General features: G+C 42.7%; 3 protein-coding genes and 1 pseudogene across 5 annotated transcripts; 2 read left to right on the forward strand and 2 right to left on the reverse strand.

Moving 5' to 3' along the window:
* Window positions 1-2,457: 2,457 nt before the first annotated feature.
* On the reverse strand, window positions 2,458-38,034 carry LOC131082999 (BPI fold-containing family C protein-like; annotated as a pseudogene).
* Window positions 38,035-38,212: 178 nt separating this feature from the next.
* On the forward strand, window positions 38,213-48,356 carry FBXO7 (F-box protein 7). Its single transcript, XM_058023340.1, has 9 exons — window positions 38,213-38,393; window positions 39,734-39,983; window positions 40,932-41,159; window positions 42,448-42,589; window positions 43,062-43,145; window positions 44,216-44,308; window positions 45,264-45,440; window positions 46,106-46,143; window positions 46,485-48,356. Exons 1-9 carry the CDS (start codon window positions 38,272-38,274, stop codon window positions 46,887-46,889), a joined length of 1,539 nt encoding a protein of 512 aa, XP_057879323.1. The 5' UTR covers window positions 38,213-38,271; the 3' UTR covers window positions 46,890-48,356.
* Window positions 48,357-52,707: 4,351 nt separating this feature from the next.
* On the reverse strand, window positions 52,708-228,709 carry SYN3 (synapsin III). 3 transcript variants are annotated; one of them, XM_058023337.1, is made up of 14 exons: window positions 228,631-228,709; window positions 217,876-218,355; window positions 205,943-206,000; window positions 195,728-195,819; window positions 183,826-183,982; window positions 178,018-178,107; window positions 85,248-85,310; window positions 75,554-75,696; window positions 70,260-70,334; window positions 66,842-66,944; window positions 61,166-61,300; window positions 56,388-56,472; window positions 54,634-54,931; window positions 52,708-53,022 (listed from the first exon to the last, which is right to left on the reverse strand). In XM_058023337.1, the coding sequence occupies exons 2-14, from the start codon at window positions 218,190-218,192 to the stop codon at window positions 52,890-52,892; spliced, it is 1,749 nt and encodes a 582-aa protein (XP_057879320.1). In that variant the 5' UTR covers window positions 218,193-218,355; window positions 228,631-228,709; the 3' UTR covers window positions 52,708-52,889. The 3 variants fall into 3 exon arrangements, with proteins under 3 accessions (XP_057879320.1, XP_057879322.1, XP_057879321.1); XM_058023339.1 differs by lacking the exon at window positions 228,631-228,709 and adding an exon at window positions 222,814-222,856; XM_058023338.1 differs by lacking the exon at window positions 228,631-228,709 and adding an exon at window positions 219,237-219,313.
* On the forward strand, window positions 137,671-175,152 carry TIMP3 (TIMP metallopeptidase inhibitor 3). The gene is made up of 5 exons (XM_058023342.1): window positions 137,671-137,993; window positions 163,279-163,361; window positions 169,320-169,431; window positions 170,119-170,240; window positions 170,866-175,152. Exons 1-5 carry the CDS (start codon window positions 137,870-137,872, stop codon window positions 171,061-171,063), a joined length of 639 nt encoding a protein of 212 aa, XP_057879325.1. The 5' UTR covers window positions 137,671-137,869; the 3' UTR covers window positions 171,064-175,152.
* Window positions 228,710-236,602: the final 7,893 nt, after the last annotated feature.

Here is a 236,602-nt window from a genome sequence, read left to right on the forward strand (position 1 = left end):
TGTGGAAGGTGGTTTCAGCACTGGTTTTTCAAATGAGGAGGAAACTCCAGTAGGAATTCCAGTATTTCCACAGGACAGATATTCATAGCCATGCTTGTACTGTAAAATAAGTAAATTAATGTGCCATTGGTATGAAAAACAGATGGAAAACAAGTCCCATCTGTCTGAAATTGCTCATGATACAGGAAACCATAAACAATATAGTATTTATAGTAAACACATACATATATATAAATGCACACAGACACTGCAGTGTATATATCTGGTACAAATATATAGTATCAAGTCCTTGCAGTCAATATTTTCCATTTCTTCTGTTTTCTTATCCAGTTAACCAGTACTTCAGCTAACCAGTACTCCTTGGCTTGTCAAGGAGGTGATTTAATCAATTAGCTAGCAAGTACCAAGCAAATGCCCCCAGGCATGGGGCACTTTGCTGGACAATCAGAGTCACTTCATTGTGCAATCCATGAATGGAAAAGGTAGAGACACTTGTCAGTCAGTCAACAAATGCTCGTACTTCACACAGATTTAACATCCACCGCAGGGAGTCGCCTGCATAATAATTTCATTATTCGTATCTCTGGCTACTGATGATGAATGTAACTCACACCCTCAGTTACATAAACCTCTATGCATTTTCTCATATCAGTGAGGGACACCAATCTAATTGAAAATCTCCATTTCTTTGGATTTCTTCTTTCATTCTTTTTCTAGTCACTCTTCATCTACCAAAGAACACAAAATTAGAAGACCTGCTATGACTTACTGCTATTTGGTTTCAGGATGCCTTTTTTAGCATTCTATCAGACAGCTGGATAAATAAACTGATTCAGCTCAAACTACACAAGCATCTTTTCTATCCTGAACTGAACTTTCTGTAGTGTGACTTTTGTAATTTTCCTTTCCAAATGCTTTTAATGTCTCCCAGTTTAATGTCTCTGTTGACACTGATAAAATAAAAAATACACCTTCCATTTTACATATATTAGAGGTATAGAATTGTTTGAAGGTTGATACCCTCAAAGAGCTGCAGCTATCACAATCAAAGAACAACTTCTGTAAGATACAGAGGCCAAGGACAGCCTTGGCTACAGGGACCATGAAACTGTCAGGTTTCGGATCCTGGGAGAAGCAACAAGACAAAGAACAGAATTACAACCACAGACTTCAGATGAGACCTGCTTGGCAGGATCTGTGGGAAGTTGCCCTGGAGAGCAGAGGCCCAGAAGAGCTGGCTAATCTTCAAGGGCAACTGCCTCAGAGCATAAGAGCTGCTATTAGAATGTTCAGACAGTTCAGCAACTGCGGCAGAAAGCCAACATGAACATGGAGCTACTGAGTGAACCTAAACACAAAAAGGAAGCATGCAGAAGATGGAAACTGAGACCAGCTACTTGGAAAGAATACAAACATTTTGTTTGCACACATATGAATGAAATTAGGAAATCCATAGTTCAGTTGGAGCTGAAGGACAACAGGAAAGATTTCTGTAAGAACATTGACAGCAGAAGATGAATGTGGGCTTATTGCTCAGTAGGATGGGAGACTAGTGACAAAAGACATAGAAAAGGCCACTTATACTAGCAAGGCTTTTCCTCTGGCCTGCACCAGCAGGTGTGGCCAAGGGGGCTGGAGAACATCAACTACAAGGAGACTCTGAGAGATTAGGTTGTTCCCCCCAGAGAAGGGAGGGCTTGAAAAGCAATTTTGTTGCATGTGAATTTTGCAAAGAGACTACAGAGAAAATGGAGCCAGACTCTTCTGGGAAGTGTGTAGTGAAAGTACACAAGGCCACAGAACATACTGGAAAACATGGGAACTACTGATTAGATACTGCAAAAAAAAAAAAAAAAATTACTCTAAAGGTAGTTAAGTAATGAAACAGATTGTTCTGAGAGATTATGAAATCATCCTTGGAGGGGTTCAAGACTTGACTGGACACCATGCTCAATAGCTTCATCTAATTAGTCCTGTTTTGAGCCAGTGTCTGAACTAGATGATATTCTATAATTACATGGCAATTCACTGAGATATGTAGATCTGTTCCCACTCTCAGTGTCCAGTTACAAAGGGACAAATTGTGAAATTCTTACGAAGCATAAGGTCTCACTCCATACAAAAAGTTTTGCTAACACTAATGGGAATAAATTGAATTATGCAAGAACTGGGTTTTAATATTAAGAAAACATATTGTCTACAACTCTAGTGAAAAGAACCAGTCGCTTCTTCTCATCAGGCTGCAGGAAGTTTTCCAAAGCATCAATAATAATAATTAGCTACACTCACTGTATTTAAAAACAACAGATTTGCTTTGTGAAAAGTGCTTAAGAAGTTTTTAGTAAAACATTAAAAATAGTGATGAGCCACACTTCTAATGCTATAGCATCTACTCCATATATGACAACAGAAGGAAGAGTACATTTTTCTCTAATTGTTCTTTAAAAGTAAAGGACATCAGCAGTGGCTGTGAAGGTCCTCCTCAGCCTCCAGTTGATAGCGAACATCAGTGTAAATAACCAGATGACTCTAGTGAAAGTAAAAACATATAAAATGTGTTTTACCCACCCTAAATTCAGGTGGGTACATTCAGGTACAGTACTCTGGGACTTGTTCCCATGGTAACACCCTCAGCAGGGCAGGAGGCAAGAGTGGCTTTGTGCCTCCTGAACTTTAGTTAACTTTACGGTAGGAATGGGCTCTGAGGTAGGTTAATACAACTCTCCAAAAGACTGAGCAACACTTACCACAGACACTCTGCCCATAAGCCTTCTTAGAGAACGGTCAGAGAAATGAGGACTCAGGCACTCAATGCTCCTAAGCCCTGCTGGGGATGGTAGTGCTGACCTTGTCACGTCCCCGTGATGGCACCCCAAAAGGCTGGTGGGCCCTTTACAGCCTACAACTGCTAGGGGTGGGGGGCTCATTTTGATTCAGAGATTGCATGTTATATCCAATGTATAGTGAAAGCTTTACTATTGACAACATTTAGATCTACCCACTGCTGGAAAATGGCCCCAATAACAGGCCTGAAACAGCAACAATATTCTATTAGAGGAAATTTGGCTTCTCACCTGATTAATTTTTATTACAGATCCAGTCAGGCTAGTATGGGTGAAATTAAGAAGAGGAAATCCTTTCCCTAGTTTATCTTCAAAAGGGACAAATATAAATACATTTGAAAGTAATAATAAAATGCACTTCAGAAGCATCTTTCTCAAGGAACTCAATTTGTTTGCAATTTCCCTTTAATTAGCTGTCGTGTCTCTCAAGGGAGCTATTATTCATATGTACTAAAAAGGCAAAAAACCATGCAAAAAAGTTGCATATAAACCTCTTAGAATCTCTCAGCTGTCTGACACTGGGATCTGCCTGCCTTTGTTCCTCATCTGGTATCTCCCCCTCAAAATCTGGTTTCTGCTGTTTTTCATTCAGACTTACTGTCCATCTTTATTTTCTTCTCTCAGCCTGTGGGTTCCTCTTGTTCTCATTTATTCCTATTTTCCTGAATGAAACCCCAGCTTTTTTTCTTATTTGTTTTTCTAAACATCTTACTTTTGATTCCCAGCTTTTCATTCTCTTTCTTTTCTTCTCATTGATAGGTCAGCTTTTTCCTCAGCAGTCTTCTCACCTCTGTGCACCTCAGAGGCACCTTCTGTACCCTCCCACCTGCTTCTCTCTGCCATCACCCCCTTGCTCCTTGTCCCTTACTCCCTGCATCCCATGGAGCTGGTTTTCTACTCTGTCCTGCCTGTGGCAGCAGGAGAAGCACAACGACAGAGGGAGGTGATGAAGTTGAGATGTTACCCTGAAGCCCAAAGACGCAAGGGTGCTCTGCACTTCCTCAGTCTGGTCATGGCTTGACTCTGTCAGGACAAGACTCAAGCCAATCTCAGCTCTGCTGCCACACTGCATTCAGTGAAAATGGAACCCTAGCCCAATGTTTGAAAGGGAGCAAACACTTACTCTGTGCCAGCCCCTGATCCATAGGGCTGAATGACCAGGATCGAAGTCCAGCAGAGAGTAAACCTGACCAGCTGTCACCAAATGGAAAGAAAACCTCCCATAACAGAGTCTTTAAAGCTGAGCACTCCCTTTTATGGTTTCAGTCTTGCTTTCCAGCCAGATGTGCTTAGGAACTGGCTACAGTCCTTACCTTTGATTACTGGAATCACTATTCTCTGTAAAGCATAAAACAGAAAATTCTCCACCAGTGATTTCTGCTGTGACGGAAAAAGCACATTTGCTGATTAGTGCCTGATGCCTGTGAGGTTGTAGCTTGATGAGGAAAATGGAGGGCTAGGACCAAAGTGACCAGCAAAACAATCAGAGCAGAGCTTGACAGAGAAAATCTCAGGCAAAAAAATATTTATTTTGGTTTAAGTTGCAGCTGAACAATGCAAAATATACATGGCAAAGAGGTGTCCATGTTTCTTGCAATGAATTAAATTGAAGGGTTTTTTTCTTTATGTTAAGAAAAGTGTGCCCACTGCCTCTTGTCTTTTCTCTGACCATCATTGAAAAAGCACTGGTTCCCTCCCCTTTGCACTATTGCTTCCGGTATGTATGTGTGCTGCCATGTAGAGAAATGTTAAAAACCTCCCTGAAGCCCAGGCAGACAATATTGCCTTCATCTACCAGGCAAGTTGATTCATCAGGGGAGTTTCAAAAGTTGTTCAGCATGAAATTCCCCTGGCAAACCCATGCTGACTACATTATGTTGTCCTCCTTCATGTGCCGGGCAAGGCTTTCCAGGATTACCTGCTCCATCAACTTCCTGGGGATACAAAAAAGGCTGGCTGGTTTGTACTTTTCCGAGTCCTCCTAGTTGCCTTTTTTGAAGATGAGTGTCATTTTCTTTCATCCAGTCTTAGCTCTGGAGAGCTCCGTACTTTCGTCTTTAGCATCTCTTGTTGTCTACATCTCAGCAAAAAGCTTTTCCACTATGTCTGGCAGGGAGAAACTGTGCCAGCACAGAAAACATCTCCCATCGTGTTCTACAGGTGGTCTGCACGGCGGTCTGCCGAGTGTTTTGCAAGAAGAGAAAGAAAGTTGTCCAAAACACATTCCAATCACATGTTCATGTGATTGAAAAAGGCAGGAAAGTAGTAAGGTACTGTTTTCTATCAGCTGGCAAGCTGCGCACACAATCCCAGTGTTGTACAGCTTGCTTCTTCACCTTCCCGAAGCTGCCGCTCTCGCCGGCTGCCGGAGCCCAAGAAGCGGCTTCTTCGCGCAAAGACGATTGTGCCGCTCACAGTGCTCTCCTTAGCGCGGCTTCTGCCGAAAGACGCCCGGCAGCGGCTCTTACCTCCGGAGAGCAGCCTACCTTCGTCTTTAGCTCCTCTTCTCATCTACCTCTCGGCAAAACGCTTTCCCACTATGTCTGGCTAGGAAAAACTGTGCCAGCACAGAAAACATCTCCCATCGTGTTCTAGAAGTTGCAGAGATGTCTGCCAAGTGTTTGGCAGGAAGAAAAGGAAAGTTGTCCAAAACAGCTTCCAATCGAATGTTCATGTGATTGGAAAAGTCAGGAGAGTGCAAAGGTACTGTTTTCTATCAGTTGGCAAGGTGCGCACACAATCCCAGTGTTGTACAGCTTGCTTCTTCACCTTCCCGAAGCTGCCGCTCTCGCCGGCTGTCGGAGCCCAAGAAGCGGCTTCTTCGCGCAAAGACGATTGTGCCGCTCACAGTGCTCTCCTTAGCGCGGCTTCTGCCGAAAGACGCCCGGCAGCGGCTCTTACCTCCGGAGAGCATCCTACCTTCGTCTTTCGCGTCTTTTGTAGTCTACATCTTAGCAAAACGCTTTCCCACTATGTCTGGCTAGGAAAAACTGTGCCAGCACAGAAAACATCTCCCATCGTGTTCTAGAAGTTGCACGGATGTCTGCCAAGTGTTTGGCAGGAAGAAAAGAAAAGTTGTCCAAAACAGCTTCCAATCGAATGTTCATGTGATTGGAAAAGTCAGGAGAGTGCAAAGGTACTGTTTTCTATCAGTTGGCAAGGTGCGCACACAATCCCAGTGTTGTACAGCTTGCTTCTTCACCTTCCCGAAGCTGCCGCTCTCTCCGGCTCCCGCAGGCAAAGAAGCGGCTTCTTCGCGCAAAGACGATTGTGCCGCTCACAGTGCTCTCCTTAGTGCGGCTTCTGCCGAAAGACGCCCGGGAGCGGCTCTTAGCTCCGGGAAGCTCCGTACCTTCGTCTTTAGCGTCTCTTGTCGTCTACATCTTAGCAAAAAGCTTTTCACTATGTCTGGCTAGGAAAAACTGTGCCAGCACAGAAAACATCTCCCATCGTGTTCTACAGGTTGCACGGCGGTCTGCCGAGTGTTTTGCAAGAAGAGAAAGAAAGTTGTCCAAAACAGCTTCCAATCACATGTTCATGTGATTGGAAAAGGCAGGAGAGTGGTAAGGTACTGTTTTCTATCAGTTGGCAATCTGTGCACACAATCCCAGTGTTGTACAGCTTCCTTCTTCACCTTTCCGAAGCTGCCGCTTATTTCGGGGGAAGGGTAGATATAAGTCCAACTGTGTCAGGAACCCACGTCCTAAAAAAGGAACCCACTATGCCGCCGCAAAACGTCCAGATATGTACATTTGAACCAGACCAGTGAAGAGATTTTTGCTTTTATTTCCAGCACATCAGTCTCCAGACAATCAAGACATGATGTTAACAGCTCACTGATCTACACAAAATGTGTGCCAAGGGTGAGATAATACAGAAAGACATAAAATCATCTCAGTCCAGATCTCAGCCAATCACACACTGAAAACCACATATTGACAAGCATTCCATCCAATCCCACAAAGCACACACAATGATAATTAAAACAAAGACTAGTTCATAGGAGACAAAGAACAGAGTTCTATTCATGCTAACCTTCTAAATATATACATTAAATAACCTTGTTGCCATCCTAAAGCCAATTCTACAGAGGCCTGTTGTTATTTGTCCTGTCTACTGCTTGGGAAACTTTTCTGCATGCATGGGAAACTTTTCTGCAATGCTAACAGAACTCCAGTCTAAGGCCTACATATTTTTTTTAACCATTTCCTAAAAACCCTCTAACTTTATGGATTCCAACACCGCTCTCTCCGGCTCCCGGAGGCGAAGAAGCGGCTTCTTCGCGCAAAGACGATTGTGCTGCTTACAGTGCTCTCCTTAGCGTGGATTGTGCCAAAAGGCACCCGGGAGCGGCTCTTAGCTCCGGGAAGCTCGGTACCTTCGTCTTTAGCGTCTCTTGTCGTCTACATCTCAGCAGAAAGCTTTTCCACTATGTCTGGCTAGGGGAAACTGTGCCAGCACAGAAAACATCTCCCGTCATGTTCTAGAAGTTGCACGGCGGTCTGCCGAGTGTTTTGCAAGAAGAGAAAGAAAGTTGTCCAAAACACATTCCAATCGAATGTTCATGTGATTGGAAAAGGCAGGAAAGTAGTAAGGCACTGTTTTCTATCTGTTTGCCAGCTGCGCACACAATCCCAGTGTTGTACAGCTTGCTTCTTCACCTTCCTGAAGCTGCCGCTCTCTCCGGCTCCCGGAGGCAAAGAAGCGGCTTCTTCGCGCAAAGACGATTGTGCCGCTCACAGTGCTCTCCTTAGCGCGGCTTCTGCTGAAAGGCAGCCGGGAGCGGCGCTTAGCCAATGGGAGCGCCGTACCTTCCAATTCAATTTTTAGGCTCGACAAATCAAATGGTATACCTGCAGCAGTAGGGCGGGACATTGACCTGAACTTTCTCCTTTTAGAGATAAGCTAATGAAAAAGTTTCACCAGAATCAGAGAAGCTGTAAAACAAGAAAATTGTGATAAAAAGAAGCCAGTCTTATCCTCTTAGTATTGCTAGTTGTGATTGGACATGAATGAAATGTGTCGACTCTGTATTCCTGGTGATCACATCAGAAATAGGACCTTCATCTGCTGTACTTCTCTCCTCAAGTTAAGAACAGACTCCAAAGAATTGTTGCGATTCCATGGTCACAATTCACCCTATGGTGCTGAAAGGTGAAAAAGGAGTGGAAGGTGCACAGGTCAATTAACTTAAATGGCCTATGTAAATCAGTGGCCACTGATTTCCTGAAGGCTTCAACAGGTCAGTTTCCTATGTTTTTCTTGGAATTCTTTTAATCTTTGTTCGTGTTTTTCTTGGGATTCTTTTACCCTTTCCCCATTAGTTCAGCCTCTGCACTCAAGCCTTTGCTGACATTTCAAGTATCTCGGTAGCCTGGAAATGTGTTGTCTTTATTGATCACATGATTATTGCCTTCAAAGGGTTGTTTGCCTCAAGTCTCAGTTTTGCTGGTTTTCTGCTAGTTGATTGACAGAGGGCAGCAGGTGTTTTGTAAGAGCAAGTACACAATCCCATATCTTCTTGCTTTTGTTTTGATCTGGCCTGTCTAGAAAATGGAATGACTGAACGTCTCTGAGAGGCTTTTCTCTCCCCATTAGGTTTCACTGGAAGGGCAGATGCAAATGGTCTACCTAAAGTCTTGGCACAGAAGAAAGTAGTGGTTTGCTGCTGCATATAGCTAGAAGCTTACAAAAGGAAGGCCTTGGGCTGAGGCCCATTACTTTGGCTAAGTAGAAAAGGACTGTGGGAAGGTGAGGCAGCTGAATTCGAGGTAGATCAACAAGTTCTAGAACCGTCGTGTGTTCACAGCGTGGTTCATGGTGGTTAGTTGAATTGTGTTTGTTATGGCTTAAAGCTATGGAACTGATAAAGGCCTGAGTGTTTCAAAAGCCTGGTTTTTGCAAGAAAGCAGCTCTCCTTTGCATCTGCCTGGGGACTCTGCATCACCACAGACCCACAGACCCTCACTCCCAGTTTGCCAAGGAGATGATCAGTAGGAATGTTGCAGAGCTGCTGTGTGCATCTGAATGGAATGGCAGAGAGCGAAGTGCTGGACATTTCTGGGGTTTAGTACAACGCTGCTGCATTGGTGCCAGTTTAGTTGGTTTTCCATCAGTGGCCTTTCTGTCTAGAAGTACACTGCCCAGAGTCCTTCTAGCATTTGATACCATTTCCTTCCTGTTGTTTTCATACCTTCCTTCAGTTGAAAGGATGATACAACCTTTCCATTTTGAAGATCCCTGTTAGGAAACACTATGCCAGAGGAGTCATCGCTCCCTTTTCTTCTGCCTCCTTTGTCATTTTCAGAGACTCATTTCAAATTTCTGCTCATGTCAAGAAGAATACTGAGACTACTTAGCAGGGTTGACGCTCTCAGCTGCTTTCCTCTTTCATACCGCTTCATACTGGATGTGACTTCAAGGCCTCGTTTTGTCATCTGCATTTTGCTGTGATCCAAAGCTAAATATTCCAGGCCTGTGAACACAAAAAGAACTCTTAGTCTTTTGCAAGAACTACCCCTAGGAGGATTTGTGTTCAGTTTGATTTCTTCAGTGTTTCAGAAAAAAGGAGATTGTACTCCCTTCTTGTGTACTCTCTTCTTGTGCTCTCATTTCCCTCTCTCTGCCTTGCATGCCCTAGTTAATCCGCTGGCGTGACTCATTTGGCATCATCTCACGGTGCAAATTCTGCATAGTTTCATGTCCTTACAAGTGCCAGTTGCCAAGGAGCCTATCTAACCATTCAAGGGGCAAAGAATTGTAGGGCTGGCAAGTTCAGGTGCTGAAACTGTAAGTCATGCCATATCAAAGTGACAGAGCAAATCAATTGATCTAGGACTTTCAGTTGGACACCTCTGAGAATAGCAGCTTGTCAGCAATGACACAGCCACCTTCCTAGCTCTATTCCAGAAAGAGAAAAGGGACACCTTCAATGGTTAATATGTTTGGCATGAGAAACAGCAAGAAATACTTGAGTCAGATAAAGTGCGTCTCTCTATGAAGAATTTTGCACTTGTTCTTTCTTGTCTGTGCCTTTACTTTTCACAGAAGACAGGGGAGCATTTAATTATTATTATTGATCTTTTGTTTTGTTTTGTTGGCCTCCATCTTTCCACCTGCAATTAACAAATTTGCCTTTCTTTACTGGCTTCTCTTTCTTTACTTCTACAAGTTGACATGAGGTCATCCAATCATCAATGTTCTCAGACAGTGGAGAGAAGTAGAAGGTACAGCTAAATGGATAAAAGAAACCCACAAAAATAGACAGGTTTTTACAGTCTTCTGTGAGAACATTAGGACACAAGATGTCTTTGAACTGAGTAATGCTCTATTGCTTTAACTTTTTGTCCACTCATTACTAGTATTACACGCGTTTGGCCTTTAGTACAGAGCCTTGGAACTAATCCAGGCCAATACTTTGGCTAATTTTGTTTTATTTCTAGTGAGGACTTTGTTTCTTAAGGAATAGTCCAGAGAAAGAGCGTCCATGGTACAGTTACGGGTCATAAATTCTGGTACAGTTTGTGCTGGTAGTACGTCTAGGAAAGAAAGGTTTGAAGGAAAGAAAGGTTTGACATCTTTTTTGACTTTCAAATGGAACCATGATTTGAAAAACCGAAGAGTTGCGGTTCCCCCCCCACCCCACACCCCAAGTACTTCTCTTTGCACTGTTACTCAGGGATTACACATAAAAGCCCACCCTGTAAAATACGTTGCAGATACTTTGCAATAAGTGCAGCTTAGCAGCTAGAGATGATAACATGGGTTAAATAACATTGCTTCTGCAGTGATGGAAACTCTGTCTACGCAGACATACTCAACAAAGGTTACAATGGCTTAGCTCCTGTGCTCAAGCTAACGTGCATTTTAGAACTTCCCAAGAAGGTGAATTCAACCTCCTTCATTGCTCTCTGCTGGAGTCCCAAGAGAATTTCAGTCTGCTTTTTGTCATTTACAGCTGTCACTGCTTAGCTCTTGAACATGAGACTCCCTCATGACCGATGAAAGTTGTCTAGTTAAGAGTGGCTGAAAGACATGGTCTTGCTCTAGAAGGAGATGAGAAGGTTTCTGCAGTCTTTGTCATCTCTACTGCTTGTGATTTCTATACAAAACCAGTGGGAAGTTTTCTGAAGGCAGTCCAGAAGCTGGCAATATGGACAGCTTACAGCCGAACACTTGCTGCAGTGCAACCATGGTGACACCAGAAAGGACTTCAGAAATTTAAAAAGGCAAACAAAGCAGTTGGAAGGAAAAGAACATGAACCATTATTCCATTTTTCTAATCTATCTTTCTTTCAATCATCATTTTCATGCTGTTTTGTGGCTTGTGTTGGTATCCCTCCAAAGGAATCTGAGACAGAGTAAGCTTTCTAATGGAGTAGAAGTGAGAAACGCAGGCCACGTTGCCTTTTTTGCCATCAAATACCAGTTATGCTTGAACTACCCTTTGCTTAAGGTGCTTAGCTTACACTAAGAATTGATTAGCAAATTTTGATGCAAGCAAATTTTACTGTCGTGATTGAGTAAATTTTGCTGTCACTCAGAATTTTACTGTCATCTGAATAGCAATATTTGTGTCAAAATAGTATTTTGTCTCCTGTACCTGAAGCAGGTAAGCCTTTTGCTGTCAGCAGTGTTGCTTAACCTTTCATTTCATATCCCTCTTCACATCCATCTTCTGCTTAAGGCTTATTAATCTACTTTAGAATTGGCACGTGGAATAAGACTACTTTTCCTTTTTGAAAGCTAATGTCATTTGACCTACTTAGAGCAAATAATTCATTAATTGCAAGTCCCCAGCTAGCATCTTTTAGGCATATTCTAACCTTCTAAAGAAGTAACAAAAGCACTCTCCAATACTTTACCTCCTTACGCACACAAAATGCTTCCCTCCTTTGCAGTTGGCATCTCTAAAATGAACCACATGTCTGCAGTATTTTAACATGCACCATATTTAGCCAAGTCATTCATAACAAACAAAAAGCAGTCCCTTCAATTCAGAAATAGTTTTCAATTGTTTTTGAATATACAAAATGTACCCTTACCGTAGGCATTGCATGCAGATTTAATGGTCGTGAAAGCAAACCCTATGTTTCTCTTGTGATAGAAGGGTTTTCCACAGTTTTCCACAATTGTTCTTGGCACACTTTTCTACTGATATGACTGTTAGGAAACTTGAAGGTACTTCTAAGGTACTGTAGTAAGCAAAAAAGGAGGAGAGGTTGTGCCTTATTTCTGGCTTCCTTTGGTTTTCTTTTTGCTTTTCTTCCTCTTGCTCGTTTTCATGTCACCTTTCTAGATATTGTGATTTAGATTGGTAGTTTACTAAGCTGTGTTTTCTGTCTGGAATTCTTGTAAATTCCAAAAGGAACCCAGCTGGTGAATAGGCATCTTGTTATGATTTGCTAGCTGCATAGAAAATCTTCCTGCCACTCTAAAATGCTTTGATTTGATACGCATTTTTATCACCATTCAAATGAGAAGAGAATGGTTCCTCTAGCCACTGCTTTTGTATTGGATTCAGTTCAGTGTTCGCTAACGGTGCAAAAAAGTCCTGCTGGAAGAAAGGATCTGCATAGAAATTGACCAAGACACGTGCTACATGGGTCTTGGAAATGTCTGAAGTTTCTCTACCTTTCTGGCAGTCTGTCTTCACAGCAAGACTTGAGGAGGGCTTTTGCTAGCATTTCTTTGACAGAAAGCAAGAACAAAGCAAGCAAAATGGAGCAGCAAAAGAAGATAGCAGCAAAAGGCACATTATCCCCTCTGTTATTCATGCATCGATGGAGTATACCATCTATGCATACTAATAAATGGGGACTCCAGACAAAGGAGCAAATGCAGATGAATTTCAGGGAAGGAAATTAGTGGAGAGCTAACTGCAGTCCCTCGACTTCACAAGAAATGGTGTCCGGTAATCCCAACCAGAAAGAAATAGAACTCCATTTTCAAATGGGTTGCCATCTATGGTCCTCTCTTCTTCCTGTATGAAGGAACTGTGTTTAGAATCAATCTTCAGGATGGGATGGCTAAAGACCTTAGATGCCTCCAATTTTATTTTATTTTATTTTTTTTTCCACAAGCAACTGTCTCAAAACCTCTTTAAAGCTGACTTTTCCCCTTACGATGCCATCATTTAAAAGAGCACCTTCTCATTTAACAGGGTATTTCAAACATCATTTACGAATTTAGACTAAAAGTAACACTTTTCCTAGTAATCTTTCATTTTTTGCAACTCAGTGCTAACATAGGCAGCAAAGAAGAGAACAGACCACAGCTCTTTCTGGAGCATCTTGAACAAATGCCCTTGCTTATGTTCTAATCATTCACTTCACCAAAATACCTAATGATGGAGAAAAGGTTGTTTACATGGCAATGAATGGGTGTGATTTCTCAAGTAGAATTTGTATCACATAGATGATACTTGGCAAACAGCAAATGAAGGGGTTTTCTTCAGTTCTCAGACTGATGTTACGTGTGGGTAATTTAAAGAAAAGATAACAAGAAGGATATTTTTAACATGTGAATTTAATTACACCCCTACCATGGACACCTGAATCTTATGAATAGGCAGTGTCTGATTTAGAAAAAAATAAAGAATTACCACAGTTTAAAGAAACATAGGATCATAAACCCTTTGCGGATGGAATGTAGCCTATTCCTTGGTTGAAATGAAGCAGGTAAACAGGACATATGGAATATTTTTGGGGGGGATCAAACATTTATTTTCTAAAGTGATGCTGACGGATGGTGAACTCACCAACTTAGACATTGCCAGTAGACAAGGTTGCATAACTTGAAGCTCCATCAAGTTATCCCTTGGAATCATCATCCAAGGGGATTTTCCCTGCATCTGTGAAAATGTGCCTACCTTTTTCACAATATTTTTGCAGCAGCATTGTTAGGCCTGATCAGCTGGTATGTAGGGTGAATTAGCAGCAGCAGCAAGGTGACTGGCCAGGGGAATTTGCTTCAATGGATTTTGATCTCCTGGATATTTTGAAGATCTGCTTCAGCCCTGTTTGTCAAACACCGCCTTTAAAGGCTGCTAAACAATTGTTCAGGCTATGGATCACATGAAGAAGTACTTTCTGGTGTCCATACTTACTGGGCCATATGCTCTTTATTCTCTCCCTCAACTTCTCCACACCTCATCATGTTTCGCATGAGCTGTGGTCAAGGTCCACAGGCTACTTTTCACAGAATCTTCAGGCCTGATGCAGTAAGAATGATGAATAGAACACAGCTGGGATCAATTTTCCAGTTTGGATAAAACGCATTCTGCACACAAATCCAATGAGAAGGTGTTGCCCCGATGCCCAGAAAAACTTTCACTACTACTAGTGTTCTTAGTCTGAAAGAAAAGCTTTTTCTCTGAGAGCATCTGAGAGGTTTGCATGAAGCACTGATATCTGACATATGCAATTTTGAATAGGAGAGGAAAAAGAAAACGGCAAGAAGTTTTTAATTTTACTGGTTTCAATTTTAAATTCTGTGCACTTTTTTCAAAAATTGTCAGCTCAAATGCTCATCAACATCTTTTAGTCATCTGTAAGTCAGTATTCATGTAAAATGTGCTTCAAATCAAAAGAATTTCAAATTTGCACTCCAAGTTTCTGGGCCTAGATTTATGATTTCCTACACATATTAGATGAAAGGAAGGCCTTTTTTACTGTGGGAGTGCTGGAACACTGGAACAGGTTGCCCAGAGAAGTTGTGGGTGTCCCATCCCTGAAAGTATTCAAGGTCAGCTTGGACGGGGCTTGGAGCAGCAACAAAGGAGAAGCTTGATGGTAGAGAAACAAAGTTGGACTATAGAAGAAACTCGGATTGAAGTATAGGAGCAAGTTTTCTCTCAGCTCTTGGGGTAAATTCAAAGTTGTACAAAATGACATTTATCTGTGCTATTCACTACTGTAACAGAAAGGTTCATGAAAACTGTACTGAAGATAGCAAAGTTTAAAAGAGATAAGAATTACAGCATAAAATCCATGGGATAGGTTACAACATGAGACACTCTCTAAGAGAAAATCTCTGTGTTTCAGCACTTCATCGGGGTAAGATTTCATGAAGTGCCAAAGAAGGCGGAAAAATATCATTGGGGACATTATTTACTGGAATTCAGCCTGGCCATTAGTAGGAACTGGCATAATGTAGATATACCACACACACTTTCCCTTCACTGAAAAATTACTGTTTACAATGAATAAGCAATTGAGGATCAAACTTGATTGAAAGCATCTTAAAAATGCTAAGCATTTCATTGTAAATGATGTGTGATCCAAATACTTCTTCCACCTTAGAGAGGGACAAAAAAATCCTTCCATATCATGATGGCTTAAAATTGTATCAACCAATGTTTTCTGCTGAAAAGATATCATCTATTTTTTTCTATTTTTCGAAGAAAATATTCCTAGACATACAACAGGTGAGAACTAAGTAATTTTAAAGAAAGAAATGAAATGAAAATATTCTGTAAATAGAATTAAATGAAAAGCTGTGTTTTAAATAGGAGATAAATATTAAACAGAATTTTTGTACCAGGCATACCTGGGATGAACCTTAACTTTAGGAATGAAGGACTCAGTTCTCAGAAGTGAACTGCTCTCTGGATGGAAGAACTGTCCTGTGCTTATGCTCTGTCTTAAAACCACTGTGATTAGAGCCTTTCTCCCTTTACTTAAAGATGTGGGTTGGACTAAGTTGCTGTAGATTCTCACTGAGCATTTCCAAGTCTACAGTGAGTGATCAAAATAGTGAGTGATCATGGCGGGTTTTTTATTCCCCTTTTAAACTCCTGATTTTATTGTATTTGGTTGAAGTGATTTAAGATAATTCCTGAAATGGAATTTAAGCCTGATTTTGTATCCACTCCAACTACTACACCTACTCCATCCAGCTGTGAATTCTGTCTGAACCTAGGCAGACTATGTAATATTTTGAGCCTCTGATGAGGAAAAACCCCAACACTGTCAGAGATATTTCCTCTTACTGAAAAGAGAAAGAAAAGCAGAGAGTATAGGGTTTCAAAACACAAAGAGCAGTGGCAGATGATATCCCAAGACAGACCAATAATTGTTCACAATAGGTTCAGAAGAATTTCTTTTGCCTCTGAAGGGCTCAGCTACCTTTCCTAGGCACTGAAACCATCAACTTATGTCAGGGAAACCAAGACTGGAGTGCAGCAAGGAAAACTGGAACCTGAAGTAAAAAAAAGTAACAGAAGAGGATTCACTAGAGGCAGAAGTTATGTACACTGCTTGAAAATTCATTTGTGGAAATTCATACTTATTTCATGCTGATCCACACATTTAACTTTGACAAAGGCTCTTCAATTCCCAACAACTTTTAATTAAAACTGGCACAACTGCAAATGAGTTCTAGAATCATCAGGCTTTTTCTGATACTAATCTCCTCCTATGGTCATGTGTAGTCCAGTGCTGTGACCTACAAGACTTGGGAAATCAAATTTTTCTGGAATAGTAATTTCCTGGAATGGCTGAACTATACCTTTGTCAAATACTAATTATGATTTGAATAAACTCATACCCATTTCTAACTATTATGATTTGCTAACTTTTTCCACTGATGCCTGTAATGAATCCTTGGTTCACTGTACACATATTCCTGGGGAAAACCAAAGTTTTGAAGAACTGGAGAACACATTTTTGTGTCAAAAGCTCTAAGTGAGCAGCACCATTACTTCTTATACTGACAGGGTCTGATCATTCTAAGTCCTCTTTTCCTGTTAAAAGGTGCAGTGACTAAAACTAAGAAAAGACTGCTCACATTTTTCTTAAATGAAATTATAATAGATTAAAAATTGTTATAAGTTCTGGAATTCTAACCCACCTTGATGTATAGAACTAACATGAAGAAACACTGATGTGGGCTACTTGTCTGAAAGTCTTTGCTTCTACCCATCATCTGCATTTATGGAGAAAGAGGCTGTAAACCCAGCCCTACTTGAAGTGTAGATAAAATGTGTTGTAAGACAGCTGAGAACAAGCACAGCTGCAGGTAACCACAAAACCAGCAAGACCTAAGTGAAATCTAAAATGCTCTGAGCTTTGATTCAAACTACAGACACCTTTCTAGTCCCATGTGTTTGATGACATGCTGCTGCAGTGTGTGCTATGCAGTCTCACTTTTCCCTGCCCCTCTCATGAAGGCATATGGAGAACTATAGGGACAGTGGTCCTGTGCAGAGTTTGCACTCCAGCACTTCTGTTTATGGTGCTCAGCCTTTGCAGGAACATTCAGAGGGTTTTGAGTAAACTACTGAACTTGATTCTCCAAAACCAATATAGACTGAAACAGATGCCTTCAAGATAACCAATAAATTGAACATTGTCATCTGGAAAGGTATCTAAGCTACAGAAAAGGGGAACATCATGGGGCACAGGAGACATGGTTGTTCCACAATATTATTATATTTCATCACCAAGATTTAGACTAACCAGTTGAAAGTATCTTGGAGCTCCTATGAGAAAGAAGGTAACTAATATTCTTTTTCTCATGGTGAAACAAGCACTGTCAGCCTGACACAAGTTCTATTGTATCCTAATGTAGGGATAATTAATGCTTCTTTCTGAATTTTTCTTGGTTACCTCTTCAGAAGTAATGAGATAATCAACTTCTGTTTGCTTATAGTCAAATTGGCTCTGGTACTGGCTGTCTGCAGGGAAAAAAACAAAGCAGTCTTCTGTGACTGCACAGATAGATACTGTCTTAGATACAGGCACAAATGCAGTTGCTTTTGTGATTGGAAACACATTGTCCAAACTTTTTGTGTGGTCAATATATAGAGATTGTGAAATCATTTGTGAATTTGCTGTTTTCTGCCAGTAACTGGGATTGAGTGAACAGAGTGATAACACTGCCCTGATTGCCTCTTTATCATGAGGATCATTTAAGTCCTTGCATGGCTGATATAATTGGTTCACTTGCAATCTAATGAAAAGATGTCTGGGGACACACTGAACTATTTCTTAACACAGAGGTTAGGAACACTGGGCATCAGACAGTAACATTTTTTATATATTACAATTTATTCTTGAATAGTTACTCAACCTCCCACATGGAGAAAAGGGCTCTCTGCACCTACCTATTAAATCTATTAACTTCTACAATGTGTGGTGTGTGTTTCCTTCCTGTGAAATGCAACACAACAATGTGCATATTTGTGGCAGAGCAGTATATGCTATTTTATGCTAATCTCTAAGATTTTCAAAGGACCAGGAAGATTAGTGTGTGATTTGTTCAGCCCCAGCACCAAACGTTATCTTCTAGCTCCTTTTACTTACTAGATTCCCTGCAAAGATGTACTGGGTGGTTGAATTTGGCAGGACAGCAAACTTATACACAGCCAGTGATGTGTGGGACACATCTGCCTGCATTTAAAGAGACTGCAGGAGGTGATGTGGCCATCAGCCTCAGCAGCACTGGGCCCGCTGCTGTGTGACTCCAAGCAATCCGAGCAGTGTCAAAGAGGAAGAAACTGCTGAGGGCAGAGTTCAGCTTTTCTCCAGCTACAGTTCCTAAAGCTGCATCATAATCAGGTGCTATTCACCAATCCTCTGGTAATGAATCAGTATTAAAAAAGCTTCATTTTCATTACACCAACTGAAGTGACAAAATTAGCATTGCATATACTCTGAGTCTCAGAGATGATAAAGCAAAAGATGAAGTTTTAAACTCACTGATACTGAACATATATAGAGAAACAATTTAGAGGCTACTCCTGAAAAACACATTTTAAGAGAAAGAGATTAGTATGTTTAATAAGTGAAGGAAATGAATGAGTCCAGTAAAAAAAAAAAAAATAATCACCTTATCAATATAAAGAAATTGGAAAAGTTGACAAGCTTTTGAAAAGCTTTGGAAACTACTAGAGGACAAAGCTTCAGTTTGCAATGCAGATTCTGAATCTCATAATCTTATAGTAAATATTGCCATATTTTTAAAGCATTTCATAGTATCTTAATTTCTTGCATCACATTTATAGATTCATTACTATTATTTCTCATTGTATATAATCTCCAGGAGTCAGAAATTAGGAATCTTTGCAAAGAGAAGTCAGGCTAACAATAGCAGAGATACCATTACTTTGAAGAGGAATGAAAGGAGATTGATCTGACAGATGGCTACTACTTATTCTTTTCAACTGTTTCAAAGACTGAGAGAAAATCGAGCCCTCAGAGGAGTAGAGAATGACTAAAGTGTAGTATGATATAGTTAGGAACAGTTATCATGGAGTAGACATGTAAGTTTGAATTTTGCACTAAAAATAGACCAGTTTTCTTGTCTCCTCCAGCTTTTGCAAATGAGCTAGCGCACAGATAATATCCATAGAAAACATTAGATACTGCTTTTTCTTGAAAGATCTGTACAAATAAAAGTACTCACCTCAGAAATAAAACATCTGAGTAGGGAAGTGCTTAGATTAAAAGTACTATTAAGCTGTAAACAAAATAAATTAGGTAATTTTATCAGCTTGAAAATTAGGTTTTCCTTGGGGGAAAACACACCCAACACATTCTGTTTATTTTAGTTTTAGATGATCCATGTTTTGATTTAGTATTTTCTTGCCCCAGAATGATTTCTAAGGAACCCACTGTGCTCTTTGGGACAGAAGAGAGAGATTTTTCATGAACTTGATTCAGGAGCATATATCAGTAAACAAGCATTATTCATTGAAAGAACAGACATGACTTCTGCCTCTAAGACTTTCTCAGATGAAATGCACTGAATATGTCTGAGGCAAGGACTCAAAAATCTCATTTGCCTTTTTGCTGCTAACCACTGTGATGATGTTTACTAGTACCATTTGTGTCACCAGTTTTCATAAACACCCTTTTGCCACAGTTAGCAAAACTTATTGGAAACTTTGACTAAAAATGCCATTGTGGAAACTGGCATTTTGGAGAGGTCCTGTATGTTCTTCACCCACAGAGGAAAGCTTAGTTTGCTTGTATCTGCTGCTCTCTTAAGTCTGAGGATTTATTCTAGTTTGTCAATATAGCCAATACATTTATCATGGGCCACTGTGCAGCAGACTGGGGCCTCAGTACACTTCTTCTTGTCTTGCCCTTTTCTATGTGGAATCCATGCTGAGAAAAGCTCTTTTAAATTCCTTTTGCCACTCCTGGCACACCAACTTTTGATGTTCATTTTATCTTTCTTTGCCTAGAGCGGCCAAGAAGTTCAGTTCTGAAGTCTGAAAGGGACTTTGACTACTTGAATTATGACAAACTGAATGTCATGAATCTCTCTTACAAGTGGTATAAGTAGGACCCAAATCTATGTGAAATGGCAAACACAAGGTGTTAGTGTTCTTTGCTGACTATCCATCTTGCTAATATTTGTAATTCTATTACAAGCAAATCATACTCACCTCTTTGGAGATAGTGATGTTAAAGGCCCCTGCTCTGTAGTGAACCAGTGAAGCAGACATAAGAAAATAATCGGAGACTCCCAGATATATCATGGAATCACCCTGATGATTCCATGATGTATCTCACCTTGGGAGAGCAAATGGAGCTGGCACAAAGAGAGGGTCTGTGTGATTTCCTACTAGATAGACTATGCCTGCAAAAAGTCATTATCAAATATTTCTAGTTGAAACATTTTTATCTGTTAGAATGCATTAGCAGTGGTTGAACAGAAAGATTTTTTCCTAGTCTGAAGAAAAGCTTGACATTAAAGAAACCTTGAACTAAGCAAATAAGTTTGTGTTATGCCCTAAAAATCAGCAAATTATGGCTCTTAAAAAAACTAAAAACCAGGAATCAAAGAAAATCTGGGTGCCATGCTTTCAAAGTTTTAATTTGAGAATTCAAGTGAGTATTCTGAACAGCAGCTACAAGACACACACAAAAAATAATTCTCTGGACCACAGTTTTCTTTCTCTTGTAGCGAAGACACCTTTTAAAATTTAATGCTGAGGGTGGCATTTCAGGAAAATCTTCAGGCACTCCTGGAAAGCACTGGAAGTTGCTTAGGACAGGGACACAAAAGAGCCTTTTATATCACCTAACACTTAGTCCTGGCCCAGCTGCCAATCCTCCCTGGCCTATTTTGGGTGCTGCACAGGTAAGGGACCTTGGTTCAGGTATGCTAAGAAAATAACTATTAAAATGTGAGAGGGTATGAGGCCATGAAATTAAAAAAGAGTAATACAGACAGTAGCTAGTGTAGTTACTGACACTGTGAATGTTAATAGCTGGAAGATTCAATAGGAAAAACACTGGCATGGAAAGGTATAAAACCCTAAGAAAAAAAGCTGGAAGTTGGAAGAAGACAATTTATAACCATCAAGAACCAGCCTGTTCCAATGAGCACTGAATAACTTCCTTGACTGACTTAGAAAAGTCATCCTGTGTCCCACTGTGATGTCCATGTATTAAAGCTTTGCCTATGAATTCAATATAGTGACAGTAGCTGATAAGCAATTGCTTAGTTCTTTAAAGCTGTGTACATCCTGCTTGCAGAGTTTTTTGTATGTGGCAAGAGTTGCTTGAACAAAATCAGCTCTGGCACATTTTTCTTAACTGAAGTCTGTTCTGAGAGCCATGGGGATGCTCTGAATTACAAGGACTGTTGAATCTGCTGGAAAAACTGGGTGTTGCTGAGATAACTCCTGCAACAAAGGTGAAAAGTAGATAAGAACTGTTATGTGCTGCTCAAGGACTGTCTGAGAGAAGCCTTTTTTGGGGTGTAATCTGTACTTATACAAGATGCTGAATCATCTCAAAACAAACAGCTTTGGACTGCAATCATGTTGGGAACCATCACAGATTAGGCATCACTGCTAACAGGTGAAGACTAAGCAGCAGTACAACAGCTGTGTATCTAAAGAACACTTTTAAGCTGTTTGTAAAGCACCTCTGAAGGGCTTCAATTCTGAAATAATTTAATTATAAATAATAGCTTGGGTTAATTAACAAATCCTGGTTTCCAAAATAATTCTTGACCAAAATTCCCAAAATGTCTTATTGCTTTTCTAAGTAAATGTTGGAGAGGCTGAATAAGACTGTAGTGAGAGAATTCATCAACTCAAAAGATAATCAGAAAAGTCTTAGAAAGCACACATATTAAAGACAAATAACCTTCAAATACAAGTTAATGTGTGATTTGGAGACTGCTGGAGAATTAACTAGGGAATAGTCTACTTGTGCAAAGGTGTCAGTCTGGCTTAAAACTAGAAGAATGATAGACAAAATCAAAACAGATGCTATTTACAAAACCACATCACAAACAGTTATTACTTAGTTTAAGCAAAGCATTTTTGCAATGATGAATCTGAAGAAGAATGCTGGGAGATTGAAGAAGAAACACAGAAATTATTATAAGGGAAAAAGTGAGAGTATTCCCTTTGGAAAAGCCACTAATTCCTCCTGGTTCAGGCTTGTTCTCCTGCTGTTCACAACTGAATACACTTTGCAGAAGTCTCTCCCATGTAGTGAAAAATTCAGGGCAGAGTCGCTGTTTTTGCTACATGTTTGCACAAGAGAACTAAACTCTCCTACATGTTTGCACAAGAGAACTAAACTCTCCTATGTTGTTAGTGAAATACTGCTAAGCAGGACTAAATCCTTTGGAAGATGATGTTAGCACGTTTTTCTGCCTATCAGTGCTGAAGAAAAGGGACTTTTTCACATAGAGAGTGCTTCATTATAAATATGATTGAAGACTTTTTCTGAAAGGTGCTGAATGCAGCCTCAGTCTGTTACTTTTGATTGGACTGTGTGGTCTGTTTATACTGTATAAAAATCAGATGGGTTCAAAGAGAAATGGGGAATTCACACAGAGATTATGAACTTCTCAATATGAATATGAATGTGACAGCACAGCTCAGAGTGCCCTGGAACCTGAAGTGTTTAATTATGTGCTATGTAAGAAAATTGTCTCAATGACCATGATTTTCAGTAATATTTCCCACTGCTTGGCACATGGAAGGTATAGGTCATTTTAAGAAAAATAAATGTCTACTTACTCTGCTTATGAATAACACAGCAGATAATAGAAATACCCACAATGAATAGTGAAGAATGGGAACAAACTCTATGACTTGAATTATATTACTTACAGGAATTTAATTAATTTGAGTTGAGAAACAACTCAAATGTTTTCAATCTTGAGGAGAAAAACTCTAACAAGAACAATAATAAAAAGCTGTGGCATTGATTATAGTAGTGAAAATCTTATATCCTTTTTGAACATATATAACTATTGTATTCATGTCTCTGCAAGAATGACACAGGTATAGTTACTGGTGGTAAAGAAACAAGCTCTGTGTGACAGTCTGCCTGCAGCATCTTGTTACCTCACTGAACACAAGTCTTATGTCCACACACCAAAAGCATAAAGGATCAGAAGGAAAATGCTCATCTCCAAAATCTAAAGAAATAACACAGGTCAATTACAACAGACTGAAAGATTGCAGGTGACTTCCTATGGGTACAGAAGAAATCTGAATATTGTATATAAGATGCATGCAAGAGATTTCTAGCGTGCAGTATGGAGTATGTTAAGATACAGAACAATGGCTGTATTTTTCTTCCTTTCCTTTTTTTTGTACTATGAACACGGGAATAGTTTGGCATCTAATAAAAATGGCTACAATTTGAGCACTATGAAAATTACTTAACCAAAAACTGCTATCACCAATTCACTCTTATGCTTTCTAAGCAGTGCATCCATCAATTTGATTTTGTATTTGATATCTAGGCATAGCTATATGAAAAGAGAGACAAGTCAGAAATGCAGGGCCTGTGTTTTAACTCCTCCCTTCGCTAACTGAAACCATCTTTGCAAATTACATTTTATCCAATTTGGTGTGAATGGGCTTATCAAGATAACCAGATAGAAAGCAGTAGATACAGCTGGAGGAAAGGAAAGGGACACAGTGGCTTTCTTACCATGGACTGACATATTTGAAATATAAAATCTATCAGACTGGGACATGAATGTCATTTATATTAACAAGAAGCAATTATAGCAATACTGTTGACTGTTAGTTGTTGACTATAGTTGACTGTTTTTACTAATTTGAGAGTCTCAGACAAATCTAGGGGGTCAGAGTCTCAGAAGAGCTATATAGAAAGCAATCTGCAAAGTTGTGAATGTTAGTTTATAAATGATGCTCAATTAGCCACATTTTGTCTAAGAAAAAATGTTCAAGAAAATCATAGTAAGAACTGTAAGCATTGTTTCATATTCTCTTTTGAAAGCTGTATTTATAAATTGTAGGTCAGCTTGCCAAAAAGCTTAATCAATCTGGATGCCTTTTATACCTGCAGCCTTCCATTTGCAACCTTGGACTCTCTAATATGGTCAAATGTCAGTGCTTTCATGTGCATAGGTCTAGTCAGCTTATTTGCTAGCACACACAGGAAGAAATGTAAATTAACTGCACTTCACACACTCAACAAAGGAGTCTAGTTTTGAAAACAGATCATTACAAATCTCTTTTCAGAGTTTTCAGTGGTTAATCACATCCTGTAGCTGGATCCTTAGAAATCAAAATTTGAAAATTGTCCCTTTTATGGTACAAACAGTGCTACTTCTCACAGAATAATTAGAAAGTTTGCTGTACATACCTAGATCCTCCACATGATTTGACTTTAACACTATCAATGCTCAGCTGGCAACTGTGTAGCAACGTGCACAAGTGGTCTCTGCTATCCCCTGACACTCCGAAGATAACTGCAGTACACAGTCCTGAGATGAACACAGCAATTTCTCCTTGGTCTTTGCTGCTTGGGGAAAAAAAGCCAAACTCAGCCAAGAAAACATCTGCTGTAAGGGAACTATTTAGGAAGTGGCCTGTAAATCAAATGTGAAAGGACTTCTTGCTTCTATTATCTAGAATGAAGAATGGGTTTCCAAGGGATTGAAGTATTTTAGGGACATGCCTGGTATCCAAAAACTGATTATATGCAAAGGTTTCCAGGACATGAATTTTCAGTGTGGTGCAGGATTTGACAAGTTTGCAAAAATGTCACAATTTCACAGAAATACAGGACATTCCAGTTTTTCATGACAGATCAACCTGAAGATCTCTGGGACTGCAACAGCAGAACCCAGACAGCTCATAAATATATAACTCAAGTTTTATCAGTGCTTTAATTGTTCCACTTTGCTCTTTCCTGTAAGAAAATTTTCAATAACTCCTTTAGATCTTTACATTACTCCATTTTTTTGTCCAGCCCCAAATCCATTCATTCTCCTTTCTAAGAGAGAAATCTTTCTAAAATCCCTACTAAGATACCAACAGAAATATCTTTAAACCTGAATTCCAGCAAATTTAGGTACTAGGACTGTGGTTAGGAGTTGCAAAAGCTGTAGACCAACCACATAGGATAGAGAGTTGAATGATTGTTAGAATAGCCTTATAAAAACCTCATTTACCATAATAGCACTGACACTGAAAGCATCACTTTTCACCCTTTCATCTTGATTACTTGGGTTTTCTTCTCTCAGGCATTACTATATAGAGTGATGGCACAATACTATAGAGAAAGAGCCCTGTCCAAGAGAAAGTTCAAACCATGAGTCTCTCCACTTTCCTCTTAATTTTTTTTAGGCAATGCAAAATTCCTGGAAAAAGAAGCTGTGATCCTAAAAGATTAATTTTTACCCTAGACTGCCCCTAACCAAACCAGTGTCTAGTATTGCCAGTCACAATATTTTGCAAGTCCTTCCTATCACCATTACCATATTAAACCTCCTGTCACTGAGACAGAATGCAGAACTGCATGCCCACGCTCCTTTGGAATCAGGATGTGCTGTGCTGTGAAATTTTGCAGCCAGGTGATTCATCTTGCTGTGCTATCTGGCTCACAACAGAGCAATGCCTACTGTTACCAGCTGCTCCATTAACCCAAATTGTAGAGATTAGCACCTTGCAAACTTTTCTGGTATCCCAGAAGTTTTAGCCCTCCCCACTCCCAAGAAAAGCTATACTATTTAATACCATTGTATTAAAATTGTGTTGCAAGAATGCTGAAATAAGTGTAAAAATCAGTGTGTAATCATGTCATTACAGACATTCTTACACTGCACAGGCTTATGAAGCTAAGTCAGTTTTCCATAGCAACCCAACTTCTGGAGTTTCTGAAGTTCTGAATGTTTGGCATTGTGACAGTGCCCTTCCTTTAGTAGGAGCTCTTTGGAAGGCAATATACACTGTACCAGCACATAGCTAATTAGCCATGAGCTAATTAGCTATAGAGTCGAGCTTCCAGCTATACTATACAAAGAAAGTAACAAATGTGGCCACTGTAAACTCTGTGGTCCTGAATATTCATGCAATGCTGGGCAAACTGAGCATGCTAACAAATGTCAGAACTGATACTTCCCAAAGAGACCTCTGGAGTAAAATAATTTAAAAAAACCCAAAAACCAACATTAGTTGTCAGGGGATGTTTCCTTCTTAAGAAGCTTATTCAAATAGATTATTGTTGGATTGTAGTTAAATGATAATGTATATCTGACCTGAAAAATAATTTCCCACTATATTTCTTAGTTTCATTTGCAATCCTTCTCCCAGAGCCCTCCTACCTGCATTCTGTACAAAACTTCCAGTAGCCATGTGTGTCTTGTCCAGTCTGCACTGATTGTAGCAGAAGCCTTTGCCACTGACAGATGAATGCCAGTGCCAGGAATAAAGGAAGCAGAAGTTTCTGGGAAATCTACAGCATTAATTCTGTGCCTACAGAATACAGAAAGGGGCATTATTACATTGCATGTCGAAAGACTAAGAAGGACCTCTGATCACTTAAAATCCTTTTGGTATAAAAGGCAAAGTATTTCTTAGAAATGACTGACCCATGTATATTTTAGGAAAGAAAGACACTTGTACCATTTTAACTCATAGCATCCTTGGAAAAAGAATCCTTGATATTTAGCCAGGGTGGGATTTATTGTTTTGTTTGTTTTGTTTTTTGTTTATGGGGTTTTTTTTTTGTGTGTGTGTGTGTGGGAGTTTGTTTTTTTCTTTTTCTTTTTTTTTCTTTTTTTTTGTAACAAAAAACTTTCCTTGAGAGAAGAATGAACTCTTTAAAGAGGAATCTTCTTGCCAGGCAAAGAATAAATCCATGTTTAATCTCAGATACTACATTTATAAATAAATCCAGGTTGTCCAAATGCTAGCATTTGCTGAAGACAACCAAAGTTTTTGTTCTCCTATTCTGCTTCCATGCCTAAACAAAGGGCTCTGGAGAGGATCCATTTTTCTAAATTAAATCTTACTTGAATATTTCCCTGCCAAAACAAATATTTCTGAAATTCAAGGATATTGTCTTGCAAATGAGCGTGTTGAACTGAGCTGAACATTGTAAAGATATCAGATGTCATCTTATCATGCAGTATACATTCCTCATTGTCCCTGCTATCTGGCAGAGATCTCTGAAACAATTGCCATTAGTCTGCTTTCCCCGGGGCAGAAGGCACCAGCTACTTTCAGTTAAAATGACCGTAACTTTCCAATAACATCTCAGGCATGCCTGATACCTTTAGGTATCTTGTTTGCTGTCAGCCAAAATCAGATTATATACTGGGAAAACCGCAAATTTCAAGAACTATGGTTGGGGGAATGAACTGGGTTTTGAAAATCATGCAATAATTTAGATTGAAATAGGACTTCAGGAGACTTTTCTGGTTCAGCCTCCTACTCAAAGATGAAACAACTCAGAGACTCTGCCCACCTGAGTCTTGAACTCATCCAAGAATGCAGACTCCCCAACATTTTCAGCCCTTGTTCTGGTGCTCCCTAGAATGTTTTCCTAACTGCAGTACTTTTCTTGATGTGACTTAACGCCTTTTGCTTGTCATTGTTCCAGTGTGTACCTTTGGAAGAATCTGGCTCTGTGTTCTCTTGGTTTTTTGTTTATAGCCTATTGGAAGGTGGGAGTGAAGGCTCTAGAAAGATCTGCTTCTATATTAGTCTCTGTATTTGGAAAACTTGTAGGAAACTCTGCAAAGCCATTTTTCTACTGGCTGTCCCTGGTACAAAGATTTTCCTCTTCAATAAACACTTGTTGAGCCCTATCCAGTTAAAATGGTAATTTATGATGTAAATTCATCCAAAAATATTCTGTAAAAAGCATCTTCCTGCCACATCAGCCAAGATACATCATCCCCTGCACACATTTTCATCTTATCTCTTTTTTGGCTTTTTTTTTCATCAAACACAAACAGATTATTTTCACTGCTGCAGGTCCTTCATAATAGAAGATTGTTAATAACATCAATTCTGCCCTCTTTCACACCTATTTCTACTGCTGCATCATAGCCATGCTTACACCTGTCTTGCCCCAAACTCTGACACAAACTAGATGAAAAAAAACCAGCCAAGGTGCTCCTTCAGAAGCTTTATAAAGCTCACCTCTGAGTGTAGCAGAACAAGTACTTCTAAAACCAATCAGAAGCAGAGTTAGATGAACCACTAAAATTTTACACTGAACAAAACACTGGCTGTGTAATTATTGCACTGTTGTAATGAAAAGTGGTTTCATAATAAAACTTTGAAAATTATTTCCTTTACTTAACTTGAAATGACATAGTTGATCTTAACAACTGAGAGACTCTCCTGCCCACTCCAGCTTGGGAAAGTCTCTTTCAATACTGCTTGCTTCAGGAGCTCCATGCCAATCCTCCTGCCTACAAGAGGACATAGGAAAGCATGTGCCTTGCAGATTAGATTCAGGCACCTGAAGGCCCAGATACACTGCTGAATAATTTAATCCTAATTTTTATCATAGTTCTTGCAACACTCTATGATCCTTACCTAAATCACCTTCCAACTACAAATATTCCCATCTACAACTCCTCTTAAGCTCACATATAAGACATTTAATCTAAGATCAAGACAATCTGTTAGGATCATTTTGTCCCTGAGTTGTATTTCATATTTGAGAGTTCATGTCAGGTTTCTGAACTCTTATACTCCCTTAATTCATAACGTGGGTGGCCTTGGGAAATACTTGATCATCACCCTCACCTCAGATTGGCTCACATCTGTTGGATGAAAAAGCAAGTTATGAAGCAGCAAGGCAATTTCTCTCTGTAGTGGTTACTTTTAGAAAAAGTGTGACATATGCATCTGAAGTACTGGTATGTCAAATGCAGAACTGTCTGAATTGTTGCTTGTGTACAGGAAGCTGAGTTTTAAAGACAATCCTCTAAAATGATTTCTTCCAGTATGTGTGTTTTGCCACTGCACCTTAACCTTTACAGCCTGCTTCAGATATCTGACTTATTTTCTTACCTTCTTTCCTGCTTTAAGGAATCTCTAATTTCTTGAACGTTTCAATGCTATTTGTGCGTTGATAATACACACAGAACCTGTTGTTAACAAACAGAGCATCTTTTCATTCCAAATTCCTCGGGCCTTCCTTCTTTGATTAAGACATAATTAAAACTTTAATACTGAATGATGTCCTGCTTTTCCATGTTTGTAACACAAGAGTCTTTAGCTTTTGACCTCACAATTGCTGAATACAAAACACCTGGGTTTTTTCATCGCCAGGCTCCACAGTATTAGAAAAGCAAAGAACTGAAATTTGTGATAAGGTAACACTGGAATATCTTTTTATAAAATGCATGTTTTATGAGGGAGAAGTAAGTCATGATTCCCCAGGAATTTCTGTCTCCAAAGCAAAATATGGCCTCTCACTGAAATAACCTAAAGCTCTCTTATGACTGTCAGTGAAGGCAGACAGTGATCACAGGTAGAATTTCTCTCAAGGTTCTTGTAGCAGGCAAGAAGCATGAAGGCAGGATCTATTGCTTCAGCCTTCAATTCTCACATTAAGGGAAAGGATGTGAGGCACCAAGATCTTCAAATATGAGAAATACCTTTGGGATGGGCACTGTTAATCTGCTCTTACTACTAATGCAGAGGTGTGCCAACTTAGTCTGTTCATTCAGCATCTGGAAGGCCATGCTGCCTGTCACAAGAACTCCTATGCTCACACTAAGAACCTAAAGGCATCAGAGATCCCTAGGAAGCAAGCGAGATCAATACTATTTTGGGTGATTGATGTTTGCCCTGCACTTTTCAACTCCTCAGAAGCCTTTAAAACAATGTTCATACAGCCAAATAAGTGGATCTGATCCTTGCTTTCATCTCAGTGGCATAAACCCTTTTAGTTTTCACCTCACAAGTCCATTGTTTACCTGTCAGCATGCTCGGTACATAAATGACAATTAATCCTTAGCATGACCCAGTCTTTGTTGAATTTGTGCCTTGTTAACCTTTATTACTAATATTAATTCGGTAAACAACCGAAATTCTATTACATGTCCTTCACACCCATGGAGTAAGCTTTAGGTAAGAGACAGTGAAAGTTAGCATAAATAGAAAGAGTATGGAAAACATACTGTGGAAATTTTCTTTTAGGGGCAGAATTATGGCAGTCACTACATTCTTTTTTTAAAGAATAGTACATGCAGGTGCTGTCCCATGCCAAAGGCAAGAGTGAGAAGTCAAGGTGTGAAGCTATGTGGCTGTTCCAAAATGGTAAGCTTTTTTCTCCAATTTTGTCTGTTTATCTTCAGCTAAATATTGCACTAGAAGTCAGGTTTCTGACACTTTAAAAAAAGAAATTGTATGACCATCTAATCCTGGTTCTAAGAAAGTATATAGATATAAAGAATGTAGTAGAACCTTCTGGACTGTAGGAGAATGCAGTCATCAATAAAGGATAAATTCACACCCGAGATGCACACAAAAGAAAGAAAATGAATTAGGGAAGAGGCAAAGTGTCTTCCTGGTGGAAGTGACAAAAGGAATATATTCTCTTTCAGTATTTAAGAAGCTTGTTCCTTCATTGCACCTCTATTAAGAAATGACATTCTGTACATAGAGTATTTATGATAAATTAACTTCTGGAAATGTTAGACATAATAAAGTCCAGCCCCTTCTGAGTAATCCCCACTTTAAGACCAGGATTAGCCTCAAGCCTCAAGGACAGCCAACACAGCAGGAAAAAATACCATATCTTTAGCATCTTCTCACCCTTGTCACAGATCTATTAACAACATATATGATACAGATGCTTTCATAAATAATGCATACCATGAGTTGCAAAAAATCAGTATCCATTATTTCCCTCAATGAAATTTGGACAAGGATGGATAGGCAAGAGGACTTTAGCTAATGATTTTATTGCACAGAGCCATCACTGTGTGAGCCAGCAGAGATTTCTGATTCCTTGGATATCACTTTGGCAGGCACTAGCTTTTGGTGAGACTGAGTGGCTCTGCTCCACTACTCTACCCTTTCCCCACACCCATGTCTCGGCTATTGTATTTTATCATCTGTCCTACCACCTGCAGAGTGAGCATGACAAATCAATCCCAGTCAAGCAGGAGTAGGTCTGTCTTTCTCTATAACACCACATTCTCTTTACAGAGCCTCCCTAGGATACACTGGCTTTGAGAGTTCCAAAGTTTTTCCACTGAATCTTCTAGTCTAACACAATAAGGTAGGTCAGATACTGCTACATGAGCTTGACTAAATAAGATTACATGAGAAGGGACTGCAAGGGTAAATTCAAAGCCTGTGTGAGAATTACATGGTGATCACAAAGGAACAGTGAAGGGTTTCCTGGCATGAGAATGCAGTGATGAGGTTGAGTGCAAAGCAGGCTCTGAGCCGCTGTGTGGTGGGACAAAACCACACAACACAGATTCACAAAAGCTGAGGCAAATTGTTTCTTTCTGTGACACATCCTTACTATAAAAATAAGGTTTCTTTGTTCAAAATTCTTGAATTGATCCTGATTTTCACTACCAATGACAGGTACTGCTCAATTTCCTAGAAATAACAATACTGTTTCTCAAGACAACTCCAAGTCTTCCCAGTGCTGCCTTAGAAAATTGTTTATTAGGGACCCATAATAACTTTATGCTGGGCTTAGCACAGAGGGGAGTGGCACATCCTTTTCTAACATGTCTGACTGTGATCATGATACCTGTCTAAGTATAAAACCTTGCTAGTTAATTAGTAGCAATAGGTTTTGCTGGTTTCCCAGTCATTTGGAGTCTATAAAGTCATTCCTGGATTTCTAACCAGCATCATATTGTCTTGGGCAATCTTTTCCATAATCTTAGAAAACACATAAATGCACTTAAAACAAGCACAAACCCTCTGCTCCACCAAAAAAACCCCCACTCCCCCACCCTTTGTTAGTCTAACTTCTGTATTGAACTTAGTATTATCAGGTCAGATTACAAATGGTTGCAAATCTATATTCTACCTAGTACCTCATAAAAAACTGGTCTTTGGTAGATTTCCCACTATAAGACAGACAAAATACATTATCAATATTGCCCTGGTATTGGTTTTTCGAGGAATCCTTACAAAGTTATCCCAGGACACTGTGCAAGAAAAAGTAGTCTCGGGGAAAAAAACATTTTGAGAACATAATCCACATTCTGACAAATTTTGAAAATGTACCCTTTAATTGGTCCATCTCTGGTTCTTGCCATTTGGTTTTCTCTATTGTAAGCAACTCAAAATAAATACTTTAAGGTAGCAATGCTGTATTATGCACAATAGACTCCTGAAGTCACATACCCTACGTGTTTTCCAAAAAAGTGCCCTAACTTTTCTTGCAAACATGCCACTTTCAATCCTGATTAATGAGTCAATTAAAAATCAATGTAAAACCAGAAAGACTGATTTTTCTATTATTAAAGGACATGGATATTTACTATATATTTATCTATCAGGATTGCTAGAAACATTGATGCAGATGAGATACCTCTTTTCCATAGCATTTAATTCACACTGAAGGACAGAAAACAGCAGTCTGTGCTTTGGAGGTGATAAGTTCTTCTTTGGATCTTAAATGTATGGTGGGTAAGAAGCTGAAAGAAAAACTGAACAGCCATGGGAATAAAAGAAGTACCATTTCAGGCTGCTTCCTCACACCAACAAGCTGTACTTCTGCACCCCAAAGCTGATACTCTTGCTCTCATTCCCAAGCCCCTCTCAGACTCAGGATGACTGTACAAGGTCCATCAGATGACTGAGGCAGACTGAGCTAAGCAGAAGGAACTTGTCAGCTGCCTGACAGTCTGAATGAGAGCTGCCAATTGCACCTGAGGACAATAGAGGTCAGACAAACTGCTCTGATTTTTATCTTCAGTAACTGAGCAGGCACAGAACAATACTGTATGTAAATAATTCTCTTAATTCTTTTGTCTTCACAAAGATTAAAGTACCTTCAAGTACTTGAAATAGAGAAAAAGATTAAAAACTCCTTTGTTTCAATTTGTGTACCTGTCTCACCCTAATTAAGTATCCTACTTACCAGAGTGTAGATACCATGTCTAGTTTCTCCTTTGTGAACAGTCTGCAAAAACTTTTAAGAGAAATCACAATAAAGATTACAGATGAAATTTGCCTAAGAACTCAGCAAGCTTCTGATGTAGAAAAAGTCACCATACTTGTCTTGGACAGGTTTAACACACCCATAAAAACACACTATCTTTAACTGTCCATCCTCAGAATAGAGTATATCTGAAAAGGCATTTTGTAATTGTCTTGCCTTGGTCCTGTACAAGATTCTCCAGTTTACAACCCACAGAGTAATTTGTCTCACTTTCAAACATTTAGAAACCCCACTAGTTAGCAAACACAAGACAAACAGTTCTCAAACACGATAGCAAATACAGAGTCTACCCAACCTGAAGTCCAGAAAGAGCACTTTAGTTTCCCAAATATCTCTGCTGTTATCTCTGGGACTGGATTTTTCAGTTTCTTTTCTCCATTGTTACCAGTCACGCTTCAGTATACTCAAGAACCAGTATGGTTTTTGCAGCTCACCCAACAATGTCAAATCAAAAAGGACTCCATAGCCCCAGAGTTTTAACCCTTCCTACACACTGATATTCCATATGGAAGACTGCCTCTTGAGGGAAAAAGAATATGAAGTTTATATAATTGATGGAAGAGATATATTGGTAGGAATGCTTAAAGAAAACAGCAAATGACACAGGAGTTTGCTAAATTACATAAAGGCAGATAAACCCTCTTCCGAACTACTGGGAATACCCACAGAATAAGAAAAACTCCAGTAAGCTCCTGCTCATGGTTTTCTGCATTCTGTGTAGAATGTCATGCTATCCACTTCCCAGCTCATGAGGCAGCCATCAATCTTACTCAGTGAAATCTTCAAACAGAAACCACAGGAGGCAATGCCCCCCCCCTACTCCACAAGTTGGATCTGTGAGTATGTCTGGGACACTCCCCAATTTTTCAGCAGCTTTGCAAAAGCTTTGTGTTACCACAGCTTTTCCTAAGTGTGGCTTTACTACTGATGCCCTTCATAAAGGCTTTCAAGGCCTTGGAGCAGGGTTGCCAGAGAACTATTAATCTATGCCAGGCTGCAAAATAAATAGCATAGCTGCAATGCCTACACAGAATCTGCTAACAATGGATAACAATGTTGGGAGGCAGTTGTCTGATGAGCTGATGGAAAAAACCATTGTCACTGTTTGGATCCATTGAGTCAATGTTGCTGAGCTCTGTAACTGCCCTATCCTAGCACCTGAGCCAGGACTATGAGGCTCATTTTTACCAAAGTCCATTTAGCAAAACAAAAATCAGTGTCCTTGTTCTGGCTCTGCCCTGCCTGCTGCCTGCAAAGCTAAGAACTGAGGGGTGGTTCCCAAGACACAGGGAAAGAGTAAGAAACACTGAGACACTGAACAGGACTGCAGCAGGCATTATCTGTCTGCCCAGATTTAGACTCGAGTCCATCATTTGCACAGGTCTGTTCTAAGCTTTCCTCTCTGCTTTTCTGCCCATAGTTTGGCTCACTCACCAGCCTCCTGTACAACCATTCCCTTCCTTTCTGGGAACTGACAGTGGCATGAAGCACACTCAGCCTAGGCAGCCACTTCCCTGGGCTCACACAAATTGCAGTCCTGTCACATTCCCAAGAGGTGGATGCAGTGATCTCCCTAAGAAAAAAATTAGCCTCTTTTTACCACCCAGAGGAATGTGATTTTAGTCTGCTAATGAAAAGATACAAAATTCTGACTTTAGCCACTTCAAATACTTTTGCTCAGCACACAACTCCCAACAATTTGATACAGTTAAAAATATGGAAATACAAGAAAAACCACTGAAAGTGTCTGAAGCAATCCGGCAAACTTCAGGAAAACTGCTGGAAGGTCTTTTGCTCCATACAATCAAGATTTTAATCAGCAACAGAGAAGATAAGAGCCATGTGAGCAAACTCAGACACTGTTTAAGAGTAATCTGTAGACAGCCAACCTGAGATGGTGTAATGCACTCACTGTACAGAGCATTAGCATAAAGGGCTCTAAAACACCTTCTAGCAGTAAAGCTGACCACCAGTGAGCTGCAAGAATTTAGGAGGTTGCCTCCACTGGCTTTCATTTGAATCTCCTCCACTGGTACACTTCAATGGCACTTTGGCACTTCATCTCCCAATGATACTCCAGCCTTCATACCCTTCTCCTTCTCTTCCCACATTTTACCACATCTTTCAGTGTGCCTCTTGTCATTCAAAATATGAGCACTGAAAGTTAATATATACACATATGTATTTATTGATACATATTATAAAATACATCATTTATAGTGGCAAATACAAGAAGAGAAATAACAGAAAAGGTCCACCGGCTCACAGCTTTATTACCCCACTCTTCTTTCAGGAAAAAAAAATTCCATGAGGTATGTAATTGAACCAAAGAGACCTTTACATTTTATAGTTCTCCTCTGCCATGGGACTTGGTCAACAGGACTCCAGCTTTAATTTTCAAATTACTCAAGAGCACCCACAAGGGCTATGAGTAGGGTTTTACAGCTTTGGTGAAACAGGTTCTGTTTCACACTGACCATGAGCAAAAGAAACATCCTCAATAAAGTATTTTGAGTAGAGAAACCACAGTCTTCAACAACCATTCCAAGCTACTGACAAAGAGCTTTCTTTTGGCACCATACTGTGTATTATCTTAATGAACTAGACTTAAAAATAATTCACTCTTTCTGACAAGAGTGAACTATGCTGAAAGTCAAAATTCCTCTGCCCACAACCATTCTTTAAGCCTCTAAGCACACAGGTTCCCTATAGTATTTGGACAAGTGCCCTTCCCAGCCAGAGGTCAACTTCATATATGGCCATTGAAAGTCTCCAGCCTGCAGACTGAGACAAAATTAAAATGGTGGAGAAAACCTGTAACTCATCAAGTAACAGCCCCTTCCTCTAGAATGATGTGCGAAGGAAAAAATAATGGTGGTGTTGAGTCATGTGAAATTTGCCAGACTTGAAAGCTGAGGAAAACATTTTAGCCTTTCATCCTAATTGTTTCCTAGGAGGTTTTCCTGCTGTGTGGAAAATGCGTCTAAACCATATATTATAGCATGACTCATAAAGTTCAAAGGAAAAATTCACAGAGTGGAAGCAAAAAGCTCACTTGTAACTTGGTCTAGCTGGTTACCCAATAATGACTAGTCAGCTCCTGAGAAACTGAACCACCTCACGTCACACAGTCGCTTCAGCTTGTGCAAGCTACAAGGGTGGTTCTGCTGTTAGCAGCACGTCTGCCATAGAGCCAGTGGGGTAACAGGACGTGGCTGTGACAGGGATAACTCTGGAGAATGAAACAGAGTACGACATCCATGGCCAAAGGAAAATGGTGCTGATATTGAGGCAGCAGCATGACACACTTTGGATTCAACGCTCCTGGAGAGAGCAAAGAATTTCTGAAAGGCACAGCGCTCCTCAAGTGCTCTCCTTTCTACTTCTCTGCCAGTTCCACTCTCATCATCCTCTGTGGCAGCAACCCACTTTTCTGGGTTTATTCAGGATGTGTCCCCATTTGATGATGACTGTGTAAGGACTCCTTCCAAAACGGTGGTGGCAAAGGGTGCAGCTTCTCAGGAAATCCCTTGTTGTCGTGGTAAGTTCCACCAAGCTGACTGTAACGAGCATCAGCTCTTCCCTTGTCCAGCGAGTGGTGTTCCAGCTCAGCTGCCTCTTTCCTTTCATCACCTCCAGTGCAAGCCTCTCCTTTCCACTGAGGAGTTTATTGGCATGTTGGAACCAGAGGACAGCTGCCCTTCAGCTTGAGACATCTCTGAGAACCAACTCTAAAAGAATTGCATGAGATTGATTGGATGGCTGTGTTCAGATGCATTAAGGAGATTTCACCTGCAGCCCAGAATAGTTTTTTGAAGTTTCAAGTCTCCTTTTACTTGCTGGGCTCCCAAGCGCTGAAAGAAGACAGCAGGGCTATTCCTGCAGGGTTAAGCCATGTGATTAGGGCCCTAATAAGCAGTTGTACTTGGTGGTAGCTGTGTAAGCTAGGTCTTGCAATTTCTCTTATTATTTTAGTATTACATTCCCAGAAAGTACCCCACTTTTCTTATGTTATTTTTTTGTACGGAGAAATGTGATGCAAGCTAAGTTTTATTGTTAGAAAAACCCGATGATCTGAGAATATCCATTGCTCTAAGTTAGCTCTGAATTTACTGCTTTTGAAAATTCTACGGAATTCATTAAATGAAGTGAAAACTTGAAAAAAATTGCTTTTTACATTATTCCCCCACTCAACATTATGCTCCTGCCAAGTGTGCACTTCCAGATAAAAGACGTGAAGATATGCTTTTTTTCCAAGTATGACAAGTGAAGGGGAACTAAAGCTAGTAAACTTCAGTTTGTATCACTCCATACTTTTGTCGAGATTATTGGCTCACAGGTGTTGCAGCACTACCTCTGAAGTGACAACTTAGCAGACTGGTCTAGAAAAAACACGTTCCTTCATAAAACTAAACACTCTCGGGGGCAGCATCTTCCTTCAGCCTTTTTCTTTGCGCATTTCCACTCGCGGCCACAGTTTGACAGCCAGCCAGGCTCTCGCTTGTAGCGTTGGCTACAGAGCATCACCTGGCGCCATGTCACACTGAGGAGGAGCAGGGCAGCGGCCCAACCACCCTCGGCACGCGGCACCAGGCAGCCCGAGGGCAGGAGTTCCTCCGCCACGGCTCATCCACGGCAGGGCAAGAGGCTGAGGAGGAGCGGAGCCGTTGTGAGGCGCGGGAGCAGCGCCGGTCCCGCACACGCAGCAATGGCGGCTCCCGCACCGCCTCTGGGGGCGCGCGCGGGGGCAGCTCCTCCCCGCGCGCAGCCGAGCGCCCAATCATCGATCGCGGCCGGGCCAGAGCGCGGCACGCAGAGACAGCGATCGGGGGCGTGCCGCGAGCCCCGGAGGCGGGGCCGGGGCCGGGCTGAGGCGGTTCCGCGACAACCAAAACAACGGCCCGGCCCGGCAGCCCTTGCGCCCGCGCCCCGTCGCCACCTTCCCCGCCGCCGCCGCCCGGCGGGGCCCGCTCGGGGCGCGAGGTGGGCGCGGAGACCCCGCCCGTCCCGCTGCCGCCGCCATGAAGCTCCGCGTACGGCTGCAGAAGCGAACGGCGGCCCTGGAGGTGCAGGGGGTGGAGCCAACGCTGGGGGAGCTGCGCGCGCAGCTGCGCCTGGCCCTGCTGCCCGCCTGGGGGTACAGGTAGCGAGCGGAGCGAACCATCGCGAGGGGTGCCGGGGGGAGGCGATGCTGCCCGTGCGCGGCCCGGGCCGGCGGGGCCGTACCACGCGGCGCGGGGGGAGGGCTCTGCCCCAGGCCCCGGGCGCGGTGCTGCCCCCTGCGGGGCGGGCGCGGCGCTGCGGCGGCGGCGCTGCCCGGGCCCGAGGCGCATCCCCGGCACTGGCAGCGCCCGGCCCGGCCGCTTTACCCGGCCCACGGCACCGGCTGCCCGGGCTCCTGCCGGGCCTGGGACCCGGGCTGCCTCCCGGCTGGGCGCTGCGGAGCGGGAAAGCAAAACTTCGGCAGTGCTCAGCTGCGAAGTGCGGGTTGCAGCGCGGTCAGAGCTGACTGAGATTTCTGCGTGGCGCTGAGGTTACAAAATGCTGTAGGGTCTCGGTTTTACACTTCTCTCAGGCTTCCTGGACAATCTCGGTTGAAGTTTCATAAACATTTTATCTGTGAAGAACTCACGGCATCCTCCGTAGGAGAATGAATCGCCTGTAAAAGGGGAGCGTTTTGTGATGCTGGCTGAAGAGTTTGAATCACAAACCTTTAATTCGGTCCGACGCGCTGCTGTTTTACTGGTGATTCACACAGCGGTGTGGGCAGGAGGAATCCGAAGTGACTGCTTGCCTTGCCACAGTGGGTGTATTTTGTAGCTGCTGCTGGGTAGCTGCTTCCCTGCTAACCAGTTTCATTTCTGTTTTTTTTTTTTTGCCTGAAGTGTCTTATCTTGTTATCGTCATTTGCAGCTAGCATTCTATAGGACACCTGCTGATCATTGGAATAAATGTTTAGCTTCGTGAGAAAGCAAGTTGGTTGAGGCTTCAACACTATTTATTTTTAAATAATCCGAGGCAGTAGCTTATTTAGATCTTGTTTTCCAACTGTGAAATCTTTTTTGAAGGATACTTACTTGCTTTCCTTCATAACTATTTTATGACCAGTTTCTGTAAATGAAATTTTATTTACCAAGCAGCTGCAGCAACTTAAAATGTACTTGGTGAGAAACATGGGGGAAGTAATTTCATATAATCTTTTCATAGTTTCATATAATCTTTTTCCCCTCACCCGTATTTCTTTTATATATGGGTAATTAATAGTGGATTAAGCCCCGTGGCACAATACTATTGTAATATGCAGTATGCATTTCTAATTGTAGAATCATAGAATCGTGAAGGTTGGACAAGATCACCAAGTCCCATCTTTGACCAATCACCCTGAAGCCACCTAAACCACAGCACCAATTGCCATCTCCAGTGTGTAGCTATCCAGGTGCAGCCAACCATGTTTCCTTACTGCTTTTTAAAATTATTTTGCAGTTCTGATACCACGTTTTCAATAACACTGAACAGAAAAGATGCTCTCACAGAGGATCAGAAGACCTTAGCTTCATATGGGATTGTTTCTGGTGATTTGATATGCTTATTACTAGAAGAGCCAGATGGACAGCCCAGCCTACCTCTTCCTCCTGCTGCTCCTGCCCCACTTCAGAATGGTCATGAGCCGTCCAACAGTCAGGCCAACAGTGCAAGAGAAGGGCAGGTGGAAGTTCAAGAGAGTGGTGAGAGGGTAAGTACGTGGGAATTTTCCTGTACAGCACAAGGCAAAAAGGAAGGTGTCCTGTTGTGTCAGTTGCTGTACTATATAGGAGTGAATTTCTTGGGAATATTTGGCTCCTTATCCTTGTCTGACACATGCTTGGTTATTTGAATGGAAATTTGTCTCTGTTCATTGTATATCACTGTGGTACAGAAGAGAGCCCAGAGTGTTTCAGGTTTACAGGAGTATATGTTTTTGCTGGAACATGCACTTAAGGAAGTAAGGATTATGTTTCTTGCCTGCCTCAGTGTCGTCTTCTTGAGGAAACGAGTTTAGACGGAGGCAGATGCAACAGGCAGTGTTGAAGATAGGCTCTTATCTTTTCCCCCTTTCCTGACCCTTACTGCTTACAGTTTTCATTCTGCTTTTATTTAATAATGTGTCTGTGTGTAGTTTTGTCAGTTAATTAATAGCATGCCATGATTTATAAGAAAGGAAGCTACAATGAAGCCACAGTGTTCCTCAAGTGGCAGGAGATGCACTCCATTGATTGATTTTTTTTTTCCTCCTCTGCTGTTTAGGCCTGTTGTGTTTGTTGGCAGTCCAAGTTGGCATTTGGGTTACTTGCTATGCTTATTGGCTAAGTTCAAATAAGTATTGATACTGTAGTGATTAAATTATTCCTATGTATGTTGCAAAAATTCTAATGAAGGTTTAATATACTGTGATCACTTTGCCTTCAGTTAGTATATGCAACAAAATGACAGACCCTTTCATGGAGGGTTTGCATTATACAGACTAAAAACTACAAGGGCTACATATACGATCCCAGTCTCCATCTGGAATGCTAGAAAATGGAGGTATAATGAATCCATATGACTTGTATGGGGAATCAGGCTGGAATAAGCAGCTGTATAATGTTGATGTATATAGAGGTGTAATATTCTGAACAAATATATGCTTTGCTTTCCCCTGAAGGCAGGATCCAGCCAAGAATTTCCTTCTAGATTAGTCCCAGAAGATCCTGACCTGGAAGAAAGTACAGGTTCCTATCCCTCAGAACCCATGCTGTGCAGTGAGGCTGCTGATGGTGAAACACCCCATTCCTTAGAGGTGCTCTACCTTTCTGCTGAGTGTACCAGTGCCACTGATGCCTTGATCGTTCTGGTTCATCTTCTCATGATGGAGACAGGCTATGTACCTCAGGTAGGTAGGTGCAGGAGAAACAGAAGTTTCTGGGTCAGTGTGGGGAAGCTGTGGAATATACAAGCTGCATCTGAGGATCTGGGGCTGCTGAAGGATCCGCTTCTCAAAATTCCCAGAAAGTTTTCAGACTGAAGACTGGAGCAGCTTTTAGAAGAAGAGGCCTATCCTTGTGTTTCTGTTGGTCCTCGGCCTCACTGGGACCCAGCTGAACCTCCTGCTTCTGCCTTTTACTATAGAGCATGTGAAAATGTGCTCAGATTGTGGCACTTCCCCAAGATACTGCCTTAAGTGTCGGTATCATCTCAATGATATCCTGTCAAATGGTATTTAATGAGGTCTAAGTCTGCCAAAAAGTGTCTCTAATTCCATATTCAACTTAGTGTCAAACTTGGCTTTGATTGTTCTAATCTGTAGAGGTATCATACTCAAGCACCTATGGCAGTACATCTGTACAATGTATGGATTCACTTTTCCCCTTTTCATTTGCATTTTATATTTACTGATACATGGCTGAACATGGAGAAAAAGATTTGGTCTCAGTAAGGTGTTTAAATTCTCATCTTTTTTCTTGCAGTGAGGCTGACTAAGCACATGTGGGTGTCTGGTTGACCAACACCAATTTAATAAATCTGCTGAGTTCATTGTAGCACCATAATTTGAAGTACTATGTAAAGAATACATTTGCCACTGTGAATAAAGTTTATGGCAGTGAGCAGGCTTGGAGGTAGGGAAGATGAATGCTGTGCAGATTTAAGAGGAAAGAAAGAACCTACTTGTGCTTGTGGTTATATTGTATCCCACTCTGATAATCCGTATGAGCTGTTTCATACTGAAATTGAAAGCAAATCTGTTAGTTGAATCAGGTATTCTAATTAACTTCAAACTATCATTCTTAAAGCCCTGTCAAATATGGTAAGTTAACAGAAAAGGTGCAATGTTGTTTTTTTTTTTGAGCAGCAAATTAATTATGTGCAGGAGTTGTCAGAATGCTGGAATGGATGACAGAATGAAGTATGTGTCTCAAAGAAAGAGGTGTGAGTGCTCACTGAATGTCTGTTCCTGTCAGGACAAAAATTACTGAACTTCACTTAGATTTGCTGTTAGTTTTGGGTACAATGTGTATAATCATATATATTCATAATCACTGAGTCATTAGAACTGATCTAGTTCAAAGGGTTGAATTGCAAGCATCATTCTGCCATTTCCTAACTTCTGATCCTTTTCTCACCCTTCAGCATTGGTACATTGCTAAAGTATGACTGTGTTTGTTATCCCTTTACATTTGTAGGGGATAGAAGCCAAGGCAGTCTCCATGCCAGAGAAATGGAGAGGGAATGGTGTTTATAAGCTACAGTACACACATCCCCTTTGTGGAGAAGGTTCTGCTGGTTTGACTTGTGTGCCTCTGGGAGATCTTATTGCTATTAATGGTAAGTCAGTGAAGTCTTTGTCCTGGATGCACATTCCTAAGTACCACCATTGCTTAGGAAGAGAAAACTTAAGTGTGCTTTTGTGTGTTTTTAACTGCACCTTTATTACTTGGGTTGCTGGGGTGCAGAGGATGCCACTTCCTGATGCTGAATACTCTTTTCCAGTCTCTGTGTTGACTGTTTTTTTTCCCTCTTGTTTTAAGAGATTAACCCTTAGGAGTTTCAGCTGGCCTTTTCATTGCAATATTGTAGAAATATGTTTGTTTTCTCATTTCATAGGAACTTTGGTACACATTGCCAGACATAAAGGAAGTAGATTTGCTTCAGCTACAATGTTTTGGCTTCTTTTATGTTTTCTGCAAGACTTAAAACTTCCAGACTATGTATTACTTAAGTAATGAAGTGGTCTTTGTTGTCTCTCTGTATTTTAAATTTTGAAATGTCTTTCTTTCTTTCTTTCTTTTATTTGTAGCAACATTAAAAATCAACGAAGAGATTAGAAGTATTAAGAGAATCCAGCTATTGCCATCATCCTTTGTTTGCTTTCAGGACCCAGGTATGCCTGAGCTATGATCTCATAGTAGTAAACTGAAAAGTAAAGGGACACACTGAGTAAGAATTTGCTTTAGTAGAACACCAAATAGGTACAGAATAGCAAAAAAGAATAAAAGTGTGGTTACCATTTAGGTTAGTCATAACTTCTTGGCAAAAGGATTTCAGAGTGTAGCCATTTACTCACATTTTGTTGTTAGAACAAATTGTATTTTTTGGATTAACAATGTAAAGAAAGAACCTTGTAAAGCTCAGTTTATCATTTGGCCCATATGCCTGTTATTTATGAGGTCTTAGGCATATGTGTGAATCTCTGGGACAGCAGTGCTGAGTGATATCCCCTTTCTGCCTGGCAGCTCAGAGCTTCAGAGGCTGGTGGTACCTGCACTCTTATTGTGGTGCTGTAGTTGTTAAATTCCTTTTGTCAGAAAACATAGTTTCTCCAGAGTGCCAAAATTAGAGTGAAAACTAAGTTGAGGGAGGAGAGAAGAGCAGATCCATGTGGGTCTTTGTGAGCCCAGACCTGACCATCCTTATATTCTCTGGAGGATATGAGTTGCTTTACTGGCAGTCCATGCTGACTCAATTTCCTATGTTCTGTGTAGTCCCTGAAATACAAGCCTAATTGAAAGGTTGTAGAAGAACTGAGTGCTGAAGTGTGTCCAGTATAACACTAAAGTCTTCTTGCTCCTCTTTCTTCAGAGAGCAGCATGGAAGAGTACTTCTGTCAGAGGAATGAAGGTTGCAGGCTCTTAGAACATAGACCTGTGTTAGGCAGGAGCTTTGAAGTCTGACAAAGGAAGCTCTGACAGCTTGAGAATCAGTTTGTTTCCAGAGAACTCAAGTCTTTCCCTTAACTGTGCCATCTAAGGCTGAAGGAAAAGCTTAGCCCAATCAGGTTTCTAGTTCTTCAATGACTGACTTGTTGCAGGATTATTACACTCTACATGCAGAGCTGCTCCTATCAAGATCACAAGCAGAAAAAAGCTGTGCTAATAAGAAAACTGTAATTCTTATATAATTGTTGCATTATAACCTCTTGAAGTTAAGCTTTTTCCCTCTTTTCTTTGATAGAGAAGGTTGCAGGTGTTTACAAAGACCTTCAGAAATTGTCCCGTCTCTTTAAAGACCAGCTGGTTTACTCTCTCCTAGCTGCTGCCCGACAAGGTGAGAGAAAATATTTGCAATTAAAGATGGAACTTAATTTGTGAGGATGGAAGGAAGGGAGTCAATCTAAAGCCTTGAAGGAAGAGTGTTAGAAACAGCTGTTCAGTGATAGGCGTATAAACAGTAAAAATAAAGTAAAATATACATGCTAAAGAAATCACATTAATCTTTGTAACTCAGAAAATGTTAATATAATTCTGGTTTTAATTTTGATTGCTCTACTCTCACTTCAGAGATGGAAATGGAGTGGCTGTTTTCCGTGCATAATGATGAGGAAATCTTACCACAATAATTTTATAGCAGTAGTTCTGTAGTTTTGATCTATTTCTTTGTCAAAACAGAAACATTTATTTAACATCATGTTTGGAAGTCTGACCTCAGTAATGGTCTTACTAGGAATGGTCCTTGAGGGCTTGGAAAGGATGGTAGGAAGTAACCCAGGCTGGTGTTTGTGAACCAGTAGGAAGCCAGGCTTTCTCTGCATACTTACTGCCATAAACGGTCTCAGTTTTGTATTCTGAAGACAATGGAATTCCCTCTAGACTTCAGTGCATGAAGATTTTATGTGAAGCATGTGCTCTATATTTGTCTTTTTGCAGGGTTATGAAATTGGGCAGGTCTTTCTTCCCTTTACTTATTCCTTAGCTCTGTAGCCTGTAAGCATAATTTAGTGTGCAATGTTTCTTAGGCATAGTGCTCAGTATAAAGTGTAATTTGTAATTTGTAGTTTTGTGCACCTCTTAAGTAGTTAGAGTTGCAAGAGATCTGTTTTGCAAGGAGTCACATCACAGTAGTTGCTCAGAAAAGTGGTATAACTCAGGCATCAAAGGGAGAGGATGTAAGGGAAAGATTATAATGTTCTTTCTTTCTTTTAGGGTCTGTGGAGATAGAAGCACTACCTAAGAGATGTCGAGTTTACTGTATTTTTTCTGAACTTTCTTTCTCCTTTCTGTAGCTTTGAACTTGCCAGATGTGTTTGGGTTAGTGGTCCTTCCTCTTGAGCTCAAGCTTCGGATTTTCAGACTCCTGGATGTCCGTTCCCTGATCTCTCTCTCAGCTGTTTGCCGTGATCTCTACACAGCTTCCAATGACCAGCTTCTGTGGAGGTTTATGTACCTGCGGGATTTCCGAGGTAATGTCAGGCACATCTTTTTCTCATTACGTTCTCATGTTGACAGAGGGTTAGTTCTGACAGGCTTTGATAAGAGGCTCCTCAGGCAACCAATAATGATATTGAAACACTGTGAGTAAATGCAGTTGTTTGTGATACTAATCAGTACAGTTGATCAGTGTGTGATTCAGGGGGATGCAGAGTTTTCCACCAAGGAAAATGGTTGGCAATCTTCTGAGCCGTTACTGATGCTCCACATGGTTCATCCCATTGTGTGGTGCAGGCTTTCCTTGTTTTCATCTGTTTCCTTTGCTGCCTTGATGTATTGGCTACTGCAGATATTAGGAAATGGAGGGAAGATATATTCCTGCTTCAATTTCTCACAAGAGAGTTAAGAAACAATGTTAATCAGGGGAAGTGCTGTCAGAAGGCAAAGGCAGAGATGATGTTTCTGGGATTTCTGTATTTAATAACATTTCAAGATCATGCTTTACATGGGAATGGGTGTGCAAGTAGATTACCTATCAAATGGACCTGGAGCTTTATATTTTTTAAGATACATTATCTTTAAAAAAAGATGTATTGACCAAAAGTGTTGTTCATATCTTGATTAGTCTTTGAATTCTGGCAAACTGCAGGTATCTGCAGATCTGTTGCTTTTCTTAATGCTTTGCTTCTCTTTGTAGATCCTATTGCAAGACCTCGTGACACGGATTGGAAAGAAGTAGGTGGCTTTTTAATATAATCTCTCTGAGATCAATCTTAGTTTGAGAATGAGGTATAGACTTTGGGAGGCAGTAACTTTGAGTTAAAGTTTAGCTTAGAAGTGTGGTATTATGTGTGTGCATGTTGGTCAGACTAGCAGAAAGGAACATCAACAAGTTGTGGTGCACTCTTCATGAGGGTTAGAGATCTTCTGGGGTGCTGTGCCTGGTCTTTGGTGGGCAGGGGAATTGCTGGTCTGAGTTTTCAGGCTGGTGAGGAGCATGTGCTGTAAAACTGAATGCAGCTGCTGAAGCTGGAACACTTAGAGAGCTTTAAAATACTTTTTTTTTCTGTTTGCAGCTATACAAGAAAAAGTTGAAACAGAAGAAGGAAGCCCTGAGATGGAGGCACATGATGCTTCTGCCCCCTATACCTCATCCAATCCCCTTTCATCCCAACCCATTCTATCCTAATCCCTTTCCACCGAACCCATTCCCATCAAATCCAATCTATCCCCCAATGATCATTGGGGGAGAATATGATGAGAGACCAACACTTCCATATGTTGGAGACCCAATTAACTCACTCATTCCTGGCCAGGGAGAAGCACCAGGCCAGTTTCCTCCATTCAGACCACATTTTGACCCCATTGGCTCCCTACCTGGAGCAAACCCCACGCTTCCAGGACGAGTTGGTCCCAGTGACAGGTTTCCACCTCGACCCAGCCGGGGCCGCCCCATGGACATTCGCCGTGCATTCATTTGATTGCTGCTTTTTCCTGCAGGGAGTTCTGTAGTTGCTGAGCTTGCTTTCTAACTGTAGGAGATTGCAGATCCCAGGCACTAACATCTGCCTTCAGATTGTGTCAAGAACATGTGTGCATGGTGATGTCCCAACTGCAGAGGCTGGGTTTGTTTTGTGCTCTGGTAGTGCTGTATCATCTGGCACTTAAGGTCTGTTCCTCTAAGAGCTACGACTTAGAGCAGTTTGTTCTGCTGCCCCCTCCTTGCCCTTGATCGTCTGTGAAGTGCTACTTAGAGACCAGAATAACAGCCAAATCCTTACTGCATCAGATAAAGAGCACTTTAAATACAAACCCTCTACTTGTCTGTTTTATTTGAAGAGTTTTACTGCATTGCCAGGATGAAAGGTTTTGTTTAAAATCTACTCAGCTAATTAATAATCATTATTAACAAAAAAGTTACCACATAGAACAGGATACTGCCGCTGTTATGGTGGATGTGTGTTCATGGAAATTTTTAAAGGTGTTGTTTCCTTTTTCCTTTAATGTTTTATTAGGTAAAAAGCGTTTTTGTATTGTTACTTAATGCACAAAGAATACAGCAAAGGATTTTCTTTACAATGGAAATATTAGAACACAAATAAATTCATTTTACAAACAATTGAGTAAAGTCATGCCACAGTGCAACTCAGAAGTTTAAGCAGAAGCAGAGCAATTTTACAAAGAATCAGCAGCAAAACTTTTGACTTTGTCCTTGACTTTACAAATAAGGATCTGTAGTACACGACTGCATTTACTGTGTTTGAACTAAAAGTGGTGTGAAAATGCATCTGTTCTTCCTATCTGACATACTTAAAGAATTAAATAGGCTGAACCTGGTTACAGTGGGGATGGGATCACAACAACATAAGAAGCAGAATGTGTTCTGACTTTAGTAAATTCCATTTAGTTCCATTACTTAAGTATCAGATGATAACTTGCCAAAAAGAAATGTGTCGTAGCATGTTATGAGCACCTTTCAAGTGTTGTCTTATTAACTAATGAGCAGCTAACAAGACCACTGTTAAAGTTTCCTGATGCTGGAAAAGTTTCCTGCAAAGTTTCCTGCAAACTGATGCTGGAGCTCAATTAAAGGAAGACTGGAATGACTGAACTTTGCTAGAACTTTTAATTTCTTATGTATTTTTTAAGATGATTGATCTCAGTGTTTCTATAAATGTGAATGGTACTAATGCCATTAGTACTAATGGTACTAATGGCATCAGTGACAACTGATATTATTTTCTAAAACTTTTTTGAAATTCCAGCTGTGGAAATGGAATGACATTTCCTGTTAAATACAAGCTATTTAATCAGTAATTCTTATGTGCTTTTTCTGGTGAGATTTCAGTGGTTCATCCTCTCGTTTTGTATAAAATCAGCTGACATTAGTAAGGTCAGGGAGTTTTGCCAGTGGAAGTAAAATGTAATACTTTATTTTGCTGTCAAAAGTTGTATTGCTTCTTTCTTCCTTTTCTTCTTCACAGAGATCGTTTTCCTTCCCTACCAAGATTAGCCTTAACTTTTAACTTTTGCCTTCAGTGGTTGAATTGCCTTGTTCCAAAAGCATTTTCACCAGTGAAATGCATAGTCAGATCTCTTAGATTTTGCAGCAATTCTTTACATTCCACTGACTATAAAAAGGAAAAGTTAAATCTACACTGTATTGGTCTTGCACAATTTTGTCCTTGTGATGCTTCAGCAGTGTTTCAGCAATGTGTAAATAATACTCAGATAAGGTTACAGAGCTTTAACTGACAAAATAATTCATAACTTATCTTTTTTCTTTTTTTCCAAGCTATTTCTGGGAACAGTGATCACATAGTGCGTGTTAGGAGTTAATTTTGTGGTGCCAGTGGTGCTCACATTGCCAATGCCTTGATGACAGTCGCATGGCTTGCCCTGCTGGCAAGCCACGTGCTCTGGAATTGGGCCCTCTTTGCTGAAGACAGCCATGAAGTCATACTTCTGCAGGCAGATGCCAGAGGTTCAGTTTATCCTGGATTTTGTAATTGAAATGTTTGGTTTTGAAGTAATGAACTCGGCCCTTTTACACCACTAAGTGACCTGAAGATACTCCTTCCCTTTTTTTGTTCTCCCTCACATTGTAGTAAAGGTGTTGTGAACCAAAGATTAAGAAACCTGAATTAGCTGGAATTGTAAAGTTCCTTAAAGAGGAGTTCCTGTTATTCATAAAACAGGGTATAAAGTATAAAGTGACTATCTCAGGACCAACAGTATAAAATTAGAAGACAAAACAGAGGAAATACTTGAAAACTAGCTGCTTGTTTGTTTGTTTGTTTTTTTTTTTATTTCCTAGCTCCTAAGTTAAGTGTGTATATCATTGCTGTTGCAAATGATAAAAGAGAAATCGCAAAAGATGAAATGCCTTAAGATGAGCATTCCTTACCTGTACTAATCAGTATCTAGACTGTAAAGGTTGCTACTGAGTCACTTGGAAATAAGGAACTATTATCCTTGGCTTTTCTATGTATTGTTTTATCTTAGTAATGAAACTTCAGGCTAACCAGATGAAGCAGCTGAGGCATACACAAGGTCTATGAGTCATACACAAGGTCTTACCTACCTGCTTGTGATTAGTGGAAGATTGTAAAATACCACTGCATTTAGAAGTGGTATTTTTTAAGCAGGACTGCTGTTCTGCTGGACCTTAGCTTGCCTGGGAATGTGTGTTCCATTTCTCTTGAAATAGCACCTAGCTATGACAAGAAAGTCAAGGTGTTCTTCAGTTTGTAGCTAAACAGCAAAATGTAAACTAATTTTCCAGGTGGTGGATATGGTTGGGTGTCATAGCTGTGTCCCAGCTACTTCATGGGCTGGACCCAAACACACAAACCTATTCATGTTTCCTGGCTTCCATGTGAAGAAACTTAAGGCAAATAGGACAAAAGAAGCTTTGACCACGTTCTCAGTGTTCACATCTGTGCGAGAAAGATCCCAAGGTGTGCTGTGGGGCTTGCGTGGCTTGTGATTTAAATGTAGCTTCTCTTTACCAGTTTTTCTGTGTTTTCCTACTGCCCCTATTATTATATTTAGGTACCTAAATGCCTCTTGGGTGTACCTTTGTTTTCCATTCATATAAAAGAAGAATACCCCTTGTATTCCCTCTTCTCTTTTTCTAGAGGGTAGGGATTTTGGAGTAGAAAGCCAGCATCAAAGGTAATAATTTGAAGATGGGATGATGCATTTGTGAAATCTCCTGTTAGCACATCTAGTATGTGAGCATCATAGCTGTAGATGGGAAGTGTACTGTTACAGGACACAACAGATTTTCATCATTCTAGCTTTAGAAATCAACTCACTGCTTTAAAGCACTTCTGTGAATAGAACTGAAGGTGATTTTTCAGGTACCATGGACTAACTAAATTAAGCTGAGAGTGCCTGTTGTTTGTACTTGATGTTACAACTTAAAGCTAGGCAGTGAGATGCAATTCTGTTTGCTTGTCCGTCAAAAGGCGACAGCTGGGAGCTGTAGGCAAATGAAGAAATTGAGTCACTACTGGGAATGAAAACTGACAGTGCTGTCCAGTTCCTGTGGTCTGTCAGAGGACAGCCCTGCTGTGTTCAAATGCAGCCTCAGCAAATGACCCAGCTGTTGCACTTTCAGTGATGAACTGCTGTTGATTTATGGGACCATGGCATACTAGTCACCATTCCTTTTTTGTATATGGTCTATTGGTGAGGGAATCGTGGAATTTCAGGGGATAAAGCAATTGAGGATTCTCTCAGTAAACTTTCATTTCTCTCTCCGCATCTCTGTTGACCATTCAGAAGGGAAAGGCATAAACCATGCTGAGAGAAGTGTTACAGAAGGAAATCCTCTTCTACAGATAGTGAAGCCTGTTAATCTACTTCTCTCGCCAGTGGGACACTGCTTGCTCAAGGCTATTTCTCACTCTTTTATTGCTCCTGGAGACAACACAGCAGGGACTGGGTTATTTTTTTCTCAGATGATGACATATATTTATGATGCTACATGGTAAACTGCTTATCAAACCCTGAAGGACAGCACAGAGGTGAGGAAAGCAAAACAGAAGACAAGCCATCAGAGAATAAGATGGTTCTGTAATACCGAACTTGAGGTATAAATCATTGATCCGGATGAGTCTCTTGAGGGACTTCCAATCTGGAAAAGCTGTGCTGTTACTTGCCATTATATGTGCAAAGGCCTGCTCAGGGGTAGGTCATACAAGGTCCAGATGACTTCATTGGATTTAGATGTTCATTACAGGTGCTATGCAGGAAGGATTTCCTTGTTTGGCTTTAGTCCCACCAGTGAATCATAAGATCCAAGATGGCTAATGCAGATGTTGCTTTTGCTGCTTTGGGGATCTCCTTGTTTAAGTGACAGCAAAGATCTGGGCCATTGGCTCAAATACGTTTTTGACTTACTGACATCCCTGGGCATTCTTAAGTATCATCATGGTGAAGTTGCCAAGGGAAGCACAAAGCCAAGTCTGGCCTCAAAGCTGCATGTCGAGGAGGTGAGATGAGAACTGGCACCTGCATTAGGTGTGTTCCTAACAGACCTCCCAGGGTGCAAGGGGTAGGATCTCAGCTGGTATAAATAGCTAGAAGTATATGGATTTACCTAGGATGAGTTTTTTCAATCATGAACACAGCTTGTGTGGGGTTTGTCATGTCCCTGTTCCAGTCTATGTGCACAGACACACACAGCTTCTTTCAGTGTTGCAGGATCAGAGGAAAAGCACATCAGCAAAGATCCATCTCTGGCTTCTCTGGAAGAATAATTCTTGGGAATGGTCAGGGAGAACTAATACTGATTGTTACTGCTTGGGACAATCCCATATGTGCCCTCCTGTGGTTTGGTGTCTCAGGAAGGACCCAGGTCATCTTATTTGTGAAATGTAATTTTCCAGTTCTATTGCAAGTTTGTCACCTTGCATTCATTTTGCATTCACCCCAGCAAAGTCAGTGGGAATTCAAGGCGGGAGACAGGATTTCACTCCATCTCTCTGTCCATCCAGTATTATGGAACACTCAGCACACAACTATGTGCACTTCATCAGATCTGCTATTAATTAAGCATGCTCCTGAGGGACATACATAGCCAGATGTGATCAAGTCACCAAAGTGCTTGGAGTTTGCTGGGTTTTGTCTGGAATTTGTGTGAACTGTGAGTGTGAACTCTGGTGTTTTCAGGGGCAGGGGAAGGAGTTGTTTTTTTGTGTGGAAGACTCATTTCTTAGGTTATTTTTGAACTAAGGCTACAGGGTTAGAACATGACATTTTTCTCTCAGACCTCGGGAGTCACACGCAGGGGACATAAATGCAAGGCATGAAACAGAGATGTTTTATCTGCTATGAGCAGAATGATCTGGAATAAAGAAGCAGACCATCTGGCTGACCTGCTTGTGTGATCTTTGGTGCTTACTGATGCCTGGTACCGTCTTTATCTTGAACGTAGTTTTGCTCTGAAAAGTGACCTTTTATGAAGTTGCTATAATGAAATTCCACAGTTCACTGGATGCTCAAGCATGCTCACTTTGTTGTTCAATGGATACTTATTCTTGACTCTGCCTTTGCATGGGTGTTTCTGAAAGAAGCCTAATTTTTTTTTTAGCTTGATCTTAACAAGAATTCAGTAATTGGAATTTAATTGTATTGACTATATACAAATTAAAATAAAACCTAGTTTGCACTGTCATAACTGTGTTGACTCCACAGGGGTTAGCAAGAGTAAAATTTGCTTTACAACTCAGAACAGATATTATTCTGATTATGCACAAAACCCAATGAAATACTGACACTTTTATACTGTCACTTTTCAGATCATTATTTGAATATTTTCTTTGTATTAAACAATTATAGTTCTCTAAATTCCCTTTACCCAGGTGTTAGTTGTAAATCGCTGGGTTCACTGAGTGTATTCCAGGATGACATCAGGTATGACATAATGTAGAATGAGGGCTGACAAAAGCACAGATCCAGCTGCAGGACTGTTAATCAGAAAACAGGCTAGCAAATGATTTCCTCAGGTTGCGGATGGTCTCAGCTTTTGCTTCATCTTCAGTGGCATTTCCTCGCTGAGATGACTCAGGTATGCTGAAGTTGTTTGTCAGGGACTGCGATTTGCTGAAAGGGAAAACAGAGTTCAGTCTCAGCAGGAGAAGGTGGGAATTCAAAGCTGGTTACTCATGCTTTGTGTTTCATCACAAAAACAAATGCTAGGATAAAAAGATAGGTTGGCATGGAAAATATCCATGTGGTAAGATATCCAGGAATGGGGGAGGTGGGACAGAATGAGGCATGGGCAAGTGGCTCAGTCCAAACTGGTAGGTGTTGATGAAAACATCTGACTAGAAGTATGCAGTTGCTATTTGGTGAGGCTGTTGTGAGACACCCTGAAGTAATTTCACTACAAATACAGAAGAGGAGATTAATATTGGGGGTCACCTGTCTTTCATCAGCCTTACCAGGAATGATGGTCTTGGCCTTTCAGCTGTGAGAGCTGAAGAGGCTGGGTAAGTTGGCATCCAGATCCCCTGCAATGTGTGCTGTTTCCCGCCCTCCCCAGCCTGTCTGCTCTGACTGTCAACTCTCTAATGCAGGTCTTTGGGTTGACCACACTGCTCCTGCTGACTGTGTATCTGCTAGCGATCAAGTTCAGATCAGGACTTTTGAAGTAAATGTCCCAGTTTTCCCTGCTATCATGCTTAGTCTCTTCTGATCAGTAATAGGTATCCAGCATAAAAGTAGACTGGAAAAAGTATCTGAAATACATATAGTGTGGTGACTGCATCCTTAGCACCAACAGTTTGATCCTTAAGTACATCTCCTTTAGTTTGTCTTGCTTGTGTAAACATGATCACTGAAAGCTTGTTCTAGAACATCGCTCCTCTGCTTCTCAGAAATTGTCTTCTTATTCCTAGCCTATGTTTTATTCTGGCCTGTTCATACCAATTTTCTTGTGTTAACTTTTTGTCAGCATCAGACCTTTTTTTGGTCAGTTTTCCTGTCATGGCGCCAGCTAGATATTCTCCACACAGGGTGACAGCAAAAGCTGCTTCCAAAGATCCACAACAGTTCAGCAGTGTGGTCTGCTCCAGAAGAGTGCTTCCACATACAGTCACCATCTGGAATTTTATATACATGGATATATATAAAATATATACACTTCCCCCTGTCTCCCCACATATATATACACAATATATACACTATATATATATATATATATATATATATATATATATATATATATATATAAAAAAAATATATATATACACTTCCCCCTGTCTCCCCAGCCTTTTTGTTACCAAATGCAAAAAGAACCTTTGTGGCTCCTGCACCTAGGAAATAGTGAAGGAATAACCCCTGGTGAGCTTTCTGGTCAATGTTGTGCTGTTTGCAGCCTGTGAGGATTATACACCCTGCTGGGAAGGTGGTGGCTCTGTTGATATGGCCGGGGTAGAGCACACGATGAACACTGAGCACGTGAACAAGAAGAATAATGTGAAATCTTTGTGATGTCAAATACAACCTGTTTTTCCTAACAACAGGTCACTGGTGCGCTGTTATGCCAAGGGATACACATTTACCTCTGAAGTCACTCACAGTTGTGCAGGCCTTTGTCCCTGGGGACTGCTGCTTGACAACAGATGATATATTCTCCACGTCATCTCAGGATACTTCCTGGACAGCCTTATTCTAATGTCTACAGATACTAGGAGTCTGTAAGAGACTTACTTCAGGTGTGGGTGTGGGGTGGTTTGCTGCTTGGACATTTCCGTAGGGCTCGGCTGGCTGGGAGCCCGGCCTTGGGCAGGAGGCCGAGGCTGCTGTGGAGGGAACGCGCCTGCCTTGGAGGCCTGCACTGGAGAGGAGCCAGTTGCTGATCGGATTTGCTGTGGAGATCCAGGTGACCTTTGCTGCTGAGGGGAAGTGGACTGAGGACTCTGGGGCTGCTGTCCTTGAGGAGACAGCCGCTGCTGTGGGGGTGCGTTTGTTCGGGGAGGCTGAGATCCTTGTGGCTGGCGTGGTCCACCTGAAAGGGACATGTAGACATAAACATGAGGAAGTGTATGTGGCGGGCAACAAGCATGGAACATCTCTATGGAAGGATGGGTTTTGCTAAGAGGAGAGACTCTTTGGAGTAGCTTTATGGAGAAGAATATGGCAAATAAATACTCTCTTACAGGCCTAAAATTGGTGTGATTTCCTTCTCCCTAGAGTTGTCCATTTCTCTGCCTTCTTCAGCACTAAAGAGATTTCTCCACTCTCCCCAAAGGGGTCACTTCAACCTGCCTTACTCTTCATGTACCTGGTGTTTCTTATCCTTGGTGAGCACTTCCTGCTTGGGTAAGGAAGAGTCACTGGAGAAGCAACTGTGTGGGAAATGTAAGCTGACCCTGCTGGTTTGGGTCAGCAGTCCCTTCACGGGCCCAGCAGTTTGATGTGAGACATTCCATCCTATCCCTACCCTCTGTTCTAGAACCATCACCCAGTGCCTTCAGTTGCTTTGGCAGCAGACTCTAAGAACTGAAGAGGATGTGGAAAACAATTGGACATGACATGAGAAATTTCTGGACAAGACAGATAATACTGTGAGAACCTGACAAAAGTTGCAGATAATGTTGTGAGGTCTGGCTGGATTTCACAGGTGGTCAGGGGAGTTATGTGAGAAAAAGTTTTACAGAGAATTGAAGGGGAGTACTGGAGACAGATGGAGAGTAGTATCCTGCAAAACCAACAGGTCATATCAGTAATAGTAGTAATAGTATGGAATGCCAAGATTACATAGAAATGCTCAATTTTGGATGCAGCAAAACAATGACCAATGAGGAAAAGATAATTAGAGGAGGGTGTTAATTTGGTAGAAGATTGAAATGGAGAAAGGAAGGGAAGGTGGCAAAAATGAGGGTCTAATGAGTTATGTGAATTGAGTGGTTGGTGTGATCTGGCTACCCATGGGGCAGCCCTGTGCCTTATCACCTCAGTGTACATCAGGACAATAAGCCAAACCTCTTGTTCTGACCAAGCCACATAAGTCAGAACTGCTTCTGCTGTCAGGAGGAGCTGGAGGTGTGCTCTTGCTGACATGGGAGCTCCTGGACAGATGGATCAAGGATCCTGGCATTGCAGCGTTGATGTCTGTTCCAAGCCTGACAACACTAGCATCTTCTTATCAATTCTTAACACTTGTAACTGCACAGCTTTGTGCAAACACAATATACTCTGTTGCTCCAGTGCCTGTTCAAGTGGCCTTGTTTTGCTGAGCCAAGTCCTATCAGTGGTATCAACTGGATCTATATCAAGTTTTCATCCCACTTTCTAAGCTTCTGTGGAATATGACAATATTTGCTTTAATAGTAAACTGAATTTGCTGCCTGCTTGGCAGTGAATTGGAAAATGAGCAAAACCTTTACCCTGATACCTTTTATTTAGAAGGCAAACTGATAGGACTCAGAGTCACCACTGACATGGGAATCAGAGAACTGTACCTTGTGGAGGAGGCCGTGGTTGTGACAGTTGTCCAAGTGGAGGTCCAGTCTGAGATTTCATTGACACAGGCTGAGCTTGTGGAGGCTAGAGGGAAAAAAAGCCAGTCCAGTTAATACAGAGTCCCTAAAGAGAAGCCTGAGGTAATACAGGAACTGTAGAGTCATGAAGTGTTCCTTAAATACACTCACACACATGCAGCATCTGGCTGGTAAAATCTCATGGGACTAAAATGGAGAGGTGAGTCAAAAAGAGCATAGAAGTTGTTTGCTCACAGGGAATAACAATGAAATGAAAATTTAGAATGTTTTTAGGCAATCAGGAATTACCAAAGTATCTGGCTTGAGGGATTCTCTCAGTCCCATCTCCTATTTTGGACAGTTGCCAGCACCAGATGTTCTGAAGGAAGGAGGGATGAACCATGGAAATGTCTACGGAGTAATCATCCCTGTACCCTAAGGGGTCTCCTCTTGATTACTAATAAGCATGGGTCAGCTTTAGCCCTGAAACATGAAGCTTATTATCTGCTCCACAAAATCTTTGCAACAGTTTCAGATATTTTGTTTTGATATTTACATCCAGACCCTTTGAGTCATGCTCACCTTTCAGCCTCATTGTCTTTCCCATTTCTTATCTCTGTTGCTTTGTTCTGAGTTTTGAGACTAGTTCTCACAACCTGCCCATGCTAAGCCATTCATTATTTTGAAAACCTTCACTGCCCTCTCTCTCATTTACCTCCTTTCTAAAGCCAAGAGACTTTAGAATCTCTCCAGTCCCTCCATGGGAATATTTCCAAGCCCCTAATTGTTTTCATCACCAACTTCTCTTTCCCAGCTTTGTAATTTCTCCTGCAGATGCCAGAGATGGGTCTGCTTATATTTTTCCAGATGAAGCAATATCTGGGTTCTCTGTATACGTTGCCAGTTCATTTTTCCTGCATCCTAATTTCCTGCTTTTCCCTTGTCAACACAACCATAGGCTGAGCAATGGTTTTCATTAGCCTGTATGCGACAAAGTATTTCACAAGGGAATGGCTGGTGCCACTTGAAAGTTCTGCACATTGTTTATGCTCTCCCTCTCTCTACCCCCAGCTTTGCTTACCCTTCAGTCTTCCATATGGAGTTTCATTTGCTGTTATGGTGACTGAACATACATAGCTCTGTCAGATGTTCTTCACTGCCATCCCTGGTCCTGACTAATGCAAATAATTTGGTGCCATCTGCGCTTTCTTCTCTCTCACTGTTTAATCTTTTTGACAGATATTTTAATAAACAGATTAAGCAAGGCAGAGCTGCTGCACAAAGGGCTGGTCCAAAGTTAACAAAAGTCTGAGTAAGCCTATTGCACAAAATTGTTTATGAAAACCAGAAAAGCTGGAGACAGGCTGGTACATGCTGGATTATTTACATACAGAACATCATGATAAAAGGGTCTTCAAGGCTCCTGGAAGGTCAGAAGAATGAGCTAAGTGATTCTGGAAATGTGAAGAAATGTTTCATAGTTGGAAACATTGAAATTAGTTTCAACTGACTAGCATAAATGTGATGAAGTTGCCAGTCCATCTTTTGCACTATTTACCTGGGACTTGCAAATGGACGGAGAAGGAAAATCTGTGAATTTTCCATTCATGGCTTCTAGCTCTACATGGCTTGGGAACTAAACCTTGCCTTGGTGTTGATGGAAATTACCTGTTCTGATGCTGTGAGATGTCTTGATTAGACCAGGCAAAGAAAAGGAATTGGATCTCCTATTCACCTCTACAGTCTCTCCCTACAGCCAACCAAGGCATTTCAGAAATAAAGGCGAAACAGGTTTTTGAGGCTGAGAGATGAAGGGGTGAGGACCAGCCCAAGGTCTTCTGGTGGTAGGCAAGGACAGAACCACATTGTAGCCATGGCACTGGGTTTCATGTTGAAGGCATGAAAGCAAACTTGTCATTAACATCCTGTCCTGGGCTCAACCAACCCATTTATCAACATGGCCAAGTGCAGTATTTGAAGTATCCCCTCTGCTAACTGTTTGCAAGAATTAAAATTTCTAACATCTATATCTGAGGTCAGCTTCTGCTACACAATAAAACTTTACCTTTTAGCCCCTCCATGCTTTCTTTTATAGCTTGTCTGTTACCTTGCCTAAGGCTTTTTGACTAGCTACATCATTCTGACTGCCTGTTATCTACCACTTCATGAAAGTATTCCCAAAGAAATGAAAGGAAAAGAATCAAAAAGAAATGAATGGAACGTTTTTTCTTCTTCTTTGCAAAAAAATCATGCGGTAAATGCCCTGAGCTGTGGTTTCTGCTGATTTATTTATTCTTCTGTATTCTTCTTTAAATTATCATTTGAGATAATTCATAAAGTCTATGACTTACTTGTCTAAATTTTTCTACATTACTCTTACAGCTTCCAAACCACATATTTTGTATTTGTTTTACACCAGTCCTCTGGAGCAGTAACTATTTCTAATGATATTGCACAGTTTTTTTGGTAGCTTAGTCACTTCCCAAATTCAGTTCATTGGATGTAGCCATCTGGAATTGGGGGCTTAATAATTTTTTTAAAATATCAGTCATCACTGACTTAATAACTGTTTTTGTTCTTTTCTGTGTCATTCCAATCAGAAAAAACTATAATGAGGTAAAGAAGTTCCCCACTTTCAGCAATTACATTAACTAGAGTCACAATGCTGTCTCTGTTGTCTTCTTTTCCTCCCTAAAATTTGGATGATCCATAGAGCCCACCAATTTTTGGTAGGGTTCCATTTCTGAAGAACTCAAACAACTTTTTTCATTCTTTCCTCTATCTGCTCCTCATAATTAATTTCTATCCTTTTTACATTTCCTTTTATTACTTGTAGGATGCCACATAAAGGTCTTCCTAAATGTCAGATTTCCAAATTGGAAAGACTTTTTTCCCTGTTTGTCTTAAATGTCCTACCTGTAATTTAATTCTACAAGTTTATGTCTCACATTCTTTGTGCAGGAGCAGATCAGAAGCCTATATATGCATTCTGGAAAACAGTGGTCTCTCAAAGAGTATCTCTACAGTTTTACTGCTAGGGGATGAATTGATTTTCTCTTTTCTCACGCTTGTGTCATACCCTTACTCTTTGATATCACTTTTGTCCCTTGGACATTAAATCTAATTGTACACACTCACTATCTTATGGCAAAGTCAAGGTGTTTTTACCTCCTTCTGAATTGCTGTTCCCTGTGATATTTGACTTGCTTCTTGATAGCTGAAGTAATGAGTCACATTGTTGTGACTCATTACTTTTCCATCTCTTTCAATTCTGTGCACTCAGTTTCATAATTTCTCAATTTTTTTAAATCCAGAGACTAGTATAGAGAGGTCCAATAATAAGTATTCTATTCATACCCATAGGACTATGTATTCAGTACTTCTGCCTTTATATTCAGAATTGCTCTTTGTATTCCTTCTGTGGAAGTCTTCATCTGTAGTAGTAGTTCTGCATCTTACGAGCCTCATATTTAATTCTTTCTCCCTGGACACTTCTAACTGTTATAACATTGTGTTAGTAATGCAGCATGTACAATTTTTTGTGATGTTTGTGACACCAAGCCCTTTCTCTATTGTAAAACACTCTAGTTAACATGTTTGTGGGTTTAGTTTTCTTAATTATATATACAGGAAATTCTAGGTTTTATTCCCAATGAAGACCCTTTTCTTATTTGACTCTACTATTAGATACCCTCTCCCTTCAAGATTTGTTTTGTTCTTGTTTTTCCTCAGTTTAGGTCTGCTGTAATCCAATCTAATCCTGTATCAGTATATTACAGACATGGAAAACACATGCATCTGTCCATGTTCTCAGTTTCTGCTGGCTTGCCCTTCTCTCTTAGTTCATGCACTCTATATCTTGGCTATTTCAAATGGTAGTTCTTGATTCCACTTTGTAAGTGCTATCTCTTCTGCATCACTTTCCCTGCTTCAAAGCATTTTCAGTGTCTATTAAATGTTTACTCCTTCACTCTAGCTAAAACTTGGAGCTACCCCAAATACCCTTCACGCTGGGTCCTGGTTTAGCAGGAGTGGACTGTCATATTACAAAGGCAGAGAACCAGAAAGTGCCTTCTCCCATTTTATTGTCTCAAGTGGAAATGAAAATTCTACCAGTGTATTGCAATCAGGTTTGTCCCTCAACTTTTTACTCTCTTGTCTCTTCTGTTGTACAGATTTGTTGTCCTCAAACCTTCACACTTGGCTCTCCGTTAGATACTGAAAGAGGTGCAGCAAGTATACCTGGATACTCAGGAGGACATCTCTGAAGAAGAAACTGCAGTAAGGAATGGAACAAGTCTTGCTGGAGATTCCCACTTTCTGTTCTTGGAAGCAGAACGGGGATGCAAAAACTGAAATGAAACCTATCCTGAGGGAAGGTGTTAGACAGAAATGAAACTGGGTTGTGGGTTATAGATTTGTAGAAAATTCTGGGTATTAGAAGTACCTCTAAAAATGCCCGTCTTCAGTGTGAATCAGTGAGTTTATCAAGTCAGAATGTCTAGATGCATGGACATGCTACTGGTGTGATGTCATACTTATCTGTAAGGAGAGTAAGGGAGAGAGATGTGCTCCTTAGGGGCGCCCACTTCAAAGAGCCTGTGAGAGTCTCCTTTGGAAGAGCAGGAGTCAGTCTGTTCAATACACTCCCACATGGGACTGTTCAGCTCTCTGAGATGTGTGACTGCTTGACACACTCAGTAAGGTGACAAAAAGAAAGAAGGTCAGGGAAATAACTTGCTCACAAGGTTCACTCATACCCAAGGCCTCAGTGGTGATGGTGTAGATCCAGCAGTGGCGACAAGCTGAGTCATTCTGGAAACAACCAGATCAGCTATAAGTTGTCTGTCCTCTTCTATGTGCTCCCCAATCAGGGGCATTGAGCTGTCCATCACCTGCCACGGGAGGCAAAAACAACAGTTAGTAAGGTGGTTTCCTGCTGGCAGATGCCTGTTTCAACTCACCTCTTACATTAACCTCTTTCATGTCTGCACATCCTTGTCAGTATCTACAGTCACCACTCTCCTCATGCTGAAACATGCTTGACTTTTCCAGGTGTGGGATTTCGCTTAGGGTTTTTTGGAAATGTGCTTCCCCCAACTCTCCATCTTCCTTCCCTTCACAACTTGGGAGCCAAGCCAAGACTTATGGTGGCTGGAAACTTTCTATATCAACTTAATACAAATTTTCTCCTTCACATGTCCCGAGGAGATGCCTCTGATGCTTAAGGTCTGGCATTGTCTCACAGTACTTGGGGGTGACATTGCAATTTAAATGGCCACAGGAGAGGAGACACAACATGTACTGAAGCCTGAGGACATGAGAGCAGCAGGGACTGGAGGAAACCAGGAAATATTTGGGATTAATGAACACAAAGCACTGCACCCTGAGAGAGAAAATAAACACCACAGATGTGTAATGAATAGGATGTCACCAAACCAGCACCAAGTGCAGGAAAATAAACTTGGTCTCTGCTTGTCTTCTTGATAATGCTGTGATACAACTGCTGCCCAAGCAAGTTCTACAAATCTTCTGGGGAAAACTGGGAAGCAAGACTGTGGGGATGGGGGAAGGAAAACTGTCAAAGAATCTTTGAGGTAAGAAATGGCCTCACAACAATAATACTGAAAGCACAGCAGGCCCTCAGCTGTATAGCGGCCCTGAGCATGATTTTCAACAGTTCATCATAAATCAAGTGTTTTGCAAACATTCACTAAATCCCACAGGAAGAACTGTGCTCTGATGAAGTTAAGATTCAGCTGGAGTAAATATAATAGTACCAAAATATCAGGGTTGGAAGAGTTTGTTTTATTTTGCTTTTATTTTTAAAGCAAACATTAAAATCCCTGGAAATGCAAAGTTGAAGGTTGAATTGCTCAAGAAAGGCACTGACTCACGCTCAGATAACAATCGGAAGTGCACTCCACCCTGGCAGGGCCACAAGAGTGGACTCTTGGAGGGAAATGGAAAATTTTGTACCCTCTTTTTTAGGATTTAAAGTAGAGGAAATCAGTGAGGTGAGTTCACTGAGTTTGTATTCTGCTCTTTTCATGCAGCATAATGGTTTTGTTTAATTTCTAGAGGTGTCTTCTATGAACACCAGAAAAGCTACCTAGAAAGGTTTAACTTTGGTTAAGGTACACATGGAAAGGGCAAGAGGAGAAGGTTAGAAAATTATATGTCAGCATTTGGCTAAATACACAAGGTGGCTTTTCCTTCCACTATCCACTTAGCTGTTCTTCCATTGAGAAATGAGGTGAGGAATGTCATGCTTCCTAACAGTGTCAGGGGATGGCAAATTCACACCTGGGTCTCACTAGCCAGGGGCTCCTGGTGGCCCTCCAGCAGGTCTCTGGGCAGGTTTCCCTTCTTTCCAGTGCTATCTTGAAAGGAAACGTGGCAATTACAGTTCCCGAGAGAGAAGCGGCGTCCCGCGTCCCCGCACGGCGCGGTGCGAGGGCCCGTGTGGCCACTAGGGGATGCCGTGTGACCGCTGGATGGTGCCCGTACCCTGCCGAGCGCTCCCGGCTCCCCGGGAGCCACCGAGACACGGCTCTGCTCAAAACACCCGAGCCCCGCTTGTCATAGACAAGAATGGTTTGGGTTGGAAGAAAACTTTAAAGGCCGTCCAGTCCAACACCCCTGCTATGAGCTAAGACATCTTCAACTAGATCAGATTCCTCTCGAGCCCCATCCAGCCTGACCTTGAACGTCTCCACAGATGGGGCATCCACCACTATCTGCACAGTAAAATGTTCTTCCTTACATATAGTCTGAATGTACCCTCTATTAGTTTAAAATCACTATCATTTGTCCTGTTGCAACAGACCCTGCTAAAAGGTTTGTCCTTTTCTTATGGGCCCCCTTTACATACTAGAAGGTGCTACGAGATCTGCCCTGATCCTTCTCTTCTCCAGGCTGAGCAACCACAGCTGTTTTGGGAGCTGTCTTCATAGGAGAGATGCTCCAGCACTTTAACATCTTCATGACCCTCCTCTGAATCTGCTCCAAAAGGTCCATTTTTTTTCCCTGTGCTGAGAACCCCAGAGCTGATTTCCCTATCTCAAGGATTGCTTTTTCCTATTTCTGTGGCTGCAGCGGCAGAAGAGGAAGATGGTGCTTTATAAACCAAAGGCTCCAGGGGGAGTGAGCCCTGGAGCAAGTTCCACCTGAACCAGTGAAGACACACCAGGGATGAGACTATCTGATGCCCTGATGTGTAGTATCTGGCAGGGGAATGTGAGATTTGGGAAACAGCAAATACAGGAGTGAACAATCACATGCACAAGGGAAGGCCTTTGAAAATGGCAGTGATTTCTGACATCAGCTGGTTGCCACTGAACTGAAAACAATCATGAGATGTCACCTTGCCTGTCCTCCAGGAAGGGTGAATTGGTCTGGAACTGGGCAGATACAAATGCTAATACTGAATAAATCAACTGGCTGAAAGGAATATGTGAATTACAGACAGACTGCACTCGTCCCTTCCTGGGCAATCACAGAACAGCTGGACAAGGCAAGAAGATGTCAGCACCTATGGACCCAGCCTTTGTAGCTGCTCAAGGTCAGAGGCTGCTCCTGGTGCAGCTGCTGCTGCCTGATAAGGTGAACGAGGGGTGAAGAAAAAGTGCCTAGGCAAAGAGACTCACAAAAAAATCATCCTGTTTCTCCCTATGTGCCTGTATGATGCTGAAGCCTGAGCATGTTTTTTTACACTCTGATGTGCAAGAGTGGAGTGTTAGGTGGCAGGAAGGCAGGAAGGCAGGAAGGCAGGAAGGAAGGAAGGAAAATGATGATTTGACATATTAAAAGAAATTATAGGCACTGCTGAAGGGATGAGCAGGGCTCCTTGCAGGGCAGCAAGGAGCATGTCTAGTAAAATAGCTTAGCAGTCAGGGTTTATCTTATTCTTCCAGGAGGAAGAAAAAACCACATGGACCATTTTTCTTGCCCTCTGCTTGCTTCATATTTTGTATCTTAGCAGAGATGTAGAAATGGGCTAGATTACAAAAAAAAAAAAAAAAAAAAAAGAAAAAAAAAGGAGAGGGAAGATTACTAAACCATACATGTTGCTGATAAAGTTCATTAAAGTGGAGGAAAAAAGAATTACCAGCATTAACTGCTAAATTCACAATCTATTTCAATATGAGCCATGAAAATGGTACATAAGTGTGTAGGCAGAAATGTAACAGATTCTGCTGTTTGTCATGGGAAACGAAAAGAAAAGAAGGTGAAGTTCAAGTAAGAGCAAATACCATGTGCGCAAGATTACTCTTGTGCTCTTGATAACTCATCTGTCTTAATCTAATTTATTTTGCAACAAACCACTGTGATAAATCTCAGTTCATAGCACTGCCCATCACTACTTCTGTGGATCTTTCCTGAAGAACTACTTTGTGTAAATTAATTACTGCCTGCAACTGTATTGTGCAGATTCCTTGTTTGTTCAGCCCAATTAGGCATGCTTTCTTGTAAAGTGTCATAGCACACTGTTTCTTCTTACCAAGAAAATACAACTGTCACTCTGTCAAATAACTGTTTTCTCCCACTATCAAAAGAAAAAAGCAAAACAAAGGATCAGTTTCAGACCAATAAAAGTACCCCAGGAAGTTGGCTGGAGGCAATTAATTACTTGTCAACATCTCCCTCAGATCTGCATAAAAAGGTACCTGTTTGGTTTTGCTCTGCTCCTTATATTGCACTACTCTACTCCTTTCCCAACAACATCCATCAGCCTGGCATCTGAATGCCTGCTAGATATTGGTATATCAGGCCTGCTCAATCAGGTTCTCCACTGTGATAATTCAGCATGACCCATCTGAAACTATATAGTGTTTTTTCTGATTTGTGCTGTATTGAGTGCCTTGCTGCTTACCTTGGTCACAGAGAGAGGAGCACAAGTGTGCATTTCTCTGTGTGTGAGCTGATGATGGCTGTTAGAGTACAGATGTGCTTTTCACCAGTCAGTCACACACAGTGGCAGATGTGAAAACCCAGAGGCATACCCAGACAGAGCCATATAATCTTTAAGCCCAGAACGAGCAGTGTGTGCACGTATATAGGCTTATGTGCAGGAATACATGTAGGGATATGAAAACCACATATCACGTCTAACCATGTGTGGACACAATCCAAATGTCCTTACAGTTGTCTCTAGCAAGGCTACTTTCTTGCTCTTTCTTTCCCAGCTGCAGGGGCATAGAGATTTAAAAGTGCACAGCAGGGAAACAGTCTGCTCTAGGGGATGCTCCTCTAGGTGCTGATGGATTGCATACGGGAGCAGACCCATTAGCCCTGGCCCCATCAATTCAGGAAAAGACAGAGGCTTGCCAGCGTTTGGTTGCTGGCAGCACACTTCTATCACATGGCCTTTGACAGGTCACCGCTCCCCTCCCTGGGGAGAGCAGATACATAATGCAGGAATGCGCAGTCACTGGAGGGCTCATGTGGTTCTCATCAGCATCCCAGCCCTCAGCGGGTGGGACTGCTCTCACACACATAGCTTTGCAGTGTGTCAGCACCCCTGCATGAAGCCAATAGCCTGGCTCTGCTCGTCCTCCTCAGCTGGCCTGTGTTGGTAGAGTTTACAGCAGGTCAGATGTTGTGTCTCCTCAAGTCACATACTGACAGAAGCACTTGCTTACTTGCTGGATTGTCTCTCCTCCAGGGTATCTCTTCAGTTTCTCACTTTGATTTTTCTGGCCAGCTTTTCCTTCTCTGCCCTGTTAGGATGATCTGAGTGTGCTATTTACCCCACCTCCATATCTGCCTTCTGGCCTGGGAAGGAGCACATTGAGCTTTAGCACTCAGAGCCACAGACTGAATACAAAAGAGTCCAGCCCTGAATACAAAAAGTTGTAGTGCACATTACTCAGAGTAACTTTGTGGTGCTTTGTCTTGATGGCCTCTTACTGTAGTGAACGCTGTCTACACAAAAGATTTTAGAAAATACACCTTTCTTTTTTTGCTCATCAAGATGTTCCTGTTGCTTGTGAACCTTTTGCTACACTCTCACCATTTATTTTATTCTTTTAAATAAAGTGCAACTTGAATTTTTGTTTGGAAGTCACCATAAAAGTGATCAAAGAAAGGTTCATTCAGAGAGAAATTGAGATTTTTAGTGAACTGAATCATCTGCTGAAAAGCTGAGGTGGCCAAGCACTCTGAGGCTCTCCATTTCCTTTCACCGTCCACACTGAGAAAGGAAGGCACTTCAACCCTGACACTTTGCTGTGTATCTGCTGGTTTGGCTGGGGCTCTGAATCAGTTCCTAACATGTCAGTGGGCCATGGCCTGAGGATGCAGGTGGGCACAGAGGAGCAGAGATGGCAGAGCACGCAGGGTTGGTGCAGGTTGGTGCATGTGAACTCTGAGGCAGAGTGCTTGCAGATACACTTCCCAAAGAAGACTCACATTCAGGTTGCCCATGCTCTCACCTCAATGATATAGTCTTTTCCATCTTTGCTGTGGACAGCTTTGACAGCACAGATATCCAGACCTCCAAACATTTCTGCGCAGGCATCTGCCCAGAGTCGGTACCTGCAGAAACCACAAGGGCATGGCCTAGGATTAGCTGTCCTTGGGTAGTCCACCAAAACCAGCCACCCACCCTGCTGCCCATAGGAACACAAAGTGATTTGGGAGCCCTTATTACAAGCTGTCCTTCATGTGTTTTGCTGGGTCCTTGACTCCCTGTCTTGACTCCCACTCGCAGGGGATGGAGTAAAAAAAATAATCTTGCCTAAAGTTTCCCTTCATTTCAGATTGATTCAATCCTGCCCTCAAAGCCACCTTAAAATGTTTCTCTCCCTCCTTGGTATTTACATCAGATCTCCAGTTGGTTGTCATTCAGCCAAGCTATAAATATTTAGCTCATTTAATCTCCCAGTAGTGTTGGCCCCTCAGCGTTTGTATTGGCTTTGCCTGAAAGCCCTCCATTATGCAGGCAGCTTTCTCCTGATAAGATGTCCTGGACATTAGGACTGGAATAAGATCAGAAAGTGAGTGTTGAATTTAGCAAGGAGTAGCCATCCCCTCTCTGATCTGTAATGCAGTAGCTCCTGCATTTTACAATTTACTTTCAATTTTATCCTTTCACAGTCTCCTGCTTCCTTCTATCCCTTGGGTGTTGTTCCTAGTCAGGCAGTCTCATCACTCAGACCAGGCACTATTTGTTGGAGGGAGACCTTCAGGCTGCAGCACTTTTCCCTATCCATCCCAGGATGGGGATGTGAGCTGGTGGTCCCCTAGCTATCCTGGAGTCAGAGGAAGAGAGAGAATGACAAGAGGCATGTTATGGGGGGACCACATCCCCCCACTGCAAATGAGGAGGGAATGAGGCAGCTTGGTTTTATTTCCTGTGCAGCTGTGCCGTGGTCCTGGCCATTGAAATAAAAATAATAATCTCAGAACAGCAGATCTGTAAGCAAGGCTATGACATGATGCAGAGAGGGGAGGGAAGGCCACGGTCTCATGAAAACACTGACATTTTGCAGACCCTACAGGGACTGAAGAAAGAGCTGTTCTGGCTAAAGAACAAACTTATGTCCTTGAAGACAGCCAGAGTCCCCATATCTTGACAATATAATGATGAACTTGTGTGAACACACTGTCTCTGGGAAGAAGAAAAATTATGACTTATATGACTATTGGTGCTCTTTTATGCCTAATGAGGAGACCAAGTGTGTTCACCCTGGACCCCCAAGGAAGACAGTGTATGAGGAGGCATCAGTAGCATAAGAAGGAGAAGAATTATGGACTGCATGAGTCAGGCATGAGGCACAGAGAGCACCCCTCATGCACTGCTGTGACCCAGCATCCAGGGGCACCATTGTGGAAACCACCTCTCTTCCTGAGGAACACCTCTTGGCGTCTGGGCACAGCAGCCAGGGAATTGTTGGTCACACCAGAGACTCTGATGGCTGCACATCTTCAATGTTTGTTGGCCATAGGTGAGCACTGGGAGCATCAGGGCTGCTGGGTTGTAATAGGAGCATTATAAGGAAGGAGATCATATTTATGCATGTGCACTAGGTGTTGCATTTTCAGATGATTTACTGTTATTTCTGCATTACCTGAACATTTAAATTCTTTGTACTTATGTTCAGTACAGTAGGTACTTCAGGTTGCTCCTACTCATCAGAGCATTTGAGCACATTCTTGCCTTGTTTAATGCACTGGCAACTCACAGATTTCAACAGGGTTTGTTGCATTTATGGCTGAATAAGACTGGAGTGGTTATTTGTGGTACAATTAACAAAACAAACCTTCAAAATGCAGTGTTGCAGGCTGGCAGGAATCTGGCTTTCAGTCCTACAACACTGCAATAAGGTAATGTCTACCCTTCACGTGTCTAGCTTCAGCTGTGTTATAAAGAGCCAGGATGCATCATTATGTCCACTTCCCACAGTACTATTAGGGTCTTGCAGAGTCACCTTCAGCATCTGATTTGGGGGTTGGCTTCCCTGTTTCACAGAACTAAGGGTGCAGAAGGGACCTTAGATGGCTGCCTGCACAACTCTTGTGCTCCAAGAGGAGACATTTCTTTTATCTGGTCTGAAAGAGGACAGAGATTTGCTATCGCCTTCAGAGTATCAATTTCTGTGCTATGCTATCCTTATTTTAGGAAAATACAGGAAATGTTCAAAGGAACCTTTTAAGCTATAATTTATTTCTTACAGTATTATACTTGTAATGTAAGTAATGAGAAATGCCTATATCATATATTTAAAGACCCTATGCTTTTTCATTTTTTTCATCTTTAGAATGAAGAGATGTTCAGCTTGTGGGCAACTTCTTCCAGGTCTGTAACATTTAATGAAGGAGAGTGAACATCTGCACTGCAGGCAGGATAAGCTACAACTCTACTGGAAATATATCAGTGGTCTGCTAACTGAAAAAGGTGGAAAACTGCATAGAACTTGTTGCATGTTTTTCTCAACATTTCATTAGGTTTTCTCTGAATGTTCTTTTTATTGTTCTTTGGACTTTCTCCAGCTCCTTGCTATTTCTCTTCAATTGTGGTGCCCAAAACTGGACAGAGTCAGAATTAATCATGAACCTGACAAACGAGGTATAATCTCAAAAAATCTTAAATTCACTAAGGATGAATGCCTACATGTAATCTATGGATTTTATAAATCTATGAATGATCTACTTGGATGGGATGGAGAAAAGTGATGAGAACAAGTGTTAGTTCTGCAGGATAGGAGTTACAGCAAAGCATATTACCATGAGTCCACAGTGTTAGGCAGTTGCAGTATTAGCAAATATCACAGTGATTTGAATACGTGGAAGTAGCATTTGAAAATTTTAGTCTGTAAGATGCATGAGGGAATTCTTTCTGCTCTGTTCAACAGTGAGAAGACCTTAACTTAGACAGTGACCACTTTTGTGAGCCTAAAGCAAAAAAGTGCTTTCAGCACTTCAGCTGACAGGTTTTTTCCTGTTAAGCAGAAGAAAAATTCTTTTTCTGCCTCTAGTTAGTAATATACTTAGAATAACCTCATGTTACTTTGTGTTTTGTGCTTTGACCTTTCTGATTTTATCCCTACATGTTTGTACTGGTGTGCTTGACCTAGCATGCTGGTCTTGTTTCCTGTGGTTGCATTCACTAAAGATCTAATGATTTAGCAATGTTGGTTTCTAGCTGTACTTTCAGTCTGTTCTTCAAAATAGGACAGTTTGCCTTTGTGTTCTTAGTATTTTTTTAAGAAAACACTTGGTCTTTTAAAGTCTTTATCCAGCCTCCCAGGAGACGTCACTTACCAGTTCTCCCAATTGACCAAAGTCAGAAATACAATTCCTCCCTTCTAACCCAAGAATAGCTAATTCTGTCTTGAAACTCTTCCTTACCTCTCTGTCATTGCAATCTGTTCTAGCATCGCAGAACCTGTGTTTGCCTTCCAGTTTCCAGAGATGGAAGTCCTCCTAGGAAAACAAACCAAAAGCATAACCTGAACATGAAAATAGACTCCTGACCCATCCTCCTGCATACTGTAGTGCTCATTCTTGACTCTGTGCTTGTACAGGAGGGGATGAGGTGAGGTTTTTCCTCCCAGAAGCCTTTCCAAATCCTTCCTGAACAACACTCCATACAGGATATGTTGTTCAGACTCATGAAAAACTGACTGAGGATTTTAGGCAGAGAAACCTCCAAGGAATCTTGAGCACACATCAGGCTCTGTGAGTACTTTCTTTCTTTATACATTAGACCTAGCAGAGTTGAAATGTGTGTGAAAGATCTCTAGGTTAATCACCCTTGTGTTCTGCAATGGGTAGCATCCTCCATCCATGCAATAGAAGGTCTCCAGGCAAATATTTACTGAGCAGCTTCACAAAGTATCAGTTCTGACATTCTGGGTCTACCTAAATTTGATTTCAATTGTACTTCTGTGTCCACTTCAATTTGATTTCAGTGATACTGATGTCATAGAATATATTATCATACTGTCTTATCACTGACTTTTCACTGACTTTTCATTGTGGCTCGGTGTCTTTGGACTTGGAGAATTCCTTATTTCAAAATCTTTGGAGTTTCATTAGCTGCAACTGATAGTTATTTTCCAAAAAAGGTACTGTTGCTAGAAAATTCTGGGTTTCACCATCACTGTCAGGGGTGAAAATTTCCCTTTTCTTGACCTTGGAACCAAGGCAGACATTGGACAGCCTGCTCTGACAACACTCCAGATAACCCTTCCATAGTGCACAAGCCAGCACAAGTCAACAAGCTGACAGGATACATCCAGGAAGCCTCTCCACACTGAAAGAGATTTATGAGAGGAGTATGAGGTGTGATCCAACACTTCAATATGAGGTTGTGGGAGCCCTTGCTGCCAGTTCTCTCACATTTTCAGCAACATGTACAAAAGACACTGAATTTGCAAAACTACATTCAGCAGTGGTAATACTGATGTCCTGCTAGACTAAAACTTGAATCATTATAGCTGACTACCAAAGGCTCCCCTTTAATCTTGTGAGAGACACCCTAGAGTGCTTTTCCCAATTCTCCTCTAAACTGGCATGTTTAGTGGCTGTGAAATTGAGATTGTATTTGTGGCCATGTTTAATGGACTGGACTGGGGGGGCTGAAGGAGAGTGGTTACTGTGTTGAATAACTGTGTTTTCATGTAGTTGACTTTTTGGCCTGTTGCCTTCAACCAGCATCCATTCTGCTGCCCTACTTCCTAAGCAACAGATTGGATTCCTCCTCAGGTTTGGACTGTCATTAGCCCTGTGATGAACTGTAAGGTCAGTGCTCAGTCTTCAGCCTTTCTTTCTCTTTTAATATGGGATTCTTAGGATTATGTTTTTCAGTTCTGCAATGAGCAGAACCACTCTTTGCTAACATTTATTTTTAACAGAAAATTGCCCTGCAGGGGCAGAGGGCATCCAAAATCCCATTAGTACTTGTGGGAACTCCTGGAGTCTCATTAGTGACAAGATGATTTGACACTGGGGTTTAGAAAATGTACCTGGCATACCAAATGTAAGCAGCTGTGTTGTCCCTAAGAAAATTAAACCACAGTTTGACAGTTTTACAAGGAAATTTGACATGGGAAAGCTCCCAAAATAAGAACTCTGCTCAAGCCATTGGGCTGATTTGTTGCACTTGTTTATGCCTATCCAGTGTGAGCCAGTTTTCAGCATAAGATTTAAAATATATCTCTCTGCTGTATTCCTAACTTTCCTGTTAGGGAACCTTGCTGTTTTGAAACTGAAGAGTTTTGTTTGAAGCCCACTGGATCAGACACCAAACCCTACACCACAGCCTTTGTCAAGATCACTCTCTTCCAAGCAAGTCTGAGCAGTTCAGGAGTCAACTGTGCCCCCAGACTTACAGAATCACAGAGTCGCTGCATATTCTCAGTTGGAAGGGACTCAAAAGGATCATTGAGCCCAACTCCTGGCCCTGCACAGCACCATCCCCAAGAGTCATATCATGTGCCTGAGAGCATTGACCAAATGCTTATTGAACTCTGTCAGGCTTCGTGCTGTGACTGCTTCTCTGGGAAGCTGTTCCGGTGCCCAACCACCCCCTGGTGAAAAACCTTTTCCTAATGTCCAACCGAGACCTCGCCTGACACAATTTTAGGCCATTCCCTCAGGTTCTGTCACTTGTCTCCAGGGAGGAGAGATCAGTGCCTGCCCCTCCTCTTTCCCTCACAAGGAACTTGTAGACTAGGATGAGGCCTCCCCTCTGTCTCCTGTTCTTCAAGTCACCGAGTGACCCCAACTGTTCCTCATACAGCTTCTTTTCAATTTTCTTTTTTGTATTGTATGAAGTGAAAAAGGAGACTTAGGACAAAAAAAATTTCCTAAGGATGTCCTGCCTCAAACCCCATTTCTCTTAGGGATTGAAAGGCTTCCAACAATCCTAAACATCAGGGGCCACACAGTGTACAGTCAGTATCTTAAAGAGAAGGACCCCAGACTCCTAGAGATCAGTTGCTCAAACAGATTTGTGACCACAACACCTTCAGCATTGTTAGGAGAAGTGGATAAACGAGCAGATCAAGAGCTCTTGGTGTCCTATCTCAGTCTATAAGTAGCTCTAGTTTAGACACAGGTGATGTGCACATTGAACTGCTTTGGAGGTGACAAGTCAAAAATCCCAGTCATGAAACTACAAAGGAAGGGTATTACCCTCTTACTAAGAGCTGGTGGCAAGAATAGCCCATGTCTGAAAGTCAGTAGCTGCTGGCTTAATTCAAAGTGAACAATATTTCATGTGTCTAAACTGGAAACAATCCTGCTGTTTGCCTCCAGTTGGAGTAAGTATGGAAGCATAATTTCTGTCCCAATTTTCCCTTAACATGAACTGTTTTCATGTTTTCTCTTTACCAGTATTACAATGGCAGTCAAATACACTTGGTGTAATTTTAGGCATGTATCATATGCTGCTTATCTGCTGTTTTCAGACTGGCTCAAGGCGTGGACAAAGTAGGAGTTTGTTAGCAGTGTAAATCTGGAGTCACTGTTCTGAAGCCAATGGGAAACCAAACTGAAGCCTTGGGCCATAGGCTGGAAGGAAGTGCATTGAACATCTGGGGCAGGGAGGAATGCATGACTCACCCTGCAGCATCCTCCCTCTGTCAGATGCTTGGTGCAAAGTAAACATATTCTGGAGAATTTCAGTGCAGTCTTTTCTCAATAGAAAAGGGGTTTTTAAAGTCTATATGTGTGGGTGAAGGTATAAAATTACTGAATAGATTCCATGGCTCACAGATCAAAGCAAGTCACTTACTATGACGCTACTGCAGGTGCTGGAATTGCCTTTAAGGCTGAGATTTGCTAGCATGACTAATGGTTTTGAGTCTCCTATTTGGGACACCAGTGAGAGCTCTGATATTTTGGGTGCTTTTACCTCTGTCCTTGGACATAGTAGAGACTTATACCATAGAAAAAACCTATTTTGTCTAATGCTGGAGCGGAAGGAAGAGTCCCTGGTGGGACTGACTATACTGCTCTCCCAAGCTCACATCCATAAATGGCTCTCTCAATCTAACTCAACATCCTGGGTTAGCAAGTCACTGGGTGAATCTTGCTGTTTGCTTTCTTTGCTAATGAGCTTTATTTCTCATTAAGGTGTTCTCTGTTCATGTGAGTTTTCACATTAAAACATTTTTTCTTTAGCAAACAATTGTCTGTGCAGCTATACTCCCAAGTGGGATTAGGTCTTAGTGTGGCTCCTTTCTTTCCTCAATCATCTGGTGGTATTTCTGATCGCTGTTCTGGATGAGTGCATGGTGAGTGTGAATAATAAGTGAGAAGAGAGTTTGGTCAGGATAACTTGGCTTTTGTTTCAGTTAGAGGCAGTTGGGGAGCAGGCTCTGGAGCCAAGGCTGGGTGTGTTGGCAGGAACAGGGAATTTTAATTGATATTTTAAACCTTCTTTCCTTTGGCCAATTTGAGTCAGACTCTCTGAGATGTTAATGTAGTATTAGGCAACTGTGCTATTGTTGATCTGATTCAATTACAAATAAATTCTCTTTCATTGAGATCACATGAAGTAGGAAAGTGTCCCCCATGTCCTTCCTTCCCACGAAGAATGTAACTCAGTCATTATCTAGTTTTCTTAAACATCTCTGTGCTAGGAATCCAACTGGGAATTTTAGGCAGTTATAGTTGAAAAATATATGATTGTGTACATTTTAATATCTTGTTTAACTACGCTTTAGCAGAACTATGGCCTAGAGGTTTGCAGACATGGACCCAAAAGTCACAGTGTTGTGGGTGTTAGGTAACATATGCAATTTATCTGGCGACCTGAAGAACGTACTGCTGGAACTGACTACTTGTCCAGAATTCTGTGATTGGATAAGGAGCCTCTGGAGAAGCTGTGCTGTGTGGCTTTTTTCATTTACAGGTTTGTAGTAAGAAGAAACAGGTGTCTTACTGACTCATGTGGTTACATCTCTAATTGAGCATGGTGACTACTGAAGTTTGGCTGAATGCTTTTTGAGACTTTTAAACATGCCAGCATTGAAGATTGCTGTCATGCCACCTCCCTCACTGCACCACAGGGCAGGGAGGAGCTTTGGGGCACCCACAGAAATGTTTCACCTCCTGTCCCTCCTTTGTATGCATCAAGGAGCACACAAGTAAAATGCCCACAGAAACTCTGTGTGCTGCCCCAGCTGAGGCCGTTCATACCCGGTGCTCTGTGCCCCTCGTGTGATGTGGTGCTGTGATCTGCAGCTGGGGAGAGCATAGGGTGATGCTGTGGGCTGAAAGATGGAGTGCTGCTATGGCCTGGACACTGCAGGACTCCAGGAGTTGCAGCTAGTTCAATCTTCTTTATTTTTTTCTCCAGGTGGAAAGTGGGTGGGTTCAGCTTCCACTAGAGAGTACTTGGAGCTGGAGGACTTTGCTGGAAAAGATGAACCCTTCAATAACAGGATGGAGAGGTGATGGCCAAGCACAGTCATTATAGTGGGAATTAAGTGAATCTCAGAAAGAGACAGACAGAAACAATGACCTGACAGTGACTAATAGAGAAGATCATTGGGATCTGGGTTCAGAGGTGGGAGAAGAACAGCAGGGTTATTCTTCAAGGAAATGAAGTCAGCTACCCACTCCTTCCCAGAGCAGACACATCCATAGCCCTGCCTCCTCCCCGTCTCACTCTGGCATAGCCATGCACTCACATGTAAGCCTTGTAGTTGGTGCCAATTTTCTGGATTCGGATGTCGTATTTGGAGTCAATGAATGGCTCGGTGGTGGCATAGGTTTTTGCCATGGCTACTATGCTGGCCATGTCCCGGAAGTCGTGCTGGTTCTCAACTTTGACCTTGATTATCAAAATCCAGTGAAAAAGAGACAAGAGCAAAAAGAACATGAATACTTTGTGAGCAGAAGTCATCTCTGCACCTGAATAGCACAATGTTTATTATGAATAGCACAGTTTAACCCCCCCACAGACACAGCTGAGGACAGAGCAAGACTTCTGTGATTCAAAGAGAGAAGCTTCCCAGAGCAAACCAACCCAGACCAAATCCATCCCATTTTCCTTCCTCATGCACCAGCCCTGGTCATCCGGGCACCAGAGAGGCAGCTAGACCTTTTGCCCAAGAGGATCTTGCTAATGCTCTTTGCTTTTAGGATGCTTCAGAAAAATATTCAATCTCTTAAGAGCTATTACTTCATTCAGACTTTGCAACTGCTGTTTCCCATGTTGGGATGGATGAAAATAGAGTATTTTGGGCAGTCAGGAAATACAAACCAATTCCAGGAAATCAACATGAGAGCTGGTTGTCTGTCACCTCTAGCCTTCAGTTCCCTGGCTTTTCACATTAACCCACTCCAGACTTTCTTTGAGGAGCGTAGGTCTCTTGACAGAACATAAACTCTGAGGGAAAAGGATGTCTCTGGGGGAGTTTTTGACTCTTGGGGAGACTTGTGTGAGCATGAGGCAATGGGCATGTGGGTGGGACAGCTGGTTGGGTGTTAGACTTGAGTCTCACTTGGAAACAAATGAGCAGTTGAGACCTATGAGCTACAGTTTTTCTGAGAAGATGGCTTTTCACAGAGCTGTATTCAGTTATGGGAAAACCTCTGTATCTTAATTTAAAAAAAAGTTAAATGAGGAATGACCAAAACAGTAGAAATTCTATTGATTTACTCAAACCTCTACAAAAGCTCATTGATTTGGGAAAGCAAAACTGAACAAGCAGGTAACAAGAACATAGTGGACAACTTCACTCATATCTTTAACCATGGCCTTTAGTGTATTGGCAAACTCTTGTTTGGTGCATCACAGAAACCTGTACGAGTCTTGTTCCTTAGGGCTGGACGTTTGCAGGAAGGGTGGATTAATTTGTGGAAGAAAGACCATGACTGTATGAAAAGGATGAGCAAGTGAGTGACTTTTCTTCATGTTATTACCCTCACTTTGTCTTTTGGAGATGCTTTAAGACCACAGCTGGTGATTGCAGCCCTGCTTTGCTAAGCATGCATTGATGGGTGACAATCCAAGGGTGTCTTCTCCAGAAGAGTCTTCCAGCTGCATCACCCTGTGTTAAAGGAGGGTGATGCCAGACTCTGTGGAGCCAGCTGAAGGAAGCACATGCAATCGTATTTGGTGTTTCCTTGCAAAGAACAAACAAGTGGTTTTACGTATCTGCTTTCAACCATGGGAGGGTGGGAGCCATCTTCACTCAGGAACAGAGAACAAGCTTGTTGCTAACCTGCTTTACGCTGTTTAGATTGTTTTGTGTAAGTGCCAGCTTACACACAGAGCACATGCAAAGATTTAGCCACATCCTGTTGCAGAAAAGCTTTCAAAAATGGAACAGTTGTGGGGAAGGTGAAAAGTGCAACCAGTTTGACCGATCACCATTTCTAGATGCCTGAATTTGCTTCTCCTATTACTGACCAGCAAATACCCCTAGTCCTTCTCTCTTTTGCTGTGGTGAGGGCTGTGCTCTCACCATTCCAGGAACTGCTGAGGAAAGGAGCAGAGGGTGATGACAGTCATCTGTGGGAAGGGAGGGTACCAAAAAAAAAAAAAAAGGGAAATAACAAATATAAAGGGGATATATAAAGACAACCATTGCACGGCATTCAGGAGGAGCAGCCTTGCTCTAGGCTGTGTTGTTTCCCTTTCTGTCTGAGTGGGGCTGTGCGGGGCAGGGTGAGGTGGTAGGAATGCCTTGGAGGCAGTGGGGAGAATGGGAGAGGGAACCCAGAGCCTGGACTTGCAAAATACCAGAGAAAACAATGCAGGCTGTGTTGGAGCTGGGTATTTTTGTTGCACTGATAAGAGCTGCCCTGGGCTAAATGACATCAAGCAAGAGAGTCCCACCCAGATGAGATGATCACAGGAGGGACTGCAAGGGCAGGCGACACTGACACGGTGTTAAAACATATTCTCCCGCACCCTTTTGGGAGTGAGAAAATACAAAAGCCATTATATAATGACCTACTTGGAGCAAAGACGTTTGTAGGATTTGAAACAAAGTGCTGTGCTTGTGCAACAGATGTCTTTGGGCCCAAACTGAAATATTTGCATACTCAGCCCAAGAACATTTGACCCAGAGCAGAGCAAAGGATGCAGCTCCCCCCTCCACATTGGAATTAGACCATATTATATTGCTAGAAATGAGCTCATCTTGTTAAATGTGACGTTTCCTCAAAAATATAGCATGTCTGGAAAGGAAGGGTCCATTTTTCCTCCTCCTCCACCACCCCTTCCCTAGAGGGAGAGAAGGAAAGCAATTGAAAATGTTCCCTCTAATGGGCCTGAGGACTTTTGGCTGGGTTAATGAAGAGGGGGGACTCACCAAGGACACAAAGTAAGAAATGAAAAATAAAGATGACTCCCACAGTGCTACACCACTGCACAGTCCTCAGGAAACAGCTCTGGCATCTTCCCCGGCCTCTGCCAGAGTACTTCCCATGGACTTTTCAGAAAAAGCAACTCACAGAAGTCCCCTTGTAGGGGATCACAGCCTTATTTCCCACCAGGCATCAAAACAATCACCACACCAAAGCTGAAATCTGAGCCACCATTTGTTAATTGTTAGAGCCAGCCAAATTTGACAACAGCCGTGTTCTGGGTTAATGCTGGTTTATCCCAGGGTACGGTTATTACTTCATAAACAGGAAGCACTCAAGTTACAGTCAAATTAGATTTATTTTCCTGCCTTATCTATTGAGTCCCCCATTTTATTAGCTTTCTACTTTTAAATTTTGTATAATTAATTTCCTCCTGCCTTGTAACCCTTTTAGATGTCAACAAGATATCTATTTTCCTAACAGAAGAAAAAATCCCAGACATAACCAAAGCCAGGATGGCTATAGTGTGACACCAGAGGGCATTATTTAAGAAGGTACTATTAAAAATCAATCTAGTGCAAAGTTACCAATTTACCTAACAAGAGACAAATCTGTCTCCTAAAATGGCAGGTTGGCCAATACATGAAACTGATAAAAGGAGGTGAAAAGAAACCAACAGGAAGCCATCCCCCCCCCTTTTATTTTGCAATCTTCTTAGGATAAATGCGATATCCCATTATGTGCATAGAGGAGTGCAAACAGTGAATAGAAACACAGCCCCTGCCCTGGCAGCCTGTTTGCTTAGCTGTGCTGGCTGTTTGAGCAGCAATAGACTCATTCTGAAGCCATAAGGTGCTGTTTGCTGTAGCATTTTAGTGACCTATTAAGAAGGGTTTGGGTCAGTGTGTTGACAAATGCCTTTCCTGAGTAAGAAAACTCCTCCTTCCCCTCTGGCTCTCTTCTCTAACCCAGGCACCAGTGATGCCCTAGCATGCTCCCTGTTGGAAAGGGGAGTCTGGCTGGTTTGCTGGGGACATGCTCACACAGGTGTGACCACCCCTTTGCCCTGTGGTGGCATCTCAGAGCCTGATGCCACCACATGACCTGCATCTGGCACCTGTTGCCATACTCAGCCTGCCCAAGAAGCACTGACCTTTCTGCCTTTGGCTGGAGAGCAGTCAAAGGAGAAGATCATGAAGAAACACTCTGCTCCATCCCTGTTGCAGACCTTGTTTTGAGATCTTTCTTGCAAGGCAGGATTTTGGATCGGTTCTGGCAGAGTTAAAACCTCACTGTGGCAATTTCCTGGGCAGTCTGAGCCACACCTCAGATCTGTGAGCACAGGTTCCTTTAGTGAAGGATCTGTCTGGGTAGAAACTTCTGCTTCTGCTGTCTTACAGGTCCCTAATCTGTTGCCTCTTCTACATCCCAGATGTTCCTGGACACCAGGGTCCCAGGGCTACAGCTCTCCTCCCTTATCCTTAGTCTAAGCACTGCAAGGTCTGGCTTTCCAGTCCCCTTTTGCTTTCATTATGTGGCCACATGAAAAATTAATCTCTTAGCTAAAGTGCCATAATTATTTTAGTCTGCTACGACTGCCCTAGCCTTGCCTTGAGTGTCATCCAGTGTGAACTCTGCTTTTGAGGTTAACTCTGCCCTACAGGCTAAACACACATCACTTTGGAGATAACTTGCAGAAGCACTTTCTGTGTTTGAAATGAGGTTAGATCCAGGTTCAGCTGGAAGGTGAGTGTCCAAGGCTGAGCTAGAGCTGGACTTGGCAATGTGGTGTTTAACTGAATCTTGGTAGGCTTGAAATAAAAATGCACGGTCTGAGTGTTTTCCTCCAGAGGAACTGGTGCAGCCACACAAAGCTTGTGATTTTTCATCCATCTCGACCTGCTCTCAGCCCTTCTGTAGGGACCCTACCATCTTGGGACAGTGGGTCTTCAGGAACAGTTCTGTGCAGATGGTTTCCTGAATCTCTCCTTTCCTCTACCCCAAATTATGCTCTTCTTCTCAGAAAATACCCAATCCAACTGACACACAATCAGTTTAGGCCTAACTTTGGCCCACCCCAAAACAGTGAAGTCACAATGAGGTCTGCATTTCTTTATTATCCTCACAATAAAGTTCCCCATCTGCTGCCTTTAATGCTTTCAACCTTCCTAGTACAGAGCCCAGGTCTTGGCTGCTGTGGTCCTTGGTGCCTTAGGTCAGTCACTGTTTCCTGTGTTCAGCAAAAGCTTCCAGACTGATGTGCAAGAAATGGGGATGTTTTTGCTATTTTCAAGACATTTGGAACATCCTCACACATGAGTCAGTGGGAATGCAGTGATTGGGCTGCTCTGTTGTGAATGAATGTTACATGTCAAGTCATTATTTGTCTTCTCCAAAAGAAAATATTTGTTCCTTGACAAACTGAGGCAGCCCTTTCCCTTCCTTTCCCCTTTAGCACACTGGATTTTCAAAGCTCTCACTTTTGGAACATTCTATTTCCAGTCCCGAGAGAGACAAGGTGACGAGCTGTCCTTCCTGATAAAAACCTTGCAGTATTTTTACATTACAGAGTGGCTCTGTTTAGTTTGTGCTATATTTATACCAGGGGAAAAAAAGAAGCAGAGAAGTCTTTCCCATCCAGTAAGAGAGAAAATAACTCTGAACATATTATTACGAACAACAAGTTTTTCTTCTACAATGTCATAAATTCATCCGAGCCAGGATTTGTACTGGGAAGGTGTTTTCATAATTATGGGGCAGGAAGGGACAGGAGTGACTCTTAAACTGACCTAATTAGAGAGGTCTAAAAATAAAGTAGGACTAGCAAAATATACATATATATAAAAAATTGATGTGAATATATGTAAAGTCACATGAATAGATACTGGTTTTCCTCTCTTTGTAGATCTGGCAGTTGTTTCCTTCTCATGATCTGATCAGGAAGAGGTGAAGAGGCTCTTTGAGTGAATTTGCAGTACTGGGCTCTGTTCCTAGGGCACTTTAGGGTCATGTTAGCACACAAATGGCAAATACTAACACACTCAGAGCTTTATTCTTTTCCATGGGCTCTGGCATGAGATCCGGAGTCAGGAAGAAATGTTTTTCCTTTCTCACTGCAGTGCTGTCCTTATTCAACAGAGACCCCCAATCACTTCTGGGGTAGGTAGGCTTAAACTGCGCAATGCTTAAAAATGCCTTGACCTCTAAGGAGCTGCTGGGTAAACAGCAGTTCTGTTCTGCACATGGAAAGACATCTCTCAGTGTCCATCCATGGTTTTCCTGGAAGATTCCTTGGGTACTGTTGATCCTGTGAGTTTGGGCAACTTGAGTACTATATGAGAAAGGTCCTTCTCTGCTGACTCCATTGTAAACAGTTGTCTAAGCAGTATTTCTACAAATATTTTATCTGTACCGATACTGCACAGGGCCAGCAGCACAGAGAGCACTTGTTATGATTTTCCAGAGCCATGGAAATATGAACGGACTCCAAATTTTGGAAGGAGGATAATGATGGTTATGGGAGGGTCTGAGGGGCATGTGTTCTGTTTTTAGATTAGAAGATTGTCTGTTCCTGGGTGAAGGCTATTACTGGTGTCTCTGTTCAAGTCAATAGAGAAGCTGTTGTTTCTGCATTTCTCAATGGAATTTTCAAAAGATGCCTGTTATTGCAAATGTGTTTTCTCTATCTCCATGTGCACCTCACATGCACACATCACTTGGCAAGAGCATTTCTTTCACAAATGGTGTACTGCTACCCCTTTTGGTTCTGATCCTGAATAATAGCTGCTCCTCTCCCAAGCTAAAGACAGTTGTGGTCACCTACCCTTAAGGGGAAGGGAGTCAATAGAGCCTATTTTGTACAAGCCCTACTGTGGTTATTTTTCATTTTAGCTTTGAGGATTCTTTGTTCAGCCCTCTAATTAAAAAATGTGGTGAGTGAATTTGGTGAAAATTGTGTCAAAACAAACAATATGTGAAAATGAAAGTCCATTATAATTATGCTCCTTCTAGCAATTATTGCAAAATAATAAACATTCAGCACTTACACTGCCAAGAAGGTTATGAACATGAATTAGCAACAGGTATTAGGTAATCATTATAATTCCTCTAGTCTGTAACACAGAGAAACTGAAGAAAACTGTGAAATGACACAAATCTCCCTGAAAGCAGATGGTGGAACTCTTTGGGGAAGAGGCATTTTCTGCATCCAGAATTCTTCTGGCTCCTGGCCACTGCCTCAGACAAATAAAGAATAACAGTGCCTGGACTTCCCATCTTTGCTCATTCTTCTATGTGTTGGTGCCTCCCATTACACATGATTTCATTGTTAATAACACAAATAAAAAGTAACTACTTCCTTAACAATTTCTGTTGTAATAACACCGAATGCTGACATCCTTTGAAGCACTAATTACAGGTACACATACATGGCTCGCTATCTTGGCATAATTTGTTGCAGTGAGTACTATTTTAATACTCACATGTGTACTTTGGCTAATATATTGGTAATTCTCCCTTTTGTTTTTCCAATCACTGATTTAATACAAAACATGACCTGACGCAGGTGCTTTATTAACATTTACTTTGTTGCATACATCAAACCAAAAGCAAACCTATCTCTTTTCATATTATGTATATTTTATAGCTGAAGTCCTGCTATTTCCTGCTATCATCTCTAATTCTGAAAACCAGTGCAAGGAAATAATTTGGCTCTCTCTAATCTCACTGGTTATTGCTTTTGCATTATGATGGTTAAAAACAACATAATCTCTCCTGAGAACTTTCCTCTTCTGCATTACTTTATTGTAGGTTTGATTTTTTAGGTATTACTTTCCTAGTATACCCATAATTGTGCTTCTCTGTATTTCTCCTGGTATTTTCTGCAGTTTCTTTTGTCAGTCCTGCTTGGGCTTGAACCTTACTCTTTCAAAAAAAGCATGAAAAAAATTCTTGCTACTTGTGTTTTAAACCAACTGATTTATTCTTAATTTAATTTAATTTAATTTAATTTTAATTTTTTTATATTTTATTTTATTTTATTTTATTTTATTTTATTTTATTTTATTTTATTTTATTTTATTTTATTTTACCTTTCTCTCTTTTTTGCTCTGCAATGAAATGGAGTGAGACTGAACAGAGAAAATTTAATCAGTCTCAACTTTCCTTCAGGCTGCTTGTGGCTGGAGAAGGGCCCAAACTAAAACCATAAGGTCAACAACCCTTGCTTCCTGTACCTTCCCCATCTACTGAACAGAGCAGTGTGGAAACTCTGTGCCCAAATGCACATCCAGACTTTGCTAGTAGTCACTAATTTCATAATGGACTAAAGTAAACTTGGCTTCAGACCAATTCTTTCTTCTAAGATGCTGGCTGTTGGCCTATCTGTATCTGGAATGACTTCCTACATACCTTCCTTGTACCTCTGAGTACAATTGTACCAGGAGTCTGAATAGAAACTCTCTTCCTCCTTACCTTGTGACAGCAAAAATCAATATAATTAAAGAATAAAAAGGGAGAGAAATTATGAGATGGAAGAAGATCTGGTGTGTGCTGCAGAAGACAATAGCTAACTGTTCTGCTGAGAGTTTTGTCTGGAAATGCTGTTGAGATTGGAGTACTTCTCTCTGATTCTGCCCTCATTTCTGTAGCCAGTAAGGATCCTTGGTGCATGAGACACATGAAGCCCTGCATTACAGGTGAAATGGCAGAGCAGTCAGAGACATGCAGGCTTGCAAGGTCTCAGGGGAGAGGTTTTCCTCCTGGTTTGTCCTGGTTGGTTTTTGTTAATTGAACCCTTCCTAGGAACAAATTAGTGGCTCCCTACAAGCACCCCTAGGCTGTCTGCACACACTCTAATTCAATGACACCTCTGCCTGCTTATCATAGGCAGTACCAATATATTAACCAACATTTCCTGCTTATTTACATGTTTGTTCCTTGATGCTGAAAGCCAGCTCCACCGCTGGCACAGGGATCTGTGCCCACTTCCTCCCCAGCAGCTACCATCCAGACAGGGGAACATTGCAAGCAGAGCAAGAAAGATTATTAGATCCTCCATGTGCAATCCAGCAAGCCAGAAAGGGTTTCTGTTTCCAGAGCACAACAAACAAACTGTACCAAGTTTAAATTTGGTGTAACTATATATATTTTTCAGGCAAAGTGTGAGGCCGGGAGAAGATCTGTCTGCTCTAGGGAGGCACTGCGACAGGCGTATCAGTTACAAAGTTCATGTACCACTCATTTGGATTCAGGGATGATACCTCAATTTTGTACTTCTGAACAAGCCAAGTTTTAGACAGAGAGGGGATGCCTTTTGAAAAGATATACGCAAGAAAGAGGAGACTCAAGTGCAATAGGAATGTGCGGGTGATTCCTCACTGAAAGGGGAGCCCAGTCACCCCAAAAAACAGGGGCTGCTAATTCACTGGGGAATAAAGATCCCAGAGAGCCTGGGAAAAACAAACAGGTCCTTCTGGGTAGTGAACTGTTTTTCAGGATTCCTTGGCAGGCAACCAGCCACTCTGCTTTGTAAGGTCTTGTTCTTCCTTGCAAGGAGGAAAAAAATAACTGAAGGGCTCCCATTTTTTGAATAAGGTCATCATAATGCACTCAAGAAGCCCAGTGCCACAGCTCCTCATTGTGAGTGCTATGGGGTGTAGCTGCACTTTACAGGTGCTTGAATAAACAGCACTACCACTTTCAGGAGAAGAGAAAATGTATAAAAGACAAGCCTAATGACTTCAGCCCAGGCAGCTTTTCCCCCACACTTCACCAACCCCCCTTCCCGCATCCCAGACAGTCTCCAACCCAATCCCACTGCCTGTCTCCAAGTGCGTGACAGCGGAAAAAGGCCTTTGCTCCCACAGGAACAGCCAGTGCGACCCAGATAGGTTGTGGGGAGCTTTAACCCCTTGGCTGGCTGGTCACATGCCATGTGTAATCACAGGAATGCTGAGCCACATATGTATCTGTTTCCAGATATATATATATATATATATATATATATATATATATATATATATATATATATATATATTTTATTTTTTTTTTTTTTTTTTTACTTACCTTCCCCATTCCAGCATGAGCATGTCCCAGCTTGACCACTACAGGAAAATTTGGAGTTGTGAGCTGAAAGACAAAAGGACTCTTTAGTTAGATTTTTTTTCCCCTCAGCTACTGTATTTGGAATAATTTTCTTTTATTTAGTAGCTTTTACCCCCTTCCTGGATGCTGTAAAGTGCATAATAAGAAGGCCAAATAAAGTTTGCCTGGATGATAGGGCAGTGAGCAAATAACGCTTTACTTGATCCCATAGGATTGAAAATGGAGGCCTGGCAGGATTCCTCAGATCTGACCCACTTCTGCTGTGTGATAGCAGTTTTCCCACTGTACATAAGGATTTGTGTACACCCATATGCATGTAAAACACTGTTGCACTGGCAAGCCTGAGTAAGTGAACACTTTCAGATGCTGAAAACAGCTGAATGGTGAGAAAGACAAGGGTTTTTTGCTCTTCTCCACACTGACTGCTTTGGTCTTAATAGTGAGTGCACTCCTCCCATCCACAGGGAGGGTGGGGGGACAAGGAGAGAAGGAAGCGGGGCCAACACTTAGGAGCAACTCACGGAGTCCATCTATTCATAAAGCCTGTTCTTCTCTACCTTCAGGGGTGGGTATAGTGAATAAAAGAAAACAAGGAGGATTTGAATCAGCAATAAAAATAGAAAAAGTCATATATTCTCCCTGGCTTGTGTGGTGTTTCCATTGGGAAGGGTCTTGCCACCCAAGGCATACAAGGTCCTCTTAGAGCATATGTGGGATTGATTTTACTTGAAGAACTGCAAGTGCCCTCTCTGCCTCTTTTTCTCCAGTTTCAAGCTCGTGCAAGGATTCACTTGGAGTGATGGGCTCAGAGCTGGGCAGCTGTACTGGTAGGAAGTGCACATGTCAGGATTAAGTAGGTTATATGCACCACATTTCCCCTACGTACTGGCTGGTCCAATTCTACACCTCTGCTTGGCATCCCTGTGTCCTTCATCTTGTCCTGTGCTTATGATTCTTGTGATCTAAGTGCTATTTGTTCAGTAGATGGCTTGTTAATTTTTATTGCATATTTAATTTCCTTTAAAGGCACTTTTATATTTGCTTAAGTGCCCGAAGTGATGAGCTCTATTCATTAAGCAGTTAACCTGGAGATCTGGCAAAGGGAGGCAGTTGAATTTTGATGGATAAATGGGTCTCCTATTTATTTATGTTTGAGAATAGGTAAACAACTTCTTCTTGTGCTAATTACCAATTGTCTGTACGGGCAGGCAGGCACTACGCCCTAAAGATAGAATGGTGCTGCAGTCTCCATCTGTGGCAGCTCACTATAAATAACAAAATTAGTAATGAACACTGATATGTTTTGCTATTCGGCTGCTTATATAAAGAAATGTCACAGGAGAGGGGAACAGTGAGTGCATCACGTCCTCAAGCAGCCTGTGTCCCTTTCTTCAGGCAGAAAGCTGAAGAAAGATCCTCTTTGGACCACAGAAGGGCATTTTAAATCACAGTCCTGGCACAGGCTGGGACCAGCACCACTGCTTCAGAAGAAGAGGCAAAAGACTGACAGGTGGCCATCCTGAAGTCAAATGGTTGCATATATGTCCAGGCACATGCTTTTGTCCTCTATTGGAAAAGCCTGAGGCTTAATTTATGCTGGCATAAATGAATCAATTGGAGGACTGCACCTGAGGCTTACTGAAGATAGGTTTCTGGATGGACCATGCCAGGCCTTTAATGCTGGAAGATGAAAGGCAGCCTAGTAGTTGGGGGCACCCACCTGCTCAGGCTCTGGGAGATGTGGCTCACTTCCCAGCTCTCTCATCCCTGCCCCATGTGTCCTGTTTGAGCCAAAGTGCTTGCAAGCCCTGGCCTCTGTTCCCTGTTTGGGAGCGGAGGCAGCAGCTGTTCCTACGGAGCAGGAAAAGCAAACTGCACGCTGTGAGCCCGCCTGATAGCCTGGCAAGGAGTGTGCAGGATAGATAATGCTCTATCGCCAGCTCAAAGCAGACAGAGGCAGGAAGCAATGTCTCTGCTGCCCTGCTTTTTGTCCCCTGCCTGTGATGTTGCTGAGGGAGCCTGCTCGGGCATGGGGCCCAGGAGTGGGAAGCATCTGTTTTCCTGTATACATGCAAAGAAAGTTTGGGATCCAGTAAACAACCCAAGTTTACTGTTAGTCTGGAAAATACCACCGGTAATGACATTGTGCGGCAGAAACTGCTCCCCTTCTTTTTGCTTCTTGGAGACATCAGCTCAGCTTTCTTACTAAGGCTTGAGCCCATGCCATGTAGGCGTGATCAGCATGTTGGGGTCGCATGTGGCTTGGCCTAGGCATAGCACTTGGGGCTTGAGGTGACACAGATCCAGACTGTGAACATGTGGTAGCCTTGCTGGGAAAGCTGTGGCTCCAGAGAAATGCTGGTGCATGGTTAGCCAGGAATCTGCCTCTGCTGCTGAAAACCCATCAGATTTCCATATACAGGAACCTGCCTTATGGGGGAACCAACAGGAGAGCACAGTACATGCACAGAACTGCATGTAATGAGGTTATCTAGTGACAGTGGAGTGCCCTTAGCCTGTGCTGAAGTTAAGTGTAATCAAAAGCTCTCCACAGTCTGCAGGACTAAAGCAACCAGAGTCCACAAGCGTGCACTGGAAAGCCCTTGCTGAAGTGGTGGAAGAGGTTGAACACCACTGCAGTCAACAGGGAGACCTCCAGCTTCTACCAGAATCTTGCTGGGACTCATGTCCCATTTTTGTTGCTAATAAAGGTGGCCAGCCAACATACTTGGCAAGCACCCAGATGGATAGGGTAGCCAAAAGCTTTCAATTCAGTTGAAGTAAATCCTGAGGAAGAGTAGGTATCTGCAAAGGTCTCAGGAGGAAGGAGGAGATAGGGGGTATGACGAGAAGAGCAGTGAGATACTTGTGACAGGAGGAGTTCAATGACAAGTGGATCACAACAGCATAACAGAATCTGTTATGCACACAACTCTGATGCAATTCACACACAAACACAGTGAGAAGATCTGTAGGTGGCCAAAGCCACCACAAGGGCAGACCCCTGAGATGAGTATGTACATATACTGAGTCATAAATTTCCCAGGAAAAAAGATTATTACAATCACAGAATAGCATCACATTTTAATAAGAAAAGCATGTTTTTACTGAAATCATGCAAAGACATTTATCTGTGTCTTTCTATGTGTTGCAAGGGCTCCTCTTTTCTCAGAAAAATAGTGAAAAATACTTTGATAATTTTGACATGTGCATGAACTGTTGACAGGACTGTTGTAGATGAAGGTAGCAGGTTTTGGGATGGGTCTGTAGTGCTGCAGCTAGCTCAGTGATCATATGCAGGGTGTTAGTTCATATGCATAACTCAACCCTTTGAATTAAAATCTTATAAATGTATTCCCAGAGGTTGTGGCAAAGCCTTGAGGTGCCAAGGATTACATAAATGTCTAGAGCTTGTTGTATGTAGAGGCCTGTTAAGAGTCAAACAGCAATTTGAATCCTGAACTAGCAACTCATCCATGTCTTTGGTAGTAGGGAAGAGAGTAATGAAAATTATTTCCAACTTAGAACGCCGATGGTCCAAAGTGTACCATTTCAGCCCCTGATTTTCAGAGCTCTGCTCTGTGTGTAGTGTCACTGCAAAGACAACTTTGCACTTTATCAGTTTTGGCAGTGGTGTGTAAAAGTAGCGCTGGTATGCACACATTAGCATTTATTTGAAAACAGCGTGGCTCTCAACTGTGACACTTTCCTCTTTACCTTCTGCCCCTCCTTTTCAAAAATTAATGAGGGCTTCAGTACTTTTTGTAAATTTATGAATATTTTCTCTATTCTTTTCTGGTGGAGCAGTAGAACAGAGTTGGATCTAAACTGATCTGAAGGAAGGAATGTTAGACAGGCAGTGTTCAAAGCCAGGTTGGACAAGGTCATGAGCAACTTGGTCTAGTGGGAGATGTCCCTGCACATGGCAGCAGGGATTACAGATGATCTTTAAGGTCCCTTCCAACCCCTTAACAATTGATGATTCAATGAAACCTGTGAGACCCTCAAGAGAGAGGTTGATTTTAAGTTTGTGATTTTTTGTACTGTCCTGTAGTCCATGAACAAAGTAGAATGTCTCTTTTGATTTCCTTCTGCTATGTATAGTTTTGTGCATTAGTTCACCTTAGCTAGTTCATTTTATACAATTAACTTTCAGTTTCTAGAACTATTCTTTCTTCTGCAAAACCCTTCCAATCAATGCTAAAATAAATAGTACAGGCTGCAATTACATAACAGAGGAAAACTCCCCCATATTAGGAGGAATTTGGGGTGGTGGGAGACAGATCATTAAAACTTTGTTCTCTTGGCATTGGTACTGTATTACCATAGCATCCAGTGTTTTCAACCAGGCCAAAAGGCCCCATAGCACAAGGTATTGTAATTTTGCCCTCACCCTTCCCCCATTAGTAATATTCTGAATTTTTCTTTTATACTCTAAAACTGATTTTTTATGTTTACTTAGCTGCTTTCACTTGTATGATGACAAAGTCTGGTTTGGGTGGGTACCTAATGGATGATGGGAATGTTGCTCACGCACTTGAGACCTAAATGTTGGAAGTAACGTGTGTGGCACTTCCCTGGTGTCAATTAAGTTGAAGGAGATGTGAACATATAATTTCCTGTAAAAGCAAGCAAGCTGATTCAAACCTACAGGAAAATAATGATGTAATGACATTATATCATTGTATTTATGGAACTATCCTACTAAAAACTTGAGCTGAAGATCAGCACTGGCAAGATCAGGGCCGCATGTGATCTGGTTTCCTGTAAGACACACACCTGTGCATCGGTTACTGTATTGTAATTAGAGCACAACGAAGAAAAAGATTATTATCTGGGAAAGGGGCCTTCAAGACAGCTTTCAATTCAGTTGAAGTAAATCCTGAGGAAGAGTAGGTATCTGCAAAGGTCTCAGGAGGAAGGAGGAGATAGGGGGTATGACGAGAAGAGCAGTGAGATACTTGTGACAGGAGGAGTTCAATGACAAGTGGATCACAACAGCATTATATACAGGTGGGATCTGAAGCAGTGGGGCAGTTGATGGACGACATGGCAGCAGAGTGGTAAAAATATCCTTTGATTCTCCCATTGCTTTAAAAAAGTACAACAAAAGAGAAAAAAAGAAAAGAAACCCCAACAGCAGCATGACCTAATCCCCACATCCTCGAGTAAACAAACCACAAACCAATGTTTCAGGGCTTCCAACACTTTCTGTGGTTAGAATGGGTCATAGAAGTGAATAAAAAGTGGTAAGCACAAACCGGAACATTTTGTCATTGATTCCACCTCTAATGTTATGTAACTTCTTTATTTGAGACAAGACATATTTGGGTTCCCCTAGTGGAGAATAGGAGTGTGAGCATATGATATTATTCTAATTCCTTTGGAGCTTCAAGTGTGAGAATTATACTAACATATCCAGACAAGCAGATGCTCAGCAAAAAACCCCAAAATGCAGTATGTGTGTACTTGTATTCACACACATATCTAGCAGTCCTGGTTGATAAATCCCCTCTACCACATATCAAATCACAAGCAGGTTTTTAAAAGATTCCATGACTTCGTAGAAAATTTCTGTAATTCCTTAATGCATGATGTTCACTTGGCTATTTTGCAGTGGTGCCTTTAAGGAAGATTATCTTTCCTTTGTTGCTAGGAGAGTGAATACATTCTCCCAAGTCCTTAAGTTGAGAAACTGTCCAAATATATTTTGTGGGATGCAGTGGAAAAGAAGAAGAAACTTGAGTTTCATTTTCCTCCTGACCTGAATTGTGTGCCTTTTGCTGTATTTTTCTCTAATTAGAAAATTCCATCCCACAGGTAAATGCATTGCAAAGGAAGAGATGGTGAACACCAGTTGTCAACTGTAGCATCTAAGCTATGGTAAAAGATATAAGGAGACAGATGGGAAATAAAATGCTTTATGAATTTATGCTGGAGTCTTCAAAGCCATCACTTTTCTAAGAATCCTTGAGGTTCACAAGATACTGGCCAACAAACCTCTCTTCACTTGGCAGGTATGACTGTCTCCTTTTCTTTGGGAAAACTCTGAATTCTCACTGATTTTAAAATGGGCAGCATGGGGTTTCTTTGGAGAGAAAAAACTTCCCCAAACTTTACAGCGGAAAACAGCCTTTTGCAACAAGTGTCACTGAAGCCAATCATGACCCAGTTACTGCTGGTCTCTAATCTCAGCACACAGTCTCCTGCAGGTACATTTCTGTCACCAAAGGACAATGTGCACATGATTCTCACCCTGACTTTTACACACAGGGAAGCTGTGTGTCCCGACTGCTGGGAGGCCCCCACTTGACTCCAAGGGCTTAGTTGCAATTTCACAGCCTTCTGTAACACATCTGAGAGTGGTGCAGTTATCTCACTGTAAAATAAGAAGCAGGTCCTGGGATTATTAGTACATTCATTGCGAAATACCTGCCTGCCACAGAAATGGCTTCGAAGTTTTCTTGTGAGCGTCATGCCCTTGTGAGAGCCAATGACCACGTGCAGACTTGGCCAGCGTTGCCATGTCAGATGCTGGCATGAGCCATGGGTGCTGCTTGGTACAGGCAATGGGATACTGGAATATTTGAAGCACTCTCTGGGCTCCTGAAAGCTCTTGGGTAATGAATCACCACCTCCTTCCTTCTTGCCCTTCTTCAGCAATGAAAGCTATAGAAATAGCAGCACAGAGGACCAGGCACAGCTGGACTTGTTTGAAAGATTAATTTTTTTTACCTTTTTAAAAGCACAGTTAATAATCTTGATTAAAGCCTCAGGAGGGACTTTGTCCATAAAGAAGAATGAGGATTACGGGAAGTATCACCCCGAAGCTGGCATCTCATGCCACATCTATACAAGTAAATAGAACAATGACATAGTAAGGACACTGGCCCTGATTTGCCTGTACTGTTAAATTGTTAGACCAATCTCTGGCATATTCTGTCTCGAGATGAATAAGCTTCTCCCAAGCAATTCCCAAGCACAACATGGAACCACCATAAGTCTGCAGACATGCCCCACATAACAGTGTAGGCTAGAAGAGCTTGATAACATAGCTGTGGCTGGGCCATGACAGAGCTGCTGGAGAATGAGCCTGGCACTGTATGGTTTGCTACTGCTAATACAGCCTCTGTGTGCCTCACTGGGCTGAGCAGGAGAGTAATTCTTATCTTGCATTATGTATTATATTTGTCTGCTGCCACATTAGTGTTTCATTTTGGTTGTACACACAAATGGTCTATCTCATGCAGCAGATGTCATACCATTCCCGTATGACAGTTTCCATTGACTACTTTTTTCAGGCTGACTTCTCAGTGGGTCCTTTTTTGGCTTACAGCCACAGATATTTACACCACATTTCTTTTGCCTGCTGATCTCGAAAGTCAGGTATTGCCTCACACGAGAAATGTTTGAGCTAGGGGCTCAGTTTGTTCTGTTTCAGAGCTAGATTATATTTTCAGCTTTTTGAGCCCTTAGGCTCATGCAGGAATTCAAATACTTTGCTAATGTGGACTGGAGAAAAATACACATCCCCTAATTTTTGTGCTCTGGGGCACAAATGAGGGGAGTAAATCTTGTTCCATGGATTTCCCTCCTTCTTGAAATGCACGTGGAGTTAAACAGTGGCAACAACTCTTCTTAATCTGAATTTGTTTGGTGTCTTTTTTAGGCACCTAGAGCGGGTGGGGGCCAGGTATGAGCTCTGCGCTTCCTACATCCTCATTCTTGTGCTTCACAGTTTCAAGCTTCTTTCTCCAGATAAAAATCTTCTGTGTTTATCCAGACTAATTTTTGGCTCATGTCAGAGACATTGAGAACATGAAAGGCAGCCATTGTATCCCATGTTTGAATTAGCTCTGTGTCTGTTGAGATTTCTTGGGAACTTTCAAATTACATGTTTTCAGTAGGAGCCAAAAACTGTAGGAAGGGCTCTATTTCACAATCTCTTCAAATTCAGCAATTGCTTGGGAAAGAGAATGAGGTCCCAGGGGGCAAATTTTATATTTTGAAAGGTGAAAGTATCATGTTTCAATGATTCAGTGAATGAGCACTAATTAACTTCTTCCCCCATCCCCAGTCCAAATGGGACATGGAATGCTTTCAAACTGCAAAAGGGAAGTTTTTCTGACATGCATTAGATTTCTCCATATTTAATTCTTAAGGGTTTTGGAGATATTCAAAACCTTGAAACCTCTCAAGAGCTGAGAAATACATTTTCCTGTCTAAGGCTTCAAGGGCATTGATCCACATTGGCACCACTTGGGTATTTGTCTCCCTCTTGTGTCTCATTCCATGAGAAAAGATACAGTCCTGCCCCACCTGTTTGATAAAGCCCCTAGAGCTCCCAATGAAGTGGAAGAAGCCGTGGGTGACCTGTGCTATTAACTGTCTGCGAACTCAGTGCCGAGAGACAACCTAGTCTGATTAGCAATAAAAAGCAGAAAGGGAGATCAAGCAGGCTCCACACAGGACACAGGCAGAGTTATTTTCAGCTGGGACTGGCTTGTGTTTACATCTTTCCCAGCTGTAACAAGGAAGGGGCTCCTGAAGTGAAAGCATTCAGACGAAGACAGAAGAAACCACTGTGTGGATCAGCCTTTTTCATCTCACAACCACCACCTCAGCCAGTGGCATTTTTCCCCCGCTGAGCACACATTGATGTACTACAGGCTGAAACAGCCAAGAATGGTGAGAAGCAGGAAGCAGAGAAATTCCTTTTGGAGTAACACATAGACCCTCTTCTTTACCTTGGGCAAGCCTGGAGTAGCAAAGGATGCTGTGGTCTCTGTGAGCCCACTCCTTCTGTTTGTCTACAGAGAAAGGGTTCACCCTTTACTGGAAAAAGAGGTGGAGACCTGAGCTGATTTCATCTCTGAGGCAATATCTCCACTTCTCAGGGATAAATGAGACAAATGTGATTGAGTTGGTCCACGCCCAGTACAGGAAGACATTTGTTTTTTTCCCAGGCACAGTACTGAGGCTGTTGTGGGATCCAGGTAGGATTTTGGAATGCAAGCAGAAACCCACATGGAGGTAACCAGGGATGTGCTCGAAAGACGGGCATTGGGTTCAGCAGAGGAGCTCATGCCAGGCACTCTGGTTGGAGGTAGAACCAGGCACAGTCAAAGTCTGAAACTAGTCTGGAAAGATGTATTTCTTTTAAAAAGTGTTTCTTGAATACAGTTCTACCTCTTTTCTTCCCATCAAACTTCATGCCATTAAATTATTTTTCAAAAATAGTTGCTGAAATCTTCTATTGAGGTCATGTTTTTTATTCTCATGGAGGAAGTGCCAGCACCTCAGTAATGCAGCAGCTGAACTTTCTGTGCTGCACAAACTTTGCTATCAAAGTACACAGATCAAATTTCAGGGGAGCAGGAGTACCTTTTAAACAACAAATCTTTGCACAGACAAAGGAAATAGTTAACCTTCTCAAAGAAGATAAATCATACCTTAACTGTTTAGGCTTACATAAAGGCTGCAAAGTAAAGCTAATGCGCAAAAAATTAGGTTCAAATGAGAGAAGCCAAATGGACTTTTCATTTTTTCTTGGTTTCATTTCTTAAACTGTGAAATCAAAGAGAGTTTTTTAAACAAAGAGAGTTTTGTATTCTTGCAGACCCCTCAACTGATTGGTTTTCATCCGTCAGTTGTAGGTGGCACAATAAAGAAAATATTCAAAACTTCCCATACAGAAGTGGCTTGGCTGATTCCATCCTCAGAGAGTAGCAGGTGTCCCTGCAATGTATCATAGTGCACTTTTGGACTTCAGTAGCAAGAATCTCTGATACTGGACCTTGAGGACAGAGTGCTATTTCATATGCATTTTGTAGACAGCCCTAATTAGTTAAATTAGTTTGTCTACATCATAAATGTAAAGCAGCGCACATTGGATTTGTCTCTAATTGTGGCATTGCTCTGGTGATGGGTTGCAGACTTCTTTTTTTTTTCAACTTTCTCATTAGTACTTAGCTTTAGGCATTTGTGAGAAACCACAGCCTCCTAAAGCTCCCACTCCTGTCCTCTTAATTTTGACTCACGAGGTTTTAATGGATGAACAGAAGGCAAAGAAAGCCTTTGGTTCTCATACCATTCAGCAAACCTCCGGCTGGCACTGGCATTGTTTGGGAACCCTTGTGGGGATGAAAGCAAACTCTGTACAGATGTGGCCTCTTCTGAGACTGCCCTTTGAGGCCTGTTGATTCTCAGAACAAAAAGCACGTGAGGAGGGTGACTGGCAGGGGATTTCCATGGAGTGCTCTAAGTGAAATTATTTCAAACTGATCCTGCACCACACAGGGATAATAATAGTCCTTGGTAGAAGGGGTTCCCAAAAGCACAAATGCTGCTCTGATCCTTTCTTTGTACAGAGCAAATTTTTCCATAACCTCAGTGGGACACTGTGTGGAGATTCTCTGGGCTGATAGGCTCATGAAGCACATCATGATGCAGGCCCACCAGTTTGGAGCAGGAACATGTAGGGCTGCATGAATGTGGCAAAATACCCACATGTAAATGGCTTTTGAAGGGACAGTTTGGGTGTTTCCGTTCCCAGACCTTTCTGGGGATGGAGCATGGGTCTGGCCTACATGGATCTGGCTGCTGCTGTGTATTTTTGGACCTCGGTCTCCACCTGAGAGAAGTTAATGGAGTGAAGCCATCTGGTTGGCTATCTCTGTGCCTGCTGGGAAGACACGTCCACAGGGAGCTAATGACAAATACTGTCCTTTCTTCCTAAGCCTCACACTGGGAGTTTATGAGGCATGATATGCGAACCCTGCCCCACGGAAGGATTAACCAGCTCTCTGAAACTGGGAGTGGTAAATGGGATCCCTCCTGAAACAAATCCCACTGTGAGTACAACCACTGATTAAATTGGGGCTTTGGATGGTAAAACTGTAACCAGGGCAGGAAATTTGATTGCATCCATCAATCCAGCTGTCTGACTTCATGCGGCTGATGCTGTCCTGAGCTCATCACTGCAGCAGCACGGCACTGCACACGTAAGGCTTGGAGCCCTGGCCACACCGAGGGCAATGGGAGTCAGCTAATTCATTTTGATGAGGCCATGCTTTCTTTTGCAATATCTGGTAAAGAATGTTTATCTCAAATTCCTCTCCTACCCTGAGGTATTTTCACTGTTTTATTGCTCAATGATGTAACTTTTAAGCAATCCATATGAAGATGGTCTTTCATGCCAAAGCTGAGGCTGACTGAGAGTAGAGGGACAGCTGAGAGGCTGTGGCCATTCACCCAGCTTCTGATGCAAGGTCCCAGGGGAACATGGACCAAAGCTGCCTCGAAGTGTCCTCACAGCAGGGAGAAGCAAGCTTTTTCCGGAATTTGGAGCAGTGCTGGGAAAGCTCAGAGAGAGGGGGGAAGCTCCTGACCCCTTCCTCTCTCTGGTCTCTTCCCACACATCTGTGAGGTCTCAGATGAGGTCATTGAGGACAGGCTGGGACTCTTCCTTCTAGGGTGGCACATCTCCATGCCACACCAGCACTGGCCTGGGACCATGGACCTCATTTGCCCCACAGTTTCCAGGTTGCCAAGTAATGCTAGGAGACACAAATTACTTCTAGATGTGATTTCATTCTTTTATGCCATAAGCTAATTACTTCCTTGTACCACAATATGTTCCAGCTGTCGGTCTATCTGTTTCTGGGTTTCTTCTGTCACTCTAGAGCATGGGCAATTTAGAAATGGTTCCCACATTTCCTCTTTTACTTCAAAAGAAACAAGAAAACAAAACACTTTTAGGCAAAATCTGGCTGCTCCTAACTGTACTTCTCCATGTGAGAGGATCCAAGATCAGATTTTCTATAATATTACTTATTAAAAGGGTTACTCTGCATTTGTTGATGAAGAGCAGAGCTTCTTTGGGGATGCTGCACACATAGAAGTACAGACAGAACTGGGACAAGCTAAGCAGTGCAGTATGTGACAAAGTGTTAATGTTTAATGTGGTGAGACTTCTTGTCCAAGCTTACCAAGTCTGGCTTGGGAGGGAGAATAAGGACCCTTCATTTGTAAAATTTGGTGTAAACCTTCTGTGTCTCCACCAAAAGATGATATTAATTATATGACATTAATTATATGACATTAATTATATTGAACTCACATCTTTAGATCCAGTGGGCTGGTTGAGAGGTGATTAGGTGGTACACAGTACTGCGTAGAGAACCAGAGATCAGCTTTTCAGAGCTACAAGCAATCCATGTGAGAAAGGGATTAAACAGGTCCTTCTTGTCCAAGCACAGCCTTAAAACATTTCCCAACACCCAATATTATTTTAATGTGCTTTCAAGATATAAAATAGTATATCAGTTTTAATATTTTTCAACTGCAAATATGTTATGAAGGGAAGACGTATAAGGAGTTGCCCAGAGAGGTGGGTGAACTTGGCAGCAAAATTCAAAGCTGACCTTTTCAAAGTATTAATCACTGGCTAAGCTAACATCTGGCTTGTAGCTTCAACAGAAGACAGGATGCTGACTTTACGGAAAGAGTGAGCGGGAATTTTTCAGTGAATCAGTAGGAAGACAGAAATGGCTGTATGGAATAGGTGTGAATGGTTAGGGAGCTGCCTAAATGGGATGAAGAGAGGCTATTTTGTTGAATTCACTGTGAGTGTTGCAGAAGACAGACGCCTATGGACACCCTGATTCTTGGTTCCTACTACTCTCCTTTGCTTGCAGCTTATTGATGGATACCAGTGACATGAAGAATTAAATACCCAGGTGTAAACTGAAACAGCTCTGAAACTCAGTGATCTCTAATTCAGCCTCATTAGTTTGGTCTGTCCTTGGAGTGCCAGCTGGTGGCCAGAACTTTTGACCCAAGCAATGGACAGAAAGAGAGGTCTGTGTTGTCCATGAGCATGGTGAGTTGCAGAATGCAGCTTAAAATGCAGTTGGGCAAAAATATACAGCAATTAGGAGGGTAGATTTAAACTGTGCATGAAATTTTTGTAAGGAATGGGGTTTATAGTGACTTCATATGACATTAAGAATGACAGGTGCTACTGCTACTCCTCACCAGTTCCTCTCTGTGAACACGACCACAAGAGTCAGCAGTGATGGATACTTTGGCCCTTTGGGTCATGCTTGGGACAGGGGCTTTGCTTGCCAGCTTGGCTATGGGAAGTGTGTCATTTAGTGGAAATCCATTTGGGGTGTGAGGCCAAAACCCAGCATGTGTTCTGGCAGTAGTGGGGGGCTGGAACTCCTCTCTGTGAGACAGCAGCCCAAGCCCAGCTGGCCAGGCAATCAAAGCACTGGCACTAAGAGCTCACATTGTGAACCTCATGTTAGATGTGCCTCACATTTGCAAAGGATGATACAATATACGTCAAGTGAAGAAAGGAGTTTCAGTCTGTAGAAGTGTGCCAGCACTGGGACTTTTTGCAGGTGGAAAGATCATAGGGCTGAACCTTCACACTGCTCAGGGAAACACAGGCAGCAAGAAGAGAGGAAGCCCCATAGATACCATGGCTTTTTTCAGAGGTTTGTAGTGACTGCAGATGACAGTGAAATGCAATCTGTCAGAGTGCTCTCAGGTGCTAAAAGAAAAGCATAATCCCATAATGCATTAGTTCCTGCTCACTCTCTTTACTGCAAATACAGCCCAAGTTCCCAGATCTGTAGGAATAAGGGCTTAGATCTAGGGTTCAATGGATTCGATCAGCTTGAGAAAATGATTCAGCTAAAGCCAGCACTGACTGAAAACAGAGGGAAGCTCCTCTGGTAGGTGATGCTTCAGTGCTGCCAGCTTAGGGCTGAGGTCTTCAATGCACTAGGCATTGTACAAAACCAGAATGCAAACATCCAGGCAAAACACAACTGGTGAATAAACAGGAAAGCAGGTGAGTGCAGGTGTAGTGGGAAGATGGTCAGCACAAATGAGTAAACACCACATTGTGACAGAAAATTGTCACTGCTCCTAAACACTTACCCAGCTAATCAGAAGTAGATCCTGGGGAAGCACAGGAGTAGATCCTCCCAGTGTAAGCTATTCTGAGACTGATTATTTGACAGGTGGAGATGTGAGAAAGCACCAGAGTGAAGCAGGTCCTTCAGCCATTCCTACAATACTGAGTTTTCCCAGGCATGCTGGCCAAGCGTGCTCAAGCCAGAGTTTCTGTGTTACCTAACCCACAGGCCTGGACCTGATCTGTAGTAACACTTCTGATGAGATTTCATACACTCCTTAGCTTAGATGAAGTCTAAGGATGCAATGAAAGAACTAAGCTCTTCTTGAAGTTGGGTTCTTAACTTCCAGAATAAAAGCCTAGGATTTGGAAACGTGAGATCGGCAGATTCACGCTAATGAAAACTCAGTTTTGAGCATGGTCTGACAGAGCTCTGACATTGCCTGTCTGGGTGTGGTGAAAAGTATACTTGTTTTCAAATCCATGCATCGGGAAGAACTTGCAGAGGGATTTTTTTCTTGGAGATAAGATGACCTATTATCAATATATATGCCTAATAATTAGAGTATATTATGCAGAAGACTGTGGAAAACACACCCCAATTCAAGCATTTATAGTCAAAACAGAGACAATGAAGGGGAATTATCTTCATTTGGGGAATGAAGAACTGAACTGAAGCACTGGGAAATTAAGTGACTTGCCATGAATCAAACAGGCAATCTGTGGCAAAGTCAAGAATAAAATCCAGATCCCACTGCAGCAACCTAACTAGGAACATCCTTCCCATTGAATAGTTTAATTAATATAAAATAAGCAGCAAGTTGACTCAACGTGTTTTTAATTTTACTTGTGTACTTCAGAGAACACAATAATTGCATTTTATAATCTAAAAATAAACAAACACATATGTTTGTTAGAAAAACAACAGGCACACAGGAAAAATAATTCTTCCTTCTATTATATTTGGTGTGGAGTCCTTCATTAGGACTAAAATTGTTATGTGAAGTGAAGGAAGAAGGCAAAGAACTCTCTCCTTCTGTGCTAGTTCATTAGAATTAAAAATAAGCCTTCTTTTAGGTTTGTGCTGAATGCCAGGGCTCTGTGTAAACAGAGAGTCAAAGGACGGATTTTTTAAGCACAGATTCCATCAAATCCACCACATCCTCAGTCATCTCAGCAATCTGCAGAGGGCAAGAGGCAGAACTGAGAATTTGCTAGCACCTTTGCAATTTGAAAGGGTCCAAAGATGGAAAGAGTCTGGAAAGCACCTGAGCGCTCCCATATCCTGAAAAGGAAGATAAGAGCAAAAAGGGATACAACAGCAAATCCCAGTCAAGGGAAAGATGTCTTTTAAACTCAGCAACAAATCTGTCTAGTCTTTGAAGTTAGCTACACTAGGCTTCATTCCCAGACAGCAGGGTGGGCATTCCTCTCTAAAATTAAGCCCCTGGCAATTGCTTCCCCCAGGAATAAGCATGTACTGAGTGCAGGAAAGCTACACGTGAGTGACAATAGGATTTAAAGAGCAAGAGAGACAGAAGAACTGATTTAAACCTCATGGGAACGTTCACGAAGCCTTTTCTACATGCAAAACACTTGCATTGAATTAAGCTAAATCAATATAAGCCAGCTGGAAAGTGATCAATGGGGATGGCATTCCCAGGCAAACAAGAGATGATTTTGCAGGGGCTGCCTACCAGCCGAGTGCCACGTAGCCCTGGCCAGCACAGATTCACGGGGAGGGTCAAAAGGCAGCAGTGCTTGTGGTAACCACTCCTGCAATGCATGATGCAAGCAGAGCCCATGTCTGCAGCTCTCCCCTGCCAGAGCACAGCCACACCACCAGCCCTGACAGGGAGCACTGGGTCTGAGGCAACTGCCCTGTGGATGGCAGTGGAGCAGCTGGAGCCTGGTGCTGTGCTAGAAGGATGATGTCCCAGCACAGAGCACGTGCTGAACAACTGCGAGTCTGCCCAACGCATGTTTTGTGTGTAGATCAGCCTTCACTAACTTGGGCTCTCTTCTGCAACTCCTTTCCCACAGTTAAAGTGAAACTAGAAAATTTGGCAGATCTCTGGCTTTTGTCTGTGGAGTTGAAAAGGCACAACTCTCTCTTCCTGTGACATTGCTTGCTGCCAATATGACACAAACCCTGCTTTGGTTTTCACTGGGGTGACCTTACACAAATTTTTTTTGTCTGTAAGGAATGTCAGAAAATGTGAGTAATATTTGATGCACCCAGAATTATGTCTAAGATTGCATTTTGAAGCAGAAACTTGGCAAATTGGAACCTGGTGGCTGTATCCTTCCAGCCACTGCATCCCTTCCAGGAGAAACTGCCCCTGTTGCATTCTACTTTTCTTTCACAATCAAAGCTTAAAGACATTTAAAGGTTATAGATAGATCCCTTTCTTGAGTCCAGGTTTGCATTACTTAATCTGAAGAGCTGGGAGTGAGAAATTGAATAAAGCAGGTTTCTGTCACACTCCTCCAATCAGTTACTTGTCACTCAACAGTAGACACACATGAATCTCATTTTTGTATCTGCAGCAGCCAGCCTGGACAAAGTTTAATATCAGTAGAGATCAGTTGGAGGTTTCAGAGCTTGGTTTGTCCAAACCACCTGAGATACAAACCTCAGTCTGAGAATAGGTGTTCCACAGTAATACCTGTGTTCCTCCCCACTGATGACAAAGACAGTGCTGGCGACCAGGTCAAATATATACATTTACAGGATACACGTGTGGATTTGGTTGAATGAAATTGATTTTGACTAATACCCTGGTGCCCACAGGCAAAAAAAAACCCTAAGAAAATTCTCTGAATGGAAGAAAAATCCTCACCTTACTGGATCTAATGCTCTCTGGGCATATGGAGGGTAAATTGAAAAATTTAAACAGGGCTTGTTGTCTGCCAGCAGAAGTTGGGGGCCATGGAAAGGGGGGAGCCAGGTTTACTCTAAGATGCTGGGAAGTGGTAACTAGAGTAACTGTGTGTGGAAATGTGGACAATCTGTGTTCTTGTGGCCTCCACTGCTCAGTGATTACAGGAAATTATGCTTAGGTGACTCTTCAGGTGAATGGCTCTACATCATTCAGAGGTGGCTTTATTTTGTGACAACAGCTGGCTCTGGATTACTGGATGCTTCTAGTAGTTTTGAATTAAGCCTGTTATCTGCGACTCACCAGGATCCTGCAACACAGGAATTTGAAGAGTCCTGGCTTCCATGTAAAAATGAAACGTGAACCACCTGTCATTAGGCAGTAAGATAACCAGGGGTAAGGGCAGCAAGAGTTTTTGATTGACAGGGGGTCGAAAATCCAAACTCCTTGATCTTGAGAAGCTGACTCTTTAGGAAGACAGCAAACATGGCTGGAGCTTGAGAAAAAGCAGTCAAAATCTACTGGATGAGCCAGAGCTATTTTTTGGAAATGCCATTAAAATTTGCCAGCCAAAGGAAATTACCTAATTCAGACTGAAAGCTACACAAAACAGACAGTACCGTCATGCCACAGAGGATGCCATTACAAGACAGGAGAGTGGCAGCAGAATGGAATATTGAGCATGAAGCTGCCTCACAAGGCTGCACACAGATCTACAAACACCTCAAGCCAGGACAAGGACATGTATTTGGAAAAACCTTCAAGGACCATGATAGTTTCTATCTCTGTCCAAGACATGGACAGAGGACAATAGCACAGCATGGACAAAGAGGACAATAGCATGTTGGCAGGCAACACTTCATGGGACCAGTGAGCAGTGCTGCAGAGGATTAGAGCACTACCTGCTCAAAAGCAAAGGAACATGTGTCTTGAACATGAGGCTGGTGCAAGCTGAAATGTTGCCAGGAACGGGCATGTTAGCATAGCAAGTAAAACTATAGGCAATTGACCATAAACAAATGAAGCTTGGGACTTAGTGTGGTGAGCTAATTCCTATTAGAGTTGTGACTAAACTCGTGGGCAATTAGCAAATTGGAAGAAGTACAATTTATAATCACACCAAGAGAAAAAAATTACCCATGAATAACAACATGCCACTCCCTTAATTTCATTAAAGAGGTAACTCACCAAACAGGCAGAAGATCAAAACGATTGAAAAATAATTTGAGAATACCTTCCAAGGGAAAGGGAACCTGTTAAGGCTAGTCACAATTACTGAAATCACAGGCCAGTCAAGTGAAAACTCCCATGGCATGGGAACAGTTGGTCAGCTGATGCAGTCTGGCATAAATTCCTTTATGTTGGAAAAATGAGGTATTTATTTCAGAGGCAACCTTGACTAGCTAGCCATAGAGGTGATCATATCCATTTTTGCCAGGTTTGCTCACCTGGCATAGCTATTTGCTAACACAGCACTGCAGTTTTAGCAGATCTGAGTCTGTGATGGGACATTATGAGACATTTTATTACTGGTCCAAATTTACACTCAGTACAACAGGTTGGTAGGAAGCATAATTAAAATGAGAAACCACTCAGTGGAAAAGTGTAAGGATGTAAGAAAGTTACTGTTACCTGCATTTAGCATTGCTAAATAATAGGATTTTATAGAAGATGAGTGGTTTGTCAGCTACACAGGTCTCCTTCAGCAAAAATCTGAAGAAGTAAGAATGCTTAAAGTGTTAGAAAGTGATCAAACTAAAGCCTAGCACATCTACAAAGAAACAGATGAGGTAGAACAAACTTTTAAGGACTGAGGTCCTGGAACCATCCACTGCTTCACAAAAGAAAAGCAGTCGATCTATAAAAATAATGTATCTAGCATTCTATGTTTTTTTTTTTGTGAAGGTGCACAGGGAGAATGGTATTTTGAAAGCAGCAACTGCCTTGATGACAGGCCCATGTTATGCAGTGATGAACTGAAAATCAGGCCCCAGTGAAATGCATCTCCTTCAGATATGATAGCTCTTAATAATTTCTGAACAGGCACAGCTCACTCAGGACTACTGTGTAGTGCCCTTTAATGAGGAAGTACTGCATTAGCTGGCATTCAGGATAAGCATCTCTTGAAGTCAAAATAATTTTGCAATTACTTAGAAACTGATTGTACTTTCATCACAATATTGATTTGCCAAAAGATCACATATCAGTCCAGTATAACTCAGGAAAAGCAAACTAAAAGGCACTTGAAATGCAAGGTTTCAGCAATTCACAATGGCTCATCTCTTTGTGAAAAAATGTCATCAAGACAGTATTTTCTGTGGACATTTCAGTGGAAATGTCAAACGAAAGCAGGAGAATTTTAAACACTAGGAGAAGAATACATTTCCCTTAAATGCAGATTTTTTTTCTTTAAAACATTCAATCGACAATACTTTTTATGCCAAGCGGGACTTTTGGGACATTGAAAATCACACAAAACTTGTAAACCTGTGATGGCCTATCTGCTATTTTCTGCCAGGCTTAAAGCCTTTTGTGTTATCATAAAAATGACAAATCAACAGCACAGATCTAAGAGAAGCATATATGAATATTCTGGGAACCTAAATGGAGCTAGTTACAACTATTAATAACTGGAAAGTTAATTAGACTGCTGAGGTACTTAGATATCTAAGGACCATTTCTGTGGTCTGGGCCTTAATGCTTTTGGGACAGAGGGGCAAAGCGCTGCAGCTGTATTGGAAACAGCTGAAACAACCTTTGTTTTATCACAGCACCATTTCCTAACTTCTAAACCCATTCCCCCTAAAAATCTCCCATAAATCATAAAACGCCAACAAGAAAAATAAAGTAAAACAGAAGGGATGTCCTTAAAATAAAATATTGAATTAAATTTCCTTCTGGACTCCTCATAAGGTTCTCCCATCTCAATAAGGGAATAGTGACATTGGTTCAAGGTGTCATCCCCATCTGAGTCATTCAGCTGCACAGAAGGGAAGGGAAAGGGAAAGCATTTTGAATAGGTCTCCAGGGCTTTAGCCCACTGAATTCCTCCCCAGCACAATCTCTGGAAGAAGTGGAGGAACCCCTTGAGCAGGAAGTGATTCAGAAACATACGATGGTCTGTTTGCAGTGACTCACAACACATCAATAGCAGAATTCTCCAGAGACCTATAGAATGTCAGGACTCTTTTTATACCATTGAGCAAGCACAAGTACCAATAAACATATGTTTCCTATCACTCAGCCCAGCTTTATGCTAGACTAATACATACTAATCTCTCTTGCTTGAAAACATTCCTGGGCTTGCATAGATGTGGTCAGCATATTATTATTACTATTAGCATCATCATTAGCATCATCATCATCATCACATATGTTTCTGTTGAAGATTGCATAGATGCAATTACAATTTGTTCTTTCTTTCCAGCAGACTGCACTGTGTCAATATATATACTGTGGATGGTGTGTATGTTTAACACTTCCTCTACAAGCAGGTTCCATGGAGACATGACATTGCCTGATGTCTCTGTGGCTGATCACAACTTACTATAAGACACTGGTTTACCTTTAGAAAAATTTTTCCTTCTGGTAACCATTCAGGATGGAATATTCCACCCCGAGTGTTTCCCTTAAGAATAGATGGAATATTTCAGGGAAACCAGAAGGCTTAATAGACATGAACTCAGACACACAAACAAAAGAAGAGTTGGTTTGCCTGTAGTAAAGAATATTTGTGACTGCTACCTTGTGAATCTGAGACCTTCAGCTATGAAAAGAGCCAATGAAGGGTAGCAGTCCCTGAAGTTTTTTAATAATTATAAAAATTTGTCTTCATGTCATTGTCACTTTGTCAAGTTTCAAACTTCTGGTATCTGCAGTTAGCACCTGCCAAAGACCTACCCCATGTGTATCAAAACATCTCCCAGTGGTAAGCAGGTTTCTGAAGTACAGAGGCTCACAGAGATCCTCCCCTGCAATTACAGGTGCTGCAGGTACTGAACTGAAGCAAGGCAGTCTGTGGGTATGGAAACATGCACAAACAAATGTAGGGAAGCACATTACTTTGTGTGAACTGATACGTAGCAATTATCCCTGTTCATTCTTACCCTGCATAAAATGGGGTAATTCACAGCAATTTACCTTTCAATAAAAGGCAAGTAAACTGCCCTGCATTTACAGCATGGTGAGAGCTGTCAGCAGACAGACACCAGTTTGTGGTCACCAGGAGCTGATGGGATCTGCTATGCATGGTGACCTTTCTGCACCTCTGTCCCTTTCTTTGGGACATGTGAGGCATGCCACACTCCCTGTGCTGGGCTAACACTGGGGCCACCGGGAATGCCACGGAACACAGGAAAAACAAGAATCAGCTCTGAGAAGGAGTGTTTTTATCCAGGGAGCAGTGGAAAGTCAGCTGATGACACTGGGATTGAAGACTGCTATGAAGGGGAAAACTAGAAATAAAGTCTGGCCATGTGAGAATGAGACACGAGCAGAGTATATGGGGACCAGTGGGACAAAGAGACCATGAGGAAAGACAGCAGAGATGTGATCTGATATGCAGTGATAAGGAAGGCAAGGAGTTGCTGGGGAAGGAACTATGGATCAAGGAGCAAGGTGTTGACAAGGGTCTTATGGAAGGCAGGTATCTCACAGGGATCAAGGGGCAAACAGAAAACTGGGATGGGCTGGAGAGAGTTGGAAACAAAGGGGTGCACTGTGAATGAACAGATATCTGGGAAGGGAGTCTGAGTGAAGAAATAAGCAGGTAGGCAGAGTCAGAGAGGGGAGGGAGCCAGGATAAAGGCTCCCTCCCCTCCCATGGATAGAGAGCTAGGGATAAAGGCACTGGATGGGTCAGCCAAGGCCAGTGGCACTGGTGACAAATATTGGGACTTAGTGGGCACCATGTTTATGACAGGGAAGAATAGGACAGGTATTAAAACCAACTACATGAGGAGAATGGGGCTTGCCTAAGGAGCCAGGATTGGACAGACCCAGAATGTAGATACAGATGAACTCAAGGGAATGGGGAAGGAAAGCCTGTCTCCAATGTGACCTTTTCCCTTCAGAGTCCAGAGTGGATTTTAAATGTCCTGATTGTTACCAGTTCTCTCCCAGCAGAAAATATTTGCTAAGATGTCCCTTTGGCCACAGGTGATAAATGCAAACACATGCCTGCCCTTCATGAAGTGCAGGTCAAAGTGCCAACCTTGGTGAGTCATGCATGTACCAATATACAGCTGCCAGAGGAAATTTTTTTTTTTCCAGTGTGATTTGTGGTAAGCCTAGGGATTGCCATGCCCATATATCACATGAAAAGAACCTTATTAAGGTCAAAAAGTTAAGCACCCAAACTTTAGGAAACACAAACTTCATTTTCCTTCCTGGTACATAAGCTTTATGAATCAGCATTTAATTACATGACTGTGATCTATTTTTTCCACAGGTCCTTTTCAGAAGGGTCCACCAGGTAGACCTGTTCTGAGGCTAAATCTGGACTTAAGGAAGAGGTTGTTTGCAGGACCCCTGCTTCATTTCTTCCAGAAGTCAGAAAATGCATAATTATGTGTCAGGGAGTAGCAGATTAAGAAAAGGCACTCTGATGATTTAGGCAGCTGAAAGACATCTTAGGGAATTGAGTTCTATCCCTAAGTGTGCCAAAAAGTCCAAATGAAATTCTGAGAAAATCCTTTAAATCACAGTTCTCTGTAGGAATTAATGTTCTGTCTCTCAATTTTTTACTTTCTTAATTTTGGACACAGTAAACTAACTCAAAAACTTCTCAATCCTGCTGTAATGAACCCCAGAGACTGACATCTTGGACTCATGTTTGTTGTGGAAAGGCAAACTGACTTCTTAAACTTTTCAAACTTTAAAAAATGTGACTGGAAAACAGGTTACAAATATGCTCCTGTGGAATAAATACCAGATGTAAAAAGAATCTATAACCCAGTGGAGAAAAGTAAAGTAAGCACCTGTATCTGTGAGATGAAGCTAGGCAGATTCATATGAGTAATTTGGCATAAAGCTTTAAGTGAAAGTAATTAATCATCTCTCCAAAATCAACCCAAGAAAATCATCAGCTCTTTATCTCTTCAGGTCTTCAAATCGAGACTAACTGCCTTCATAGCTACTTGCTTTATTACTTGGATAATCCTGAAGGATTTGACTAATTACAGGGATAACTTAATTAAATGATATATAGCTCTGTAAAACAGTCAGACTCTGTGACCTAACAACCCTTATCTTTACTAATCCAAATGCCAGGTAGTCATTGTTGCATCTGAAGTCAGTTGAAACTTCTCTATGATTATATAAAATTCTAAATAGTGCTACACAGACAAAAACCTCCAAAATCTCAGATATCTCTCTAAAGATACTTAAATACAGTACTTTTGAACGTAATCCCTTACTAGCTCAAATTTACATTTATATGATGGGTTCGAAAATCTCCCCTTAGCTGGAAGGGATGCTTTGAATGTGCACTGTATATTATTTATGAAACTTCAGCAATGAAAACCACTGAAATGCCCAGGGGTAAAAGAATAATTCTCTCCTTAGGACATAATTTGAATAGTGTCAGAACAGTGGACCAAAACTTATGAGGAGGTAACAGGTCAGAATTGGGTGTTAAATGATGCAGAAAATTTGAGGAAAAAAGTCAGTATGTGATCAGTAATCAAGGACTTATGCACAGATGCATAAGAGAAGCAAAGAAAGTTGTTTCAATCAACCCTGATAATGGAATTTCCAAAGATATCTACAGTTTTCAGCCTGATTATGTTCCTTAGTTTATTATCTGACATACAAAATAAAATGAAGTTTCTGCTTTTTCCTGAGCCCTGAGCTCACTAAAGCCCTAATGATGCTGAGAGCCCTCACCTGGAGCTCACACCCATGGCCCCAGGAGCTCTATCTGAGCTCAGCCCTGGGCATTCATTGCTTTCTTGATCCATACTGGAGGAGTGCTGGTCTCCTGTCCAGCCATGGCCCCACTCCTGTTTGGTTATGAAGCCTGTTGAACAGGATCCAAACCTATGGACTGGCTTCACAGCTTGATTTTTGTCACTGTGGGCCTGCCTGGTGGGCACTGGACCTGATCCTTTTCCCTGACTTTGTGGATTGGCCTCAGAACCTGTCCCATCACCATTATAGAGCATTTTGACCTGAATTTTTGGTTGGGCCTGGCCATCATCTCTGGGTTTGTCTGGCACACCTCTGGCAATGTGGGACTGAGACCTGGCTAGTAAGGCTCCCTCTTGGCTCCTGCCTCCCTTCCTTTAAGGAGCAGCCCTGCTCTTGCTGCTCCCTGACAGATATACCCTGGTGTTTGGGTGCTGGGTGCTCCGAGGGAGCAGCTGCCTTGCCATTTGGAGCCAGAAAGCAACATAACAGTTCTGAGAGGGAGGGAGAACTCTCCAGCCAAACACAGCTAATTTTATTTTTTAGCCATAACAAAAGTTTGGTGACTGCTAGCTGTGTGTTATGTGGGACTAAGTGCGTGCACCCAGAGCTCTAGTCTGACTGTAAGATGACATCAGCTAAAGCAGCATGCCAGCAGCCTCTGTCATCTCTTTCCTTGCTTGCCAAGAGCTGTCGATGCTTCCCAAAACATGTGGTAAAAGAAGCCTCATGCGTGTTTACATTCAAGGCAGGATGAAGGCCTGGCCCTGACCAGACAGCCACAGTGCACTGCAGAGTCTGAGTCAAAACAATGCTGCTTTGACAGAGGCTGGTTTCTGATGGCTCCTCAAGAGCTGGGCGAGGCTGTTTCCCATCGTGTTCCTCTGCTGTATCTGTTTATCTTCCATGACATTCCGATATGTGAGAAATCAAGTGTGGGACCAAAGCAATCGTCCTGGGAATGACGGAAGTAAGGTCTCATGCTCGAAGCCAGCCTTGGTGAGTGGTTTCCAAAAGCTGGCATAAGCACAGAAGCTGTGGATGAGCTCTGTGAAAAGCTTATCTGTGTGTGTCCTCTGCCTGTTTCCCACCAAGTAAATATCATGTAATGTAACCACCCTTGTAACCGTGCACGACAGAGATTTACAGGAAGGCGTTTACTTTGGTTTATAGGTTTAATACCAACACTGCACAGCTCCTAACTACTGACCAGGCTTTCCCTCGTGAGCTGAACAACTCAAGTTTGAAGGGGACGGAGATCCCTCTGCTGAGAAAAATGCGTGGTCTGGTGAGGACGGTGTCCCCTCTCACCATCTTGGGAAGCGACAGAAAGTGATTCATGGGTAGGCTTCAGTCTGTTCAGTTGGCACTTTATATTTTATCATGACAGTAGTGAAGTTTAAAAAAATATTTCAAATATAACGGGGAGGGATATTGTGCCTTTTAATTATGTGCCATAAGCTGGGCAAACCAGTGGTACTTAAACATGGACAGGAAGAGCTTGAACATCCTCATTTTAGGCAATAGCTGTACTTCAGGAAAGTAACAATCCAATCTAAAGGATGGATTGGAACATGTTGTTTTAAAAAACCCTTTCTTTGGACAGAATGAAGTGAGTATATGCATGTTCTTGTTAAAACAAAGGTGTTACTGATGACCAGAAGTGGCTGTCAAAGTCAGTGCAGGTGGCCAGCTGAAGTAACCTGTAGGGATGGTTAATGGGCTACGAGGGACAGTTTTTAGTGGCCTGGAGATGCTGTGTGGCCTGATGAAGCAGGGGTCAGGCCTTGCTATCCAGCTGTGACAGTCTCAGGCCCAGGCCAGCAGAAACTGCAATTGTGTCTCTGAAACAGCACTGGCAGCTGCTTCACCAAAAACTGATAGGGTTTGAAATGATGGCTGTGTTATAGGAAAGGTCTAACTGATTAATCTAGTCCTTCCACCTCACTGCTCTTATAGCACATTATTTTGTTTATTTTTACTCTTTTCCCTTAACTCAACAATGCGCTGTTTTAGTAAGTTATTAGGCACACCATATGGCAGCAGGGAGGCTGAGCCCTCAGATGAGCCCATCAGTTCTTGTTTTCCCCATGTTTTGAGGTGGCAGATTCAGCTGGTGTTTGTTAGAAGCCTCAAAATTGAACTGTACCATTCTGCTGCTAGCCTAGGATCACGCAGGAGGATTACAAAACCTTAGCTTCTCTCAATTTTTTTCTGCTATGAGAATCTGCTTTATTTTGAAACATAACTAAAGAAAGGGGAGAATGGTACTTCCAAGGAAAATTTACTTTCTTAACGGCTTTCAAAAGCTTCAGGCAAAAAAGGTCCTCATCAGATCATAAGGTGTAGAAGAGTGGCCAACTGATAGGACCTCACATTCTGGTAAATTCTGGAAAATTGTAGAAGCCCTGTAGTGCTTTTTCAGAGTTCAGCATGCTTGTCCAAAATCTCTGTAAGCCTTTCTCACCATAGTATAGCAAGTCTTAGGAAACTCATTGAGTCCATCACCTCCTACCTCTAGTTTTGCAAAACTTCCCATGGGGCTTCCTCCTTTTTCCGTCAGGCTTTGTGGTTTATAACTACAGAGGCAGAGCCATGTGAATTTGGCAGTAGTACTGCATTCAGAGCCATATATAATGAAGAGCTGCAATTTGCTGGGCACAATGGCTCTGCTGAGATCTTTCTCTGTGTTGCAGGCAGGGCTAATGCATATGCAGCTGTTTTCCACTTGTTTCTGTAGAGGAGGCCCCACTGCATTCACTGGTTTTGCTGCCCTTTAGTACCACTGGAGAACTTTCCAGCTCATGCTCTTTCCCAGAACAGATGCTAACTCCACTAACTCCAACCTATGGCTTCCCCCAGTTCAGAATGAAAGATGCCTGGCAGGCACAAAGACCATTTTCAATGAGGAAGCACCTGACTGCATTGCTGGATTGTGTGGATACTGTCTTTTCTTGCTTAATACTAAAAGCTCATGTGCCCTGTACATGGAATTTGCCCAGATTATTGCATTTCTGATAGGAAAACAGAAGCTTTTCTTTGTCAGTATTTTTCACCTCTGCATCTCATTCTGAAGATATCTATCTTCTCCTTTTGATTCCAGGCACATATATTAGTCTGCCATTGTTTTTGAATTAATTCCCCATTCTGTATATATATTTGTGCTTTATTCTTTTGGGGGGACAGCTTTTGACATGTCTGTAAGAGTATAGAGTTCTGCTGGTAAAATAAAAAATAAGTTTTAGTTCTAACACCCTGAGATCCATGTATTTCCATTCTGAGGTCCAAAGAGCCAAGTGAATAAAATGTGACTTGCTTATTCTTGATTTTATTTCTTTAAATCTAGACCTCCTGGTGCCAAGAGAGTTCTTCTGAAAAGAGACAGTAAGAGAGAAATAATTATGTCCACATTTTTTTTCGTATTTTCTTGACATTTCAATTTCAAAACCTCTAAAAACTTCAGGCTGCAAAGCAACCTAATCAACCTAGGTTCAATTTTAAAACTATTTTCTATGTTGAAAGGTAGAGCTATCATTTCTGGAAGACATCACCGATAAGCACTTGAATGTTGCAATTTGTAAAGAATATTTTAAAATGTCAAAAATAGAATTCAAAAATGCTTCACATTTGATGATCAGAAAATACTCCAATACTTGTTTTTTTTTTTTAATATAGTACAGGTGGTAGAAATACCAATGGGAATCTCTACTGTCACTTAAAATGGGTTGGCATGAAATGGTAGTAAATATATCTGGGCTGACAGTGGTTTAAAAAGTAATAGTAGCAGGAAATATTTAACTGAATTCATTATGAACAATTACTTTTGAATGTAGTTTCTACTTGCTACATTCACTTGTCCAGGCTGGTTTCTTCAAGGGTATATTTGTTAGCATTTGAAGCAAACACCACCAGCCTTTAGGCTGTTTTAGAGATATTTGCAGCTGAAAGTATAATTTGCTACATCATTCATGTTACTCTGTTCTTTCCTGGATGTCAGAAACTACAGAAATACTTCACAACTAAAATGGATCAGACAGCCAAAAAGCCAAGGGGAGGAAAAAATTTGTAGGCAAGGAACTGAGGATGAGAGATGAAGTAGCCTGCCAAAGTTTACAAAGGAAAATCTATGCTAGACTAGGAATTGGACCCAGACATTCTAAATGTCAGTCCAGCCGTAACCACAAGCCTGTCCCTCTTCTGATTCATAAATACTATTGTAAATTAACTAGCAGCTCTGAGTCCTTGTGATACATTAGTCATAAATAGTGGAGTAAAAGTATTGCATTCTTTGTAAAAACACAACACTTTGAGTTTGGGTTTGCCTTGGTACTAGTCAGCCTTTTTAACTAAAGGGTCATTGACTGAAATAAGGGCTGCAGTTACCAGATTTAGACTTTGGCTTTTTGTCATTGTTGTGTGTCTGTAGCCAGGGACTCAATCAGGACACTACTCTGTGACAAAGAGACTACATTGGTAAAAAGAGGACCTAGCATTCACATTTTAGCTGTCACAGCAAGGAATGATTGCTGCCACCTGAATAAGTGCCTTTTCTTGCATAGGTATCATGCATATATATCTGGGCCTTCAGAGTATTTTTACATGACAATAAGTTATTTGAAGCCCATTGACTCTGCTTCAGGATTTTTGTGGCACCATCTCTGTTGTGGCTGAATACCTCTGAAAATGTCTTTATAGCTTCTCAGAACGTGAGAGAAAATCCAAAAGGTGTCTCTGACCCTCTAGGATGGTCTGAGCTTGCTCTCAAAACCTCACCTGAGTGTAAGATTTTAAAATCCCTTGTTACTTCCTGGTGAGGTCCTCTCTGACCAAGGACTGATTAGAGAAGATGCTGATTGTACAGCTGATGCCAATATTAGTCCCAAAGAGCATCCATCTCAAACTCAAGTTCTATGTATGTATGATCTGTGGCTGACTTAGAATAATAAATGGGAATCACATTGCTCGGCATGAAGAAATTTAACTATAATGCTGCTCACCATATTTTAGAGGAAAAATAGCTGTCAGGCATGCAATGATCTAAGTCTGCTAGGAAATAACTCTATCTGTACAGTGAACTTTGGGAAATACCCTTGTCAAATTCAGTGACTAGCGACTGCAAAGAATCACAGAACAATAGATATTGTGATTGGAACAGTTGTAGAAGTCATCTACTCCACCCACAGAATTATTCACAGAAGTGCTATTGCCAGCACATCATGTGGTCAGCCCTAACTCTGAATAGCTGCATCCTGAAAACTGCCTAAATTGGATATTCTACGACCTCTGTGGCCTGTCTGTTCCAATGCTGCACTACCTTTATAGGAATTTCCCTCTTAATGGCCAGCTCCTGTGGCTTCTGTTCAATGCTGTATCATCTGATACCGCTGAGGAAAACACGGATCTGTTGTGCTTGTAATTTACCCTTCAGGCAGTTGCAGGCTGTTTGATTAGCCTTCCTTTAACCTGCTTCAATATGCCTCAGCACACTCTTGCCAATCATGTGCTCCAGGCCTCTGATCTCTTCTGGTCAGAGTGTTAGACTTCTGCTGACACTCTCAAGTTCCCTCCAATTCCTCTGCAATGTTCATGTTCCAGACTGGATAGTGTGTCCTATCAGCAGCCTCATCAGTGTCAGGCACAAGGGAAAAGAACTTTCCTAGATCTGCCAGCCATGCTGCTCCTAGTGTAGTGCAGAACATAGCTGCCTTGTGGTGTCAATGCAGGATCAGCTCGTTCAGCCTGAAATCCACCGTAACCTCCAGACTTTCATCCTGACTTTCATCTCAGCCAGTTCCCTCCCAGAGTGTAGGAATCATTCCAGCTCAGGTGAAGAACTCTGCACTTCTCCCTACCGGACTAAATGAGGTCTCTATAGCTCCAATCCTTATATCTTTGAGGTGCCCCTAGGTTGAAGATGTCATTTGATGTGTCAGATTTCATAATTTTGCATCTTCCAGTGATATGGTGAGGGTGCATGTGTACGCCATCCAGGTGGTTGGTGAAGCACATGGACCACAGGATCAACCTCTTGTGCACACCATTTATTACTAGGTGTGAGCAGATGCTAAGCCTTTGGTCATCACTATCTTCTCAGTCTTGTGGTCCAGCTGATTCCATCTAGAAGTCCTTTTTCCAACCTTGGCATTAAAAAGCCTAGAAGATAGCAGAGCTTTCCCGTTTCTAGGAGTTTCTAAAGCAGTACTGGGGGGGTATTGTTTCCAAATTAATTCATAGAGATTCTCCAAAAAGACTATCTGCAACAGTAGGGGATTGATAAAAGAAAGACCATGTTCAAACTGACATTAGGCATTTATGGAAGATAGTGTGCCTCTATTGTGCTGGAAGTTTCAAAACTGTTGCTTTCCTATTCTGCTATTGCTTCTTTCCTTACCTACAAACATTACAATTTAGATCTATTGTGCAGTTAAAGGAGAAGGGATGAGGCCTGGGGTATTGACAGTGCGCTGATACTGCCAGCTAACATCTACAGACCCAGCAAATTGCAGTGAGAACAGTCCACTTTCACCTTATGTTGTCCAAACATGTTAACTCAAAACATCTTCTTCTGGGAAAAATTACCTGGCATTCCGTCACAATATTTAATTACAACAGACTTACTTCCTCACCCCAGATAGACTAAAAGAGTTTCAAAAGGTGAAAAAAATTAAATAAATTAATTTTTAATTTTGTTTTGACTGCAAGTCCTTCTTCCTGGTGTGAAAAGATGGGACCAAAAATACCTCTTCACTCTCCAAATGTGCCTGGCTCTGGATTTGGATATTTCATATCCAAAGTCTCTGTCTGTAGTCCATATTTGTTAGCAGGAGGTCAGGGATAAGACATCCCCACTCATCCAGGTCAGAGCTGTTATAAGGAGGCCTTTTATTCATTCAGTTATTCCTTACTCGTCCTCTTTCACATTCAATTTCTCTTTGTTTTCTGTTTGGTTAAGGGAAATTACACATCCATATGGTTAAGAGAGAATGGATTCCTTCTTCCTCTGTAGACAGTAAGGAAAACTAGAGGAAGCATCAATTTGTAATATAAGATGACCAAAGAAATCCTTAGCAATTATTTTATCACAACTGTCTAATTATGAGGCTACGGTTTCCTCTCTACACCTGAGGAGCTGCAGGGCTGAGCTACATCCCAGATGAGTGTGGTACAACTGAACAGTGCCAGAATTAAGTCCTATTAGAGAAGTTCCTCCTGTTGCTAAGCTGGTTGGGTGACCTACTTGTACTGTCACTGGATACTGAGCATCCTTGTTTGAGCACAAAGTTGGTATTGTTGCTGATGCTCAGACTTATTAGCTATTTCTCCCTGCCACCTATGATAGGATTTAATCTCAAGTAATCTGAGGTGACAATGAAACATGATGCAAAGCAACTTGGAGGGCTTTTCACTTCAGACAGGCTTATTCAGTTTGCCCTGTATGGCAGAGTTTATTGAATACCAAGCAAGAGACCTGTTCTCAGGGAAAAGGCTCTCTCCATATATTTGGTGACTTGCTGCAGTGAAGGAAGCTGCCCTGACCTTGCTTTTGTTCCTCTCCAAAAGCCAATTCAAAGGCACAAAACCAAACCCCCAACGAGAAGGTGAAGGAGCTGGAGCCCAGAGGCAGTTTCCAGCTGCCTGGTATCATTTCTCTCCACTAACATGAGCCTCCTCAGGGATAGGGGGCAGCGAACTGGGTTCCCACCACCCACTTCACATGGCACATCCCCTTTGGCCTTGGGGATGCACAGAGGGAAATTTTCCTTCAGCTCAGTCAATGCTGCAATGAGGTGACTTTGAGTCCTCCATCTTTCAGTTACTTATTTTCTTGGCATTTCAGTGAAAGGCAGAGAATCTGTTTTCCATTTGCTGTACTTTTGCTGGAGACTGTAATTGCTCTTTGAACCTTCAGGAGCAGGAAACCCATTAAAGGCCCAAGAGGACAGGGATTCAGAGCCAGCCAGCACATTCCTTAGCTCCTTTCATCCTGGATGAGGAGAGTGCTTCTGGCTTCTCCAGAAGGGATATTACTACATTTTGTTCAAATGTACGGCTGATTTCAAGAGTAATTTTACCACTCACCTTATGGTTATCATAATTCCTGCTATTTGCAGTATTCTCTTTATAGTTATTAACACAGAAATATCTATGGGGAGGTCATTACAGAAAGCCCAAATATCAAGCTTGCCTTTCAGTATCTTGCAGACTGTAATGGCAGATATAATAACAAGAAAATTCTGAGCTGTGGCCATGGCACATCAAACTGTGGAAAACTGTTGGGTCAGAGCTTTTAAGGAGCCTCTGGAAAGAGAATGAGAAGGCTGCATTTGTATGGGAAATAAGAGCTGCCTGTTTCAGGTAGAAAAAGTATGAAAAATCTTTCATGCACGATAATATGCCTTTAACGACGCAGCTGCCACTCAACAAGATTATTTTTTTGAAGAAGTGACATGGCTCAGAATAAGTGGGACAGGCATTTGCTGGATTATCTTGATTGTGCACCCCCTCTGTGAACTGCTGATAATCTTCCAGAAAGTGGAAAGTGGTTGGCTGTTACTTTGCCTCAGCACTGTGTCCCACAATGACTTTCTGCTGCATGAGACCCCTAGGGTAGCTAGCTGGCTGTGTCTGAGTCTGCCCACAGACTCTGGAGTGGGAGAGAAGGAAGCAGCACACCACAAAGAGGAAAGGGTAAGCCTCAGAAGGTACTTCTAAGAAAATAATGGCAGACTGGGGTAGTAGTGGGAGTGGGAAGGCACAGATATTCTCAGCCTAAAAACTGAGAATGAGGAGCTTGGATCAGGTGCAATGAAAGAAACAAAAGAGATTCTTTTAAGGATGACCCAGCCAAAGTTTGTTTGTTATTCTAGTGAACTTCACAACAGTTAGTCCTATGCCAGGTTTTAGCCCATTCAGTAGTTGGCTCCGTGCCATTTTAGAAACACAGATTGTCACTAAAGCTGATATAATGATTTTAGGAAATAGAGGATAGAGTGCACAAGAGTGTAAGTGAAGTGGCTCACACTGTTGTCCCATCCTTACCATGCTGAAACGGTAAAAGGAAAGGAAGCAGGAGACACGAGGATGTCCCATGTGTCTTGAAGATGTCAGAAAGGCCATGAGACTTCTCCAGCTGATGTCTGGGAGTGGGTCCTACTGGAGAGGAGCTAGACAGACCATCCTAGTGATGGCAATACTTGCAGAGGAACTGTCACTTATTTTCTGTATTTCTCCTTATGAGGGATCAAAAAAAGGATTTTGCTAGGCAGTGACAAGAAGCAAAGCCTGTCATGCATGCTCTGTGTGTCCAACAGAGGCACTGACATTTGCAGTGGTCATGGGTTAGGAAGGAGTCTGTGCTGTACATCACAGTAACCATCTCGCTTCCAACAGAAAATAGCACTTTGCAAGTGACAGCTTCTCTGCAAGGGACCAACAGGCTAGCTCAGCTCTGCAGTTTGCAGCAACAACCAGGTTCTGAGAGTGGGGAATCTTTGCTGGTAATCCCTCCAAACTCCTTTATCTCCAAATAATCTAGCATAAAGGACAAGGACAAAGCATTGGTTCTGGTCCTCAGCATTGTCCAGATTCACATCTCCTCCCTTTCTCATTCTTATACTTCAGGTTACTTTAAATGAGGACATATAGAATCGTGGAATTGTTTAAGTGGGGGGAGACCTCTAAGATCAAGTCAAGACATTAACCTAACGCTGCCAAGTCCATCACTAAACCAAGTCCCTAGGAACAACTTTTACGTATGGTGTGTATAGCACACAAAATGCCTGCAAAAATATTTGTAATGGCTGTGAAGTCAAGTGCTCAGAAACCTAAGAAATCCAGGATGAAAGTTACCTGGGTAACTGATGGCTGCTCATGGCTGTGAAAGCCCCACAAGGGCTCTCTGCAGTACCCCCTGCCTCTTGCCTCATGGGACATAGATGGCAGTGGTCAGCAGAGGAAAAGGGACTGCAGAAGCAGCAAGAGTCATCATGGCACTGAAGGGATGGACTGCTGCCCTGCAAGCTGACCAGTGCTCCTGTCATCCAGTGTGATGCTTGGCAAGTTAGCCAGATACAAGGCTGTCCATTGCTTTCTGCATGCTTAACATAGCCTCTGGTCCCAGACTGTGCTCTGAGGCCAAGCAGGGTTATTTTTGTTATGAATTGATTCCCTGATCCTATTTGCGGAACGGGCCCAAAACTGAAAACGTGTGTTGTGAGATTCAGTGTAGGGCCAGGGTGGGAAGGCAAGGGCTCTGCTGACCAGGGTGGAAGCTATTGGACCTGGCATTGCAACCAGAGCCCCCTGAATGGCTGAGCCACAGCTGACTTGCAAAAGGAATGAACACTTGCAAATGCACCTGGACTTCGAGCTTAGAATATAAAGTGGTAGAATAGAAACTGAAAATCCAAGTCCCTGTAATTCTGTATCAAGTTCACAAATCTTATGACTTTGCACTTTCAGCAGGCAGCCTCTCATTTACAAAATACATAATATTTACTGTCCTGCTGTGAAAACAAATTTGTGGATGTTTCTGAAGCAATCAGATATATCTTGCTGAATGCCATGAGCTCAAAAGGGGTTTTAGTCATTCTGCTCTCAGAACTTTGTTTAAACCCTATGAACTAAAGACGATCTAAGTTCATCCACTGGGCAGAAGGACAAAACTAAATCTAAAATGTTTATTTTTTTAATTGCAGAAATCCTGTGACAGGAATCCTATCAAAGAAATTATCTACATTGCATGTCTCAGAGTATGGAAATTAAAACTTCAGTGTCAACCCTTCTTTGGGCACTTCTCATGGGCAATTCTTGGCTTTGCAACTACAACAGTATTTGAGTGTAGTTTTTGTACTCAGACAATACATTTACAGTAATCTTCGCTTGTAGCCCACCAGTCCCCGCTGACCTGAAACATTCTCAACTGAAAATTTTTTGTTTTAATTAACAATCAGCTACAAGCTCAATTAAGCCGGAGGTAATCGTTATATAGACAGCTTTTCTTGCTTGGAATAAGTGGCTTATTTGATTTGGCTTCCTCTGCTTTTTTTTTTTTTTTTTGTACAGGAAAAAATATGAAACATGTGAGCATCTCTCATCATATTTATAATCTACAAACCCTTCTGGATGGGCTTACTAGCACATCCCTGGAGAGACAGCAGGTATGTGTGGGAGCTGGAGTATGTCTGAGATGGCTAATGACCTGTCAGATTTTTTCAGAAGAAAAGTTCAGCAACACTTCTGATGTGGCAGCCCTTTAGTACAAGAAATTTTTAACATAATTTTTGATTGGAAAAAAAAATATAAGAAAAATAGTATTTTAAAACTTTTTTGTTTTCTCTGCTCTCTCAGCTTTCTGCTCCTTGTTTACAACTTGGAAGCAAAGGAACCAGATTCTTTCACCCTGTGAAAGGTTTAAAACAGGTTAAAGCACCAGCTTAGGATTTTTCTTAAGTAATAACCAACAAGCAAAGCTAAATCCTTTTGCAAAATAACAAATTTAATCGGACAGGCAGCTTTGCACCAGCTTCCGCCAATCCGCTGCCCAGTGCAGAGGCACAGGAACCGAGGGGGCCACAGCTGCTCTCCAGAGCGACTGGCAGGGCTCCAGCACCAGCCTGTCCTGCAGATAAAGGTTCCAGCCTGTTGGGAGCACGCAGCAAAGTGTGTGACTGTCCCACTGGTACTCAGCGTTGGGAAACTATTAGAGGAATGCGTAGTTCAACAAGCCTCTACACACATGCCTCTGTTTTTTCCCTTGAGATAAGATTTCGTGTTATGAATTCTCAGGGCTTCCCCTGTTTTTCTGGCCAGAGGAATCCTGGCTTAACCCAGCAAATTATGAGAGGGGCCCATAACAAGGGACAGAGGCAGGCCTTGTCACCTGAGGCACCTGGCAATACATTAGGAAAGAGTTTCATAAAGCAGGGAACTGTCATTCTTGGCACAGCTGTCCCTGCAGAAAGCAGACAGTAGCTCCTGCAGCCCCATCCATGTGCAGTTCAGATGCCCTGAGCTGGGTTTTAGCAGCACTGTGGGCTGCCCAGAGCAGGCTCCAGCCCTGCACAGTTCCTGGGATGAGGATGTTTGCGAACAGCTCCCCGTGAACTCCACAGCCTGGGTTCTTATCAGCACCCACTCCAGGCAGGTTACAGCGAGTTCGAGCTTGCCTGCCTGACCCAGGGGCTGGCCTCTGATTGCAATGTCACTGTATGCTCAGCTCTACACCCCCTCCTGCACTGCCTCCTTTGACAGACCACTTAATACACACAGCACATTTCTGAAAGGCGGAAACAATTCCCCATTCCACTCAGAGGCTAATGGAGAAAAGTCTTGCTCAAATACAAGTGCATGAAATGCTTCAAAGTCATTTTCTTGAAAATGGCTGGGAGTAATTTCCTCCTTTCTCTCAGAACTTCTTCTTACTCTTTATTTATATAAATACTTGCAACAATGGCTAATTGTCAGAAAAATGTAAGCTATTTCTTAGCAGGATTCTTGTCTGCCCATTTGTACATTCCAAACTTCTGTCTTTATGGCTGAAGTCTTGACTAAATTATATATCTCAGTACTGAGCTAGGTACTACCTCCCCAGAATGAGCCTGTTGGGACTGGCAAGCATTCTTGTTAAAAGCCTGAAATAAAATAATCCGTTTCAAATGACTTATTCTTGGCTCTGGCAACTATTTGTGTGTATATATGCCCCAAGTTACGTTAATGTGGAAGTAACAGATCACAGAGAGCTGGTAGTGTTGTATATGATACTTCCACATTAAGCCTATGGCCATGACATCACTGCCCTTGTTCTGGCCCTTCTCCAGTGATGGTGTAGCCAAAAAAAACGTGACTGAGAACACAACTCATTGTTCCTCTCAGCTGCTGAGGCCCTATTGACTTTGTGAGTCACGCTCAGCATGCAGAGGTGACACATTCCCCCATTAGTGTTACTAATTCCCTGGTTTGGGAAGGGAATAGTGCCTGCTCTAGGAAAACAGGGAAGGGGTGGAGAAGCATTGGGACTCACGAACTCTCTAGCATGGCTTAGCCTTTCTGAGTTCATCTGTCTGCAACACAGATATGACACCAGGGTCTAAAGTTGTTATAAACAGAGGATTGTCCTGAGGCTTATTTAGGACAACTACTATTCTTTGGTGAATCCTAATGAGAAGCTCAGGCTGCCTGCAAGATACAGGGAACTAAGACCCTGTGTTTTCCTTTCTGTTTTGTTGGCTGACCAGCATGGCAGAGAGAGCTACAGGGACAGAATTGCCCTACTGGCCTCAGTTGGAGAGAAAAGAGCTGAAACAGCCTAGAGGTGGGCCTAATACTGATCAACATATGCTGGCACATATGGGTGGATTTGTGTAAGAAAACAACAACATCAGCATAAAGTGTGAAAAGCTGGGACTAGCCGTGCCATAGTAGATCACCACCTCATGTAATGGTTTGCAGTCTTTGCTGATAAAATTACAGCAAACTAGAGGACCAGAAAAGTCTGTTGAAGAAGTTATCTTTGAGTAACAAAAAGCCAGAACCCAGTGAGGACCAGGAGTACTTAACAGGAACTGCAGGTGGTGGGAGATGCTTAGCTGGACCCACTTAATAGAAGCTGCTAAAGGAGTTAGAATAGCTGCAAGAAGCAGCAAGACAGAGGGACTGCTCAGGGGTTCCTACCCTATCTCAGCTCCAGCCTGAGGAAGCCTTTGCTACCCAGCAGGTGTGTGGCAGTCCCCTGAACTGTCAGATGTGAGCAGAATGTTTCCAGACCTGGGGAGCAATGGTCTGCTCTAGCAGCTGTGCCAGCAAGCAATGAGAAAGGGCTTTGGCAAGTATCATTCTGGGAGCTGGTGGATGCCTGTTGTTTGTGTTCCTTTGTCCTTTTCTTCTTTATTTCCAAAACAGTGCTGTTCTGCTAAGCCATTATGATTTGTGAGCAAGGCAGCAGAACTCTCTGAACACTCAGTTAATTTATTTCTATCAGGTTAGAAGCTGGAACACGAAATTCTATTTATTAATGAAATTGAACTGCCCTTGCTGTTGTCAGTTAGACTGGAAGAAAGAGTACATTTATTCCTTCCTTAATTTTTTATCTTTCCTTTGTTGTGCACTTGAGGCAAGGGTGAGGAAAGCTGCTTATTGCCTATGTTTGAGCTCTTTGCAGACTTGATGAGTCTTTCGTGAAAGTCTGCATGAGGAACCATTGGGAGGTTGGTACCACAAAACTGGACTTTCAGTTTATATACAGGAAAAAAAATAAAGGGCCCTTTATTTACACTCTGTTAATGCCACCCCTTGATGGCTTTTACACCTCTCCTAATCAGAGCCTGAATTCCTGACTGCATCTGACATGTGCTCACCATGTGTGGCTGCAGTATGCAAAGGTGTGTAAAAACTGGATATAAAATAACTCACACGAGTGGTAGCATGGGTCTAAGGTCAAACATGCCCAGGCAAAATTCTGGGCAAATGCCCAACAAGTGAAGCACACGGCAGCAATGATGCACAGCACCCACACACTTTGCTGCAGTTCCCATGCTAGTGAGAGGAATGAGAGAGGTGTGCCCCCCCACTGCCATGTGTCTCTAGGACACTGCCAGGGTATTTCACCTGCGAGGCCAAGGAGAGGAAATAACAGCCTATGGTTATGTCCCCACTGCAAATGGGGCCAGAGGTACGCTCTGCTGATGCCACAAGCATTGCACAGAGTCTTTGGGAAGGCTTTTTACAGTTTCTGTTCCAATGGCCGTTCTGGTAATTGCACTTTCAGAGCAGTATGAACAGTATCAGCAGCATGAAAATATGTTACATTTGAAGTCTTTGGAGTCCAAGACTGCTTCTTACTCTTGTGATGCTCAGAACAGCCTGGAATGATGTCTCACATACCAGACTGCTCTCAAGCCTGAGAGATTGTTTCAGCAGTAGTCAGGACTGGCAGAAGCCAATTGAATCAGGCAGAGAGAATGCAACAGACTGGCCTGAGGCTGTTCATACAGCCCTGAAGGAGTCAGCTGCAGGGAAAGGATTATTTGTGGAGATAGATCCAGACCTTGTGATACTTGCTTGGTTCCACAAGGTGAAAGGAAGCTGTGAGCAGTCTCCTTGCAGGTAACCCTGTGATCACAAAGACACCTTTGTCTGTCCTGCCATCACTCCCCTAGTATTTGTACACAGACCCCAGTGCTATCTGCTCCCTATGAAAGCTAACCCCCACGTGCTGCTTTTTTCACAGGACTCAATCTATTCCTATGTTTCTCTAACCTTGCTGGAGGAAAGTGGACTTTCCTAAAGTCTAGCCAAAAAGACATTATGAGCCCTTTCACCTTGATGCTCTTCTTGGATCCCCTTAAATAAGATTACGAGGTCCTCAGCATCTTCTACTTTCTAAATTCACTCTTCAGAATGGTGTATTCTGCTCATTTTCCACGAAGGGAAAGGCTCCATGCATAAGGTGCTGCAGAGAGCCTTTGCCCCCACCCAAAGTCTTGTTTTTCAGAGTGACGCACACCCCGCTCTGCTATTACTTAATAAGAAGTGAAGTCACTGCTTTCCTCCCCTTCAAACTGCTCCACCCTCAGTCAGGAGGTCTGCTTCTCCACCCTTTGGCAAAACAGCTGTTTGGGGGTGGAGGTGAGTTTAGGGGTGGTGTTGACCAGCCTCTCATCTGGGGAGAAAAAAAACAACCAGTCTAGCCCTGTCAAAGAGCTGCTTCAGAGCTGGAAACAGCCCTGAAAGCCTTCCCCGTTTCTGTGTTTATGTGTATTTCATGTGAGCACAAGTTAATAAGATCATTCACGTCAGTCTGTGGGGCTACTTTAGGATGCAAAGAAGAGTGGGAGCACAGCAAACCACCTGGCTATTCTTTATTTGTCTTTTTCCCTACTCTAGAAGAAAGTTTTCACTGGAACTCTCACCCTCCTACTTTGGCAGGTAGGAGGAGGCAGAGAAGTTGGTGTGTAGTGTGCTGTGGGTCTAAGTTCTCTCTGCTCTGCTCAGGCCTTTCTCACAAGCAGTGGGAAGGAAGACAGCCCCTAGGAGTTGGGTGCAGCTGCATGATTTTGCCTTACCTCTCTCACTGTGAGCTCAAGTAGCCCAGAAGCTGCCCTAAATATACTCCAGCATCCAGCAGTCCCTCAGGGACCATGTGCCAACTAAACATGCCTGGAACACAATGTGGTGCAGCCACTCTTCCTTCCCACCCCTGACATGCCCTTTCCGGCATGCTGGTGGCTGTTCTGGCTGTCTGCTCATCGGACACTTCACTGAAACAGAGAAACCACAGGCAAGGGAGCGATGCCTGGATTACATTCTATATCCTTGGAAGACAGAGTGTTGACATTTGGGGCCTCAACATCAAGGCTTTTAGGGAAGGCGTTTGCTCCAAGAGGTGTTATGTCGCTCTAGAAGCTCTGTGTTTAAAAGGGGAGCACTGTGAATATACATTCAGAAAAGAAATTGTTTCATGCAAGGAAGCACAAAAAATGTGAAGGAAACTTGTCCCGGTAGGGGAGGCAAATGTTTCAACTGGCTCATGCAGAGGGTGACAACTGGAAGGGACCTCTCCCATGAAAAGGACAAACAGATGGTGAGGGACAGAAGGCAAAAGCAGAAGGTCTGACAAGTGAGGAGGCAGCTGGTAGGTCCAGTGGTCAGGATGGCCAGCTGTCCTGGGTTTGGAGGACAGGACCTTCACCTGCTGTAGAGCAAATGTAGTTTTGTTCCAGCTTTGCTGGGACCAGTAGAGTAGAGGAGCTCTCTGTGCACATAACTACTTTTCTGATATCTCCTGCTTCAGCAAGTCTGTACCAGCTCATGCGTTCTGTTCACTGTGCTACAGCAATTTATACTCCCGTTTCTGTTTTCCCTGCTCCTCAGGCATTTCCTGGCTGAAGCAGCCGTTAGCTCTGCTCTGCTCACTCTGATGCTTTATGATCACTTACTCTTAAATAATCAACTCAAAAGCAGCAAAGAAGAAAGCAGAGGTCCCACGAATTTTTAAATTTGTTTATATAGAGGTAGCACCTCACTCAAATGCCAACATCCCCATTGTGCCAGGTGCTACACAAAAATGGAACCAAGTCTGTGTCCCAGAGGGAAAACAATTTTCATGTTAGCCGAGACAGAGCACAAAGATGCAATGAGCTAATACTGGTTAATTCCAGTGGTCTAGGACTTCAGCTTTACATTGTTACAGAGCTCACATTCCTGGGTCAGAGAAACCATATTTTTGGGAAGGTTCAGTGGAAATGGTTTTGGGACTGTACCAAAGCCCTCCCAGGATTCCAGTTTTCTTAGTCTTAGCCTCAAAGGAATTTACAGCTGGCTCGGGCAGAACTGGAAGTCCCCACAGGAAGGATTTTGTTGATATTCAGTCTTTGGAGGACAGTGAGCTTCTCTGTGAAAGGCAACACATATATCTGTGGTCCATGACCACAGCACCACACCCACCACTCCTCCAAAACAGATAGAGTTTCACGGGCTCACATGACCCCATCCATCTGTTCAGGGACTATTAGGGCAACCTACATATGGGGTGTAGTGGGGGGAGATTCCTTCCATTCATTCCTTCAGTTTAGGCAGGACTTATCTCTGTCTGAAAGTGAATCAAGCTGCCAACACTTAAAAATTAAGGGACCTTCAGCAATCAGCAGAGCTCCCAGGAAAGCAGCTCCCCAGGTCTGTTTTATGTGCAGACTGACTGCTTCCTGCCAGACAGAGCAGGGTGCTACAGGCAGTCTTGTCCAAGGTACCCTAGTCAGTCTTTTGCTTCTGGTCCAACACAAAACCAGAGGTGTCTGTCTAATTAATAATGTAAATCTGGCCTCTGGCCTATTCTCAAGGAATACTGCTTTTCTGTCTTTGAGAGACATTAATAACTACCTTTTCCTCCTCCTCATCAAGTTTCTCAGGATTCCTCATCTGACTCTAAGACTTTTGAAATCAATCAGCTGAAAATAAGGTTAGTGACACAATTTACAGGCCTTAAACTAAATTTTCTTACAGAGCAGAGTCACCATCTAAGGGCCCCTGAACCCTTTTACTGTCCACAGTCCTACACATCCATCACTTAGAGCCCACACTTTTCCCCTGCAGAGCATCCTCTACAGATTTTATGTGGAGAGGAGAGGCAATCAGGACTGGGAATCCATGAGAAATTTAGTGGAAGAAAAAGAGCCACCTGTTGCTCATGTTTCTGGGAAAATTTGGTTGAGACAAGAGGAGTCATCCCTACCCTTTTACCATTCTTTTCTACCCTGTGGTGCCTCTGGACTTCAGACTCATCACAATCTGTACAGCAAACCTTATGTTAGATAAAGCATTGACATCAATTCACCACAGGACTGTAAAGCAGGTAAGACTCAGAGTTCCCTGAATGTGGTATCTGCACTACAAATGCCACAAGCTGCAAGCTCCTTCCCTCCTGGCATGGCACATTTATTGCCATTATGTTCATTTTAAACCCTCTCTAATGTGCACTCGATGCCCTTTGGCAGGGACTCATCCTGCCTGTTATGTATCAGTACAGTGTTTGGGACAATGTGGTTTTGGTTTTTCTGACAAAGAGCAGTGCCAAAACATCATGAAAGTGCATCAGTCATAGCCTGCATAGGAAAGGCAGTGTCCCTGGGATGATAACATCTTTGGTGGTTACTATAAAATTTTAAAGAATAGGTCATTCCCCTCATACACTTTAAAAAAACCTCATAAACATGGTATGCTAAGAACTACTAATATGAATATATCGCCCTTATTTGGAAAAAAAGCAAATTATACTTCCAGTTGCATGATCCCACTTAATTGATATTTGACCTGCAGGTTTTCACGTCATCTGTCAACCCACAGAGACTATCCCAAGGTTCAGTGTGTGTGAGAGAGATAGGAAAGGAACATTAGGAACAGGCCAACCACAAATAGCTAAAATTAGCTATGAGAACTGGAGTACTGAGGTCTCTAAGGAACACTAGTCAAAGGAAGAAAATGGTTGTTTGCTAAACTCCCACTTATTCTACTGCCTCTGAGGACTCCTGGCTCATATCCCTGCCCAGACATCCTACATGGCTATTTAAGAGGATTTCCCCCACCCCTTCCCCCTCCATTGGCCATAATTTTCCTTTTATGTAAGTGCAGTACAGAGTGATATGGGATTCCTGCTCTGGCAGCAAGATTCTGACTGGAAACAGGAAACAGGGGGGCTCTGCAGAGCTCGGCCTCTGTGACAACACGAACGTCACACCCATGTGCAGACAGGGATGCTTCTCACATATGGCAATGATCAGCATCTCCCCTTTTTCCTCCCCTTCCCTCTTCCCCAGAAGGGCTTACAAAGCCCTAGAGGGGCCATATATTGAGTTAGAAGCAGTGTTTAGGAAGCATGGCTGTGTGAGGCCTCAGTTATGACAGAACATGATTTCTTGCATAATTCTTTCAGATTCTCTGAGGCCAGTAAATTTGAGACTGTAAATCTTCACGTGACCAGAGCATATGGTCTTAGAATAAGACATGGAGTGAATCACAAAGATACAGTCCATCTTCTTCAGAATCTGATTAGGGGAATCCTTTGAGAACTATCCCTTGCAGGCATGCAGCCACAGGCATGGCTTTAAAAGCTTCCCTCCCTCCTTCTTCCCAGAAATGCCTGATGGAATAAGTTGGGTTATTTTGGCAAAACCAGGTTGTCCTATTTTCTCCTTCCTATTTTAAAAGCCTTTTCTCAAAATAAAACCAAATGGCTATGACTACCTAATCCTTCAGATTACAATTTCAGGGAGAAAAAAAATTGTTAAAAGTGATTGCATTGATACATGTGAAAACACCTTAGGGGACTTGGAGACATTGTCTAAGCTAAGGAGGTAGGTTCTGGAGGAGCAGGAGGAGAAGGAAATGCTCTTGCAATCACTTGGAGTGAGTATGGGTCTCCTCCAGCCATCTCTCTGGAGTGCTATTGCTTACATCCATACACAGATTATGCTATATTAGCCTCTCTAGGCTAACTTGCCAATACATGGTTTTCAATGGTGAAGTTTTATTCTGGATGAGGAAAGTCAATTTCAAATGAAGTAAAAGATTGCCTCCCTAGCTTGCTCCTTCTTTTTCATGGGGTAGACTGTGCTCTTCTTGATGATCCTGTTTCTTTGGCACAGCAGATACTTTATTTAAATATCAATGGGAGAAGTTTTTTCCAGCAACAGCTCATTCAGTCTCAGCACTGGAAAGGGGAATTGAAATGCCTTCAGTAGGTACACCCACAGCTATCCTGTGAGGAAAGGGAGACCAGATTAGTGCCTTCTATCCTAACTGCACTAAGGATTTGTTGGCACTGTGCAGAACTTCACCCCTGCCCTCCCATTCTCCTCACTGGTCCTGTGGTGGTTCTGCTGAGCTTGAACCGAGGGAAAAGGAAGCAAGATTTTGGTTAAAAAATGCTGGGCTGCAATCTAGGGAACATAAAGATACAGGTAAAATGAAAACACATAAAATACTTGTCTATCTACTGTCTTTTGTACTGTCAGGTGCTGGGGAAAGTCTGCTGGAAAATCATATCTCTGTTGGTAGAAACTGCTGTTGCTCAGCCCTTTGTTTATTGTTTTCCATTAATTATCCCATGATTAAAACTGTGGATTCCTCCCATGCATTGCATAACTTTTACTCTGAGAGTGTTTCCTCACTGACCTCAGCTAGGTGTCTAGGGAGAGCCCTTCTGCCTCCCTGGCCTGTGTGGTGAGAATTCAATCTCTTCTTGCAGTTTCCTTGGAGAGGAGAGGCAGGCAGAGGGAGAGAAAGAGGAGAGGGAGAAGAGAGAATGTGCTGTGCTAAGCTGCTATTGGACACCTGCTTCTGCTAGAAGTGTTCAGTTCCTCTCCAACCTCTTAGCACTTGAGATGAGCCGCTGCTTTGGAGCGCAGTCCAGGATCCCACTGCAGGCACTTGGGATAATGCCAGACCCCTGGCCAACACTCTGTGTGAGATTTGGTGGCACAGCTACAAACAGCAAAGCTACAGAGAGGTGTTTGCTTGCTCACAGCACATGGTCAAGCTGTGGTACCTTCAGAGTTCAACTCCTGGTATGTATTCTGTACATATGGACTACACCTCCCTGGTTCCTGCAGCTCTGGGTAGTTCTCACTGAAACACCCCTCAGAAGCATCCTCAGAAAGGCACAGTGAAGGGAGAGAGGCTGTCAGATTAAAGGAAAGGGGAAGAGAGGCTGTGGATTAGCTCTGTTTTCAGTGGACAAAGAATACTATTTTTGCACATCTGTGCTAAATCAAACACTGATTTTTTCACTCCTGACATTAATATATTAGGTGTGGAACTCACATTGCTGACCTGAAAAGTTCCTTTGAGGAATGCATTACTCTTCACTTGGGAAGAGCAGGACAATAAACAAATAAATGTCCTCACTTTAGACTGCAGATCTACCATCTCCTCATCTTTTGTCTCACACTGAATGCCAAGATTTATGGATGAAAATTCCAAAAGAGTGAGGAAACCAAAGCACTGCCTTTTGCTCTAGAGAAGAAAGAGATCCGTCCTTGAAATCTCCCATCGGAAATTCCCCAGCTTCTCCTGGCTGGGACTGTGTGTCTGAGGGAAGGGCCTGATGTCAGTGAGCAGTCAGCTACTGTTTAGAATACAGCACAGATTTGGGAGCACAGGAAGGAAAGCATTGAAAAAGTCTGGATTTATAAGAAAAATCCTGTGCTGGAGCAATTCCACACAGAGGAACTGCTTCTCACTTTTGACATCACGCAGTGGCATGCATGACAGGAGTCACTGAGCTCATTCCCTGCTGGGACACTCTCCTTGTCACTAGAGACTGTCCTTGTAACTAATACCTTAATTTGCAGGTTCAGGTGAGAGGCTGGTAACACCTGCACTATGGGGATGAGGAGACTGGTTTATTCTTACAGGAAGTTTCTGAAGGCTGTGCAGGGAGAAGCAACTCAAGACATCAACTTTTCCTGCACTTGCAGCTGTTCTGCAGGTAAAGAAAAGACCCTTCCTTCACACCAGACAGCCCAATACTATCTTCAGGCTCTTTAAAGAAACAAAAAAAGGGATGCAAGCCCCGTGGTGCTGCTCTTTCTGCTTTTCAGATGTATGGTAATTTTAGGGGATTCCAACATGCTTTAAAACTAGTGACACATCCTAGGGACTGGCACATGAAGGGGCTGCAGCTCTCATAGCTCAGGATGGTCTAGGAGATGCAGGATTAATGCCTCCTGCCTGGGATCTTTCTCTACCTCCCTATACTCACATGGGATTGTGGAAGCAGCTGTATCCTGACAGTGCCCTCTGATGAGAAGGAGAGAAGGATTATGCTGAGAGATGAGGAAGCAGGCTCAGTCCATGCCTTCAGAAGGCTGGTGAGAGGCCTTCAGAGAGATGAGAGAAGAAGGATCTAGCTGTTCAACATGCCAAAAAGGCCATGTCCTCGGGTCAGCCAGCTCTCCCCCCAAGGGAGGCTGTATTCAGCTCTCCTGCTCCTCTGAAGCAAATCATCACTATGAAAAGCCAGGCCAGTAGTTGAGAGAAAACTGGGGATGCAGTGGTCAGCCACCTTCAGTAAAAAGAAAAAATTGGAAAAGTTGAAAATTAAATACTGGACTGTGCCGGGGGATTGAAAAGCACCAAGATAATCCCTCACCCCTGCCTAGCAGAGTAACCTCATCACAGGGAGGGCAACCAGCTGTGAGAGACATGCCAGTCTGGCAGGCTTTCTGTCCCACACTTGAATTTGACCAGGACATAAAGGCTACAGTGAGAGGAGGCAATGAAATCTCTGCAACCACACCAACCTTTAGGCTCTTATCCCATCAAAAGGAAGATTTGCCCCATAGCTGCTCATGGAGCTGATGCAGATGTTACTGCATTTCTGTGACTATCCCTTCTTCCTCAAGGGAAGGCTTCTACAGAGATATTGTAGAAGCCTCCCCTCAAAGGCTTCTACAGAGATATTGTCTTCTTCAAGTTACGTGGATAGAAACGTCAAACCTCGATTGCAGCCATGAATCTGCTCATGAATTCTGCTGGCTGCAATGCCACAGAGCTGCCTTAAAGCTCTCTTAAAAATGTGAGGCATTCCAGTCATTTTAATTACTGTGCATTGCATAAGCCAGAAACCAGTTCATACAAAGGAACAACAGAAAAGTTATTTTCAATTGCTCTCACTCTCTTCTGTATTTAGTGCAGCCTCCAAAGCTCTGGGAACACCAGCTCTTATTACCATTTGAAGTACTTCATCTATTTGAAATCTCTTTGTTCAGTCACTTAAAGCTATTGATGCAGTTTAGAAGGCTTTAAAAAAGAAAATCAAAACTTCAATTTGAAAATGGCTACAGCAGCAGGAAAGCAAAACAAGAGAAATGGAAAGACTTACTATAAACAAAAATGAGAGAACATTAGTTGCTTGGAATGAAGCATAGGCAGGTAGAACCAAGCAAATCACGTTGAGTCCTTCCCTCCCGGATTCTGTCAGACCATCTAATCACAGCCTCCTGGCTTGAACCCTGCATGGTACTGAGCCCTCTGGCCCTGGTCCAGAAATGCACTTAAGCTTCTATTTAACTTTGTGTATGTAAATGGTTCTGTTGACTTCAGTAGAGCATCTTGTGTGCTTAAAGCTGAACATGTGCCTTAGTGTTTTGCTGGATTTGGGCCAAAGAGCGCGGTCATGTGCAGGAAACATTTTCAGCTTGATAAGGCTGTTAAAAGATATTTCCTGGTTACTCTTCTGCAGCTGATGCCACATCACAGCCTGACTGGAGGATCCCCACACTACTGAGGGGTGATTTCATATCCCACAACCCTTTATAATGTAATATTCCTGGAAACACATGGTGCCTACAGTCTGCTACCAGGCTGGGTGCTCTCGGTGGGCACAGTCTCTAAAGGATTCTTGAGGACTGAACACAGTATAGAACTGTTAGAGCTGATGAAAATTTAATGGTGTACCTGCAATGAAAAGCTTGGGAATGGGATGGAGCGTTACCTATGTCTGGCTTGCAGACAGGAAGGTGACATAATTCCTTTGCAACCTCAGAGAAAGAGATCAAATGAATTTTTTTGTATGTATTCATAGAATCAAAGACATTTTTGAAGAAGGAGTATTCTCATTTTAAATAGCATATAAAGTTCACAGATACAACAGTGGAATTAATAGGAGTTTTTCAACTTGTTTCACACACATAAATCATAGCAAATACAAACATTTTAAAGAAAACATCTTCTCAGAGGACAGTGTTAGAAAAGAAACAGTTTACTGAAAAAGAAGCAGATAATCGAGAAATATGAGAACCTTTTTCTAACGCGTTGCATGGCCATTCTCTACTGTCCTACAAGATGGCAGGAGTGTGCTGTAGAAAGAACATCAGATAGCTCTGAAAACACCTACCCTTCTCCTCATGAATAAAAACAATGAGACCTCCTAGAGGGCATGATGCTGAGCTGCTGTAAAAGATATAAAGATCATCATCTTCAAGAAGAGTTTTTAGGACAAGAGGATGCTTTTGAGCAACTTGTCAGGTGGACAATTTAGAATGCTAATGCCAAGACTCCACACTCATGAATTAAGTCAATTTGCTGTCAAAAAATTAAAATAGAAAAGGGCCCTTACTTCAGAAGCTTTTAAAGTTAATATATTGTTAAGGAGGTGGCAGGGCTGTTGAACTGCAGGTTGAATTCTCCCGATTTCATTAATGCTGAGCTCAGTTTAAGCCAGCTAAGATCTGGTGATGAACTGAAGTGTTACCAAACACTACATGTGAAATTTGTCAGGGTATTTTGCTCTGGTGATAGTGGGGTCTCTCTCTCTGCGCCTCCCCCTCTCTCTCTTTCTCGCAGCCCTCCTGGTATGTGTTTTTTTTTGCCAGCAGTTGCTGTAGTTTGATGAAGCCCTTCTGTACTGAAGCAGCCGGCATCCCTCACAATGAAATGTGATCAGAAGGCAAGTGAACATGCCTTTAGTTCATATCTCAGTCTCTGTCCCTGGTTCCAGGCGGGTCTTGTGGAAGGAAAACGATGTTAACATGCACCTGATATAAACTCAGTATCAGAAAGCAGAAGGTAATTCTCCTTGCCGAAATTTAAAAGACACCCAGCTCAGTATGTTTCCTTTTCCAAGGAAGGTGTTCTCTAGGTCCTGCGCTGGCCGGAGCCATCTCTTGCAGCGCAGTGCCCCCTAGCCCTGCCGCGCACACTCCGGCACGGCGCGGGGCGCTGCGCTCAGCCACCGGCGCCTGCGGGACACGCACGCCTTCCCTGGGGATGCTCACACCAGCTGCTGACCCGGCCAGTCACGCCGGGCCTGCGGGAGCCGACGGGAGCACAGCACGAAGCTGGGTGGCTGCTCGGTAAGGCAGAGAGATCCTTAATGGTGTTCAGCAGTGTGTTCTTGATGGAAGACTGGAATAACAGATTTCTTTATTTGGTGACATCAACCAAACGTGAACTCAAATTTTCTCATATGAAGATCAAGGTGTCTATTTTCTCCTTCTTCCAATGCTGCCTTCTTTATGGCCCTATAAGGTTTAAAGTTTTATCTGAGCAAAGAAGCAGAATGACAGTTTTTATTTTATTTTTTTTCCCATGCAGTTTTTTCCATAGAAGAAGAATTAAGAGATAATTATCCTTTCAGTTCCTTCATTGACTTTCTCTGTTAATCTGACACCATTGTCAGTATTTTCTCATATAAATAAACACTCAGAATCTTTGCCTGGCTTTTTCGGAGTTCACTTTGCCAGTAGGTCTTAAAGGGGAGAGGCTAATATTGGATATCTAATGGATATTATCAGATGATAACACAAAATATCTCTATTTGCAGATGATAAAATAAGTGTTCAGACAGATTAAAGTATTTAACAAAGGCCTTGAGCAGGCCACTGGCCAGACTGAACTTTCCTGAGTATAATTTACTTGTACTTTACAAAAATAGAACATTCTGGTTTCTCTGTGTGAAGTGTACTCTTCAAGAGGCAAATAAGTATTGTTCTTAATGTACAGTATCCAGTCCTGATTGAAAAAACTGCACCCCAACTACTGTAGAGAAATGAACTGCTCTGAAAAAGAATATCTAAGTGTAAAAAAAGCAGGTGAATCAGCTAGGCCCTGATCAAACACAGGAACTACTACTCCAAGCAATGATAATAAAAGCACTAAAAAAATTTCTGGATAATTTCCTAAACAGTGATATAGAAGATAGTGGCAAGCCTTGCCATACTGACAGCCTGCACCCCATCCCTTCCAAAGAGATGTGCCCAGCCCTTGGATCAAGCTGTGTCACTCCTTTTCATCTGATTGCTTCTCTGGATTATATGTGAAAAGTGAGCCAGTTCCTGCAATCAGCACAAACTTGGTGTCATTTTAACTAGCTTGGTCAGCCTCACTGTAAGCAAGCTACTTCAAGCTACATAGCTTGGAGGGCCCTGTGGAACTTCAGTAATTTCTGGGCCCCTTCCTCTCCTGTTTCAGATATCGAGAAACTGGGTTTGTTTTTCAGTCTCCTCTCAATGTGTCCTGCATCTGTGTATCATAGACTCTCAGCATTTACACAGCACCCCACAGCTTAAAAACTTATTACAAAGCATTTAGCATGTTAGTCCTCGGAACACATAGGAAAGGTGTTATTATAGGAATGAAGAAACATATTCAGGGGAGTTACTTGGCCAGAGAGCGAAGGGAGGTGGTGCAGGAGCTGTGATTATAATCTAGTTGTGTGTGAGCCAAACTCTCCCTTATTTACACCAGTGTCAGGTTCTGGCAGAATTCTACTTCTCTCAGATATTGATCTGAGATGTTGATAGGCCAGGTGTATCATGATGTTGGTGGATATCAAACTTTTTACAACAATAAAGGAAAAATGAGAGTGCCAGACACATCTAATTCTTCTTCCATGTTACTCTGCTGAGGTCGGTGGAGTTGTTCCTTGTTTACAGCCAGTGAGACTGAAATGACATCCACCCAACCTGATGGATCCAGCTTCACTTGTAGCACCTTGAACAGATAGTCCAAGTACCTAAAATATTTTTTGAGCAGGGTTTCTTGTATTGCAACTTGGGCCCAATGGTTCAGGCTGTGAGGTGTCTAAACAGAATGATTTATTTAATACCCTGTCTCACACATACTTATCGGACCCGTTAGTACCTCAGCACCGTCTGATTTTTTCACTGTGTTCACTAATGCACATTCCTGAGCAGCTTCCAACACTATTATCCCATGACACAGGGATTTGAAGCACAGTGAGGCAAAGCTGCCACACAGGTTGTCTGTGTCACAGCAAGGATAGGAACTTGTGTTTCCCACTGCTGGCATTGCAACCTTGATCCCTACTGACAACACCCATCCTGAAGCTTTTGCCTACCAATGCTCCAAATAAAAGCCTGTGCTTCCTTAAGACAGGAGATTTTAATTTTATATGGACAATATGATTAAAGAAAAGGTGTAGGAAGACTGTGTTTCACCCAGATGGAGCAGAATTGTAAATCTAAAGACTTAGCTGACTATATAGAAATTTAGGACAGCTGGTCCCTGGCCTTTAATACCAGCATAATTTATAACTAGACACGCTTAAGTCTTGTAAACCCCGTGGAAAGTACTCTGACATTATATACACTGGTTTGATACTGTGATTAATCACCCCTCGGTCCCCTTTGGAGGATAATAAGGCTGTCTGTATCATGCAGCTGGCAATCTTTGTCCTTACAGTCCCAGCTCTTCTATAACATTTACATTTCTACAGCTGATGGAAATTTATGGCTTCGAAAGGGGATAAAGGAAAACAAAACAAACAGGACATTTCTCTAGATTCCACTAAAGCCACTCTGCTAAAATATACTTTGAGATTAAATGTTGGGGGTGCCCGGGTAGATACAACACTGCTTTTTCCAGCTTGGTTTTAGCAGGTTATGACCGCTTTCTGACTGAAAGGCCAGAGAAGGGGAATTGCTGGGTGGTGGAGAAGGAGCATCTGAGCAGGATTAAAAACATTCAGGATAAAATCCTGGTTTACAGTTCAGGTAGGTCTTGTCCTTTCCCCCCATCCTCTTTCTACGGCCCGTTGGGAGAGGAAAAGAAGCAGCACACTGCACTTGTGCGTTAGACAGCTCTCTGGAACAGCCGGAGCGGTGTGCCTGCAGGTTACCGTCGGTTTGCAGGCAGCCCCGGCGGGCTGAGGGCAAACAGCGCGAGTGTCCAAGCGGGCCGCGAGCGTTCTCCAGGTGTCCTGAGGAGCGGCGCGGCCGCCCCGGGGCAGGATGTGACAGGCTCGGGCGGACACCCACCGCCACGGGAGAGCTACCCCGCCCCGCCGTACCGGGAGCGAAGCGGGTCGGGTCCAAGTCGGATCGGAGCGGGTCGGGCCAGAACCTGGGTCGAGGCCAGAACCGGGGTGGGGGCCGGAGTCGGGGTCAGAAGCGGGGTCGGGGTCAGAACCGGGGCCAGAACCGGGGCCGGGGCCAGAACCGGGGCCGGGGCCAGAACCGGGGCCGGGGCCAGAACCGGGGCCGCGCCCCCGCCCGCCGCGCGCCCGCTCTATTCCCTATAAGGCGCGGCGGGCGCGGCCCCGCCCCGCGCTCGCGCCGATGAGGTAATGCGGCGCTACCATTGGCCGCGCGCGGCGGCGCCCCCGGAGCGCGAGCGGCTCGAGCCGGGTATAACTCCGCGCGCCGGTCTGCTCTGCCTGCAGCGCTCCGCACCTCAGCTCCCCTCAGCTCCGCACCCGCACCGTCCCGCCAAGCGAGCCAGCCAGCCAGAGAGACAGGGGCAGGGCAGGCAGCCGCGGAGCACGGGCTGTTAGGGAGCAAGAATAAAGTCAGCCGAACACAGCATCGGCCGCTTCCCGCTCCGCAGAAGTGAGGAGGCACCTCGGGGGCAACATGACGGCGTGGCTGAGCTTCCTCGTTGTGTTCCTGTGCAGCTGGAGCCTGCGGGACTTGATGGTGGAGGCTTGCACTTGCGTCCCCATCCATCCGCAGGACGCTTTCTGCAACTCTGACATCGGTAAGTGCCGCCGCCCGGGCCGGCAGGGCTCGGGGGACGCCGAAAGCTCCCGGGACCCTGAGGGGTGCGGGCAGCAGCGCGGCTGTCACGGCCAGGCAGCCGCGTCCCGCCAGGCACGCAGTGAGCGCAGCGGTGCGGCGGGCGGGTCACACCGCACAGCGCTGACCTGACCTTCCAGGAGCGGCTTGGGCTCCGGTGCTGCCCCAGACGTCTGGGTTGGTAAGAGGAGAGGCGTGTGGTGGCGGACCCCCGCCCAGCCCTCCCAAGCCCTGTCCCACGGCGGCAGTAGCCTTCCGCAGAAGTATCTTAAAGAAATCAGTCATTGTTAGAGTGGCGTATTTTGTACAGCAGGACAGAAACACAATTGCAGGTGTCGGCTGCCAAAACTTCCTCCTCAACTTGGTGACAAGAAGTAGGAGGCAGGATTAGGATGGGTGCTCCCAAGCCACGAAGCCGCCTGTGGCCGCTGTGGGTTGGAGGTGCGGCTCTCACGGGCTTGTGGTGCTGTGCTTGTAACGTTGGGAAGGGCTCGAAAAGCAGGTACCAAGTGTATCCAGGCTTTCTGCATGCTGTGCTGTGGTCTTTGCAGCTGTGGGAGGAGGTGTGTACACCTGCACGCTTTTGGGAAAGTTGAAACACTTTCCTTGGATCCTGACTGATATTTTCCACTATGGGTTTCAGCATCCCTAGGGGTCTTCGTTACACTAACTTTAGGTAGAGGACATGGACAGCACCAGAAATCTCTGAGGAGGAGGTAATGGAGACTCTGTTCCCAAGTTTGTTGGCTTGCTTGTGGTCAAGGGTGGGTAACAAGATATTGTTGTTTCTTGTTAGCTCTCCGTGGCAAAGTGTATGAAATCAATTAGTTGTGTCCTTTGAGCTACTACTGGACACATGTCTATGTAATGGTAAATACAGGCTATCACTTCAGCAGTGGTGAGAGGACAGCACAAGTCCGAGAAGTCTCCTGCCTTCTCTGTAGGTTGTCTTAGCAGCGCAGCATAAAAGGGGCCAGGGACTTTGCACTGCTGATACCCACATGGTACTGACTCAGAGTAGAGTCTGCAAAGAAATCCACCTGGCAACTGCTATGGAAGTCAAATAGAAAGTAATTCTCACTGCAGCAGAACACCCATTGCTATGAATGCTGCCAGTAGCCTTTTCAAGTTAGCCAAGGTTAGTGGCAAAATATCTCTTGCCTTCAGTTCTACAGAAGCTGCAGTTGTGCCTGGTTACTCATGTTTAGTTTGTATCTGCTCCTGAATGCCAGAAAACCCATTCCATATTAAAAGTGGTGGGAAGCTTACACTTTGTTTCAGTGATGATAGGCTGGAAAACATTCATAAAATAGTTTTATACTGGGAAATTCTTCCAGGAAACTAAACTATTCAAACTTCTGTTGCCATTTTCATAGCTTGGATAAACAAGTGTGCCACCTAAGTGGCAACTGCCAGGGAGATTGTTCTTTCTGTGAAAGTGAGACTGGGAAACAACAAAAGCTGATGGCAGCATGTGGCCTTCATTAAGCTGCATTTTGGGAGAACTGTTTTCTTGCTCTGGTTAGGTCATGCTATAATAGATAAGAGGTAGTTTCAGTTCAAAAATGGTATTAAATACATTTTTGTAATAAATACACACTGACAGAATATTTTTACTATATGGATAAGTGACTCAGAGTGAACTATGGCATTTCATATAATGGTGCTCCTAAACTTTAGGGCACAAAGTTTTTCCGCTTCCTACTCTGTTTTCTGGTTGAGTTCAAAGTCTTCCCTTCTTCTTTCCTTTCTCTCTTCTGGGCTCTTCATTATATCTCAAGCCTTGGCTTTGCTCTGAGGCAAAGTAGTTCAAAAAGTTGATGTGTCTGGGGCTGTCATGCCTACAGACATCACAGCAATGCAAAGGAAGAGCAGCTTGAGGGGAAAGAGCAACCCATTCCAGTAAATGCCTTGAATGCAAGTTTGGTTAAGACTGCATGGGTTGAAGAAAAAGTAAATCCTTACATTTGCTAAGACTGTCTGGAAAATGTGATATTTCTGTAGGCTGATTTTAGTAAATGCTGTCATGTTCTTCATACGTGGAAAGGACAAAAAGCTCACTAAAGCTTTCTGGCTTTGGAGGAGTTAATCATCTCCATGGAAACTGATGGCAGTGTACTAGTGCAGTGTTTAGACAGACTAAACTACACGCTGGGTTATAAAACACATTGTGGGGAAGAAAGGGACTTGGCAGCAAGTTTTTATCGCTCTTAAAACTTCTGACAAAATACCAGCTCTAAAGGGAGGAGTCAGTGCAGTAAGGGCTGGAGCAAAAGAGGCTTTTAAAATAGCTCCTGAAACAATGCAAGAAATTAACTAGCTAGGTGGCAGCCTAGGAGAGGCTTTTCTTCTTCAGAAGCACTGCATTTTGAAGAAGGAGAAAACTTTTGGTTGAGGACTGTAATGCAAACTTCTGCTGTTGATGTTTTCCTGCTTAACCAGTGAAGTCCTACTCTCAAGTTTTATTCTCTTCTCCTTTAATCTGATCTCACTGGACATTTAATTTTTCATTTTCCAATGGCTCAGTTCTGATACAGCCTCCCAACCCTGCAGTCACTAGAAGGTTTTAATCTTTACAGAAACAGATGGTCAAATAAACCCATTGGAAAGAGCAGGATTTCAATATGTACATAGTTTGAAAGTGAAGGTTGTGTTCTTTGAAGGAATCTTGAACTTCATAAATAACAATGTATATATATTTTTTTAATTTAAAAAAGGAGGAAGGGGAGAAAAAAGAGGTACTATTGGTCACAAGGGATCTTTTCACTCAGCCTGACTGTTCCATCATGATGAATGAAGCAAAAGTGAAGAGGTGTGTCTTATCTGGCCCTATGGGTCAATCAATAATAAAATTGCTATTTTAACTCTTGGCTTTCTTTCTTTACCGGGATCAGTAAGTGCCAGAAGAGGCAGTACTGTAATTGGACAAACAGTGGCTGCTATGATTTGCCATCTGAACTTTGCTTCCTCCCCTCCTGCCCTCTGCCTATGACCCCTTCCAGATGTGAATATTTTTCTTTTGTTTGAATTAAGAGACCTTTTGAGAGAACAGACTCCAGGCATGCTTTGTTCTTTTGTGACAAAGCTGTGACATTTCCAGCTGGACATAGCTGACATGAAAGGGACTTGTTTGTCCTTTTTTTGCACAAACAGCAGGAATTTTTGAGCTTGGCTGCGGAATGTTGAATTCACAGGTCTGGAAAAAACGCCTCCCATTTGGCCGGCCCCCTCTGCCCCACATATCCTTTCAAAAAAAAGAAAAGGGAGAAAATATGTGAAATTGCCGACTGCATTTTGACAAACCAGTCTGCAAGTGATAATGTACTTTGTTCACTCCACAGCTATCTTACTTCTATCTTGGGCATATACTTTAGAGAAGAGCTTATGGCACTATTAGATGTCTTTTACCCAGCTCAAAGGAGCTCAACATTGCTCTGTGCTGGGGGAAAAATACCTGTATCAGCAAGGATGCCAGTGGGTAGTGCTCCTCTCTGTTCTAAGTAACCTCGCTCTTGGTGAGATGGAGGTGGCAAACTCTGGGGAGGTGAAGGTAAGTTCTTAAGAGTCCCTTGGTGCTGTGGAAGCGATTCTATATTCCATCCTCCTATACCCACAGCACTGAGCTCACAACACCTGCAGTGGCTCCCATCCTTTGAATTGAGAATATGAGAGAAGAGCAAGAAGAAAACAGCAGAGAAGGAGGAAAATGGTGAACTTGTTTGGCCTGAAGTCTAAGCACCTAATGAAAACCTGGTCTTTCCTGGTTTCCCTGAGTTGATCATTCCACCTTCTCACTAATAACCTAAAAGAGATGTGCTGAACACTTGATCACACATGAGACTTTGAACGTGATTCTTTATTTTGTTGTAGTGATATCAAATGTCCTGTCTTAGCCTCTAAGGCAGACAGGTAAGGTCTGCCAGACTAAAAAAAAGTTACAATAACCTATTTCAAATTAATTATATGAATCTTTAGTGCTGAGATGAATTTAAAACTAATTTTTTTGGTTACATGTTGTGGCAATGGTGGCAAAAGTGTATCCACTTCATCAGACATTTGTCAAGGAAGTAATGATGTGATTTTATTTTTAGACTGGACTTCCCTTGGAGGCATTTTAGAAGCAGGAAATCTGAGAAGCATCCCATAAAGCTTCAAAAAAGAATAAAAAAAAAAGCACTGCAAATTTCATTTTATGTGGGAAGAAATGAAGGAGATTTGACTTCTATGGAATTCCCATGTCCACGCTAATAACTTTGTTGAAAGAGGGTGTTCCTTGTGACTAGTCATGTCTCCTGACAGAATGATGGCCACTCGCAGCTGAATTGTCCTATTTAGAAGTGGAAATAGAAATTATTCCTTTAGTTATTATTATTATTATTATTAATTTTTTTTGTGTGTGTGGTTATTTGCGATTTTAGTTCCTTATAAGAGTAGTGGGATCTGGAGTTAGTCACTGGACTAAATGTATCTATTAAAAAATAAAAGTGGTGAAAATGACTGTTCAGAAGATTTAGTGCAGAATGTTATTTCTTTTTATTATTGTATATGCTTACTCCAGATTTCCTGCAGGAAGTGTCTCCAGCAAGGTCTCTTAAGGCAGCAGACAGCCAGATGTTCCAAACTTAAGCCTTAGAGCTCCTGCTTTATGCAGACATTTTTTTCCTTATTTTCACTGATTTCCCACATGTTCTTTAGAACTCTCCACCTGTCAATTGCTCCTCTGATCTTTCTGGAAAGAGGTGGGCTGGTGTGAACATAGTTATGTACAGCCGTGCACAGTATGGTGTTTTTCATCTGGGTTTGGGAAGGACCTGCCTTGTTCATGTCTGTTTTTCAGGATGAGCAGATTTGATTGTTTGACCATAGGGGAAGTGACACAAGGTGTCACACAAATTCTTAGTTCCATCAGTGGACTTCACATTTTCTGAGACACTAGTTCAGTTAGTCCTGCACTTTCAGACCTTCTTGGATATAGCAACTGAGTTGCATCTGATGAAATGGATCTCTGTACTCAAGTGCAATCCCAGCAGGGGTGGGTGGGGCCAAGCATTTTTAATAGGAGCACTCATCGAGTTACCTCAGCCTAGGTTGGATGTTAGAACTACTAAGATGGAAACTTAGTTTTATGATGTAACAATGTTGTCTTAGGTCAACTTCTTTTTCCTCACAGCTCCAGGACCATGTGGTGCTCTTAGGTAGCCCAACCAAGCGTGCATCACTGAAGGAAGGAGCCTATTTGGTCTGGTCAGGAGGTCTTGGAATTAAATAAAACTTCCACCAGCTGCTCTCTGGGAGTTTGGAAGAGCTGGTAAACCTGAGAGGACAGCTTGGTTTTAGTCAGCAGGCAAGACCAGGCATGCTGTGTTTGCCAGCTCTGAACTAGACTAAGCTAGGGAACTTATTTTTGGTCCTCATAATGTCAGCAGTGCCTGTGTTTGAGTTTCTCTATAATTATAGGGGGGGTTTTGTTGTTTTTTTTTTTCTTTTTTTTTTTTTTTTTCATTTCAAGATGAAGAGGCTTTTGCTCTAATGTGCTGCTTATTGCTGTAGTCTTTCAGGGTATGATTCTGTCTTTCACATGATAATATAAATTGGAAGCAAATTATAGTGGTAAAATGATAGTAGTGTAGAAGATGAAAGGAAAATTGTGCCTTCAAGCACCAATTAATTAAGTAAATGCAGAGTTCATTAAAGGCCTACTGTAGCTCATCTAAACCTCTGAAGAACGTCCCCATGTGACACTTGAAATTTTACTGGCGGAACTTTGATTCTTACTACTCTTTAAGCTAACTATCCCTTACATAGACTTCTCTGAGACAAAGCTGATCAGAGCAGCTGACTACATTTGAAACTATCCAAGACTGTTTCAGCTTTTCCACAGCTTTGTGGCACTTAACACTCTTTGCAACTTGCTGAGCTGAAGGTCATCCCATTTGGTAACCCTCTGTGTAGAACTGCTCAGAGCTCATGGGGAGGACTTTATAATTTCTCTGCCCACCAGTGACATGACTACCAATGCTATTTGCCAATAGTGGGATAGGGCCTTATTTAAAACTAGGCCTAAACTGGGGGTGCTTTGGAATAGCTTGAGAAAAGAATGTTAACCATTGTCAATTTCAAATTTCTGCTATTTGAAAGTATTAGGCTAGTGCTGGGCTTGAGGTAAATGAGACCAAGGGGGGATTAAATGGATTTGCACCCTCTTAGACAAGATCTAAAATCTGTCCTAGTAATGAATATGGAGAGGAAATACTGAGCCTGCCTCGTAAGCCTCGTGCTCTGCGCAAGGCAGGTGCGCTGCCACATGCCTCGCCAGTATTTCACCACCTTGTATCAGGGCTGGATTTGACTTGATCGTTTCAGGTTTCTAAGAGGAATGTTACAAACACTAGAGAGCTTAAAAGCTATTGTCAAAAACAAAGTTAACATTCTACTGTAATGTGAAGTAGTTCTCTTGAGTGACCAGAGTGAAGACATAGTGCATTAACTGACACTGTCTAATAATATAAAAATGCAAGTATTTTCTCATAACCCTGATTACTTTATTTACTCAAAATTTCTGCCAGCTAGAAAAGATAGTGGGAGTCTTCTGGAAACAAGACAGAAGTCTCTTGAGTTGCTTGGTGCTAAAATTAATGTTGACTATGAATAGTCCAAATTCCTGCTAGTGTTTACATAAGACCTTTCTAAAGGGCAATTTGAGCCCTTAGAAACAGTATACAGACAGTAAAACTCTAGTTAAATAGCAGAGAGGTGCATACACAAAAAATTATATCAAACATCATAAAAATCAGCTATGGTTTGCCTGCAGTGTAGAATCTCATTTTTACTTTAGAAAGAAAGGAGGAGGTTTGGGGTGTCCCTCCTTGGACAGAAATGTGCCAAGAACCAGCAGAGAGCAGTACTTGGGGAGTGAGGGTGCCATAGTCACTTTAGGGATATGGTCTTGGGCTGTGCTGGTGGGTCTTGAGGGCTGTGTCAGTGGGCTCAGCTTTGAAAACTTCTGTCTTTATTACAGACTGGGGAAGAGAATGGCCATAGTAAGAGGCTCAGTGGGAAAGCTGTAATAGGAGAAGGTAATTAGGAGCCGCAGGAGTGACAAAGGCCCTCCAGAGACTATCTCAGGGTATAAGGAGGAGAGAAGGACTCCTGGAGAAGGTAAAGGTGCAGTGTGGAAGCCCCAGTGAAGAACTAGTACAGGCTTGTCAAGCCAGGAGGAGTCACTAGCTGTGACACATGGCAGGTCACCCTGCCTGGAGCTATGGGAACTGTGTGGGGCATGCCTAAGGTGGATCTTATCCATCCAGGAGAGCGAGGATGCACTTGGTCTTCAGAGATCACTTCATTAGGAGAACCACCATAAAACAATCTGCTGTTCTACTGATTGATCCCTAACAGCCTGTAGCATGGTAATTTCTGACTGGCAATCAAGGCTTAGGCTTTGAAAAAACCCAGCCATGGGCAGAGCACATGCCCTTTATATGGACTCCAGCAATGCTGTTGCCTTCCTCCATTCAGATGAATGCAAAGTTCCTTCAAGTAGCCCTTCAAGAAATGCAGGTTGTATGGGTGTGTGGGCAGGGCTTGGTCTCTTATTTTTGCCAGGTGAGTTACAAGGAAAATACTGCTTAGCTGGAAAATTATTCACATTGAGCAGCAGGAGAAGCAAATGAAGTGAAGCCATATATAACATGCTGTCTAAAGGCACTTTTGAAGTACATGATGTAATAACCTGCCCCACTACAGCCAGGAGATAAAAGGAGAGTGTGTAGGTGGCAGAGCCATCATTGTTCAACATGTTGTTGCTGATCCTGGGCAAAAATACACACTAATAAAAAAATCTACAATCTTCCTTAACTACCTGTCTGTTCCTAAAGTGTCAGAGCTCTGTAATCCTGCTGGTTCATAAGAGTTTAGAACCAGTTTATTGGGGAGGTAAAAAAGCATGTTAAAGGGCCCAAGGAGGGAAAAGCAACCTCATGGATTTTCCCCTTTCTTAATTCCTCAGTTATGACATGAACAAGCTCAGCTTTCTGGTGGCCTGCATGATCACTGGTACTTCAGCAAGGCAGCTATAAATTGCACCAAATTTACACATGAGCAGGTAGCAATGGCTACACCAGGTGCAACAGCATGAAGGTAACACATTATTACTTCTTGCTCCCTACTGATTAATTAAAAAAAAAAAAAAAAAAAAAAAAAGTCACACAACAGCCCATAGGAAACAGGAATACTTCTGTTTCAGAGGGCTATATTCAAAATGACCCAACTCCTGCTGGCCTAGAATGAAGGACTTGAATTTTAACTCCCTCATGTTGCATTGTAATTACAGTATGGAGATTTCAACGTCTGTTTCCTTTTCTCCATGTTTCCCTGAGTATTGGGTGTTACTGCAGTGAAGTCAGCAGGGAGGCCTGCTGGCATTATGTTAGTCTGTTAATTTCCTATAGAGGAGCACTGGAGCATTTGTTCAGACAACAAGTTCAATCTCTCATGCTCAGTGAATACACGAACAAGCAAAGATCTTGCTCCTCTGATGTTTAATCAGCCCTCTCAAATTTCATGGATCAGCTGTAAATAGGAAGATTTCCCTCCAGTGAACAGGTTTTGTTGTTTGTCTCCAAACAGTTAAAATACAAGAGAAAAAAATGCTCTTGCTTGTACCAAGACAGGAAGACCACAGAATGGAAAACTTCCGCTTAACTTTGAAAGACGGGAAATAGCTGGTGTTGGAAAGGGAACAGGTAGAGGAGGAGTGAGCCAGGGGATATCTCTGGAAATCCAGCTATTCCCCAGACACTTCTTCAGGCCTGTGTTCTTTTGGGGGATGGAGTTCCAGGCTGACCCCTGTGCTCCAAGCCCTTTATACACTTTCCAAGCACCCACCCCAGTTCTCTACTTCCTGCCTCCTCTGACACTGCTATAAATATCCTGCCTGCCTTTCATAGGTCCAGAGAAATGCACACTGCAGATAAAACAGATCTGAGGTGACAGTATGAAACAGCTTTTAGACCAGCTCTTGTGAAAGAGTGACTGTTGGGTCTTCTGCTTTATCTTGTGAAGTGTGAGGTTTCTGAGTCCCCTGCTTTAAATTTCTTGAAGAGTGAAACATCCTCCTTATTTATCATACTCACCTCTGGATTAGGATCCATGGTTGTGTTTCTAAGGAAATTATTTCCTCCAATAAATAATGTGCTACATAAGACACAGAACTGAAAGCTGAAAGAATTCTGGTATTTGGGAGAATGTAGGGTGGGGAAAAGATGGAACTAGTTGAGAGACCACACTGCATGCAAAGTATAGCACTTACAATACTGAATATCTTAAATGCTTTGGTGAGGTGGATCAGTCCAAGAGGAAATAAAAGAGAGAAGTGATCCCTGGGGCACTTAAATAGCCATCATGTACAGTACTTCAATAGCCACAAAATACCCAGCCCTCCCTTAGCATCCTGCAGGGCAAAAATCACAAACCCAGAGAAGCGTGGGAAGACAAGAGCTGCAGTTCCTGTGCAAGAAGTTAAGTATTGAAAAAGATAGTGCTGGAGTGGGGGCAGGATGAGTTCTTAAGCCCTTTGTTTTACTTTTTTAAATATGAAGAGCAGCACCTGTCCCTTTTTTATTTTTTTTTTTTTTTTGTTCACCAAGGGGTTGGGGATTAAGGATTTACTTGGTTATTTCCTTAGAGGATCAAGATAAAAAAAGAGACTTCAATAAGTCTTTTTCCATCTTCTCTACAGACAGTATATTTTCAATAGAATTTAGCAGCTGTCCTGCTTTTCCCCACTGTAAAACAGTTTGCAGCTTTACAGAGAAACAGAAGATTTTATAATATCAGATAGAACTTCTAGGTGTAATTGAGGAGACTCCAAGTTACCACAGAAAGGTTTTAAGGCATTCAGACAGAAGTTCAACTAGATCAGGTGGCAAATAGCTAGTGACCCTTATCAGTATTTTGCCTTTAACACCTTTACTTTGGAACTAACACACTGCAGCAGAACCTATGATAATGAGTCATTTACATCATCCAGCGCAGCTGGAGTCCTGGTACTGATAAAATATACCTCCCAGAAGTGTGGTGTGGGATACTCTGACTTTCCCAAAGCTCCCTTCTCAGGCTGTCGTTTTAATTCCTTGTTATTGGAGATTGATTCAATCCACGGAGTTTTAAGTTCCTTCCAAAACTCTATAGAGACATATTTCAACTCTGAAATCTTTTTTTTCTTTATCGGGATGAGTGTCTAATCTACCTCCCAGATGCATTCTAAATTGTAGCTATCTCTTGAGTTTGCCACTGTATTCTGTTTTCCTCTTTTTCTGTTTGACTGGGAGATCAACAGGGTGCCAGCCTTTATTCGAAGGTTTAAATTGACTGAAGAAATGGCGTAGATTGAGAGCATCAGTCCGCACCTGTCTGATGTATTTGGCTGTATGGGAAACAAAGCTTTCACTAGTACCGGAAAGTTTTCAAGCTAATAGGTTCCTTCCTGTCAGTGCAAGGTTTCGTGTTTGTTTCTGCATGCCCTTCTCACACTGGTTTCCTCTAGTACTAATGGCTGTTGGAAGAGCTGGATAAAGGAAAGCACCGGGTCTTTCTTTCCCTCCTGTTTCAGAAACTGCTTTCCTGTTTGTCCTTTATGCAGCATGGCAGCTTGGGCTATTGACGTAAACTTTGTTCTTTGTGCTGTTCAAAGCTCTCCTCTTCTGAGTTTGACATTCTACTCACATCCCGACTGCTGTTTTGACAGAAAGAAGGAAAGAGGAGAGCACAGGATTCTAAGGTGGTGGTTGTCTTGGCACACCCAGGGATTCACATTTTTGTGCAGCTTCAATGTTTGTACATCAAACTGTCATAAGGTCAGCACATGGCAGGATTCCTCCAGTACATACTCCTCAATATATATGTGGACTAACATTGGAAAGATTGACCAAAGTTGTTATTGAAACACTGTGGTGGTGCTTTGAGGAAGCATCACTAAGTTGCACTGTTGAAAAATATGGGAAAGACAGTTTTGGTTCAAAAAAATATCCAGGACCTGAACGGGAGAGGAAGAATTCAGAGGAGTTTTCTAAGAGTAGTTTAGCCCACTTGGTTCCCTTCTCTGATGAAATCCACCAGGGCTTGCAGTATCCAATCTTAATTTGAGCAATTAGGACCAAAATGCTGATGTATGTGATTTCCCCACTGAATTTTGGACTGTATCTCTTTATTCTACTTTTTCACCTCATGTGAACATCACTGCTGGAGTTACTGCAACATGCTATATTGTCATAAACATACTGAAATGCAGTAATGCGGACAGTCATTGTACACTGGGATGAAAAGGTGTTAAATAAAATAAAATAAAATAAAATAAAATCTTGTTTCTGTGTGTTCCCAGGGTATTTTGCCTTGCCAAAGTCTAGGCACTGAATGGAACTATACACTCATGAGTTAGCTACATGTTTGCCTGCCAATTTAATAGGAAGAGTAAGCAGGATCTGTTATGCTTTTACCCAGAAAAACAAAACTGTGTTTTGGTGAGATTTCACTATAATGATGGTGGTTTCAGATCAATTTTGGTTTTAGAATATATAGGCAGCAAAGCTAAAGCTGACAGAACCAGGCAATGCCAGTCTGCTTTCTGCAGAACCAGTAATGTTTCAGCTATTCAAGGTTATATTTCTTCTCTGCCCTGTTTGGAAGGTGACAGGGGAATCCTTAATTGTCTTGTTGTGTTTTCCTTAAAATCCCTTAACAGAAAATGTTACTGCAATCTGAGGCAAGGAGAATGTAATCTGTGGCTGTTTTGCATAGTTGGATTTGTTGTTTTTGTTTTTAAGCCAACTTGTGACTCTCTGAGGCTAACACTGTTCCAAATCTTATTAATAGCAGTCCTTGACATTTTAGAGGTTTTATCTTTTCATTATTATTCATACATGCTCATTTCTGAATTTGCTAATGTGCACTTGCACTTCCTCAGCTTCCTTGCTTGTGGAAGGAAGCTGTGGAAGGAAACTGTGTGCACCAACAGCAGGGTTTTGTTAACTGGGGTTCTGCCTATCCCACAGACTCTTAGAAGTGAACATGAAACTACACATTGTAAGCCACACCTCTGATTTTTCTCAGGGGAAAAAAAGCTCTGTAACTATTCTTAGTTGGTATATTATGTGTGAAATGAAGTAGTTCCAAGGGGATGAACAACTGCTGTTCAGATGGGGTACGTTTATGCCTTGCTCTTCTCCTCAGAGCTCCAGCAGTTCAGTGTTCTTGACTCCAAGCGTATCCTTGGGGTAGGAGCAGATCAGAGCGCGGGCAAGGCTGCCAAGCGCAGGCTTCGACGTGTGCCTCGTGTGCGTGTGTGTACATCCCGCGGTTCGGTGATGACCCCCGTGACTTCTTGAACTTTTAATGACAATGCAGCTGTCTGTTCATGGTGCTAATTAACCCAAAATCTGATTCCTCCCTCCCCCTCGTTATCCATCGCGTGAATGAGATGTGAAAACAAGAAGACGACTTTTCCCGTGCCCTTAGGGCTGTCTGAGCCCGGCAGCAGTGACCCTGCCTGAGCCGAACTGAAAGAGCTGCTGCGCAATGGCCCATACGCCTTTTTAATGGACTATTAAGATTCCACCTTCTCCCCCTCCCTCCAGTCCTGTAACAATTTGGAGCGATATGGCACTTAGGGGAAAACAGCTGCAGGAATAACTTCTCTTTTGGAAAGCCAGAGACAGCTGTTCAGTTTGTAAGTCTAGGGATTCCTCCACTACTTATTTAGGGCCTGATCCCACTCCAGATAAAATCAGTAGAAAGTTTCCAACTGGGTTCAGTGGGCAGTTGAAGGAAGCAGCTTCAGGAAGCAGCCTGCAATCAAACAATACTGCTTCAAAATGTTGGAAACGGCCAGAAAAGAAAATGAAAGTAGGAAAGCATTTATCATAGAGTTGACTTTCTGACTTGCCTGCAGGCTCAAAGTACAAGCACTTAGCAGGCTGATGAGGAACAGGTTAAATTAGTGTTTGTATCCTAAGTTGCTTTAAAAGATGGTTTTTGTAGGTCTACGTTCATTTACAGTCTGCAGTGTTGGCAGACTTTTATTGGCACAGTGAATTAAAGGACTGATCTTTGATGTTGAATGCTGATTTTAGTTTGAATACTCTGAAATCATAGGGGATAATGGCTTACTTTTTGAAATTATGCAAGTTCTCAGTACCTGCAGCTCTCATTGGTATGAATTTACTTGCCATGTCTGAAAAATAAGGAGAAAAATGGAATTACTCTTGCTTCTGTTATTAGAGATTGTTGTTGTCACCTGATTTATATACAGTGAAAGAGAAGGCTGGAAACTTGCTGATGAGGGTCAGATTTTCTGCTTCATAGAGAATTTTGAAATGGTATAAGTTTATTCCATCTGAAATGTGAGGGAAAATTATAATATTGGAGTTTCAGCATGACATTTTCTAGGAAAAGTGATTCAGATACATCTGAATCTAATGTTTTGAAGGATTAATTGAAAATGTCCAATTTGACTGAAGGTGTCTTTCATGTCAACATTAAGACTTCAAGTGCAGTTGAAGAGAATTGCTGATGCAGGTTAAAAATAGTTCAATTTTTTCTGAGAAAAAAATAAAAAAAAAAAAAAAACAAACAGTTTTGCTGGAGTTGATACTTTGTGTAGAAAATTGTGACTTAAGTAAAGCCATGATCCCTGACAGGAAAAAGCCTTTCCAAAAACATCCCTGATGGTTTAACAGTAACAGCCTCCCCTTCTGGAAGTGATGGTTTTGATCAGGTTACACGCTGCCTCTCAAGCTGGGAGAGATTCCAGTTCATTAGTCCTTCTAGGCTTATAGTTAGCTTTTTCTGAATGCTCAGAATTCCCTTCAAGACACAAATCTAGCTTTTCCTGAATGCTGAGAATTCCCTTTACAACACAAAACTAGATTCCCTTTGCTTGCTCCAGTCCTTGTCAATAGGCTGTTCTCCTTGTGTTTGCTGCATTAATGAACAAACAAGTTTGCTTTGTGATTGTGTTGCTGCCAGTGGACTGAGACGAGGTATTTCCCCTTGTATTTCTGTTAGTTCCCTCCCTGTCAATGTTTAAACAAGCTTACACCTGTGTTCCAGGTGCGAGCTTAACTCCAGCCCTGAAAAGCTGGCTCTTGGGAGAGTGGTTCATTACTTTGCCAAAATAGTCCTGTTACAGCAGTGTCTGAGAAGACTGAGACAGGCAGGAAACAGTCAGGCTTGGTGGATACCCTGGAAATGATTATCCTTCTCTGTAAACATTCAGCACTGCCATATCCAGAGAACTTCTGCCTCCCAAACAGTTAATGGGCCTTAGAGCATTCAAAAATAGCCATCACTGTGCCAGGGCAGCTGTGAAATGATTACCCAACCACATCTTGTGACCTTTAGGTTTTTTTCTAAAAAGTTACAAGGACACCTAAGAACTGATATGGGAATGCAAGCTTGCCTCCCTCAAATTGGAAATTTATGAAAATTTTCAGTAAGAATTCTTTTTGAAGCTGTCAAACTCCAGTAGCACAGATGAGCTAAGTGACTGGTACATTCACTTCAGAGTGAATCTCCATCAGATTCATGGGGTCAGACTTGAGCATTTCCATTTAAAACAAACCCACTTATTATCAGCACTGTCTAAGAATAAAACAACAACATGGGTCAGTCTTTAATTTGTGTAAATATTTGTTGTGCAAAAAAAAAAGTCAACAATTGGTGTTAGACCGGCATGAATAACCATTCAGTGTGTTCTCTGCACTTCCACAAGTCTGGCTAATAAACATAACTCATTAATGTGTCATTGGTAGCACCAGGGATGTATATAAGCACCCTAGTAATGATACAGTACTTCTGGGAATCCATTCTGATTATGGTCTACTGGGTTGTTCATGGATACGAAATTCTGATGAAAAGTATGTGTGAAGAAAGTTTGGGTAGTAGAAGAATGAGATGCAGTTTCCATGGAACACCTTAGGCTAGTCTGTCAGTAGGACAGTCAAGGAGTTTGATCAAACTGTTTAAAGAAGGAAGGTGACTGGCCACTGGCTATCTACCTTTTCTGCTGTCAGTGCTCTGTGTCATTGCACAGGGAGAATCCTGTCTTCAGAGCCAGAGGATGCACAGCGTGCAGTATTTGTGTTACTCATGTAAAGAACTGGTGGTTTTGGTTTTTTGGGGATTTTTTTTGGTTGCTTGTTTTTTTACTTGATTTCCACAACAAATCAACACTGAGTTCTTGAAGCCTTCTAAAGTCAAAAGTGAAGGATGATGCTTTGGAATGCAGTTTTGACAGGGCACTACAGGGACTTCTGGAAAGTTCTGGATAGGCGAGCAGATTAGTTAAATTGCCCTGCTATTGTCCTAACCATGACCTTGTATTGTCCTTGTCCTTGACCTGTAGGCTGCTGAGAACTGTGTTATGTGAGGCTCCCTCAGGACTCAGGGAGGTTTCCTACTTGCTTTAATGAACAGTGAATCAGGATCTGAGTGCTACACCTAAAGCTTTATGTGGTGCTCAGACTCCATAAAATTCTTCATGTACCTAAGATCAGCTACATGGTAGTAATTACTGTGATTACATAACAGACATTAATAAAATGAGCAATTAGTAAATTCCTTAAGCATTGTGATATAACCAGAACTGTGTCATGGACATGTCCAGTGTGTGTGAACAGTCTGCAGATGCTGGCAGCTTGAAAACAATTGATGATGTCTCCAGAATAGTGGGCAAAGATACTCTTTTCATTGGGGAAATCATTTGAATGCAGGTTTAATTTCAGAGTCTGGCAGACCAAATACTAAGTCCTGTCAGGCCCAGCGGGAATAGGAGCAGCAGAGCAGTGCCTGTAGGCCTGACCTGGTTAAATATGTTTACCTCTCTGGTATGGACAGCTGCTTAGTGTGTCAGTTTAGCGCAAGTTTTGTAATGCAGGAAGGAATTTGCAGGCCCACCCAGTACCCTTGAAATCTATACATGTTCCCAAACAGTTCTTCCTCTCTAGCTCCTACGTGCAAAATTGAGCATAAACCATGTGATCAGTGGAGTGCGGCCTCCTCGCAGAAAGCTGGCACCCATCCCAGATGGGCAAGGTGCTGGAGCAAGGAGAGTCCTCTGAAGTAAGTTGATGAAGCAGGGAGTGTCCAGGCCTGGGGCTTTTGATAATCTCACTTTTGAAAGGCTTGCATGGCTGTCAGAGATGCCCTACTTCTAATGCAAAGATGAAAACTGACTTCAGATGTTCTCTTTAGTAGGACTGTCTTTCCTCCTCCTCTTCCTCCTGTTGAACTGTTTGGATCTGGTGCCCAGGGAGTTTGTGGATTGCACAGTGGATTAAGAAAGACTAATAAATTGGCAGATTTAGCTCAAAAAATTTTATATTACATCCTTAAAAAATACAGTGATGAATTTATGATGCTTGTTAACTCTGGTTATACCCCAAGGGAAATCTAGCACTAAGGACAAAAACGTGCCAGTTCCATGTGTCTGGTTTTACAGAAGTTTCATTATTACTTGTAATGCCAAGTAGCATCTACCAGGTTCAAGCCCTGGGCATTCACTTATCAAGTGCTGGATCAGAACATCTTCCCTCACCTCCTCTTTGATGTATGTGAGCCATCTCTTGGCTGCTTAGTGGAGACAGTGGGTTTGTTCTGAAACCTGATATTAAGCTGCAACACAACAGCCTACAGAAGAAGCTACCATAGCCCCATAAAGCAACTTATCTACAACTTTACAGGCTGGGGACTTCCCTTTCTCAGCAGAATTGAAACTTTCTGGGTAATTTATAGTAAATTAAAAAAAAAAACCAAACAAAACAGAAGGGTGTGTCTACATTGCCTCTTCAACCTGAAATCTCATTGTGTACCCATTTTGATATACACCAGAAAACAACACCATTTGAGAATTGTTCAGTTTCAACAGTATTTTGTTCTTTAAAGAGTGCCCATGACCTCAAGAGAAAAAAAGTCTGCCCCATGTGAACCAGAATGGGATTTCTGTGATTGTGGTAGGTTCTTGAAAATATCACTTGATCCATTTTAATCACTTTAGCACTCGTTCTTGCAGTTTATCATCATGATCTGTGGAAACAGAAGATCAGCCTCATTACAGCTGTATCACTAAATCACAGGCAAAGGACATATTTTTCTCCTTGCAGAGGCTGCTCCCCTAACTGTACTCTTTAGGCAATTCATCTCTCATCATATGCTCCAATTTGCTTTCCATGTTACTGCTCACTTGATGGGTTGGGAAACGATCAATGCCAGATGCACATTCCTTTCAGGCAGTAAATGCTCCTGCAGCAGTAAGTTATGTGCACCAGCTTCTTGTTTCATTAAAATCACATATGGTTTCCATTTGCCCCTAATTGGTCTCACATCAGCTCTGCCGTATTCTCTGAGTGGAAAGCTTAGACCTGTGGCTCCTTTGAACAGTTCCAAAGAACTGTGGGAAACCAGAGCCTTGTCTCAGCCTGGCTTCCCCTGGTCCTATATGTACTGTGTCGAGAAGTACTTGATCTGGAAGAGAGGGCTGAACCAAATCTTATTCTATTGCACCAATTGTATGTAGACAAAAGGAAACAGAAAAGGTGTTTTGAGCTGAGTATTGCTCTGAGTCACATACTTGTTATCCACTGTTGTAAGCTGGCTTTGGAAGAGCTTTTGTGTGATAGTTTTGACAACCACCTTTCCAACACTGCTAACATTGGCTGAAAGCATTTCTGCCTTTGGCAGTTGTCAGACACAAAATGAGGCAAAATGCACTCGGCTGAAAACAGTCCTTGGAGAATGCACTCTGCTGAAAACACTCTTTGGAGAGAGATGTGAGATGCCTCTACTGTGCTCTGTACATGAGACACGCCCTTCCCCTCCCTCCACTTGTGTAATTTTTCCTTCCTTTTCTCTGATTCTTGCCTACTGCCTTTTGCCTTAGCCTAAATTAAGCTTCCAGTGATGATTTTAAAAATATAGGTGGAAAGTAAAAAGAAAAGCCTGCCAAAAGGGAGACTGAAAAATGTCTAGTTGGCAGGAATGACATTGTTTTCTCCTTTTATTTTACCAGTATTCTCAATGCTGTAGTCATGCTCATTACATAGTCTGCAGTGTCTCTGCTTAGATCTATAGCAAACCTAGAATGTTTTGTTGATGCAAGTTGTGGACTAACCCAGCAATGCATGTAACTCCAGTAACTCAACTCTGTGCCTGATCTAACTAATCTCTTATGTCTACCTGGCTTCACTGAATTTAGTAGCTGGTAATAACAGACAGTGGGATTTTTTCTTCTTTCTTTTCTCTAGCTTCTCTGTGCTTTTAATGAGGTATTTCCTGAAGCTAGTTTTTACATGTACTAGCATCTACATACAGATCTAAGAGATTTTCCTTGGACCTTTTAAATGAATATAAATGCATTTTAGATCCATCTATTCTTCCTTCTCCATTCAGTCTTCCCTCTGTATTCCCAATGGTGTGTATGATGGGGAAGCAGGGGAACTAACACCAGGAGTTAAATGCAGGGGAAGTGTTGGGCAGTTGAAGGGAGTTGCATATAGGAACCTGAAAGAAATGTCCAGAAGAGAATTTGCAGGTTCTCATTTAACAGAAATCTCTTGCTTCTCTCTGATTCTTATGTATTTCAAAGAGTGCTTGGACTTCCATAGGATCAGATGCACCATATAGGGAGGGAGAAAATGCTTGATACTGCTGCCATCACAAAGGTTGTATCCAGTTAATAAGCTACAGGTGAAATGCTAAGCACTAACCAAGTTCTGCTTGGTTGTTTTATGCAACCTTGTGTCTTTAATTTATGGTCTTGTTGGGAGGACTAACTTTCTCCCAAGTAAAGCCCTTCTAGAGAAGCATATACTTTTTGAGGTGATGGAAGGTCTGACACAATCAAAATCTTGTCTGAAAAAGTTGTATCACTCCTTATTTTGCAGTGTTAGAAGTCAAGAAGCTCAGCATATTGTGCAAACAGAATCTCAGTGGCAAGGAAATCTGCAGGGATGGGAAATGTGGTTAATATTTAGCAAGTGTAATTGTGATCAGTTGTTTTATATGGAGCTTAGGCCTGGACAAACCCATTTAATTGCCTTCTACTTTTCTTTGGGGTGGCCTTCAAACAGACTTGCCATGCCACAGACAGGGGAAATTTTTTTGGAACTGTAAAACAAAGGCCAAAAGTAAATGTCATAATTCTGGTTAGAGCAGGGGAAGGAAATTATCTCTGTCTTGCTTTCCTGTTTTTATTTAGACTTTCATTGTTAGTTACCAACACACTTGCTGATGTAAATGCACGTCCTTTACAATGTGATATGGATGTGATAACTGACTGGCAGAGGTGAATGGTGTTGAAAAGGTACTCTTTCTCTGTTCGTGTTCCTGAGAGCACTTTGAAAAGATGAGGAGTCAAGAGTTGGAGTGCCAATAATGGAAACTAGTTTGTTGGTCAGGGTATGAGAAGAAGGCAACCAGCAATGAACTTTTTAACATTCACTACCTTTTTTTTGCTTCCTTGATGTTCTTTGGTGATGCTGTGTACCAGCACAGCTGAATTTGACTTCTTCAAAGACAAAGCAAAAGGGGTTTGGTTTGCCTTTTTGGCTTTGGACAAAGGTCATGATGGATTGAGGCAAAATAAAGCTGCTCCATGGTGTTTTTTCAGCCTTCTTGTGCTTTGCAAGAACCCTTCAAATTCAACACTCTGATTTATAAAAGAATTCTGTTTTGGTCATGGAGGAGGAGGCAACTTTCAGTAGTAATAGACCATCAAACTGGCTGGAGGCTTCTGCTTTTTTCCCCTCTTCATAAATCCCCTGCTGTAATCAGTGTTTCCCTCTCCTCTCTGCTTTCCTGTGGAAGTGGAGGAATGGGTGAAGGGCTGCTATCTATTCCCCCTCCTAAACCAGGCACCAGCTACTTGCTGCTCATAGAAGCCTGCAGCCACCGGGCAATTTAATGGAACCTCCCAAAAGGCTGCAGACAGTTGGGCCACACTTACAGTTCAAAGGACAAAATCCACCTTTAGTTATGGTCCTCTGGTTTTAGAGCAACCAACAGTGTTGATAGTAATTGCTAACAGATCAGCCAGGGCAGTGGGAAAAAGAATGCATCTTGTGAGAGTGAGCAAGGGAGACAGCAATTCCATCTTAGCAGCACTATCAGCACCAGTACTAGAAAATGTTTGCTTTTTCTGTGTGTAAAAGCATCCTGCCTTGACCACATTAGGAGACACCACCATAAATGACACTCAGTAGTGTGCTAGGTATACTCAGAGAAGTCCAAAACATACCAGTTGCCTTAGCCCTGTGTGATGTGAGCCCTCCAGCATGTACCAGCACAGAAAGAAGTTCTTGTGAGGCAGATCAAATGAGAGAGCTGCTAGTAAAGCTGGTAAAAAGGTCTCAGTAAATTGCTCATGGAAGCGAACCCTTGTATAGTCTTTGGATAAATAAAATGGCAACCATCCTCCTTGGCATATTCATGTGTCTGGTGTTAAAGCAGTGTTTTTAAGTGTTGGTCTAGTCAGTGGCCTTAGGGACAGAAGGAGCTTCTCTTCAGCCTCCCAGTCATGTTGCTGCTCCCTATATATTTAATTTAGCCACTATGTCAGAGAATGGCCTGGGAGAATAACTTGTCCCGTGTGTCTCCATTAGTAAACAAGTCCTCCACATCCTTCACTCACTTAAGTGCAATGAGCATGCATTTCAGCCAAAGCTCTCACTTAAAATTACTTATATTGCACACCAATAAAATAAATCCTTGAAACAATAATGAGAAGTGTAGCAGTTGTTACCCTCCTGAGCTGTTCATGGTAATTGGTCACAAGGGAAATGGGTTTGGAGCAAATCCTGGTCTCTGAAGGGTGTGCCTCCATTTAAAATGCTGTTTATGGATGACAACCAGCCCACTTGCATGAAAGCATCTGGTTCTCATGGTGCAGTTGAGCAAGCAGCTGGGATTGGTGGTGTTAGGCCGGGTGTGTACCGCTGCCCTCTCATCAGGGGAAGGTAAGATTTGGGACAGGGTCACCATCTAGTGGCTGGTCCCGATAAAGGACATGGGCTGAATTGAGCCAGGACATTTGATGTTTCGTATTGGTGGGGAAAACGAGCTGCCACACATGTAGTAGTTACTCTGTGCCTGGACAGAATTATTTGGTAGCTACAAGTCTTTTCACTGTGTTGTTTACTCAGCTTGGCGAATGCATGTTTTAATCTGTTTTAATCTCTGTTTTTCTGCTCCTTGACTTGTGCAAAGAATGCCTTCTGACATCTCAGATGTAAAGTCAATGTCCTCTTCTGCTTCATGCCTTGCCTTTAGGCCTATTCTCCCTTGAATCCTTGAGAAAATGGCCACAGAGTAAGTGATAAGGTAAAGAGTACTCGATTTAGATATGTGTGCATATGGGCAAATAAAAGGTCACCTTCTTTTGTCCCCATTCTGATTTGTCTGCCTTTATAGGACCTCATCCAGTGACATTTGGAAAAGATGTAGGTGATTTTTGCCTATATTTATGAGTGTTCTTGCACCTGCAGACAGTTTGTACCACACTGGAGATGCCAGGGAAACACAAACCAGTAGCTGCTGGCACTATACTAGTCCTGGCAAATCTGAGCCATCTCTGTTTTCCTAACTACCAAGCTAGTTTACATTTTAAAAATGCAAACAAAACCCACAAAAAAGCCAAGGAAAAGATATAAATACACTAATAATTTGTGATACATTATTAGATGCATTTCTTGAATACTCAAACACAGCAGGTTATTATTTTAATTATTTTTTTAGAGTATCAACTAAAAGCCTGGTTTCCTTCCTTTCATGAGGGGATGTTTCCTCCCTCAATTTTTTGATCACGTCAAATGTTGAGAAGCAGTACATATGTTTTCTCCTCTTTGTATCATGGCATGGCTGCCATGCTTATCTTATCAAGATTTATATCCTTGTCTAATTTAGCTTTTCATAAATAATTACAAATCACTCATGAGACCTTGCCAACTGCTCCAGTCCCACAAAGTGACCTGACCTGAAACCCCAAAGTACTGAGAAACATTCATCTTGGAGTATTTTCATAGGCAGTGCTTCAAAGGAATTGCGGTTTAAAAATATGCAGCTATTTTGGTGACCACTTGTGTGGGATAAAGTTCCCATCAGTAATAGCAGGACTGTAATAGAGCTTCAAGGAGAAGGGAGGAGCTCAGGAGAGCAGTCACAGCACCTTTTGCCTCGTTCTGCTCAAGAAGTAGGAGTCTGCAGCAGTAAACAGTCGACTTCATTAACTTAACACGGACTGAATTTGCAACAGCAATGCTGTAAATTTCAGATAATTTGCAGAGGGTGGAAAGTTCTTCTGGCAAGTGGGCATGGCCCCTGCTCAGTCAGGAGCAATGTTCTTTATTTTCTGTCCAGGTGTGAAAGTGGCCCAGCCATAGAACTGGAGAGTGGTGGCTTGAGGGAGCAAAGATAGGGACTGGTAAACACAAGGCTGCAGGTGTGCAGCATGGAGCTCTGCTCTGAGCAGGGTGTACAAGTGGCTCTTGTGTGTGGAGCCCCAGGGGGTTGAAGCTATACATGCAAGAGCAGTTCTGAGCAGTTCTGTCCATCCAGCATTTCTCTCCAGTGGCTCAGAGGCATCTCATCCTCAGGGACGGAGTGTAACCACACAAATTAAAGGTGATAGACTTAACTTGGAATGTCCTCTGCTACTAGGCTAGCAGATTGCTTTTTCCTTTAATATGGGAAAAATTGTGCAGGGTGGGTTCTTTTTTTCATTTCTAGCTCTTCAGTGAAGAAAACTTAGCTAGAAATGTTACAATTGGAGTGATAAAGGCACCTTCTCTGAAAAACAGAGGGCTTGACCCTCTTACAAAAGGCTTGAAGTGATAGCTCACACTAAGGTTTGTCATGGCTTTTCTAGTTGAATTCGCTAGGAGGGTTCTCCAACTTTATTAGGGAACAGTAACAGAAAAATGCAAACCCTTCTACTTGTTTGCAAGGGTATTATTAGTTGAAATCAGAATGCTCTTATGTCCTAGTAGAGGTATGCATTTTTAATATTTGGTGAAGCTGTTGGTTAGTCCATAAATCAAAGCTTCTGTCTGAAATGGCTGTGGTACCCTAACTAGAAGTCAAAAGACTGACAAGCTAGGAGTGAAACACATGAAGAAAATGGTTTTTTAGGTATTTTGTCAGCAACTGAGAATGTGCTTGTGATCTTATATGCTAACTATGTTCTGGTTTGGAAACCCTAACATTTTGTAATACTGACTTTTAGTATATTTCTTATAATTGTCAATAAGATATAAGATTTTTTTTCTTGTTTTTTTTTTTTTTTATTTTTGTTGTTAGATGTGTTGGGCAAACACCAGCTTTTTCAATTTCAGTGTATCAGCAAATGATGATAAGATTTTTGACACTCTCTTCTATAGACTCCAGTGTTAGTGAGCTGTCCTGGAATTCGCAAAACCTTAAGGAATTGTGTTCTTTCTCACTGACCCTTGGACAATCTGGTTTCTGTAGCTTTGCTGGTGGTTGGGGGCAGCAAGTGGAGGAAGCTGGTTCTTTAAAGATATTTGCAGTCCTCAAGTACACAGCTCAATACGGCTACTAAAATTTGAAGATGAGAGTAAATTGAAGTGGGAACAACTTGTTAAATAGAAGAATCAATAAAATTGCTTTTACTGCCATTGGGAAATAAAAGTTTTTAAAAAATTGAAGTTTTACACTTAGTGAATGAAGGTTTTGTTGGTTCTTTGAATCAAAGCCAAGACTGTCCTACCTAGTTTAAAATTTCTTTGACAAGTCTGGCTGAAGCACAGGATATAAATCAGAGCAGAGTGGATTTGTCTTCATTTCACACCACCCTCGTGGAACAAAGTCCAGGAACTGGTGTGTAAAACCCGACCTATCTATCCCTTTAAATCTCTTCTTCTGATTATTCCAAAAGTTGGGACAAGGTTTTTGTCTCCTTAGTTGGACCTAGGTAGTGAAAAAAACCTTAGTCTTCTCTTTTCCCCCATTCCTTCCACTGGGCTTCTGCAGATTTGAAACCTAAATAAACTAAAAAGCAGCAAGATGTTTGTTTTATGTCCTTTATATTCAGGAAAACATACCCCAGAACTTTGTTACTGCTGTTAGATAGTGTTGTAATGCTAATAACTCACTGTATTTTCCTGCTTCCACCTCTTTGGCTCATTTCTATGCCTCCCTGCATTTTGTTTTGGTTTTTTGTGATAGATTAAAATGGATAATGCCTGCCTGTCCCTGAGCTTTGCTCCTCTGCTGAGATGAGCAGGTAGTTGAAGAACTTTTTCAAAGAAGATTGATAGAACAGTTTTTAAAATTTTCTTTTGTGTGTGTGTGGAATGCCCCAAAAATGGATGAGCAAGAGAATCCTTCATTAAGCCCTGACTGTAAACTTCCCACTAGATAAAAAAAACTAATCCTTATCTGTGGGACCTCAAAATGCTTATCTGTGGTGGGTTGGGCTCAGTTGACATTGCTGTAGTGCATCTGTGGTACACTGGCAGTAGCTGTGCCACAGAGCACACACTGCCCCTTGCTATCCATGAGGAAATGCAGTGCAATGTACATAAGATCTGATGGGTCAGCTTTAGTTTGTCTTCCAGGTGACTTCTGGCTAGCCTGGCAGCTTTCACTGGGCACTTGGTGGTTGCTGAATAATCCAGTTTGCACAGTAGCTGTTTGTTCAAGGGAGCATTTGTTAGTTTTGTGGCCCTCCCAGAGGTGGCAGTTGTAATGAAATCCCACATATGAGATATTCCAGTGCCCTGCACTGAGTTGTTATGTTTATTGGGAAACAGAAGCTGCAGTGGGCACACAAAGAACAAAGTAGAAGTACTATCCTATTGGACATCATCCTGTATGTTGAGAGTTAAGGCACTACAAACTTTGCTTGGTGCAAAGATTTTAATCTGTCTTGGTCCCAGCTAGAGTCTGCTCTGTGAGACTTAACCACAAATAATGCTTGTTCTTATTCTTTGTACAGAACTGGATTTCTTCTAAATAAATACCTGCTTTGCCATCCCATTTGACATACCTTCACTATGTGTGAGACTTAGAATAAACTGAGAGGAAGGTTGTTTATTTTACAAGATAACTTATGTAAACAGATTTGTGGTTTTGTTTTTGTTTTGTTTTTTTTTTTTTTTCTTTTTTTAAGTGGAAGATATAGCAAAAATGCTAAGTAAAGTTGTCTATAATTTGCATTATTTTTCTCTCCCTTATGACAGTGATCCGAGCTAAAGTGGTGGGGAAGAAGCTCATGAAAGATGGACCCTTTGGAACCATGCGATACACGGTCAAGCAGATGAAGGTATGTTTGCAGACATTTCCCATGGGCTAGGAGATATGGTAAGGAATCTAATTAACACATAATAACCAACGCTTTGCATACTTAACAGCACCTCCACTTTTTGTACTGGCCATACAGAAGGGAAGGAAACCAGCAATTGGTAGAAACTTGCCTGAAGAGGGGAAAGGAGGAGGAAGAGATCATTCCTGACATACAGTGCTGAATACCTGAATTCTCCCATTATTTTAAGATTTCTGGTAGTAAAAGATGCCAGATGGTCTTCTCTAGGTACTGAAGAAGTGTTTTGTGTTCAACATGCACAGTGTTAGACTGGAAATGCCAGCTTTTCCATGCAGCACATTCATTAAATCCAAGAAGGAAATTATGGTAGGGGGTCTGCCAGCCTTGGGAGAGTGCTCATTTCTCTTCTTTCCTTGCTTTCTTTGTGACCACTAGTTAGGATTACAGCATTTTTTCCATGTACAAAACAAATGAAAATCATATAGTGAAGTCTTTATATAAAGCTAAACAGAGCGTTGCAGCTTTTAAATATTGTCAACTTAGAAGAGCTGTGAAGTATTGATTCAGAGATGAAAAGAGACACAACTACACCAGTTGCTTGATTTCTTTAGTTTCTTTCTTCAGAGCTCTAATTCTTTGCTGCACAAACTGCACTCAACCTGCTGCTTTGGACTTGAGTTTTTTTCTCAAACTGCCCCCTTGTTATGTAATGCTAAAAATCAGCCCTAGATTGTTTTTCTTGGCAATGCCATTCCAGTCATAAGACTGGTTTATGTCTTTAGGAAAAAAGAAAAAAAAAAGAGAGGGGAATGGAAAAGCTTGGCAGAAACTGCAGAAATCTGAAACATATTAGACAAAGTAAAGGTTCAGAAAAAACCAGTCACTTGCTTGCCTTGTAACAGTAACTCTCTTTATAAGGCAGTTTATAGCTAAGCACGAAAGCCAGGAGGAGGAGACGCAAAGCCTGTTTCATAAGCGGTCGCAAAACCATGCACGCAGCCAAATCTGGTCCTAGCATGGCCTTTCCATAAGAGTGGAATGCCTGCACTTTGAATAAGAGGGCGTGAGGTGCTGGACTTGTTGACTTCCTTAAAAACCTTGAAAATTTCTCTGCAAGATTCCAAATGAAGTATATATTTGTAAAAAAAACCAAACAAACAAACCAACAACTGGTTGTGTTGGTAATAATGAGACAATACTGCAGCTTTTTTTTTTTTTTTTTTTTTTTTTTTTTTTTTTTTTTTTTTTTATGGCTGTTGTTGGCTTCATCAAGCTTGCAGCACTCTGCCTTTCTTCTCCAGTTTTGTCACTCTCCAGCTCAGCAAGTGTACCCTGCTTCACAAAACTACTCAGTGTCCACATGCTGCAGTGGCTTCATCAGCTTCTCTTTCTGATTTCATCCTGGTCTGCCTAGTACCACTTCTTTTCCTCCTTCTCAGCCAAGAGTTTGGTGCTTTCTGTCTGTGAACTGTGATCTAGAATGATGGTAGTCCCTTGAAATGAATTACTACCCTATTTATCACTCAGAACAGTGCCCCTGTTCTAATTAAGTCCCAGCTGTTTTCATTGGGTTATTCTGCAGCACGAGGCCTTTCTGCAGGAGATTTACACAGTGTTTTTTAGGAAGTTATGTGTCCAACAAAAGCAAGAGGGATTTTAAAAAGGAAATCATGTGTTGGTCAAACTGCCCTTATGTCTGCTGCTTAGATGGTGAGCTGGTGGGATGTTGCACTGGACGTTTAACTGTGACCTTTGGCAGGAAGGAACCTGAAGCAAAGTGCTCAGTAGGACTGGAATGTCCGGAGGACAAAGTTCTTCATAAACAAACAAACCAACTGTCTTCTTTGGAAACCCTGCTGTCTTTCTGCTGAGCTTCGAGACTTCAGTATAAAGAGGGATTTAGATCCATACAGTGGGGGAGTTCTCAGTGACACAGCACATTTTTCCCTTGTTTACTCCAATGAAAGCTAACTGTCCTCCTGCTGAAAAGAGAACCAAGGAGGCCTATGGCTCTGCACAGCTGTATGGGAACAACTCTGAAGATAAAACTAACATGTCAGTCTGCATAAACCCTTCTGCACCTGCAGGTGAAAAATAAACAAGCCATTTAGTCTATCAGTGTGTGCTGAATTGCCTGTGGAAAGCACTGAAAGCCTTAAAGGGCAACAAACCATCTCTGTAGTTCTTTCACAGGCTCCTTGGAGTTTGTGGGTTTGATTCTTGATCTCATTAATATTCCTGAACTCGTTGCTGCATTTCACAAATAAACCAACTGGGGGCCTGGACTGGAGCACAAGATCAGCCCACAGGGACAGAACAGTGCTGGGCTTTCTAGAGTTCAGGTTTGTTGTCTGAAGAGGCCTTATGCTTTCCCAAGCAATCTCTGCCTCTCCCCACTGCTTTCTCAAATAATATAAGAATACTTTGAGATCACGTGTCATAAATCTGCACAGGACTGATCTGACCCCTACATGTTCTGTGATCTTGCAGTGCATTCTGAGAATGGCCCAAGCCTATTTCAGGAAACTGCAAAGGAAACAAGGAGATAAGATATTTCTCCTCCATGAGCACAAACAGTCCTGGTTGACCATGGCAGCACCCTGCACAGGCTGCCAGAAGCAAGGAGACTTTCCTTGGTTTGTTGCTTATCTGTAAAATGAGTCTGTGGGGGGGAAATGTGATAGTCCCAAGAGGAAAGAAGTGGGGTAGGATTAATTTAGTTTAATTTTAGACAGACTAAAATGAGGTGTTGAGTCTTTCCTGCTCTCTTGATTGTCAATGGGTAGAGAGAGGAACCACCAGTGTAATTCAGCCCACAAGTTGTAGGCAGCTATTTTAGGATGGGCTGAGTTGCTCTGGAGGTGTCTGTTCTTTGCATTTGACTAGAGAGGATGCCTAATTCCTGTGAATTGCCTATATTGTAGGTAGCTGAAGGTTAGGCAAGGTGTGACTCCCAGCTCTTGGTATCTAGTGCAACCTCACAGGGGAGGGATAGAGGGAGGAACATAATGAACAGTTTTACAGGGTGAAGTTGTTTAAGCAGCAGGAACCACCACAGGATTTGCCTGTGCATTTCTGAGGCAGTATGGGGGCTCCTAAGGGGAATGCTGACACAGATGGAAATATAGCAGCACTAGCAGACATCACCATGTCATGTTTGCTAATACTTTATTCCCTGTTATTATGCTTCCAAAAATACACATTTGTGGGGACAGGAGAACTCTGAGGGTAGCAGTTAGGAGAGAGGCTAGCTTTATGGGTGAATTTCTTCTGACTGGTCTAACAGCACTTCCAAGACATTTTGTATATCCAAAAATAATGCTCAAGGTATTGTTTTATTGAATAGTGGGCCTCTGTAGAAGATTCCCCCTTGCCAAACTTTCTTTTTCCTTCCCTGAGAACCAAAGTCCTACTGGTGAATTTTATTCAGTCATCAGAGGGTGTGGGGCCCTGACTGCCCCAGCATGGGTTCAGTCAGCGTGACAGTGGCTCCCATCAACGTGGATCACTGAGGGCTGAGTGGAAGGGCTTTTTGGGAGGCTGAGCATGCTTTCTTTAGCAGCCCTGACTGTGGTGGCCCTGATGGTAATGTGAACAGGAAATTAGGTCCAGGAGCTGAAAAACAAGCCCCAGTTCAGCATCACTGGCTACTTCCTAGGCAGTAATGTTGGGCTTGATAGCCTAGAAGACGTGAAAAGTGATGACTAACAGTCCTGTAGGAAGGACCTGAGCAGCTTCTCAGGAGAATGATTAGGGTAGCTCATAGCCCTGTGGGCAGCAGGAAGAAAGGGCTCCAAGTGTACCTGCTCACATGTAGACCTTATAACAGAGAAGCTTAATTAGCCCAACATGAGCTCAGCGCTGTGAGTGACCGATCCCTTGCAGTGCCATGCACAGTGTGCAGCTCTCTGCAGTGTTGATAATGCACTGCCTGGAGGGACTGGGCAGCCTCAGCTGTTATCTTAGCCCGTTTTATTTGCTTAGATACTGTTATCTGAGCTTCTTGGTGTGACACCCACTAGAAAGGGTCTGGACACATGACTTTTATTCTATGTGCCTTTCCTCACAGTACCCTTGGGAAGGAAGAAACAAAAGTGTGCTGAGGGCTAAATAACTCATCCAAGGACAGACAGGATGCTTGTGCCAGAATCTAGATCTCCAGCTCTGTTGACTGGATTGGAAAATCTGAGTAGGTCATCTGATACCAAGAAAATTGCAGGGATAAAGCAGAGATTAGGTAAAGATCACTTCTTCCATCTCCATTGAAAGACTTTGGCCACTTATGGATACAATGTCATATTTCAAGCATGATCTATGAGTTTTTGTTGGTATAGTAGGATTAATTAAAAAAAAGTACTTTGCTTGCATATTAGCTGGGTATAGAAGAAAGGCTGGAAAATACAAACTCCTTAATGTGTCTTTTACTGCACCCAGCAATGCTGTTACTGAGTTGTGACACTGTTACAAGATCATACTGATTAGGGGAATCTAAGGAGAAAAAAACTTAACTGGCTGACATTCCATAGATGCTCCAAAGATAATTTGGCCTATCAGCATAGCAGAATTAGTAGAAATTTTTTATGGTTTTATATTAAGTACTTCAGCCTAGCATAAAGTCTGTTAAATTAACAGATATTCTTCCACAAAGAAAAAGATTTGCTGTTTTTAAAGGAGGTAAGGGCATGGTGAAATACCCTTGAGTAATAGGAGACTTAAAGGAATAGAATGCAGCCTGGAGAAGAATACTACAGCTCAGGAGACACAGCAGCAAGGATCTATACCTCTGGGATTGTTAGGGATTTTTTGGTCCTCTTTCGCCTAAATAATTAATATTTACTACTAAACTGAATATGCTGTCTATCAGTAAAGATGAGAGAGAAAAGGATAGGCTGGGAAATGCCAGGAAACTGATTCTCTCTGACTTGTATTATTTCTTCTTTAACTTCTAAATATTGGCCATTTGTGGAGTGGGTAGGGAAAAAAGAGTGACTGAATGCTTTGAAAAGACAAAAAAATATTTAAAGACTAAATTCTCAGGAAAATAGTCCTCTGTGTTTCAAAAATAGGATATGTTTAATGGGTCCAATGTACACGTGTAGTGGTTGTTTCATTGCTATGCAAAGACTTCATTATGCTGCTAACAGGTGGACATGAGTTTCTCTAGATTGCAGCAGTAAGGCCAGGTCAGATGGGGACATGTGCTAATTTCCGACTGAATCCAACTGCCAGTGTATCTATGGGCTCATGTTTCGATTAAACTGAGCTGGAAGAAAGATTATGAAGATGGAGGAGGAGTGCAGAGGAATTATGTATACATGATATTTTCTTTATGGTGCCCATCAGTATGGAACTAATTTTAGAAGATGGTGTAGAATTCCATGTCTGCATTCATTGAGTTAGAGAAACAGTGAGTCCTTGCTGAGGTCAGCAGGAGTTGCGTGTGCTACGCGTTTGAGAAGGAGGTGTCTGGCTTGATGACTTAGATCAAGCGCCAAAGGTTTGAAACTCTTACAGCAACAACATTGGAAAATAGGGTAATTGTTTAAAAGAAAAACCCTTTAGTTTGGAGGAAATTGTTTAAATCACATAGAGAGAAAGATTCCAAGCTTGAACTAATTTTATTTCTCCCTAATTTTGACCTTTATAAGGGGAAAAAATGTTCGGGATGTTGGCAGAGCCTGTAGCATTGGCACTTTGTTCAGTCACTGCCCCTGGAACTAATATGAATGGGAGAAACTGGTCCCTGTGCTGAATTGCAATGGCTGATTAGCAGGTGTTTTTTCTGCTTTACCAGCAGATCTGGTAGGGAGATTCCATGAGTCCAGCCAGTGTCATTATTCCTTCACTCTTGTAAAAACCAGAAAATTTACTGCTTACCACCACAAACTAGGAATGTAGATTGTAAAGAACCTTAAGTGAAATTTGTCCTCTGAAGATGACTTTTTATTCTTTCTCTAGATGTACAGGGGCTTCCAGATAATGCCACATGTTCAGTACATCTACACAGAAGCCTCTGAGAGTCTTTGTGGAGTCAAGCTGGAGGTCAACAAGTACCAATATCTGATTACAGGTAATGGACCTTGTACTTCTCCATAAGCAAAACCTCTTCTGTTTTATACACACACCTGCTAAGGACACGGGCATTGGTGTAGATAGCTCTGTACACAATTTCCTAAGTGTTAAGATGGCCAACAGTATTCTGGTGTTCAGTACTCTACTCTGAGTGCCTCTGAGAGTCACTTCACTCTCTAGATGTCCCTCTCTTTCCTAAAGTGTGTCTTATACCCAGACATGCTCTGACAAGTATGTTTTATGACAGTTCATGGCTCTCAATTTATACCTGAGCTGGCATGTCTGCTACAGGGAACTGGGTGCTACTGGGCTGTGTCATAATGGAAGGTTGTTTTTGGAATGAGCTGGAGAATGAGGTGGGAGGATGTAGGGGGATGGACACGTGTCAGTTGCCAAGTCTTGTTTCTAGGGAAGGTGTCAGTTAATTTGCTCTGTTGTTAAGAGGAGCTGGAGAGCATTACTAAACTGCATGTTGCTGGTGGTGCTCTCAGCTGGCACAACACTCCTGACTTTCAGAAGCACTGTTATCTTGCTGGCCAGAGATTCCTGAACCAGTTAATAAAAAGAGAGCATTTGCTGAGCAGTGGCTGAAGCCAAACATATTGAGAGCATTAGCAATGTCAGGAAACGAGAGAAGTGCTTGAGCTGAGAAGTGCTAACTTGTGACCATGTGTCTGTTTTCAAGGCCGGGTGTATGAAGGGAAGGTTTACACTGGCCTGTGCAACTGGTATGAGAAATGGGACCGGCTGACTCTGTCCCAGCGCAAAGGACTGAACCACCGTTACCACCTGGGCTGTAGCTGCAAGGTAGGTGTGTCTCTAGGGTGGCATTCAAGCCCAAGAACTCTGTTTCTCCTGGCTGGTAATACTCAATGATGCCGGAGAAGAGCCAAGAAGAGAAATGGAGGATGGCAATTTTTACAGAGAAGAAGTAAAGTTCATTTTCAGTGTTGAGACAGAGAAGAGACAATCAAATAAAAATGCAGAGTCTATGTCTTTAATACCCTGTTGGAGCTAATTGGGGTTGGGGAAGACTTTCAGAATCTATGCAGAATCATTTGCAGGTGAATGAAATCAGGTACCAAAGGCTTGGCAAGATATGCCCAGCCTTTTTCCTGTGTAAACATTTTGAGTACTTAAAACCCCACAGCCTGGCACTGGAACTAAGACTTTTGCATGTGGCGTCAAGCCTGCAAAAACATAGACATAAGCTCAACTTTTCTGCACCTGAAAAGCCCTTTTGACGACAGAATTAGCTGTGTGTGTGAAGCTAAGCACATGCTTACGTGCTTACAGAACTGAGGCTGAATTTTGTATTAGTAAGCAAGGTTTGAGGCTGTAGAATTTTGAATCACTTGTCTCTGTTAAAAAGACATATTATATAATGTTGTTTTTACATGTAGCCTTACATGATTTCTCTTTCCAATTGCAGATTAGGCCCTGCTACTATTTGCCCTGCTTTGCCACCTCCAAGAATGAGTGCATTTGGACAGACATGCTCTCCAACTTCGGCCACTCGGGATATCAAGCAAAGCACTATGCCTGCATCCAGAGGGTGGAAGGCTACTGCAGCTGGTATAGAGGATGGGCACCTCCAGACAAAACGATAATCAATGCCACAGATCCCTGAGCAGCTTTCCCTTTTCTTATCTCCCCTCTCCCTTACTTGTGGCTGATCTTCCTTTGGACACTAACTCTTACCAGATTGTGATGATGACAATGAAATTAGTGCCTATTTTCATGCAAATTCTAGCACTTCGAACACTTAAAAAAGAAAAGGAAAAAAAAGGAAAGGAAAGAAAAAAGTCTGTGCTACCTTACTGAATTTTTAATCACCTTTTCCATTTTTTGATACCACTCATTCTGATCAGACAACATATGGGAGCTTACTTTTGCACACCAGAGGGAAAAATGGGAGGGAAAAAAAAGGAAAAAAATAAAAAAAGATGGAGCTCTTGCTCTGTTACATGTATCATTAGCTGTAGCAATATAATCTCTATTTTTTTAGGAAAACAAAAATCTAAAAACTGTGCCAATTAGGCACTGTATTCTTCTATGCGCTGGCTTCCCATCACCCCTCCTCACGCACTAAGTGCTGAAAATACATAGAAAAACCTATTTTAAGGGAAACAGATTTCATTAATCAGATTAATCAGGCAAATGAAGGAAAATGAAAAGAAACCCAGCCTAAACTATGGACAAAATGACATCCAAAAGAAATCCTCCTCTCTGGGAGAGATTGGCAATGTGATTGACTCCAGCAATGGGAGACTACCTGGTGTGTCTGACCACATCATCTGGTAAAAACATTGTTGACTGACTGTCCTTGCTAATTCAGTCACAGTGTGAATGCAACAGCACATTTGAAGTTCTGGCTTTACCCAGAACAACAGAGAGTATTTTGTATTCTTGTTGTTGTTGTTGTTTCAAAAACAAAAACCCCATCCCCTATTTTCAGGGAGGTAAATGCAACTACAGCAGAGCATAAGAAGGGTTGTCCCATCCTGTTTTGAGCAGCATTGGCCCCTGAAATTTTTGCAGCTTAGCTTCAAAAGGAAAACCAGCTTGTGAACACCTAAAACCAAACAGATGCAACAATAACAACTGTAAATCAATCATTTGCAAGAGGGAAAGGGGAGACTTGCTAGAACTCATATTTTTAAAAAAAATATTGCCAAAATAGCATTTTGCTGAACTAAGATGTATATACACATAACGACATAAGCTATTTTTGACAGGATGTGGAATTTTTTTGGTGTTATAAACAAAAGAACGGTTTGATTGTGTTTTAAAGACAGAAATATTGACATTCCGAGTTGGTGAGTCGCTTTTGAGATATTGAAAGCTCCAGTGTATCTGCAGTAGTGGCTACAGTCATTGTTTCCTCTGTAACTCCTTGCACCAGGGTTCCTTCCCCTGCAGCTACAATAGCTGCGTTTGTTTATATGGTGAAAGGAAGTGTGTGTGTGGGCTAGGCAAGGAAAAGTGGTCTTCTAATAAGTGTTGTCTGGGATCATAAAATTTTCAGCTGCCCGGAGGATTCCTTCTGTGTCAAGTGCTGTGTTTCCCCCTAGGCACTGTTAAGCATAGCCCTGTGCATGTGCTCATACCATGTCCTGCAGTCATGTGGGAGGAGAAGCCTTACTGTCTTGTGCTTTGCTGTTGACTGGAGAAGTTTTTTTCATTATATTTTGGTTTTTTATTATTAAGAAAACTATAATATAATTTTTCTTATCAAATAAAAGTATTTTAAGTTTTAATGATGGTGAAGAAGGGGTGCTGACAAAATGGGTGACCTAAGTTTTGGATGGGGAGGGCTTGGGCAGGGAGAAGATTGTGCTTAACTTCATTTTTGTATTATTATGATTATTTATCTTAAGTTTTGATATATCTTCCATTCATTCCACTTAGAAAGCAGAGCTGCCATGAGCAGGAAAAATTACTGGAGAGTTGTTTAGAACCACTTTGCCAAATGGAAAAGAATGGGTGTCTGAGATGGGCCCTGATGTGTTTTTAAGTTCCTTGCATGCTACCAGAGCTCTGCCAGATGTACGCCCTCTGAAACACCCCATTTGCTGGATGACTTGTTGCAGCAAAAAGCTTCATTTTTAGCATGAACTTTGAAGGGCATTTTCACAGGATTGCTGTAAGAAGTGCCCAGGTCTGCCACATATATTTTTTTTCCCCGGCAGCTCTGAGTGGCAATGCAGCACAAAACACATTAAAAGTCTATTGGATTTTCCTGTGATTTAGATTTGGAACATTTCTCAGAAGTCCTCTTCCCTGTGACTACTCCTAAATAATGGGTTGGAGATGAGAGGGAGAGTAGGGTGCTTCATGTCACCTGTCACAGGACCAGGTGGTGGTTCAGAAAATTGTTCCTTTTGGCAAAATATGGGTTTGGGCTTTGGAACAATCTCTGTTTGATTTTTGCATGGCTGACAAAATCTGTGAGGGTCACTGGGGGCAGAATGGAGCCGCCCTCAGTGTCTGCATTGTTTGGAATCGGCATTGCAGGATGTGGCCCTCCTCAAGCTCAAGGTGACTTGGCAAAGCCAGTGTCTCTTTGAGCTGCAGCCACTTCTCACAGCTTTGGAAGGCTAAACAATAATGCCCCTTGATGCAGTAAAGTGTTAATCTGAATTTTCATTAAACTGCAGCTCTGCATATTTTACCTGCCACTGATTCATTTAGCTAGCTGAGACATCACAGTACTGCACTCAAATTATTGTGAAAATATTTGCGTTCTAATACTATGAGGACTTGTGTCCCTACGTAGGATATAATGTAGCTATGTGCTTTGTAAACAACAAAACAGCAGATGCATTACCAGAAAGTGAAGCATATTCCCACTTTGTTTTGCAGACAGTAAAATGTTTCTGAGATGCAGACAGCTAGACTGGCAAGGGCAGAGGTTTGGTGGCAAATCTTTGCCCTTGCTGTGTAAAGAAACAGTTGTTAAGGCTTTTCAAAATGTGAAGCCAAAAGGAGGGGGAAGAATCCAATGAAAATACATTTCTTTTGGGAAGCTTCTTTATTTTGTTTCTGTGGATGCTATCAGGGACATGCATTTCTTGGGCTTGTGCTTGCATTAAGGACCTGCCTGAAGGCACTTCTGAAGTAGAAGCCATTACATGGATTGAAGAGGCTCTAAATTGGACTCAAAGACTTCTTCCTTTCTGTCAGCTCTCCTTTCTTCTGCCTTGCTAAGTCACTTCTGCCTGCCAATGCAGATGTCCAGGATTACACACACAGTCCCTGCCACTATGCTTTAGACACACAAACATTATTAAAAATACTTTTAAAAGTGCATAGCTAATATCAAGACCGAAGCTGTTCAGTTTCTTATGCATATTTTTCCCCTTACTTGCTGTAGAGTGTTTTCCCCTTTAATATGACAAAAATAGATATTGAAGGTTTGGGAAAGGTTAGATTCTATTTGCTTTTTCCAAAATGGAGAGGGTAGAGAGTAGGAGGAGATCTGTGCATGGAGTTTCTTAAATAAAGTCATCTTGTGGGAGGCTTCTACCTCCCCTGTATGGGAAAAAAATTTGCCATTTTTAAGTCTCAATTTTCCATGTTTTGAAGAGCTATGTGGCGCTTTAGGTAGGACTATTCTAAAACATAAATCTATCATTGTATCCCATTTATACTTGTCAGAGTGAAATGCTGATGGGAAACATACTGTTGTGTTTTTATAGTAAAGACTGTTGGAAATAAAGGCCTCCATGAGAACAAGTTTCTATCCTTGCAGGTGTCTCTGAAAACTCTGCTCGCTTATAATGTGCTTTACAGCTTCAAAGGACAGAACAGAATTTAGGGAACTGCAAAAAGTTTTGGATTTTTTTTAGAGTGACTTCTGGGGCTACCAGTCTTGAGAAAAAAAAACATAAAAAACCCACTAAACATTTGCTGCTGTTTTGCTTGTACTGGCTTCTCCTTCTCTCTGACACTGTCCTTCCTTCATAGAGCCACTCTGCTGTTCCTGATAGTCATGGAAACTTGGGGAGAGAAACAAACCCATGTGAAAAATCTTGTCCAGAAGGAATGTATTTGTTGCTAAATTTTCTAGCACTGTTTACAGATTTCCTCCATGTTATTTATAAATTTTATATTCAGTGAATGTATATTGTCTTTTAAGGTAATGTTGCATAATGTTCACTTTTTATAGTGTCCTTTTATTCTAAACAGTAAAGTGGTTTTATTTCTATCACAGACATTCTGTCTCTGCTTCACTTATATTAGTTCTTGTTGACTTCAAATGTACACAAATGGATTTGCAACTGGATTTCTTAACTTCCTTCCCTTTCCTGATACCCTTTTATTGGTCCCAAAGGAGATATTCCACCTCTGGTAATTCTTGTGCTTTGGCAAAGATCCCTTCAGGAATCCCCCCCCCCTCTTTTTAAGAGCTTGTTCTCTCTAAGAATTATTATTGTGGTCATAAGCCCAGGAGAGGCAAAAAATCCATTTTGAAGTTAATGACTCCCAGTTGTTAATTGGCCATAGGAGGTCAGTACAGAGCAAGGCACTCATTAGGGCTGGCTGTAGCACCAGTAGGTCCTTGGAAGAACACTTACCGGATTGCTCTTATTTCCAGAAAACTGAACATTATGGGGAGGTCTGAAAGGTGCATGCCCATGGCAAAGGGAAGAGAGGTTCATCTTCTCTGCTGTGACATGTCAGAATCTTGTGTCCTCTCTTTAGGCTTACTGTTTAAGGCTGATTTAAAGTCCCCTGTTCTCGTGAGAAGGAAGCTTCAGAAAAAGCATTTTCAGATAAGTTAAAATGCCCACAAAAATGACCTACTGTTAGAAACCTCCCATATCTCACTTTTTACTCTTGGAAAGTCTAGTTTCTACAGAGATGAAGGAATGAAAGAGGTATTTGAATCTGTTCTCTGCTTAATCCAAAGGTTTAGAAAGTAGACTCTGGAAAATTTTGGATATAGAAGGATGAGGGTCTCCTGTGTGAGAATTTAAGTGCTTAAAGTGTGTCACATTGCGGAGAGGTAAAACCATAGCACTCGTTATAAACACTTCCAGGGGGTGACCCATCAAAGGAACACAGTGAGTTTTATGAGTGCTCACTGGTACAGCTTGGAAATACCTCCAGGAGAGTGAAGAGAAAGGGTGGTAAAAGAGGATCAGTATATTCCTATCTGACAAATGGAGAAGCTGATGCACAGTGGAGAAGCAACTTCCAAAGGTGTTTGGTGATGACTGTAATGCAGCATGCTTGGTGTAGGCACTTGACCTCTCAGACACTCACAACCCAGGATGCTGAGAAGATGCTCCCAGAAAAGATATTTATAAGTTGTGAAAATTCATTCTGTGAGGCAGACCACCCCCGTCACCTGGGAAGGGCTGACCTGAACTTGCCCAAGTGGATTGTTGCTCTGTAAATTGTTGGGAAGTGACTGATTTAAACCAGATTACTCAGGCTTGCATGTCAGCAGTAGTGTTTGTGTTCATATGAGATTACCTACAGTTTAAAAGGCTTCCTGTACCCTTTTGGAAGTAAGTAATAGCATCTCCAAGTAGGTGATTAGTTACAAAGATGGAAAATAAGTGAAATTAAGATCAGTGCTAAACCAATCTACTTTGCTGGTACCAAATATATCTCCATCTGCGGAACCAAGAATCAGATAGCCAGACAAGAAAAATGTGCTAAAAGTGCTAACTTATTTGCAATGATAACCTTTATCAAGTCTTCAAAAAATACTGTTCCTGAAATGGTGGTCCAAGTCACAACCTTCCTGAAGTATTACTTACATCACAAAACCGTCTTCATAAATCATTAGTAATTAAATGCCACAGCTATGTGACTACGTATCTTATAAATGTGGAAAACACTGTCACATTGTTCAAGGACTATCTTTATGTCTTAAATGATAATATAACTTCATGACTGTACTTACCTCCACAATGTGCCTGTGAAGCATGGAAGTGCCATAGTCTACACAGCACTTCCATGGTAGAGAGAGTACTGCAACAGAGAGGTGAAGGACTGGCATTCCCAAATATTTGAGTACCTAGCAGGCAGCAGTGGGATTTTTCACAAGAAACCAGAGGATCATGTATCTACACCCTATTTTGTGTTGTGGCTGGCCCACAATTGCAAAAAGCGTGTGAGAAAAGACAGGATTGAATATTTTTAAGCCTTAGTTTGACATCTCAACAACCCTCATGTTCAGGCTGGCAATGCTGCTTGGGTTCACAGTCAAGCCTGGGAAATTAGCTCAGCCAGCCAGTGGTCACACAAGGGGTCATGGTTCATACAGGGTTTCATCAAAGCCTCAGCCATGTAGGAAGAGCCACTAATTCATGGATGTAAGTTGGGAGCAAAAACTCACAATGGACTAGTCTTTCCTTTAACACAGGGAAAAAAAGAGTCATGACCAGCTGTAAACAAAGCCCCTCTCTTTGCCATGTTCTCCAGGACTAAAGGCACCTCTGCAGATTTCTTTGGAAGGTGCCCTGAGAGTTTGGTACAGTGCCCAGCAGTCACACAGGGCACTGAGTGTTCAGCTGCTGACAGAAAGACCCCAAAGCACTGTGCAAAGAAAACATGAGAAGCTGAAACAAACTCTTTTAAGAACTCTAGGTTACCCTGAGTACCTTCAGGTTGATAAATGTTTCATGGATGGTGAGCACATGACAGACCAAGCAAACTAACACTGTGAAACAAACATCTCTTAGGACCCATGTTCCAAATTGTCAGAATATTTTTAAACAATTCCATGAGCAGGGAAAATCCACTTTATCTGAATAGAGTGATTCTTTCCTCTAAGGGATGAGCTTTTTGTTGACTGTGTTTTAAAATGGAATTCTGCTTTAGTTTTGAGCCTTTGAGCCTCTTTGTACATTTTTTCAGGGTCCTTACATGACCTAGGGGAGGGCTGGGCAAGAAAGGAAAGAGGTTCCCAAGCAGTGCCTTTTGCATAGCACTTTTTAGCTAGTATTTTTCTGTAAGCAAAATTCAGACTCTTCCCAGCATTCCTGCCACCATTTCCCAGGTCCAACTTGCATCTGTTGTCTCCCCCTCATCCATAGTGGCATCAGAAGAAAGTAAAGTTACTCACCATCTGCTTATGGCTTGGGAAGAACGTTTGCTCCACCAGGGGGAACTTCTCAGGGCCCAGCGAGTTGAAGATTTTAATGAGCTGAGAGAACTTGGGGTGAGGGAGAGGGAACAAAAAACAGACACAGTGGATGTCAGTGACTCATTGTGCAACAGGCAAATGCTTGCAAAATGTTCTGATAGTGGTGAAGGGGGTGAGAGAAATGTTATCATGTCTTTCCCACCTTGCTTTCTTGACCTGAGAGCAGCAAGAAAATATGATGCTGCTGTATTTATTCATGGCCAAGCCAACCTATGTACACAAACCTGGACTAAGGGAGCACAGAAGGGATTCAAGAGCCAGAAGGGAATCAGTTTGCATTTACTTAGAGATCTACTATGGACAAGATTTGCATTCAAAATGCAACTGGGGAGAGGAGCCTTTCTTAGTACAGGATGGAGCCAGGAAATCAGTGCCACCGCTCCCATCAGAGACCAAATAAACCAAAGCTGTCCCTTGGATCTCCTCCTCACAACCAAATCCAAGCAAGGCACTTTGTGCTGGAGGGCAGGAGAGCTGCTAAGGGACAGCGATTACAAGAGGGTTTGAGCGTCAGACCAAGGGAGTGGAGTCCACTGCTAACCAGAACTGACATTTATTGTGAACCAAGGGCCCCCAACAGCCCTTCATGAATGATGGGAGAGAGACGGGTTCATATGCCTGTCCCTGTCCCATCTACCATGAGGTCTGAGGGAGGCCCCACTCTGTGAGGGCAGTATCTAGAGAGCAGTATGACATCAATGGGGACAGCAGCCACTCCAGCATTTCACACACAAGGAAGAACATTTGTCATTGTCCCCACCCATCAGCACAAACTTCACCATCATCACCACTACCACTCTGCAGCGTTGTGCCCAACCAGACACAAAGCTCCCCATGGTAGGACTGAGTTTTGATTTCTGTTCATGTTCCAAAACCCTGAGAGAAGTGTAACACATCACAGCAAATTCCTGCTCCACTTCAGCCATCTGTGAAGCAAGCAGACCATTCTGTACCTTCTCTGCAGCCTCCCTGTTCAATCCATCATTCATCACACAGAGAAAAAAAATCAAAACTATAAGGGGGAAACCTAATAACCATGACAGAAAATGTTTCTGAAGTAGGGTTCATATGCCAAAAAGAGTAAGAGTGATGCATATGCCAGAATCTCAGGAGGAGCTTAGACACAGCCCTGCTACCACAGTGCTGAACTGGCATGACTGTTGGTGAAGTGGTTGGACTGGCAGCCACACAAGAGAATGAAGTGTTTGGGAATTGGTTCCTGCTGAGCTGGTAGGTAGATCTGAGTTCTCCATTGAGTCCTATTCACAGTGTAGTTTATAAATTTAATTCAGTTTCCAAGCCCCCCAGAATCAGGCAAAATCAAGTTAATTAATAAAGGTCTCCACCTTGGGCCAAGTAAGGACAGATTTTAAGTCTTTGCATGAGTTTCTCAAGTTGCCCATCAAAGGTAGGGATGTATTAATCTTGAAGGAGATCTCTGTGTCACCTAAGGGAAGGAAACAGTCATCTAGGGAAGAAGGGAAAGAAAAGAAAGTTCCCTTTCTTCACAATAGCACTAGCAGCTTAGTCTTGCATGTTCTGAGCACTTCTGGGCAACAGCTGGAGCCAGTAAATGCACCAAATCACAACACCAAGGGTACATTGCAGATAGAGAGAGGTACTGAGGATGTTTTCTGCTGAGCAGCCCTGTTAAGGCTTCTCTCCTGGTTACTGGGCTAGTCTAACGACTCCAAAAGAATTGCTACATAAGAAGTGGAAACTTAATTTGCTGGTGGAGAAGAACAACCCCTTTGAGAGTTAAATCTTGGCATGCAGTCACTGTGAAAAAAAATTAGGCTGCAAGGTGTGTGCCAGAACCAGGCCAAATGCTGAAGAGGCAGCTGCCAGCAGATTTGCAGACAAATGCAAAGAATCCTTTTCCTAATCTTGTAGTTCAAAACACAGCATTTAAAGAAAATCCAGGAAACATCAAGAGGCAGCATATCCCATCACTAACACCACCACCACCCTCACATGCATCAGCAGATAAGAGGAAAAACTCCCAATGCAGAATAATTATTGTTGGCAAGGAGGGTATTGATGTTGTGAAAGGAGGACAGCTTGCTTCTCTCAACTACTTGCACTAGCCCTGCACATTCTAGAAAAGAAAAATAAAGCCCTGTTTTGACTAGCAAGGTGAGCAAACAGGGCTTAAAAGTTAAACACAATGAGCCAGAGACAGAGAGAGAAGGAAAAACACTCTGGCTGAGAACAGCCCATGCCCCTTGCTGTGTGTGCACGCAGCCATGGTGAACCATGGACACCGTGATGTTGAGGCAATGTACAGTTATCCTGGGAAAACAGCTCAAACAAAGTAACTGGAACAACTGTGCAGCTGATAGACAGTGTTCTGACTTGCTCCTTTTGAAGCATACAGATCTTGGCTGTTGCTGAAATAGCGTTTCAGATGAGAGATTCAGACATCTGGGAGCCTCATCACTGGGCCAAGCCTGCAAAAAGGTCTGACTTTGGTATTGCCCCTCATGGGACAGTTCCCTCCCATTTTCTCTTTTTTTACCAGTTATTAGGGACAGGATGTTGACAAAGAGACTCCCATGTTAAGTGATGCAGCAGCCTCTGAGATACCTGATAACAGAGCTCAAGTAACATCTCCCCATGCAGATGGGTAGGAATGTTATTGTCAGCAGCTCTGCTAGATATAACCACACCTTCCACATGCTGGCAGCAGTTCTGGCTTTCTGTCCTTCCACTGGTTTTAGTGAGATTGCATCCAGACCACAGATAACACATGAGGGAAGGCAGAGCCTGGTTTAAGGTACCTGGAACACACAGGCAAGGGAAATGCCTTGGCCTGACTGTTTGGAGAACAGTTACTTGCAGGGAGTCTTTACAGAGAAATAAAAAGTTCCATTCAGAGCATCTTAAGGCCTTTCACACATTTTGAAAGTGCCTAGGTCATCAGGGAGCCTGTATCCCTTGACAGTCAATAACAGTTTGGCTAGGAGTGCCTGGACTCAGGAGAGGACTGTCAGAAAAACTTCATGTTTTCTGCTGCCTTACAGATGCAGAAGTTGCTTTGCAATTACAGACATTACCTGCATGCAGTGTGAGTACTACTCTGAGCATTCTTCCCACTGTATTTTGGACTGCAACTTAGAATTCTAACACAGAAACTACTATTGGTCCTTGAAGCATTGTGCTTAGTGTGCTTGTAGTATTATTTCTCAATTGTTCTGGGATCATCTTGGACTTCTTAGATGTTTCTCTCAGAATGTGAGACTCCCTGCATACTTTTTTCTTTTCTCTCATAAACATCTAATTCAAACTGTGCCTGTTTTAATATTAAAATAAATTTTTGTATTGCAGAACTGGAAACCTGGCAAACGTCATTAAAAATGGGGCTGCATGTTTGAGTAAACTCAAAACCAAACTCAGCTGATTGTAATTAGAGTTGCTGAGAATAAAACATGGTTGCAAACTGCCAAGGAAAAGCAGTCTCAATTTCATCCCCCTCCACAAAATCATAAACATTTCTATGAAATGGAACCGTTTTTGGAGAAAATAAAAAATGAGAGTGAAAAGCACATTTCCCAGGGGTATTTAATTTCATTTCTTCATGCATCTCAACTGTTTTCTAGATCCAAAAAGTTTCCAGTAATCTTTATTATGCAGATCCCTTATTTCAAGATGCCTGTTTTGCAATCAAAGTGGAACGTGCACCACAGTGTCCCTATCTCTCACTTCCCAGCTATCACAAAAACAAAATCTTCTGGTTCTGCTGCCAGTGAAGCTTTTTGCCCTCCAATACCCCACTGCAATCTCTCCAGGAGCTTAAATACCATCTGGATGTTGCTCATTCAATGCAATCTTAGATTGCTGAGCACAATACAATCACTGGTTTGGGGGTGATGAGTGTGCAGGGGCAGCAAGGAAAGGAGGCACTCTGAAAACCTGTTTAAATTGTTTGCTAGTGGTTTCCTTGACTCCTCTGGGAAGGCTGTCTGTGCCAGCTGTATTCCCTGTCAGGAAAGCATGGCACAACCAGACCCAGAGCAGCTAGAGCCAAGCTGCTGGCAGCGCCAAGTTCTCCCACACTGCCTTTCCAGCACTGCTTTTTTTTTTTCTTCCTTTTTTTAATATGCTAAGTTTGTTTGTTTCCTTTTATTTTAGATGCCTAAATATAGGCCTTTCGCATCCCGAGGCCCCTTCACACCATCAGAAACATAATTACAAGGCATGAGTTGCAAAGCGTCAACTAAGCCCTGACTGACTTGACCCCAAAATCAGATGGAATGGACCACATGGCAGTGTAAATGTGGAGGCTTTTTGTCTGGTCATCAGGGCCAATGCACTTGTGTGTAGGACCAGCTGTCAGAAACAGTGTGGAGGTGTGGTACTGAGCCTGGAACTGAAAAATAAAATGGAAACAGGTCAAATGTACATTGACCACCTATACAGTGACGGCAAAGTGAGATTGTTCTCACTACCCTGATTATTGCATGACGGCATTTTTGGAAAAGACAAGATCTTTCTTTTGGTCTCAACAAACCCCACAAATGTTGTAAAAGGGGTGAAAACTGAAAAGACTCTGTTTATTACACCGGTACCATTTTAGTAAGAAATTACTTAAATCCAACACTGCCCAGTCATGGAAATAAAAGTCTGAGGCCTCATCTGGACTTGAGCTACCAACCAACACACTGAGGACCACTAGGATATTTATTCTGAGGAGAAAAACAACAATAAAACCCCACTTAATTAGGTGATGAGGAAGATAGCTATCATTTGCTATAAAAATTCCATCTCACCCCAAGCTCAGTTTGTTCAATGAGTAAGGGAATTCCTGAAAACGCATCTAAAAGTTTTCCATGGAAAACTTTCATATTGGAAAGCCCCACCTCCTTCTCACATCACTATAGCTGTAGTTTGCTGCTTTGAAGAATGCAGCCAAACTTCCATTCGGGAAGCATCAGTGATCAGAGAACACATTTTGGGACAAAACTGCTTGGAAAACGCATACAAGAATTCCAAAATTGTATCAGGATCTGACTTCCTCCTGCAGGTGCTGCCATGGACAGCCTTACTCTTGTGGCTCACGGCCAAATTATCTCTCCAACTCTCCTGCTTCTGCAGCTACAGCTGCCTTGGGGCTGGTCATAGAAACTGTCTGGGGATTTGGGGCTGAGAAAATCTGATGATAATATTTTTCAAGGTTTTCTGAGATTCTCATGTGAACTTGACAAAATTTAAAAATGGGCGAAGGGATCTTCCAGTGCAAAATATCAAAACATTGCCCTGCCCTCATCAGGAGCTGACCCAGCCTAAGTCTTTGCAAGGTTCAGTGTTTCAAGTTCAATGAACCAGCACTTTATGGTAATACTGCATTTTGTTCTGAGACTGTTGCAAAACTACATGTGTGGTGATTTGACCCTGATGGACTGATTTTCTCTACTTCTTCCCATGTGGGTCCTTCCCACTCCTTACAAGAAATCTAGGTGGCGCTGCACTATCAGCTCTTGGTGATCCTTTTGAGTCTGGGACAAGGGGAACATCCCGCTCAGGGTGCAGAAATAGCATCTTGATAAAGTAGTAGTGCTGGTAGTTTTTTTCCTCCAACGACTCCCACCTGGATTCCTAAGGTTGTTTAGATTTTAACCTAAAGAGACCAACTCCTTTGAAACTCCCAGAAGGTGAGCTGGGCTTTCTGTTGGTGCCAGAGGTCTCGTGTGCAGTGCTGGCACGCAGCAGAGCTGGGCCATCACTTACCACCCAGGGCTTGCTGCAGAAGTTGTAGATGGAGTGGAGGGAGTTGAGCGTGTGGACGCCGCCGTACTGCAGGCCGATGATGAGGCTGCGGAAGTCTTCCCCCAGGGCCATGCTGTAGGCGTGCTGGCGGATCAGGACAAAATCCGGCTTGAAGGACCTGGAAGAGACGAGGAGAATGGTGTTTTACTTTCAAATGCTCCAGAAGCACTTCTAACCACTCCTTGTTTCTTTTCCGTCCTTCCCTTTTCTTTTCACGAAGGCGTGTTGCTCTTCTCTAGGGCCCCTCAGGGTGTATTGCTTGTGTTATAATGTAACAAGCCCTACAAAACCCCCTAGTCATTTAAAAAAAGAGGAAAAATCCAACGTAGCTGCAAGTGTGAGAGCATAGAAACAGGCCAAACAGATTTTCTGCAGTTTCCATGTCACTCAGGCATGCACAGGAACAAGCCACAGCAGAGCCAAGGGTCATAAATTCACTGGTGGGGGGATTCTCTTTTCTTTCTAAAAGCTTGGCAAGCTCTTTGCAATGTGCAACGCAGATGAGGGAGCAAGTTTGTTTCCTGACGATTGAGCTCCGTATTGAAGCAATGCCCAGTGGGTGGGAAGATCATGAGGGATTTCAAAAAGCTCTCATACGCATCCATACATTGACACACATTCCCCCTTTAGTGAGTTTACTACGTACGCAGCACATCCCAGGCTCTTATGGCTGTGAGTCAACAAGTGAAGGGCAGGCATGGCAATGAAATTAATCAAATGAGCAGAGCCCCTCGTGCGCTGCTGTGACTCATGGCATGGACTTCCAGAATATTATTTAGCAAGACTGGAGCTTGGACTCCTATGGTTCAACAGCAGCAGCCCTCAGCTAATGCACAGGAAGGTGAGGCCCTTTCTAGGTAAGCCAACAGGCAATGGATTATCTTTCAAGCAGCCACATTTTATTCCTTGCTGACACTCTGTCTTCAAAGCCATTCAAAAATATCTGGAAACAGCAATTGGAAAGAAATGGTTCCCAAAATGGAGCCCAGCAGTTCATTCTCGAAGGAAGGGGCTTTTCCACGGAAAGAAGGGATTATTTTACAAGTTAACAGAGGTTGCATCAAGGACATTGAAAAATTTCCATGCTGTATGAAAGATTTTCAGAGAAATGAGCTCTGTAACCATGTCCCATTACCTCACCAGCCTCGAACATTTTCCTTGCTAAGAGACTATAATTTCTATCCTTTGGATGTATGAGCTGGAAATACTTTGGGTTTATAGCTCCTATTTATATTTCCATCATTCTGGCAGGGAAATGTGAGATGGTGACTCTGGGCCAGATTGTGGCAACAAACACTGTACACAAACCCCAGCACAGCTTTGTTGCTTTAAAGCTGTTCATTTTGTTTGTTGACCTTGGACTTTTGTTATCATCCGCCTGAGACACGGTGAGGAGCAGGCGCAGCTTTTGTGATGCAAGAGGCCAAGCTGTAGAAATGTTGTGATTCCCTCCCATGGAGGTTTTTTAAACCCAGGCATGTTCCCTAATGTACTTGGCACCAAAGGTGGTGCTTTCCTCCAGCAGCAAGATGCATAATGAGCACCGTGAGGGCTGTGCTATCGCTGTGCAGCTGATTCATGGACCTCTCTGGTATCAATGGGGATGAGGCAAGTGGTGACCCCTGCTGAGAAACAGTAAGTGAATACGAACTTTGCAAAGTCTGAGCTGCTCCATTCTGCTGGACTTGCTGTGTAGAAAGCACCCTGGAGGCAGGCACAGGTCCCCAAGAAGGATTAACCAGCTACTTAGGACCAGGGCTCGGTATCTGTGCTGAGTTACTGAACAGCTGTGGTGCCTGGAGAGGCAGGAGCTCCGGGCATGTCTCTCTTCATGCAGCTTTCTGAGAGGGGGAGGACACAGAGTGGCTGGGAAACTGCCTTCATTGGCTTTACTTTTGCCAGCTAAAATCTCAGGAAAAAAGCTCTTGTCTTTTTGGATCCTGGCAAAGAAAGAGTTTCTCCACTTAGAGGATGGACACAAGAATACAGAATTAATGTAGAAAAGCCTATTCTCAAACTCTGTGTCCTGTAGGAAGGCAGGACACTCTCTCATGCAGCAGATGAGGAGTGAATCTCTAAAGCGAAGGTGGACACTGAATCCCTCTTTTGAGCTGTGGAACAATGTGAATGTTCCCATGGATACTGAGAACAAGGCAGTGGAGTGCCAGGCCTGGGACTAGCTGAGAATAAACATCAGCTGAAGAGCAGCAGAGCCTGTACAGAGAAATGGAGACCAGCGGCAAAATGAGTAACAATCAATAACATCTCTGTGCAGAAAGCAGCTCCCCAGCCTGCTTTGGGGTAGAGAAGATAATGACAACAATTCCTGCTGGGAGGTTTCATGTCTTAAAGAGATCTCCTATTTCTTATTTCTGCATAGAGCCATAACTCTGGCTTGCTTCCTGGTCCTTCAGCTTTTCTCACTGAAGCACAAAGAGATTCGAGGGCATGAAGAAAGAACACAGAAGAATGCACTATTTGCACCAGAAATAGCGTGATTAACACATTAGATCGACTCCCTGTGCTGAGCACTGGTGAGGCCACACCTTGAATCCTGTGTTCAGTGTTGGGTCCCTCACTGAAAGAAAGACATGAGGTGCTGGAACATGTTGTAGTGAGGTGGGGATTGGCCTCCTCGCCCAGGTAACAAGCTATAGGACAAGAGGGAGAGGAAGAACAATGGCCTCTGGTTGTGCCAGGAGAGCTTTAGTGGATATCAGGAAAAATTTCTTCATGGAAAGGGTTATCAAACATTGAGACAGTCTGCCCAGGGAAGTAGTTGAGTCACCACCCCTTGAACTGTTCAAAGGGTGTGTGAATATGGCACTTAGGGGTGTGATTTAGTCGTGAAAATGGCAGTGCTCATTAATGGGGGATCAATGCTCTTAGAGTTCTTTCCCAGCCAATTCTGTGATTGTCAAAATACTTCTGTGTGATCCCTTCCGCAGTGCATAATCATTTGCAGCCAAAGGGTGCTTTATATTTCAGCACCATGATGGGTGAGAGAGCTTTTTTCTGGTGTTGTTGGAGAAGGATGGGCTCTCCTGCTCTCTTTTTAGAAGACTGACATTCTTACTAGACACTTTGCCCTTTGGGACAGTAGATCTTCCCAGGACACTGAAGACGACATCCTCACTTCGGGTTCTGGCTACCCTCCATTATTCTAGGACATTTCATTCAGCTTTCAGATACTTCCCAGGGATCAAGACACTCTGACTAAATTCCCTTCCAAAGCCTTTCCTATTTGGCATGACAAAGAGAAGAAGAGAACTGCATAATTTAGCAAAATGATACAACAAGTTTTGCATTACTGGCAATTAATGAAGCCTTCAGGGAAGCATCTGAGGCACAAGTACAAGCCATAAGAGGCCGCAACTTTTGCCAAGAAGTGCAAAAAGTCCCTCCAAATATGCAGTGCCTCAGGTGTCTGACACCTAATAGAAAATGGCATTTACAAATAATAACAAGTTCTTTTTGTGCATTGCTTCAGTGTTAATAGCATTGTTATTAAATTACTGAAAATTAATACGAAATCAATGACATTTTCCCCTATCTCAATATTAGATTTAGCATTCTGTTTGATGCTTTAGTAAAGTGGAAAATACGCTAAGAAAAAAAGTCATTTCAGTCAAAACCTCATGTCATATTTTCTACAGAAAGAAATAAACCTTGCTGAAGTTATTCAAAGAAATAAAAAACATATCTATAAATAAGATAACACAGAGCTGATTTGAGAAAAAAAAAAAAGCAACATAGAATAAAGAATAATCTCTCCTTACTAGGCTGGAAGAGAGAAGTAGGGTTTTTTTTTAACATTATAGTAGAGAATGGCTGAGTAAAAAGCATGGGAGGTGTGGGAGATTAGTGCAGCAAAAGCAGCAGGAGCCAGGAATCACAGTTGCAGTAGGACCAATACCACTGTAAACAGATGAGGACAGCCTGGAAGATGCTCTGATTTGCTTCTCAGCCACAGGTCAATGCTCAGCTAACCATTAAATCATGTCACACACTCTCTGAACTGGAGTCTGGCAGTCTCAATAGTCTGCCATATATTTTACTTCTAAACTGATTGACATTGACATTGACAAGGAAAATCATGTGGACTCAGACAAAGCCTGAAAGTAGTAACAACCACACCTGCCAACACCAACTTGCCTTCAAAATGCTTGTGATCCTAAGCTTTTACAGAAAGTGATCCAAATACTTTCCAACATCACAGAATAAGGTCACGGAGCAATTTAGTTTGGAGAGGATCTTGGAAACCATCTGTCCCAACACCATGCTCATTGCAGGGCTAACTCTGAGGTGACATTAGGATGATTGCCATTCTCTAGAAGAAGCCTTTGTAAAAACCCATGTGGAAAGGAGACAAATTATGGCAAGATTGATAAAAAAAAAGCTGATCAAGAGTGAAACAATGTACTAAAGTTTTGAATAATTCTTGTATTTAATCCTGGATTAACTAATTATTGAGTGCTCTAGACCCTGGAGGCTTATTCCTTATTGGAAAGAATTACTGTAAATGCAAAAAGGGTCAGGGAGTAGTTTAATATCTGAAATGTTCCCCACCCTGGTCTGCTCAGAGTGACTTTTTCTTTCTGGCAGCTGCCTGCATGCCAAATGTTTTCCTGATAACTGTCAGCATCCTGCCTGCACGTCGGCTGGGCGCCAGCTGCCAGGGAGGTGAAGGGGGACATTATTCATCTGGGACATCAGCAAACCCCAAGGGGAGAAGCAGGCCTCCAAGCAGCTGTTTAGCAGCAGGAGCTGAGGTGAAAGTAACTGAGAATAAATGCATAAATCATCACACTCCGCTGTCTCTTCTCTTTTGTACTTCCTGCTAAAAGAAAAATTAAATTTTTTTTTAAAAAAATTGAGGACAGGAGCAGGCAGGTGAAGAGAGGGGAGATATTAGTGAAAAAAAAACAATGCTAGATCGTCCCCCATATGGGAATAATTCTCAGTTTATAAATGTTTACTAGAGGTGTTAAATTCCTTCATATGTAACTGCAGCTTGCCAGAGTGTATACCCTGTTAAACACCTCGCCCAGCTTACTGTCTCTGCAGGGTATTTCAGTGAGGAAAGTGGTCATTTGGCACACTGGTCACTTGCCTAAACTGAATTTTCAAAAGCTTGCAGGCTGTTACACACACTTCTTCATTACCTTTATGGATTGCTATGCCATCAATAAAAAAAATTTTGCCCTAATGTTTCTGTGCTAAATACATAGCACATATTGTATGTTTCTCAGTGTTAAATATATAGCACATATTGTATGTTTCTATGTTTCTGTGTTAAATACGTAGCACATATTGTATGTTTGTCACTGTTAAATACATAGCACATATTCTATGTTCCTCAGTGTTAAATACGTAGCACATATTGTATGTTTCTCACTGTTAAATACATAGCACATATTGCACGTTTCTGTGTTAAATACATAGCACATATTGTACTCCACCGAGTGGCACTTTCTGCAAAACTTGGGAGAACCAGGTGTTCAACATATTTTTCCATCTGGCTGCTAGAAACCTAAACTTTCCCTATCAGTTTCTGCCATTTTTTCTCCTATTTGCACCTTTAAAAAAAATTGCAGAAATTTGGTTTGGAAGCATCAAAGCAACCAACCAACCAACCAACCAACCAACCAACCAACCAACCAACCAACCAACACAATGACATCCCACCCCCAAACCCCCAAACAACATCATTTAGAAAAATACATTTCATAAAAGACCCGAATTAGGGTCAAGAGTTAAATTAAAAAAGGCAGGGATTTGACAATGGTTGGAGTTCATCTCTGGCACAAGCTTATTGGAACATGAGAAGCTGGACAATGCCCTTCTGCCTACCAATACTTGTTACATCAGCGTCCACCAACAGCAGCTACTCCCATGACCTTCCTGGGCACTGTCCCTGGAGAAGAACTGCAATGAACCATCAACTCTTGTGAACAAATTGTCCTGGAGAGACAAGAAAACATCCTTCTAGCAATGTGCAGCTACTGTGTGGTGAGCAAGCGTGGCCTCTGTAGGATAGAAAACCTCCATGCCCCTTTCAGGCAGCTGCTTCTCAATGGACCTTTGGGCTGAGTGAACCTATTGGGATGGGAAAAATGTAGTGGGGAGAGGACAGTGTCCTCACTGGGCTTTAAAGATCTGGCATCCTGGTGCAGACAGATCTTTTTTAGTCAGACTACACATCTCCTGGAGCCTGCAAGCTCTGAATAGCAGGGAAACACCTGTGAGTTGGTCAGTTTCTTCTCTACCCCTCCCATGTAAAAGGATTTGCCTCCTGATGCTGTCACTGCGCTGTAGCTTGCAGTGTGAAAATATGCTTAAAGAAAAAAAGCACTTTCAGGGATTTTGGGGATGGTGATTCAACAGGCTGCTGTCCTGTTGTCACAGCACAGGGAATCATAGAAGCACTGAATCAGCTGGAAGCAACAGGAATGTCAGTGTTAACTACAGGAATGAATGGGCTTGTGTGGAGAATTCACTGACCCCACCATGGCTGTGAGCAGCAAGGGCACATCACCCAGGGTGAGCAGGGGAGACACACACCTGACACACACCTTACACATTCAGGCAAGGCCTGTAGGGATAAACATCATTCCATGGCAGACATCTTCCCCACAGCAAGGCTTTGTCCTTTGCTGCCATTTTGGACACCCCTCTACACCCACCAGGGCCATTTCTCCTCTCAGGGTCCTCCCCACATGAGCCCCTGGGCACCTGCTGTCCCCCAGCTGCTGTCTGTGCTGTGGGGCTGGATGGAGCCTGCGTGCCACACTCCTCGTGGCATGGCCACCACTCTGACAGGTCCCATGCAAACATGAAAATGTGCTTTCTCTCCTGGATGATTGGCCCCAATGGCAAAAGAGGAAGCTCTACAGGGAGACAGGAGATGAGAGCAGCCTGGTGCATGATTAATTTATATCCTTAAAGGTCTGAAATGCTCCCAAAGACATTAGTATTCCCCAGGTAAACGAGCTGTCCAGATTTTCAACTTATCCCTGCCTTATATCTAGTGGAATTAATAGCTGAAGTCTGTTGAAGCCCAACAGTCAAGCATTTAATTGAATACAGAACCTGAGATCATAGTTTGGGAGTCTAAATGTTGCTGTCAGAAACAGACACAGCCCAAATTTTCATTTCTACTTAGACAGTTTTATAATATCATGAAAGCATAAATGCGTCTCAGAGTGGGTGCAGTGCCAACACTGACAGCCTCTTTACGCTGCCAAAATATTGATATGAAGGGCCCTTCAGAGGAATGTGAAAATGAAAATCCCCTTCCTCACATCTATCCCCAGTAAAAGTGACGCAGTCCAAGAGCTTTCTAGAGTAAATTAGATTCCAGATGGTTCTCTCTGTCTCTTTCTGTTTGTGTGGGTAGACCTGTCCAAAAGGAGGTTGTTTATGCACTGGAGGAGGATGAAGAATCCACCCAAGTGTTTTAAAACTAGGCATGAACCCATTTGTTTTTACACACTCTAATACTCCAGTAGTACTTTGCACCCAGAAATCATTCCATTTCTCTGTTGTAAGAGTTGCTATGTCTAAGTTGGAGAGGGATCCTTTGGGATGAATAAACACTACCTCCTGCTTCCCATATTTAACTTTTCAATAGGGAAGGTCTGCTGCCAATTTTTTCCAAGTAAGTGCTGGGGTAACAAGGACCCCACCCCACCAGTCCTGGCTGAACCCAACGCTGCTCCCTTGCCCAGCTCATCCCCCCAGTGTCCTCAGTCAGGGCCAGGGTTACAGGGCACTGACATGGAAAAGTGCTTGCTAGAGGCTGCACAAGGTACTTCATGGCCAGCTCTCTGAAGGAAATGTGATGAACAGGCTGATGGAGCCTTCACAAACCATGGTGGAACTGGCACAGAAAACACAGATGCAGTTTTTTAGATTTGTTAGATGATAGCCTCTGTCTCCAGCAGCACATTTTGCTGACACTATCTCAAATCCTCCACCCCCTCCTACAGATGTGCAGAATGTAGTAGCTAAAAAAGAGAAGTTGGAGACCCAGAACATTGTTACTGTAAATTTAAATTCTTGGAGCCACGTTTGTTTTAAAACTCAGGCAAGCAAAATAATGTCTGGCTTCAGTTAGATTGTTTGCTAACTTACTTGCAGCTACTTATTTCAAGATGCACAGGCTAGAAGTCATGTATATGTCCATGTCTTTGCTTTCTGTAATTGCCAATAATATTTCTAAAGCATCTTTTTTTCTTTTTTTAGTATTATCCTGAGTCAAAAGGGGTAAATGGAAGGCTTTAAGGACAGTTATACCTTCTTACTAAGGGAATTAATCTTCCTGGTAAAAGAACCATAATTTTTTCCTGGTGCAGTTCAAATCAGTTGACGTGGAGTGTGAAAGAAAGCCTTAACTCCAAGGCGTCAAAAAATACCAAGTGATCAGCAGAAAAAACCCCTTTGGTTTGAACTTTGCTTTACAGGTGCCATATGGTATTTCCAGTTTAAAGAAAGAACTAGGAGATCTGCTCCAAAATGATGGAATTTAATAGGCTAAGAAATTGTTAGATAGCTTATCAGTAAACGTAATGTCAATTTGGAGAGGGCAGCCCAGTGGTTGCTGAGTATGAATATGAATTGTTGGTCTGAAGAAATTTATTATTTCAGTGATTTAAATCTACTGGTCTGTAGTATATTCACTGTCTTTCCCCTAAACTGCTACATTCTATTGCTCTTCCTTTGAAGAGGAATGTGAAGCAGGCAGGGCTCCTGCAGGAGGGAATCCCAAACATGGTTGTTAGCAAGATGGTGTTGTATTTATCTCCTTATAAATTGTCAGTGGGATTTCCATGATTCTGGGTATTCAAAAAATATGATGAGTATTATATTTCACCATCTAGAAGCATTCTGACTTTTGACTGAATGTTTTGCTCGATTATTAACAGAGGACAAATAAGTGATGGAAAAAAGATGACAGCAGCAGCAGTGTTGGTACACACATGTGAGTTGCAGGTGTCTCCCTGTGGCTGGGCACTCTGAAAGGTGTCTGTAGCCAGGCAGGATATGGTTGTGGATGGTACTGTGGGACTTGAAGGAAGTGGGAAGAAGCTGTACCCATGTGGATGGGTTGAGGTGCCTCTACACAGCTCACACAATTTGCTTTCTAAAGTGAAAAAGAGTTTTAATTTCTATACCTTCTAGAGTATTTCTAGGAGTGGCTGTGGAAGTTGGCACCTAAGCTCTTAAACTCACTGAGCTGGGCACAACAGGGTCATATCAGCACAGGCTGTAAACAAATATTTGCTGGTTGCAAGGACTATGGCATGTAGCATATGCTATATAAATTGCATATCCAGACAAGTATATATTTACCAGACCTGCTTCCCACAATGCAAATGCGTCCTTAAACATGCAGGAATGAAAACAAACAAACAAAAAACCCTCCTGAGCTAATGCCATTCAAAAACCCACATAATCCACATATAAATATCCATGCAAAAATGGTAGCAGGAATACCTGTGTGTTCACTGTGAGCAGAAACATGAACACCATGCCCCAGACAGTTTTGTAAAACAAATTTTGTCTTCAGTTTCAGTTTAATAGCTCAAGATCTTTCTGCCAGATGTATGAATGGCTTTGCGAGGAAAGACACAGGAAGGAAAATGAAGATGTGATCAACCTAGGAAATGGTTCTTGGGAAACCTTCCAGCACCATGAGCAAGCGAAGGCAGGAGTGCATTAGCACTGCACACTGTCTGATGAGTGCTCCAGCGGCTGGTTCATGGGACATAACACTTTGTTTCACTCAGAAACAGACAGGGAGAAAGCAAATGCATGTAACAGACACAGCTTTAAAGGTTTTTAGCAGAGGCTCGTGAAGTTTTACCAAAGAACAAATGGAGACTTGTGGGTGTACTAAGAGAGATGTCAAGACCTGAAATGAATTGATGGACCACAGTCATAGCTAATTGACAGTGACATGTTTTGCTTTGCACTGTTTGGACTGGAAATGAGATTTTGAGAAATGAAACTGAGGCCAGCATGCTCAAAATTACGTTTTTTTAGCTGTTCTAATAATCCCTTTCAAAAATATCACTGCATGCTCAATTATGTGTCTCTACCTCTAATTTTGAACTTGTTGCAAACAGACAAAAGCACTGATTAGATACGTCAACAGTATTTAGCTCAAAGGTCCTGAATACACCAAAAAGTGCAAAGGAACTGTACAAAAAGAAGCAGGGTGGCTAAAAAAATTAATTTGGTGCAACAATGAGATTTCAACACAAACAGAGAAAAGCTACTGTATCAAAGATGAAATGTAGAGTTGTAATGACAGGAACCCATAAAGATGAAGGCTTGGGAATAATAGGGTGGAAGGTAATATTGGTGAAGGTAAACAGAGGCATCTCACACAGATGTTTAGACACTATTCTTTACATAGAACTTGTAAAGACACTATTCTTTACATAGAACTAAAGACACTATTCTTTACATAGAACTTGTAAAGATGCATCTAACATTAGCTCCAAATTGCTGTCACTGTGGTGCTTGAAAGAAGGGGAGCAATGCTTTTGGGAAGTGAATTGGATGTGTGATTGGAGAAGCATTGTTTGGGAAAAGAGTCTGCTTGCAATGAATGACATTATGAAGTAATGCTAGTAGGACAGAAATCCCCATCAAACAGGGACAGGTATTACCTTGAGATATACCACAGGGCAATGCCAGAGCACCGGGCATCTCCCATAAAGAAAACAGTGCTATTTCAGGAGCAACTCAGGCTACAAGCATCAGGATCTTACAATTACAATTGGATGGGACCTGAAAGGTCACCTAGTTCCAACCCCCTTGCCATGAGCAGGGACACCTTCCACTAGACCAGGTTGCTCAAAGCACCATGCAACACTGAGCACTGCCAGGCACGGGCATCCACACCTTCTGTGGACAGTCTGTGCCCGTGCCTCAGCACCCCAGGTAAGGATGTTCTCCTGGTATATAGCCTAAATCCACCCCTATTCAGTTTAAAGCCATTCCCCCTTGTCCTATCACTACAAGTCCTTGCAAAACTCTGTTGTAGTACCCTTTAGGTACTTGCAGGTCCCATAAGGTCTCTTCTTCTCCTATCTAGGCTGAACAACCCCAACTCTCAGCCTGTCTTCACAGGAGAGGTGTTTCAACCTCCTGATGGTTATTAAGGCCCTCCTTTGGACTCACCCTAACAGCTCCACGTCCTTCTTACATTGGGTGCCCCAGAGCTGGACACAGTGCTTCAGCTGGGGGGTCACCAGAACAGAGCAAATGGGCAGAATCCCCTCCCTTGCCCTGCTGGCCACGCTTCTTTGGAGGCAGCCCAGGGTGTGGTTGGCTTTCAGGGCTGTGAGAGCATACTGCTGGCTTATGTCAAGCTTCTCATCCTCTAACACCCTCAAGTCCTTCTTCTCAGGGCTGCTCTTGATCTGGTCATCTGGGCTTAGTGGCTACTGCAAGGGCAGTCCACTGGGATCAGGGCCCAAGACAGGCAGGCTAGTGAATCAGAGCCACTGTTTAAAATGAGGGTTAGTTGACAGAGCAGAGAGAAAAATCAAGGGAGAAGAAGGTCTGTTGTTCCTTTTATTGGGAGTCTGGAGGCTAAAAAGAACCTGAGAAGGAGGCATTTGCTGTTGCATGAAGGGTCTAGATCAGAAACAATGACTGGCATAATGTGCACCTGAGACCTGATACAAACCCACCAGAGTCAGGCCATTCCTTTCACCACTTCCAAGAATCCTTGAAGCTACCAGGATTGTGCTGCCCGATTCACATATTTGTCACCCTGGAGGCCAACCTGCTTGCCCCAACACTGATCCACAGAGCCCAGTTTCCAAGACCAGCTGGTGCTCCTCACCTGACCACCTTGGTGCCATTCCTCATGACCTGCATGTCCACCATGCAGCCACCCATGACGTAAGCAGCCAGGTTCAACTCGGAGAACTCAGCCTGGAATGGAGCAAAAGGACAAAGTGTTACTCAAGGGTGGCAGAAACACAAACACACAGACACAGACACAGAATTTTCTTTGTCTGGAATGTGTCTTTCCTTCTTTTCTTTTTTTTTTTTTTTAATTTTTTTTTTCTGTGAGGCAACTGGAGATCCAATTATAGCTGGTTTGCCCTGAGAGACTGTAGAAGTATTTATGGCTCCCACACTTGGGCTGTGAAAGTACACAGGATTAGACTTATTGCAGGAATAAGTACTGAAGGAATTAAGAATGAGCAGGCTGAAAAATGCACATAGGAAAGAATAATAAAAATAATAACAATAATAATGAAAATATGTTAGGTCATTTGAATTCAAATTCCAAGTTTCCACTTGGAGACATCCATTTAGAATTATGTCTGCGTTGGCCGCCATGCCACTGGCCAGCTTTAAACCTAATACAAAAGATTCAAACCTTTTTAAACCTCATTATGTTGCAGGAAGGTGATAAGCAGAGGTCACCTGATGTGATTTGCTTACTAAGTTTTTTACTATTAAAGAGTTAGCAAAGCTGGGTAAGTTATTAAGAGAGCTGCTCAATCATTAAAACACTTTGTATTTTAAAAGAGGCATGACTTGCAAGGCTGGAATAGTTGGCAAGGGATATTTCAGCCATGGGGAGCAAAAGATACAGGGGTGATTATGATAAATATAAAAAAACAGGTTTCATTTTTTGAGGCAGAAAATTTAGTCTTCTCCCTTTGAGCAGTTTTTTCCCCTTCCTTTTAAGGCATTTTTTCAGACTTAGTATGATGAAGGCTGGGCAGCAGTAAATTCGTCTTCTAACCAGTAGCTGTCTAATAGCAGAGCACTCAGATGGTGCTGCTAATTCTTATGACTTTATTGAGATCCTTGTACTGTTTAATGTTCTTCTGCTACTTCTATTAGTTGGAACCAAAAGATAGTGCCAGGAACAAATTTTATGCATTAAAAAAAAGGAAAAAAACCGAAAAAAAGAAGAGTGTTTTGTCCTCATGAACTCATGGAAAAAACTTGCCAATGGAGAACTGGTGCACCTGTAAAGGCTCAAAGGCCAGACGACAAATGAAAAAATAATTTCCAACTTTCCTTTTAAAATCCATGTAATTTTAAAGCAATGGCTGTGGACTGGTGACCCGATGATGTAATGAGATTTCATGTCTGCAGCTCGGCGTAAAGGTTTTAAAGCAACACCCTTACACGATCTTACATCATTGTAACTCCCCATTACAATGAAAAGAGGGGGAAAATTCCTATTGCCAAGAAATAAATTCTACTTCAAACACAAACACACACACAGACATGCTCACAGGGAGGGATTGGCAATGGTTCAGGCGACTGCCTGGGTTTTACTCATGAGAGATTGCACTGTGTTGCCTTGGCCACAGCCACGCTTCTTCAGTGACCCTATCAGATCAGAGGTGAGCAAACATGCACCCCTGAAAGGCACCTGCCTTTTAGACATTTGAAAAATCTCAGGAGACCTAGGGGGAGAGGAGTCCACCCTGGACAAACTCAGTAAGATCAGACATTTTGGGTACCATCAGCGATCTCCCCAATGGGTCATGGCAAGCTTGCTACTGTACACATGAGCTCCAGAGGCTCTGTGGACTGGGGAGATTAAAGGATGTTTTTTACACTTCTGTGTCTCCGTATGCCTCAGAAATGTCCCACTCTGAAAGCAGAGTGTTGTGGAGCTGGACCTCCAGCTTCTGTTGCTGAGGAATGCATCATCTGATGTGAACACCAGTGCAAGAAAGGGAAATTTTAGGTCTGTGTTTTCATGTTTTTTATGCTTTTCTTCCAAAGTTTTTTTTCCATGATGGTTTGTAGTAAAGTGCTTAACGCTCCTCTTTGCTGGGGGAGAAAATGGGCAGTCTTCATTTGATGAGGGGCACTTGCAGTCTGACTAAGTTGGTCTGACAGGCGTTTCCCTGAGGCAGTCAGGCCAACAAAGCTGTGCTCAGACACCTGACCTGCAAACAGCCCTGAGAACCCCCCGAGCTGGTGAGCACTTCATGCCAAACTGCCAGGACCGATTTCAGGCCCTGCTAATGTCAAGAGCCAGAAGAAAAGGAGAAATCCCCTTTGGCAACCATTGTCCAGGGAACACTGGCAAGGAGAGAGAAGTGTAGAGAGGGTCTGGGGGATTCAGCTATCTCACTCCCAAAACATCCAGATCTACAATCAGAGCTGAGGGACAATCCTGACCTTTGCCTGGCATTCACTTTTGCTTTTAACAGACAAAGTTAAGGAATGCTGCTCCTTTCATGTAGCTGCTTTGTTCCATCCAACAGGCTACTGCTAGCTGGCTTTTGGAAGAAGGCTAAAACCTTCAGTCAGCAGAAATTGTTTCCTGTTGATTTTCCAGTGCTCCCTGTATTTTTAACTTTGTGGGTTTTGTAGCCTGATGACTTCCCTTGGCTGGGATTTCAGCTCTGAGATCATCTCCAGCCTGAGTTTACCTTGCAGACAAAGAGGTCTTTGAAAGCAGCCCATGCAGATAGAGTGACAGGTAACTATGCACAAAACAGGAGAGCCCAGCTCCCCGTGGCCTTGCAGAGTCATTTGCATTAGGAATCATGGAACAGAAAATGGCATTGCATTAGCCTGATGGTGTTTTATACTTTGCAGCAGTGCCAGTGGCTGCAAAAACATTCAGGGCAAGAGCAAACCATGTGTGACAAACATGATACAATCTGTCCTGAAGAATAATCTAATAAGACTGTGGGAGTAGAAATATTTCATACCTCTGTGAGGCTCAGATGTGAGATGATGCCCACAGCTACTTTGATCACAGTTTTGTCAGAAATGCCTCCTTCAGGTATTAAGAATTGGAAGACTCTCCAAATCATTTGGACTAAACCTTAAGGTACTCTCAGTTTCCATCAGTGTCCTCTGTGTGCTGGAGCTCTTTTTGGTGAGCTATTTATAGTGTCTGTTTCCGTTTCCTGATATTAAAACAGGAAGATATTTCATTTTCAACCATGCAATAATGCCTGGCTTGGTAGATATGCCTGTTAGTGATTTAGGGGAAGCATGTGTTCAAGGTGTATTTTAAGCATTTTTCACAGAATAACAGAAAGCTGTGTTGGAAGGACTTCAAGACATCACATAGTCTTTCCCTCTTTCCTAAGGCATGACCAGCTCTGCCTCTGCCATTGTGTGCAGACTACTTATTTTATTTTATTCCTCAAAGACCTGCCCTTTTTTTTTTTTTTTTTTTTTTTTTTTTTTTTTTTTTTTTAGACAAAAGTAGTCCCATTCTTATAAGATTTTCTTGTAGGTGATCTTTTCAGTGAATTGATCAGAGTTGTTGCTGTCACAGGGATTCTCTCTGGCAAGTCCACAACTTCTTCCATATGTAAAATTGCCAACCATATGCTTGAGTATGGATTTGTCATACATGCAGCAATGTGACTATTTTTTAACTCATATTCTGGCTGAGATCCACTATAATCCCTGCACTGCTTTGTCTGGCCTACCGACTAGCCTGGTCCGTGCCATGGCTTAGGCACTTGGGATGAGGAATTGCTACTGGAAAATCAAATCTCATACATTCCTCATGGATTTTATGCCTTATTTTTTGGTGGATCTTCTGATATGTACAAGGAAGGGCCCACATCAGGCTGCATTCCTAATGCAGCACATTTCACTACAACCATTACAAGCATCCCAAGGGGAAAGTAAGCAATCCCTAAGTCCTGCACAGGCAGAAAGGTGACCAGATAGTTTGGATGCCTGTAGGATGAGGGCTGAGGCTATGCATGCATGCATGCAGAATTAGGAATTACACATCCTGATTCCTCATGTCTTTTCCTCAGACATTTTCCCTTGGGCAGGCACCCTGCTCTCCACCTTTCCCCAGTAACAGGGTTGCTATCTGGGAGAAAAGAATGGAGAGAGCCCATCTGTGATGTGAATATTGCTTTATGGCTCCAAGAGCAGCTTCCTCAAGTGCTCTTCACAATTCCTGAAGCTGGGGTGATTCTCCTAGGCTAGAGACAATGCTGGTGCTGAAGGGCCACATGCCTTCACCTGTGAGAACACCTGGTGCATCAGCTCTGATGGCATTCAGAATTGTCTCTTGAGTTTTCATTTCAGAAGTTACCTGAAAATTTGAAGTTTAGAAAAAGCACATTTCTAAATATTTTGGTCCCAGGAAATGGCTCAAAACCATGAACTCTGTAAACTTCCAAAAGCCAATGGAAATTAAAAAAAAAAAAAAAGATAGTATTCATTTAAGAAAATAATGATTTTAAAGTAATTCTTGCTACTTCTCCCTTTATTCATGGTTTCTGAATGCTTGCATGTGGCAAGCTATGAGAACCCTGTTGCTGTTCTTGAACTGTTTTCGGCATTCAGCTGGGAAAAAACCCAAACCCTAAACATATAACGAATAAAAATTATAGTGTTGTTTGACAAGAGGCTAGTTTTCCTTTCATCACACACAGACCTGTCACACTCTACCTTTTGAAAGGACCATTTTACACCACACATGAAAATACCTCTTTAGGGCGGGAAGTACAATGGAGCTGGAACTCATGATTTGTATTACAATTATCTTCTGTGACTGCCAAGTACAACGTTTTTCCTGTCAATGCTGCCAATGGAGTCATAATCTATACCACAAGACTTTTCCAGAAGCATGTACATAGGAGTTCACTGAATAATCATTCCCTGAAAATAAACTGAACAGTGGGAACAAGTGAATGAGCTATGCAAGAAAAATGCGTGTCAGACAGACAGACGGACCCACCTCGTCACAGCAAGGAAATGGTGGGAAGGAGAAGGGTGAACAAACACCAGGGATAAAAATATAAATGGACCTTTGGGCTTCATGACTCCCCTTTCACACTTTTCACCCCACTCCACCATCAATTAGTCAATGCCAGGAAAGATGTCTCTGAACATATTAAAATTCCTTTGGGAAATACCTGCAGGAAAGGTACCCTGAAGGTAGAGGACCCTCTCTAAGAGGTGCTGCTTGCTCTTGCCTGCTGTGTCCCTCACTGGTATGTGCAGGGCACGGGACTGGAAAAGCCCATCAGAGCCGTAGGCTTTAATCCCTTGCTACGCTTGGCACTGTGTCAGGAAACCCTTACTTGCACCAAGTTATTTGCTAAAAGCATTCATGTCTGTTTTATGCTCTGTTATGGCAGGAGAAACAAACTCAACTCTTGCAGTCTCCTCTCACAAGCCAGATCTCCACAGCCATCCCAGTGACCCTGCTCTGCACATGTCCTGCTGTGCAGACATCACTCTCACAGATGGGCATCAAGGGTCCCCTCATCTGCCCCCACCCTCAGGGTCATGGCTGTCTGATGGGCCTGGGGCTGTCATCTCTCAGCCCCATCTCTCTCACCCTCTCTGCTTGTCTCTGGGGATATTTGGCCATGAGGCATTCCTCTGGAGCATGGGGCATGTTTCATGCCCAAGGAGACCCCACACAAGGTATGTAATGATCCAAATGGAAAACATCAGAAATCCTCAGAGCACACAAGGTTTAGTTTCCTCTGGGACAGCACAGAGAGGGTGGGGAAGGAGGTGCTGAATTAGTTTCTCTCTAAAGAAGAAAAACATCTGACAGAGCATAAGGCCTATGGTATAATTCCTCCTCTTCCTCGGCATACTGAGGTTCTTAATGCCTCCTGCCCTCTGGCCAATGAAGAACTGAGGAGATAAAAGCAAGATTTTTTTTTGTGAGAGACTAAAAGCAATGTGGTCCACTCCCGTGACACTTTAAGATTCTTCTTTAAGTTCAACTTAGCCTTAGAGACATTTATTCAAACTTATGCTTTTCATTTCTAAAAGAACTTTTTTAGTATTTGTATTTCTAGAGAAAAGAACTAGAGATGCGTACACTGCAGTTCTGAAAGCTAGAAATCACCAGACAAGTAAAAGCAACGTGGATCAAAATTTAAGCAGCTTATTTTTAGCATAAAATAAGAGATAGTATTTTTAGACTCAACTGTTCTCTTAAAGCTTAGAGCTTTACCCATACGGAGTAAAACTTAAACCATCAGGGGTTTGATCAGAATAAGTCAAATAGATTTTCGCTTTTGGATCAGTATTTCAATAAGTCTCATGAACAGCTATCATTGCTACAGAAGTGGAAAAATACCCAAACAAGCAAAATGTAATCCAAACTGCCTCCCCAGAAAAAGAGGCCAGGACTCAGGGGAGTGCTTGAACTGGCTTTACACCACCAAAGCCTTTCACCTCCCTCCCTGCAGCCAGCAGGAAGAAAGCAGTGGCTCTGCTTGCCTGGTTTCACTAAATGGCGGACAATAACAAATCCTTCAGCCTTTAAAGCATATTATAAACATGATTTCAGTGTTACACTGAGGATCAGAAAAGAAGAAACAAAGTCAGGCTTCACGTTAATTTTAATGAATGACAGGAGAGTGGTTGCAGCGGTCAGCGGCCTTTGTAGGTGGTTCGTCCGGCTAGCTGAGGGCGGCCAGCTGCAGCGGTGGGGAGCCAACCCCGGTGGCAGGGCCCCAGGGCCGCTTCTACGAACGCCCCTTGGCAGCAGCGGCCTCAGGCTGCGTCCGTGCGGACGAGATCGCTGCTAGGAAGACGAGGAAAGAGCCAGACACTCTCTGGGGACTGTCAGGTTTATTGGTGGAGGACAGCCAGGGAGTGATCCCAGCCTGAACTTAACGTAAGTCCAACAGGGAGCGACCAAGAACAACGTGTGCAACAGAGTTATAAAGGGGAAGGAGTCCAGGGGAGGGGTTTACAACAGAACCAATCAGGGGAGGAGAGGGAGTGAACTGAGGTTAACAGACACACAATGACAACCAATACATACATAATCAAGGAGGGGCCCCGACACCACAGCCAATCATGACTCCCAGAGTGAAGAACTTTCTGGAGAATTAGGTGGAACAGGGAGTGACTGACTGGGCCCAGGGTGGGAGGAGTATGCACCCTATATGGGGGAACAGGGGGAGGAGAACTTATGTAATTGGAAGACACAACTTAAGGCGGGAGTGACCAAGGCAACAGAATGACTGACAATACAGTGGCGGGAAAAACAGTCGAGGGCAGAATCATAATATAAAATGGGGGAGCAATTGAACAAACTAACAGAACACACTACAACAAGTGGTGTACACACTGCAGTGTCCTTGCCAGCTCTCTCCTCATCCACTGGCACCAGGTGATGCCCACAGTAACCCCTATCTCTTCCTGGGAATAATGGATGTGAAAAACTAGGGCCTGGGCTTGCTATCAAGGTATGCAATTCACTCACTGCCAGAGAACCAGAACACCTTATTGGAGAGTCCATGAAACCTACTTTCATAGAAGCTGAGACTTGCAGAAGCAGCTCCCTGAGCAGCAGGATGGCATTTAACAGTATCTTCCCTGTGTATTACCCAGTGTCTAACATGAACTGGATTCACCTCTTGCAGAAACTTCTGCCTGGTTCTGGAATCCAGCTGAAGTGAGCCAATGCGTTCCACAGAGCTGGGTGTGTGGGACAGACAGAGCAGGACAGCATGATCACAAATCTCCTGCATTCCTCAGAGGAAGGGGAGGCAGCCTGGAGAGCTGGTAGGGGTGTACAACCAGATTAGATAACTGAGAGAGGGAAAGACTGCTGCTTGCAGCACTCCTGCTCCTTTACAAATAACTGATGTCACGGCTTTTAAAAAATATCACCTACTATCCTGCTCTGCTTCCCCCACAGATTGCTAAAATGGCTTGCTTAGAAAGAATTAAAATGTAACAGAGATGGATATGAAAGAGGAGAGAAAAAGTTCAAACCAACTACTGAACATCCTGGAAGAATGGCAAAAGAGTTAGCATGGGCAGTAAAAATAAGGCAAATGGCTTTTTCCCAGTGTGGTTTTTCCAAGAGTATTTAACATTTGGATATTTCCTTTCACTGCTTTCTGCCATTCAAACTTCTTCGTTATTTAGCCTTTCAGATCAAAAGTGGTTTTTTGTCTATAAAATCTAAAAAAAGTTCATAAGGCAAACTGCATTTCTGGCTGAGTTAATAATGTGTGGTTATCTGATACAGGATCACATGGAAAAATGAAAAACTAAATGAACTTACTGAGCAGACTAAATGCTCAGGGTTCAAGAGGTGCCTAAGAATCGAAGTCTCTGATGAGAGTTTATTCAGAACTGAACAGCCAGGTTAAGGCTTGTGCACCATGGCACAGCCTGTGTGCCACGTGGGGGAGAGTTACAGGAGTGAGGGCTGTGAGCTGGGAACTCACAGAGAAAGATGTGGACCATGTTGATGAACACAGTTATTTTCTTTTTTATTTTTTTAAGAAAACTGTGGAAGAACATTCATTTTTCATGTAGAGAGGGTCAACATTCAACTTCAGGGGACCTGTTCCCACAACAGTTTAGGCTCCTGGACTGCTTGAGGAAGAGGTGAAGTTGGGAAGGCTCCAAATAAATAGGGTAGAAGCAATGAGTGAAAATTAACTATCAAGAAATACTGAGCAAGGATGGATGCACAAAATAAGAAGGGAAGAAAAGGAATCAGTGAAGGGAAGAAGAGGAATCAGTGCCTCCCTCTTGACCTAACAATACACAAGAGGGGCCTGGGGTCAGATTCAAGGACTGCCCTTGACAATGCAGCTTCTGTGTTTCCCTGGAGAGATAGTGATCCAGCTGGGAAAAGCCATCATTCCTTCTTCTGAGGTCTGGAGGAGTCCAGAGCAGCTCCCTGCCCACTAAAGGGAAGCTGGGCTGCCTGATCTGAGTGGCAGGGAGGGGAAAAGTGGAAATAGCCAGGATCCTTGTTTTCCATTCCTCAACTCTCCTACCCACTGGAGACTTGGGCAGTGCTGCAGTCACTATGGGCATTTAATGAAAGCTGCAGGGGCTGAGCCATGGTCCTCACCAGGGAAATTGCATCATGGTCTTTGCCTGGAGCAATTTGTTGCCTCATCTGGAACATGGGTATTCAGCCTATGTGAAGAATTTCAAGAGGTAAAATGGAAAAGCCTCCCTACCAGAGCCCATGGGGAAAGCTGCTTTATGATGGTGACAAGGGTCACAGCTTGATCCCCCAGCAAGGATCAGGAGTCCACTCCTGACCTTCTGCACTCACCAAACATTTGAAGGCAGTTCCTTTATAAGGACTTCAAGTGCAATAACATCTGAGGAGAAGGATTATGAGGGGAAAGGCAGAGACTGTAGCTTTGGGAAAGAATTAACAGGCCATTTTGAAGAGTACCAGGTCTAGCTTTGAAGCTGAATCCACCTTGAATGATGGAGAGGCTTGAAGAGAAAACCTAAATTATTTGGTTTCATGCTTCTAAGTGAGTAGCATGATTTGTAAATTTTTTAAATTTTCCTGTTCTCTTTTAGAATAATTCCTAAGGCTGACAACAAAATAAATACTTTGATAAGGAAATGCCAGGAAGAATTATTCTTGCTAATACCACCCGGACTGACAAGTGTGATATCAATAAAAAAAGAAAAATCTGTCCCAGACACAGTTTGATCAGAACATGTGTGCTCAGGAACAGTCATAGACAACAGGACAGGACCCCTTTGAAAAGAAAAGAAACACCTTTTCAAGGGCAATGGGTCCTGAGAAAGTCTTCAAAAGCATTGCATTAATTATCTGTACATGCACACATGCAGAATCAACAGCCTTATAAAAACAGAAATATCAGGTCATTCAAACAACATTCAGCAGCTTTCTTTACTCACCCAAACATTTTTATAGTCCTAATGAGTATAAAACAAGCATATGGTTCCTTCAGGACCACCTTCTTATCTCTACATCTCTCTCTTCTTATGCCTGATTTCCAGTTGGGGGCCTGAAGATGATGATTATTAATAATAATTTCGCTTTTGGCAACAGCATCCAGTCTCAGTCCATATGGGACTTTTTTTGACAGACACTGCACCAACACACAGAGTAGGGGACAGACCCCAACATGAAGAGGCTTCAATTGAAATGAGTATTTGGTGCCAAGGCTAACAGGGAAACAGAATGTGTCCAGTGCCCAGGAGAGCACATAAACCAGGCTATGAACCTCAGTACTGTTCCTGGGACAGATTAGCTCTCCCTAGCTGTGTCCACATACATTCCTTAGAGAGAAATACACTTGGCACTGACCTGTTCCACTCGGATATCAAATTCTCCATTCACCTTCTTCCCCTGGAAATATTTGGCCCTGCAGAAGAAACAAGAAAGATAAACATGGTTAAATAAGATTTTTGGCTTTCATTACATACGGTTTTGCTTCTGCATTTCCCTTTTTTGATGAAGAATTTCAATCCGGGTCACAGCATGTTTTTTTAATTCCTATCTTCTTTTACCTTTCTGTTCTCCAGGACAAACCTGCCAAGCCAGATGAAAACCACATTGGAAAGTTCCTTCAAGGCTTGTTACTTTTTCATTTAATTTTCAAACTGAAAACCAAATGTTCTCCTAATCTTTTCCAGGGAACAACTCTAGTCAGTGATTCCTTGCTGTATCTCATTTAATACTCAATCTTTATTCTGTAAAAGGAGAACAACATATGGCACAGCATTGGGAATTTCTTCTGATGTTGAGCAAGGAGCTTTATCATCACAGCTGAAGTACTTGTGAAGCCTGTTCTCATGCTCTCTCACTCCAGAGCTGCTTTCCATTTCTGTTCCTTTTCGCTGTTGATTTAGGGAAACTGTGTCTGCATCTCTACAGGGTCACTGATGAAGGATCTCGTCACCTGAACACAGAAACTCTGTTTGCTTTGGGGTTGAACACTGCTGTGAGAAGAACATACACCTTCCACCACCTCTGTTCCTATCTCCTCACACCATGCAGTCAACAAAGCACTTCTAGTAGGTAATTCATGCAAGGGGAAAGCTGTCAGTAGTGCTGGAGAAGAAAACAGAGGAAAAGGGTAGACAGTTTTAGCTTTTTGTATTCATATTTATGTATAATGCCCCTGATATTGATTGGTCAGTGGGGAAATTGCCAATATAAATTTCCCAGTGAATATTTCTCACCAATTCTTCCTCTCACCATACAAGCTTGACAGAAGAAAATATGAATTTATTTTGTCCTCCTCCCCTATAAACTTTCAGAAGGCCATGTAGGCTCCAAAGGGCTCTTCTATTTGGAAAGCATTGAAAACAGTTTAGCCCTACAAGAGCTGTTTCCAGAGACAAAGTAACTCTGGTTTCTGTTTCCAATTGGCAAAGACAGGACAGAATAAAGAAGTAAAGGAAAATGAGGGGAAGCCGGCTTTGCTCCCTATTTTATAGTATGAGAAAAAAAAAAAAAAAAAAGCTGGCTTGCATTTTTACTATGTGTCTATTTGTTCTAATAAAAAAAGGAGAGACAGTAGGAAGGCAATTTCCCCCATGGCTGAATCACATCAGTTTATAGCTGCACACTCCCCACCCCCAGAAATGTGATGTGTAAATAAAAAAGTTGTTTTGTCATTGTGGCTCAAAATGAAGTAAATTTTTTTTCATTATAATAGAAAAATACATTAAAAATGACAACAGCCTTCTGCTTAATTCTAACAGGGACATCTGATTGCTGTATCACACTTCCCTTCCCAGACAGCCCATCCATCAGACTTCTGTATAGGTGAGGGACGATGTAGCAGCCAGGTGTAACTGAGGCCAGGTGACTCAAAAAAACCCTGTTTGGTACAAAAAGCAGATCTCTGCCCATTTTTCCTTCTTTTTTTTTTTCTTTTTTTTTTTTTTTTTAATTTATGAGCATTGCATGAAAAAAACAACTCAGCAGACAAGCTAAGACATCATGCCTCTAACAATAAACAGGAACTCTAAAAGCACTTAATAATTCTATTAAATTTCTGGAGGCATGGCTCAAGAGGGTCTGGCAACATTCCTCACTCCTAAACATTGGGGGTACTGCTGGAACCAGTGACTTCTTAAAAACTGCAATAAGCTTTCAGAGGGCTCACAGGAACTGCTCTGAAACTTGAGGTGTACTATTCCCTGGTACAAGTTTGATTTTATTCCCAGCATGCTCATAATATATATTCCTTACCCACATTTATGGAACACACTTCCTCCCTCTATGGCCTCTCCTCTTTGCTGACCAGCTGGTTGCAAACTCCTTGGTGATGCTTTGCTTCAGCTTGTAGTGAAGTGTGATTGACCACAGTCCTCAGCCTGGTTCAGAGGCATCACAGGGGCTTCCACTGCCTGGTCCAGGAAATCAGCCTGCACACAAACCCATCTTTCTCCTCTCTGCAGTACTGGCTGGGCTTATGGGTGGTCACACAGAGGGTGCACCCAGCATTGGGAGCTGCTGGAGTGGTGCAAGGCACCTCAGCTTAGACACTGTGTGACCACTGCCTGTCCCTTTTTCCACACAGGTTGTCTCATCCAATGTCCCTAGAACTTTCCTTTAACAGTAAAAAATATCACTTTCTTCCCAAAACAGTCCCCCAGGAAGCTTAACCTGCTCTGAGTGTCTCTGAAGACTACAGGTGCTAAGCAATTTGCAGCCAAATATTTTGGCCCACCCATCATTTGACAAAGCCCAGGATAAGAATAAAACAGTTCTTCCTGAAACATCTCTGAAATGGATGGAGTGATGTTTTCAATTCTCACCTGGGGTTTTGGAGCCTCTAGGCAGTAGAAGCTATCACAATGAAATGAAAAATGGCCTTAGTATCCTCCTGGAGACCCTCAAATTTTAAGCAAGCTGGAATCATTGCCACTGCTGTGGAAGTATCATACCTCTTGCAAAAGACTCTTTGGGTCCGTTCTGCACAATGTCTGAAAGGGCTTGTGGTCCTCACAGTGGGCATGGCACAGAGGAAAGGAAGACCATGCTGCTGTGGTGGGGATGCATGAGAAAGGAAGAAGGCATGTAGAAACATGCCAGGAGTTGGCAGACTCCTGGCTGCACAAGACATTTGTGGATGCTCTCTGCTCCAAAAGCACCCGAACAAGTCTTTTCCAGAACTCTGTCTAGGACGTGACTGCTGCAGAGCTATCTAGGCAGCTGCTTGTAGGGCAGCAGAGGAGCTGTGCCCAGAAGACCAGTCCAAAAACTTTCTGGGAACCTTGGAAGCGTCCCCACTCACCTTCAGCTCCCAGTGATGAGAGGAGCAGTTCATGGCCCAGGAGGGCTTAATGTCCCCAGCTTGGGACACTGGGCAAGCCACTGGCCACACAGACCCACTGCCTCTGCCAGGCGGTCTGCAGCACTGACCACTGCTTGGCTGGCCACCTTTTTATTTAAAGCATGGCAGATGTTCAGCTCAGCACAACACAGAGCTGTAATTTGGCCAGGCAGGGTGCAGATGGGCTGGTGTGGTTGCTGTGATCTCAGTGAGTTAGCATGTAAACATGTTTTGACTGAAGAAAACTGCAGGGCCATACTCAACAGCAGTCCCTGGGTGGGATTTATAGAGCCAGGCAATCCATTTAAATGTGGCCCCATGCACTGGGAGGGAGGAAGGACTGTGATAAACACACAAATGTCTGCCCTGGCTTGCAGGAAAGAAGCTTGCCTCAAACCCCTCTCTCTTTCTGATTAAGAAGCTGCATGCTCTGGAAAAGAATGTATTTTATGGGTGCAAAGACATCAAACAAACTTAATTTTTGCTTTCTGCCCCAGCTCTGACACGATTACAGGGACATAAGAAACCCAAAGCCTCTTCTTATGAAGTAATCTGGAAAGGAAATAAGTTTATTTTGTAGAGATATTCTGTAAACCAGCCCCAGTCTGCCTCAATTACCATGGCTGGAGGAAGCATACACAACAATTTTGTCCCAGATATGGAGAGTACCTTTACCAGCAGTCGGGAATAATAAATGATCATTTCACGTCCCATTATCTACCTCAGGCTAATTCACAGATTTTCAGGTCTTCCTAGGAGAGGCCTCAGTGGAACTGATACTGCAAATATTGGAATGCTGTCTTGGAAACTGGGAAGCCATTTTTCAGATGAACTAATAAGCCTGAGCCTAAATCCCCCCTGATGTGAGTGACTCACACCTCTATCACTGTTCAACAGAGGCCTTGAGCTGCAAACTCAAGAGCTGGCTTGTACCTCCAACCCAGAAATGGGCTCTCCTCACTGAGAGCATGCAAAAGGAGGACACTAGGATATTGTAATGACAAATTCCTCCAAATCCTCTGACTGAGCTTGTGCCTCTGGATCAACATACAACAAGCAGAGAAAGCCAAGCCAAACTTTGCATGGAAACCACTTATCTAGAGCAGGAAGCAGCCTTTCCTATGCTGTGGAGGGGCCAGAGCAAAACACAATGAAGAGAGAAATGCACAGGGGTCGTGGGGAGAGGTGGGCAAGCGAGTGGGTGGAAGGAGAGAAATGGTAAGAAGACACTCAGGTAAACAAACCAAAAGGCATCCATGGGTAAATTCTGGAATTATCTGAATTATTTCCCTGGCATCACATTACACATATTTCTCTTGAGCCCTTGAGAAAATAAGGCCTATAATTTCTTTCTGAATAATCTAGGAAAAGGTGAGGCTGAAGCCCCCTGGTTTGGGTGTGGGGGCACCCCAGGGAGGGTGGGGAGGTGGTGAGCACTGTATAAAATCCCCATGTCAAAGGGCCTGGGGGCCCAAGTGATGCACAAGGCACTCACTGTATGTCCACATTGTCTCCTTCATAAAAGGGGCTGAGACTGGGAAAAAGGAGGCAGTTTCCAGGATACTGGCCAGCAGCTGCTGGAATGCCCCTACCCCCCCAGCCCCTGCACGCTATAAGGGCAGCAGGGAGGGGAAGGAGGAGGAGTGCCCTTCTTTTTTTTTTTTTTTTCTCAAGGTTGAAAATAAGGAAGATTTTCCTTTCAGGAGCCAGTTCTCATTCGGTCCACTACTTTTCCCCACTCCAGAAATTCTCAGCTGTACATAGTAAGAAATTTTAAGATGGTCAACTCCTGGCTTCCCAGGGCACAGGGATAGGAAAAATCACTCCATAAATGCTGAGGTCTGCAAATTGCTGGAGTTTTGTCCACATCTACTTTGGCCCAGAGACCTTTATGCAGTGTTCAGCTGTGAGGTGGAGTGGTTGGTAATTAATACTTATTCTCCAAGAGTAGCTTGGGGCAAGAGGTGAGGGTGTCAGAATGGTGAATAAGAGTGGTGGATGTGTGCTTTGACACCTCAGAAAACAAGGTTTGAATAAAAAGTTAGATGGACCAGAGGCAAGGGCAGAAAGAAAGAAAAGGTATTCACATTGTACATACAGACAGGGAAGGGCCCGTGAGTAAATCTCAGGTTTGCGCTGGGTCAAGGTAACCCTCAATACACTGCTGCTTTGCCAGGAGTTTCAGCTCCATGCCTGGGCCCAGCAGTGCTGTGACCAGCCCTGCCCCTCCCTGGGGCAAGATCACCTTGCTCTAGGTGCTGTCGCCACCTGACTTGCTGAGGCCACCAAAGAGAGCCAGCTCTGCAGTGCTGCAGGTGTGTCCTCAGTGTCCTTGGACAGGCTGTGGGAACAGACTTCTTTTGTTGCCTTCTGGGAAGAACCACAAACTCAGCCCACTCTGGGTACTGTGAAACCACCCCCGAAGCATTATTAGTTATGGGATTGCATCAAGGCAAGGAATGCCTCACCCGAAGGGGGCTGTGCTGGGCTCTCATGGCAGGATGGATTAGGTTTTTTTGGATAAAGGAAGTCCTCCTGGTGAGGTCCTTGATGAGATCTGAGGTCCCACCCTACAGGGCTGGGAGGATTTTCTTGACTAGAATGCAGATGGTAAGGGAAGCGTTGGGGCAGCAAGGGAGAAGTGTTTTTAAAATCTTCCTTTGTGAGTGCTCCCTTTCTAAAGGCCTGTTTTCTGGGGAGACCTGGCTTGGCAAGCCACCAGCACTTTACCCATTGCAGACACAGCCGTTCAGGCCTCTTGTCCTATTCAAGGAATTGTGGAGTCCCACACAATAGTGGCCTCCCAGCATCTTCCTGTGCCACGTCCTGCTCATCACACAGGGGTAATCAAAGCCATCCCCCACCAAGAGAAGAAGCACTAGTTAGTGCAGCACTATTGCTTTTGGGCACAGCTTTTTGTGCTTCTCTGATCTGTCAGAACAAGAAGGACACTTTGCTGTAGGTCTGGTCCCCCACCCAGGCTGTGCTGTGGTCACATTCCTCCTGCCCACAGAGAGCTGGGGGATGGAGGTGGGGTACTGCATGAAGTACAACATGAGGCAGCAATTTCATTTTTGTGTATTATCAAAATAGTGCATTGCTGGAACATTTCCAAGTTGCTAAATCTAAATACTATGGCCTGGAGCTGTTTGCAAGGGGTATCAATTTTTGTTGAGGATTTTGCAATTTTTTTCCCAGCCTAATTCAGTTCTCCTTGAATTTGAGGAGCAGTAGAACCGGCCTAACTTGGACCAATCCTGGGGCAGGGCTATGGACTTTCAGGCAGAAGAAATCTGGCTCACAAACCTTGAGAAATGTATCTGAGGGTTGGGTTTGTTGGATGTTGTTTTTTTATATGTACAGGACTAGGCAGGACATTCTGAGGTTAAATTCTATGCATTTATAGGAACTCTGGTAAAGTAATTAAGGACCCAGATTTGACTTGCATTAGCATAGTTATAGCCTGGTGGGGAATGTTTTCCATATTCCTTGTGTCTATTTTTGTAATGATACTAATCCTTTACATTTCTGTATCACCTTTCATTTAGGGGGACTAGATCCCAAGACACTTTACATATGCAGGACAAAAATACAGACAGACATGACGGTGCTATACCTAAAACAGATTGAAAAGCGATGCGATAAATGCAATTTCTTGAAAAATTTTGACAGCCTTGTCTCCTTTTCACCCTTTATGTATGCTAGGGAATACAGAAACTCTCCATGCTGCTCCCAGGTGTGCATATGTGCACAAACACACACACTCATTTAACACAAACTTGCCTCCACTTTCTGCTTTCCACTTCTCAAAAAGTGGAATTTGGCAGGAAGCATAGGAAAAAAATATTTGGTCTTGGGTAGATAAAGCTAAATGATGAAAATATAAGGGCTTTTAAACCAGACTTGTGAAAACGTGAAATTTATGTGTAAGTTTTTTCAAATTATTGCTACATTGTTGCATAGAACTTGTGAAACATTAAAAGCACTGTGTAAAAAAAAAACTTACTCATAATAATCTATTGTCAGTGACCATCATGTTAAATGATTTGGGACTTTCTTACCAGGAAATATAGACAAAAGTTTGAAATTTTACCAGCAAATTCCTAAGTTCAAGCTTAAATTCCAAAACTTCTCATTATGTTTAAATGAGTTAGGTGCAGGAATACTCCTCTTAATAGGAGCCTTAGTATATCACCTTCAGCCTACTGAAAGCATGAAATGACTCATGACACTTACTGAATATTTTTAAAAGGAATTCCTTGAAAAATGTCCCAGTATTTAGGAACTCTGATGTTACCAAGATTCAGTATTAGACTGTTATTATTCACAATCAAATTTTTAGGCAAATGACATATTTAGGGCTCAATATTTTTTATGCTTCAGAAGGAAAATTATTTTCTTTTTAAAAAAAATTCATTATTTCCTTTGAGCAGTATAAAACAATAATCCTGTCCAATCAGTCCATAATTAGACCTGAATCATGACATTATTGTTATACAAAGAACCATTTCAAATGTTTTAAGAGGATTTAATTCAGTGCTAATCACAGTTTCTCTCTTCCTTGATCCTAAAATTTTTGGAGACAGTAGTTCAGGCAGATTTGGCTACAAATTAAAGAGGAGATAAAACAATGCAATTTTTATATCCTCTGCGACTCATTTTTTGTTGAAGTGTTTCACAATACTCATGTATATAATACAATACTCAACTGCTGCACACAGGGCACTTGTATTTTGGACAAGGCAGCAAACACAGCACTGTGAGCTCTGGAAACAGCCTGAAATGTGGACAAAACACACCAATGGCTTTGAAAAGCCACATGAGCTGTTCCACAAATGTAACTTAGATATCCCGCAAACGCAAAAAGAACAACTTTGTTATGCTGTCTGGTCCAGAAAGCAATGCTTTTAGCATGTGTGGCTAATAGGAGCCTTAGCTGTGCTTGATCACTTCCCCCATAAGCTGTTTAAACATGAGGCATTAGGCTGGAAAGCTGAGCACTTTCACAGAGGATGGGGGTTAATAATTTACAGTGCAAAATCCTGTTTGATCTGCTGAGAAATTCAATCCAGCTAGAGCATAATTTTGTTTAATAGCATGGTGGGCGAGGAGGTTGCCAGAGGTGGGATGCTTCCCTGCTGGCTGGGGTCAGGCTGCTGGAGCTGGCCCATGTGCCAGCACCTGGAGTGTTCTGCTGTCTCCCCTCCTCATGGGCTGCTCCCTTTTGCTGTGTGTTTAACACAAGCACGTGTATTCATGTCTGAGCTCCATTTTCTCTGGCAGCTGCTGTATGTGAGCTGTGGATGCGTCTTTGGAAGTCTCCCAAGGCACAGATACTCCGACCCCACCAGAAGGAGCCTCATTCTCCAGGTGGAGGCTCCCCAGCTGAGAAATGTGCCAATAATGAGAGCAGAGAAGCCGAGCTCTTCCCTGCTGTGCTGATGCACAGGTACACTCACTGCTGTGCGTGCCTCTGGGGGCTGCCTGTCAAAGCCAGGAGCACAAGGAGCTCTAGAGGCAGGGATTTCCTCTCGTGCCCATCCCACACATGGCAATTCACTGTGTGCTTCCTTGCAATGTCTAGAGCTGCGCCTTCCAGGAGAATGGAAAATTTGTCAAAATGTTGCCACTTTAACAGAAAGCTGGGTGAGTACCCTTGTTCTTAGTAGAATGTACCTTTCTTTTACTGCTGCTAATGCAGAAAGCAGCTGATCATATTTTGTGGGACTCACGTTGTTTTTATAGTACTTTGCCTCTGGAATACACCAGAGCATATTGCATGTCAAGAACGGCAAGGATTTTATGGTGGAAGACAGGCCATGGATTTCCATGGATGCTCTTTCTTTCCTTCAGACATCTGAGAGAAATTGAGTGCTACACTGTGCCATCAGAGACATAGTAGCTCCTCAAAAATAGAAAGGATTGTCATTTGTCTCTTTAAAGTGCATTTAACATGCACTTGCCTATTTGGGTTGTTAAAGCATTTCGTCAAGCAATTGTGCAACACCTCATCCCAACCCACAACTGCAGCCCTTTGCTGTAATACAAACAGTGATGATAAATTAATGTCTGGCTTGGCAATATTGCTACAGTCTCCGATTCTGAGAAAGTGTTTTCATTTAGAGAAGAGAAATCAAATGGCAGATTCCCCTGTCTCTCACCCTTCCTGTCTGTGAACAAGCTGGTCCTTGTTTGTAAACCCTGTGTAACTTGCTCTGAGGGAGAAGGCAATGTGAAGCCCCTCATCCTTGTAATAAGGGCAGCACATCAGTAGTTATTTCTTGGGGATTTTTTTAGTTAGCTGTTTCAAAAGGAGAAGGAAAGAGTTTCTTGAAAACCAAATACTAAGGTTTTACAAGTAGAAAGAGCAGAGCAGGCAGAGGGGAAATGCTTTACAAACATGATGCTCTTTCCAAACCCAGAATCACCAGCACAGGAGTAACAATGTGCTGTTGTTCACCTTCCAAAGTCTGGAACTGTTTCTGTACATGATGCAGAGGGGATAGTCAGAATCCCTGGATAATCAGCTTTGTCAGCTGGGCTCTCACAAGGCAAACACAGCTTCCTGAGACTGCTCAGCCTGAACTCACATAACACCCTGGCTGAGACCAAGAAGGTGACTGGGGTTGCTCAGAAGTACCTTACCAAAAATAAACATCCACGGAGCCATGGAGTCACTGCTCTTCAGTGCTGCTCTCAGGGGCTCACTGAGTTTCCTGAAGACACAAAATCAACCAGGAGGAAGCACTCGTAGTCCACTGGAATGGTTGCATTGCTGTGCTCTCTCAGAAAGGACCAGACTTTAAACTGGGGAAGTTTCTAGGCATGTATTTCTTTCCATGCTACAAAGAGCCATGGCAGGCAAGGGTTAGTAATGTTCTTTCCTTGTTTTTCATGTCATACATACATCAGGGTATGATCATGAATTCATACACTAATTTTGTTCAGTGTTCTCACAGCCTTAGAGAAAGCAAAGGCAGGGAGCTTTTGCAAGCAGCATTTGATACCTGCAGACTTGTGGGTTGAGTCAGAGAGCTGGGATAAGTGAAAGGGATATCCCATCATTCCTAGAAATGTCTAAGTTATAGACAGCAGAGGGACAGCCAAGACAGCAGGATGTGAGGAGTGCTTAGAGGAGTGAAGGAGTGAGGACAGCATGGGTAGCCTTGCTTAAAGGAAGGTATACTTCCTTTTTATATATCCCAGCTGCTGCTCCCTCAGCAAGCTCAGCTCACAGACTGCAAAGCTGGAACAGCAGCTGGGAGATATAAAGGCAGGGATTCAAATGAAGTGTGTGTATTTTAAAACATGAAAACCCTGCAGCAGGGTCCAACCCTCCTTGTCTTTTGCCCTGCCCTGACTACCCCAGCACCATTAATCTCAAGGAAAAACTAGAATGGCCTTTGAGCTAGGGCTTTCCTCTCTGATTACAATGTTTGGACTGCACAGTGCTGGCTTAGTCCCAGATGCTGGAGCATCACAGGCACGCCCATTCCCAGACGGTGGATGTTGTGTTAAGGGACTGCCACCTGGCAGCATCTCCAAGGAACTGCAAAAACACTTCGCAGAGACAGAGGTCAGTGAGCATCAGCCTGCAGAGACTCGTGGTGCACCCAGGAAAGAGAGATCAGGTCTGGTTGAGCCAGACTGATGTTGCTGACTGACGGAGCTGGCATTGAGGGGCTGCTGCTGTGATGAAAGACATTAGGCCAGGGAAACATTCATGGGAACAACCTTATCAGGGACTTTCCCACTCACTGAAGAAGTTGTTCCTCCTTTGAGAAAAATCCTGTTGTTTTCCCTGTCTTACTTCAAGTTGGCTGAAGATGCTTAGCCTAGTTGTACTCAGTCATGGTCTCTTTTTAGGTAAGAGCTAAGCTTTTGGTTTGTGAAGATACACCTGAAAGGTAGGTTTCACCTTGTCCCTATTCTTCTAGCTAAAAAGAGAAGAACAAACGTGAGAACTGTACTGAAGAGTGGTGTGGGATGAACAGAAAAATAAAATAATCTCTCTTGATCAAGAGCCAACCCAATAACCCAACTTCCTTCATTTTGAAGTCTTCAATACTGCCCTCTTACCTGAGCTACTCTTTCCTTCTTTTGTTTTGTGACAAGTCGGCAGATGAAACAACAGCATCTTTTCAACACATTCTCTGGATATTTCCCCCAGATAAGACTCTCAGACAAGTTGCCTAAAGCTTTCTGAACCAGCTGAATTTTAAAAGGAGCATACAAAAGGCAGTAAGTAATTTCTGTAACATTTCAGAAGACTTCAAACGGGAACATTTCAGAAAGTTTACCGTGCTACCCAACATCATAGGAAACAAACTTCCAAACTTTTGTTTGTAAAGAGACCTGCATGAACTAGACAAATTTGAGGCTTAGCTGAGCCTGAGATCCTTTTGCCAATGCATGTTGCTATGCTTAGCACGTGAAGAGCCCTTGACAGGTAGTACAAAGTTTGGTTATCTATTCATAATTCATGTATAAATTTGCATACAGAGGAAAGCTCAAGAGAGATGGAGAGCTGAAGAGATTAAGTCACTTTTTAGAGTCAGCACAGTGGATTAAGGTCCTGAATGACATCATTAACAAACCTTCAGCTCTGACCTCGTTGGATCATTGCTAGCTATGATATCTTAGCTAAACCTGCTGAGCCAAGAATGCCCTATGTGTGTTCATATATTAAGGCCACGAAGAAGTTGATCAGTGAATACCAAATGAACCAAATTTTTTACTGAGAAAGTTATGAAAAATCCCACTCTGCCATTCACACAAGTTGTCTGACAGACTCCAACTGGGGGCCAGAGCTGGTTACCCAAATGTGAAAGCATCTGTGCACCCCCTGCAGATTATCTGTGATTCCCTGAGAATTCTCATGGATTTATGAGATTCCATGATTCCCTCCAGCTCCCAGGAGCTGAACTAGTGGGGGATCAGGGTGACTCACCAGTCCGTGTGCGCGTCATCGATCACCAGGAGGACCTTGGGTTTCTGTGCCGCGGGGGCCGCGGGCCCGGCCGAGTGCTCCATCAGGCCCGCAGCCGCCTGCGTGGTTTGCTTCATGGCGCTGGAGATGGAGCTGAAGATGCTGCTGCCCGTGGAGGAGGAGTGCGAGGGCTGGGGTGGCTGCAGGTGCTTTCTCTCCGTGGCAGGAGACACCGGGGAGCTCGTGGAGCTGTCGGGGCGCTGCAAGTCCATCATGTACCCGTTGGGCAGGTTTGCCACGAAGCTGCTGTCTGAGAGACGCCGCCGGAGGAAATTCATCTTTGCAGTGATGTGGGGAAACTGCACGGTGCTGTTACCAGTCCTGGAGGATGCCTCTGTGGCCGTGTGGGTGCTTCTTTAAAGTCCAGGCAGGCAGGCTTTACCCCTTGAAACTGTGCTGGAGATCTATGCCTAATTTTGTCAGCTATATTTTCCTTCTCTCCTGCGGGAAGAGAATAAAAGACATATATGTGAGGTACATACTGTGAGACTGAGTTAAGTAACCTCCTTTGGGTGTCTTAGACAGGTACCTTAATCAACGGAAGAAGGGACTGCTGGTTGCTATGTAGTATTCCACACTGCTACAGTCAAACAATTAGGACAAAATATGTGTCACCATTGTCATCCCCAAACATTTTCTAATCTGTAGAGACTAGCCTGCACTAGCTTAGGGGCTAACAATTCGATCACTGTGGACAAAGAAAAAATTACTCTGATAAATGTTAATTTTAAAATGAGAAGCACCTTATTTCTAGTATCTTGTGTATTGAAAATTACAGAATCACAAGCAAATAATCCAAATGGATATAAAGTTGTATCGTCTTTGGTAGGCTTGTGAGCAAAGTTTTGAATGTAAAGAAAAAATGTCCAAAATTCAAATAGGATTTAAATAAAAAATAGCAGAATAATTCCCATACACATTTTGATCAAGTTCAGTGACAGAAATTACACTTTTCTGCACCCCCTCCTCTCTGCACTCAGACTCTGAGCCAGGTCCTTGCTGATGGTTGTTTGGTAGATACTAGCAGGCCATCTGATTTTAGACATTCACTTGTAGGAATTTTGCAGTTACTCAAAACTAGAAATTTGGCTGTCTAATCTTCATACAGTTTTTTTCCTCTCTCATTGGTGTTTTTGGTTTGTTTGGTTTGTTTTGTTTTAATGGGAATTTATTCTGCTCATCTCTTCAAATGAGAAAACTAACACGATGAAATATAGGTACTTTACTCTTCTCCCTTGACCATGGTATGATGACTTTGTTTTTACTCAGAGTACTAAGAGTTTCAGCAATTAAATAATCTCACAATTTAAAAAAAAATTCACCTCTAGGCACACCTCAGAAGACAGACTTCCACAGTAATTTCCTGAGAAAATTTTATCTGCTAAGACAGCCTTTGAGTCTTGGTTGGTGAGATTTAGGGGAAAAACAACAAAAAATTATTACTGGTAAAACACATACATTCTTTGAGACATACATATATGCAGCAACAAAAATGAGTATTATCCCATACATCAAGTGAGATGAGTCTCATGCATCCATGGTATCATTGTTTAAGTTATGCCTAACTCCCTTCAAGTCTCTTTGAATGACGCCCTGCAAGTAGTGGAGCTCCTTGCCTTCACCTGGTTTGGTGTCCCTTACTGCTCACCCTGCTGTCCCAAATTCTGATTGCCTCCTGAGGGCAGAAAATTGCCTTTCCCCAGTTGTCCAAGAAGACAAATTGAGAACGTCTCTCCTGGAGCTGTGGGTGAGAGCTCATGGAGCAACCAAACAGCTTTCTAAAAATAAGCTCTCATTCATTTTCACCTAGACAGATTTACAAAGCTTTGCAGACAAAAGAGTCAGATCTGTCCTTGTTCACATTGGTCATAGCCCCCAAACCCTTAGAGAGGCTCAGATGAGCCTACCTGCAAGTAAGCAAGCTACAAAAAGCTCCTTGGCACATCCCCAAATCTCACTGTCCATCACCACCCTGAATCTGTGGGCACAGGATCCATTCAGAGCAGAGGGCTCCCTACTGGAGCTGCTGACCCTGACTGATTAGAATAATTTTTCTTTTGATTTCTAAGCCCTGGCAGTGCAAGTCCTCTGACTTTGCTGGAGCCTGGAGGTAGTCTTTTCCCAGGGAATGGCTCAGGAAATCTTTAATGACTTCCTGCCACATTCACAGTCGATAATGTATCTCGGGGTATTGTGCTGACTTCCCGCCTCCCGGTGACTCCTCAACATCAGCAGACACACACCAGGGAGCACTTCAGTAGCACTGCCTGCAGCAATTGCTCCAAAAAGCAGGCAGTGGAGAGTACCCACGAATTGTGAGCTGTCTACTCACCCCTTATATACACCCACACAATACTTGTCCTGCTGCAGGAATGGTGAGCGCCAGCATTGAGCCATCCACTGTTACCTGTCCAGGATGATGGGGGTGGAACAGCCTACAAAGGCTTTGGAGGATTTATATGCCACAGACTGGGTAAAAAATGTGCTGTGATGTCCTCTAATCAGGAACCTGTGTCTTCTCCTTTCATAACACAAATAAGAAAAATCCCCTCCCCTGAGTGACAATTCATTCAGGAGTAGGCGCAGTCCTGGTTAAAGAGGAGTATCCCAGAGATCTGCCCACTGTCAGAAGGGCTCCAAACGAGTACCCCATTGCTGTGTACAGCTATCAGGAATGCTCTCTTCTAGGGCCTTGGTGTTAACTGGCAAGACATGGGGCATAAATTTGATACTGGCCTTGGAAGAAGCACTTGCAGCACAAGATCCCTGCTCTTTGAACGACTTGCACATCACAGAGCTGCTGGTTCCTGCTGTGTCAGCTCTCAGCCACGGGAGGGAACCTGCCCCCAGCCATACAGGCTGGGCAAGGCTCTTGTCACAAGCCAGCATCCTTGGGACTGGGTCCATAAAGACTTCCATTTTTGTCAAGGTGCTTCTTCCTCTCTGCCAGATGTTTGCATAGCTGCTTCCTCCCCTGAGAGATTTGCACTCTCCAAATGAACATGGATAACTTGCAAAGCATCAGCAAGTAAATTAATGGGCAAATGTCTCTGCTGGGCCCTGCAGTGAGGGAGGAACAGCAAGGAGGCTCATGACCTAGGGTGTCCCAAGGCTGTGTAGGGCCAGAGTATTCCATGAGGTGCATGGAAGGCACACAGTTTTCCCTCTTCAACGGGACTTCCCAAACTGTGCTCAGTGCTTGCACTGAACAATTTATCATACTTAGTGAAAGGCCACGACCACTCTGCTCCTGGCCCCTTTTAAACAGGAATGTTTGCAGTCACCTGTCATTTTTTTCCACCAGGGGTTTCGAAGTGGGACTTGTTGCCCAGGAAATGCTGGGAGCTGGCAAAATACTCTTGTCTAGAGAGTTTGGGACATTGCACTTAGTCTGGCCTTTCCCTGTGCTGGTTGGCACAGCCTCCACTCTCTGCTAAGACTGGGCTGCATGCCGTTGGCTTGGGGAGGAAGGAGAGGAAACCTAAGCTCTGATGTCACCGGGAAATCTCCCTCTGGCAAAGCACACAGAGGTTAAAATCAATGGATGTCACTGCAGCAGAGAGCAACGCCTGGCTCCACTCTGGGGTTCCTCAGCTTTGGGCACCTCAGAGTGATGGTCCTCCTCTCATTACATACATTTTTCTAATGATCTGGCTAATGTAATTGAAAAAGTTTGTTGGTTTTTTTTGTTTGTTTTGGTTTTGGTTTTTTTTTTTTTTAGGCTTCACTGTATCGATTTGACAATTGCCATTTGACAATAGCCACAGAGATCTTCTCTGCAATGGGAGCAGTGCAAACTGCCAGGGGCTTTTCTGCCAGCAGTTTACACTGCTTTCATTGCTGGAAAACCTCATAGTCTGCTTTTGCATCACTCACACTTACTGTTATTTAACTTTCAGAAGTAGGTGTTTCCATACAGGCACAGGCTGAGAGATTAGGGCCTCATTTTCCTACAGCTTGAAACTCTCTGTGGACTTGCTGAGGGCTCAGCCTGTCAGGCCAAATCTGGCTCTGTAGCTCTTATGCAGCACAACATCCATGCAGTGCACACACAGATCTTACCCTGGCAAGTGAGCAGGGCTGCAATTTTCACAAATGCAGGAGCCTACACCTCCATCAGAAGCAAGACTGATCTGCTGAGTGTTTTTTGTCACTCCAGAGCCACAGGCAGGAGAGCTGCTGGCTCTACACCATCAAGTCATACGTTCCCTGTGTACACCAGTCTCCGTATGGCTCACAGGGAGACACATCACCTACTTAATGCTGTGCCAGGCACAAACTTGCCTGCAGGAAGGGAGCTCCCTGCACAGCTGCAAATACAGCCCATGGGCTGCTTCCAGACCAAGCAACAGCTCCTGTGGAGTTCCTCAAGTTGCAAGACAAGCAGCTGCTTCTCACCAAGCAGGAGTCATCTGCTGCTGAGTGAAACAGCTGCTCCTGAAAGCTAGCTGGGAAAACAGCATCTGGGCCATGGAGCTGCAGGCTGGGATCTGCTCTATACTTCAGGGTGGGGAAATAATAGCTGAGGCACAGGAGAATGAGTGAGTCCTGAGGAAAGAGAGCAGGCAAGAGAGACAGGGAGAGGAGCAGGAGGAGGAGAAGGCAGTAGCAGAAAGGGAGGAAGCAAGCAGGAATAGGCTTAACCAGCAGACAATGCAGGAGCACGCAGCAATCCCAACAATGTGAGCACCTTCAGGGAACCAAAAGGGAACAATGTGAGCAACCAAATGAGGCAAGAAGAAGGTCAAGTGGAGCTGACCTTGAAAACAAGAGCCAAGGGGTTGGCACTGTCAGCCCCTTACTAGCACACAGTTAAACTTCCTGGCTGATATTTTTGGAAGAGCAAGGGAGGATATGCAATCTACTCACTCAGCACACTGACAGCAGCCAAGCACCTACCTGCTTTCTCTCAAGGATATACTCCATGGAGATGCAAGTTATCTCAGAAAACCTGTTGACATGTGTTAGAAAACAAGAACAGAATGTTCACTTAAACCTCTTGTTGGGTTATTTTCTGATGTGCAGCAGTGTCTGGAGGGAACCCAGCTCAGCTGGCTGATTGCTGCTACCCACGCTTAGATTTCCCCTGAGCTTGTTATCTCATGCTGTCAGGTAATGAACTGACACAACCACACCAACCTGCATCTGATTACTGCTCTTGACAGAGCAATGCTGGGGGCAGCAGGATGGAAAAACACTGCAGAGGGATTATCCCCCACCTCACTGTTAGAGACTGCACTCTTCCATTCTGCCCCACGGTGGGAGGGAAGGTGAGGGGAAGCTCCTCACCTGGCAACAACCATTGACTTTCACCCCCTCACATCCATTTTGCAGACTGCCTTCAGCACACATTCAAGTCTTAATACATTCCCATGGATCCCTTTCTGCCTTCAGGCATACTGACATCATGTGGTAGTCGACCTCTGTGGAGGGACAGCCGTGTTAGGAAACTCAAAATCCAGCTGGATGCCTTTCCACACACAGTATATTTTTTAAAACTGTATTTTCCACATTTCTAGTATATTTCAAAAAGAAGAAAGCAAGAGGTTATTTATCATTGTCAAGCTTTCAGTGTTTCACTCTGAATGGTTTCAGTGTTTCAGCATCCCAAGCTTGGCATAACTTGGCATTTCTTGGGAAGAACTGAAAGCATAATAAAACAAATTGTTCTGAAATGAATTAGAATTTTTGTTAGTTTTTTATTTCATTTGCCACAGTCCTGGGTTCAAGAGGTTCACATGTTTAAACATTTCTTGGTATTTTTCAGCAACAGCTGAAATTCCATAAATCGGGAAATTACGACAACATGGGTAAGAAAAAGAAAGTGATATACCACCAAAAATACTCCACATTTTGTAAACCTGAAGCACATACAAAAAGCATAGGAATTGGAAAGACTGTATGCCAGCCCAAAGAACAGAGGAAAGCAGAGTTTCCATGATGGTTTTCAGTTTGCAGAGAACTTTCCCTGTAATGTAGACCCTGGTTTAAATTTTCCAGAGCATGTAGAACTTCAGCACAAACCCCACTGACACCAGCAGAGCCATATGGTGTCTTTGGAGGCAGTTGCAAGGAGTCAGAAGCCTGCAGCTGGAGGGGATGCCAGGGCAGGGGAGCAGAAAGAGCTCTCAAGACAATAATCCTATCTGGAGCCTGAGTCTCCTGCTACGTGTTAGACAGCAGCTCACCAGAATCAGAGAATGGCCTGGGCTGGAAGGGGTCCTAAGAACCATCTAGTTCCACCCATCCTTCTGTGGATTTTCACAAGAAGCCAGTCTCTTGTGCATTCTGTTTCTCTGCTCAAACACAGAGACTGTCAGAGATGGCAGGATGTCTCTCTGTCAGAAGCGAATCACTTCATAATGTTCAACATGCTTCACTAAGCCACTGAAACATGTAAAGGTGCAATGATTCCATTGTCTAATTGCTGCATTCCTGTAGATCTTAAAAAAAATCCTCTCTGTCTGCTTGGGTGGCTATTTAACTGGAAGTCTGGGTTTCACAAATCTTATCTGTATTTTCCTTTTGCAAAGCTGCCAGAGCTTTCTACAAAGCAGTTTCATGGTAGGGGGGGCTGCCTTATCTCCTGAAGATAGTGGGGGCGTGCATATCAAACCAAGTGCAAATGGGACCACTTCCCAAGAGCTACACCCTCATTTGCACAGCAAATGAGCAAGTCTGCTTCCTCTTTTGCCCATTATTTCATATTGGCAAGTGAGGAAAAGAAGGTGGGGAAAAACAATCCAAAGTGAAAAAATGCCTCTGTAAGATCATCAGACTTTCAAGCAGATTGCAAAGGAAGATGACTAAATCCATGAACAATAGTGAAAAATTTTCTAGCAAAAATAAATCTGAATATTATGATAATACTCTCTGGCTTTAATATCCCCCCAGATCAAATTACGATGTGTTACTTCTTGGAAACAATATATTATTTCATCATTTTAGTCTCACTTTGGAAATCCTGTTGGCACCTAATGGCTGTGGTGTTGTCTCAGTGGTAATAATATCCTCTTGTCAATGAGCTTATGGAGGCCTTTTGTGGCCTGTCTGCTCAACATCAATAATTGCTTATCAGCAAAGCCAGACCCAGCACAACTGGAGCAGGCAGTGTGTCTAATCCTTGAATGCCACAGAGTCATTTCCATCTCAAAGTCAGTTGAGTTTGCATCCTGGCTCCATTTCTTATTTCCCAGGAGTGCTGTGGTCATTCCTACCCCCAGCAATAGTGACACTAATGCTTCCATTAAGGCTGATAGCTACACACATGCCAAAGTGGCTCCTCATGGTGAGGGTAAAGGAAAGCAGGAGACAGCAGTACAACCAGAGAACTGGTAAAGATAAATGCTCTGCATATTAAGTGGATGAAATCGTAGGAAGGAAGTAAGCAGGGCTTGGAAGGTCCTGTCTTTTTGCTTCCCAATCTTGGATCTGATGCAGTTCATGTTGTGTGCTGTGAAAAATGCTTCAAGTTTTCTGCAGCAACCGTGCAAGCCCTGATTTCATGGTGATAAGAGTGAAAGTGGCACCAGACACACCATTAATAGAGCAGGGATTTCCTTCAGCTGAGAGGCGTGCTGCTTTGAAGAGTGCTGATCTGAATAAAATCAAGGAGCTGGGTGTATTTAATATGTAGGGCCTGCCAATATGCATTAGGGCTCATGCAGATAAGAGGTGCCTCAGGGACTGGCAACTCACAGGGTCTCAGAGGAAACTGCAGCATCTTGCCCAGTGCTAATGGGGCTCATGTCTTGATTGTGATCACTTCCTCATTCCCAGGCCATTTTCTTTCTACTCTGTTTCAGTTCTGCCACAATAGACTGGTTATTCAAAATGCTTGTAAACAAAATATTTCACTACCACAAAGTGAACTAGATATGTTGTAGGGAAAAAAGTGCTATAGGCTGTGAAACCGGAGGAAACAATTAATTAAGAGATTATAGTATACATCAAATACATAATTATTAGTTAACTGGTAATGATAAGAAGGATTTTCTGTTTGGAGCCCAAATTGTATTACTTTTGATATGCTTATAAGACAAAAATCTATTGCATATTTCCAAATAAAAAAGCTTCAAACACAACTTCATAATTCTTGCATCTATGCTTCTAATTCATTTTGAGCTGCTACAAAAACTCAATTTCTTTCCCAAATGTTCTATGCTTCTGGGGGTTAAAAAGTCTTCCTTCAAATATTTTAAGTCCTCCAAACTATCTATAGTACTAAAATATTCCATCTAAGCTTTGCTGCCATTTACATCTGCCTCAGTTCTTCCCCCTGCATCACTCCAGGCACCAGCATATTTCAGTTTCCCAGATTTTCCCCATATGGCAAGGAGCCCATTATCATATACATGAGAGTTACTTCACCTGATGGTGTGAACAGCAGATATCTGGAGAAATAAAACCTGTAATTTGCCTTTGTTTAGCTCTTTTGCTTTCTAACCTTATGTGCCCATCTCATGTAGCAGTACAAAGACTAAGCCAAGAACTGGAGCACCCTTACTGATTTATTTTGATGATAGAAGGGAAAGACAATGTTTTACTGCATTCTGGGCAAGATTTGTGACACAACTGTAAGACAGCTTGATGTCAATTCTTTCATGTGATGTAGAAGTGGTGGGAGATTGGCTGGACTATTCCTGACAAAGAGACAACGAGGATGGGTAGACCTTCAACTGGAGCACTGCATGAGTTGCCTCAAGCTCTGTGATAGCCAACCTGAACCATGCTGAGGATTTGTGGGAGGTATTTTCCCTCACTTTTTTACATCTTTGATCACATGGAGACACATGAAAAGATGTGTGGGTTTGTGGAACGTGTCCCTTTTTCTCCCACCGTGTACCCACACACTTCTCACCCCAACAGGGGCACGTTCCCCTATCCCAGAGCTGAACTGAGCACCCCAGTCTTTGTGACATTGCCAGTGCCTGCTGCCCTGTTGCAACCTCGAAAAATGTGCATAAGATCCTGCTCTAGCACGGCTGCAGGTTGGAGAGATGCAAGCCAAACATATCTGTGGTACCAGCAGAAACCTCTGCAGACAGTCAGGGGGTAGGTGTTAGGTCCCTTACAATAAGGAATCTGGACAGGTTCTGAAGGCTATTTATGAATTTATGTTGTCTCTGTAGGGACACTGTGTTGATGAAGAGTTGCATCATCAGAGATGCACTGCTAAGATCAGAAAATAACTTTTAAAAAGCTAGGGATAAACTTTATTGCTACCTTATTTCACTAACTCTCTTTTATCCAGCTGCCTTCTCTCCCAGTTCCTGCCTGCTTGCCTATCCAGTCTTTGTACTCATGCTGGATGGTGTAGGAGCCCTCCACAAATGGCTCCAAACACCAGGTGCTGTGTTTAGACAGAAAGCATCAGAACATATAATACATGAGTGGGGAAATTGGATTAGATTCTGGACCCATACAAAGTTGTGAAAAACTAGGCTAGTGGGCTGTGCCCAGAGATGGAAATAAAGCACAATGTGGTCGTCAAACCATGACAAAGTCTCCTGCTATCAGCTTGGGGAAAGGTCATGCAGTGCCTTGGTTTCCCATTTAAGATGACAAGCTTTATTTTGCAGAGTGCAGAGATCTTGCAAGGCTCAGCTCATACACCTTCATGCTGCACCTCTGAGGCAAGCACAGGCAGCTTCAGCAGCTCTGCTTCCCCTGCTGATCAAGAGCTGAATTACAAAGCTTTAAGAGTTACAAGAGTGGCCAGCCTTTTTTAAGAAACAAACCATCAAACCTTTCAAGACCTGGAGAGTATATAGCCACCATGAGTGGAAAAAAAAAATGAAAAAGGTTTCTTGGAAAGCTTGGAAAAAAGCAGCACTTAGAACCATTTTGTAACCAGGAACACAAAGGATGAATCTGCCCAGCTATTTTGGGTTCTCCTTCTGTGCTTTGAGAAGTTCTGCCTCAAGAAAAGGAGAGAAGGAAGGGGAAGAGGGAAAGAGCAGCATCTGCAGCTGGACAGCCCCAGCAGGCACCATGAGAGGAACTCAAGCCACAGACACTGATGTCAGCTCTTTCGGGGTGCACACACAAGCATGGTGTGAATTACTGTGCTTGTGTACAATTGTACAATGATATGGGTAATGATAGAAGCATCATTGCAAAGTATTCCTATTCCTCTCTGGGGCAATCTGCATTTCCCAGAGCTAAGTAGTGCTGTCCCACATGACTGAAGCTTACAGACAAAAGCCTCTTTAACTCTGGATATGGATTTACAAAATAAAAAGACATGCCCAAGAGTAAACTGCAGTCTACTGAAGCAGTCTCCTGAAGAATCCAAACCAAACTCCACAGAGTGCTGAGTAACAGCTGGAGAGTTGCCTTGCTCTGGTAGGTTTGTTTCCAGCTCTTGCCCAGACAGAGTGCCTGTGCTCTCAGGATCATTAAGGCCAGAAAGGTTGACATTTTCTGGCCACTTGTTAACAAATGCCTCACTTTGTCATCACTATGGAGACACAGAACTGGTTAAAAAACCAAACCAAACCCAATCAAACCCAACCCAACCAAACCCAACCAAACCCAACCAAACCAAACCAAACCAAACCAAACCAAACCAAACCAAACCAAACCAAACCAAACCACAAACTCCAGAGTGTAACTTCATAGCTCCAAGATTTCTATGGCTGGCATGGATGACCAGATGTTAAACAAACAGGCTGAGGAAGTGTTTATTCCCTGCAGCTTTGCAGGGGCACTCACCCTGGCCTCCTCCTGTTCAGATGACAAGCCAAAATCTGTGCTTACACTTGCATATCCAGCATTTGCCAAAGGTTTGACCTGAAGGGCAGAACTGATATTCCTGCAGGTTGCAGTGCAGCAGTCAGTTCACTAAAACATACAAAACATTATGCTTTATTTCAAGAATGCACACACAAAAGAAAACCAGTCTTTGAGTTTTTCTGGATCAAAAGACCTGTCCTTTCTCTATTTTTTCTAAAGGACTTTAAGGAAGTCACTAACTATACAAATAAATCATTGAAAGGTTATATTGGGTCACATTTTAGAGAGACTGATCTCTGTGGTGACATAAATACAGACTGCAGAGGTGTTCAATAATACACAACGTAAGTACAGCAACTCTTTAAAAATAAACCTACCTGAAAAACATATTACTTGCTAACATGGAAGGATATACAGAGTTCTCAGCTTAAATGAGTACTGCTAATTGTAGTGGTGTTTGCAGGGGTCCCAGGATGAGGGAAGAGATGAGGATCTTGACTCCATGTTTCAGAAGGCTGATTTATTATTTTATTATATATATTAAAAGAAAATTATATACTAAAACTATACTAAAGGAATAGAAGAGAGAATTTCATCAGAAGGCTAGCAAGGAATAGAATGGAATGGTAATAAAATCTTATGACTGCTCACAGCCTCGACACAGGTGGCTGTCATTGGTCATCAAGGAAAAATAATTTCACATGCTGAGTAAACAATACTCCAAATCACATTCCAAAGCAGGAAAACATGGAGAAGGTGAAGCTTCTCAGCTTCTCAGGAGAAAGGACCCCGGCAAAAGGATTTTTCATAAAATATGTCTGTGACACTGCTAATGTCACTGGAGTCTAGTTTCAGAGCTGATTGCTGCACAAACTGTTGTTGATGCCCAGAAGATGATAATGTGTAAGAAATTAGTGTATGGATGATCTTTTATAAATAAGCCAGGTTAGACACAAGGAGTTCTACTCAGTGCAAAAACAGTAACCAAACATGTCCCAGTGATGGGATTATAAAATCTGTTATCATCACTGAACTTCATCAAAGTATTGAATCACCTTCACATGCTGGTGGCAGGCCCTGCACATCCACATATGTTTTCCTAAGAGATGCATGAGTGATCCTGGTTAAATCACTTCATATTGGAACACAAATGTAAAACCAGGACAAGAAGGGGCCATATTGTGAGCAAAAATAATGTACACAGCATGACAACAAATATATAGAAGTCCTTCACTATCATCAGCTTAATCACTTGCTCTTGTCACGCTTCAGCTCTCCATCATTAGTATCTCATTTCTGAAAGAGGATAATTGCTTTGGATCTCTTCAATTACCACTAAAGCACTGCAGAGCACTTGTAGAAATCAAATGAATTTGAAGACTAGGATCATTGAGCTTGTCCTCCCACTAGTGCAGCTTGTGTACTTTCTCCTATCTCCTCCCATCATGAGTTTATAGTTTCTGATTGGAAAAACAACTCCAAGGCTAGTTTGTAAATACTCACCAGCTGGTGCAAACCAGTCCTGTAGTTAAGCCATAGTCCCTGCAGCAAGAGCAAAGCACAGCTCCCTGAAAGCCTGAGTGAAGAAAACAGTGTTTTCTCCCAGCTTCAGCAAGGACTGCACGACCACATGGTACCCCAATGCAAAGACACTTGCTTAAGCATCCCAGGAGAGCTCAGATGCTCATGCTGTAAACCAGAAGCTCTCTCCTGGGCAGCTACATCTTGAGCAGCAGCTGCTGACAGCACAGGGCTAGGCAGTGCCTCGCAGCAGTTTCAAATGAGCTGATTTTTTGGTTTGTGTTGCCCTGAAAATTGAATAAAAAATATTGCCAAGTGATGCAGGAGATGGCAGCTGGTTTGTTATTTATTACAGATGATTATTGAATAGAGTCCTGAGCAACCTGACCTAGTGAAAGGTGTCCCTGTCCGTGGTGGTAGAGAGCTGGAACTAGGTGATCTTTAAGGTCTCTTTCAACCAAGACATTCTATGATTCTATTCTTATTTCACCTCCCCCATCCGCTGCTACCCCTGACCATACTACAAAACAGGCAGGTGCTGTTCTCTCCTTAAAAATCCTTTAAAATCTCCTTAAAAATCCTTAAATCTCCTTAAAAATCAGAGTTTTTCTTACCTGCCCATTGCCTTTGTTGCCCTATCACTAAGCATGAAAACATACACTTAGGAATTCAGACAACTGAAGAGTCTATTCATTCTTCACCACCTACTCTGTTCGTAGAAAATATACTGGTCTTACAGCATTGTGTGAGGTAATCAGCTATTGCTTCTATTAGCAGAACAGAGCATAGAGAAAAACTGTAGCAATGCTACTTATTTAACTGGAAAATATCTCAGAAAGCAGAAAGTCAATTCTTTCCCTTCTAGCTCAAGCAAAATTCTTATCAACTTCTAAGGGGTTCTCTCTGAAATGAAAAGAATTTGGAAGTTAGAAGTGACCCCTCTCTCATCCCGATGATGGTGGAAGGCAGATGGTCTTGCACAGCTGGCATGATTTTTGCAGGAGATGTCAGCTGTGACTTTGCAAGGTCTGGGTTTGCCCTGGGTGACCGAAGGCACTGTCCTGCTCTGAGGGTCACGCCTCATGAGGTGACAGTCTGACCGTGGGGCTCAGCAGAAGAAAGAGGTGGCACTTTCCTTCAAGAAAGAAGCATGACATGTAAAGCCAGAGGCCTGTGAACTGTGACCAAGAGTCAGAGACATCAAAGAATCTTCCCTGGAAAAGCCTGCCTGCACATTAATAGGAATAGGCAGCTCCAGCTCTTGACAGGCACCATCCTCTCCTATGCCTTGTGTTTCTCAGTAGCTGGTGCCTTGAATGGCCTCAAGAAACTCTCATATGTGAAACTGGCCCTGTGGGGAACAGCGTGGGAAGCCTGGACTAGAAAGGCTCTGCTGAATTATTAAGGTTGCCCAGAGTGAACCAAGGTAACCTTCATGTGGATTCCTGTCAGCCTCTCTCAGTTTTATTATAAAGCAGCAACCCCCTACCTCGCCTACTCCTCTCTCTCCTGCTAAAAGAAACTTCACAAGAAGCTGAAGTAAGAAAGTCTGCCCAAAAGATTAACTAAATACACACAGGCCTATTTTAGATAGAAGCATCAAGCTAAATAGAGCAGCCTTGAGCTGCTGGAGGGAGCACAGTGCTTCATCCAACCTCTCCTGCCAAAGTGCAATGCTTTAGCGAGCATGCAGGGAAATACAGGCACTGAGACTCATCTTTAAGCAGTGAATCAAAAACCTTTGGGGCTAAAAAAAGAATAAATGCTTCCTGGCTTGTCACATAATTTGGTTTTGCCAAGGCCACTTCAACAAAGAGCCATGCACCAAGTGTGTTCCCTGCCCATGCGCTGTGTCCACAGCCCCTGGCAGCTGCCAGTGATGGGCACAGTGCATCAGAAGTGTGTGTGGTGACTCAGGGAGAGAAACACATGGTGCCATCACCTCTGGCACCATGGGGTCATTCTTTAACCCAAATTTCCATTTTATTGTTCGCTGCTCTACAGCAGTGGCTATAAAAAACTGCGCTGTGCTGGTAAGTTCAGTGACAAAACTCCTGATTTTCCTTCTCCAAGAAGGATTTGTATTTTCTAGCATCATCCTCTGGAGTTTATCAGCTTGCTCTGATAAGTATTTCTGCAGCCAAGAATGTCTTTGATATGTTCCTGGGCTGCAATGCACTACAGGGCTCTTCAGCCCTACTCTAAACCCAGCAAAGTACAGTTAGAAGTGGGGGAGAAAGATGATGGCATGACAGATATGCTCATTATGTTTTACAAAAGAAAACAACCACATAGGGCCAGAATACCCTATATTAAAAATAATGCACTTCATCTAAAAAAGGAGTGCTACTATATTTTAAATGACAGATTTTAAGGGTCTGAATCATCTTGGAGCTGACTGTTCTGCTGCTATTGGTTTTGCTTTTCTAATAGCTCTATGTAAATATCCTTGTGTTTATAAACTTATAAACTTAATTTAGTGCTGGTGAAAGCCTACCAGTCCTTCTAGATTAAAAATATTTTGCATTGGCTACATAAAAGATATGATGTAAGCATTTCTGGCTGTTTTTTTCCAGCAGGCCTGGAAGTTCTGAGTTGCAGAGGAGTGGGACTTTCTCCACTCACTTGGATGGGAATCAGTAAACTCTTTATTTGACCCCAAGTAATCTGAGTGGCTTTAGCTGTGGCTTTTATGAACAACTGGTCAATTAGTATCTTTTCTTAAATGGCTTTGGGGTTTTAAAGGGTTAGAATCAGCAAGTTAAAATACTATTTCCTTCTTGTCAACTAAATGTAACATTAAATTGTAAATTAAAACATAGGGCTCAAGGTAGCACACCTTTTAAACTCGAGGGAGCTCAGCCAAAAACCATTTCAAACCATGAAGACCTGGCTGAAGACACTGTTTGCCATCTTTCAAAAGGAGTTGGTAGGTGTATGTTTGCTCCTGTGTATGAGAAGAAACAAAGAAGCAATTGCTTTTATTTTTTTTCCCCAGCTGAAGGAGTGCTTGATCTGGATCACGCTGAGAGTGGGAAATAAATCAGCCAAAACCCATAAAGCTTGGCAGAAACCAAAATTTCCTTCTTCCAAAAAATGCACACCCCTCTCTGTAACTTTGTCCAGCTTTTCATATGACTCTTCAGTCCTACCTTTGTCCTACCTTCCTCCTTCTTTTAACACGGACTCTGATTTATTTTTCAGACACACAGGAATATAATGCTGCTTGTCTTCTTCAGGCTGGAGTATGAGACAACACAGCAGCTCTCTGTCTTGTTCATATCCCAGTCTGACAGTTCAGAGCAAAATTTAATGTGCTTTTAAAAATGACTGTGGTTACTCTCTCAAAGTGATAGGAAGGGGATACTCCCAGTTTCAGGAAACCTAGAAAAAGGGTCTTTCCTATGCCATCCAATTAACTTTTTCCCCTCTCCCCCATGCCAGTCCCCCACAGGCCATCCTGGGAAGCAGACAATCTTTTCTTCCTCTTCCTGTCACTCTGATGGCAATTCAGCCCTTTGCAGTGGAGGGCTGCCACCAGGACAAAACATTATTCTCCCCAAAGGCCCCACCACAGACTCTTCCTCCTACTTTTCCAAGGCTGTGTCATTAGTTTTTCTCACTTTTATTAGTTTTTCTCACTATTTAAAATTACAGGCACGTGCCCTGGACCACATCTCCTGTGGCCAGTGCAATCTGCTAAGGGCAGCAGAGCCAAACTGCACCCTTGCTTTAGCATTTGATCTGCCCAGACATAGTAGAATTATTCCTCATTAAACAGACAAGAGATGAACGTCTGGAAGCTGACAGCCATTAATACAGACATCGTTAGTTCTGCTTAATCACTTCATTTTCCTTGATAACTGTATTATAAATATATATGAGTCTACAGTACTGGACTGGTAAGGGATCTGCTACAGTTGCTAATCAAATCTCTGTTACTTGTTGGCATTTAAAAAAGCTCCTTGACATTTTCAGATCTCTAGATGAGGTAGGAGAATACCACGACAAATCACAAAGGATGGGAAAAGTGAAGAATTATCAAGAATGGAGAGAGAGCATGGCTTCCCCACTGCTTAAACAGAAAGGAAACCATTTAATCCCATAAATAAAAGGCCAATCTAGAAATGGAAAGATTTCCTTTTGGTCTTACCAAGCCTGTTTGAAAACTTATGATCCAGGGCTTTGTACACCTCTGAGGATGCAAATCAGCCAAAACCACAGAGGCCTGAAGTGAGAACAGCACTGGAGTGAGCGAGAGGGAGGGATCCATGTGGCCGAGTGACACAAAATTCTCTTACAACAGCTCTGAAAACGCCCTGGGTTGTTTGTCTGACATTTCAAGTTAGATGTTTCACCTACCAACAGATTGACAGATCAAGTTGCTGCAACTTTATCAGCTATTAATTGTGTCTGGGCCAGGACAGCTCTTTGTAGTGCCCACCTGGGAATTCTAGACTTATTTGCTTAGCTAGAAAAGAGACAGGAAAGGGTTTTTTAGCCTAAAAACATCACAAAAGAATTAAATATCCTAGAGTATTTACGGCAAAACTTGACATTCTGGGGAATTTCCAGACCAACTAAAAATTGATCCCACACCCCTATAGACTGAGCACGACCCTCTGAGATGAGAGCACCACAGTGCAACACACCAGCCACTGTGCAATAAGAAACAAACTCACTTCTTTTTATCTTTTTTTTTTTTTTTTTTTTTTTTTTTGTCTTTGTAATGAGAATAATACTGTTTTTTCTTGTTGGAAAGTGCAATGTAAATGGCATAAATAAAGTAGTTAACATGAAAACAATTAAAACAAAAATCCGTGTTGCAGAGTAGCTGTGAAAATTAAGGGGCATTATGGTTCAGTCCTGTGGTGTAGAATTTGCAATACTGCAAATCCCATAAGAACACTTGCTCACACATCCCATGGCACCACCCCCTCATCCCCCCTATAAAGCCCAAGAAGAAAGCTGTCCCCTTTCTGGGGGAGGAGGGATGATGTGGAGCACGCAGTGGCTGGTTTGTTCTGATTAGTGCTAACACCAGCCCGGAGCACGAGTTTGCATCCCATCCTGCCTCTCGTTACTGGAGCACACAACCCCCGAACCTGCCCCCCAGAAAGTGATATCATTGCATGAATTAATCATCTGAGCAATTAATGGCAGCAAAGCGACCTCAGGTTTCCAGCACAGTGTCGGGCACCGGTGAACTGGCCATGACGTCAGCTTCCCTGGGGATCTGCTGGCGTTGTGCCCGTTCCGAGCTCCCCGTGGGCTCGGAGGGCAGCAGCAAACAATGCAGGCACCCAGCCGGCTGTGACTGCCAGCACCACCGAGCTGCTGCTGCTGCTGCTGCTGCTGCTGCAGCCTCAGGGGATGCTCCTCCTGCCAAATCCCCGCGGGCATCTCCCAGGGAAGGTGCGCTTCCCAAACCCAGCAAGAGCAGAGGACTTCCTCTGATGTGCAGAGAGAGGGACTCTCCAGGAGCAATGAGTATTTGCCCACCTTTTGGTAGGGTGAACCTCCTGCTCTGCACCTGGGAGCTGTGCAGCCTTCTACAGTGAGTGAATAAGCAAGTTATTCAACTATTCCTCTGCTTTGGGGCAAATTGAAAGAATTTTATTACACTGGGGAGTTTATTCTCAAATGGCCAGGGTTGTTTTTTTCATTTCTTCAATGACTCTGTTACTGGGAGTGCTTTGAATGCTGATGTCAAACACAACTATGACCATATGCCCTGTGTTAGATCCATTTTTTAGTCAGCCGTTCCAGGTGAGATGAGGAGAGCCTGCCTCTATCCCACAGGAATCTGCAGTGTTTCCTTTTTTTCATCACCCAATACAAATACCCTCTGCAAGGTGGAACCTTTCCATACTTTTACCAAGTGAGTGTCCTTGGCCCTGCTTGGGGTGCATGCACACGCTGTGAGACAGGGGGTCAGACTCAGCCCACCACTCAGAGGAGCACAACCCAGAGACTCCAGGAGATGCCATGGGCAGAGTGTGGACATGAATAGGGAGGTGCTCTCTGATGGGGATATCAGTCATTTTCTAAACCTTCAGGCCATGTGAGAAAACCACAGAAAAGAAAGAAGCTTGGTAGAGGAAAGCTGACCCCTGATGTAAGAAATTTGGTGTCAGGAAGGAAGGAGAACCTATTTGGGCAAAAGGGTTTGGCTAATCCAAGATAAGGCATTTTGCAGCTTCTCCCTATGGGGTTTTCTGCCTTCTGGAGGCAGCCTCTGGCTGCTGTTTTCTGCGCAAGCAGAAAAAGCATATCTCCCTCCACACTCCTCATAAGAATGAGTTTCCAACAGAGATGAGATATCCACAGGTGAGCAACGTCTTAGTCTCAGCAACACTTTCCTCTGGATTCCAGCTTGGAAAGAATGAGGTGGTGAACCCCTATGAGAAGCAGCTAAAAATTTTAGTGC

This window comes from Melospiza georgiana, chromosome 4 (genome assembly GCF_028018845.1).
Source record: "Melospiza georgiana isolate bMelGeo1 chromosome 4, bMelGeo1.pri, whole genome shotgun sequence".
NCBI classification, from domain to species: Eukaryota; Metazoa; Chordata; class Aves; order Passeriformes; family Passerellidae; genus Melospiza; species Melospiza georgiana.

Excerpts from the sequence above, each read along its gene's own strand:
- TIMP3 (XM_058023342.1), top strand. The coding sequence starts at position 137,870 with ATGACGGCGTGGCTGAGCTTCCTCGTTGTGTTCCTGTGCAGCTGGAGC. Across the intron at positions 169,432-170,118 it reads GTACCAATATCTGATTACAG|GCCGGGTGTATGAAGGGAAG; the intron begins GTAATGGACCTT and ends TCTGTTTTCAAG. Across the intron at positions 170,241-170,865 it reads ACCTGGGCTGTAGCTGCAAG|ATTAGGCCCTGCTACTATTT; the intron begins GTAGGTGTGTCT and ends TTCCAATTGCAG.
- FBXO7 (XM_058023340.1), top strand. The coding sequence starts at position 38,272 with ATGAAGCTCCGCGTACGGCTGCAGAAGCGAACGGCGGCCCTGGAGGTG. Across the intron at positions 39,984-40,931 it reads TTCAAGAGAGTGGTGAGAGG|GCAGGATCCAGCCAAGAATT; the intron begins GTAAGTACGTGG and ends TTTCCCCTGAAG. Across the intron at positions 41,160-42,447 it reads AGACAGGCTATGTACCTCAG|GGGATAGAAGCCAAGGCAGT; the intron begins GTAGGTAGGTGC and ends TTACATTTGTAG.
- SYN3 (XM_058023337.1), bottom strand. The coding sequence starts at position 218,192 with ATGAATTTCCTCCGGCGGCGTCTCTCAGACAGCAGCTTCGTGGCAAAC. Across the intron at positions 206,001-217,875 it reads GATGACGCGCACACGGACTG|GGCCAAATATTTCCAGGGGA; the intron begins GTGAGTCACCCT and ends TTTCTTCTGCAG. Across the intron at positions 195,820-205,942 it reads TTGATATCCGAGTGGAACAG|GCTGAGTTCTCCGAGTTGAA; the intron begins GTCAGTGCCAAG and ends GCTCCATTCCAG.